General features: G+C 32.3%; 7 protein-coding genes and 2 long non-coding RNA genes across 12 annotated transcripts; 6 read left to right on the top strand and 3 right to left on the bottom strand.

Moving 5' to 3' along the window:
* Positions 1–27,328: 27,328 nt before the first annotated feature.
* Positions 27,329–59,076, top strand: LOC139503675 (peroxidasin homolog). Of its 2 annotated transcripts, XM_071293495.1 has the most exons (11): positions 27,329–27,430; positions 31,812–31,841; positions 33,137–33,454; positions 40,823–41,128; positions 48,863–49,180; positions 50,760–51,059; positions 51,498–51,794; positions 53,129–53,437; positions 54,547–54,648; positions 57,403–57,430; positions 58,780–59,076. In XM_071293495.1, exons 1-11 carry the CDS (start codon positions 27,394–27,396, stop codon positions 58,868–58,870), a joined length of 2,136 nt encoding a protein of 711 aa, XP_071149596.1. In that variant the 5' UTR covers positions 27,329–27,393; the 3' UTR covers positions 58,871–59,076. The 2 variants fall into 2 exon arrangements, with proteins under 2 accessions (XP_071149596.1, XP_071149597.1); XM_071293496.1 differs by lacking the exon at positions 54,547–54,648.
* Positions 59,077–70,223: 11,147 nt separating this feature from the next.
* LOC139503677 (uncharacterized) lies at positions 70,224–73,600 on the top strand. Its single transcript, XR_011659165.1, has 3 exons — positions 70,224–70,778; positions 72,166–72,274; positions 72,744–73,600. It is a non-coding gene; the product is annotated as an uncharacterized lncRNA (long non-coding RNA).
* A 2,887-nt stretch (positions 73,601–76,487) lies between these two features.
* On the bottom strand, positions 76,488–98,939 carry LOC139503673 (uncharacterized). The gene is made up of 12 exons (XM_071293493.1): positions 98,660–98,939; positions 94,845–95,027; positions 92,886–93,167; positions 90,740–90,856; positions 88,280–88,465; positions 84,807–84,890; positions 83,120–83,296; positions 81,571–81,750; positions 80,751–80,838; positions 79,266–79,312; positions 78,759–78,786; positions 76,488–77,929 (listed from the first exon to the last, which is right to left on the bottom strand). The coding sequence occupies exons 1-12, from the start codon at positions 98,730–98,732 to the stop codon at positions 77,014–77,016; spliced, it is 2,361 nt and encodes a 786-aa protein (XP_071149594.1). The 5' UTR covers positions 98,733–98,939; the 3' UTR covers positions 76,488–77,013.
* Positions 98,940–101,759: 2,820 nt separating this feature from the next.
* On the top strand, positions 101,760–127,635 carry LOC139503674 (cell adhesion molecule CEACAM5-like). Its single transcript, XM_071293494.1, has 11 exons — positions 101,760–101,872; positions 106,162–106,197; positions 115,520–115,825; positions 118,392–118,697; positions 120,223–120,540; positions 121,683–121,982; positions 123,319–123,615; positions 124,081–124,389; positions 125,487–125,588; positions 126,074–126,101; positions 127,337–127,635. Exons 1-11 carry the CDS (start codon positions 101,836–101,838, stop codon positions 127,470–127,472), a joined length of 2,175 nt encoding a protein of 724 aa, XP_071149595.1. The 5' UTR covers positions 101,760–101,835; the 3' UTR covers positions 127,473–127,635.
* LOC139503676 (uncharacterized) lies at positions 106,784–111,598 on the top strand. 2 transcript variants are annotated; one of them, XR_011659163.1, is made up of 3 exons: positions 106,784–106,912; positions 109,244–109,351; positions 111,018–111,598. It is a non-coding gene; the product is annotated as an uncharacterized lncRNA (long non-coding RNA). The 2 variants fall into 2 exon arrangements; XR_011659164.1 differs by having other exon boundaries at positions 106,800–106,917.
* A 16,333-nt stretch (positions 127,636–143,968) lies between the features above and the next one.
* On the top strand, positions 143,969–160,343 carry LOC139504022 (neural cell adhesion molecule 2-like). Its single transcript, XM_071294075.1, has 10 exons — positions 143,969–143,987; positions 145,417–145,728; positions 148,736–149,041; positions 150,697–151,014; positions 152,170–152,469; positions 152,887–153,183; positions 154,255–154,563; positions 155,148–155,249; positions 155,972–155,999; positions 158,691–160,343. The coding sequence occupies exons 1-10, from the start codon at positions 143,969–143,971 to the stop codon at positions 158,899–158,901; spliced, it is 2,202 nt and encodes a 733-aa protein (XP_071150176.1). The 3' UTR covers positions 158,902–160,343.
* Positions 160,344–171,123: 10,780 nt separating this feature from the next.
* On the top strand, positions 171,124–175,028 carry LOC139503671 (uncharacterized). The gene is made up of 2 exons (XM_071293491.1): positions 171,124–171,183; positions 172,554–175,028. Exons 1-2 carry the CDS (start codon positions 171,160–171,162, stop codon positions 173,793–173,795), a joined length of 1,266 nt encoding a protein of 421 aa, XP_071149592.1. The 5' UTR covers positions 171,124–171,159; the 3' UTR covers positions 173,796–175,028.
* An 11,033-nt stretch (positions 175,029–186,061) lies between these two features.
* LOC139503672 (uncharacterized) lies at positions 186,062–189,930 on the bottom strand. The gene is made up of 3 exons (XM_071293492.1): positions 189,431–189,930; positions 188,686–188,749; positions 186,062–187,324 (listed from the first exon to the last, which is right to left on the bottom strand). Exons 2-3 carry the CDS (start codon positions 188,707–188,709, stop codon positions 186,206–186,208), a joined length of 1,143 nt encoding a protein of 380 aa, XP_071149593.1. The 5' UTR covers positions 188,710–188,749; positions 189,431–189,930; the 3' UTR covers positions 186,062–186,205.
* Positions 189,931–211,772: 21,842 nt separating this feature from the next.
* On the bottom strand, positions 211,773–238,548 carry LOC139503666 (neural cell adhesion molecule 1-like). Of its 2 annotated transcripts, none has more exons than XM_071293486.1 (13): positions 238,430–238,548; positions 233,240–233,269; positions 230,922–231,236; positions 227,895–228,200; positions 226,388–226,705; positions 221,618–221,917; positions 218,377–218,673; positions 217,404–217,712; positions 216,189–216,287; positions 215,289–215,331; positions 214,210–214,262; positions 213,439–213,466; positions 211,773–212,290 (listed from the first exon to the last, which is right to left on the bottom strand). In XM_071293486.1, exons 1-13 carry the CDS (start codon positions 238,473–238,475, stop codon positions 212,155–212,157), a joined length of 2,280 nt encoding a protein of 759 aa, XP_071149587.1. In that variant the 5' UTR covers positions 238,476–238,548; the 3' UTR covers positions 211,773–212,154. The 2 variants fall into 2 exon arrangements, with proteins under 2 accessions (XP_071149587.1, XP_071149588.1); XM_071293487.1 differs by having other exon boundaries at positions 214,210–214,259.
* Positions 238,549–263,551: the final 25,003 nt, after the last annotated feature.

The raw sequence follows: 263,551 nt of genomic DNA, 5'->3' as shown, positions 1-263,551 counted from the left end.
CTATATACAAATCGCTTCTTTTTTTAAATATACATGGGAAAATTAAAGTTCTGAATGCCTAGTTTTGTGTACACTTAACCTACACAAGGCCTACATTGACTATCGACTGCATGTAGACAAAACATGATTAACACTACATGTAAACATTGAGTTTTATCAATGAGAACGTAATGATGTTTAGTTTATGTGTGAGTTACACTAACACAACACCGAGTTTAGGTCAATGTGAACACGGCCTAAGATGCATGACTTTCATGTAAATAAATAAGTATATATATATATATAAGTCATGTCTCATATTAAAGATTCATGGAACAAACCATTCTTGTGTATTGTCTGGGGAAGAAGGCATATTTGCTAACCCACTACATGTCCAAATTCATTACATATAGATAGGACTATGCTTTCGAAATATGAATTTCCTTGGGTCCATAATCTGTATATCTCCTATGGAACGACCGTCACAATAACTATATAAAGGTCAAGTTTTATATGCTTGGAATGGGATGTAAATAAACAGGAAGTTGAAACCACTCGGATGGAAAATTATATCTCTTTGTAGATTTATAAACCTGGATGACAAAAATAGATAAGATTTATAAACCAAGATGACATAAATAGATAAGATTTATATATAAACATAGATGACATAAATAGATATTTTTCAACAAGTAATTACTAAAAGTTTTGGTATGTGGCAGAAAAAGTTGGTTCAAGAACACAATCAATGAAATACAAGGAATCTATTTAATCAAACGTAAAGGTTATTTAACAAATAGTTTGATTCAAGTCGTCTCTTCAATATGTTGTCATTCATTTCCCTACTAAAGTAAGTGAGTAGTATGACGGGTGCAACAATTGAAGCAGGATATGCTTATCCCTCCGCAATACTTGATTTCAACCCTTGTTTTGACGTGGTTCTTGATGCTCTGTGTTCAGTTTTCTATGTTTTATCATTTGATTGTTTTTGAACATATATGTTGTCGTCTGTGAAACAGATATTTTACAACTAGCCCGTACAATAAGAGAATGGATGATTTTATTTTCACCACTAAAAACTCTTGGTTTAGTAGCTTTCTTGTGAGCAACAACCAATGTAGCACGGATTCCCATTGCATACTTTTCTTCTGTTTTTCGATTATGAATATGTCGAAGGACTGTGTTCTACACTGCTTGAGCTCTTTCCAATTTTCAAAGGTTTCAGGTTTACTTTAGGTGTAATGCCAACAAATTATAGTGCGTCACATTCAAATGCATACACAAAAGGTTCGAACAAAATGCCCTTGAATTTACAGTTTTAAGAAAATAATCCTACATTTCATAGCAGTAAAATATGTCCGGATCATTAACATATATCTTGGGCATTTTAAAGCACAATTATTTTGTTATTTGGTGTTTTTATAGAATATTTAAGAAACGTGAGGTTACATGTTCACTAATGCTTGTACACAGGTAAAATCAACGTTAAAATTGTATTGCTATGATTCGAGTGATGGTTATTTTCGTATATGCAATGCTATGTTCTGTGAAATTTTGTCTATAATAGAAGTTCTGGACAGGATAAAACTTTACTCATGCCAAGTATACCTTTATTTGAAACATTGATAACTTTTGCAAAATCTTATGAAAAGTGCAAATTTCACAAAGACTTTTAGGAGAAATCAATGGTGGTATAACACATTAATCCTAATTATGTGAAAGCAAGATATCACGAATAAACTATAACCGTAAGTGCTATAAGACAAGAAAAAAACTTCAATATAAAAGCTTCATTCATCTACGGTTAACTTTGCATGAGGAACTTTACCGTACTTTGACTTTATAGTTGTTTATTTCTGTATCATTTTTGGTCTCTTGTAAAGAGTTGCCTCATTGGCCCCATTCCACGTATTATTATTCTATAACACATATATAAATAATAAAAAAAATACATATTACTTGATTTAATAAGTAAATCAAAAGGATAAGAGAAAATACAAAAAGTCGTGGGACAAAACATTCACATCCTTAGAGATATAAAAATTTACTGACCCTCTTCAAGTCATACTTCCCTTGGACGATGGTATCAAAAATATTAATTTCCGTGTGTCAATAAATCTCCATAACTCAATTCACGACGGATCGGGCTGGGAATTTAATAAACAGGAAGTTGGAACTTCTAGGATCAAACATTATTGCTTTTTGTAGATTTATCAACTTAGATAACTTAAATAAATATTTGTGACAAGTATTCATTAAATTGTTTATTACGTTGCCATATAATTTGGTTTTAGAACACAATCGATGGCTAATGAGGAAGTTATAAAACAAATGTTCTAAATGGTTAACTTTGAGTCCTCTCTTTAATAGTTATAAAACAGACACAATCTTGAATGTGTTGACCCTATGGAATATCTGTGTAACAGTTGAATATGCATATTTTCAAACTGTCCTCATTAGTTATAAAAGGTACCAGGATTATAATTTAATACGCTCCATGCGCGTTTCGTGCACATAAGACTCATCAGTGATTCTCAGATTAACATAGTTAGAAAGCCAAACAAGTACAAAGTTGAAGGGCAAAGAGGACCCAAAATTCCAAAAACGCTATGCAAAATACGAATAAGGTAATATATTCCTGGAATGAGAAAAGCCTTAGCTTGGTAACGATTTTTCTCTCTTTATATACCCTCAATTCCACTGCCTATGTCAAAAACTATTAAAAAACTGAACCCCTTATTAGAGCCGAGGTAAGTCATTGAACTAACTAATAACTAGTACTCTAGACCACTATTTCGACTCTTTTTTTTTTTAATCTCCCTTTTGTACTTCCGCCTGTTTTTACCCTAACATAATTTTGAAAATAGTACGACTGGTGCAACATATGAAGCAGAAGCGGCTTACCCCTTGGCAGCGCTTGAAATCAAATCTCGTTTTTGGTGTGGTTGATGTCTCTCTGTCTTTTGGTAGCAATAAACAATTTAGAAAAAATGTAAGAATTTACTCTCATAAATTTAACCGTTCCCTGCATTTCTTACAAATTAACCTTACTGTTTGTGTCATATATGTGCATATGTTTAAAATCAGTATCAATAGATTTGATAAACAGAAGTTCAAATGGTAAATCATATAATTTTTCTTCAACATGTTCAAGGTGTATCATTGGCAACAATCTGCATGTATGTGCTATAAAAGAATGCCAAAGGGTGGGGTGTATGGGTAAAGATATCACATGTTTTCTCAAAAATTGGCTAGAAGTACGATTTCAATATAATAAATGATGCCTTTTCTAAAACTGTTAACATATATCTATCAACAAAACAAATAAAACTCATGTCTTTTATCTCATTTTTTGGTAAAATTTAGTCAAAAACTTCGTGTAGAAAAAAAACAACTTTGTAAACATTACATTAATATCTAGCTAGCCGGACTCGGTATGGACTCTGCTTATTGTTGAAGGCCGTACGGTGGCCTAAAGCTGTTAGCTTCTGTGTCATTTGGTCTCTTGTGGAGATGTAATTATACCACATCTGCTTTTTTTTATAAGGCTATGCAAAAATGGACATTCAAACAGAAAATAACCCATAAAACATGTAAAAGATATTATTGATGTTCTTATAAACCAACTTTAAAAGTTATAATAAATTAGTGCTCAGATGTTTAAAAAATAATTGTATTCATAATTGCATAATAACTCCCAGATCTGAAAAATCCACAGGGGCAAAAAAAACACTCTCCTAACTGTGTATTGTTAACTCAGCTTTCTATGATTTGTCTTTAAATCGAATTGTAACAATTATGTTGTCATATGTTAAGACGACAAATATCCACTCAAAAGAGGGAATGAAGATACCAGAGGGACAGTCAAACTCATAAATCGAAAATAAACTGACATCGCCGTGGCTAATATTGAAAAAAAAACCAGACATATACAATAGTACACACGACACAACATAGAAAACTAAAGAAGAAACAACACGAACCCCACAGTGAACTCGAGGTCTTAAAGCTTCATTGTTCGTATGACCAGCGACCAATATAGGAGACTAGTTGTTGTTTTTCATCATGAATACTTCGACGAAATGTGAACTTTATAACTACATGACCTTTATCCATTTTTCGAAAGTTGTAGGTATATACAATGCGAACTGACTGAGTCAACAAAGACTGCTCTATCTGTGTAACTGTTTAACGAAATAACTGCAACCAATTGAAAACTGAACTAGTTTCTAAATTCGTGAATCAGAAGCGCTTTAAAATATTGGATTGATATAGAAAAATACTCTAAATGTTTCTCAACCCTTGCACAAAAAATAAAAATGGATCAGAAGTCGCAATTGCTAGAAGCAGTATTTAATCAACAAAATCAATTGTAATATTTATATCTTATTATATCATCATAATTTGATCGATCTTGCAAGTGTTACTTCATTTCTTTTTTGTTTCTAACACTGTTGTATGTAATTTCACGTGTTTCATCATGAAAAATGCAAAAACTACACACAAAAAAACACCACAAAGAATATAAATTTAACATCCAACAATTATATAACGACTATCTTCATATTTAGCTCTGATCCTTTCTCCGAATTTATATAACAATTAGGCCTTTTATGGTTTAAACATCTCATCAAAGTTTGTTTTGAGTTTTGGGTTTTCATTTGGACTCAAGCATCACTGCAAAAAAACATGTTCAACCGGGCCGAATTGTTGCGACTGTCCCAAGTCAGGAGTCTCTGGTCATGCTGGTGTTAGTAAGATAATATGATTTTCAAATTTTTGTTCATTTATATGTTTTGTAGTTTAGTTTAGTTGAGGAGCCAGTGGAGGCACGCCTCGTGGTGTGGGTGTTTCTCGTTGTATCTGGAAACCCATTGGTGGCCTTCAGCTGTTTTCTGCTCTTTGGTTGGTTGTTGTCTGTTTGACAAATTCCCCATTTCCCAAATCAATGTTATGAATTGTCGAAATGCGCATCTGGTGTTGTAAAATTGGTACCGTTTATGCTATTAACTTTGATTTATTGTAAATTACGTTTGGTTGTCTAAATGTCCGCGTTTATGACATGGGAACCAATCAGAATTTTCAAAACAGCAAAATTCCCATTATGTAAAAGAGTTCTATTTCAAGATTTCCTTGCTGTTTTTTTTTGTCGTTGGGCTGCTGGTTTTATATGTGCTTATTTGTTTAGCATAATGATATGCCCAAATGTCATAGTTAGTTATATTAAGAGGGTGTCCATGGAAAAACCAGGCATCTATTTCATATCACAAATTGACTTTTTGTCAAAGTTAAATTGTGTTTATATATTAACTGCAATAAATAAAGAGAAAAAAATACATAGAAAGCACTGAAAATTCATTGAAAAGGGGAGATAACTCTTCATTTTGTACAAAATTTTGTTGCATTGTTAGTGAACTTTAAAATCATTTTCTGAGCCATCTACTGTTGATTCAAAAATATCTTTGACATATATATACTTTGTATGATATAAACATTGCATTGGAACCAATAATTCAGTGGGGAAAAAAAGATGTGCCATCCATATCATAGGATTTGCCAGATATTTACTTGGACATTTTACTTGATATTTACTTGGACTCTTAAGTATTTGATAATTAGTTACGACTATATAATTGTATAGTTCAATAGACATGAAAAGATATAATTGTCATTTTGGATACTAAAAATGACAGCTGATCACACTGGGCACAATCGAAGTTGTGCAAATATCCCTAATGTGGGTCCAATGCTCTCAAATCTAGTTTTGGGATGTAATTCAGCTTACTTTGTGAAAAATCATACAGAGTCAAGGAAAAAATATACCGACGAGGATATCACTGCCATGCTGGACTTTTTAATTGACAACACATTTGTTGAATTTGGAGGTTTGGTCTTCCAGCAGACTATTGGAATCCCAATGGGTACAAATTGCGCTCCTCTACTTGCAGATTTGATTTTATATTCATATGAAGCAGAATTTATCCAAGTGCTTGTACAGAAAGGAGAAAAGAAATAAGCAGTCTTTTAATTTCACCTTTCGGTATATTGATGATGTACGGTCTCTTAATAATAATAGATTCAATGATCACTTATATTTAATATATCCAAGTGAACTTGAAATTAAAGATACTTCCGACACAGATAAATCTGCTGCATACTTAAACCTTTTTCTCGAAATGACTATTGATGGTAGGTTGAATACCAAAGTTTATGACAAACGCGATGAATTTCATTTTCCTATAGTCAACTTTCCATTTCTGTGTAGCAACGTCCAAGCGGTACCAGCATATGGAGTATATATGTCTCATTGATAAGTTACATAAGAGCTAGCTCAAAGTACGTTGACTTTTTTGAACGAGGAATATTGCTTTCTCAAAATTTCTTGAGTGATGACCTTAATTTGATAAATCAATCAAATTAAGGTCATCACTCAAGAAAATTTACGATCGCCATCATGAGCTGATTGGCCATTATGACAAAAGTTTGTCAGAAATCATATCTGATATTCTTCCTCAGTCATAATAACCTTCCATCATTACTGAACTGAACAAAGATATAACACAACGGGTGCCGTATACGGTGCAGGAAGTGATTACCCTTCCAGAGCACCTGATTTCACTCCCGTTTTTTTGTGGAGTTCGTGTTGTTTCTTAATTATTATTACTGTTGATGTAAATGTTTTTTGGATTTGTGAGTCTTTGTTTACCCCTTGGTTTTGATTGTTATTGTCTTCCACTGCCTAAGTAAAAATCTACAAATAAAAAAAAAAAAAAAAAACAACTCAGCCCTTTTATAAGATGCAACACATGTACTTTTTTTATTTAGATCAATATAAAAAAAATTGACAACAAAAATGATAATGACAACTCGACTTTACTGATGTTTTTTCCAGCTATGAACTTGTTTTTCTGTCTTGTAGATATATTGGTATTTGTACCTATAAAATAATATCAAATACATATGATACTAATTTATACATAAAGTGATATAATGAAAGTTTTGCAAAGAGCTGTTTTGTTAACAAAACTGAAATATGAAGCATTTTTCATTCATTTATAAACCCGAAAATTTGATTTTAAGTGGACGTTCCTTGACATAACTGTTTATCTCATATTGATCTAGAGTTATTGATTGATAAGTGTTCAACGCAACTTTCAACACTTTCGCTTTATTTCGTGGCAGTCATTTTTTTATTGTTTGAGAAAGCCACACTTAAGGCCAGTGTCCGGAGGGAACCAGCTACCTTCGGAAGGAAAACGGACAATCCTAGTCAATTAAGGTGGGAGTCGGGTGTACCTGCCTGGTGCGGCTTTCGAACTCGCAACCTCAGTGTTGACTGGCTAGTGATACAGTAGTCCGACTACTTCGACCCCTCGGCCACCAACGCCCCTCTATAGTTACACGTTTGTTGATTAGAATGTTAATATAATTTTTAAGCTAGAGCACTGCCCTTGTTTCTTATTCAATTTTCGTAATTATTTGTATATATACTTCGCATTTGTTAAATTAGCTACTATACATGATGAATTCATTACTTAGATACGTTTACACCAATATAACTTACAAAATTAAATCAAAATGGCTCTGTCTTCATAACACAGCGACTATTTTGGTCCAGGACTTTTTTTGGTTCCATAAAGCTCCAATGACCAAGAATCTAGTCCAACTATAAAAGAATAAAAATATAGTAACCAAAATATAAAAACACATAAAATCGAACAAAACATTTATCAGACACTTTCCATGGCCATCACGAGTCATCCGCGTCGTACTGCAGATCTCTCTCGTCACGTTACTTATATTTATCAAAGTTGTACATATTTCGATGCAAGTTTGTTTTGTTTGGTAAGGTACACGTGTTTATGCTATTTATAGATAAATCTGTTTGATTGGATATATAAGGAATGCGGGTAGAATTTCATGCACGGGTGGTTTTAAAGTAGTTCAAGTCATTTGAGTAATTGCAGTCAAGTGTTCTAGAGGCTTTTTTTCCAAATAAATAATCATAAAAAAATATTTATTTACAGGTTGAAAGTCCATGATGGGTCGCAAATAGTGATGTGATAGTCAGAGACAGACAATTAATATATCACAATTCTCATTGATATAAAATGAATTGTATGTATTTATTATCTGAATATAATGCACTTGACTTTTGCAAATAACTTCTCCTTATTAAGAGTTTTGTATTATATTGATAAATGCTTTATGTTCGGTTGGGGTTACGAATTAGAACATAAAGCAATTTCTAACGGGTATTTGTTTTCCAAATTATTAATAGGTCTACAAAGACACAGGGCTTGTGGTAATGATAACAATGATGTGTTCTGTCTACACAAGAAACATCTTTGGTGAATGTAAACAGTTGTGTCGTGGGCCTCGATACTCTATTCATAGGACGACTAGTTCAAAAAGATTGAGACTACAATTTGTATCCACTGCCATTATAAAACACTTGACATTTATGGCAGACGACACAAACTGTTCACGGCCGTCAAGCACGCGAAAAATATACATTAAACATGCTACCGGTAAATTATGTTCTACATTTCCGGTAACCAGAAATACCAAATAGAGATTTATACAACATATGGAAGGCTAATTCAGATGCTAAAATGCAAAATATTGGGGAAAATGAAGAGCTGTCAATACGAGAAAACTGCTTTACATTTGTCATTACGTGGCCGTTTATAGCTTACTAGAAAAAAGTAAAATCACAAAAATACTGAACTCAGAGGAAAATCAATTTGGAAAGTCCATAATCACATGGCAAAATCAAAAAACAAAACGCATCAAAAACGAATGGACAAGAACTGTCATATTCCTGACTTGGTACAGGCATTTTCAAATGTAGAAAATGGTGGATTAAACCTGGTTCTATAGCGCTAACCCTCTCACTTTAATAACAGTCTCATCAAATTCCGTTACATTTACATGATGCGTTAAATAAACATTCACAATCAATAAAATAGTCAAAATATGGGAACATCAGTCATCATCGTATAACAATTTAACAGGACACAACAACATCTACTATCTACGAACACATGGATTGATTTGAGTGTCTGACGTCAGAAAAATTATATACGTCACATAAATTTGTCGTTCAATGTGCATACAATAGTTATCAAAAGTACCTGGATTATAAACAATTTTAAATTTTACATAGGCAATGAGCGCAGACAGGGTTAAAAAATCAAAAGTATGTAAGAATAAATTACAGAAATCAAACTAGTCCAAAAGTTATACATAGAATCTACTCGAGTGTCCGACGTCAGAAAAATTATATACGTCACATAAATTTGTCGTTCAATGTGCATACAAACAATTTTAAAATTTACATAGGCAATGTACGCATACAGGGTTAAAAAATCAAAAGTATGTAAGAATAAAATACAGAAATAGACCGAGATTCAAACTAGTCCAAAAATTATACATAGAATATATGAGAATCCAAAACTTTTTAAAGGGAACAATTTAACAGGACACAATAACATCTACTGTCTAAGAACACATGGATTGATTTGAGTGTCTGACGTAAGAAAAATTATATACGTCACATAAATTTGTTGTTCAATGTGCATATAAACAATTTTTCAAATGAAGTGAACTAGAAAATTCAACGATTTTGTCAATTGTCGAAGGCAGTGACTCATTATTGTTACACATGTAATATCTAAGTCATTTGGTCTTGTAGACAGCTATTAGCAATCATACCATACCTTCTCGTCTTATACAATGTTTTTTAAGCAGACCAATGATAGAATATGATCGCATTAATAATAACTCATGTCGTGCTGGTAGCTTAGTTGTTGTTTTCCTTGAAATGACCAGCAGGCTAAGTAGACAGCTGGGAATACTGTTCGAGTCAAATTGATCTTTTGTATTGCGATTTAGCGTTGGTCGTGAGAGGTCTCAACCGACCGTGTAAGGACTGTAAAGCCAGTCAAGGTCGTTAAAAACTTCCATGTCGTCTAAAGGTCTCAAACAAAAAGTTTCTGTTAAACATTATCACTGGGAAATGTATGCTTCTTTAGTTTCAGTCGATATCCAAAACGTCATAACGAAATTGAATTCTTGGATAGCCCGTACAGCTCCAACTTATTATTATACAAAGACAAGGTATATTATATTTTACATATAAAAGGTTATATTTTGTCTTTCACCTTTCAAAAACATTTTAGCTATTTAAAGATCGACTTAACACCTTTTGTAAAAAAATAGTTGGCCATTTCGACTTACTTTTGAAATCAAAAAAGGTATACAAAAAGATGGCCTTTTAGATCTGTTTTATTTTTGAAAACTGTATTAAAAAGTCATCAAAATGTAGTCAACATTGGACATTTTAGTCATCTCTTGAATATCTCAGAAGATATTTTTTCGTGCAGTGGTATGAGTAAGAATACTCATATAAGTTAATATTACGTGAGTACAGAATGTTCATATCGAGTCGCACGGGCGATATTTTTTTGCGCAAATTAAGAATGAACATATTTGAGACAACACTACTTCTGCGCCACTTCATTTGAAAAAAAACTGTAGGTATAATTTGCGTCAATAAAAAAAAAAATATAATCGCACCAACTTTATTAATTTATTTATGTTTACATATACACAAATGTATATATATAGACTCTGATTATGACGGTAACAGACCAAATTCTAATGGAATAGAATGCAATTAAGCTGTGTAAAGTATAATAGATTTGTTAGACACCTTTTGGACAACATTTATAAATACCGTCATCAAAAAAGTATCCCGCCTTATAAAGAAAACTACATAGGCGTGTCATACAAATGATTGATTTAAATTAATAAAAGTATATCTAAATCTAATCAAGATATAGATCAAGATATAAATAAAGATAAAGAGGTGTGGTATGCGACACTTAAATACATACAAATTTACATTATATGATTACAACACATTTCCCTCAGAGAACAAAGGACAGTGATGCATGTAGATCATAAAAGATTATATAGGTCTATAAGTTTATTATATCTATAGATTGGGATTTGAAATAATCGAATAATCTTGTCCTTGTAACAGTTATTTTAACATGGTTAATACCAGTCAATACCTCGAGATCTGTTTACAAAAAGCTGATAGGGAGAATACCCGGATTCTACTGTACCTCGCAACACGCGAGATGTGTTCCGAAAACGGAAGAATCTACGTACATACACACACATAAAGCCGTCAGTACCAACAATAGACAGTTATCAAAGGTAACAGAATTATAATTTAATACGTCAGACGCGCGTTTCGTCTAACGAAGACTTATCAGTGACGCTCAGATCAAAATAGTTAATAAACCAAACAAATACAAAGTTGAAGAGCATTGAGGACCTAAAATTCTAACTAATTGTGCAAAATACGGCTTACAAGTCAGGAGAACAGAGATCGTTAACGAAAAGACGTCATTTTGAAAATATGCTTTTAAAGAAATATTTAAAGCTGAACCAGTTGAAACCAAAAAGGACATTGTTTGTATTGACATAGTTGTTACATGAAGGATAATGGTTTTTTTGTCCTAGTCAGAATTTTTTTTTTTAGTTTTACGACGCTTTCAATCAAATTATCTTTTTAACTGAAGAATTTAACCCTATAAGGTATGGGGGAAATCTGGAATCAGAAAACATAGTTTGTCATCTACTTGACCACCTATTTTATTCATCAAATTAGGGATCAGAATTTTTTTTTATAAAAAAACAGAAATATCAAGTTGAACTCAGTGAAATAAAATAGAATATCAAGGTAAAGATAAAAGGACTATCATGTAATACTAAATTAAAACTATTAAAATAATTAACAGATACAATTGAAGGTAAAAGGAATATCAAGTTGTACTTAATAAAAATGTCACAATGTTTTAATTAACTTATTTTTATGTGTTGCATACCAAATTTCTAAGATACTTCAAAATATACAGATAATTTTATTTTAAAGAATCCTGGAAGTAAACATCTCTCAATTCCCAATTATTTATTACCAGTAGGTCTGTCAAAAACCCAATCCCCGTACGGAGAAAATACTCCTGGTTTAAACTTTAACTCGCACATGTCTCACAAGTGTTATAAATGTTCATTTATTTCATTTCCAACATTCATAATTTAAAAGTAAGGACTTGTATCGTCAATAGTTAAAATTTAATAATGATCACTAACTATATCAATACACTTTAACCTAGTAAACTCAATTAATTATCTTAAACAAATTTCAATTAAACAACATTTCATTAATCTATAAAGTTTCTTTTCTTTGAGGATAATTTTTGATATATAAAATAATACTTGTTTAAATTAATTTTTACGTTTAAGATCTAATACTGAATTTTTCCCGAATTGTGTAGAGAGAGGAAAAAAACGCCCACAAGTGACGCATAACACAAAACTTTACAAATATAGCCTCACCATAAGGCCTTCAACAATGAGTATAAGCATAGACATAACTTGGGATATAATACATCCATGGTATGCGCTATGATGGTCTGGATAGGTGACCCTTCCTTTCGTTTTTCTTTAATTTTCTAGACACTTTTTCTTTATTCTTTCTCTATTTTGTAAATTATTCACTACTCTTTATAGTTTAACACCCCATCATTCTCTATTCTTCATTTGTTTTCCCTTATTTTGAATTTTTGAATTTCTACACTTTAAAACTCCATTCAAACTTTCAGATATAGTCTTTTATGTAGCGAATGTTTACATACAACGGAAACAAAATTATATTTGTCCATAAGACACAAAGACCAACTCACAGTTTCTATTTTTCGATGATAAGTAAAACTGGATCAAACCCATAATTTGGCATACCAGTACTAGTATATCAAATTTGAAAAAAAAATCCTCATCATAACAAACGTGGGCTCTTAGTTTCAAGTGAATGTGACCACAACTTACATGTTGATTCCCTAACATAGAAGAAGTTCAACAAGATAGGGGACGAACGAATAAACAGGCAGACATACTCTTCATTTTTATAATGTATATTATCGTATATTCCACACAGCAAAATGGCAATATTCAACAAGATGATGCTTACCTATTTTGTACGATATATTTTTAAAGCATTATTATACATTTTTTTTGTAATTGAAAACAGATAGTTGAAAGCCTTCCAATTGATATTTCATCGTGTGTTTTTCTATGTTGTGATGTTATGCTATTGTACAGTAGTTGTCGTTTGTTTGTGTAATTTATACGTGTTTCTCGCTTCTCGTTTTTCATATACATGTAGATTAGACCGTTAGTTTACCCGTTGGAATAGTTTTACACTAGTGATATTGGGGCCCTTTATAGCTTGTTATTCGGTGTGAGTCAAGGCTCCGTGTTGAAGGCCGTACAATGACCTATAATGGTTTACTTTTATAAATTGTTATTCGGATGGATAGTTATCTCATTGGCTCTTACACCACATCTTCCTATAGCCAAGGCCTGCATTCCATAAGAAACTCAACACAATTGGTATTTAATATTATAGGCCATCTTAATTGTTATCCGTAGTGTTTTGCGGCCTATTGTTTTTCAGAGCATATTTATTTTGATTGTTTTTAAGCACAATTGCGGAGTCATAACTTGATGGTCCATTAAGTAACCGTATTACCAAGAAACTTATGTCAATTGCGATATTTCGTATAAACAAAACAGTCGATTACAAGCTAGAGCGCAATCATTCGCAATGCATTTTCCCGAAGATAGGATACCACTGGTGTTTCGTATTGTTTCCCTCAAAGACTACACAAACTAGGGAAAAACGGGCAGTAGTTCCTGTTACTAGAAATGCCAGTGTTGCATTACAATGAAAAAAAATATATACATGGTCATGCGGCAAAAATTGACGTTAACTGCAGTTGAAAAAGATCGTCATTTTTTAAAGCTCAGTGAAAAGGCATATTTTTAATGGCTCCGACGTGTAGAAATGGGATATATTTTGTTTACTTTGTAAAATGTGAATATGATTTTCTGCATTTTTCAAATCAAATTGGATAAGTTTTCGATTAAATGTAATTCCAGTACTGTAACATCCAATCAGAAGCCGTATAGGATTCTATCCTGAGTACCATCTTGTAAACAATTGTAAACACAAATGGTGCTTTTGTTACTTATAAACACACCCTTCATAGTAAGTCTTCGTTATTTCTCTTGCGTGCGACGATATTGCAGTATAAAATCACAAACTAATGGTATTTATTTCAATCAATCCGGCCGTGCAAGGGCTGTATAGCCGGTCAAGGTCGTTACAAACTTCCATTTGTTGTTTCTATCAATTCACAAATTGTCCGTAAAAAAGACTCCAATGGACAATCTACATTTTTGTGTACCTTGTGTCGTGGTATAAACATGCATCTCCTTTTCCTTTCTATTTGGATCCAAATCGCCATGATATTTGACTTGTGTCGTGGTATGAAGAATTAAGGAATTGCGAAATACACATGCAATGATTGCAATTACTATTGTGTATTTGTTCTCATCTTGAACATGCATGAAAAATTTGCCACTGAACTTTAAGCAACCAACAATCGACCAATCAAATATGGTATATACTAGCAGCTACAAAAACCAGTATGCATAAAATACATTTTCATCGTCATCATGAATAAAATTTTTGAGGACATTTCAAACACTGTCTACAATGAATAAATACGAATACAAAATTAAAAAACATCATATGTATGTATATCTATCACATAGTTTTTCCGAGCACGTAAATAACACAATAAAATTTCAGTGTTTATTCCCGTCATGCCGTTTAACTGTGCAAATTATTATCATTAAAAGTCACACTGCATGACAAAATCTGGTTTTTTCTTTTTGTTTAGTCTATTTCCTTATATGAATCTGATCCGATCCTATTCTTTTAATATGTCATCAAAAACGTATTTGTTAACGTTACAGATTCACGTGGATACGTTATCATTGAGCCGAATCTGTTTATGTTTTTCTTCTGCAATTGTTATCACGACTGTCATTCATTTGGTTAACCCTAATGCATCAGTGTTTTGGTGATTGTACTTCTTGATAAAGATAAAATGGAATTCTTGTTTTTGATTGAAATATGTCACATCATCTTGATCCATGGTATGTACTTAGTAACAAATAACAATTGCTCTAACTGCAAGACAAATTTCTTTAAGAACAGTATGAACGCTGTCCATTCCAAAAATGTTAATTGAAGTCTGTCCACAAGGAGAAGTCTTTCAGAATATTAAATAAAGATGTTGTTCATCTATTTACAACATACACCTTTTTTTCTCGCCGTTTTAACAATGATATCAATTAATTTATAGAAGTTAGTTTTTTATTTGTATACTGTTCTTTACAAAAACACAGCTTGGTCTGAAAAAAATACCTCGTACAAATATTTCAATTGCATACAAACAGGGAAAACATTATTGTTACAGTAGTAAACTAATTTTCATTGAATTGTTTAACCGGCCACTGACTTTCTACATAAAAGTTGTGCTAATCGCATAGTTATACAGAAGAAACAGTACATAACTACGTCCCTTTGATAACGTTACTGTAAATTAAGAAATGTTTGCGATATTTTTATAATTTCGAGAAAAAAAGTTATCAAAAGTACCAGGATTATAATTTAGTACGCCAGACGCGCGTTTCGTCGACGAAAGTGCGACGGGATAGGTTTCACGAAAACAAAAACTCACATTTTAAATTTTGATAGCATTTTCTGTATGTAATATTTCTGAAATTGAAATAATTGATCATGAATTTGTCAATCAGAAGCATAAATGCACGGAAACATTTTTGAATATACAGGACTATTTATTTCAACAACGAATTCTGTTGTTATCAAAAAGTAGTACAATTATAATGTCAATAAAGATGCTAATCTCAAATGAGACCTGGGTTTTCCAAGTTGTTTAATAGACCGTTTGGTTTTGTCATTTTTTATGAATTTCCCCTTTTTCAAATTTATCTATCAGTTCAGGTACACAAAAGAAACATGATTCGCAATCATTAATAATAATACATGTACCTTGAACCTAGTAATGGTGCATGCACATTAAATAAATCTAGGTTGAACAATTTAAAGAACAAGTTTTATTTTTTAACCCACGCAAATTTACTTAAGGTCAAAACTATCGATTCGGCTATATTAATGAATGGGGGAATTCCGAGATATTTTCATTCGTTTTTTTGTTTATATCAGTTATTTAAACTTTAATCTTAAACTAGGGATCAAATCATAAACGGCAATATGCAATTAGGACATTGTATCTGTCTCAAAAGCATATCAATATATACCCTGATCCCATTTAACAATTGAATATTAAATAATATCATTAGATATTTGGCCATAGCACTTTCACCGGGCAGACAATGATAAATTAAAACGTAAATCGGACGAGTGACATTCTTAAATATATTTTAAATCCTATCATTTTATAAGCGATTATGTTGTACCGTTTATACACCCCTGTGAAATTTTCAGAATGTATAAAAACATGACGTATATTATAACATTCAATGATTTTCCAAACGTTTTGAATTGGGTTAAAAAAAATATTAAGACAACTATTAGGAATATGTAATATGTGTTGTCTTGAAAAGCTGTTATAGTTTTTTTATACAATGATATCTTTTTTGTGAATTGAGTTGTCGAATTTTCTTAAATGATTCTTTCAAATTGAGCATCTATGTAATGCTTTAAATAGTAAAAAGCGTATGTTTACGTGGTCAACATTTTAGAACACATATGATAGGAAAGCGATCAAGAACCTGTTCTATTAAAGATGTTTATAAATGTCATTTTCTGTGTGATAAAAAACAAAAAAGCAAGTAAATGTGACCTTAACAATGTTTGTTTTTCTCATGTAAACATCAAATACGGACAAATTACGTTATTTTGTTTTACCATTGCAAAATATATGTAGCAAGCGTATCATTTTTAAAATCAGTAAAATTTGATTTTCTATTCAACTTCTATTAAGCAGTTACTTAGTTTATTTGTTCATTTCTCTTTAAGCATTATAAACATGAAAGGTTGTTCTATAATCTAATCATTCGTTTTTGTCGAGCCTGCAACTTTTGTTGCAGAAAGCTCGACATAGGGATAGTGATCCGGCGGAGGCGGCGGCGGTGTTAGCTCACTTCTTAAAAGCTTTATATTTTAGAAGGTGGAAGACCTGGATGCTTCATACTTTGTATATAGATGCCTCATGTTACGAACTTTCCGTCAGTTACATGTCCAATGTCCTTGACCTCATTTCCATGGTTCAGTGACCACTTGAAAAAAAAGTTCAGATTTTTTGTAATGTTGAATTCTCTCTTATTATAAGTAATAGGATAATTATATTTGGTATGTGCGTACCTTGCAAGGTACTCATTCCCGTCAGACAGTTTTCACTTGACCTCGACCTCATTTCATGGATCAGTGAACAAGGTTAAGTTTTGGTGGTCAAGTCCATATCTCAGATACTATAAGCAATAGGTCTACTATATTTGTTGTTTGGAATGATTGTAAGGTGTACATGTCTAGCGGGCAGATGTCATCTGACCTTGACCCCATTTTCATGGTTCAGTGGTCAAAGTTAAGTTTTTGAGTTTTGTTCTCTTTATCTAATACTATAAGCCATATGTTAACTATATTTGGTGTATAGAAATATTTAATGATCTATGTTAGTGGCGCAGGTTTTATTTGACCTTGACCTCATTTTCATGGTTCATTGATCAGTGTTAATTTTTGTGTTTTGGTCTATTTTTCTTAAACTATAAGTAATAGGTCAACTATAATTGTTGTATAGAAACATTGTTAGCTGTATAATGTCTGGCTGGCATGGTTAATCTGACCTTGACCGCATTCTCATGGTTCATTGGTCTTTATTGAGTTATCTTGGCTAATGTTAAGTTTATGTGACAGTTGTAATAAAGCTTTATACTTAGTACTACTATCAACATAATATCAATGATAAGTTAAGAAGGCGAGACATTTCAGTGTGTGCACTCTTGTGTCAATAGAACATAGAATAGAAGTTACTAATACAATACTCTGCATCGTATTCACCATACATTGAATATGTAATATAGGAACATCCAATAATAAGAATACAGCGATTCACATTCAATATAGTCTAATATTTTTTTTTAGGGTTATTGCATTGGAATAACTTGAAAGCTCTTTTCAAGAATCCTATTTTATCAATCTTTTATTTTGGAAAGCTTTGAGAATATCTTTTCTACAATATGGTTTCTTCAATTTGGTTTCTTCAATATGGTTTCTTCAATATGGTTTCTACAATATGGTTTCTTTAATATGGTTTCTACAATATGGTTTCTTCAATATGGTTTCTACAATATGGTTTCTACAATATGGTTTCAATTTGTCTAAACATGTTATTGATGATTTCCTGATTATCGTAACGTATATACGTATATAACTAGCAATTTTTAACGGTCTTGAAAATGAGTAGCAAACACCCTAAAATGAAAAAATAACTAGAATCTAAGTAAAAAAGGGTACCAAAACATAACTTAAGGATGTTTGCTACTCTGTTTAAAAATAACAAGCTTTTAAAAAGACTGTTATCAATTGGTAGTATATAAATAAAGAAAAAATTAAAGAAGAAAAATGTGGAGGGTCTGTGTGCTTGTTCTCGAGATATAAGCCATAAAAACTATGAAAGAATAACAACGATTTTATAAGATTTTGAAATATGTCTTTTTGAACTTTATGTTACAAAATTATGAATAGACAAGTAGGGGTTAATGGGCAAAATTTTGAATGGCAATACATGGATATAACCAGAAGATTCCGAAAATCTGGCAAAAATTCAAAAAATAGAGGAGCAAACTTTCTTAAGACGGGCATAAGTTACACAACCTGGGAAGTACGTCAACAAATAAGTATAAAGTAAAATAAGTTGAAAAACTTGTGTCTAATCCGTTTGTCATTTTTGAACAATAAATGATGTTTAAACTAAATTAAAAAAATGAGACCGATGAAGCTGTGTCTGTTGTTTCTTTATTGTTTAGGTCTGGAGGATATTATTAATGGAACCAAATCAAAAAAGTTTGGATTGTTAACGAAGAGAAGATCATAAATTTATCGGAATCATAAATTAGATGATCTGAATTATAAATTAGATGATCTGACTTGTTTGATATTTTTGTTTTCTGAGAAGTGTATGCAGGAACTCAGACTCATTTGAGAAATAGAAAGAGGTCAGTAAAGAGAGGTGCACAATGCGTTCACATGGGCATGCCGACAATTTGTTGAATTTTTAACTCCAAATTCTAAAATATGTTGTCAATAAGAAATTCTAGCATACTAAACACTTGTTCCTCGATGTAGCATTTTTTTGTCGCAATTAACAAAATATGACTTATGGTATCCTTAAGTAATGAATTTATATCGTATGCTATAATTTTGATATTGGAGAGAATTGTGGATTATTCTTTTATACAATTTGATATGAATAATGATGAAACGCAGGTAAGAAATTTTGGCCACATAGTCGCGTGCTTGTCTCAATTGTGGAATATTTTCATCGGTTATAATAGATTATCGATGATCATCTCAACGAGATTTATTTTCTCGCTTGAGCCGGAACAGCGAAAGCGAGAAAGGCAATCAAGTTGAGATGATCAATGCTAATCTGTTCATCGCTATTTTACCTATGACGACGTTGTCAAGTTCACGTCATTTTCGTTAGCAACGCCAAGTGCCTGCTTAGTTTCTAGCATATATCTAAGATAGCTGCATAGCTTGACGAAAATCCAAGTTGATTTGAAAAAGTTATTAAAAAAATAAAGTGTACTATCTCTATTTTGTTCGAACTGCAAATTCTAGCTTTTTTTTACCTAGATTAATTTAATTCTTAAATTTTACAGCAATACAACAAAAAACTGAATGACATGGGATTCAGTAAGCTTAATATATATCTAAGATAGCTGCATAATTTGATGAACATTCAAGTAGATTTGAAAAAGTTATAAAAAAATTAAAGATGCATATCTGCATTTATATATATTAATTTTTATTTTTACCTATTGTATAATAAAAAATTTAAATTTCACAGAAATAAATAAAAAGCTTGAATTTTGTAAGATCAATATTTAATTTAGTTAGATGGGCTGATTTACACCAGTCAAAATTAAATTAATCGAGACAGGTTGAGACTGGTTAAGACTGAGTCGAGACTTGTCAAGACAGGTCGAAACAGGTCAAGCCTTGGTCAAGACCATTTCAGACTACACAAAGATCATCCAGTACCGATTCAGACTTATTAAGTTAAGTCGAGACCTAGTCGAGTACACTTTAGTACAGTTAAGTACAGTTGAGACAATGTCGAGTAAAATGTGTGCTAGATTTTTCTGGTCGAGCACAAACACTGGTCAATTCAGACTCTGAGCAGTTTGTAGTGATATATGACTTAAATACTTACCTTGCCTAAATTTTACACTTTTGTCCTATTCGAAATGGGTTTTTTTTTCATATCTGTCTTTACACCCACTTGCAACATTCAGTATCTTTCAAAAACATATTGACTAAAAGTTCGGTTCCATACCGAACTAACTTCTTAAGATGAAGACAAACTTACGGTCTTAAACAAAGCAATGGAGAGCATACAAATAGTCAAAGTATATCATGCCTTTTGACTTGAATGGATGTTGAAATTTCACAAAGACTATTTATGATGTGCAAGGTGCTTCATAATAAACAAACAAAATATCGCAAAAGTCTGCCTCCGGAAATACACAAGATGTAGCATACGGAATTTGTCTTTTCTGGATCAATTTACGAGACGTACATATTGGTAGCCTACTGACACCTTAATTTATTAAAAATGAAGACAAATAAATCTTATCAAATTACAGACTTAAAACAAAATAAAAAAAAGGGAATGTGGAATGTGTCAAAGCGAAAACAACCCGACCATAGAGCAGACAACACCAGAAGATCACCAATTGGTCTTCATTATAGCGAGACATTCCCGCACCCGGAGGCGTCCTTCAGCTGGACCCTTAAAAAATATGTATACTAGTTCAGTAATAATGGACATCATAAAAAATCCGAATTATACACAAGAAACTAAAATTAAAAATCATACAAGATTTTCCAAGTCCAGAGTTTCCTGACTTTGGACAGGTGCAAAATTGCGGCGGGGTTTAACATGTTTATGAGATCTCAACCCTCCCTCTATACCTCTAACCAGTGTAGAAAAGTAAAAGCATAACAATACGCACATTAAAATTCAGTTCAAGAGAAGTCAGAGTCCGCTGTCAAAAGATGTAACAAAAGAAAATAAACAAAATGACAATAATAAATAGCAACAGACTACTAGCAGTTAACTGACATACCAGCTCCAGACATCAATTCAACTGATTGAAATATTATGTCTTCATCATATAAATATCAGGCACTATCCCTCCCGTTAGGTGTTTAGTATCATACTATCATAAAATATATGAAAAGAACATAACCCGTGTCATGCCAACAACTGTTTTTTTTTTTAAATAAATGTGTTCAGTTTTGATGCAGAGACCCTATAAGTGAATCAATATTAAAGCCAAAAATCTTTAATGACCCGAAAACAGTATCGTAACTGTATCCCTTCTTAATAAGTATGGTTAAAGATTCTGTAAGCTTTTTAGGTGAATACTGACATTTGTGTGCTTTGTAAAGAATATTACTGTGGATTCATTTATTTTCGTGGGAACCAATTTTCGTAGATTGAGGAAAACTTACATGTTCGTGGATATTTGATTTCGTGGTATTGCCAAAGACTGCATACAAGCAATGGAAAATTTGTCTTTCGTTGAACATTTAATTTCGTGGTTTACCTATACCCACGAAATCCACGAAAATTGGTATTAAACGTATATTAATGAATCCACAATACCATAAAAGATTGGATATGAAATACCTGAACGTATGAGATGCCTGCATGTTGAGTTATATTTAAGAACTATTTCCTTATACCGATGATAAAATTTAGTAAATGTTTTGACTAGTTTGTGATATCGAAAACCCTGGTGTTAAAATGTTTCAGTAATACATACATTTTTCGCGCTAAAATCTAATACGTTGTTACATACACGAGCGAATCGTAAAGGTTGTGATATGTTAATTCATTACTATTCTGAAACAAACTTTATACAAGTACTATTTTATTTTTCGAATCGCTCTGATGAACGAATATCTTGTTTCCAAATAATCATTCAAGGTTTAACCAATTGTCATAGATACCCTATACAATCAAATCTATGTATAACTATACAACTGCTTGTCATCGTCTAAATCACAGGTGTTTGTATTGAGCTATATATTTGATAATGAATTTAAATATTTCATGCTATAAAATTATCATATCTTACACATAAAAAATGACATCCAAAGCATACTGGTTTATGTGTGTACAATAAGCACAAAAAAGTACAAAAAAAGTTTCAACATGCGTCAGGTCATGTGTTAAATATGTTACAGTAACTAGGGAAAATCAGGAATTACACGTAATTATTAAAACATTAAGTAAATACATGTAAATACTTATAAATTTAGTAATATATGTGTTAACTGATTGCCTCAGTAATTATAGATATTTACTGATTTTTTTGGGTCATTTTTACAGCTATTTTCTTAGTTGATATTTGTGTTTTATAATTTAAGTCATAAATCAAGAAACTAAGTAAAAAGTAAAGGGGTATGACCTATTTCAGTGTTAAGGAATCAGAGGTACATAAAGACTGCATATTCGTTAGTTTTGTTTGTCAATTGAAACGGGGAAAATGGTTTTTTTTATCATTATGAACCTGCGAAAAATCATTTGCAAACATGCAAGACAAAAATTTAAATCGAAATATGAGAAATACATTTGAGATCTCAACCCTTCCCCTATACCTCTAACCAATGAAGAAAAGTAAACACATACTGACGCACATTTAAAATTCAATAAAGTTTTCCAAGACCTCTCAATGCAAATTTTACATGTTTACATGGTTATTTGGCAGTTACCATACCTTTTTGTAGCTAATAAAAAATATTCAGGAAATTAGAGCGTTGGTTGTCCCGTTTGAATGGTTTTACACTAATAATTTTGGGGCCCTTTATAGCTTGTTGTTCGGTGTGAGCCAAGGCTCCGTGTTGAAGGCCGTACTTTAACCTATAATGGTTTACTTTTGAAATTGTTATTTGGATGGAGAGTTGTCTCATTGGCACTCACACCACATCTTCCTATATCTATTCAGATTTAAAGTACATGTATATGTTTATAAGATGGTACATGTGAGTGAATGTTGACATTTTGATAGTGTTGCACCTATCCTTACGAAACAACTATTCCTGATTTTTAAAAAACCCAGCTACAGACATACATTGTTATTTCTGTATAGGTTTGGTGCCTTCTGGTTTGAATTTTACAATGTACTTTATAATGTATATTCTTTACATAATCTTGCTTCCTTTCCAAACAAAATGAATAATCTGCTGATTGTAGTGTTTTTAATTTTAGTTTCTTGTGTACAATTTGGAAATTAGTATGGCGTTCATTATCAATGAACTAGTATATATTTGTTTAGGGGCCAGCTGAAGGACGCCTCCAGGTGCGGGAATTTCTCTTTACATTGAAGATCTGTTGGTGACTATCTGCTGTAGTTTTTCTATGGTCGGGTTGTTGTCTCTTTGATACATTCTCCATTTCAATCCTCAATTTTATTTAGCATATCCTTTGAAATTAAGACTATCACATTCTTCCTTGTATAATTTGAAAATCTCCTCTGAAATATATGTTTTTTTCTTCTTGTTGCCCATTTTAAACAAATATGAAAAAGTTAGCATAAAGGGGCATTAGTTGTTTAATTCATTTTCACCGATTTGACTCATATTCTCATATTTGATTTATGATATACTTAAACTTATATCAAAATCACTAAAAGTCTTAAAACAACAATTAAAATGCATGAACTGTTACAATATATAACAAAATTATGTGTGTTATATTGTCTAAACGTCATTTTATTCACCATCGAAATGACCTTTGAACACAGTCATATACATGTAACCAAATATTAACATATGATAAACAGATAATGTCCAAGTGTAATTGATATACTTGTAATTGAATAACTAATCAGCAATATTTCTTAACTTTTTTGACAATTTTAAACCAAATTTGCTGGTAAAATTTAATAATCATTTCACTATCTGATTATCATCGATGATTTAACCACAAAAAAATCATCTCGATTGTTTGGTTTATCTCGTAGCTTATGACTTATAAAGAAGAGGTATAGTTTAGGATGATGACTTTGAGTTAATACTCGGCTGAATGATCAGTAGACCACAAAACAGCATTTTTTTAATCATTAGTAAATAGGTGTAAAAGTTCCGGTGAAAATTTGTAATTACTGGGCAGTTTGAGGAATTTCATGTGATTCATATTTTTTAATAATTACATGTAATTCCTAATTTCAACGTTTTACTGTGACATATATATAACGAAAATGGAATTCTTGTTCAAGTTTTTATTTTTAAATTTATTTGATTTATTTCTTTGTTTAATAACAAACTCCGTTCTGTTTTTTGTTACAGTAATGTTTGACTGGTGTCTTTCGTGTAGCTTTCGTTCAATAAATAAAATGCAATATTTGTCCTAAATGAGCTAATATAAATACAGAATAAATCAGCGTAAGATAGAAAAAATTAAAAAGGGCGCAAGTTCCATATCAGGAAAGTCGCCTCCAAAAACATCAAAATACATTGTTAATAATAAAACAAAAGTAAGATAGAAATTTAGATCTCCAGGCGCCAACGATAGTAAATAGATGACAGAGCATTTTTTTTCTCACATTTATCCCTTTCATACCTATAAACTACACAAACTTTCCATATCATCATTCAAAGGCTAATAGCATGCTACAAAATCTGGTATTTCCTTTTTGTTTTGTTTATCTTTATCTGAATCCGACCCGATCATATCAATTTACTGTATTCTTAAATACGTCTACGTCAACGTTACTGATGCGACTGTATACGTTTCAAATTTACTGACCTTTATTTAAAGTTTTCGTTCAAAAAGTATCTACATTGTCATTGAATTTGTTAACAAAATAATCATCTTCTATTTGAATATTAGAGTTTTGTTGAGTAGAAATGGAATTCTTGTTTTTTATGGAACTATTTCATATAATCTTGATACATGGTATGTACCAAATGTTTCATATTTGATCACTTTTAAAATCTTGAGCTCGTTAAACATTTTTTAAAAGATTTACCTGTTGGAGGCATACAAAAAGTTAAAATAGAAATAAAAAGTAATGTCAACGGAAATATATGCATATAAATTTGAATCTGTCTAACGGAAATTGTTTTCAATTCGTTTGATTAATTTTGCTTTTTGAAAAACTTTTCCGTTTTGATTTTTCGGGATTTTATAAAATAAAAACATATTGCAACTCTTGAGCATTTGTCTTATTAACGTAACAAAGTTAAACAATTAGGAGAAACAGGTGTAAGACATTTATGACTTTGTAATGCAATGAATAATAAAACAGTTATTGACAAGGTATTCTTTGAGAAAGTATTCAGATAATTATCATACTAAAGTTGTTAATGCAATACTACAATTTACATTTATGTACAGACATTGCTGAAAATGCCCGTGAAAATATAATTTAAAATATATTTTTTCAACGATCGGATTAAAGTATATATAAAAAGCGCTTTTTAAGTTTTTAACATATGATTTTACTTTGAAATATAAAAAAATACAAGCATTTATCACAATAAGCTTACCATATCTACTTGCTGACAGCATGACAAAAACCCAAAAGAAAACATAACTTGTTATGTTCAATTAAATATTGAATGTCAGTTTTTAAAATTTTCTAATTTTGTGGAATAAAAACAAATTTAAAAAAGTAGGCAGAAATAAGCTTAGCCACCAAGAGCTCGAGTGGCAGGCGATTAATTTTACTCTACTTTGAGCATGTTCAGAAAAGTGATTGTTTTTCTATATTCCTTATCCGTTGATGATATTTTGGGGAGTAAAATCGTACAAGGGAATTATTTGAGGTATCCCTTGTATCCAAATTTCATTGACAAACCAGAAATTTATGTAGCCGAATCATCTGACAAACCCAACTTCCACGTTTATATTGCATAAATTTTGAAACAAATCAAAAATATATACTTTTTCACACTCAATAACAGAAATTTTATATTCACCTAGAAATTGAAGAACACCTTACTATCAAAATACCTGAAAAACACATTTTTTAGACAAATTATTCAAGTTAAGATCTAAAAAGACATTCTAGATGTGTTTTTACCGACTGGAATATTTTGACTTCGTGTATATATAAATAATTGCTGGTCATCGAATCTTCTTTGAAATACTAGAAATGAAAATTCTGAGTGCACCGGAAATATTTAATTGTCGAATTAAGGATGTACTTAGGTGAGGTAAGGTAAAAATTAATAAATTAAGAAGTTAAAATTGATACTATAAGTTGGTAGAGCATCAAGTAAGGATAAAAATAAGTTAGAAATAGTGATAGGTCATGGAACTCCTTTTCGAGATATTTGAGATTTAAAATATGGCGGGAAAAGGCTGACTCCGACTTTTACCTTATATTTGGATTGGTTATATTAGGTCTCAAAACAAAAGAAAGAAAATTAAGAATTTTCTAAAATTTTGGTAAATGACCTTTCATGAGCTATTTAGTCTAATGTGAAAAAATAAATGGGTGTTATGGGGCAAAATATTTTACATTGTATTGTATGGAAAAACACCAAGAGTCCGAATATGTGTCACAAATTTCAAAACCTCACCTAAGTACATCCTTAACGTTCGCTATTTTTCTACTATTTTTTTTACTGTAACAGATATACGGAATCTTCTAGTTTTATCCACGTTCTGACAATACAAATTTTACCCGCTTATTCGTTCGTTTCTATTTTATACTTCTATTACATACAAAATCAAATAAGATGTTTTGAAAAAAAATGAAATTCTTTTTATATTTGCATTGTTTTTGAAAGAAAAAGAGATGCAAATGTTGAATATGTCAAAACAAATCTACAGAAAAAAATTTCCAGCTAAACTATGCAATTGATTATATCTATAAAAAAACAAGGACATATCCCTTTCTTGTTTGCTTTTTAAATTCAGCCTTTCATTTTGGGAAACAATTCATAAAAGTCTTGTAAAAAGTTTGTTGTTTTGAAACAGCGTAGTGAACATCCTTAATACATTTAATAAGATGAATGCAATATTGTCCCAAAAGATCTACTTGTCGTATAATTACTTTCAATAATTATGTTGTGTCTCGAAATAGTGATATTTAAAGTTCTTATTCACACATGATCTTTCATTGAAATTGTTAACCCTGACACACATCGTCGATGAAACTTTAAGTGATTTGTGAAATATACTTCCTCATGAAGTAAATATGGATATTTCAGTATTTCACTTGATCCTTATATATGGTAGGTACTTATTTACACATACAAGAGAATTTAAGTAACAAAGTTTTAGACAAATTCAGTATTAGATAAATGCTACCCACTGTTTCATATGCGTCTCCCCCTAAAATCATAAGTTAACGTTCTAAAATTTAAACTGTTATTTTTTCAACGTATCGACATTGATACCAATTATAATTTTAAATCTTAGTTAATATTTGCAAAGTAGATCTCTTTAAATAGCCATAGTCCTGAATGTGTCCTTGTAACATATGCAAATCAAATCGTAAAAAACCTGTAGTATAATTATTGACGTAAAATATTTCTTTGCAAATATAATAAGAATAATATATTCTTTTATATTAAATTGTCTCTTCCTACCCAAGATTATCGATAATATTAATCGTATAGCAACACCGACAAAAATTAGATATTACAAATTCAGAAATTGTAACAATTATTTAATAAACTCATCATAGATACGTGGACTAAATTTTGTATATACGTCAGACGCGCGTTTCGTCTACAATAGACTCAACAGTGACGCTTGAATCCAAAAAAAGTTAAAAAGGCCAAATAAAGTACGAAGTTGCAGAGCATTGAGGACCAAAATTCCTAACAGTTTTGCCAAATCCAGCTAAGGTAATCTAAGGGATCGGCGTTACACGAATAAAAAGTTCACATTTTGAACTTTGAATACATTAATTGTAATCAAAATTTTCTAGATCGCAATAAATGATCTTGTAGTGTTGACCACTGTCTAAAAATCTAAGAAGACATTATTGAGGGAAATTTTGAAAATTATCCACTTCTTAATTTTTAATGTACTAAGTAACGGCAACAGTAGTATACCGATGTACAAAAGTTATAAATCGATTGAGATAAAGCAAATCCGGGTTTGAAACTACCAGCGATGGAAAATAAAAACTATAACGGGAAAAATAGGAACACCAGAACACCAATAACACTGAAGTGCAAGTAAAATAACACCAACATACACATTTACGTACTATTGCAACTGACATATTCCTGACCAGGACATTTTTAGAAAACCTGCTTTTTTTGCTATACAACCTGTCTGCTTATATGACAACATTACAAAATATTGCTAAAATGACAACACTACAATACTAAGAATCATAGCACAAACACATACACGATAATAAATCGTAAGTCTACAATCTTACATACAATAATATTTCATTATTATCTACTTCATAAATATGAATTTACGGACACTTATTAATCCCTTGACACCATTTGCAAGTATGATTGTAAGGAAACGATGATAGTCCATCGGAAGGGGACGATAAATGGCTGACCCGTGTTAGGAGAGTCATATCTCTTGCACGTAAAAGACACCGTCGTAGATTTCCAAAGAGAGCAGGATAATGCTGCTACAAGGCAGCATTCGCACCCGCAAAGGGGGGAAAGGGATTAATATAAGTTGCAATAACTCGTTTCCCAATCCACTATAAATAAATATGTTTAAATTAATATGACAGTTATAAAGATGTGAAAAACAAAACAAAATGCTTGTTTGAGTGCAGTTATATAAAGACAAATAAATTTTTAAGAGGTTGTTTATTCTTGTGTTATTATTTTTTGGAGTAAGAATCGTTTTGTTTTATGTGGGGTTTCGATTTTTGATAGCCTTACTTTAAATAATTGTATTCTCCTTGAAAGTTATATTAAAGAAACTATAGAAATATCACACACTTGCACTTACTGTTGTTACCAGTGAATCATTTAAATCTATGAACAAACATTTAGAAATAGAAGAATATTTATATCTTTCTAAATATAGACACGAGTCATTTGTCGACAGTTTGGGGTGAATTAATGGAATTAATCAATAATTTGACTGCATATTTTGATGTTCTCAAAAGATATATTACTTTCTCGCTGTGTCGAAGACACATAACATCCTTAAACTGTTTTCTGCTCTTTGGACCAATATCTTTTGTCGAGTTGTTGTTATTTTGACACACTTTCCAATCTCATTCTCAATTTTATCTTTAATCCTCGCATTTGGGTTTTTTGCTTCTAGTATTCACAAGACGAATCAAGGACTAGACTCGACATCATTATTAATTGTAAGATGCATGATAAATTAATATATATGCTTTACGTATGTTTTGTAACATCGTAAGTATGGCTAATTTGTTCTTCGATAAATTCATGTACCAAGTCAAGACTATTACATTTGTTTGGCACACTTTTCGATATCTGAAAATATATATGCATGTCAACTGATAATTTATTTTTCAAAACACAACTTCAATTCTTGCTTGATGTACATTTTTACGCAAATCTCAAGTCAAGAGCTCTGGCTTTGTTTGTCTTGTATGTTTTCCCGACGTAGTCGGTAAGTTTCGCTTTGTGCCCTTTGAACTTAAAGACGCTTCACTATGGCAACAGAATATGTATGCTCGAAAATCAACAGAATATGTATGCTCGAAAATCCTTTCTGTGATTGGACAAAAAGCTGTCACGATGGGTGATTTGGTTGTGTTTGAAAAAACGTCTCGAAAATTATATCGTGATGGAAAGCAAGTGAAAAACTAAATATTTGAACTAGATCTTACAAAGATTTATATTTTAATTAAAATAATTGTTTCTCTAATACCTCTTTGCATTCATGACAGCTGTTTATTCTGGACAATTATATAATTTTTAATGTAAACTTTCGCATTTGATATTTCCGCGGGGTTTTGGGTGAATGTAAATAGAAAGATATAACTTATACTACCAACAATAGTGTCTAGCTTTGTTAGCCATGAATTAAGTGTAATGTAAACAGTAGTAAATGTATATTTGTTTCTTTTTTTTTTTTTTTTTTTTTTTTTGCACTGGATTTTTTTACAAACATTTTTTTAGGTATCATCACAATATTCTTATATACTATTGCCTTAATATAACCAGACTTAGTAAAGAATTTCTTGTAGTTACATTCAGATGGAGATTTTATTAAAGAGGTTCTGCATCATTAAGTCATTGTGCTTCTGAAGTTTATCGAAATGATAGTTTTAAACATATACTCAAATTTAAATACGTCGGATATCTTTTTTAAAGATAGTTCTTATTTTAATTTAAGTTCTGTTTACGTCACACTTCCGCGTACGGGATTTTCTCGCTGCGTTAGTGGTTTTCAGATATTATCTATTCTTTGGTCGGGTTGTTGTCTCTTTAAAATATTCTCAATTTCCATTCTCAATTTCATTCATGATCAATCTACAAGCTGGCCAACGATTTATGTGTGTCGAATTGAGGGGTAGGATAATACAAAACTATTCACATACTAAATTAATTTGACGTAACATAAGAAAACATTATGCACTTTAATCGGGGGAAGTACTTTACCTTAAATCTCATAATATACAAAACAAATTTGAAAAACACATTTGGTGTTTAAATAATTGTCAGAAATTCAAAATCATATTTAATAAAAGTAAACGATCTTTATCTATTACGTTCTATCTTTTAAATTTCACAAACATGGTCTATCTTCATACGATAAGTTGCTATTTGGTCATTACACTTATCGGTTTGTTTTTTTTTATTTTTGTGACTTCACTTATAAGTTATTTTATAAGTTATTAATTTTGAAAATGTATTTTGTAAAAACATAGGAACACTGCATTGACTTTAAAAAAAATGAAACTAATTCAGACGATCTTCATAACAAATTTTATAAATACAGTGGTTTTAACTAAAGCAGCAATATAGATTTGATTAAAAAGCGATACTCATATGAATTGTTAATTTCTCATTAAACATCTTATAAGGTAATTCGTCTTAAATAAAAATGTTAGAGTGCTCAAAACTTTACCTTGTATTGTTCTAAATGTCAATCACGCATTTTGTCAATGTTGTCTTATTTAGGTATTACCAAAACGAAACTTTTTTATCGGACCACAGATAAATTATCACGTTGTGATTGGTTAAACGCCGTCACGTGGTGACCCCCTATGAGACCGTATGGGGTTAGTAAGTTTCATATGGGGTTCAAGACGCGATAATGGCGACGTCATCTATTAAAGTTGTTGTGTTTCATTGTTTATTTTTCAACAAAACGCCGCAGAAAAAGTCCAGCGTCCGATAAATTCGTTATACGGTTAACTACTGACCCCCTACGGATCCATAGAGGGTAAATAAAATTCATAGGGGATTCGGCCCCCGACATCACCCCCTATGGATTCTACTAACCCTCTATGGATCCGTATGGGGTCAGTAGCAAACCATATAACTTATAATGGTGAGCAGATGATTTACAATATATCTTTATCAACAAGGGAAGTCGTAATTCCGAATTTGATGACATTAACATTTTTTCTTCTTTATAAATGTATAGTCATCTGTTGTTGGCGACTTTGAGTTAATTTTAAATGCCCGTATATTTCAGTTATTTCGGAGGTTGAAACAGAAAACGGAGGTAAGATCTCTTATGAATGCTAATTCACAGTTTATGAAGGCTCTTTCCCTAACTCACGAATAACCATCATGCTATACTAATATTACAATTGCTAACGTATGCTTACTTTATGGTTATGAATTCCCCTTTCTATCAACAGGATATATTTTTTTTTATTTTGAAAACTCCATATGTTATTATTTGTCTGTGCTTTACCAACATTTAAGATATGCTGCTTTTAACGATCATACAGTGCTCTACGATTTTTATTTTATTTACAGCTCTTATAAATTTATGAAGTTAATTACATATAATGCGTATGGTGTAATGATGTCTGGGTTTTGGTGTAATAGTCAGGTGCATAAGAAAGGTTGTATTGCTTTATATATTAGTTTCAATCTTATAACATGTATCCATTTTTTGTATATTTGTCATACACATCAGATTTTGTGTGATTTTGAATGATGCAAATCGTGTATGATTTAAATTGGAATGTGAAAGGGCTTGTTGTAATGATGTAATGATGTGTTATGCAACGTGCATGGTCTCATGATGTATGATGTATTGTATACATTGAAATTTAACACAATTCGAGCCTGTAAGACACGAATATTGTGTTGATTTGTTAATTCTTATATGTTAGTAAAACAAGTCAGAGGGATTATTAGATACCATTAAGATATTAAAAACTCCTTAGTCGAAAGCCATTGGTCTTTAACATATTTTTTTAAATTGTCGCACATCTGGTGGCTCGATTTATTGATCAGCTTCATACTTTATGCGTTTATTTCAAGATAATAGACCGTTTTCCACATGTGTAGAAAGATAAGGAACCTCTGATTGGCATCCCGGGTGTTATACTGAGAACATAGTTAAACGCAGAAGTTAAAGAAAAAATCGCTCCTCGTATATGTATAAACATGTCTTTATTTCCCATATTGACCCTATTTTTTATTTTTCTCTTTTATATTGTCCCTTAAACCAGTACAAATAAAAGAATATACATATATTTGCATGTATGCCAAGAAGTTTGCAGTGATTCAATGAAATGTAAATAGCCATCGATCAATATTTTCATTTATATGTTCAGAGTTCGTACAAATATAGTAATGGCATTCCAATTACATTAGTTGGCTGTTGTTTTTCAGTCCCGTTGTGTTATAAAGCTTTTCACTTGTTATGTTGCTTACACATCTTGTATGCTTTCAAACTTGTGTATGTACACATTCCTGATACAGTTAACTCATAAAAAAAGCTTAGAAAACATAAAAGGTATAGAGAATAATTTTTACATTACATGTATTGTTATTATATAGGTCAGATATCATTAAAAGTGAAACCCTTAGATGGAACTGCGGTTTACGGAGATGTGTCCTACACCATAGAGTGTACAATAACTGGAACCCAGGCTACATCATGGTCGTGGTCAAAGAGCTCAATCACTAGTACTAGTGGTAACACAGCGGTACTATCTAGTAGAAGCAAATATAGCATAGTAATATATCCAAATGCTACGGATTTAACTATATATAACATTGTAGAGGAGGATGAGCAGGACTATTTCTGTCAAGCGACAATAAATATTGGTACAGGGTTAAAATTCCAGACGAAATCAAGGCTTATTGTCAATGGAGGTCAGTTCTAGTCAGATGTAGCTCACGGTGTAAATGTGCTATATTTTTTAATTAAGTTGATGTAGTAAAATCTGATCATTCAATATATAAACTCTTTAGCTATAATTGTACAAAAAGCTTTACTTATGAAGTTGACCATATCATTCATGAACAGATATATTTCATATTGAAATCCATTACAAGACTTCGTGAAGATACTTTTAGTATACGGTTAGATGTTTACTGCAAAAATGTTTTTAAAGGTTTTTTTGTACGGCTTTCCTATCTGTCCCTTAACGACGTTTTCTTTTCTGATGACCAAAATTAATGTATATGACCAAAATATTAAGTCAGTATTTTCCTAGGTTAGATATCGCATATAGAACCTGGACTCTACTGTATTTGTCCTGATTTGTGATAGAGCTGGTGATTGGGAATTTCCAGTTTGAAATCCGAAGACAGCAATATCGTGATTTATATCCAATTTGTTAAATGCACCTGTGACGTCACTTTTGTGGCGTTGATACAATCGTGTGAGGGACAGTTCGTGGATCTGTTGTGCTATATTTGTGTGCTGTCCTAGATTGCCTTACGTGTTCATTTGTATTCTGTTGTTAGCATGTCGAAATGTACAATTGTATTGGTTATTTGTATATTTCTTGTCCTGAATGTTTTTGCATTTACTTGCATGCAGTGTTGTCATTCTAGAGGTATATTTAACATTGCCATAAAAGCGCGAGGTTTTGCTGCACACAAATCCAGGTATAATCCACCTTTTTTTCTTAAAATGTCTGTACCAAATGAGGAAAATGGAAGTTGTTATCTTATAGTTCGATTCTGTGTTTGTTGCATTGTCGTTTGTTTTTTGTTGCAATTCAGTGCTTCTGTTGTTTCGTTGTTTTCCTCTTTCAAAACGTTTAGGAAATTTTGGCTATCAATGCTCTTTTACTTTGTACTTATATTGGCTTTAATTACCTTTTTTGATTCGATTGGCACTCATACAAAATCTTAATCCTTGTAATAATGATGTGTTTGTTTTATATATATGTTGCCGTTTGTTTTTTTGTTGTTTATTTTTGTACTTCAGAGTTTCTGTTGTTCCGTTGTTTTCGCCTTATATTTTATGAGTTTCCCTCGATTTTAGTTTGTTTCCCGGATTTATTTCCTCTCAATCGATTTATGACCTTTTAACAGCGGTAAACTACTGTTGCCTCTTTATCAAAATACAAACTACATAAGAACTTTGCTAATATTCACAATTATGAAATTTTGGTTACAAAATACACAGTCACAAATACTAATATCAGTTACAAAAAAAGAAGAATGCTCGGAGTCCTTGTTGTACATGTACAATGATAGATAAATATCTAATGAAATCATCACGTACACGGAAGTCGTTATGTTTAATAAAGAGTTTGACTTTCGTTCTACAAAAATACGTATCATTCGGGTGCTTTCATGTGTATATATTAAATGTAGAAGCATATTTAAAAAAAACTAAATTGGCTAAAACAATTTATGCATTATGCAATATTTTTATTAGTATTTAATAGGTCACGTTTCCCCGACTGATTCATTTCAAATTTTATGTTATGTTGTTTATTTTAAACACAAGATTTGACGATGAGCAGCAAATTAAATATTTTAATTCCACCATTTAAAAACCTTCAAAATTATCTTAAATTAGAATTATGTAAGATTATGTTTTGGTCATTAATTTAGAGACTTTCAGTGAATAGATTTGTTGCCAGCTTTATATATTATTCTTTTATATTGAAGATTAGATATATTCACCAGTGAATATCTTTTGACCTTATAACTAAAATGTACTTGAAACAAAAATATCTTTGCGATACATATGTTGTGTACAAGTTATCATTTTGTACAAATTATAATTATTGAAAAAAAATTCTATGTTGTGTATGGATGCATTTTAAGACAAAATCCATGAAAGGATGCATTTACAGAAATAATAATGTTATAAGTACGTCTGAACAAGTGACGACTCTGCGATGTATTGCCTAAACATACAATCTGTACATTTAATTCGACTAAACATCAGCTTAACAATGTTAGATCTGTAAATTTGCAGAAACAAATTGTCTGTTCTTCCCTGGCCTGGATTCAAATTCATGACTTTTGCCCGACGCGCTTGAATAGACTTAATTTTGTTAAATTGTTGTTTTTCTTTACGTGGATTTTTGTAACGAATTTTAGAATAGTTTTTGCCTGTATTGGTTTTTACTTTCGTTTTTAACATGACTGATATTGTGCATGTGTCATTAAGACTTGGGGTAATTAAGGTTTTTCCTTTTTCTATAACAATGTATAAGGAAAGACCTTACTGTATTTCTTCTGGTTATTAATGTCTTTCCTTTCTTAATGGAAAGACCTTACTGTATTTCGTTTGTTTATTAGGTCTTTCCACTTTTCTGTGGAAAGACCTATTGTTTTTCTTCTGATTATTTTTTTTTTTTTTTTTTTTCTTCCGCCTAATTTTGTTCTTGCGATAAACATTTGTTTCGCAATATGTCGCTTAGATATTTGGTATGTGATATTGAACAGTTTATGCGCTTTTGAAATTTACCCTGCGTAAACGAATACTTTTCTTTGTAGGAGTTATCTCCCCAAACACTGTTTTCCTTGTTAGCGCATCTCCTTCGCAACCGTAAAAGATTATGACAAATTTATTTTACAAAATTGCTCGTTATATCCTTCGCATGATTTGTCCTATTTGGACCGAAGCGATATGACCGCTCCATATGAGAGTTATTTCCCCTTATGCATCTGATATAAGTGATATGAATTTCTATCTTATAAATCATAAGTGATAGAGACCTAGGATCTCTTGATTTGAGGTCCTTGGTCCCCAAAAATGAAAATTAGGTCAAGGTCAAAGGTCAAGGTCATTTTCTAATATTTGAATTTGGCTTATTTTCACTTATATCCAAAGACTGTATAAGATATCAACAAATTATTTTTACTAAATTGTTAGTTGCGACATGTCGTAAGATGTGAATTTTGATTGCAAGCGTACGTTGAATGTAAAAGGGAGTTTTCTCCCCTCTTGTATTTAAAAATACGCGTTTGGTGATATAACTCATTAACTAAATATAATAAAGACCTATGGTCTTTTGATTTGAGGTCCTTGGTTTATGACCTTGAAATTGATCTCAAGGTCATAGTTTAATTTGACGTTCTAGATTTTGACCTTTGCTTTTATTCTATATGTAAACATGATAAAGATATACAACTTTTAGAAAAAGGTATCAAACCATTTAACCTTGTAAAAAACAACCGGAAGTGACCTTTTGTAAACCGGAAATAGCTATTTTTTTGTACTTTATTAATATAAAAGTATATAGAACCAGATATTTTTGGAATCAGTGTCAAGTAAATATTCAAATATAATCGGAAGTAACATTTTTCAAACCGGAAGTAAAAAATTATCTCCCTTATTTAACAAAAAATGTATGGAAACAATATATTTTTGGAATCAGCTTACTAGGAGCTATCATTTGACGATTGAAATGACATTTTAAACTTAGTTTCACAACTTTTCATATCAAAATACATTGTTTTGATGGAAAGACCTTCAATTGTTCTCTGAACAATTGGTTTTTAATTATTATTCTTTTTCTTCCGCCGTTTTCAAAGTCAATCGCCAAGAAAAGTACTCAAGATATCAAGACGATCTTTGGTACCAAGTATCGGGTTAATAAAAGCTATCTGGTATTAGGGGCACCGAAGTGTACTATTTAACCTTATAGGAGTTATCTTCCCAATAACAAAAAAACACTGTTATCACTACTCCTCATAAATTATAAGACTTAGCGGCAAATGTTTTTGTTTCAAATGTTCCTTGCCAGATGTGGCAACTTCAAAAAATTTTAACCGAAGCGATCCAGTGACTTCTTATAGGAGTTATTTCCCCTTGAATTTTTTACTTTTCTGTGTGCATAAAAATCTCATGAACCGTAAGTTGTAAAGACCTCGGGTCTTTAGATTTGAGTTCATTGGACTAAAACTTGAAAATATAGGTCAAGGTCAAAGGTCAAGGTCATATTTAAGATTTTCATATTTCTTTGATTTCCCTATAATTCTTGAATGGTTATAGATACAGAAAATTTAAGCAGTGAAAAATGCTTCATACTTCAAGGGGCAACTTTTTTACTTGATGACTGTATTGGTTTTTCCATTATGTAAGGGACATAACCCCTATTGATGGTTTATAAAATGCCATTATTAGTAAACTCTTAACAAAGGTCCTTGAGACATAGGTCTTTTGCAATGACATTATAGAGCAATGACCATGACGAAGGTCACAAGGTCAAAGGTCAAGTTCATCAAATTATGTGGTTTGGACACTATTTAAAGAGTTTTATGTGTGTTTGAATTCCAACCAACCAATCAAATAATCAACCAACCAACCAACCAATCAGTGTATGCATGTTTCCGTCTCATCTTTTTCTTTTTCGCTTGTATCAAGAGATCCTATCCAACGTGTCTAAACAACCAACCAACCAACCAACCAACCAATCAATCAATCAATCAATCAATCAGTGCATTGATGTTTCCGTCTCATGTGTTTAATATGGGGTCCGAGATCTCTTTTGTGTTTTTCACTTGAATCAAGAGAACCTATCAAACGTGTTTAAATAACCAACCAACCAACCAACAAACCAACCAACCAACCAATCAATCAATCAATCAATCAATCAATGCATGTTTCCGTTTCATGTGTTAAATACGGGGTCCAAGTTCTCATTTGTTTTTGTTTTTTCTCTCGTTTTAATAGACCCTATCCAACGTGTTTAACCAACCAACCCATCAATCAATCAATTAATCGATTTATCAAGCAATCAATCAATCAATCAATCAATCAATCAATGAATGCATGTTTCCGTTTCATGTGTTTAATACGGGGTTCAAGATCTCATTTTTTCTGCTTGTTTCACAAGACCCTAGTCCCAAGTGTTTAATAAAACAATCAACCAACCAACAAATCAATCAATTAATCAATCAATATATATAACAGTTTATTTATGACAGTATAATTAAAACAAAATGGAAGGAAAGACCTATCAATTATTCAAGAAGAATTGAATTTTGATTATTACTATTATTATTATTCTTTCCGCCAAACTAAAACAAAATTTCCCAAAAAAAGTACGCGACATGTTGAAATGATATTAGGTATCTAGTATCGGTTGACCAAAAGCTATCTTGTGGTGAGGGCACGACCCCGTAAAATTTCCTGTATAGCGGTTATCCCCCCTAACACCGAAAAAAATGTAGACTCTGATTCTTCGTTACATTTGGATTGAAAAGTTTCAACGACTCATTGGTAGGTTTATGCCCCTTTGAAAATTGACCCATGCCGGTTGGTCACTTAAACTCAGAAACTGTAAGTTGTAACCACCTAGGACCATCACCAATGCTCATCAATTCACGTGACCAAGAAAATTGACCTAAAGTCAAAGGTCAAGGTCATGACCTAGATTTTGACCTTAGCTTGTTATCTGATTTACTCAATAACCATAAAAGATGGCTGATAAAATGTAACAGAGCAAATGTGCGTCTTGTCAAGATCTTCATTTGTTATGTGGGTTTCTGTTATGGAACTAGGGCATCAAAACTGTTTTTTGGGTCCGAAATGATGATTGTTTGCATATAACTCAAAATTGGTTAGAGATAGAAAGAAACTTTGAATAGCAGAATTGTTCAGCATAATAAGATCTACAAAGTTAGGTCAAGGTCAGAGGTCAAGTCCCTAGCAACGACATAAAACATCTTAGCAATCATATATTTTTGAGCTTAGAAGGCTATGAATAATATAAATATAAAAATTTTGATACTGGAAATGACATTTTTGTCCCTAGCAACGACTTATAAGTCCTTAGCAATCAATTATTCTTTTAACTTTAAATACTATGAATAGTACATATGACATTTTTAATACTGGAAGTAATATTTTATCCTTAGGAATGATTTTTGTCCTTAGCAACCACGTGTTATGAACATAAAAGTCCTTAGAAACCATATATTTTTTTAACTAAGAAGGCAATTAATAAAAGAAAAAAGGGAAGACCTTTCAATTGTTCATGAACAATTGACTTTTTAATTGTAATTGTAATCGTTAATCAGCTGTAATTGATTACAATTTTTCAAGTAATCATTGTAATCAATTACTTTTCAAAATACCCTGTAATCCTGATTACTTTTTGATTACATTTTAATTACAATGAAAACAATCTTAAACTGTGTTTATGGTCAATAAATGAACAATTTTTTTATTCTTTTTTAAAGAATATTTTACATGTTAAGATAGTTTGGTTTACTTTATGAAACATGTCAATAGATTTGTATACTTCAGTAAAAAATAAACTGTTACAGTATTGAAAAGTCATCATTTATAGCCTAAGAAGAGACATATAATACAATGAGTAAAATATATTGTACTGGCCTTAGTAAATAAAATTTTACATGTATATCCCAATTTAAAGATGTACATATATATATTTGATAATAACTGTTTCTTTAATCCTGAATTATGATCTTTTGTTAATATTGGTTTTTTTGTCAACTTTTTATTGACAGGTAGGAAACCAATTAAGGTTTGTTTTTATTGCAATTTCCAATTGAGTATAGCTGTAGGACAATGTATATAATAAAAGATTAATCAGACATGTGAAAATTTATCTAATTAGCACAAACTAAATTAAAAGTTGGACAAATATCTTGTTGAAGATAAGAAAATGTCTTAAACTTGTCATGTAAAATGCAATGATTCATAGGACTTGTATTTTGTTTACAATTCCATAAAAGTTTTACATAGTTTTTGACTGGTAACTTTATTTCATCCATATTTTAATTTCCATAAACTGTACCTTGAAATACATATATAGTCTCGAAGAGGTCAGAAGACAAACAGCAAACTCTTTATAATGCCATATTCAATTGAAGTCAAAATAATTCAGAGATCAATGATGATTAAGTGTAATGGGTCATAACCAGTGACATAATGTTCATGTATGTATGTAGTGAACTTTTGTGGTTTATTAAATAGATGAAGTTTGTAGTTTATTAAATAGATGAAGTTTGTAGTTTTCATTTTCTAATATATAAAACAAAATCTTTTCTAAAAAGTATTTAAGTTGTATTAAATGTTAATTCATTAATATCATTCAAAATGGGGTTTCTTTTAAATTCATTGTAATCAGATGTAATCATTATTACTTTGCTAAGTAATCATTAATTTAATCAGACACTTTCAGAAATAATGTAATCATTAATTTAATTCAATCGTACACAATGACAAAGTAATTGTAATTTAAGCAATTACATTGAAAGTAATCTGACCCATCTCTGGTGTCATTATCTTTTCAGGTTTCTTAACTATTACTATTTCTCCTGCTAAGGCTGATGTTCTCCAGGGACAATCTCAATTAATCTCATGTTTCGTAACCGGGGAACCAGTAGCCTCAGACATAAGATGGTATTTTACACCAACTGGTTCTGAGCAACGGCAATTATTATACACAGGCAATACAGCGAAGTATTCTGGCGGTAACACTCAGAACCCTTCTTTAACAGTACTGAACTTCCAATCTTCTGATAGTGGTAAATATGTCTGTTCTGCTTCAAATGCTGTTGGAACAAGTACCAGTTCATATAGTGTTCTTAGATTCATTAGTGAGTATATTATATCAAATTAGGTTTGCTTTAACTTTGTCATGATTTTTTTATTACAGGAAAAAAGTGAAATATTGTAAGTAAGTTTTTGGCAGATTTAAAATTTGGATATTTTTTTTCTAATATTAAAGGACGGAATATCTAGAATAGTTAACTAGTGTTTATCGCATGAACAATATTAGTTATCAAGTATCTTGTAAAGCAAATGCATGAACATTTTTTGGAACATAAAAGCCAAAATGAATCTTTACGAAACTTTTATTTTCTTTAAATGTCCTCTACCAAGTCAGGAAAATGGCCATAGTTATATTAGAGTTCGTTTCTGTGTGTGTTACATTTTAATGCTGTGTTTCTGTTGTGTCGTTATTCTCCTCTTATATTTGATGAGTTTCCCTAAGTTTTAGTTTGTAGCCCGGATTTGTTTTTTTTTCACAATCGATTTATGAGTTTCGAACAGTGGTATACTACTGCTGCCTTTCTTTAAAACAATTTTCAACTTTAGTTGAAGTACTTGGTTCCTTGGTAGCGAAAACCCTCACCTCAATAATAAATAATGGTGTTTAGTTTTCAAACCTTACTATATGATATGAACCAATTATAAAACCAATATTTTACAATATGTACAAAAAGTGTATTTGCTTAGAGAGTTATTAGATAGTTACCAATTTTTTTAAACGACATGTTTAATAAAAGACGTTCAATCAATTTGTGAAATAAAAAACATGAAAAACGAACAAAACAGTCATAAACAACAGTTTGCACAATCATTCAAAGAAACGTCAAATTTGAGAAACATCACCTCTTCTTTAAAAAAAAGGGTGAACAAAACAGTCAACAGAATTTGCACAATCATTCCAAGAAACGTCAAATTTGAGAAACATCACCTCTTCTTTAAAAAAAGGGTGAACTTAATTTAATCTGATGAGTCAGCATTTCCTGTTACCGTTGTGTTGCAAATAGCAAGGGAAATTACCTGAAAGGTCATCAACGTAGATAAATGATCAAAAATGACGGGATTGCTTCTATATTGTCATGGAACATATACCAATTCATAATGGCATATAACTCATATATGTGGATTATTTCGCAACAGTTGATTCTTTAAGAGACGAAAGGTGTCACTGGAGTACTTACATTACCGCTTGTCATATTTTGATGACTTTGGTTGAAACTAAAGCTTTATCCGTCTAACAGCAAGAACTCTGTTTCTATTATACAATTTAATTGATGTTGGTATGGTCTGAAAATTTGGTATCTATCATTATTATGATTATAAGCAATGAGTTGTTTCTGTTCGCAAGCGGATGTGGACTCAAGTGCTTATGCGTATTGCTTTGACAAAAAAGGGTTTACCGAAAATAATGCGTATATTTTCGAGGATTTAATTAAGTATATTGAACAAAACACAACAATGTCAGTATTTACCTCAAAGCTTACAAAACCTTTAAACAGATTTATGAAGAAGGGATATAGTTACGATATTGTTGTCAGGTCATTACAGATTACATATTTTGGCTTTAATATTGATTCACTTATAAGGTCTTTGCATCGGAACTAAACACTTTTATTAAAAAAAAAAACAGTTGTTGGCATGACACGGGTTATGTTCGTCTCATATGTTTTATGATAGTATGATTTTTATTTTATTTATTTATTTACAATATTTATACAGCGCATTATCTAATTGAAATTATTCTAAGCGCTTAACATGCTTAAGGGGGCTCGCGGGTCAAAATCAATTTTTTATTTAATATAGAATTTTTCTATATTTTTCTATAAATGAACTTTATCTAAATGGAAAAATGAAATAAAAAAATGGGGTCACCGTTCATTTACGCTCACCATCTGCTTTCAAAAGAAGCATACATTTTTGTAAATGTCCTTTTTTTCTGTTGAACTAATAGAAGAAATAGCGGTAATATCGAAATAAAAAAAGAACTAAATAGCTAAAACTTTACAATTATTTATTTTATGTACAGCTTATTCGAAAACAACAATAAAAAATATAGGTCACCGATGAGTTAAAAAGATATTTCAATTTTAATGCCAAAAAATGGCATGTTTGCTCCTAAGGGAGATAATTTGGAGCTTTTCCAATGATATCTACATTTTAAATGTCACCTAGGGCCAATATGAATTGATTTTTTGGAATGATTTTTGTACCATATGATAAAGTAACAACTACTAAAGGTAATAAATAAAATTTATTATGAAAAATTCAAGTTTAATTTTTTTCTGAAAATCTTATACACGCGAGCCTCCTTTACAGAAAACAATCAATGCAGACAAAAAGAGGTTTTAAACATTAAAACAATCAATGCAATAAGAATGAAATAAAATTTTGAAACACATATATTAAAAAAACCTAAAAGAAACTGAATAGTCTAAAATAATGGGTTTTCAAATTGTTCTTAAAAAGTTCGATTGAGTGTTCGTGCCTTAGATGGCTAGGAAGATTGTTCCAGAGGCTCGCAGTAGCTTTGTCGAAACGTCTTTCTCCATAGATTTTGGTGCGTACACGAATTTGTATAAGCTGCTTGGCATTTTCCGATCTAATAGATCTTGATGGTTGATAGGCACTAATGAGATAGACGGGTGCTAGGCCATGCAGGATTTTGAAAGTATACAAAAGAAGTTTAAATTGTATTCGGTACTGCACCGAAATCCAATGAAGAGACACAAGAACTGGTGTTTTTTAACATGATGATCATGTTTCTTGGTACGTGTAACGAGCCTGGCTGCCGTATTCTGTACTCGCTGTAACTTATTGACTAAACTGGCATTTACACCATATAGCAGAGCGTTTCCGTAGTCTGAACGTGACGAGACGAGCGAGCACACCAAAGTTTTACAGGCATCATCGGTGATATATTGACCTGCTTTTCCATGCTTAATGTTCTATCAAAATAAACACCAAGATTTTTTACCACAGATGCATTGCTTACAATTGATCCATCAAATAACAGATGACAATTCGAAAATTCCTTTACACGATTTTTTGGTAAAAATAAGATCAGTTACGTTTTGTCTTGGTTCAGTTTCAGCATGTTTAAGCACATCCATTTACTAATGTCAGCTAAACAAGTCTCTAGACGTAAAGATATGTTGTCCCAATTAGCGAGGGGTTTGATAACTAGGAAGACTTGCGTGTCATCAGCATACCCATGATCGCTAAAGTTGTGTCGCCGACATATTTAACTGATCGGTTTTGCAAAAATACAATACAATCGGGGTCCCAAAACTGAACTTTGTGGAACGCCATATTCAATGTTTATTACATCTGACAAAACGGAGCCAATTGCTACACGTTGAGTTCGACTTTCAAGATAGGATCTCATCCATGACATCGCTGAGCCAGTTATGCCGTAAAAGTATTCAAACCGAATAATCAGGATGGGATGGTCGATATTGTCGAATGCAGCGGATAGATAGAACATAACAAGTACTGCACAACAGTTATTATCAATGCTATATCATAGTGAACCGTAGAAGAGCAGTTTCTGTTGAATGACAAGATATGCTGAAGCATGTTGTCGAAAAGTGCGTTTGCTTCAAGATGCTGTTCGAACCGAGTTTCACTAACCTTTTCCAAGATCTTTGAGGTAAAAGGCAAGTTCGAAACGGGACGATAGTTTTTTAACTCATCATCGTCAAGATCAGGCTTTTTCAACAAGGCACTGGCTACGGTTACACGGAAATGTAACAATAATAAAAATATTATTGTTACTTTGGAGACTAAATGCCGGAATGCATGGTTGGGCAAGGACCTGTTTAATTACGAATGTAACAATAATTATTGAGGCTACGGTTACATTGCGTTATTGTTACATGAAAAACAGCAATGTACGATGGGACTAGTAATATGTACTAAAAAATAAAAGTTGTAGACATTTATTTTATATTTACAATACATAAATTTATTAAATACAATTTATTTACTGTAACTTTTTATTTACAATGGCAATTTCTACAAATCCAGTAAGTGGTTTTTTTTTTTTGGATGAACACACTGATTACGTCCTCCACGGATACGTGTACATATAGAAGTTCTTAGTATTTAAGTTACAGTTAGCAAACTTTGCTTTTGATGTATCAATTTGCGTCAAGTTGTATAGTTGTATGAAATTTATGTCTTGATATTGTTTCAGTTTCGTTTAAAACGCATTCCAAGTTTTCTTTTTTTCAACCTTAACAATATTTGTTGAATAATAATATTTACTATTTATCAGTATTACAAGTATCGTTTAGTACATATGAAAGAATATTAAGCAACACAACTATAGAAGATTTAAGTTTAATAAATCTAGCGTACTGTTTTTCATGTAACAATAACGTTATGTAACCGTAGCCTCAGTAATTATTGTTACATTGGTAATTTTTTGGTTTCTCGCCCAACTTTGCATTCCGGCAATTAGTCTCCCATGTAACAATAATATTTTTATTATTGTTACATTTCCATGTAACCGTAGCCAGTGCCTTTCAACAAAGGTCTTAGAACCGCTTCCTTGTAAAATGCAGGAACTTGCGATTCTGCCATTGAAGTGTTTACTATCTTGGTTATAATAGGAAGTAAGCTGCCGAGACATGATTTTAAGAGGTAATGTAAGTAGGAATTGGGTCGAGTTCGCATGACTTTACCCTTCGAACTTCTTCAGTTGACGCTGGTGAAAGCGAAGTAAGCGGATTTCAGTCGAATTTTACATCGGCTTCAAGAGCATTGACAACTTCTGTTGATGATTTGTTCGAATTACTCAGGTTGTTTCCAATTGTGTCTATTTTCCCAACGAAGAATTCACCAAATCTATTGGATAGTGCATGTTCGTCCTGATGTATGGTAATACAGTTTCTGCTTTATTTTCTATGAGATTGTTCGGAAGTTTGTGCAGCTGTTTTTGATCGATGACTACATCGAGGGAATGGCCATGTACATGTGTTTTACCGGTGACATGTTGCGAGAGCCCATGTTCCTCGAGCGTTTCTGTGCATCGTTATCTGTCAGATCGTCTAGATGAAAGTTTGGATGATACTTAACCACTCACGGGAGAGATTTTGCATGATATTCATATGATGAAGACACAATCTTTCAATCATTTTAATTGAGGTTCCGGAGCTGGCATGTCAGTTAACTGCTAGTAGTCTGTTGTTATTTATGTATTATTGTCATTTTGTTTATTTTCTTTTGCATGTTTTGTTACATCTTCTGACATCAGACTCTGACTTCTCTTGAACGGAATTTTAATGTGCGTATTGTTATGCGTTTACTTTTTTACATTGGCGAGAAGTATAGAGGTAGGGTTGAGATCTCATAAACACGTTTAACCCCGCCGCATTTTTGAGGCTGTCTCAAGTCAGGAGCCTCTGGCCTTTGATAGTCTTGTATGATTTTTAATTTAAGTTTCTTGTGTATAATTCGGAGTTTAGTATAACGTCAATTTACACCTGAAATACAACAAAACTTCAATATAGAACTGAAAAACAGATTTGAGGTCTTACAACTTGAAGAAAATGAGATTGACATAAACTCTAAATGGCAACATATGAGTGAAATTTATCTAAAAACAAGTGAAGACATCTTAGGTTACAAACATAAAGAAAGAAAGGAATGGCTATCTGTGAAAAACCTGGGCTCTAATTATGGAAAGAAAACTGTTAAAATCAAAAACCAACCAAGCAACAGGAGAATAACAAGAGAGAACAAAAGATCTATATAATATTAAGGAAAAAGAAGTGAAAAAGAATGCAAAGGCAGACAAAAAGGCATACATAGATAAGATTGCAGAAGAGGCTGAAAATGCATCTAAAGTTGGAGATATGAGAAAGCTATATAACATTACAAAACAGTTTAGTGGCAGAGTAAATACCAACAGTACTAACATCAAAGATAAAGATGGTCAGACAATATGCAAATTTGAGAAACAACTGGAAAGATGGAAAAAAACATTTTGAAGAGGTGTTGAATAGGCCTGAACCAGAAATTTCAGTTGACAGGACAGAGGAAGCTCCACCACAAATTGAAATAGAAATGGGACCCATAACAGATGATGAGATCAAAGCAGACATTAAAAAACTTAAAACAACAAAGCTCGTGGGGTAGATGGCATACCAACAGAAGTAATAAAATCAGACATAAATCTCAACGTGAACATCCTACGTGATCTGCTAAATGAAATATGGGAAAAAGAAATACTACCTATCCAGTGGAAAGATGGTATCATCATAAAAATACCAAAGAAAGGTAACCTTACAGGTTGTAACAACTGGCGTGGAATTACTTTAATGTCAGTGCCTGGTAAGATACTTTGTAGAATAATTCTAGAACGAATCAAACACAAAATCGATTCCATTCTACGGGAAGAAAAAAGTGGATTTAGAAAAAAACGTGCATGTATAGATAACATCCTCATACTGAGAAATATTATAGAACAGGCACTAGAATGGAGGTCACCCATATATACAAATTATGTGGATTTTGAAAAAGCCTTTGATAGCGTCAATAGAGAGTCACTTTGGTACATCATGATTATGTATGGAATTCCACAGAAAATAATTCACATCATTATGGAAATGTATGATGGTTTTAGATGTGCAGTTAGACATGATGGAAAACTATCAGACTAAAGACAGGAATGCATAATATCTCCTTTTCTCTTTATATTGGTGGTTGACTGGGATATGAAGAAGACAACAACTGAAAATCATGGTATACAGTGGGGACTAACAATATTTTTAGAGGACATGGACTTTGCGGATGATATCAGCCTCTTTTCTCATACACATGAACACATGCAGAAAAAGACAGATAAAGTAACATCAGAGGCAGGAAAAGTAGGACTGAAGATAAATGCAAAGAAAACTAAGGTGATGAAGATAGGTACAAAAAACAATAAAGCAAAAACAGTGAATGGAAAAGAACTGGAACAAGTAAACTCATTTAATTATCTTGGTAGTAGAGTAAATGCAGAAGGAAATATTGAAGAAGAAGTTAACATCCGTAATGGCAAAGCAGCTTCTGATTTCAAAAACCTGAATAACATACGGAAAAACAACAAAATATCCAGAAAGACAAAGATCAGATTGTATGTTAGCAATGTTAGAACAGTTCTGTTGTACGGTTCAGAAACATGGAGAACAACCAAAACAGTAGAAAGTCGAATTAGAGGATTCGAAGGACGCTGTTTGAGACGAATAATAAACATCAAATAGCCAAGTGTAAGTTCAAAAAGTGAACTATCAGAAAGAACAGGTGTGAAGAATGTAGGGAATAAGATCATGAGAAGGCGGTCGAAATATATTGGACATATACTGCGAATGGATAACAACCGGCATGTGAAAAAGGTATTGACATGGACACCACAAGGGACAAGAAAGCCTGGAAGACTGAAAGGCACATGGAGAAGAGATATAGCAGCAGAGATAAAAAGACATGGTTACACCTGGAATCAAATAGAAAGAATCGCGAAAGATAGAACGAGTTGGAGGTCCTTTGCTGATGCCTTATGTGTTCAAGAACATGAAGAGGATTAATCAATCACCATTTACACTGAACTAGTATACATATTTTAAGGGGCCAGCTGAAGGACGCCTCCGGGTGCGGGAATTTCTCGCTACATTGGTGGCCTTCGGCTATTGTCCGCTCTATGGTCGGTCTGTTGTCGCTTTGACACATTCCCCATTTCCTTTCCCAATTCTATGACCATTTATTATGCTTTTTGCAATCAAACTTTTAAATTACAGGTGACCTAAATTTAACAGCATCGTTGACACCATATTCAGCTATAGTAGGTGATTCCAAGGTCACTATGACGTGTACAATAAATGGCGAACCACCAGCAATTGGATGGGACTGGACAAAAACGCAAGTTGATAGAGGCAGCGCTGAAATAATAGCTCAGGGGACAAATAATGCAAAAAGACAAATAATGATGTCTGCAACCAACCCAAATTTAAATATATTCAGCATTACAGAAAAGGATGAGGGTATTTATAATTGCCGAGCGAACAATGGAAGACGGCACTTTATAAGTAACCCTGTCAATCTTAAAGTTCTAGAAGGTAAGCTGCTATACTTTCATTTCACATTTTCTATATTGATTAATGAATTTTGAACAGCGGTATACTACTGTTGCCTTTATTTATATAGTTACATGTCTCTAAAAGTAGAAACTTTATTTTGACAATCTTACCTAGTATGTCTGTTTGATTTGTTCACACATTTTTGTCCATATAATTTTATTTAATGCAACTGCCATAGAAGTGAGAGCTTTAACTGACTATAAAACCACCATTTTATAGGATATGACTCCTTTTTCGATATAATATTTCAAATCAGGGTTTTACACGGTCTTATCGCAATACATAAAACAAAATTAGTGACTTTATAAGAAATATGTTCTTATTAGAATTAGAATTGTCACATTTTTTATAGCAGATATAAAATCTATCTTTCATATCTAATTTATCAAACCCTTAGCTATCATCACTTAGGGGGACAAAAAGAAAATTTGAACCGAAATAGTCGTGTACAATAATTGAAAATATGTGTCGCGCTTATAAAATCAGTCTAGCATTCGTTGAGGAGAGTTAAAACTCCATCAGCCAAAAAAAAGACCTTCCACTTAAATGCTGATATTTAAATTGAATTCATCCCGATTGAGAAGAACAAGTTTTGAGTTTGTGTCATATTATTACTATAATTGATTTCTCGAATATATGTAAGTTCTTTTTTTGTTGAAATGTATGTAACTTCCTTAAATATTAACTATAGCTTATACGTTCTTTATTGTCAAGTTTTGTGAACAGTTAACCCATCAAAGGCTTACATTGCTTATCGAATGCGTGAAATAAAAAACTGCTAGCAACTAGACACAATCCTTTGTTTAAAAAACTTGGCAGACTGATAAAAAACACTGGCACATCATTGAGAAAAATTAAACTGCAAAGCAACTTTTCCCAAAACCACCTATAATTGCATATACACGACATAAAAATCTAAAGGAATATATTACATTATCAAAACTATAATTTGAATGTAAAAATAAAGACACACAAGAAAAGATGATACATATAATAAAAGATCATCCAGATGTCGTGCTCTTTAAGGTAATCGCATCCGATGTAAAATTGAAGGCCGTACCTTGACCTATAATTGTTTACTTTTATAAATTGTTATGTTGGATGAAGAGTTGTCTCATTGGCACTCATATCACATCGACCTATACCTATATATTAATAGATCAAATTAATAATCTAAATATTGACCAGAGCACCTGATGGAGACGAACTGCCTTGGTCCGAGTGTGACAAAATAGAAAGAATACTTAAATAATTATATGACACCAATCTACTTGGGAACAAACTACGAGTGTCAACAGTAAGCCGTCATTACAAATAATAATGATCAGAAAATTGCAAAATGTCCTCCAAAAAAGCAAAGACATTATAAAAGTGCTTGATGACTCCTTCGATTGGATTAGGCACGTGTAGTAATTTAATTGTGGAGATGTTATAGAGTATGACTTAGTTGAAGTATAGCGTACACTTAAAACACATACAGCTCAAAGTGAACACGGCATGCATTTCAATTACTATAATGTTGTTACATTGTTGATAAAAAGTTTCATTGATTTTTTAGCTTCTATCAGGACAGCCCCAGGTGAACCGAAAACAAGTAGTCATGTAGAATTTCAGATAGGAATGACTGTTAAACTTTCATGCAGTTCTACCGGAGCAAACCCCCCACCATCAGTAATATGGTTGAAAGATGATATTGTAATAACGTCTGGTACTAATACATCTACTAGTGGTAATATAACAATAACGACATTGACTTTTACAACAACTGCCAATGATGATCATGAGGTATATGAATGTCAGGTCGATAATGGATTCCTTAAGAGACCACTAGTAAAGACGACATATCTCACCCTTAAACGTATGTACTGTTGCTTACTTCAAAAACGTTATTACGTAAAAATACAAATAACAACAGCTTTACCAGAAGAAAAAAAATCATTAATTATACATGAACTAATGAAAATAAAAATACCTGATAGCTCAATGGGTACAAGTGAAAGGTTTAGCTAGCTATAAAACAAGTTTAATCGACAATTTTCGTCATGAGAAAATGCCTGTGCCAAGTCAGGAACATGACAATTGTTATTCATTTTATTTGGTGTGTTTAGGCTCTTAATTTAGGCATTTGCTTAGGGACTTTCTGAATGCATTTTCCTCCGAATTCGGATGTTTTGATATTTTACTTGATTTATAGTATTGTTTTCGTATCAAATTTCACATTTATGATTTCCTATCAAATGTAAATCTGTATTACAAACATTTATAAATTCTGCAACTATTTTGTTTTCTTTTATAGCTTCGATCAACGCTCCAGGTCAACCTGAAATAACAGGTTCACATCAATATCACTTAGGAAATACTGTAAGAATGATATGCCGTTCTACGGGAGGAAATCCTTTACCAACATTAAATTGGCTGAGAAATGACAATGTCATTACAAATGGTATAAGTAGTTCTTCAAACAATGGTATAACAACGTCAACTTTAACATTTACTGCTGGTTTGGAAGACCACCTCTCAGTGTTTGAATGTCAGGCGGATAACGGCGTATTGAAAAAACCACTTGCAACGACAACATATGTTGCAGTATATTGTACGTATAAGCTTCGAAAATTTCAAATATATTTAAAGAAGAATGATTAACGAACGCACTAAAAATTGTGAATAAATTGTGCAATCATATTCAAGTACTACAATTAAAGAATATCGTTACAAAGAAACTCAGCATACATACCAGTATTAAAAGTTTAAAAAATAAAAAAATGTTTAAAAGGCCAAAAAAATTGCGATGTTTAAAAGTACGCTGTTGGTTCCCTGAAACAGAGCTTTGTGAATCTCCAAAAATTATTACATACAACATTTGGTTTTTGCGATAAGAACTTCATTTAGTTTAAGTACTTGTTACTTTGATACTTTCATTCATTTTAATTAATGACAAGACCATTTCCATTAAAAAAGGTAAAACCAAATTACCGAAACCTAAGGCATGTTAAATAGGAGAAAGTCCAAGCAACGGACAAGTGACATAACAAATGCCATACTCTGACATGGTACAGGAATTCTGCGAAAAATGGTGTTTTTAACATGGTTTTATAGTTAGCTTAACCTTATACTTATATGCCAGTTGTTTAAGTTCCGTTATATTGTAATCCTTAAACTTAATTTGCACTTTTCTGTAAAGACAAAAACAATAACAAAAGTCATCTTGAATGTCACTTTCAGTTATATTTATGATGTCCTGGAACTAAATGTATGTTTGCTTCTGAATTAAAATACCATTGAAACTAGGTTTGTCTGATATCTTGAGCATTTCTGTGATCTTGACAAAGATGGATGCGTCAAAATGAGAACAAATGACAAACGCGATGATTTCAACTTTCCAATTGAGATATTCATTCTCGTCTATTACATACCATCTGTCTAATCATATGGCATTTACATTCTCAATTGATACGCTAGGCTCCTACATTTACATTATTTACGAACTACTTGGTGCTGCCTACACAAAATAAACTGTTGAGTTGTAAGTAACAACAGAGGAAATCGATACTCCATTAGTTATTAGATCTGGATCCCTATCCGTATCTCAACCTACAACCTTTAAAATTTTTAAGATACCATACTATTCGCTAAAAATGTCATTATAATACTTGATGTGTTTAATTCCTGATTGTAACATTTTAATTAATTGTAAATGTAATGACGTCAAGTACATGCATAGCAATAACACTAACACTATCGGTACATACGGTGTTAAGTGAAAAGGTTTATGAGAAAAAAAACACGGTTTTCATCTACTTTGGAAACTTGTTACTACGATTCGGGTTGTACTATCAGTTTTTTATATTCATTTGCACTGATAATCATTTATTTCTTCACATCTAAAATGTAAAGATGATATAACACTGTATTTTTGTATCCTGTAAGTTACGCCAACGGTCCCAATATTGACCGGACCTACCAACCTGATATCTGGTTCCTCTGGAAAATGGACTTGTTCATCATTGCATGGATATCCTGCACCAACCATTTCAATTAGGATCCAGGACCGACATTACACAAACGAGTTTGTTGTTGTACAGTCTTATGATGTTATTGATAGAAGTTATATAGTATCTGGAACATTAGACGTGGTTCCATTATCTGACAAAAGTGGACAAAATATATGTTGTGATGTTAGTCATCTGTTAAATAACAAAGAACCTCAATCAGTTTGCTTGCAGTTGACCATTGAAGGTATGTTTTGTTTAATACTGTAGTTAGTGTGTCATATTTTGTCTTGAGAATATCAATGAATGATCATTGACAATCATACCACATCTTCTTTTTAATATGTGATAGAGTGATAGAACACACTCAATTGATTTTATATTTAGTTCCCGACATTCCTGATGAATATGAAAATAGGAAGATGTGATATGCCGTTAAAGACCTAATGACATCGAAGAAGGCAACTATATGTCATCGTAAAGCCTTCACCGATGTACAAAATCCTTCTGCAAAGAAAGGCTAAAATGACCCGAAATGATACACACGTTGAGTTGCTTTCAATTAGATGAGCATTAATCTTAATTCCAAAACAAAAACCAACCACAACTTGACTGCCAACACAAGTCCACATTTTCAAACCAGCAAGTAAACCAAGGTTAATATATTCAAGCACTTATATAACGTGCTGTTCGTTGAGGTCAATGATTTCATTTTTATGATGAATGCATTTTTTAAGTTTTCAAAGGTCATGTGTAATCGGTCAGTTACTTTTTACACCTTAATATTGTTGTCAAATAAGAGCTATTCATATAAAAAAAAAGGATGTAATATGATTGCCATTGAGAAAAATCTCATCAAGAGACCAAATGACACAGAAACAATAACTATAGGTCACCGTACGGCCTTCAACAATGAGAAAAGCCCTAACCGCATATTCGTCGGGTTATTTGTAACAGTAAAATAAAAAAAAATATTATAGTATATGGGTTGAACACAAGACAATTAATCTAAACAATCCTCTGTCGATAACAAGAAAACATCTACAAAATACTAGTAGATTTAGCTCTTATCAAAATTTTCAGATTCAGACTTTCCAGTTGACTGTAAGATTTGATAAAACTAGCATTTATTGTGCGTTCCAAATTTTTACCCTAGTAGTTTAATAACTTTGCGTTTCGGTGTTGTGTCGTTGTTCTCCTCTTATATTAAATGCGTTTCGCTCGGTTTTGGTTTGTTACCCCGATTTTGTTTTTTGTCCATGGATTTATGAGTTTTGAACAGCGGTATACTACTGTTGCCTTTATTTAACTACAGTTACTGTCGTGATTGAACTAAAACTAAATGCTTATTTATAGATAAAGAAGATAAGAACTTAATAATATACGTCGTGATTGGGTTGGTTGCAATTTTGCTGCTCTTCATAATAATCATGGCAGTACTTTGTAACAACAGAAATGGTATGGTTTATTCAATTCAAACCTTAATCCTCAATTTTCATATTTATACATATTATGTATTTTGTTTTTATGACCCACCTACGATAGTAGAGGGGCATTATGTTTTCTGGTCTGTGCCTCCGTTCGTTCGTTTGTGCGTCCGTTCGTGCCGCTTCAGGTTAAAGCTTTTGGTCAAGGTAGCTTTTGATGAAGTTGAAGTTCAATCAACTGGAAACTTAGTACATATGTTCCCCATGATATGATCTTTCAAATGGTAATGCTAAATTAAAGATTTGACCAAAATTTAACGGTCCACTGAACATAGAAAATGATGGTGCGAATTTCAGGTAAAAGTTTAAGTTTTTGGTCAAGGTAGTTTTTGTTGAAGTTGAAGTCACATCAACTTGAAACTTAGTACATATGTTCCCTATAATATGATCTTTCTAATTTCAAATTAAAAATTTTACCCCAATTTCACAGTCCAATCAACATGGAAAATGATAGTGCAAGTGGGGCATCCGTGTACTATGGACATATTCTTATTATCACCTATAATGGATTTTTTTTTTCGACTGTCATACGTGTAAGGGGTTTAGTTAACTATAAATCAAGCTTGATCCACCATTTCTACATAGGAAATTTTTGTGCCAAGTCAGGACCATTGTTATCCATTCGTACGATGTGTTTGACCTATTTATTTTACCAGGAATGCATCATCTTCAAACAGTAACACCAACGGTCTAATGAATACAAATGTAAAAAAAAGTATTGCAACACCTTGATTTTTTCAAAACTTGAAAAATCAGCCTCCTATTTTGGATGGAATATGATAAAATATTTGTAAAATAAAAAAGTTATCAAAGGTTTATAATATTGAAACGCATGTAATGATATCAGTGGCATTAAAATGAACAAAAAGTGTATAAAAAAAAAAGTTTTATCTAACCAAAATTTTTAAAACAAAATGAAGTGTTTTCTGTACAAAAAAAAGCATTTTACAACTTTTACTGTAGTCGAACTTTACAATGTCAGACATTTCAAAATCTTTAGATGAGTGTTCACATCATGTTTGATCGTTATTCACCAAAGAATTAGTACTTTGTGCGCAGCCTCCATTCTAACGGATAACCGCATCTTAACGTCTTATGATTCCTGTCATAAGTCGACTTATTTGTTGCTAAGTTAGCAGCAACCATTCCTGACGAAGAGTATTGTTTATTTCATGACGTGTTTAAACTGGTTCAAATTCGGACTACGATCGGGCCAATGAAGATAAACCGAATTCCATTGAAACAATGGATCTTCCTTCACGATGCCAATTTTCAACTTTGGCGAGCTCTGCACTGTATTGAATACTGGCAACTATATGTCTGTTCGTAGGCAAAGGTCCCCGAAATGGTCTTATCGGACAATAATCAGTAGCGATGAACCGATCTCGAACAGTTCTTGTTTCAAGGCTCCTGTATGGTCATCACTCTCTTTTTAGGATTGGATTGTTTGCAATGGGTTTCGTTCTGAACAACCTTCATTCTTCTTGATTTTCCCTAGCAGATGTGATAGAGGGTCTTCTTGAACTCAGAAGGTCTTTAACATTGTGTGTTGCCTGATTCATTTTTATTCTCAAAACGACATATAATGGAATAAAATACGTGCAATTGTCACAACGAAATACCTGTTTCTCTCATGCTGATTATCTGCCAACTTGCTGCAGTTATGAGTTGTGGATGACCAATTACAAGGGTTCAATCACATAACTTTATAAACTTGGCTATTTATAGTGTTGAAAACAATGAGGATAAAAACATTTGTTTTATTGTTTTTGAGTACATTAGCTGCATATGCAGATAAGAACTTGTTGAGTCGATATGTATTGATTAAACTCAGGTGATATTTAAATAATGTTTAACTAGTTCTATTTCGAAAAATACCTATATAATCTAACATTAAATAGGTTTTGCGATTTCTGCCCAGGTAACTGCATTGAAAACACTGAGCACTATTTAATTCATTGCGCCCGTTACACGAACTATCGGATTACTCTTCTACTTGGAATTAAGAATCTGCTTTGTCCAGATATAAATATAGCAATGTTGCGGGATCTATGTCCCAACTATCTGAGCAAAATATTAATAGAAGGTAGTGATGATTTGTCTGATGATACTAATTTTGAGTTGTTTGAGTGTGTGTTTCGATTTATTAAATCTTCGAACAGATTTTCTCGATAGCTTAAAAACTTTTTTGACCTGATTGTGCTCAAAATTGTCTTTCCATAATCACTATTTTATATTACTGAATCATACATGTTTGTTAATTCGTGTGCATGTGAGTAAGAATGAGCGAGTGATTGGATGGGTGTGTAGTATTTGTATGTCTTGTCCTGTACATATTGTCTTGTCTTGTGTTTAACATGTTTGTATTCAAAACTTTGATAATTGCGAATCTGTATTTATTTATGTTGAGGAGATCCACGCGTAGCCTCTGGCTGTTGGCAATCCTCTTTAAATAAATAAAGAATTAAATATTTCGAAAAATTATTGTGTTTTTTTAATTTGAATTTCAATTTGGTGTTGCAATACTTTTTTCCATGTGTATATATGAAAAACGAAAAAAAGATAATATGTAACAAGTACACATTGTTTTATTTAGGTATATCATTAGCCATACATAATTTTTCCGCCTTTAATAGAAAGTGTGTAACAAGATATATTTGAAAATAATGTTATCGGTAATTATGTAAAAAAAAAATGTTGTATCCATATTAAGTTTTTGTTACAGGAAGATCTCAAAATCGAAATTGTGATAGGTAAGTAAATTATACAAAGAAAAATGATGTAGTTGGACAAGAGGTCCAAAAGATACCAGAGGAACGTTAAAAATCTTAGATCGAAAATGAAATGACAACGCAATGGCTCAAAGAGAACAAGACAAACAGACAAATAATAGTACACAAGGCACAACATAGAAAAACTAAAGACTAAGCAATACGAACCGCACACAAACTGAAAGTGATATCATGCGGTCCTGAAGGGTACGCAGATCTTTCTCCACATGTGGCACCGGTCGTGTTGCTCATGTCATTACAAACCCGGTAAATACTGTTAATTCAGAAATTAATGCGAGGTTTATTTTATTGCGAAAAATGCGACTGAGTTGTTAACGCAATAATTTAAACCCGCATTTTGAAATATTTTATATAAATTTAACAGGATTTTTCTCAAAATCGTAAAAATCAAAATCGCATTTAAGACTAAAATGACAAAATCGCAATAATAAATACACGCAATAATTTCTGAATTTACAGTAGTCTCATTCGGTAGGTCACATTCAGGGGGAAAAGGAACGGGATTGTTTTGACGACATAAGGAACATAGCAGAATATTTGTATTAAGGTTAAAAGAACATTTTCGTGTTTGGAGAACTGTTTTGATAAATACGTGATAAATACGTGAAAACCACTCATCAATACTGGATGGTGATCTGTGGCAAACAAACTTTCTATCCGTATACAATATATTGTCACGTTGATAATACCCCGTTAATTTTGCATGTTTAACGTTTAGCTAGATTTACAAATATAAAAATATGCTCATTGAACATATTCAATTTGGAATTAATAATTCCAAACTATAACTATTGATTTTACTGTTTTGTACTTATCTTGCTTTTTAATAAAACTGAGAATGGGAATGAGAAATTTTTCAAAGAAACAACAACCTAACCAAAAGCAGAAAACAGCCGTAAGCCACAATCCACACGCGGAGGCGTGTTTAAGCTGACCCATTAACAAAATTGTGTACTAATTCAGTGATAATGGATGTCGTACTAAACTCCACAATATATAAAAGAAACCAAAATTAACAAGTGTAAAAAACTAACAAAGGCAAGAGGATCTTTACTTGATCATGCGCATAAAAAGACTTTTATAGATGATTAAAGTAGGAAACCTGAAACGAAATATGTATTGAAGAAAGATAAATGATAAAGCATGAGTTAATTAACTAGTACTCTTCCATAGAAATTTAAAATGTTTAATTAAAATCAAATATAATAAAACATTTACGAATATACTATGGATTCATTTACTTTCATGATTACATTTTCACAAAAAAAGACATATATCTCGATTGTGATTAGGATATTTATCATCTTCAGATATGGTGAGGAATTAGATAACAACAGACAAGGGATGCATGGCGATGACAATTCAGAGGCCCCTTACGGAACGATGTTTGTATCACACTGACTTAAATTCAATAAGCGGAAACTCTGTAAGATCAATACCGTAGTTTTTCTGACGTTCTAAAATAAAAAAAGGGATTCAGAACATATTGTATATGAAATACGTAATACAAGGAACAGTTTAATTATAAGCAATGTTTTTAATGCATACTCAAACGGATAATTCTTTTCAAGACGTACATTTTTCTGAAATAAAAATACATGACAGTATTCTATTTTAGTTGCTTTTATACTTACGCAGAATAAATGGTGAATGGTAGATAATCTATGTATAAAAAATAACCTTGAATACAGTTACCATTAAACTGTCGAATTGATAATTGTATGTTCAAAATTAAAGAACTTCATTGTTTGACACGATCTTTTGTTTTCTTTTACAGTTAAACAAGTTTAGAAAAATCAGTAAACTTAACAAAAGTATAGATATTGTTCGTCTCTGGTTCTTTAAATCAATATAAACCCAAAAGCATGTTCAGGAAAGATAGAACAATATAACATTATATACATAAATAGGGCGTTGATTAGTCAATCTAGTTAATATCACTAGCTAACTAGCATAAAATATCATGTATCTTATTTTTATAGGCATATGATTCTTAATGTCTAATATCTACTATAAAACACACGTACATGTGTCTTTTTTTAAATTTCAGAAATGTAGTGTTAGTGAATAATTGTCTTCCTGTTATCCAATTTACCTTTTTCCTTTTCTAATTCTAAAGGAGTATGGGTAATCTCATTGTTCGTTCACCAAAATGAAAATAGCGTTACTTCATGGATAGGTTTACATTGTTAATAAGGTTTTAAACCAATCACAAAGTTTTGGTGAACGTTTTTGAAATTATAACCCATAATGCATTAGATTCTAAAACGGCGAATTCGCCGATAGGTTATCCGTTTGAAGTGAGGTAAATGACGAGACCTCTGGTTATGAGTTCGGCAATGGCACATCGCAAGTGCGAGAGGTAAACCGTGATGACAGAAAAGGCATACATACACGAAAGTTAAACAGTGCTTATTGATTCTAAAAAAATAGATATTTTCGATACACAAAATGATTTTTAAACTGTTATTACAAATAGACACGCATCTATTACATGTTAATTTTGTGTCTTATTTTTAGCGTGCCTAATGATTTTGTGTTGATTCTTTTTTATCAAAATGACGTCCTTTAAATTTCAAGAACAAAACACGAAATTTAATTAGCAGTACATTTTGTCACTAATTGCAATATGTTGCCGATTATATGTTATGAGTTGTTATAATAGTCAAAAAGAAAACAATTCTTTCATGTCATGCTCTATGTTCATTCTGACATGGTAAGCACTTTGTCAATATGTCTACACCAAGCGTAAGTGAGGTATAAAATGTTGACAAATATAATGCCTACCCATATTTGAATTAGCATAGAGAATGGCATTATAGACTTATTTCAATTCTTAAATTAACAACTGTAGTAATCCAAAGTAGACCAATATTACACATTCGAAAGGTAACCATTTTGATTAGATGAACCAAAAATGTTTGAGAACATTAACTTTCAACGACAAAAAATGAAACGTGTAATATAAAAATAAGGAGATGCAGTATGATTGCCAACGATACAACTTACCATCAAAGTTACACAAAAAAGATTTAATAACCTAAATACTCAGGAAATGGCTTTGGATGATCAATATGGACCGAAACAAATAACCATATCATTTTTAACGTTTTTTACCTGAAGGAGGTAGAATCTATTTTTCTCGGTGGATTTTTTTTTTGTTCGTTTAACTTTGCAACAGCAAATTTAAGAAACATCTGTTAAGTATCTCAATACTGAAAATGAGAAGCGAAAGATACCAAGGGAACATTCAAACTATAAAACAAACCAGCAATGTCATAGCAAAAAGACAAAACGAAATAAAAAACCAAAGTACCAAAAGGAAAGATGAAAAACACATCATAGACTAGTATCTCAATTGTTTGTAAAACAATTGAAAGGTCTTTCCTGTAAAAGTGATGTTTTCGTAATGTTCTTTGTACGACCTTTCGTTTGATATACGACAAACATACCTTCTGAAACTTTTGGCTTTTTACACTTAATGACCTCATCCGCCTACATTTTTGAGATCGGAAGTATGATATATGTAACATAGAGTAGATGAGCTTTAATTTAATATTCGACAACGCCATGTTCTAGAAAGTACACATCATGACCTTTCATTTGATATACAACAACCCTATCGTAAAAGAAATTTTTTTGTTTGCACTCAATGACCCCATCCTACCAATTTTCAAGGGAAGGCAATTTGAAATGTGAAATGTACGTTTTATGATCTTTCATTTGATATGTAACATCCTTACCATCTGAGAAATTTGAATTTTTGCTCTAAATGACCCCACCCTTCCACCTGGGATGAAAAAGAGGTTTCAAATTTTCAATTTTAAGTAGAGTTTATTGAGACCTTCAATTTGATATATCAGATGACCCCATTTGACAAAGAGCCAAAAATGATGCAATACCAACGATATAAATAGAAGTTATGAAACTTACAAAGTCAATGCAAAACATGAAAATTTCAAATTGATGTTTTGGTGGGTTTTTTTCCATGGAATGTTTTTGGTATTTGGTCAAACATATAACTATGTTGACCTCTTCAATTTCTTAAACATTTTAAAAGGTAAGCTCTTGTTGGTTCAGAAATACATGCCTCCGCTCGCAAAACTTCAAACTGCATTATCTCTATAACGACAATAGATATCTCAAATCTGTTAAATGATAAATGATCTACAGTTAAAGCACAACATTAAAGAAAAAGAATTGGGACAATTTCAAAGTTCACCAAGGTATCAATTTTAAAATCATCAAATATATGATGCAATACCAAACTTAAGAACCAGAAGTCGTAGAGACATGGGACTATCACCATTCAACTCAGGACCACTTGACCTTTCAACTATCACAAGGTCAAGGTCATTGTATACTGTGAAGGTCAAGGTGAAATTTCATCATGACCTGATATTGACCACAAATTGAAGGTCTTGACTTACTGATCATTTTTGCAGTTTATAGTAGGTTGATATCTGTTACCTTTAAAAAGATATACACACAATACTATACTTTTAAAAATCATCCCGTTGTAACTTTTAAACAGACGGTTGGACATTTTTGGTTTTATTGTATAAAATGTAAAGCTCGTCGAGAGGAACAATTTATACGCTGTATGTATGCAACAAAGTCTTATCGTTTTCCCTAATACGTAAGCTTGAAATTGCAGCGTAATTTGTTTTTGCACTCAGTGACCTTTGACCTTAGGTGCATATTAAAGGTCACATAAATTAAAGATTATTGGTGAAGGTTCCAAGTGTCTATGGCTTCTGGTTCTCGAAATAGAACTTTTCCAAAAATATTTATAATTTTTAAAGGGAAATAACTCCTTATAAGGCTTAGTTACAAATTAATTGTTTATGTTTATAAACATTGGAATCTGTTCTTGTAATGCTGCCATTTTCAAATCGATTCTATCTCTAATACTTTTAAAGAAAAAATGCAAATAAAAGAAATTGCTTCAAGGGGACATAACTGTCAAAGGGGATGATGAAATCTTACGCAGCCTCATATGGTAATACATCATGATGAGATCAACATATTGTCTAGATAAGGTCATGATATCTTTAAAAACAACGAGGGGGGGTCATGTTGAAAAAAATCAATAAAAGACAGATAACTTCCTAAAGGGGATGATAAAATCCTACACAGCCTCATCTGGTAGTACTTCATGATGAGGTCTACCGATGGTCCATTTTTGGTCTTGATAACTTGAAACGAGGGGAGGTCATGTCAAACAAATGCTGGATAAAAAAAAAAAAAAAAAAAACATGAGAAAAACAATAAAGTCTTTCCTCGGGAAGAGGAAAGACCTTAAAAACAAGACTACACATCACGAGCTTACCAAACATGCAGGGTGATCTCAGGTCCTAAGAAGGTAGGCAGACCCTGCTCCTTCGTGTGGATAATGTACTAAGTAAAAATTCTGTGATCAGTCTAATTTGATGTTTCATATTCGAGAAAAAGAGGACGGAAGTGTAGTAGTGAAATAACCGTCGTCATCTAATGGACCCAAAGTATCAACCGACTCGTGATGGCGTCAATGAATTTGAAAAATGGACAACAATGCATTAAAACACTAACAACGTTATATCTTTCCTCTGATATTGTTTTGACTTAATACATATAGTGCGTGTCAGTTATGACCGTACCGAAATAGCTTATCCCCAACACCTGTCAATTTTAGATAAAAAAAATAATTTGAAGTAGACTAACATGTATTTGTTGTATCAATTCGACGGAATAGATGCGTTCAACGCAGTCAACAAACTTAGTGTATCGTAAAAGGATAATGCTAAATTATTTTCAATGATCCAGAGCAAGATTGATTCTTAAACTTGTAAATTTACAAAAGAGATATAAATAGAAAAGTCAACGGAAAGGTATGCATGAAAAAATTGAATCTCTCAAACAGAAGTTGTTTTCCATTCGTTTGGAGTGTTTGAGCTTTTCAATCTGCTATTTGTTTTGGTTTGAATTTTTTTTTTTAGTTGTGTAAAATAAAAATAAAAATAATATTAAAACACTTGAGCATTTATTGTATCAACATAACAAAGACAAACCATTGAAAGAAACAGTTGTTTGAAATATAACACTTTCAAACTTAATAAATGATAGGACAGTTATTGAAAAGATATTCTTTTAGTAAACTATTCGATAGTTATCATATTATAATTGTTAATACAATAAAACAATATATATGTAATGGAGAATACAAAATTTGCAAAATATTCAATTTAGATTAAATAAATTGAATGGGCAGTCTGTACAGACTTTGCTAAAATTGCCCTTGAAAAACGAATTAAAACTACTTTTTCTACGCTCGGATTAAATTATACATGAAGAGCACAATTAAACTCTTTAAAGAACAAATGTATGAAAAGATACCAAGTTTGACTGCTCTAGAATAAAAAAAAAGGAGGCTTTTGTAATTTAATGGTTAAATACGTATATTTTGAACAAGACTTCAGCAGTTTTAAAGTTTGAACATTGATTTTAATTCTAAATATAAATAAGTCAAGCATTTCTATTGTCTAACAGCATGATGTTGTTTTTTTTTAATTTTATTTTGAATAGATTTGATTGCAAGTTTTAAATATTACCTATTCTGTGAGAAAAGAAAACGGATTTTAATGTACGCAAAAATGAGCTTACCAACTTGCTCGCGTGGCAGGCGAAGAATTTTACTCTACTTTAGCATATTCAGAAAAGTTTCTCACAAGTGACTTTTTATCTATATTCCTTATCCGTTGATTATATTTTTGGGAGTTCCATCGTGCCGGGGAGTCATTTGAGCTATCTCCTATATCCAAATAACATTGACAAACCTGAAATTTTTGTAGCCAAACCATCTTACAATAACAACCATAATCTCTTATAAATTAGTTAGCCATTTTGAAAACAATAAGAAATTAAATTCGATCCACTTACCACAATTTTAACAAACTCGTTTGTTGGTTTTCATCCAATAATACTATTTTTTAGCTGAAATTTACCACATTTTGTACGAAAGACAATTCATTACGCGTTACTTTCACGGGGTGTTTACTCTGTTTAAAGCAATAAGACATTGTTCATATATGTGCTAAATATCTTCCATGTAATATTAATCGATGTGAAGAAAATAGCCATTTAAAACACAAATTAATCCAAACACGCCTCATCTCGTGCTGTTAATCGTTTTGTAGCTTACACTGTCAGGTCATTAGTAGTACAATTGCTACTAACTTCATTTCTATTTGTTGCTTGTTTTATGGTCGATTTGTATGTTTTGAATAGTCCAGTATGTTTGAAGATCGTTGATTTGTTTTAGGAAATATTTTTTTGTTGGGTTTTATAACTTTAATTGTTTTTTGTTTAATTAATAGTTTTGTCATTTTTGTATGTATAATAAATGAAATTCTTTGGTTACGTTTCAGACCCGAAATATGGCACACATTAACATTCCTGATAAAATGTGATCATTTAACCCTTAACGAAGAAGGAACGAAATACAATGTTCCATGTCAGGTTCTTCTACTGAATTGCTTGTACAAGGAATAAGCACAAGTAAAACCTTTATCGTTGCTATGGGAGCACGGAAATATCATGTACATTTTAGCATATTGCCCTATGCTTCCGACATATAACACCTTCGTACTGATGATTACAATATATTGTACCACCATTATTGCTATATTACACCTACAGACACATCTGCAGTTTTTTTAAAGCTGAATTAAGTTATTGTTCGTCTGTTAAAGTGTTTCATATATAGAAAGTCGTCAAATTCCTGAATGGAAAAAGTTTACTTACAGTCGATGAGAAAAAAACAGGCGATTGATTGTTCAGCATCGTTGTAGATAAACAGCTACTATTACACATGATGAAGTCATTTGTATAGCTTGCACTTCCATTGACCCTAAATCTGCTCAGGAGTAGTATTCAGATTTGAAGAATTATTTTGTACCCACGATGAAGTGGATACTCGTATGATTTTACATGCTTTTCATGTAATCAAAGAGTTTGATGTGAAAGGAATCAAGAGAAGGATAAAGATAAAGACACTAGATACCGATGTTCTTATGCGTTCATTACTTCCCTTCCATGCAGCAAACGAACGAGCTATGGTTTCAAACAGGCACTATAACTTGCTAAAAAGATTTGCGCTGCTGTATATCTGTCCACGAAATATGTAAAAGTCTCTAGTCTGACATCTGTAAAATTCTACCAGCTGCAAATGCCGTTACATAATGCGATACATCGTCATCCCTGTCTGGGATCGGTAAACGCACTACTTTTAAAGTATTAAAGGACTGATTTGTCAGACCTTTCGAATTGAATTGTGACACATGGGTTCAAATTAGCGATGGTCCGAGGTCCACGACCTTCCACTATTGCAATTGGACTTTCGTTTTGTCACTGATTTAGATGAATCTATAGATGCAGCTCTTAATCTCTTTTTTAAGTTGAAGGATCTCAAGTCAAAACTCAAAACAGATCATAGTGACCTAAAAATCATGGGTAAAATTGGCTACCATTAACATGACTCATTTGTCAAACTTGCTCTTTGTTAATCTACTTGTAAACAAAATGTACGTGAAATAAGAGCTTCACTCCAGACACAAGTTTGATGTCTTCCCATATAGCAACACTACCCTAACATTCTCCTCTTTCCTCGATGGGAAAAGAAGAATGACGTGTTACTGTCTATCCCGAAGGCCAGATGTCATAATTATTTTTGCAAGATTTAGCTTGTTCTTGTAAGGGCAAATCTGTGTTTTTAAAGGGTTGCATTTGCTTCGAAAAAAAAAATCTATTATGTAAAGATTTATGCCCATGTCAGATGAATTACATATGTCAAAATGTAAAATGAGATTATGCATTTTTCTGTAATTATTGCTTTAATTTTTGACCCTGATTTAAAAAAAACGTGACCACGGCAGACAACGTTGACAAAAGTATTTCGATGAGGCCTGCTCTCCTCTTTCAAATGCTATAGAATATAGCCAAGTGTTATTCCTTTAAGGTAAATTGATCAAATTTGTTGATTGGGCATCCTACTATAAAGGCGTTATTACTAACATGTCAAAGGAATAGAGATACGAAAATACGTCATATTAAAAATATGCTTTTAAAGAAAAGCTTAAAAAGTTGAAACCAGAAAGGACATTGTTTTATTGAAATAGTTGTTACATGTACATGACGGGTTATGGTTTTTAGACTGAGTCAGTATTGTATTGTTTTTAAATTTCGACGCTATCAATCAAATTATATTTTGCAGAATTTAACATTATAAGGTATGGGGAAAATCTGGGATCAGAATACGTTTTTTGTCATCTGCTTAACCACAATATTTTATTCATCAAATTGGGGATAAGAACATTTTTGTAAATAACCCAACATAAATCATTTTCTCCCTTGGATTAAATGGTCGTTCTAATATACGGAGATTGAAGAAATTTCATAATCAGAATTTACAGAAACCGAGCGAACTATATTGCACTGAAACCATGTTGATAGTAGTATCCAGTCCAACTAGACCACGATCGCATCACCCTAACAGCGATCTAGAATAAATTCAGATCATTGTGAGCTCGCAATTTGAGCGACATTAACATGTTAATTTTCGTTTCAATCACGTTGCTACTACGTCTATATCACGCTTCAACAACGATCCCGCTACGATTATACCACGTTCTAACACAGCTTATTCTGCGACTTCACTACGATTATCACGATATTTCTACGGTCATCACGTCCTCACTACGACCATAACACGATGTATCCGATTGCAACATGATCTTACAACGCATTTACTGCGATTCTAGCACAACCATACTACGATCATAACGCGATCTTATTGCGCTCCCGGCAATAACGTCAACATCGTGTTCCATGTGAATACTGTTTCTCGGAAAACAAAGCAGTCATGCCACCAAAATCTATATAAGGGTAATGGTAGAGGCAAAGGAGACCTGATAGTAACGAATCTAGGCCTTATCCAGTGGAGATGTCGGTTTGACCGATTCAACCCCAATCACAACTGATTACTGCTCCATCAAGATCAAATGGCGATGCTTAAGTGAACGATAGTAGGAATGACACAGATGTGTCAAGAATGATTGAGCTGTTGAAGATAAAGGACAAGAGGTTCAAATTATATATAGACAAACAAAATGTTGACATGACAATGGCAATGAGCATGATCGTAGTATGAACGTAAAAACAGCGTCATGAGAACGGCATGGGCGTACTTAAAACATACTATGGTCTTAAACAACGTGGTATAAACGTGGTATAGTTGTGGAAGCATGTTTTGGTCGCGTGATGGTCGTAGTGAGGTCGTAGTTAAGTCGCTGTGAGATCGTAATCGGGGTCTCGCTACTCTGTCGCTACGATGGTACAGCAATCTTTGTCACATCTTACCACGACATTATTGCGATGTAACTACGTCTCTACTACGACCCGAATTCGCCACGACCGCACCACGATTGTTTTGAACATATTCAAAGTTAGCCACGCTTATCACGATCATGAAGACCTCACCACGACTGTACTACGACCTCACTGCGATCTGCACGATAATTCTTGACATCCAAAAAAGAGGTCATGTTTAAATTTATTTACGCTTAAGATTTACACAATGTAATAGACCACTTTCGAGTTCATCCGTCACCGGAAAAAACTCGTCAATTATACGCGCTTTTATCACCGTCATTTGTGCGTTTTGGGGCGTCGTCACTTCCCTTCCAATGTTGAGCGAGTGGTTGGAAAACTATAATTCTATATTATACGAATTATTCGGCAAATTGAATTCTCAAAATTGACAATCAACACTGCTGTCATTAGGGAATTGTCAGTAAGTACCTACAGAGCAACCATTATTTCTAGTTTATCCTGCACAAAGACGATCACTAAGACGCTTGATGAACGTAAATAGTGCAGGGATACAGGCGACCCCCTCTATCTGGTAAATGACGTCATAAAGGCGTGCATAATTGACGAGTTTTTGCCGGTGACGGATGAACTCGAAAGTGGTCTATTCAGACATTATTTCCCGAATTGTGTAGAGAGAATAAAAAAATGCCCACAAGAGGTCAATAACACAGAACTTAACAGCTAAAGATAAGTATAAGGCCTTCAACAATGAGTAAAAGCAACAAAATAAAATGAAAAATATTACATCCATAGTATAGGCTCTGATGTTCTGGTTAGGTGGTCCTTCCTTTCTTAATTCTTTTATTTTCTCTACCATTTTTCAATATTCTTTATCCATTTTGCAAATTATTTAAATATCTTCATATGTTAACACCCTATATTTTTCTATTCCTGATTTATTTTTGCTCTTTATTTTGTACTATGCATCCATTATTTGATATTCGGTGAACCTCATAGACATGGTAACGTCTTATATGTCGCGGAATGTACCTACAACGAAAACAAAAAACAGCAAAAGAATGCTTGTCCCTAGAACACAATGATCCACTCGCAGTTTCACATTTTCATGTTGAATGTCATTGTTTTTTAAATCTGGGTCTAAACCCTTATTTGGCCTACCAGTATATTCTAAAGAAGATTCATATCATAATGAACATGTGAATAATAACATGTGAATTAAGTTTCAAGTTCATGTGACCATAGTTTAACTGCCATGATATGAGACGAACGAACGGATAAACGGAAGTACGGACTGATGCCCTAACCGCAAAACACACTATCCATACATAAAAACAGAGAGGACTGCTTGCCATTAGCAACAAACGGCTATAACTATTGTTCGATATGATCAAGTGTTATGTGTAGTGTTTTGTGGAATGAAGTTTTTCTTTATTTAACCTTTTTAGTATATGTGCTCATATTTTTCATAAATACTTTTAAAAGAGGCAATGCCAGAGAAAACAAGGCAGAACTTGGAAATTTTGTTCAACAGCCTTTTTGAGATAAATGTGTTTTTGTAATGTATCCACCTTGTTTTGTTGGGAAATGACATTTTAAAAAGTCATATTGGGTTATTATGTATAAAAAAATGAATTTGATTTTTCAGTAAATTTGACTGCTTATATAGGGAAATAGGGGTATTAATTTCTCAACAAAAACAGCCTACAATATCAAAAATTTATCAAAGTGACATATATATTTCATATACTTGAAAATAAGAAGTAATTGCATTCATAAAACAACATTGACATTAAAACATTTATCAATGTATACTTCGTACAATGAATGAAAAAAATCGATAAACAATAGAAAATTATATAAGCGACGATCATTTGTTCTACAGTGATTCCCGCTTAAATGTAAAACCATGTCACATGACAGTCATATGATTTGAAAAACACAAACTGGGGCAGCATGTGCTTACATACTTTTGCCGGCCAAAGTGGATTTAGGACTGATAATCATTCTGGGAAGGGTAGACTGTTTTTGACCTTAATAAAATGGCGGAAATTGCATTATCTTTACTAATTCAAGCAATAATAACATTTCTGGACAGAGTTTGAGGCATCTATGTTGTAGTCATATGACCTTCACCATCATGTTCTGAATAGTAATTATCGATGACGTCACAGCTTTTGTTTAGAAATATAAAACCCAAATCTAAATGGGTGCGTCATTTCTGGTCCGCGTCAAAACAGGTACCAAGACGATATAACAATTGATATATATTCTAAAAGATGACCATGAATACAGCAGGAAATGATAATAGCATCTTTGGTATCTGTTGATATGTAAATGTTCTAATGCAGTAAACTGTCAGGAAACAGCAGTTTATTTTCGTCTTTTTGGCGTTTAGACATACCAAAAGTGATGCTCTTCAATTTAAAAACCGATAAAGGTTGTAACCAGCTGGTAATGTTTTGACAGAAAAATGAACTTCTGTTGTATATTTGTATACATAATTGAACATTTTGATAAGATTTAAGAAAAGTACATAACTTTGTGGTGTTGGGAAACTTATTTCCATCACCAGCTGGAGATTATTGCATACATGTACGGGTGATCACTTCCAGACAGAGGTAGTTACAATATCTGTACGGGAATGAGGATTATTTATAAGACTGAAATTATTGTATTATTTGCTGGAAATGTGGAATATGAGGAATTTAAAGCCATTCGTGAGTAGTTTTTGATGATTCAGCTGGACAAATGCTGGAAATTATACAGTTTTCTCCCACCTTAAAACAGTACATGGTATATCATGGACACCAAAAGCAAACTATAAAGATCTAAATGCCATAATTTTGTGCATCTTGAAAACTGGAAAGGCGGATCACTTTGAAGCAGATGATAGTGATAGTGTTTAAAAGAATTTTTGCGACAGTTATACCAGTTGGAACAGGTAATAGTTTAAATTATGAAAGTTTAAAATTACTTCTCAGATAAATCATGTGGCCCGTTCAATAATTTTAATACATCCCCCCTTTCCCTCATATTTTTAGTTACAATGTGAAATTATTCTCTGCAAATGTATGATCTGTGCTGAAAGAAATTTTATACAATTTTATTCATCATGTTCAAACATTATTTGAATAGGATAATAATTTAAAATAAAAAAAAAAAAAAAAAAAACTACATGTATCAGACTCAAAAGTTACAAAAAAAAGAAGATTTGGTTATGATCATGATGATTGCCAATGAGAAAATCACATGTACAACTATCCTCCATATACAAAACAGACCATACATTGTACATGTCTGTCACCTTATTTATTATGCTTATCATTAATATGTACATGTCAGTAAGGTATGTTCATGTGCCAAAATGAATGTACATGTAGGCAAAATGCGACTACGACTGAATACATTTGCATGTACATGTAGAATAGATAAATGTATAAAAAGATGTGGCATGAGTGTCAATGATAGATCATGATACAACTCACCATCCAAGTCACAATTTATAAAAGTAAAGACAATCCTACAGTTATCAGGATAGTCATATGTATGTTTATGTCAGATAAACATGTAAACAGTAAGCTTAATTTGTTAAAAATCAGGAACGTCAAATTTAAATTTTCTGTAATTTTGATTGCTACATATACAGTGTACCTATATTTTATGACATATGAAAGACACACATATATTGAAAAGTGGTTATCATGATTACATATATATTTATTTATAAAAATAAAACTTGTATATCAAATCTTAAGATAATTAGATTCTTAATCCACTATTTAGATGGGATCTTTTGGGACAGCAATACATGTACCTTTGTTTCATAAAATTGTTGTTTATTGTCCTTCGTGTCCTTAGAAACTAAATTAGACATGTGATATATACATGATACAATTGCAAGGATTTCAAACTTTTAACATTTAGTTCAAAACTGAAAAAAATATTTTAAAATTAGCACATTTTGAGATCTTGTCATTAGAATTTAGATACATTTGTACATGTACATGTGTGATCCTGAAGCGCATAACTTATAAGGTTAATTTGACTCAAATATATCAAGTAAAGTTGTTTAGTAATAAGTTAATCACAATTTACCTGTTCATTTAGATCATTTTATACATTAACCTGTCCATTTAAAAATAGAATTAATCATACAAAAAAGTCAGGTAACTTTGAAGGTTTTAATGTAGTAAGATGCTAACAGCTCATTATATATTTTCCACTGGTTCTTAAGATAAGAAAATAACTAATTTGATTTTAAATACAAGTTTCCAAATTCAATTCAAAGAATAATTGATCACCTTATAATCTGCTATTTCTTTAAACAGATAAAAGATACATCAGATGACAGACTTACATATAGAGGAGCCTATAATTAGGGAAATGGATCAACTTGATTTTGAAGTTAACCTACTGCATTAATATGAAAATTCATAAGTGAGTACCAGTATCTCTTAAAGTACATTTTTTACATGTTTATCTATATTTTGATAAAGTACCATATGAGATAAAGTATGTGAAATCTTAAATCCTGTAAATAAACTAGACATTACATCAGTACATAATGTAAATCAGAATAAGAATGCATAACAAATGAATTGTTAAACATTTTAATATGACCAGTGTCAGCTTAATTTAAGAACAAATTAAAACACAGATGACACACACATAAAAATTAATGAGACCAAGTGTGTATTTTCCAGATATGCAAGAAGGGTTTTTAATCTCTCACTACAAATGTATTTGAAGTCCTGAATGTGAAACTTCAAATATGTGTACTTGAATATATGTATATAATATTAAAATTCATCTTATTTAATATAATTAATTTAAAACATTTTCAAGCAAAAAACTGATGTACATGTGTATAAATGTATAGCTTGACTATTCCTTCATTTGTTTTCAGGTGACTGAGCTTAAAGAAAATCACACATGAAATTGTAACCAGTTTGGGAGACTCATACAACAGAACATTTCAATACCTATTAAGTTTTTTATGTATATGTTTGACTTTTGGTAATATTTTGGAAGTTACTTTAGTAATTGAGAGACCTCAATGTTGAAAATGACAATTTTGATAGAGGACAATTTTAAGAATATAAACTTAGTGGTTTATGAATCTTTATCTTTTAAAATATTACTGGGTGTCTGAAAGAATATTTCAAAATTTTCTGAAACTATTTAAATATTTATCATGTTTCATGTGTTTATATAGGCAAATATTTATACATGTCATTTATGTTATGCAAGGGTTTATATGAATTTCTAAAAAGATGTGTATATATATGTGTTGATAAAATAAGTTCCAAATTATTACAGAGTAACAGAAAATGGGATCAATTTATATTAAAACAAATCTGTTAAAAGGGAATGAAAAGTCAAAAATTGTATTTTTTAAAATAATTGTGTTAACATTTTTGTGCTATTTAAAAATATGTACACAAAAAAAAAAACTTTAATATAAGTATCAATGTAGTATGCCTTTGTTATTTTTTGTTTTGTGCAGTACATGCATTTGAATCTTGATAAAAATTTATGGATTGAATTACTAAACAGAATAAACTAATTGTTATGTTAACACTGTTGCTAAGTATATGTCACATTTAATCAGGCCAAGTTATCCGTCTTATTAACAAAGGAGGTTTGATATGATTGCCAATTTCAAGGCTACATGTACCTATCACAGTTCTCTTTAGGCCATAATCATTGTGATGTATGGGAATAATTCTCTGTTGTCATATTCTGACTTTTATACAAACCAAGTGATGAATTTAAAGGGTGTTTCTATTTCCAAAGGTTTTGAAGAAACTGCTATGGAACACAATAAAAATCAGAAGATGTAGTATAACAGTGGCGGATCCAGAAATTTTCATAAGAAGGGGCCCACTGACTGACCTAAGGGGGCCCCCTCCAGTCACGCTTCAGTGATTCCCTATATGATCCCCCCTGCCCCCCCCCCCCTAAATCCGCCTCTGCATAATTGTAATCAGACAACTCTCCATTAAGAGACCATACAATGTAAAGGTTTATAGTAATATGTACAGCCTTCAATAAAGAATTAAACCACTCTGCATTGGTTTCCGGACAATACTTTCAGTTTAAATTAATGGATATCTATGAAATTTTGTTATAAGGTTCAATTCCCCTAAAGGAAGGTTTGGATAAATTTGGGGATGATGGTCCTTGGAACACAACAGATTGTCTTGAGGTGCTGCACACATGTGCCAAATATCAAAAGATTTTGTCAAAGGGCAAACAGATAATGCTCCCGACACAAAATTGTAAACAAAAGTCATCTTTTAACTTTGAGGTCAAAGGTCAAAGTACAGCAAAAAATAGTATTTTAGGTATCTGTGGCATTGAATTATGATCTAGATGCCAATTCAGTGAGAATTTTCTTGCATCTTCCAACTAAGTACTTTCATGGTGTAAATTTGTACAAAAAAGACCTACAGGAAATGAATAGTATACATTTTATGCTTGCTATGGCAACCAAAGGAACAAAGTGGCGACAAGACTACAACTTTTTTTCTTTATTTTTTTTCATCAAAAACTCACTAAAACATGATAAATACAATAAAGATGCAAAAGTGTATGGTATTTTGCAACTTAATCCATGTAATACCATTTTGGTTTGCCAAAGCATAATTTTCTCAATATTACAATTTTCCTTATTTTTTGCATTTTTTTACTGAATTGTTTTAAAAAGAGTAAAAAAGATACCAAAAATTGTACTTTCATTATTGTTATGCCCCACCTACGATAGTGCCTCCGTTCGTCTGTCCATCCGTCCGTCTGTACCGCTTCAGGTTAAAGTTTTTGGTCAAGGTAGTTTTTGATGAAGATGAAGTCCAATCAACTTGAAACTTAGTAACATGTGCCTTATGATATGTTTTTTCTAATTTAAATGCCAAATTAGAGTTTTGACCCCAATTTTACGGTTCACTGAACATAAAAAATAATAGTGCAAATTTCAGGTTAAAGTTTTTGGTCAAGGTAGTTATTGATAAAGTAGAAGTTTAATCAACTTGAAACTTAGTGTACATGTTCCCTTTGATAACATCATTATAATTTTAATGCTGAATTAGAGAATTTATTCCAATTTCACGGTCCACTAAACATAGAAAATGATAGTGCGAGTGGGGCATCCGTATACTGTGGACACATTCTTGTTTTAAACCAACATAGTACTAGACTTCCATATCAGTAGTAAGTCATAAATGTTGTTTTCCTCTGGTATTGGATAATTCAAAACGGTTAGAAACTGGCTTTTCTTAAATTTTCTTAATTTTTCTTATTTTAGCATTTTTTTTACTTTATTTTTTTTTTTAAATCAAAAAGATACCAAAAATTTCATTTTCATCATTTTTCACACCAAAATAGTACTAGACTTGCATATAGGTAGTTTATTCATTAGTGTTGTTTTCCTCTGGTGATGGATAATTGAAAACGGTCAGAAAATGGCTTTTCTCAAATTTTCTCAATTTTCCCTTTTTTGGCATTTTTTTACCTTATTTTTTGAAAAAAATCAAAAAGATACCAAAAATTTTATTTCCATTATTTTTTACACCAACATAGTTCTAAACTTCCATATAGGTAGTTTAGTCATAAGGGCTGTTTTTCTCCAATGATGGTTCATTGAAAACGGTTAGAAACTGGCATTTCTCAATTTTCCTTATTTTAGCATTTTTTTATCTTATTTTTTGAAAAAAATCAAAAAGATACCAAAAATTTTATTTTCATTATTTTTTACACCAACATAGTTCTAAACTTCCATATAGGTAGTTTAGTCATAAGGGCTGTTTTTCTCCAATGATGGTTCATTGAAAATGGTTAGAAACTGGCATTTCTCAATTTTCCTTATTTTAGCATTTTTTTAACTTATTTTTTGAAAAAAATCAAAAAGATACCAAAAATTTTATTTTCATTATTTTTTACACCAACATAGTACTAGACTTCCATATAGGTAGTTTTGTCATAAGTATTGTTTTTCTCCGATGACGGATAATTGAAAACAGTAAGAAACTGACTTTTTCCCCATACATTTCAATGGAAAATAGCGGTTTGAGCCCTTATATTAAATTTCATTAAAAAAATGTCAAATTCACAAAAAATTGAAAAAAAAAAATTATATATTCCCAGTCAGTATGTTATACTGAAAGGGAAAAATATAAGTTTGACCAAATTAATTTTTTTTAGTTGAACAGTCCTGCCTGGTTTTCTCTGGCATTGCCTCTTTAAAATACAACGTGCTGTCTTATGTTGCTTACATGTATGATGGAGAAAACGAAAAACGTACGTTAGAAATACCGTTGTGTTTCAATATGATATCTAGGCTATGCATAAATAATGCGAATAAATATAAATTTAATACCATCATCTCAAATGTCGTAATTTTTTCTCTAAATTTTAAGCCCACTACCTTTATTATCATGCAGGACTAAATTGATTTAGTCATAAGTGCATAATGTAAGTACTTTCAATTCCAATGCTTCAACATACACGAATTAAGTATGCATTTCTGTAACTATAGAAAATGCAACTTAACTTTCCTTAGGAACTTCCTTTGCGGCTAAAACTGTGACACTTTTACTTTGAATTTTCGTGAAAAAAATATCCAAGAACGCAAAGTTGTAGCATTACTATTTTATTCAAAGGTCAAAACATAACGCTGTGCAGCATATTTTCAATATGTATATGCCATGAACTTGTCAGAGTTTAAACTTATACTAAAATTATGTACAACCCCTACCTCAATTTTTGCTTACTTCATAATGAATTTTTCACCTCAAAAGTATCTTTGTATACCGGTAACAGTCCCAAGATATGTCTCTTTGAGATGAAACATAGAGATCATGTCTGGGAACCAGTATGTGAATAAATCAAGTTATCTATGAATATTATATATCTCCCCAGGCGTGGTTTGAGAAACAGCTGTATTTACAAAGAGCAATTAAATTTGCAATTACTGTCGAATCGTTGTTACTTGTGGAGTACCAATTATCGCGGGGAAAGGTGACCCATAAGTACTTATGATCATCGAAAGACAGTTTCATATAGTCTTTTATACAAATTAGGCAAGACATAAAATACATTATACACAAAAATACAATCTTTCCTCGATCACCTTGAATAGGTACCAACGAAAATTGACGAATCAACAGTACAAGCTGAAATTAAGTATTGTCTGCATGTATCGTGGTATGATACCCAGAAGTATTGTCTTGTGTCGTTGTATAAACGTGCATCTCTTTCCTTTTTGGATCCAAATCGTCATAATCTTTGCCTTGTGTCGTGGTATAAACATGCATCTCCTTTCTATTTGGATCCAGATCGTCATAATCTTTTTCATGTGTCGTGGTATACACATGCATCTCCTTTCTATTTGGATCCAAATCGTCATAATCTTTGGATTGGGTTGTGGTATACACATGCATCTCCTTTCTATTTGGATCCAAATCGTCATAATCTTTGTATTGTGTCGTGGTATAAACATGCATCCCCTTTCTATTTGGATCCAGATCGTCATAATCTTTTTCGTGTGTTGTGGTATACACATGCATTTCCTTTCTATTTGGATCCAAATCGTCATAATCTTTGGATTGGGTCATGGTATAAACATGCATCTCCTTTCTATTTGGATCCAGATCGTCATAATCTTTTTCATGTGTCGTGGTATAAACATGCATCTCCTTTCTACTTGGATCCAAATCGTCATAATCTTTGGCTTGGGTCGTGGTATAAACACGCTTACGCATCTCCATTCTATTTGGATCCACATCGTCATAATCATTGTCTTTGGTCGTGGTATAAACACGCATCTCCTTTCTATTTGGATCCAGATCGTCATAATCTTTTTCATGTGTCGTGGTATAAACATGAATCTCCTTTCTACTTGGATCCAAATCGTCATAATCTTTGGCTTGGGTCGTGGTATAAACACGCTTACGCATCTCCATTCTATTTGGATCCACATCGTCATAATCTTTGTCTTGGGTCGTGGCATGCACATGTATCTCTTTTCTTGTTGGATTCAAATCGTCATCATCGTTGCCTAGTGTCATGTTATAAACATGCGTGTTCGAATCTTTCCTACAAAATCAAATAAGTGAGAAGATGTACATGTACTACAATCTTTTTGAATAATGGTTTGGACTGTGTTATGCTCTATTATTGATTGGTATGTGTATGTTAAACGAACACAAAGGTTATTAGTCATACCTTGATCATGGACATGCTCGGTCTGGAACTTTCGAAAAATAAAAAATTGAAATTAAGAGTAACGAAAGATACCAGAGGGACATTCAAACTCAAACTTGTACGTCGAAAATAAACAGACAACGCCATGGCTAAAATAGAGAAACACCAATAGACGAACAATTAAAGTACACAAAACACAATAGAACACTAAAGACTGAACAACATTATGAACATGAACCGCTTCTCTTACGCGCGTATCTCTTCATAACTTTGATCCTGAGATATATTGATCTCAAGTTTATTTACATCACTGTATCGGAGATCAGGTTATTTAGGGGTTGGCTTCCTTCAGTTTTTAGTTTTCTATGTTGTGTGTATAATGGTGTTATTTGCCTTCTCGTCGTTCTTCGTCTTTTTGCCATGGTGTTGCCTGATTATCAACGATTTGTGCGTTTGGTATTATTTGATGCAACTGTCATACAATTGAGACGTTTAGCCAGCTATAAAACCGGGTTCGATCCCACCATTCTCTACATAAGACAATGCCTGTGTTAAGTCAGGACTATGCCAGTTGTTATCATGCATGCGTTTGAGTGTTTGTAGGAACTTTTCGTTTTTAATTTTTCTAGGAGTTCAGTATTTTTTTAATTTACTTTTTGCCTCTTTTAAACATATACCGACACGTTCGATCTAAACAAGTTTTTATTACATTAAAACTTACCTGTCGTGTTTCGAATGTTTAGGATTACCTGAAACAAAATTGTATACCTGTATTACCATTTTCTTTTTTAGAAATAGTGGTAATCTTGGTTTCTCATATGCGTTTTACATTTTCCTTGGAGTTCTTTTTTTTTTTTGTTATATGAACATTATGATTAGCATAACAAATATGTTTTCCTCGGGTAATCTAGACATTGAAAAAAATTAAAACAACACATTATGCTTTTCATGCTTCCGAGGCGCTTACCTGGATTTATCGTAATCGGGAACGCTCAAAGCAGAATATTTGAAAGCACATGATGTTTACGAACCGAAACAGTTTACCAGCTATATATAATAAAAAAAAAGAACATAAAATAAATAGTTTGTCTTTATATACAGACATATATTTATTGTAGTAGACTGTATATTGCCCTTCCAATGTAATTTTGTTATTTTTGTCGTTGATAATATCTCATTCTCGTATATTTTATAACACCCCTTTGTATTCATTAATATAACCTCTCACCTGAGTACTTTGTATTTTTCACATTTCTGCACTTAAAAATCAGAACTCTACAATTGAAAAATTTACAACTTCTGTATAAGTCTCATCAAATACGTTTTTCATTTATTTTCGCTTATTTTTATATATATCAAGACTATTTATTTGGATGGCGGTGGACGGGTGTATGCATGATTAGTATTCCTGCTTTGAAAAAGGTGAAACTATGATAACACAAATGAGTTGTAGATTATTTAAACAAATATCTATTGTAACCTATTGTGCATGTTTAAGAATATTATCTAGCGTACAGGCAATGCCGTCATGTTCTGGATAACCATTATTGAATATAAACACCATTTATATGTTAAATCGAGTAGTCACATGCACAGTCCCGTGATCTTATCTCGATTATGATCTCACCGAGTAAAATATATCAATAAATTAAAAGTTACAATACTTAGCACAACGGGTAACGCTAGTAGAATAAGAACCCTTTTTTTTCACAACCGGTGCATGTGAGGTTTCTGTTGACCACTCTTTGTATTATGTTCAGGGTTTCTTTACTTTCGATGCTTTTCGATTCCTTTTATGAATGTTTTTTCCTTCGCAGATTAATTGTGTTTAGAACTCTTTTTTCATTTCTTACCTTTTTGTGTATTTAAAAACATTAGATCAAAGAAAGACATTTTCTCGGCAATTGTATACTTCTGTATGTTTCGGAAGGGCAATGTAAAAGTCGCGAAAATAAAGTGAAAAGAAAAATTGTTACTACACTAGAGGTACATTTTTGTTCTCCCACCAAACCTGTGCATTGCTCTTGCGCATAAAAATATTTCGTTGCGCTATAAGCAATATTTTATATGCACCAACACTGAAACCTTTCATTTGCGCCAATATTACAGGAACATTTTAAATAGTATAAAAGAAAACTTTTAATTTTTTTTTAATATAAAAGCAGTTTTTGTTTGCATAATTAAACATATTCCTCAGAAATCAGTCATCATAAAACCACAAGAGTTATGTTAAAACTTTGTTTAAACACAGTTCTGTTATAAATTAAGTGGTCATAAAACTCAAACCGCACTTCTAAGCACTTTACGCTAGAGTAAAGTTATAAAGTCTGGTCTGTCACAAAACTTCTTAGCGACGGTCCTGATGTAAAATTGCATTACATGGTAAATATTCTTGGAAAGTTTCATTTAATTCTAAACTGGCGTTTAGGATGCCTATTGCAGTTTGAAGATAATCCCTTAAAAATCATTTAGATGAAGAAATTGAATCCTGGGTGTAAAATTTCATCCGTTCACTACGTTGTCATGCAAATGTAACCTTCAGAAAATAAATTCTGTCAAGTTTGATGCAAAAAGGGACTAAAAATGGCACGGACACGGGAGGACTGAAAGGTAAACATCTGCAATACTCAATATCATCTTCAGAAATTGGTGTGTGTTGAGAAAAGGGGACAGTAGATGGGTGGTATAGCAGCAAAATGATTGACATACTTACATAAGAACTAAAACCAAACAAATGAATCCAGTACTTCCAATGGCAATTATAATTATCACATTTTGTTGAATCAGCGATTGAGAAAGGACTGAAATGATTTGAATAAAGTATAAAATTGGAAACAAAGTCGGCTTGAATTTGATAAATTGTTTCTTTTTAACACTTACACACATGTGTATTCCAATAAATATTAAGATTTGAAGTAGATTAAGTATGAAATTGGAAACCGAGTCGGCATGCCATTTTATAATTCACTTTTATATTGCAAATACATACATATTTACGACCGGTAATTACTAAGATCATCGAACGAGCTAAAAGATGATTTAGGATTTTGGCAACCTTTTTATTGTACATTCTGTGGTTTTAAGTCAATAATTTTGGAAATTGTAGGCGATCCGTATTCATCCAAATTACCCCCACCCCAACTTCAAAAAAATAAATAAATAAAAACTGGCTCTCAAAAATCTGAACATCGTGTGAAAACATTTGTGAAATTTCACTAAACTGTTTGGTGTGTTAATTATTTTGCATATTTCGGTAAAATTACCTTTAAAACCGACAAACACTGATAGCGTATAATATTAATGCTAGAAATATGTATAATTGGAACTTTAGAAATTAATCACAAATGCATTTAAGGATTTCTTTTCGACACATTTGTTCGACTTAACCTGCTAGTAATTATCAACACAAATTATAACATATGCATGTATAAGTTTTCCACACTTCTAAAAACTTACAAGGAAATGTTTTACTTCCGCATTGCTAATATTTTGTATTCAATATCAGATTTTTATTTAGTTTATTTGATCATTACCTGAAACGTTTTCCTTATTTGTTGTGGTGTCACATTTCTCTGTTGAAGTCCCGAAATTCAGACGATCAGCGCTACCAGCTCTACATGTAACGGGGAGTTTAACATCACATGATTCAACTAAAGGTATCATTTTCGAGCCACTTTCAATGAAGGCCGCCACACAGAAGTCATTGTCAAAAGCTGAAATACAGTGAAAAATTTAAGTAAAGTGTGTATATAGATATAAGTGGTAAGAGTGCTAATGAGACAACTCTCCATATGTTTGAAAAATCTTTCAGTAATAAAATCATGTGTTTTTTTTAATCTATATCGTGAAGGAATTTATACAGTAAAGTCGTCCTCATATCTCTACTTACGTTTAGTAAGTGGTGAAACAGAGAACAAAACTTCATAAAAAAAAGACATTGTGGTAACTCTCCAATTGTAAACTTTTCATTTTTATGTAACAATATTTCAGCAACGCCTGAATACATGGTATATAGAGTATATATCTCCTAATTCATACGATATGTCAGAGCTTGCATAATGATTTCCTAAATGGAGGTTGCTGCTAATAAGGACGCTATAAAACCAAGAGTTCCGAGTAATGAAGTTGAAATTATCTTTTCAAAAAAAAATACGATCGCCATCAGGAATCGGTTGACCGTTATAGAATATCTGTCACATAGGCTCCATAATCTTTCAGTGAATATGACCCATTGAATTAGACTTATCGCCCGGTTTATACCTAGAAGATCAACACGACATGTGCCAAATTTGATGAAGGATTTGCTTATCCTTCTAGAGCACCTTAAATCATCCCATTTAAATGTTGCTCAGTAATTATTTTTCTATGTACTGCTGTTTGTGTGTTAGTTGTTTTATATGTTTTCCCATGTCATTGTCAGTTTGTTTTGAATTAGGAATTTGAATATCCCTGTGGTATCGTTCGCCTCCTTTTTGTAATATACTTGAAATTTATCTATTGTATGGTCTACTGCTACAATATTGCTGTTAAAGACAATTTCGATACTATGTTAACAATTTAAAACAAAAGATTAATTTGGCATCGAATGGTATATATTTAGCCAATACTAAATCGAACTGTTTCAGTATGTATATAGATACATAAACAAATGTATAGCTCCTATATCTGTTTTTCTTTAAAGGGTATACAATATTTTAAGCATTAATTATCAACTTCCCATAATATGTGATATGAATCGTCATATAAACATAAATAAACTCATCATAGATACCAGGACTCAATTTTGTATATTCGCCAGACGCGCGTTTCGTCTTGAACTTGAAAAGCATTGAGGACCAAAATTCCTAAAAGTTTTGTTAAATACAGCTAAAGTAATCTATGCCTGAGGTAGAAAAGCAAGTGTCCGGACGACGACGACGACGACGTGATACCAATATACGGTTGTATAAAAAAATTGGAGGAAGGATCCTGTTTGTAAACAGTTACATAAACCAATTAAGAGGTTTTTTTTTAAATAGTCCTAAGTAATACACGTTTTCTATAAATTGGACATATTTTATATCATATCTATTTAATATTTACCTTGTACAGGTGAATCACGAACTGCAGACACCCAGTATGTACCATCTTTTACGTTTAGTAAGCTTCCATTAATTACATCCTCTACAGAACTCATCAAACTTTCTTGTGCAAGGCAAAATTGCACAGATTCGTCGAAATTTACTTTCTTGGTAGGATAGACAGTTAAAGTTCCATTGTCTGTCAAAAATTTAATTAGGACTATTAAAATCTATGAAAATATTGACGATTCCCTGCATAATCTGAAATTAAAGTCATCCAAACTCATATAAATGATGGAATAAAAAAATCGGAGAAAAGCCCAGTACCATAGGCAAAGCTAAGCATGACAAAATGGCAAACTTTTTTTAACTCTACAAAACACTGCAAAGAAAACTAAATTTTGATCAATACGTACGCCACTAAAGACCGTTGATGATCATATGTGTTCTGGAAGGTGTGCATGTACGCATTTTGTGATCGCGCGTACAGATAGGTAAAATGAGTACCCAGCAATCAAATTGTAAATACCCTCAAGGATCTACCTAGATTTCGGGACAAAAGTTTGTCGCTCCATGCTTTTTCCATGTTTTGGATTTTGACTAAGCTCTGAATTGATCTGACATTTTGTGTTTGCGTTATTTTAACAAATTATTTTCTACAATAGAAATTAGTTCAGAAATATTTTTTAAATGCATATAACTTGTTGTGTTGAATAGATGTGAATTTTACTGCAAAATCTTCAATCTCAATCTTTACAATTCAGTTTTGATTTTCTATGTTTATACTAGTTTTAAAATGACTCAATTAAAAGATCGATCAGAAATTGTTCGGCATTTACTATTATTTATACAATAATTTAAGCAATCATGGATCTAAAAATAAAATGGTTCATTTGGCAGACGAAAAAAGGGAATATTAGCGATTATCTGTTTTAGTAAAACTCTGAAGGAGATAACGGATAATGAATGAAAATCTTATGGAATACAGGTACTCATATGCAAGTCATCATAAATAAGTGCTGATTGATGACCACCAATTATTATTACAAACAAAAATGGCAGCAAATAAGGAATTTTACCTGAAATTAAACACTTTAAAGTTCCTTCTAAGGCTGGTAATGGTACATATGTGTCATTTGGAGAATATAATGTATGCCGCTTCGTACATGTAGTTTCTCTTATTGGATCCATTCATTTTTGGTACTGCACCCCATTCATGTGTAGTCAGTTTTTGAGGAAAATATTTGTAATTGTTTACAGTAGTTATTTCTCAGGTAAATAGGTTTTACCTATCGATTTTGTTACATGTATCCGTAATAACATATAAAATTTGAATATGAAAAAATATTATGGAACGATTGCCAAGTGGTACAAGGAACCGCCATGACGTAGAATTTTCAAAGTAGCCAAGAAGCATAACTTTAGAATAGCGAAAGTGAACATATCAATATCTAGTTTATCCTCCATTTTATAATGATATTTTTAAAAGTATTGGTAGATCAGTTATGAAATTATTGCACAGAAACAGTTCGAGATAACCGATAACCTGCCTGACCGACCGACCAACATTTAGTACCTTATATTGATACACGATAATACTTGACATATTGTTTTGAAAGAACTTACAAAACTAGCTGTTAACTCGTACTAACGGTGTCTAACATGATCTGAAAAATTGTGTGATGAGATTGATAATAATTTTCACTCACTTGAACATAATATTGCTACCTTCTTTGAACATGCCATACTTCTAAATATTGGCTGGTTATATGTTAAGATGACTACTACACATTCTAAAAAAAAATCAATAAAAAACCGCATTTATTAGTCCTATAATCATTGTTTCTGTCATATATCTAACGTTGAACAACTATTTTCTTTGCTTTTTTTATTTTTCCCATGTATAATAGTAAGAATCTAATATGTCACTTAATTTTGTACCTTTGTCCTGCCTTCTCTTAATGTATCTAATGCAGTTGTTTTTATTTCAATTTTTTTTTATTTGCTATTCCGTGTTTTTGTTTTTACGGGTTTTTTTCCTCTTATAGTTGATGTCTTTCACTCGGTTTCAGTTTGTAACCCTAATTTATTAAGGAAATGTAAACAGCGATTTCCTACTGTTGCCTTTAACTATGGCTTCTCGTCTCTGTTTTTGTTTTATATTTCGTGTTGATACAATAGCTTTCATCATATTACAGCCTTCATTGTATATACCAAAATATAATAGAAGGTAATTTTTGGAGTGAGTTAAATAATATAGGCGACATATAAATAATCAAAGAATGCATGCAACTGCAGTCAAACAGTATACACGATAATTATGAAGGGGGTTGGCCTGGGTTATTCTAAAATTTTCTTTTTTAGCCCACCTACGAGAGTAGAGGGGCATTATGTTTTCTGGTCTGTGCATTCGTTCGTCCGTTCGTTCGTCCGTCTGACCCGCTTCAGGTTAAAGTTTTTGGTAAAGTTTAAGTCAAATCAACTTCAAACTTAGTACACATGTTACCTATGATATGATCTTTCTAATTTTAATGCCAAATTTCACGGTCCACTGAACATAGAAAATTATAGTGCGAGTGGGGCATCCGTGTACTAGGGACACATTCTTGTTTTTCTAATATTTAAACCATTAATGAAAAGGTAGGGGTCCATGTATCACCTGACAAAACTGATTGAATTTCACCGTTTCTTTTCATGTTGATGGTATATGCATAACAAGGTTTAATTCCTTGGGACAGCCTTAGAAATGGTCGAAAATACTTGAAAACACATATCATTGTGTAATATTTTTGCACAGTTTAGATGCGTAGTGGAAACATATGATCTAATACATTTGAACTGTCATAGTTAATTAACGGCATGACTTGTGAATGGAATGGGTCTATCGTTTTTATAGGAATTAAAGATTAAAGAAAAATATGGTTATATGTCAACATAACAGCATTCAAACAAAAGAACAAAAAACAAACTGTTAAAAAACAGATCTGGAAACCGTGAAGGTGATCGGTCACTCAAATTTAAACGTGTGTATAATTTACGCTAATTCTTTGTGTACGGAATAATAATTATGTTCTTCAGAGTCAATCTTTTAAGTTAGTGTTTATCTCTTTTTTCTCAAATCATTTAAAACATAGTAAAATTTGATCATCAATCCTTTGATCTAAAAACAAGGTGTATATAGCCTTCGGAATGTATAGATATTGAGCATTGCAACGAATTAATTTGAATGTGTATGGCGCTAAAATGTCTACAAGCATATAATATCGGATTATCGCCAAAAATATAACTACATATCGAAGCATACATGTAAAATATAGTACATCAATAGGTGGTACACAAACGGTGTTATATTACTGTCTTTATCAAATTAACCTCTGTGTTATAACTTGCTAAGTTTGAACGCCTGTAAAAAGTAAAATCACAAAAATACTGAACTTAGAGGGAAATCTAATCGGAAAGTCCATAATCACATGGCAAAATCAAATAACAAAACTCATCAAAAACGAATGGACAAGAACTGGCATATTCCTGACTTGGTACAGGCATTTTCAAATGTAGAAAATGGTGGATTAAACCTGGTTTTATAGCGCTAACCCTCTCACTTTGATGACAGTCTCACCAAATTCCGTTATATTTACAATGATGCCTGAACTAAACAGACGTAATAATTAAAATAGTCAAAATATGGGTACAGCAGTCATCGTCGTTTAACAATTTTAAAAGGAACAATTTAACAGAACACAAAAACATAAATCTACAAACACATTCATTCATTAGCGTGTCTGACGTCAGAAAATCTTATACGTCACATATATTTGTCGTTCAATGTATATAAAAACAATTTTAAAATTTCACATTGCCAATGTTAGCATACAGGGTTAAAAAATCAAAAGTATGTAAGAATTGGTTTCAGAAATGACCGAGATTTAAAATAGTTCAAAAGTTGTATAGAATTTATAAAAATCCACAAATAGTTCATTCCACTACGCGATTGAATAATTTTGACGTTTGTGGTTCAACGTATTTTGTAATTTATATCAGAAATATATCATAATGACATAAAATAGAACAATATCATACTGACTGGATCTTTTAAAGTACAGAGTCACGTTTGAGGAACCAAAGAAACACAAAAAGTCGCATATACAAAACACACCAGCAAAAAATGAAAGATAATACATCAGATATATGTACATTGTACTCCTCTCAAACAATTGTTTTAAGATATTAAAGGTCTTCGTATACTTAATTAAAAGTACTCCAAATTATCAAAGATTTTACAATTGTACAGTATGAAGTCATCTCTATGCATTTATGATATAGTAATATTTTGTAATTCCTATCATGATTTCCAAATGGTGAAGTTGAAATCAGCCCTTCGTAAATTTTACGGACAACATCACGAGTTGGTTGCCGTTATAGAATAACCGTCTCTCAGATGATATCGGATATCTTCCTTATGTCGTAACTACAATCTACAATCCCCTTCCCTTTTCACGAATGTGACCTACCGAATAAGACTATTTACCGGATTTGTAATATAAGCAACATAACGGGTGCCACGAGTGGAACAGGATCTGCTTACCCTTCCGGAGCACCTGCATTCACCCAGATTTTGGCGGGGTCTATGTTGTGTCTTGTGTACTATTATTTGTCTGTTTTACATGTTTGAGCCATGGCGTTGTCAATTTATTTTCGATCTATGAGTTTGATTGTCCCTCTTGCATCTTTCTTCCCTGTTTTGTAACCACTATGTTTATTTTCATTATGGATGTTAACATATCAAAATGTTCGTGTTCGTGTTCGTGTTGCTTATTCTTCAGTTTTCTATGTTGTGTCATGTGTACTATTGTTTGTCTGTTAGTCTTTTTCATTTTTAGCCATGGCGTTGTCAATTTATTTTCGATTTATGAGTTTGACTGTCCCTCAGGTATCTTTCGTCCCTCTTTTGTAAACTACTTTTGCCTTTTATTAACCTCGTACTAATCTTTGGGCGTTTGACTGTCTTTCGCCCCTCCTTTAAGTAATAGTTGTTTTGCATCTGCAAGATCACCATAGAAGCTGTCATACTGTGAATGTCAAGGTATTTTGTTTAATTTCATTTACCTTGGCTCGAAATAGATAAGGAGGAATTAAACCTGCTTTTTTATCAATATTTGTATCAATTTGAGTTCATACTCACCTTGTAATGATGTGTATGCTATACCACGAATTGCAGACACCCAGTATGTTCCATCTGTTACGTTGGTTAAGTTTCCATTAATTACGTTCACTACAGAACTGATCAATTCGTCTTGCATTCGACAAAATTTCACAGTTTGTTCCCAATCTTCTGCCTTGGACGGATATGATTTTAAAGTTCCATTGTCTGTCAAAAGATCCAACATAATAATTAAGTGTCTGTCTGGTCTGTATTTTACTTGAAAATAAAGAGAAAATTCTTGAAAGAATGTTTAACCTCCTGGTATTGTCATGTACATGTTCCATCTAGATTGTCTATGACTAAGTATGTTACTCTTTGGCTTGTAAATATACGAATTTTCCTTTCGTACCTTTTGTTTCTTTTCTTTTTTCATTTTTGCGCGCTCTATGGGACTTAATGTTGTCGATGTTTGACAGTCTAATTCAAAATTCTTATGAAAACAGGGCGATCAAAGGCTTTAAAGACCATGAATTTGGTTAACGATTCCGTTCAGTCAATATGATATTTACGTTTACATAAATTTGCCTATATTCACATCATTAAAAAGTAATTAAAGAAATGATTGGGACAGTACTATTTCTGTATGCTTTTCATATATTCAATATAACTAGATAAGATTATTAATGTTCAAATATCATCATCAAATTTAGAAGATAATATCAAGATAACGAACTTATACTGAGTAAATTATATTAACTCCCAAATGAGCGACCATGGATACATCAACCTGATAAAAGAGGGACGGAAGATACCAAAGGGATAGTCAAACTCATAAATCTAAAACAAACTGACAACGCCATGGCTAAAAATGAAAAAGACAAACAGAAAAACAATAGTACACATGACACAACATAGAAAACTAAAGAATAAACAACACGAACCCCTCCAAAAACTAGGGGTGATCTCAGGTGCTCCGGAAGAGTAAGCAGATCCTGCTCCACATGTGGCACCCGTCGTGTTGCTTATGTGATTACAAATCCGGTAAATAGTCTAATTCGGTAGGTCACATTCATGAAAGGGAAGGGGATTGTAGTTACGACGTAAGGAACATATCCAATATCATTTGTGAAATGGCTATTCCATAACGATCAACCAACTCGTGATGGCGTCCGTAAAATTTACGAAGGGATGATTTCAACTTCACCATTTGGAACTCTTGGTTTAATAGCTTCCTTGTAAGCAGCAACCCTCTATCAAGAAAATCATGATAGGAAATGCAAGCACGGGAATATCGTATCAATTGGGAGATATATACCCCGTATGCAGGTGCTGCTGGAATGTTGCTACTTAGAAATGGAAAGTTCACAATTGGAAAGCTGAAATCATCTCTTTTGTCGTAAAGTTTTGTTTTCAACCGACCCTCATTGTCAATTTCTAGATGATAAGCGTCTCATGCTATGCCTGTAGCACCTGTCAAGTTAATCCACTCAAATGTTACAATACAAATATTTTGTAAAGTTACGGATGCGACCACTGTTCTGGAATCTTAAGATCTGAATTAACTAATGTAATCAAAGATACCACTTTTAACAGTTTTTTACGCCAAACGCTCATTTAGTCAATAAAAGACTAATCAGCTTCGCTCGATTTAAAAAATAATAAAAAGGCCATATAAGTACGAAGTTGAAGAGCATTGAGTATCCCGAAGTCCAAAAGGTTTTCTAAGATATAGCTACGGTCTATCTATTCCAGGTGTAGAAATGCCTTACATTTTCGAAACAGATTTGTGAACAATTAATCTATTGTGATGACCATATCAATGAAAATTCATATCAGCACCGAAGTGCTGACTACTGACAAAGGCTGGTGATGTCCTCGCGAAGAAGCCCTCCACTAACAGTTGCATCGACATAGTGGTTGTACATGAACCCATCAGAAATACCAGGATTGAGAATTAAAGAGCATTAGGGAACAAAAATTCCGAAAACTTTTGCCCAATATAGATTAGGTTATCTATTTCTGTGGTAATGGTATGTGGCCGTATCAATGATAATTCATGCCAACACAAACAGACTGTGATACCATCGGGTAGGAGACATCCACCAGCAGTCGCATCAACGCAATAGTTGACAATAAACTCATCATAGATACCTGAATTTAAGTTGCGTACGTTAAACGCTAGTTTCTTCTTGAAAAGGCTCACCAGTGACTCTCAATTCAAATATGTTGAGAAAAAAAACAACATTTAAACTGCCAATTGGAAGAGCATCGAGAATTTGCAATTCCCAAAGGTTTTGCCAAATATACCGATATATATAGTTTTGGGTTAACTATAAACATATTAACGATAGTTCTTGACAACACAACAGTGTTTGCTACTTGGCTGGTGATAACTGCTGAACAATTCGGTATATATCTTGATTATGCATAAATAAATAATGATATTTTGATTTTTTTATTGAAATGTTGTTATTCATCACAAAAAAAATATTCACTCACTTGAGCACAATATTGATGCGTTGTTCCAACATTCCATACTACTAAATGTTGTCTGGTTGTCATTTATATGGACTATTCCACATTCACCAGTGTCATTTTTCGAAATCATATCCAGATCTAGATAACATTGATGAAATTTGTACAATATTACGCTATTCTTTTGTCATTGTGTATTTCCCATAATAGCAATATCCAGCATTGGAGATTAACAATTATATTTTACTTAATCATGCTATTGCGACATGTCTTATTTACAGTTTATTTGGGGTTTTTTTAAACAAATATTTGGGAACAAATATATTTTGGAAACAAATATTTTTACAAAAACTATTTTTTATTTTATATGTTTTATTTGTAGTACCATATAATAAATGAAGTGAAACCATATAATATATACGCTATTTTTTTTCAGTAACTATTGAGCCTTTTTGTCATTTAATCCACACTGAACTTAACTATTTTCAATCTGAAGTTAAATGTAAATTTCCAAACTTGAGTCATGGTAGTATTTTCAACTTTAACAATTCTGCTTTTTAGATTTCCAAAGACATAACCTGCGTACGTAAGGCTAACAAAAATGTGAACACCATATGATATCGCAGTTTACCAAAACAAATGTCGGTTATATGAACTATTCTACCACAACCACTGCTTCGTGTACAATTGAATTTATTTTTTTGGTAATACCGCAGTCCTACTAGGCCACGATCGCACTACGATCTGTGAAAAAAAATGAACATTTTGATTTTGATCGTGTAGATATCACGGTCGTGGTGAAGTGTTCAAGATCGTGATGAGCGTGGCCACGGTCGTGGTGAAGTGTTCAAGATCGTGATGAGCCTGGCCAACTTTGAACATGTTCAAAATAATCGGTGGCGAAATCAGGTCGTAGAAGAAGCGTACTGAGAGTGCACTAAGATCGTAGTAAGATCGCAAAGGTCGCTGTATCATCGTAGCGTGATTCTATTCGGTGAGACTATGCTGCGATCTCACAGCGACGTCATAACGACCTCACTACGACTATCACGTTCTCACCGCGACCCAACTACGCTTCCACTACGACTATACCACGCTGTTCACGACCATAGTACGATTCTAGCACGCCCTTGCCGTCCACATCACGCTCTTCTTACGACCTGACTACGTTCATACTACGACCATCATTCTCATAGTCATTTTCACATAAAATATAGTAAATGTCTCTAGTTTTTGTTTGTCTGTATGTAATTAAAACTTCTTGTCCCTTTTCTCTAACGGCTCTACCATGGTTCTTGTTTTTATATAGATTAGGCCGTTGGTTTTCCCGTTTGAACGGTTTGTCACTAGTGATTTTTGGAGCCATTTTTGCCAAGGCTCCGTGTTGAAGGCCGTACCTTAGCCTATTATGGTTTACTTATATAAATTGTTTCTTGGATGGAGAGTTGTCTCATTGGCACTCATACCACAACTTCCTATATCTACGGCACATCTGTGTCATCTCTGCTATCGTTCACTGAACTATCGTTATTTGAGCTTTATGGACCAGCAATAGTATTCGTTACTATCAGAGCTCCCTCTGCCTCTACATCAACCCCTACCATCACGTCCACATGTTATAGTAGATTTTGCGTCATGGCTGTATTGTTTCCGAATAATCTACGTATTAATCAGAAATATAAGGAATATGGAACTGTATTGATATGGAACACGATGTTGACGTTATTGCTGAGTACGTAGTAAGATCGCGGTATGGTCGTGATAAGAGCGTGCTATAATTGCAGTAGAAGCGTGGTAAGATCATGTTGCAATCAAATAACTCGTGGTATGGTCGTACTGAGAACGTGATGATCGTAGGAAGATCTTGATAAGCGTAGTGAGGTCGCAGAATAAGCGCGGTGAGAACGTGGTATAATCGTAGCGAGATTGTCGTAGAAGCGTAATGAGGACGTAATAGCATCGTGAAAGCAACGGAAATTTAGGTTTTCATGCCGCTCATACCGCGACCTCACCATGATCTGATTTATTTTAGATCGAGGTGAGCGTGGTGCGATCGTGGTCTAGTGGGACTGGGGCTTTAATGAATAAAATAATAAAAAATCAAAGATACTAAATGTGTGTTTGGCGATCAATGTATGCGGAAAACAACATTTCACTTAACTGCACCTACTTTTTATCTCATAAATTACAGTAACATTATCCTGATCTCCACAAATGAAGTTCTGATTATCACCGCATACTGTGATAGTAGTGTTGTTACATGGAATTATTTCTATATCACCAGTATAATAACATAAACATTTATATCGCTGAAACCCAATATAATTGTGCCCAATTTCAGTCATTTGGCAATGTTCGAAACATTTAAAAATGTCTGGTTCCGTACTGAAATTCTTTTGAATGAAATCTTTTTGTAGTGGAATAAACGTATAATATTTAATTCTTCCACATCCTGAAATAAAATAAATTAAAAACAAATATTGATAAAAGACTTGCTACCACCATGTAATTATCGAGGAATATGCATATAATGCATATGAATACGTTTTTTATAATCAATAACAAACTTGCTTACATGAAAGAATCCTTAAGAATATTGACAATTATAGATAACCTTCAATACTGAATATTACTTTAAGATGTTTGTCTATGATAAATGTATGGTTGTGTTAGTGAACACACTTTATCGCTGATAGTCCGCCATTACTGGACATTTTAAAGGTTTTGTACAATTTTTACGTCATAATAGAAAATATCTGACGCCACAATGGAAAAGTGAATGTTGTATGTATGACATCACAAATTCAACCAGCGCAGATTCTCGGGTCAAGCGGTAATGTGTGTTGGTTGTTAATATGTAAAAGCACTATAACCATTTCAGAAACTCTGATGTTTCTTAACGTCTTATTTAAAAACAATATATTTAGGTACAACGTGCAGTATTATTTATGCTTGTGTGATATCTAAAAAAAAGAAGAAAGAGATAGAGATCTTTATGACGTAGGTACTTACCATCTAAAATTTGGCTTTTTGTTCATTTTCAAATGTTATTAAATAGTGTTCACCACTTTTGTCAATGTTATTACGAAAATATTGAAAAACAAATTACAGATATTCCTACTAATTTATCTTTTATTCCATTTTTATTGTCTATTTATATGAGCTGATTAACAAAATACAAAAAACCAATAAGAAGACGTGAGACAACCAATATTAAATTATTTATAGTTATATGACACAAAGTGACACCTTATAGTGAACAATCTCGTGAAGCAAAGATGAGCACCCACAGGGTTTCGAATTAAACTTCGCTGTTGAATTTGAAGAATTAACAAACGAAATTATTCATATATTAAATATTAATTAAACTATCAGCGCTTATCTTATAATGTATATTCGCCCCACGTATCAAAAGCATTGTTATTCATTGATTGGGTCTCGAATACCAATACAATTATTTCATTCAATCCGGTTTCTGATCCTTGATATAAAATTTCTTTTTCATTCCATAAGTTGTTATCAATTCAAAATTTCATTTTAGCAAAACATACAAAAGCAACGATACGAGAGACATTATTTTTATAATGCGAATCTGTTGATTCCAAGTAGAGTAAAGAACAATTAAGTCATTTATCACTAGAATGTACAAATATATATGTTTTATTCAAATTTACAGTTCTCAAATTAATGTTATATTCATGATTAAAAGAGATGTGGAATATACATGAATGAGACATATATACTAAGCAAATGAAATATACAATATATTTTTTGTTTTTGTGTGTATTTAGCACAACACCTGTTTCCCTCACAAACTTTCAGGGTTTCCAACAATACAAACGATCATCAAGTTTACGACATTTTGGAACAGACAGATAGCACATTACTTCTATTAAAATTACAAAGTTTAGAAAAAATAAAAAAAAATATAGTTTTTGTTTCTCAATGCTCTTCATCTTCGTACTTTATTTAGCATTTTTAACATTTTTTTGTTCGAGCGTCACTGACGAGTCTTTTGTAGACAAAACGCGCGTCTGGCGTGAATATAAATTTTCAATCCTGGTATCTATGTTGAGTTTATTTACAGTTAAGTGCATACTTCTATTAATTCGACACTATTCAATCTTACCTTTATATTCTATCCAAGGTGAATAGATTGCATATGTACCTATCCATGCCAATATAGGTGGACTAGTACAGGTTCCAGTCAAAACAACTTCCTTTCTTGATAGACCAGTTGTATTACATGTCCCAGCAAGATCATCCTGCGTACCTGATACTGTCTGGTTCGACAAGTAAATAGTAATTGTATCTAAATATAGAAACAATAACAATACAAAGTTAAGAAAAGAAATCAACAACAAACATATGCAATCCAGTTTTTCAAATTTTGAGAATTAGAATTTGTTAATATTTGTTTGTTCTTTAAATTTAGCCAGATATAACACAACCAAATGTGTTTATTTGTCCCCTCTATAACTATTTACAATAAAAAAAAATCATGTGATTTTTAAGGAAATTGTCTAGCTTATTAAAGATTGTTCTTTCTTTTTTTTTAAATCACAAAAAAGATACGTAATGGCAACTAGCCAAAAAATTAATTAACTACAATAAATCAAGTATTTATGTGTTTAATAATCTTCCTCTTTATAGAAATCTTTATCTTACCTCCTACACATTTCTAGAACATTATTTGTTAAAGGAAACGCTTGGAGACCTGTATATTGCATAAATGGATACCTGAAGTAATCTCTCGTATAGGTTTAGTAGTCGGGGCTAAATTTAAAACACATTAAGTAGTGGTGTAACAGCCCTTAATAAAAACTACACGGTGTTGAGGAAAAATCTGTAGAAGTTTCAATAGACGATGAACTTGATGACGAAAGATTGAAATAAATTCATAAAACACATTTTAGTCTAACAATTTTTTATTGATGGCACTTTATTTTTATAAAGACCAAAGTAAGTAGGCTCTTAATGCTGCAGTATTGAAACTTGATCACTTATAAAGGTCACTAGTCTAAAACAATATGGTCGGTAAGATTAATTCGTTACATAGTGTGTTAGTGACCTAATACGATGTATAAGGGTCAGTAAATTCCATTTAACCTTACCCAATATGGAAGTAACTAATCCCATACATAGGTGAACTACCATCAAATTTGGTGTTTCTATAGACTATTTTGGAAACTTTAGGCTACATGGTTCCTAAAGCTTGTATATGTTGTACAAAGGACGAAAAAATATGAAAATGTGCTCGGTTAACTTCTAGTGATGGTTATTTTCTTAAAATGCAATGAAACATTATGTGAAAGGATTACACCTATATTTTATTAATTCATTAGCACACTATTAGACATGTTACGAAAAGGTATATTCACGAGGATGAGGTTGACAAATTAGACTTTAAATGTGGGGTCTGTGTCAAAACACAAAAGAGATTACCTGTATATACATTGCATTGAATATTATTTTAAAATTTCAGTGTTCCTTTGGAGACAATTTTATTTTAAATAATCCGTATGGAACGAATATTCAATAACATGTTTAACATAAAAAATATAAGAAATAGATATTAATTAACTCCATTATATTTTTTTAAGAAACTCTAAATTAATTTAAAAAAACGGAAAGAGGGGGGGGGGGGGGGGGTCATGTAAACGTGGTTGATACGGAGACAAAGGGTACATACGTGTGTGAGTTCTTCGACGAGCCCTTAATAGACCTTGAAAATAATTTTAAGTATTATTATCTGTTTTATACATACTCGTGAATATATATGTGACGCTAATTTTTATATAGTTATGAAAAGCAAACAAAGGAGTGTATTTATTATGATCCAATTGTTTGCCACCTAAATTTTATCTAACAGGGTCTGTTTTGAAACAACTTAACACGTATTTTTTTTACAATTTCAACTTGAAACATGTTGCATTATAGTTTTAGAAAATTTACTCCCATTCATATAGCTTCTACGGCATGATTTTTTTTCTTTAGTTCCTTCCAAGTTTGTCTGAACTAAAACATTTTCAGCTCAACTTGTATTTTCTTCCTATGGGGTTTGTGATTGCTTGATTGTTGGTTGATTAACTTCCAGTGGCAAATGTTTCATGCATGTTCAGGACGATAAGAAGTGTGTGTTAAATATGACTCACTATTCACCGGTTGAACATCCCTGCAGTGTTTCAAACGCATTGCATAATGCCTTTGCATTTACACCTTAACACCACCTTCTGCAAATATTTTGTATTCTATAAATTCCTGAAACGTTTTGCGGAAATTTGCCAATCGTTTCATAAGAAAATGACAAAAGGAAAATGAACACCGATGACTGATTGGGTTTCTCCTCTATTTTAGGTACCAATAAATGCTATGGGTTTCTCTATAATTTTTTATCACGTTTTGTTTTATTAAATCTGTTGGATGTGTACCTTTTAATGCTCTACGGAGGTACCAGTTTTTTTCAGGGGGCTAGGATTAAATTTGAAAAGGGCAGGACTTGACAAAAGAAAGGCAGGGTGACAACTTATGTAAAAAAAAAAGACCGAATAGAGCGATAAATAAAAAGGCAGGAAAGATATAACAAACATGTTTAACATCCTGCAATACTTTTCATGTGCCTGTTCTAAGCCAGTGGCCTGTAGTTCAGAGATTGTCTAATCTATTGCCTCTAATTGGAGCAGGTTTTGAGTCTGCCTTATAGTGTGTCCGACATACACCCGACACTCTGATTTATCGTTCTATTCGGTCCTACCTTTTTTTCTTTTTTTTCCCTAGAATTTTGTCATCTTTGCGGATAGAATTTATCCACGTTACTCCTTACAGACGTCATCAATTTAGAGCAACCACGAGCAAAAGGAGAAAATGTAAAAAAAAAAAAATGAATTTGCGTATATCAGCGTGTCGGGTATGTGTCGAACACACTATAAGGCGCTTTGATTCTGCCAAAGAGTCATTGGAAGTTTATGGAGACACCCGAGAGAGAATAAACCAGACTGTAGAGCTTTGAGCGGGATTAGTGTTGCGACAGATTGATTTTTTTCGGGAACTGTAATAAAACAACAACACTAAAATCTAACTGGCTTTATATACTATTTACATATTACCAATCTGGATTAAACTTGTATAACTATCAGCCACCTTTTTTTCCTGCCCATCCTATCCTACAGGCGTACACCTTTCTCGGCTTAAAATAGCCAACAATGATATCACAAAAAGCAATTGGCATATTATACGATGTTACATTATGATGTTCTCGATTAAATTTACCAAGACGCACAGGATTTACATTTTACCTGTATAAATCTATAATCAATGTTTTGACATCGTCCCCACATTTGCAGAATATACCTTTTCGTAATATGTCTATTTAGATAATAATAAATGTTATATTGGAAAGCTATAACTTCATAATCATACGTATCAGGGTGATATTAAGTCTGATTGTTTGAACACACTTCGTGTCAATATAATGGAATTTGATGCGACGGTCAAACAAGTGAGAGGTTTAGCTAACTTTAAAACCAGGTTTAATCCACTTTTTTCTCATAAGAAAATGCCTCTTCCAAGTCAGGAATATGACAGTTGTTATTCATTCGTTTGATGTGTTTGAGCATTTGAATTTGCCATTTGATTGAGGACTTTCCTTTTTAAATTTTCCTCGGAGTTCCGTATTTTTGTGATTTTACTTTTTATACATGTTTAACAGTCTGGACACAGCAGTATGGACCTATGAATATCTTTTTACGGAGAAATCTAATTAAATTATAACATTTGTTTATTTCGCTTAAGTAAAAAAACTTGGCGAATGAACTAAAATAAGGTCACGTGATACGACTTTTTGGCTAATCTATAGACGATGCACAAATATATTTTTGTTTCTCAATGAAAATAATAAATGATTATAATGTAAGTTGACTACTTATATTTGTATTTTAAACATACCCGTATCACACATGTACATATACACTGATAATGATCCAGTGAAAAATATAATATACGCATGTATTCCATCCATGTTCGAACACAGAGAAGAGGAAGACTTTGACCAGAGATTGACTCTGAGATTTTGCTGTCGGAATTTGAATCAAGTATTGAGGTATTATAAACGTATAAAACGAGTGGTAAAGTTCCGAACTGATGGTGAATTATAAGATAATTTATTATGAATCAACTTATATGACTAGCGGATAACTTATTATGTAAAGTTACGTTCCGGATGTTAAAAGGATGTTGTATCCCTGTTTAGACTGTAGCTTTTTAATAACGAAAACTCGTTTAAAGTTTAAATTGATGTAATTATCATAGCTTTATTTTTTGTTTACATTTATTGATTCAGATAAAACAATGCAACCAATAAAAACACAGCACTAGGACAAGGAGATTAGAACTATTTCATATAGTCCCATTTAAACATTGTATAAACCTCACTCGACGTAATGATATAAAAAAGAAGATGTAATATGATTGTCAATGAAATAGCTCTCAACAAGAGACCAACTAACGTCGACATTATCGACTATAGGTCACTGTACGCCTTTCAAAATTGAACAAAGACCATACCGCATAGTCAGCAATTAAAGGCCCTGTAATGACAAGTGTTATATCAAACGAGAAAACTAACGAAAATATTTATGAACAAAAATTGAACGAAAAGCAAAATATATAAAACCGATCAACGAACGACAACCACTGAATTACAGGCTTCTAACTTAGGACAGGCACATGCATACAGAATGTAACGGATTTAAACATGTTAGCGGGACCCCAACCCTACACTAACTTGGAATAGTGGTGTAACAATTCAACATTAGAAAGAACTATACAAATCAGTTGAAAAAGGCTTAACTGATTAGAAGGATACAAATAGACAAATATCAAAAAGAGAGAGTGGATGGGGTCGGTTAGTTGTATATCCCAGCAACAAATATACACTTAGTTCCGATCTGAGATTTCTCACAGTCGCTGACAGCTAGTTCAAAGCCATTAACAACTAATACAAAAGATAATACATGTAAGACTAAATTATAATTCAATACACATCCAACATCCAATGGATTCAGGATAAAGACGTCATAAACCGTCAGAGATAAAACGTGACCTTGTGCTATGTCAAGATACAGGTATTGACAGATTGCAGATCAATGCATGTTTATATGTCTTTCACAAGCAAATAAGTCCAACTGTAAGGGCATACACTACAGTCACTGAGGGGCACACATTCTAATGCATTCACAAAGCACGAGTAACACTCTGCAGTAAATATAAAAAAGAAGATATGGTATAATTCTAATGAGACAACTCTCCAAAAGAGACCAAATGCTACAGAAATTAACAACTATAGGTCAGCGTACGACCTCCAACAATGATCAAACTGATGATACTACTAGTTGAAAGGTATCATGATTATAATTTAGTACACCAGACGTGCGTTTCGTCTACATAAGACTCATCAGTTACGCTCATATCAAAATATATATGAAGCCAAACAAGTACAAAGTTGCAGAGCATTGAGGATCCAAAATTCCAAAAAGTTGTACCAAATACGATTAAGTTATATCATTGATGCTTAACCTAACAAAAATACACATCTTACGGAAAAAAAGCGATTTCAAAAATAAGAAACCTGTCAGAATGTTTTTCCAGTATCTGAATCAAAAAAAATAATATGTATTTTTATCTTTATCTTAGAAATGACATAATTGAGAGTGAGATTTGGAATTGTGTCAAAAGATCTTCGACTAAAGATCAGAAATCAGCTCAAGGCTACCAGTGGGTCTTTAACACAACGAGAAAATACAGCAAACGATGGATAATGTATTTACTTTATCTCTCTATCGCATTTGTTTATATGTCGACTTTAATAACCAGACGGATGAATTGTTTAAAATGTTTTTGAAATACATTGTATTTGCATGTTAATAAATTGTTATCAATAATATTGTATTTTAGGAGAAGAAAATCTTAAAGTCTCAACTATCCTTTTTGCGACATTTTTGCCAATTAGTTTTATATAATCTGTCATGCAGTAGTCGAATGACTGATCCAAAAACTGTTCCATGTACATGTTACCACTTATCCATGTTAAACATTGTTAAACTGCTAAACAAAAATAAAGTCATATTGTTCGTAGCACTTGAGTGCAACAGAAATATTAAATAGACAAACGAACGGACAAATACTCGCTACTATTTTGCGGTACATATACTTTTAACCCGCTAACACCTACTTTGCTTTTTTTTTTATACTTCTATTACATATAGTTTAAAAAGCCACTTTTGAAAGAATTTAATATCCTTGCTATTCTTGCATTGATTTTGAAAAAGGGTGAAAATGTTAAATTTATCATTAAAATTTTGAGAAAATAATATCCCGCTAAACTCTGCAGTTGATATATCTCAAACCCAACGACACACCCCTTTCTTGTTTGCTCTTTTAATTCAGGTTTTCATATGGCCATCGATTCATAAAAATCTTGTTAAAAGTTTGTTGTTTTGAAACAGAGTAGTGAACATCCTTTAGTCAATAAGTTCACTCGTCATGCTTTTTTTAATTTTTGACAGATATTCGAAATCCTCTGGTTTTATCCATGTTATGCCATTAAAAAAAATTGCCCATTAACCCCTACTTTTCTGTCGCTTATTTTATCAAATATAGTTTAAAATGTCATCTTTGAAACTCTTATAGAATCCTTGTTATTGTTTTCATCGTTTTTGAAAGACAAAAGGTGTCAATGTTTAATATATGAAAAGTCTTCAGAGAATTATTTCCCGCCTAATTTTCAACGGCTTATGTCTGGAAAACAAGCACACCCTAATTTTTTGTTTGGCTTTTTTCGTTTCTTTCTTTTTATGCTATCAATATACAATAGTCTTTCTAAAAGCTTGTTATTTTAAATTAGAGTAGCAAACATCCTTAATACATGTAATAAGATGAATGCAATATTGTCCCAAACCATCTACTTGTCGTATAATTACTTTCGATAATTTTGTTATGTCTCGAAATAGTGCTATTTAAATTTCTTATTCACACAGGACCTTTCATTGAAATTGTTAAACCTGATACACATCGTCGATGAAACTTTAAGTGATTAGTGAAATATACTTCCTCATTAAGTAAATATGGATATCTCAGTATTTCATTTGATCCTAATACATGGTATGTACTTATTTTTAAAGTGCGTTCTTATTTTGTACTGTATACCACTATCTCAGATTAGGGGGAAGTTTGGGATCCCGCTTACATGTTTAATAACCCCGCCACATTATGTATGTATGTGCCTGTCCAAAGTCAGGGCCCTGTAATTCAGTGGTTGTCGTTTGTTTATGTGTAACATATTTGTTTTTTGTTCATTTATATTTTTTTTAAAATAAATAAGGCCGTTAGTTTTCTCGTTAGAATTGTTTTACATTGTCATTTCGGGGCCTTTTATAGCTGACTATGCGGTATAAACTTTGCTCATTGTTGAAGGCCGTACGGTGACTTATAGTTTTTAATTTCTGTGTCATTTTGGTCTTTGTGGAGAGTTGTCTCTTTGGCAATCATCTTTTTTTATAATTATTTACACATACAACCAAATTTAAGTAACACATTTTTTCGATAAATTCAGTGTTAAATAAATGCTATCAACTGTTTTATATGCACTTCCCCCTACAATCATAAGTTTACGTTCTATAAATTAAACTGTTCAACGTAACGGCATTAATACCAATTATTATCTAAAATCTAAATTTATATTTGAATAGTAGATATCTTTAAATAACCATAGTCCTGAATCGTGTCCTTGTAAAAAATGTTTCAAGTGACAATCATGATGAAGGCAAACAAATCGTAAAAAAACTGTTGTTTAATTATTTATGTAAAGTATTTCTTTTCAAACTAATAAGATTAATATATTCTGATATATATTATAATATCTCATTTGCCCCTTTCTTTCTTCCCAAGATTATAGATAATATTAATCGCATAGCAACACTGAAATAAAGAAATTGTAACAAGTATTTTATTATTGCTCTTAATCTCCAACGGGAGAGGTCTTTTGGAACTTTGAATACATTTTATGTATGCACAATTATGGAATCGCAATATTTGATCTTGCATCTTTCGACCATTGTTTAACAACCACAAGCAAACATTATTGAATGAAATTTAGGAAAATATATATTTCTTTGATTTTGAATATATTAAATATGGTAAACTTTAAGTTTACTATCTTGTATAGAATATTTTTTTCTTCAAGTGAGAGGTTAAATAAAGGTAACAGTAGTATACCGCTGTTCAAACTCATAAATCCATGGACAAAAACCAAAATCGGGATAACAAACTAAAACTAAGGGAAAGGCATTAAAATGTAACACACACAGAAACGGACTAAGCATCAGACAAAATCCAATGAGGTTAAGCTACCTATAAAACCAGGTTAAATCCACCATTTTTTACGAGAAATTCCCGCACCCGGAGGCGTCCTTCTGCTGTCCCCTTAACAAATACTAGTTCAGTGATATTGAACGCCATACTAAACTCCAAATTGTACACAAGAAACTTAAATTAAAAATAATGCAAGACTAACAAAGGCCAGAGGCTCCTGACTTGGGACAGGCGCAAAAATGCAGTGGGGTTTAACGTGTTTATGAGATCTCAACCCTCCCCCTATACCTCTAGCCAATATTTAAAAGTAAACGCATAACAATACGCACATTAAAATTCAGTTCAAGAGAAGTCCGAGTCTGATGTTAGAAGATGTAACCAATGAAAATAAACAAAATGACAATAATACATAAATAACATGCTTAACCTATGTCTTGTAATAATGTTTGCACCACATATGTTTGTACCACGTCAGGAATACAACAGTTGTTTTCACTCTTTTTAATTAAATTAAGACTTTCAATTGATATTTTATAGTGTCTTTTTCTATGTTGTGATGTTATACTATCGTTTCAGAAAAGGGAGAAGGTTTGAGCCAAGGCTCTGTGTTGAAGGGCGTACCTTGACCTATAATGGTTTACTCTTATAAATTGTTACTTGGATGGAGAGTTGTCTCATTTGCACTCATACCACATCTTTCTATATCTACATATGACTTCAATGAATTCTAAATGTACATTGTGTATATTCTAGCTGGTCAAAGATGTATATGTGTCGGGATTATTGTTTGTATTTAAGTGTAGGATATCAACAAAAATTATGTTCTTAGTCATGAACCTATTGTTTAGTGGTTGTCGTTTGTAGATGTGGTTCATGGGTAATTTTTGGTTTCTGTCTTTATTTTACCGTTAATTAACCTGTATAAAAGAGGGATGAAAGATACCAGAGGGACAGTCAAACTCATAAATCGAAAATAAACTGACAACGCCTGGCTAAAAATGAAAGAAGACAAATAAACAAACAATAGAACACATGACACAACATAGAAAACTTAAGAATAAGCAACAAGAACCCCAAATGATTATACAATAGTAATTGTTTGGTCCCTTTATCGCTTGCTATTCGGTGTTTGCAAGGCTCCGTGTTGAAGGCTAGCATTTGACCTATATTAGTTTACTTTTACAAATTGTGATTTGGAAGGAGAGTTGTCTCATTGGCACTCAAAACACATCTACTTACATCTATATAATAACATACTGAAATTCTTTGACGTACTGAGAGAAAACAAAATGATTTCTAAACGCGGAAGTTAGTATTTTAACTTTGAAACTCATAAAATACAAAATTTAATACAAATTTGAATAACGCATATCTCTGTCAAATATTGAAAATATTGAAAAGGTATATTCATTAAAAAAATTCTTTTATTTATTACTTTCTATCTTTTAAATTTCACAAATATTGTCTAGATTTATACGATTTGTTAACAAATGGCTCATTACACTTATCGGTTTGTTAATTTTGATGACTTTACTTGATGTTATTTTGTAAGCATATCAATTTTTAATACGCCTTTTGTAAATAACCAAACAAAAAACCTCGGGCGTCTTTCAAAATTAAAATAATGCATATGATCTTCATAACAAATGCTTTAAACACACTAAGCTAAAATTAGGCAGCAATTTAGATTAACAATTACAATCATTAACATGACATCAGGTTATAATTACTCGTCTTGATGAACAATTAAAATGTGCACGAAACAAAACCACGTATTGTTCTAAATGTCAATCACACATTTATATAAGAGGTGCAGATGATTTAAAATATATCTAAATATTATTAGTTACATAGTGTGTTAGTGACCTAATACGATATATACGGGGTCAGTAACTTCCATATAGGATGAGAGCGAAGCTCGAACCCCATATGGAATTTACTGACCCCGTATATATTGTATTAGGTCACTAGATTACTATGTAACGAATTTGTCTTACCGACTATCTTTATTTGTTGAATTCAGACTAGAGTTGTCTTATTTGCAATCATACCACATTTTTAGGTTTTTATACTAAAGTGTTCAAGTGTTCAATTTTTAAAACCTACTTTCATTGGTCTGCACAAAAAAACTAATGTCAACACTAACAATTTAATATCAACAACCTTGATATAACAATATTAAACAGAACTTTCAATACATTTAAATAATTAAATAGTCCCGCCAAAGTCATGACTCAACTACTAACCGTATATTGAAATAAGCCCCGCCTCCCTTCTAACCTAATATGGAATATACATGGTCTCCACGCGGACGCTTTAAACCAATGATATTCCTAGAAATGTAGAGGAGGTAAAATACATTTGTCTTACTCGGAAAGGTAGTTAATTGTAAAATGTGTGCAGTTTATTCATAAATTCATTGTGTAGCATGTTGCTCAAAAAGAACACAGAGCAAAAATGGAAGTCATTATTTCAAATTTGATGAACAAAAGATATATTTGATTTTTTGTTTATGTATAGTGATCTGTCGTTGGTTGATTTGAGTTTTATCAAAAAGTTTAACGAATCTTTTCACTTTGTTTTTTCTTTCTCTTTTTAAAAAAAATTTAAATCCTCTAATGTTTTTTTTGTAACATCCCAAACATCATGCAGCTGAAAATGTCAACTTAAGCAATATATGTTGATATTCATAAATTGACATATATTTCACGGGACATTTGCAGGAGTGGGCAATGAATTAAACGAAACTGAAGTAAACTAACATGTTAAATCTATTTGTTTTACCGACAAAAACTTTATTGTCATGACATCTACAAATAAATAAACACTAGGTATCATGAAAACTTTTGCAGAAAGAAAGATCAAAATGATTGACATTATTAATTAATTCATTCAACAACACTGTGATTGTAGGGATTTGTTTTAATATCTTATGTTTCAGTTTTGTGTAAGAAATCCAAATATATATCCAAAGAATGCATATATATTCTGATGAAAACTTTTTTATGTCAACACCATATTTGTATGGTTAATAGTCTTGAAAGAATACAAATATAATCTTAAGTTCTTGAATATTTTAGTTATATCGATAACGAAGGTTGGAGCACAAAACGGAGGTAAGAAATCATGTTAATACACAGTTTGTTAAGCTTCTTTTACCAGCTCCTGAAAAACCATAATGCTATCACTAATATTTCAAATGTTTATTTACATTTTTTAATTAGCCTTTATGTTAACAACAATGTTTTCTATGTTTTATAAACCCTGTATTTTAATTTATCTCTACGTTACCAGTATTTAAGTTATACTGCTTATGATAAGACTGAGTACTCCATGTTGGGTTTTTTTACTAACAACTCTTGAAATCTATTAACTACTACTTAATATAATGCGTATGGTCTTATGATGTACACATTTTGTTGTATGGGTAAAAGTGAGGTGCATAAGAAACATTTTATTGCACATTTTTTGGAATTTGGGTCCTCAAGGCTCAACTTTTTTTTTTTTTTTTTTGTTGCTTTTTATTTCATTACATCCCTTATTTGTCTTATGTAGACGATATTCGTGTCTGGTGTATCAAACTATAAGCCTGGTATATGTTGATAGATAATTGTGTTATGTATGACAATTTCTTTCTTTAAATGCATATCGATTTTGTGTAAATTCAACAAAAATAGATTTGGGGTACTTTTGAACGCAGCGACATTAAGGTGGTTTTCCCGCAAAACCGAATAAAAAAACAGTGCAGGAGTTATTTCCCCTATCTAGATCAGAATGTGTAATGGCGGGCGACTTTTGACGTTGCAGACACAGTAACAAATGTAGCAATAGGTAAGGTACGCGTATCGCATGAATAATGAAATATATGGCATATGGTGTCTTTTTTAATATTATAATGTATTTTCACATCAAGAAATGGAAATAATTTGAGTGAAAGCTGTATTTATCAAAAGAAAAGTAGCAAGCGGAGTTTAAGCTCCGCCCACCTGTTTACCTTATTTGGAAATTCAATGTAGTTGCGAAGCTTGCAGTTTGCAAGTTGGTTAATTGAAAATAACTAAAGTAACCGTGCACATGTTTGTCAGTTGAGATTATAACGACCTGGTTGAAGAAACTGATGAGAACAAATGGAAAATTTATTCAATATGATCCAATGTCAGGACAAAACACGACTTAGGTGTAATTTATCGCTTTCAGGTATTACAATCTAGAGATATATACTAAAATGCAGAGGGAATGGCTTGTGCACTAAGAGATCAGATAATAAGGTTCCACTAAAGTCAAAATATAGGACACTTCATAAACATCTAAACTTTGCCTGTATCAGGGGCGGATTTAGGGGGGGGGCAGGGGGCCCAGGCCCCCCCTTTTTGAGAAAAAATGTGGTTGCTTATATAGGGAATCATTGAAGAGTGACTGAAGCGGGCCCCCTCTTAGGTCAGTCAGTGGGCCCCCACTTATGAAAATTCCTGAACCCGCCACTGTGTATTTTTCAACCTATAATGAATAAAGTCATAAACTATGAGAACATATGTTCGGTGTCTTTCGTATTAAAATGTGTCAAAGAGACAGCAACCCAACCATAGAACAGACAATAGCAGAAGGTCACCAACTTGTTTTCGTGTTCAGACGTTTTATCTTCTATGTTTCGTGTTTGGTAGGATGACTTGATGTGTGCTTCATGTTTCCCCTTATTTATTTTCCATGTTTCCTGTCATACTCTTTAACTTCTCGTGCTTTTGACATACATCATGTACATGACATATTATTTTTATACAGTATATATAATAATTATAATCAGTATTAAAATTGAATAGTCACTGCATCCACTTTCCCTCTAAAATTAGAGTACATGGATGATATCAAATATCTGAACTGTGTCCCTGTTCAGTGTTCAGCTATATACATGTATATCCCCAGTAAACAGAATCGAGCCATAATGGTATTTTTAAAATTTTCATTGCGAGACCTCATGTCCAAGAGGCAGGAAAAAAAACCCACTTGTAATAAAGCTGTGTATTCTGTTATAACAGACAATTGTGTACAAGCATGAACGGATGCAAATCATATCATTTATTAAATGGAAAAGGCCACAGCCTGTTTAGAAACGGTCAATTTTGACGGTATATTAAAGTCAGTCTGTCTGTCTGTTCCAGAATTGAATATTTTTCGTCGCATCTTTTTCAGGAAAATAACATGGACTTCTTAAATTTGGTTTGAGGGTTTATATGAGTCAGCAATACCGTGTGATGCTTTTTCATATTCATCACTCAACAAATTCCTGTGTACCTTAAAATTCTTAAAGTGTATGGGGGTATCAAAAGTGATCAGTAGCTCACAGATTCACTTGTTTGTTTTATAGTATTTTATATTTGTTGTGGGGGAGGGGGCTGGCTATTGTGAGCAGTGTTCTCAGCACTTCTAGTTAATCATAAAAATTACATTAAGACGAGCAAAAATTAGCAACATGCATATCCTGGGTTCATTTAATTTGCATTAATATAAACATTGTCATTAAAACATTTAATCCCGCTGCAAATGTTTGCACCTGTTCTAAGTCAGGAATCTGATGTACAGTAGTTGTCGTTTGTTTATGTAATTTATAAGTGTCTCTCGTTTCTTGTTTTTTATATAGATTAGACCGTTTGTTTTCCTGATTGAATGGTTTTACACTTGTAATTTTGGGGCCCTATATAGCTTGTTTATTGATGTGAGCCAAGGCTCCGTGTTGAAGGCCATACATTGACCTACATGTATAATGGTTTACTTTTATAAATTGTTATTTGGATGGACATGATAGAGAGTTGTCTCATTGGCACTCACACCACATCTTCCTACATTGTATTTCTATTGTATGGCAAAAGTGATTTCTTTATTTTAAAAAATATATGATTCATTATCATGATTATACATGTTACGATGTATACACAGGTTCATACTATTCTTGACATACATGACATATAGCTCTGTAATTTTATTCACTACTTGTACATCTTTGGATTTTAAATGTTTGGCTTTGAGCGTTCCTGATGAAGGTAAATCCAGACTCAGCCAGAAAAGTGCTATGGACGCATGAAATTATTGAACCTGCTGTTTTCAATTTTTCATGCTCCTTTATTTTAAAAAAAAAGTATATAATTACATTCTCTTTTTTTTTTTTAGGTCACCTGACAATAACAGGATTGAGGTTACAGTATGCCATTCAAGCTGTGATGAAATATAAAGTAATGGTTTGAATTTGGAGAGCTTCATTACATGTATTATAGACAGGTAAATTGTTTTATCCTGCAATTATCTACATGATCTAACTATTGTACATGTACAATTGGACGACTCACCTGAAGGGTCCCAAGTTAAACAGAAATTAAAAACTATATATATGTCATCATTTAGGCCTTATGGCCTTCAACAATGAGAAAAACACATTCTGCCACAATGTCTTCTCTAAAAGGCGCCAAATCATAATATTAATAAACCTGTTGAAGTAGAAAACTAATGGCCTTATTTATGTGAGAAAAAAGTGAATGAACAAACAAACAAACAAACAGCAACAAACAAGTGCTCAATTAAATATTACAGACACATACATAGTCAGGGGTACTACATGTATTTGTACAAGTTTATTTTATTTACTTGAAGAAGTAAAAAAAATACACATAACACGTATAAGTAAATAGATAATGTTTGAATAATCTAGCCTTAATTTTCTCAAAAATTTACTTGTACAAGTAAACCATGTAAACATTTCTTTCAATCCTAAAAAAAATCCTCAAGTTTTGAGATGTGAATCATGCCTTTATTGATCATGGTGATTTTTCCCAGTTTAGCTCAATTTTTTTTTTATTTTAAGTTCAATGTTTCATCTCATTATATGAATCCATCAAAGAAATTGATTGAGCAAAGATCTTGTATATTTGTGCAAGGCCTTCAAAAATTGCTCCTTTGAGGCTTGTAAATGAGCAGTGTTATGAAGATAACAGACAAATGGGATTTTCATTGTCTATGAAATTACACTTAAATGATTGGTAAAGACATCTGCAGAGAGTACACAATTTAAAATTCGATTAGTGCAAAAAAATCTCAAGAATACAAGAAAGAAAAAAGGATGTAAAACAAGTACAATGTAAAACATTCTGAATGTGTAAGGGACATAACTATGCCATTTTTTGGTTTACCCATACAACATGTACAAGTAAATAAGATTCACTTGTATAAGTATCCTACAAATTCACTTGTATAAGTATCCTACAAATTCACTTGTATAAGTATCCTACAAATTCACTTTTTTTTTCCATTCTTCAAGAATTGCAATACAATAATTAATGTACTTAATATAAATCATGATAATTTCTGAATTCAAAATGAAGTAAAATTGAGAATGGAAATGGGGAATGTGTCAAAGAGACAACAACCTGACCAAATAAAAAAAAAATAACAGCAGAAGGTCACCAACATGTAATTCCCGTACCCGGAGGCGTCCTTCAGTGTCTGTATATATATGTACGAGCAGTAATATTTATTTACACAGACATGACAGATATGCCTATAACCATGATAATAATAATATACTGAACTTGCTAGCTAAAATTTCTTGTGGATTCTTGATATTGATCATGTTGATATTGAAGTATTCCTGTCACTGTTCACATTTGGAAAAGGAGATACAAAATAATGAAGTTCAACATAATATTTAAATATTTATTACATTTTACATAGTGCGCCTTATTAAAATGTGTTTGGAAAATTTATTTTTTGTTCAAATGTTGAATGAAGACATTACTACTGGTAAAAAAGGACGAGAATTATTGTGTTAGCATTTTAACAGTACTTTTTGAAGAAGTATGTTTGCACTAACTTTTGATTACTTTTCTCATATTGAAAATTTCATTTGATATATACATTGTACTTGTATTATATTTGCATTTTCATATTTCAGGGATGAAGACCTGCAGTCAGACACCAGTTAAAAGTTACTTATAACTCATCATGGCCATTATGGAAGATCTGATTAAAATTTGTCTAGAAAGCCACCAAATATGTCCATGAAAAATAGAAAAATGACAGCAATTCTACATAATGCACCGTACTAAGTAGAAGCATTGACTGTTTCAAAACCAAATGAATTGGAATTTAGTGTATTGATGCTGAAATAGAGAGGAATATTATTAATTGGACAATTTAACTTCTTTTTCATCATTATTGAAGTTGATGTATACCATCTTAAAGAGTTTTTACTTGACACATGTGACAGTTAAAAGGAATACCAAATATACATAATAAAGGCCGTTTGGAGATTTGTGAATAGTCTTAAAATAGGAGTTTCAAAAAGGATTTCAGTTAAAATATTGTATTTCACGGATGTCAGAAATGTAATTTTATGTCTCTTTCATGAAATGTTTTAAAAAATCTGCAATATCTAACCAAGACGAGTGAGAGATCTACAGATAGACATATGATATTCAGTTGAACTGTAAACATGGTAAAGGGGAATTTTGAAATATTCATTTATAAGACTTCTATGAGTGTTTTGTTATTTTTATGGCAATTACAGGAAAGCGATGTAAAAAGTAATTCAATATAGATATTAATCCTACCAGAAAACTTACAGATATCATATGTACATTTCAGACATATACAAATTACATCATGTACATTGTACATGTACAAATGTAAGCATGCAATTCACTGATGCACCACCTATGTAGTTACATGTACATGTAATTATAAAAGTAAGAATATGACATACATGACATATGATTGCCAATGAAACAACTCTCAATCAGAGAACAACTAGTCATATACATGTATTAGCCACCAGAGAACAAGAAAATCATAGTTTGTCATGGTTTATATTTCAATCTCATTTCATAACACAGACTATACAGGTTTACAAAATGTTCAAAAGCATTATAAAGTGTTTTGATTTCAGTTGTTGGTCATATTGATATTGGCCTTCAATACTGAGCAAGACCTCTGTACAAATGTACAAATGTAACATCCACAGAATGTTTGAACCAAAAAATGTTGGATATTTTTCTTTGCTTGCATTTATCATGTAGCTGCTCTTTTGTACATATGTACATTAACATGTTCATATGCATTTAATTTTCTACTGGTATACATGGTATACTTGGAAACTTGTGATGGAATATTTCCACAATATAAAAAATTCTTATATCTAGCAAGATTAGCAACTGATGTTAGATATACATGTACAGCATTATATTACCATATGCATCATGTGCATACATAATACATTTTACATGTACATTTGTATGGCAATGAGACAGCATTTCCAACACACAGACAGAAATTACTTTCTATATATCTTAAATTTGAATGCATCATACATGTAATTACGTGTATGTATATGTAGTACAGCTAGAATTTCATTAAAAAAAAAGATGATGTGGTATAATTGCCAATGAAGTTTTGATTAACAATTAAGTTGTGTTATTTTTTGTGATTGGGTCAGGTAAAGATTAACCCATGATTTTTGGTAGGCAGTACATTGTAGTTCTATAACCGTTACCATGGTTAACACGTACATACAAAAATGTACATTGTATCATTTTATGAGTTTCCGTCTGACTAATTGTCCTTTCCCCTATATCATGGAAATCGATTCATTCTGATTGATCTGACACTTCGGGATTGTGGTTATGTATAAATTATATTAAGTTAGTTAATTCTGTATTTAGATGTATATTCTGGTACATAAAATTTATTCTATTAGGACAGAAAAGAAATACCATTTCAGTTGACTCCAATCTCAGCAGTTGATAAGAAATAAGTTTTCTGATTTTAACATCTTTGAGATGAACATGATGAACCTGAATTAAAATATTATGGCACTTAATAATGAAAACACAATTGATTGATTGTGCTGAATGTGACTTCACATAAGCACATACGACTATTTCTTTGCTGTCCATTTGTATTGGTGGACACTTTGCACAGAAGGCAGGAATTTAATATGAAATGAGCGGCAGTAAAAAATAGGTCCCTATTTCCAACTTCATGATAGAATTGTATTCTTTGATGTCTTTTGAGGTTGAGAAATTAAGATGATATATTTACAAGGCTGCAGATTGAATCATAGGTACAATGTACACTGTACATATATACCTAAATCTGAAACAAATCAGATGAGATTAAAATAAGTCGTATACAATGTATGCATCTGAAATAATTTTTGAAACTGGTATATACATGTAGTGGAAGCATAAATTATAGAGCACAAAGTTTGTTTTTTTTAAATTTGGGGTACTCAATGTCTTATCTTTTAATCTTTACTCCAAAAGGTAGTTTGTGCAAATATTGAAACTCGCACATTCTATGAAAAAAGGAATTATATCCCCAATGTTAATGCTGGTGTACAAATTTTAAAATGTATGCCTTTGAATTACAAACATAATAAAATCAGTAAAAGTAGGGCAGAATAATTTTACCAAGTAACTGTAAGGATATTAGAATAAGTCAAATACTGCTCCAGATTGGTTGAAAGGGAATATTCTGTGTAATAAGACGCAGGAAATAACTATGGAGTCCGACATAATAAAAAAAAAAGCAAGCCATACAAAAAAACTGGCATAGCAGCTGGTGAAAATAGATGCAAAAGAATCACCAGAATGAATCTAAAAGTGACAAATCATGATTTACAATTGATACCAGTCACACTTGATAAGCAGGAAATATTCAACAAATAAAATCTCCATCTATTGATGTGATGCAGGTAGGAGTTAAGTATATTTATAATTTAAACATTACCAATGACACACCCAATTTCTTTATTAATGCAGCTTTTTTCATTAAAATGTTAATGATTCACAATACACAAACACTAGAAGAGACCTAGTAGGATAATCTATCAAAATTTATATAATGAACTTTTACTTGCAGAACGAGAACTATACAAGCACACGAGATGCGATTCCGGATTTGAACCAAAAAAAGGGGGGAAGGCTGCATGCCCCAACACTACATGCATGTAACCCACGTATGGGGTGTATAATAATGACCTTGTAGGCTTATCTATTAAATTAATTTATATATTGAACTTTGATTTGTAGAACAAGAACTATACAAGCACCCGAGATGCGATTCCGGATTTGAACAAAAAAGGGGGGAAGGCTGCATGCCCCAACACTACATGCATGTAACCCACGTTTGGGGTGTATAATAATGACCTGAATAATTATGTTTTTTGCCTTCAAAAATTTAAATAGCAATAAGACAATAGTTGTTTCAAACTTCGCACAAACATATTATTAAATGAAACGCCGGTGAAAACAAAATATACCGTAGTTTTCCCGTCAGCCGATCCGACTACTAGAGGGTCTTTCAAACGCTTTTTTCGTGCATTTTAGGGCGATTATGCTACAACATGTTAGAATAATTGAAAAGTGCAGGTGCAAGAGCTATACCAACCCACTGCATGCTGGTATTGGTAGAAAGGCCACATTTCAAACTTTTCGAAAAGTGCTGCTACTAGTTATATAGCGTTCGTGTAAAAGAAATTTCACAACCCGAAGTGCCAAAAAATCAATAAATCGATTAAATTCTCCATGTTTTATTGTTTTTTAATTACAAAACCTCTAATGAAAATTAAGTGGCAGCACTTTTCCAGTAAAACAAGTTATCCTGATTACAACGAGCCCAAAATCAGGGCGATCCGATTTCATCTTGCACCTGCACTTTTGACTTTTTTGGGAAATGTCTTTACTTTCAGTTTAAAGTCACGTGACACTAGTGTATTTATATTTTTCTAAAAATAAAAGTTTGTAATATAAATAAGAATAGACCCTTTTCCCCCCGATTACTCATATGACGTGTATTTTGGCTTTTAGGCAGAGAAAACTCACTTTGAGTACAATATGATTTTTTTTTGTGTATAAAAATGGAAATTTTCTTGAAACGACCTTAACACCCCTGCGAATGTTGCAAATTTTGTTTGAATCAAATGTGAATGGAAAAAGGGGTTTTGTTCAAATTGAAGTTTTGACAAATGTTTCCGCTCCTCATATGCGTATATAATTTAGTTTCCAGATCAGCCTTGTTTCTGCATTTTCTTTTTCATATTCTACCTAGACTTGATGCAAATAATATATATAACAAAACAATATGCATGTATGAAAAGAATTGTTGACAAATATGAAGTTGGCAGTGATTCATTGAAAGGTACATGGTCATCGATCAATATTTTCATTTATACGTTTCGGGAGCGTTTTAATGTCATTGAAATGGAAATATTTGGCTGTAATTTGTCATTCCCGTGGGGTTAAACAGTTTTACACTTTTATATGGTACGTATACATTTGGTATACTTTCAAAATTTTTGGTTTGCACATTCCTTATGAGGTTTACTCATGAAAAACGTTTTGAAACATATAAGGTATAGAATATTATTTTTAGATTACATGTATTTTTCTTATATAGATCAGATATCATTAAAAGTGAAACCCTTAGACGGAACTGCAGTTTATGGAGATGTGTCCTACACCATAGAGTGTACAATAACTGGAACTCAAGCTAAAGCATGGTCTTGGTCAAAGAGCTCAATCATTGGTAGTACAACAACGAAAATATCTAGCGGAAGCAAATACAGCATAGTAATATATCCAAATGCTACGGATTTAACTATAAATAGCATTATAGAGGAGGACGAACAGGAGTATTTCTGTCAAGCGACAATTGGTGTAGGGTTACAATTTCAGACAATGTCAAGGCTTATTGTCAATGGAGGTCAGTTCTAGTCAGGTGTATCTCACGGTGTAAATGTGCTATATTTCTAATTAAGTTAATGTAATAAAATCTGATCTTTTCAATATTTAGACTGTTTAGCAATAATTGTACAAACAGCTTTACTTATGAAGTTGACCATATCATTCATGAACAGATAAACTTCATATTGAAATCCATTACAAGACTTCGTGAAGATACTTTTAGTATATAACGGTTAGATGTTTACTGCAAAAAATGTTTTTAAAGGTTTTTTGAACGGCTTTGCTATCTATCCCTTAACGCCGTTTTCTTTTCTGATGACCAAAATAATGTATATGACCAAAATATTAAGTCAGTAGTTTTCTAGGTTAGATATCACATATGGAACCTGGAATCTACTGTATTCGCCCTGATTTGTGACAAAGCCCGTGATGCGGAATTTCCAGTTTGAAACCCGAAGACAGCAATATCGTGAATATGTTGTTTAAATTTAATACCGTGTTATCTTGATTTATATCCAATTTGTTAAATGCATCTATGACGCCACTTTTGTGGCGTTGATACAGTCGTATGAGGGACAGTTCGTGGTTCTGCTATGTTATTTTTGTGTGCTGTTCTAGATTGTCTTACGTGTTCATTGGTATTCTGTTGTTGGCATGTCGAAATGTACAATTGTATTGTTTATTTGTATATTTCTCTATCCTGAATGTTTTTAGCATTTACTTGTATAAAATGTTGTCATTTTAGAGAAATATTTAACATTGCCATAAAAGCGCAATGTTTGGCTATACACAAATCCAGGTTTAATCCACCGGGTTTTTTTTTCTTAAAATGTTCTGTACCAAGTCAGGAAAATGGAAGTTGTTATCTTATTTGTTTTCTCTCAATCGATTTATGATTTTTGAACAGCGGTACACTACTGTTGCCTATTTATCAAAATACTAACTACATATGAGAACTTTGATAATATTCATAATTACGAAATTTACAAAATACACAGTCACAAAATACTAATATCAGTTACACAAAAAAGAAGAATGCTCGGAGTCCTTGTTGTACATGTACAATCATAGATAAATATCTCAATAAAATCATCACGTAAGATACACGGAAGTCGTTATGTTTAATAAAGAGTATGACTTTCGTTCTACATAAATACGTATCATTCGAGTGCTTTTATGTGTAAATATTATATGTAAATACATATTTTAAAATTTTAAATAGCCTGAAAAAAAATATGCATATTGCAATATTTTTTATTAGTATTTAATAGGCTGATTTCATTTCAAATTTCATGTTATGTAAGTTATTTTTTAAATACAAGATTTGACGATGAGCAGCAAATTAAATATTTTAATTCCACCATGTAAAAACTTTCAAAATTATCTAAAATTAGAATTATGTAAGATTCTCTTTTGGTCATTGATGTAAAGACTTTCAGTGAATAGACTGGTTGCCAGCTTTAAATATTATTATTTTATATTGAAGATTAGATATATTCATCAGTGATTTTTTTTGTCTTTGGACCTTATGATTAACATGTACTTGAAACAAAAATATCTATGCGATATATATGTTGTATTCAAGTTAACATTTTATACAAATTATAATTATTGAAAACAAATTCTATGTTGTGTATGGATGCTTTTTTAAGACAAAATTCATTAAAGGATGCATTTATAGAAATTATAATATTATAAGTACGTCTGAACCAGTTATTGAAAACAAATTCTATGTTGTGTATGTATGTTTTTTAAGACAAAATCCATTAAAGGATGCATTTACAGAAATAATAATATTATAAGTACGTCTGAACCAGTCGTGACTCTGCAACAAAGTGTATCCATCGGATCACCAGCAGGTGAAGGTGATACAAGGCTGAAAACATATTTGTATATATAATTCGTCCAAACATGTTAATTTGCGGAGGCAAGTTGTTTGTTCTTTCCTGGCCTGGATTCGAACTCAAGCTACTGAGATATCGAGGTACCAAATCGCCTTGCTCAATGCCGACGAGCTGGACCACTCGACCATCTAGGCTCTACAAAAATAAAGTTTTCGGAAGTTACCTGTCTTCGTCAGTTTTATCAAGCGTCGTAACACAGGACATAATTTTTAAGCTAGGCATTAATATAGAATTTTTACAAAAGAGATGAATTTTCTTTCGTAAAGGATCCTACAAATAAAGACAGGATGCAGTCTCAGAAAAACTCATATTATAAGTACGTCTAAACCAGTGACAACTCTGCGATGTATTGCCTAAAAATACATTCTGTACATTTAATTCGACTAAACATTAGCCCAACAATGTTAGATCTGTAAATTTGCAGAAGCACATTGTTTGTTCTTCCCTGGCTTGGATTCGAACTTGTGACTTTTGCCCGACGCGCTTGAATAGACTTAAGTTTGTTAAGTTGATGGTTTTTATGCTTTTCTGTAATGCATTAACTATCAAGCATTCGTTCTTGATAGCAAATCTTCTTTACGTGGATTTTTTTTAACGAATTTTAGTATAGTTTTTGCCTGTAATGGTTTTTTCTTTCGTTTTAACATGAATGATATTGCGCATGTGTCCTTATCTTTTCAGGTCTTTTAACTGTTACTATTTCTCCTGCTAAGGCTGATGTTCTCCAGGGACAATCTCAATTAATCTCATGTTTCGTAACCGGGGAACCAGTAGCCTCAGACATAAGATGGTATTTTACACCAACTGGTTCTGAGCAACGGCAATTATTATACACAGGCAATACAGCGAAGTATTCTGGTGGTAACACTCAGAATCCTTCTATAACAGTACTGAACTTCCAATCTTCTGATAGTGGTAAATATGTCTGTTCTGCTTCAAATGCTGTTGGAACAAATACCAGTTCATATAGTGTTCTTAGATTTATTAGTAAGTATATTATATCAATTTATGTTGGTTTCAACTTTTGTCATGATTTTTTTATTACAGGAAAAATTAAATATTGAAGGGTTGGGATCCCGCTAACATGTTTAACCCCGCCACATTATTTATGTATGTGCCTGTCCAAAGTCAGGAGCCTGTAATTCAGTGGTTGTCGTTTGTGTATGTGTTACATATTTGTATTTCGTTCATTTTTTATACAAATAAGGCCGTTAGTTTTCTCGTTTGAATTGATTTACATTGTCATATTGGGGCCTATGATAGCTGACTATGCGGTATGGGCTTTGCTCATTGTTGAAGGCCGGGCGGTACCTTTAGTTGTTAATGTCTGTGTCATTTTGGTCTCTTGTGGACAGTTGTCTCATTGGCAATCATACCACATCTTCTTTTTTATATTATCTATACGAAACTTTTATTTAATTCAAAGTCCTGTACCAAGTCAGGAAAATGGCCTTTTTAATATTAGAGTTTGTTTCTGTGTGTGCTATATGTCAATGGTGTGTTTCTGTTGTGTCGTTGTTCTCCTCTTATATTTGATGCGTGTCCCTCAGTTTTAGTTTGCAGCCCGGATTTGTTTTGTTTTTTCTCAATCGATTTATGAGTTTCGAACAGCAGTATACTACTGTTGCCTTTATTTAGAACAGTTTTCAACTTTGCTTGAGGTACTTGGTTCCTTGGTAGTGAAAACCTTAGCCGCAATAATAAATAATAGTGTTTTAATAGTTTTCAAACTTTACTATATGAAATGAACAAATTATAAAACCAATATTTTACATTATGTATTTGCATATAGAGCTATTAAATAGTTACCAGCTTTTTTTAAAAGACTTGTTTAATAAAAGACGTTTAATAAATTTGTGACATAAAAAAACATAAAAAAACGAACACAACAGATTGCACAACCATTCAAAGAAACGTCAAGTTTGAGAAACATTACCTCTTCTTAAAATAATAAGATTAAACTTAATTTAATCTGAGGAGTCAGCAGTTCTTATTACCGTTGTGTTGCAATAACAAGGGAAATTATCTGAAAGGTGATCAACGTAGAAAAATTATCAAAAATGACAGGATTGTTTCTACATTGCATGGCACATATACCAAATCATAATGGCATATAGCTCATATATGTGGATTGTATCGCGACCGGTGATTCATTAAGAGACGAAGAGTGTAACTGGCGTACTTACATTACCGCCTGTCATATTTTGATGACTTTGGTTGAAACTACAGCTGTTGAGATTTCTCTCCCGTTAGTTTTATACGTCTAACAAAAAATAAAATATCATTGATGTTGGTATGGTCTGAAAATTTGGTATTTATCATTATCATAATTATAAGCAATAAGTTGGTTTCTGTAAGCATGCCGACGGGACTCAAGAACCATTTATGAGTATTGCTTTGACAAAAAAGGGTATACAGAAAATAATGCGTATATATTCAAGAATTTAATTAAGTATATTGTATATGACCATTTATCATACTATTTGTAACAAAACTTTTTTTTTAAAAACAGGTGACCTTAATATTACCGCGTCTTTGACATCATATTCAGCTATAGTAGGTGATTCCAAGGTCACTATGTCGTGTAAAATAAATGGCGAACCACCAGCTATTGGATGGGACTGGAAAAAAACCCAAGTTGATGGAGGCAGCGCTGAAATAATAGCTCAGGGGACAAATAATGCAAAGAGACAAATTATAACATCTGCAACCAACCCTAATTTGAATATATTCAGTATAACAGAAAATGACAGGGGTATTTATAACTGCCGAGCGAACAATGGAAAACGGCACTTTATAAGTAACCCTGTCAATCTTAAAGTACTAGAATGTAAGCAGCTAGTACTTATATTTCACATTTTCGTATATATGGTTTAGACAATTTGCATGTCTCTAAAAGAAGACACTTTATTTTTACAATTTTACTTATTATGTCTGATTGTGTTGTTCACACATCGTTGTCCATATAGTTTTATTTAATGCGACTGTCATACAAGTGAGAGATTTAACTAGCTGTAAAACCACCGTTTTATAGAATATGACCTCTTTTTCTATATAATATTTCAAATCAGGATTTTACAAGGTCATATCACAATGCATTAAACAAAATTAGTGACTCTATAAGAAATATGTTCTTCTTTTGAAAATTATAATTATCACACTTCATTTTTAATTTATCAAACCCTTAGCTGTCATCGCCTTAAAGGGACAAAAAGAAAATTTGAACCGAAATAGTAGTATACAATAAGTGAAAATATGTGTCGCGTTATATAATCAGTCTATCATTCGTTGAGTAGAATTTAAACTCAATCAGCCAAAAAAAAGACCTCCCACTTAAATGCTGATGTTTGAACTGAATTCATCCCGATTGAGAAGAACAAGTTTTGACATATCATTACTATAATTGATTTATCGATTATGATTATGTAAGTTCGTTTTTTGTTGTACTGTATGTAACTTCCTTAAATATTAACTATAGATTATACGTTCTTTATTTTCTAGATTTGTGAACACTTAACCCAAACAAGGCTTACATTGCTTATCGATTGAGCGAAGTGAAAACCTGCTAGCAACTAGATACAATCCTTTGTTTATAAAACTTGGCAGACTGATAAGAAAACACTGGCACATCATTGAGAAAAATAAAACTGCAAAGCATCTGTTCTCAAAACCACCTATAATTGCATATACACGACATACAAATCTGAAGGAATATCTTACATTATCAAAACTATAATGATCAGAAAACTGCAAAATGTCTTCCAAAAAAGCAAAACCATTATAAATGCTTGATGACTCCTTGGATTGGTTTAGACACGTGTAATAATTTAATTGTGGAGATGTTATAGAGAATAATTCAGTTTAAGTGTAGCGTACGCTTAAAACACATACAGCTCAATGTGAACACGGCATACATTTCAATTACTAGAATGTTGTTAAATTGTTGATAAAAAGTTTCATTGATTTTTTAAGCTTCTATCAGGACAGCCCCAGGTGAACCGGAAACAAGTAGTTATGTAGAATTTCAGATAGGAATAACTGTTATTCTTTCATGCAGTTCTACCGGAGCCAACCCCCCACCATCAGTAATATGGTTGAAAGATGATATTGTTATTACGTCTGGTACTAATACAACTACTAGTGGAAATATAACAACAACAACATTGACTTTTACAACATCTGCTGATGATAATATGGAGGTTTATGAATGCCAGGTCGATAATGGATTCCTAAGGAGACCACTAATAAAGACAACATATCTCACACTTAAACGTATGTATTGTCACTTCCTTAAAATGTGTAGCAAAATATCTTTTAGGAATGATGTGATCGACAAAGTATGCTATTTTGACAAGTTTTTGCTGTTTTAAAAAAAATGTAAAGTGTTAAATCAGTTCCTATTGCCTATATATTAAAAAAAATTAAAAAAAAAATGAATACTATACAATTATGGCCCGTTGAAAAGGTGAATATCCAAAATTGTCAACACGAGAAGGTTATTCCAATGAGGGCTCAGCCCGAAGTAAAATAACTTTTAAGGGTTGACAATTTTGGATATTCATCGATTTCAAGGGGCCACAACTGTTTTATTATACCGAACTAACAGTGGAAGGACATTTCGAACACTTACTATAGTGTCTATATTTTTAACATAACACACATACTGTCGTTGAACTTCTCGAATTTACAACAAAAGTAGAATCTTTTTGTAAAATATTGATGACCCTGAAAGAACCGTTTATAAGAGATATTATCGGCTGCTGGCACTCTGTCCAATGCCTTATTTCCTCGTCTCTCGATGGGCTTCCACAGGTGTAACGTGAACGCTGTCATTTTGTTTATTTACATCTGTGACGTCATTTTCATGGGAGGTAACTCAAGTACAAATCAACAAACTCAAAAGGTTATTCACCGGTGAATAATAGGGTTATTCACCGCTGGTGTAAATTTTTAGGGTTATCAGTCCTTCCTTGCAATTGAATGAAAATTAACTGAATTATTCCATGTCACGTGATAAGGTTTCACCCAATAAAAATGTTTGAAATATATGTAAGGTATAATAATGATAAATGTCTTATGCATATCTTAATAATTTTGTTTGGTAGATGTATAATATTAGTTTTATTTTGGTATTCAACATATAAAAGAATTGCCGTTACAGACCTTCAGCTTTCAAATATTTACTGATGTTGCTGTTCAATTTATTTCCTCTCATGTTATACTTTTCTTTTAAATTGAATGACTTCACCTTTTCCGTTTTTTCTTGAAGCTTATTTTCAGGAATGACGTATGTAGACCATAATAAAAACATGCAATTAGAATTATCCTATTCAGAATCTAAAGGATCAAAGGATTATCTCACTGATTATACACCAAAATAGAAATAATGTTCCGTCATTGGTTCATTTACTAATGTTTAGAACGTTCTAAACCAATCACAACGTGTTGGTGTACGCCTTTGAAAATATTACCCAGAAAGGTTCAGATTATGAAGAGGGGAATTTACGATAGCTCAGTGGGATAGTATTGTATTCGTTTCAATTGTAACATTTTAGATTTCCTATCAAGTGTATATCTGCATTACAAACATTTTCTTTTTCTTTAATAGCTTCAAACGACCCTCCAGGTCAACCACTTATAACAGGATCACACCAATATCACTTAGGAGATTCTATAAGAATGATATGCAGATCTACGGGAGGAAATCCTTCACCAACTTTAAATTGGCTGAGAGATGGCAATGTCATTACAAATGGTATAAGTAGATCTACAAACAGCGGTGTAACAACATCAACTTTAACTTTTACTGCTGGTTTGGAAGACCATCTTGAGGTGTTTGAATGTCAGGCGGATAATGGCGTATTAAATAAGCCACTTGCAACGACAACATATATTGAAGTATATTGTACGTATAAGCTTCGAGCATTTCAAACAATTTTTCTAAGGAAGAACGTCTAACGAAAACACTAAATTAGTTATGCAATCAAATCTAATTACTAATATTACAAAATATCGAAAGAGCTCTATTGTTGATCGCCTTAAACAGAGCTTTATTAATTTTCGAAAAAGATGGCATACAAAATCTGGTTTTAAGATGCAGTTTACAGAACATTGCCATAAGAACAGTTAATAAGGTTTACAAACTCTTGGCTTTGAACCTTTCATTCATTTTTATCAATGGCAAGATCGTTTCCATTAAAAAACAAAGGTACAACAAAATTACCGAACCCCAATTTCGTAACATAATTCGGGCTGTAAGATCGCGTTTTCATATTCCTTACCATGATATTCCTTTGAACTGATACTCATTTATTTCGTCACATCTTATACGTAGAGATAACATAAGATAAACATGTTCGTGTCATTTAAGTTGCACCAAAGGTCCCAGTACTGACCGGACCTACAAACATGGTATCTGGTTCCTCAGGAACATGGACTTGTTCATCATTGAATGGATATCCTGCTCCAACCATTTCAATTCGGATCCAGGATCAACATTACACTGACGAGTTTGTTATTGTACAGTCTTATGATGTTATTGATAGAAGTTATACAGTAACGGGAACATTAGACGTGGTTCCATTGTCTGACAAAAGTGGACAAACTCTCTGTTGTCATGTTAGTCATCTAATCAATAACAAAGTACCCCAATCAGTTTGCTTGCAGTTATCAATTGAAGGTATGCTTTTTTAAACTGTAGTTGTCTTGAACAAATAATAAAAGCGATGTGATAAAACACTTAATCATTGTTAATTGGGTTTTATATTTGGTTCTGAGCATTACTGATTAATAACAAAAATAAGAAGATTTGATATCGTTTACACTAGAGACAAGAACTATAGGTTATCGTAAAGCCTTCCCCAATGTGGAAAACCCTTTGGCAAAGAAAGCTATGAAATGTTTCGAAATGAGACACACGTTTGGTTGCTTAGACCTAGATAGGCATTATAAATTCTATAACAAAAACCATCCAAAACTTGACTGCAAAGACATGTCCACATTTTAAAACCAGTATGTAAACCTTAAGGTGGTACATAACACTACTGGGAGATAGCTCTAAAAATTCAGCTGGACGTTTTAAACACACAATATTACTTAGGAAATATTAAACTTCCAAGTGTTTTCCAAATTGCTATGTATCAATTGATTTTTTTCAGAAAAAAGTGTGTGGTCATTGAACTTTTTGTCAAAATTTTATAAAAATAAAACGAGCAAAATCAATTTTAGTAAAGTTCTATTAATCACTTAACTTGAAGTTCAATGATGTCAAATATTTCATTTCTATAATGAACGCATTTTAACCTCAATTTGCATGGGTCATGTACACTCTTTCAGTAATTTTATATACTTATTCACCTAAAATAAGATCTATTCATAAATACAAGAAAAGGTTGTATGCGTGACAATGAGACAACTTTCCATCCTGTTCACAATTTATAGAAGCAAACCGTTATAGGTCTAAGTACGAAACAATCTTTAGTGTATTTTTCGACAGTTTTGTCGTTGGTTTTTACCTGTAAAAATCACAAAATGTATTATATTATATGGATTGAATACAAAACAATTATCTAAACAATCCTGCATCACCAACAAGAAAACATCTACAAAATAGTTTTAGCTCTTATCAACGTTTTTAGATTCAGATGTTTAAGTTGATTTTAGTATTTAACAAGACCAGCATTTATTGTGTGTTCCAAATTTTTATCCTAATATTTTGATAACTTTTAACTACAGTTACTGCCGGGATTGAACTAAAACTGAATGCCTTTTTTTTAGATAAAGAAGATAAGAACATTATAATATACGCCGTGATTGGGTTGGTCGCAATTTTGCTGCTCTTCATAATAATAATGGCAGTACTTTGTAACAACAGAAATGGTAAGGTTTATTTAATTCAAACCTTAATCCTTAATTTTGATATTTAAACATCTTATAGTTATCAAAGGTAGCGTTTCGTCTACATTTGACTCATCAGTGACACTCATATCAAAATAGTTATAAAGCTTAACAAAAACAAAGTTGCAGAACATTGAGGACCTAAAATTCCAAAAAAATGTGCCAAATACGGCTAAGATAATCTATTCCTGAGATAAGAAAATCCTTAGTTTAGATGAGTTTCACCTATTAATTTTACCGGAAATGCTTCATCTTCAAACAGAAATACTAATGGTCTAATGTATATAAAAATCGAATAAAAAATATAACATATGAACTAAGTACACATTATTTATTTAGGTATATCATTAGCCATACATACTTTTGTCCGCCTTTAATAGAAAGTACTTAACAAGACATATTAATTGAAAACAATGTTATCGGTAATTCTGTAAAAAACTTGAATACATATAAAGTTTTTGTTACAGGTAAACCTCAAAATCGGAATCGTGATGGGTAAGTAAATTATACAAAGTAAAGGGATCTAGCTACACAAGAGGAGCGAAAGATACCAGAGAAACATAAAAACCTTAGATCAAAAATAACCTGACTACGCAATGGCTCAAAAAAAAGAAATAAGACAAACAGACAATTAATAGTACATAAGACACAACATAGAAAAGCTAAAGACTAAGCAACACGAACCTAAAAAAAACTGGGAGTTATAGCATATGGTCCGGAAGGGTATGCAGATCTTGCTCCACATGTGGCACCGGTCGTGTTATAACAAACCCGGTAATTGGTCTCATTCGGTAGGTCATATTCAGAGGAAAAGGAACGGGATTGTATTTATGACATAATGAACATAGAAGAATACTTATATAACGGTTAAAAGAACATTCTCGTGTTTGGAGAACTTTTTTGTTAAATATGTGAAAACCACTCATCAATACTTGAAGGTCATCTGTGGAAAATAAAAACTTTCTAGCCGTATACAATATATTGTCACGTTGATAATACCCCGTTCATTTGGCATGTTTAACGTTTAGCTAGATTTACAAATAAAAAAATACGCTCATTCAATTTGGAATTAATAATTCAAAACCATAACTATTGATATAACTGTTTTGCACTTATCTTGCTTTTTAATAAAATTGAGAATAGGAATGGGAAACGTGTCAAAGAAACAACAACCTAAAAACTAAAAAGCAGAAAACAGCCGAAAGCCACAATCCACACGTAGAGGCGTGTTTCAGCTGACTTCTAAACAAAAATGTGTACTAGTTCAGTGATCGCAAACGTCGCAAAAGCTCGATTCTATGCGCTATGATCTCACAGCACCGCGACCCAACTTCGCTTCCACGACAACTATATCACGCTGTTCATGACCATAGTACGATTCTAGCACGCTCTTGCCGTCCTCATCAAGCTGTTCTTACGACCTGACTATGTTCATACTACGACCACCATTCTCATTGTCATTTTCACATAAAATATATTAAATCTCTCCGGGTTTTGTTTGTCTGAATGTAATTTTGACTTCTTGTCCATTTTCTCTAACGGCTCAACCATGCGTCTCGTTTTTATATAGATTAGACCGTTGGCTTTCCCGTTTGAATGGTTTTATACATTAGTTATTTTAGGAGCCCTTTATAGCTTGATGTTCGGTGTGAGGTAAGGTATCATATTTTCACCAAAAAAAAGACATATATCTCGAAATCGGTTGTGATTATAATATTTATCATCTTCAGAAATGATGAGGAATTAGATGGCAACAGACAAGAGATTCATTATGATGAAACATCAGAATCCCCATACCAAATAATATTTGTAAATACTACTGACTCAAGATCAATAAGCGGAAACTCTGTACGATCAATACCGTAGTTTTTCTGACGTTCTAATATAAAAGGGTTTCAAAACAGTTTGTATATAAAACACGTAATACGATGAACAGTTTAGTTATAATTAATGTTTTTGAATTCATACTCAAAAGGATAATTCTTTTCAAGACGTTCACTTTTTTCTGAAATAAAAATACATAACAGTATTCTATTTTAGTTGCATTTATTTGATTTTATTTTTATTAGTTGATGTTATATTTGTTTATCTCGTGGGATTTTGTCTGATGCTTGGTCCGTTTCTGTGTGTGTTACATTGTAAGGTTGTGTCGTTGTTCTCCTCTTATATTTAATGCGTTTCCCTCAGTTTTAGTTTGTTACCCCGATTTTGTTTTTGTCCATGGATTTATGAGTTTGAACAGCGGTATACTACTGTTGCCTTTATTTTATACTTACGCAGAATAAATGGTGAATGGTAGATAATCTATTTTTGAAAATAAACTTGAATACAGAAACCATTAAACTGTCGAATTGATAATTGTATGTTCAAAATTAAAGAACTTCATTGATTTACACGAGCTTTTGTATTCTTTTACAGTTAAACAAGTTTAGAAAAATCAGTTAACTTACCTAAATTATAGATATTGCTCGTCTCTGGCTCTTTAAATCTATATACAAATAAAAGCACGTTCAGTCAAGATAGAAATATATAACATTATATACATAAATAGGGCGTTGATAAGTAAATCTAGTGAATAGCACATGCTTTCAAGTGTGAAAGATCATGTACCTTATTTGTATAGTCATATGATTCCAGTGGCGGATCCAGCCATTTTAAAAAGGGGGGTCCCAACCCAGAGTAAAGGGGGGTGGGTTCCAACTATATGATCCCATTCAAATGCATTGATCAGCCAAAATAAAGGGGGTTCCAACCCCCGGAACCCCCCCCCCCCCCCCCTGGATCCGCCACTGGACTCTTAATGTCTAATGTATACTATAAAACACATGTACATATTCAGAAATGTAGTGTTAGTGAATAATTGACAAAAAAAAAGCCAAAACCAAAAAGGACCAAAATACATAAAAAAAGATGAAACACATCAAAGAAAACAAGACTACTCATCACGAGCTAACCAAACATGCAGGAAGATCTCGGTTACAAGGAAGGGTAGGCAGACCCTGCCCTACAGGTGGCACCCTTCGTGTAGATAATTTACTAAGTAAAATTATGTGATCAGTCTAATTTGATGTTTTATATCCGAGAAAAAGTGCACGGAATTATAGTAGTGACATAACCGTCGTCATTTATTGGACCCACAATATCTACCAATTTGTGATGGCGTTCATGAATATGAAATATGAACGACAACACATGTTTAAAAATTAACAACGCTACATATCTTTCCTTTGATATCTTTTGACCAAATATATTTAGTGCGTTTCAGAGGTGACGTTAACAAAATAGCTTATCCACAACAGTCGCAAATAACCACCAACCCCTTAAACAACACATAATAAATCTCGTGATTGCTATATACATGCAATTAAAAGACTTAACAAAGAGGAAGATGCAGCTTGTAATTGAGTGTTATAGCATTTCAAACAAAAAGAAAATCATGGCCGAAGATTAGTATATGTCTAAAATGGTTGTGAAATAAACAGAGAACTTTGGTCGCCTTTACCCTCAATGACAAGCAGTGTTTATGTTCTATCTTGCTTTTCCTAAGATATCTGATTTTTTTTCATATATGTATGCTCTTTATACGGGCACTGCTGGAAATTGCAAAATATAAATGATAACAATTATGAAGCTGATTTGTCAATTTTAGATAAATATGAGGTAGACTTGGTATATAAATAGATGATGTTGTATGAGTGCCAATGAGACAACTCTTCATCCATATAACAATTTATAAAAGTAAACCATTGAGAGAAACCACTTTATAACATAATAAGTAATAACACGGTTATTAAGAAGACATTCTTTTAGGAAACTAATCAGATAGTTATCATATTATTGTTGTTAATGCAATAATACAATACATATGAAATTGGCTGTAAAAAATTAGCAATAAATCAAATTTTCATAAAATTCAACAGAACATGCAGTCTGTCCTTAAAAACGAATTCAAAGCCCTTTTTGCACGGATTAAAGAAATTTAACCCGTAACGGAACAAATGTAAGAAACGATACTTTTTAAAGTTTTACTGCTTAGAAAGAAAAGAATGGCAAACATGAATAACCCCATCATAGATACCAGGACTTAATTTAGTATATACGCCAGACGCGCGTTTCCTCTACAAAAGACTCATCAGTGATGCTCGAATCCAAAAAAGTTAAAAACGCCAAATAAAGTACGAAGTTGAAGAGCATTGAGAACCAAAATTTCTAAAAGTTTAGCCAAATACAGCTAAGGTGATATATGCCTAAAGTATAAAAGCCTTAGTAATTCACAAAATTCGAAAATTTGTAAACAATAAATTATAAATATAACCATACAATGAGCATATCCGCCAACAGCTCGTGGCATGCGAATAGTCCACTCTACTTTGAGCATATTCTTAAAAGTTTCTCATAAGTGATTTTTTTCTATATTCTTTTACCATCGATTAAATATTGGGGAGTTCCATCGTACAAGGGAATCATTTGAGCTATCTCCTGTATCCAAAATACATTGACACATGACATTTGTGAAGCCAAATCATCTTACAAACACAACCATAATCTCTTGTAAATTAATTAGTCATTTTAAAAACAAGATCGCTTACCACAATTTTATTTCGGAGTTCACATTTACTTTTGAAAGGAATCATGCATGCTCCTCACTGATTTCAAATTAAACTATGCAACGTAATGTATTGTTTGTATCATATTTTATTTTTGTTGGTGTGCGTTGTACGTGTGACCTTTTGGGTGTCTTTGATACATATGACTTGGCTCTATACTTTAAACATCCCGCCTTTATGTTATTGTTCTATTTTAATGTCATCATGTTATTGTTCTATTATAATTTTTGAAAAGACTTTGAACGACAATAGTATTTTATATCGCTACCTGTGTGACGTTTACATTATGACTCCAACCACGCGATTATACACCAGAGTTAATGTGAACCTAGCCATTCAGTCACAGGCATTTAAATATTTCAATCCTTTATGGATTGATTTAGAATTAAAAAAAATAAGTAAGCAATGCAAGTGAGAGGTTTAGCATTATAAAACCAGGTGCAATCCACCATTTTCTACATTTGATAATGCCTGTACGTACCAAGTTAGGAACATGACAGTTATTGTCCATTTGTTTGATATATGTTTTATCGTTTGATTTTGTCATTTGATTAAAGATTTTCCGTTTTGAATTTCCTCGGAGTAAACGGAGATACAAGAAAGTTGTATGTTTATTTGCATACGAGTGAGAGCACAAGAATGTTCTAAATAAATCTAAAAAAAGCATAAAAAAATGGTAACTTAATATTATCTGATGATCTTTTATCGTTGTGCATGAACGTTATTTTTGTATGCTAAAGAGTTTGTAGCACAGACACGTGGTGATCTACTGATGATCTTTTTCATTAGTTTATTCATGATATGCATTACATGATATGGATACTAAGCTAAACATGTTCTTTACGTTTCATTTAAGATAATATTTACTACGAACGATTGGTTTGCAAAATGGTCACCAGGTATCTTGGCCCGTATGATAACGGAGTTGTAACCTTTGTAAACGCAAAGCTAATATATAATATCATAAAAAAAAATATTAAAACAGTAAGGTTCACACTCCCTAAAGCAACGTCATACATGAATTGAACAAGCCATAAAGGGTAAAAAAAACAAAAAGAATAACTACTGTTACAACACACTCATGTTTGCCCAATTGTCAGAGTGGAATGTGAATTTACAATCAATGTCACGTGGTACAGAATTACATGTTATGAGCCAATCAAAGTTTTGAATTATAAGCACTAAAATAAAAACACCTATATTAAAGTTGCTGTCACCAGAGTGCTTTATCTGTTGCATCCCAATTATTTCTTAGACCAAGGACGACTCTTCCGGTAATAAGGCTAAATATTGATTTTGATTTCAACGGAAAATTTTAACCTTTTAATTTTAAATAATTGGGATGCAACAGATATAGCACTCTGGTGACAGCAACTTTACTTTTTCTCGACACGTGTTCTCGCACGCGCTAAATTTCCACTTACCTGAAAACAAAATCTGCTGCGTGAAAATTTAATCTTGCCAAAGCACCATTGTCTTCGGGAGTAGCCAGGAAGAACAGATTTAGAGAAAAAGTAAAATAACTAAAATACTGAACTCTATAATATTTTTTTTATTTGAGATGTACTACATATTCTTATTGAAATTTGTCATATTAACACTTACATCACGGTTGGTAAGGTTGTCATGCAAAACGTTCTATACTGATGATTCGATTCTGACTGGGTCTTGTGGATCAGGATACTTTGTTGGTGGTTTTATTCACATTGTATCAGAACGGCAATTAAACAAACTGTTGTGTTGCTTACTCTTTCTGTGATACGTCTTAAGTACCTTACAAGGTATGTAACAACTATCTATGACTTTCGAACAGCGGTACTCTATTGTTGTTTTTCTTGTAAAAGTCGAGCAAAATTGTCCTAATGACGTGCTGGTGCTTAGAAAAATCGGCCCTGGTTCTGTGCACCTATTTTCTGCATCTGTGATTTATATTTTAGTCAAAAGTTGCAAATATTCAAGATCATTGATACAGAAAAAAGTGTAATTGATAGAAAATATACCTATTATATATTTGGTGGATATTTCATATGAGCAAAGCTAATATAAAAAAAGAAGTTAGGATGACAAATGAGACAACTTTCCTCAAGAGACCAAAATGACACAGAAATTAACCACTAAGTTTAAGTGCACTATCTTGTCGTTTGACAGATTTCCATTTGAAACCACATGTAGTGGTTATTAATAACTGACAACCTAAGTCTGCAGGAATACGAGGTTCAGAAGTGATCGTTTGTTGGTGTGGTTTATAATTGATTCTCGTTTCTTGTTTTTTTATATAGATTTGACCGTTAATTTTCCTGTTTGAATGGTTTTACACTTAGTCTAGTAATTTATATAGCCCTTATTAGCTTGCTGTATGGAATGAGCCAACGCTCCATGTTGAAGACCGTACTTAAACCCGTAATGATTTACTTTTATAAATTGAGACTTGGATGCAGAGTTGTCTCATTGGCACTTATACCATTTCTTCTAATATCTATATACGTCACCGTACAATTCAACAATAACCCGAAATATCAAATGGTCAGTGCTTTGCATAAATATAGATAGCTTAAAGATAGAATGCAGGACTTTTATCAATTGATAACCGCATACTGTCAGGTGAGCCTGGACACTTCAGTGCAAATTCAGTGTAACCTAAGCATCCTGGATATTTTTGCTCTCTGAAAAATGTGTACGATACTGTAGATACTTCTTCTCTTTATTACAAACGAATCTGAGCCTTGTTTCTGTGCATACGAATTATGTGTCCTTAGCAGTTAAAAAGGAGATCATTTGTAACAACTTCGTAAAAACTGAACTTGGATTACCCGTCCTTTGGTTATTTTTTCGTCGACATATTTATAACTGATTTAATAAAACCCTCAAATTTGAGCTTTCAAAATATGTACATGATACATTTTAGCAATATACAACAAACCATTAATTGTCCGCTGAATACACTCTGTTTGAAGTACTTTGTTATCAAACAGAACACTAACATCACAAGGAAGATTTTGTCAACTTTGGTCAGTTATTGGAAGCAAGTCTAATGTGCCAGCTACTGACATGAATTTAAAATAAATACAATTTAAAAAAAACTTGACTCAAAATACTCTTAAATAAAATAAAATTGAGAATGGAAATGGGGAATGGGTCAAAGAGACACCGACCCAACCATAGAAAAAACAACAGCAGAAGGTGACAAACAGGTCTTCATTGTAGCGAGAAATCCCCTCACCCGGAGGCGTCCTTCAGCTGTCCCCTAAACAAATATATACTAGTTCAGTGATAATGAACGCCATACTAATTTCCAAATTGTACACAAGAAACTATAATTAAAATAATACAAGACTAACAAAGGCCAGAGGCTCCTGACTTGGGACAGGCGCAAAAATGCGGCGGGGTTAAACATGTTTATGAGAGTTCAACCCTCCTCTATACCTCTAGCCAATGTAGAAAAGTAAACGCATAACAATACGCACATTAAAAATCAGTTTAAGAGAAGTCCGAGTCTGATGTCAGAAGATGTAACCAAAGAAAATAAACACAATGACAATAATACATAAATAACAACAGACTACAAGCAGTTAACTGACATGCCAGCTCAAGACTTCAATTAAACTGATTGAAAGATTATGATTTTATCATATGAACATCAGGCACAATCCTTCCCGTTAGGGGTTTAGTTTCATACCATCATAACATATATGAGATGAACATAACCCGGGTCATGCCAACAACTGGTTTTTTAATAAATGTGCTTAGTTCCGATGCAAAGACCCTATAGGTGTATCAATATTAACGCCAAAATATGCAATCTTTAATGACCTGACAACAGTATCGTATCTATATCCCTTCTTAATAAGTCTATTTAAAGGTTTTGTAAGTTTCTGAGGTGAATACTGACATTTTTGTGCTTTATAAAGAATATTTCCATAAAAAAAATGGATGTGAAATACCTGAACGCATACGAAGTCTGCATGTTGAGCTATATTTACGAATGATGTCCTTATACCGATGATAAAATTTAGTAAATGTTTTGACTACTTTGTGATATCGAATACCCTGGTGTAATAATTTTTCAGTAATACATAAATTTCTCTCGTTAAAACCTAAAACATTGTTAAATACACGAGCGAATCATACAAGTTGAGATATATAAACACCGTAAGACTTAAAGACTATCAACTAGGTCAATTCAAAGAACACGTTTTTTTGGAAACAGGTTTCATTTAACATAACTGAATGAAAACTGTTGTCAAATGTACAAAAATTGTTAAAAATTGTTATTAAATAGGTAAGACGTGCGTTTTGTGACTTACAAAATGTATCTGTTGTGCACAAATCTTAATAACTAGACGGTTAGCTAAATAACGAAGTCAAAGGGCATAAAAGTTTTAAAATATTCAGCAATGTTTAAACGAAAATAGTATTTTATTTATCGGTTATAATTCTGACATCCTTTTTTAAACACGTGTATAAGTCAATCAATTTGATTTGTCAGTTTGGTAGAATAATTTATCAGCTTAAGTATTAAGTTATATCTTTCATATTTAACCTAACAACAAAACACAAGAAACAGATCTAAGGATAAAAATGTGATTTCCAAAATTAGAAACGTGTCTGGATGCTTTGCCACTTTCCAGTTAATAAAATTAATATGTATATTTATTTCTCATCGCTGATCATCTCATCGATGTTGATTTTCCTGTTTGAGCTGGTTCTGCGAAAATGAGATAAGCAATCGAATTCCGATGACATATGATCATCTGTTTATCGCTATTTTACATATGACGACGTTATTTACATTGCGCGTGTTCCCTAAGTTTCTAGCGAAAAGAAATTCATATTACTCTTCTGTGCTGAGAACGGATATTATCAGTCAGTAGAATCAAAGGAATATTTCGTAGAATAGCGATAATTATATTTATCTTAAAATAACAAATCAAACAGTTCCATCAATGATATAAGAAATAAATATGTAAACGGATCTTTCAAAATATCTTAACTCACTTTATATTTTCTCGCTTTTTCCCCCAAATAATGTGTAGCCTTTAAAACATTGGATATAATTGAACATAAATAATATTTGAAGGACAAAATTCACATATGTTCAATATTTTCTCTAATTCGTACAAAATATACCTATCTTTGAGCTTCGAAATGAAAAGCATTTCGCGGTTCACGATCATTTAAGCCGTATGCTTCCAATGTAGAGATATTAGCGACGTTTGAAGTGAGGATAATCATTATGACTTTTTATATTGTAATAGTCATGCACAGTTATCGAATCTAATAGAAGTAATGTTGCTATTGTTTGATTTTATTTTTTTGCATCATGTGTGCAGTATCATCAAACTTTGATAAGTTATAGAACCATACTCACGTTGCATTTAGGAGATGGCAGTAAATTTAGTTAACATGGAGTCATATCTCAACAGACAGTTGGTATCTCAAAAGCACTTGTACATCCTACTAACCAACTTGTTTTGTTCTGATTTAAAGCAGATTTAATGAAAAACGTGATGAATTCAACTTTCTTGTAATAACCAGTAACGTACCCAAACCTTCTTTCATTTATGGGTAGACTTTACATAGATAAATTCAGCCGTATAAGAAAAGCAAAATGAGAATGTTAAATTTGATGTATGCCTTTTTGTGCTACTTTGTTACATTTGTTGTTTATGTAGTGATATTAAGATGATAACACAATATTGACTGTTGTATCCCTATTTTTGACATTTTTACTCTTTGAGTATGTTTGTTTTGTTCATGCATCGTTGACAATGTAATGGAATTTGATGCGACTGTCATACAAGTGAGAGGTTTAGCTAGCTATAAAACCAGGTTCAATCCACCATTTTCTACATTAGAAAATGCCTGTACCAAGTCAGGAATATGACAGTTGTTATCCATTCGTTTGATGTGTTTGGACTTTTGATTTTGCCTTTTGATTTTTGATTTTCCTTTTTGAATTTTCCTCGGAGTTCAGTACTTTTGTGTTTTTACTTTTTTTTCCATTACATTGTATAACGTGTATACATGTCAGATACAAAAGAAATGTTATACAATATGGTCATGCATGTTCATACTTTACCGACTTTAAGAACTGGGTTGTACTCCCAAAAAAATATATCAACAGAGTTATGAGGAAGAACGACTGATAGTGGTCCTACATATAACAAAAGATCATAATCACGTATTTGGTTGACCAGTACGATTTGTCTTTGTCGAATGGGATATTTTGACTTTGTGTATATAAAAAACATGCTGGTCATCGAATCTTCTTTAATATACTAGAATTAAAAATACTGAGTGCGACGGAAATATTTAATAGACGAACGAATGTACGATTATTCGCTTCTATTCTTTTTTTAACAGATATACGGAATCCTCTAGTGTTATCCACGTTATGACAATACAAATGTTACCCGCTTGCACCTTCGTTTCTATTTTATACTTCAATAACATACAAAATAAATAAAATGTTTTGACTAAATTGAAATCCTTGTTACATTTGCATTGTTTTTGAAAGAAAAAGAGATGCAAATGTTGAATTTATCAAAACAAATCTACGAAAATAATTTCCCGCTAAAATCTGTAATTGATATATCTCAATACCAACGACACAGACCTTTCTTGTTTGCTCTTTAAATTCAGCTTTTCATATGGACACCAATTCATAAAAGTCTTGTAAATAGTTTGTTGTTTTTAAACAGAGTAGTGAAAGTCCCTAATATATGTAATACGATATATGCAATATTGTCCCTATAGTTATCAAAGGTACCATGATTATAATTTGATTCGCCAGACGCGAATTTTGTGTACAAAGACTCATCAGTGACACTCAGATCAAAATAGTTATAAAACATCTACTTGTCGTATATATGATATCTTTTTGTGTCTCGAAATAGTGATCTTTAAAGTTCTTATTCACACAGGATCTTTCATTGAAATTGTTAACTCTGATACACATTGTCGATTGAAATTTTAAGTGATTTGTGAAATATTCTTCCTCATGAAGTAAATATGGATATATCAGTATTTCATTTGATTCTTATACATGGTATGTTCTTATTTTTATAGATCGTTCTTATTTTGTACTGTATACCACTATCTCAGATTAGGGGGAAGTTTGGGATCCCGCGTACATGTTTTACCCCCGCCACATTATGTATGTATGAACCAGTCCATAGTCAGGGGCCTGTAATTCAGTGGTTGTCGTTTGTTTATGTGTAACATACTTGTTTTTCGTTCATTTTTATTTTTTTTAAATAGATAAGGCCGTTTGTTTTCTCGTTAGAATTGTTTTACATTGTCATTTCGGGGCCTTTTATAGCTGACGATGTGGTATGGGCTTTGCTCATTGTTGAAGGCCGTACGGTGACTTCTAGTTGTTTATTTCTGTGTACTTTTGGTCTTTGTGGAGAGTTGTCTCATTGGCAATCATACCACATTTTCTTTTTTATAATTATTTACACATACAACCGAATTTAAGTAACACATTTTTTCGATAAATTCAGTGTTAAATAAATGCTATCAACTGTTTCATATGCGCTGCCCCCTAAAATCATAAGTTTACGTTCTATAATTTAAACTTTTCAACGTAACGACATTGATACCAATTAAAATTTAAAATCTAATTTGATATTTGCATAGCAGATCTCTTTAAATAACCATAGTCCTGAATCGTGTCCTTTTAAAAAAATGTTTCAAGTGCCAATCATGATGGAGGCAAACAAATCGTAAAAAACTGTAGTATGATTATTTATGTAAAATATTTCTTCTCAAATATAATAAGAATAATATATTCTTATATTTATTAAAATGTCTCATTTGCCCCATTCATTCTACCCAATACTATCGATAATATTAATCGCATAGCAACACTGAAGACAATAAGTTATTTAGAATAAAGAAATTGTAACGAGCACGTTTTGCGCAAATACAAAATCTATAATGAGTTTATTTCCAAGTCAGGAATATGACAGTTGTTTTCAATTCATTTGGTGTACTGTGCTTGGGCTTTTGATTTTGCCATTTGATAAAGAACTTTACGTTTGAAATTTCCTTGGAGGTCGGTATTTTTGTTATCTTACTTTTTTGTGACTCCATATATATGAGCTTACGGACAATAATTAATATTGCAGTTGTTAAGATGTAGAAACTAAATAATTTTAGTTTGTTAGAGTGCAGTGATCATTTTTGGAGAGAATTATCAATCTGGTAGTACCATTTTTAGAGTAAAATTAGTTTTGAATAAACCACCCAATCTTACTGGTGCAGTTTCGAATTTTGACAGCCTAATTCTAAATAATTGTATAATTATAGTACTCGAAAGGTATTTAAAAAAAAACTATTTAAAAATCACACACTAACACTGACTGTTGTTATCTGTGAATGCATTTAAATTAATGAACAGACGGTTGGAAATAGAATAATATTTATATCTTTCTTAATATAGACACGAGTCGTTTGTCGACAGTTGGGGGGAATTTATGGAATATATCAAAAATTTGATTGCATTTTTAAATATTTTCGAAAGTAATCAATGAAAGGATGATTTTCTGTATATTGACATCGAAGACTTGTATACAATTACTAATTGTAAAAGAAGAGGGACGAAAGATACCAAAGGGACAGTCAAACTCATAAATCTAAAACAAACTGACAACGCCATGGCTAAAAATGAAAAAGACAAACAGAAAAACAATAGTACACATGATACAACATAGAAAACTAAAGAATAAACAACACGAACCCCACCAAAAACTAGGGGTGATCTCAGGTGCTCCGGAAGGGTAAGCAGATCCTGCTCCACATGTGGCACCCGTCGTGTTGCTTATATGATTACAAATCCGGTAAATAGTCTAATTCGGTAGGTCACATTCATGAAAGGGAAGGGGATTGTAGTTACGACGTAAGGAACATATCCGATATCATTTGTGAAACGGTTATTCCATAACGGTCAACCAACTCGTGATGGCGTCCGTAAAATTTACGAAGGGATGATTTCAACTTCACCTTCTTCATTCTTGGTTTAATAGCTTCCTTGTGAGCAGTAACCCTCTATCAAGAAAATCATGATAGGAAATGCAAGCACGGGAATATCGTATCAATTGGGAGATAGATACCCCGTATGCAGGTGCTCCTGGAATGTTGCTACTTAGAAATGGAAAGTTCACAATTGAAAAGCTGAAATCATCTCTTTTGTCGTAAAGTTTTGTTTTCAACCGACCCTCATTGTCAATTTCTAGATGTAAGTCAAGATATGAAGCCGACTTAACTGTATCTGTAGTATTCTTTATCTCCAATTCGATGGGATAGAAGCGTTCCACATAGTCACCAAATTTTGAATTGTTTAGTGAAAGAACGTCATCTATATAGCGGAATGTAGAGTTAAAGGATATTGCTAACTTCTTATCTTTCTTCCTAAGAAGTTCCTGTATGAAGTCAGCCTCATAATAATAAAGAAACAAGTCGGCAAGTAGAGGGGCACAGTTTGTTCCCATTGGGATGCCGACAGTCTGTTGAAAAACACGTCCTCCGAACGTTACAAATATGTTGTCAATCAAGAAATCAAGTATCTTGATAATATCGGTTTCAGAGAATTTTTTGTTTGAATCAGAGTGATTCTTTACAAAGTATGATTTATCCCTCCCTAAGACAAGATACTTGTATCTACGTTGGCCATTCTTTTTTATGAAGCAAAGTAATACCAACTCTTTCAATTTGTCTTTTAGTTTGGAATGTGGAATACTTGTGTAAAGAGTAGAAAAGTCAAATGTTTTAATACTGTTACAAGATGAAAGAGAGTTAGATTGTATGTACTCTAAAAGATCTTTGGAATTTTTAAGTATCCACATCTGATTCACTCCACCTCTAGAATAGGCAGTTTCACAATAACTTTGAAACCCGTCTTTGATTGCTGATAAAATAGAGGTTTCGTGGAGCACTTGGAAGACCCAGCAATATACCGTTGTTTGTAAGGACACTTATGTAGTTTAGGTATCCAATACGTCGCATAACAAATCAAAACATACTATGTGCTTAAAGCTATGTTCACACTGCCGATCAGATCAATCTCGATCAAGACATATTACGCGATCGGAAGACTGGTCTGATTCAATCGACAAGAATGTTCGGGGTGGTCTACCTCAGTTGTCATCGATCTGACTTTCTACCCGAGAGTTTTTTGTCAAAAACATTCAAGTAAGGGTCGAGAAGCCAGTCTTTCGAGAAGAGATCGAAAATTCGTCTAGTAGCTGTCGAATTGATCGGGAAAGGATAGTGTAGTGGTCGAGTTTGGTCGGAAGACAAATATTTTACCGATCAGTACTCGATCATCTCGACCTTTGCTCGACTTATATCCGATCATTTCCCGATCAACGCCAACCTGTTTGATACGTGGTCCAAATTAACTCGACCAATGCCCGATCGCTTCATGATCACTACGACTTCTACATTTTTTTTTTTATTCCAGACCAAACCAACCAATACCCAATCTCTAAACTACTACATTCGACCACTCGTCGATCTCTACTTGGTCACACAAGAGTACTCATGACTGCTACACGATTCTCTAAAAGTGTGTGCAGATTTGATTAACTCTTTTAACTTTGCTTCCGCAAAAAAATATTGTCACTATTTATTTTTAACTGTACACAGATTCATCCATGTCCAGTACGCGTCTGTACTTTTGCAAGGAGGTGTAAAATTTTGAAAGAGAGACAAAAGATACCAAAGGAACAAGCAAACTCAAAGTTCGAAAACAAAACAAACAGACACAGCCATAGCGTAAAACGAAAACCGACGAGAAAACAAACAGCAGTTCACATAACACAACATAGAAATCTTCAAACGAAATCCAACAAAAGCTTGGATGATCGCAGGCGTTGCGAAAGGGAAGTAGAACCTGCATTTCGGCCCCGCCGGATGTTTCAAATATGAAAGTAATTATGCATTAAAATTCATTACTAGTATAAGACATCTGATAACTAATTTAGCCTTCAAAGTTAGTTAAAACAACATCAAAATTATATTACCTGTTTAATGGCTATTTTTTGTTTGACTGTGTGTATTTTCCGAATGTACAGAAATTTTTGTAGTATAAAAATAAGAAGATGTGGTATACTTGCCAATGAGATAACTCTCCAAAGGACACAAAAATAATCCAGAAATTAACAACTTTATGTCACTGTACGGTCGAATGTTTACAAAGTAAATCACTTTTTTTCCATACGCTTTTTGATGCAATTTTACACAAAAATGAGACCCAAGACAAATGATTTTTGTTTGAGGTCTTGATAGATATATGTTAACACTTTCAGAAAAGGTACCACTCCATGGCCAGGGAATTGGAAGTCTATTTTTGGCCAAATTTTCGGAAATATGTGACATCTTTAACCCTTTTTGCAATTTATTTTTTGGCAAAACATGCAGGTTGTTGCCATGGATAAACCAAACAGAAATATCTTTAACCATAACTACTGGATGTCAGATCTATGGAAAATACTGCATTTATGCACATATATGACACAAACAGGTTTAATTTGTAAGAAAACAAGGAAAAGGGGATGGGAAAATTCATGTATATTACTATCTTACAACAGTACTAATCCAGTTACAAATCTCATTTTGCAGTGTCATTTTCAAAAAAAGAACAGTAAAACTCTCAAAACATATCAGCGTGCTTCTTCACTTTTAGGAAGTTTTTATAACCATTGGGGTCCTCTTTGTTGATCCCTTAGAATTTTTATTTTGCAATTTGATTAGGGATTTCCATTTGAATTTTCATCGGAATAATTTTTTTTTATGTTTTTACTTTATACTGGCCACACAGTTGTCGCCGTGTCAGCCACTGCATCACCTAGAATTCTCGGTGCCGTTTGCTGTCCACGCCTTCCTGTTCGTCTTCTACGCTTATTCAAGCACTGTCGTAGCTATTAATCTGTCTCTATGAGCTCTAACCACCTTGTCCACTAGTCCAACTGCTTTATTTTCATGTAGATATTTTAAATGTATGATTTTACTCAGACCACCTGTCGACTACTGAATTTAACCAAATAAACGGAGACTGTGTCCATGGGACACAATTAATGCCCCAGCTTTCATATAACGTTATAAAGAGTAATTACTCAACAACGGTAAAAGTGACGCCACACAAATTTCAGTCTATCTGTGTTTTATGGTAGTAAGCATTGTGTATACGTTTTATAAAATTTGGTTGAGGCAAAATGAAATTAGAGAATGGAAACTAACTGTTCGGACGTACGTACGTACTTTCGGACGAACAAGGGTAACACTTAATGCACACTCCGCTGCAGCGGGTCATAGGAAAATAATCAGAGGCTTGTATACTAAATTGTACATACGCGACCAATTCCCGAGTATCCATACTAACCCTTTTCGATGAGGTCGATCTGGTCAGGCCAATATCCTGCTGAGATCGAGTATAGCTGATTTGGTCTAGCTAGTCGAGTAAAGATCATGTAGAGATCGTGAATTGGTCAGAATTTTCAATTATTTATTCAATTTGTGGTAGGGTTGGAGTCGTGATGGTCGAGTTAAAGTCGTGTACAGTCGGAAAGAAGTCGTAAACAGGCCCGTTCAAGAATTTTGGTTCGCTTGGTCGTGGACATTGTGGCAATCGGGATCATCGAGTTGATCTGATCGGCAGTGTGAACCTAGCTAAACCGGGTGCATTAGTGGCCTTCGGATATTATCTGCTCTTTGGTCGGGGTGTTGTCTCGTAGACATATTCCCTATTTCCATTCTCTATTTCATTCATGATAAATCCATAAGCTGGGCAAAGATTTATGTGTGTCGGATTGTTGTGTGCATCGAGGTGTAGGATAATACAAAAATATTAACATACTAAATTTATTTGACGTACTTCAAGACAACAAAATGCACCATAATCGCGGAAGTATTTTACCTTAAATCTCATAAAATACAAAAACAAATTTGAAAAACACTTTTGGTGTCTTAATTATTGACAAAAATTCAACCTTACATCTAATAATGTATAAATGATCTTTATCTATTACTTTCTATCTTTTAAATTTCACAAATATGGTCTATCTGCATACGATAAGTTGATATTTGGCTCATTACACTTATCGGTTTGTTTATTTTTATGACTTCACTTGAAGTTATTTTCTAAGTTTATTAATTTTTAAATGCATTTGTTAAAAACATAGGAACACTGCACTGACTTTTAAAAAAAATGAAACTAATTCAGATGATCTTTATAACAAATTTTATAAATACAGTGGTTTTAACTTAAGCATCAATTTAGATTTGAATAAAAAGCGATACTCATATGAATTGTATGTTTCTTATTAACATGATGTCTCACACAATTATTACAAAAAAGGAACTTTATATATGATGTGCTGATGATTTACAATATATCTAAATCTAAAAGGGAAATCGCTATTTCGAATTTGATAAAAATAATATTTTCTCTACGTATAGTGATCTGTTGTTGGCGAGTTTGAATCGTGTCGTTTAGTCTAAAGAATTTGATTTTTTTATATGTTTTTTTTTTAATTAAATCCTCAAAGGTTTTTGTGTAACATCCAACACATCATGCAGCGGAAAATGGCGAATTAAGCAATATGTGTTGAACTGCAATTTTAGACCTGACGTCAATATTACTGTTTAAGATATGAACTTGATTCTTGGAGTGAAACAAACAGTGTAAAGTAGTCCGACCTCTCTTAAAAAACAAATCTATTACATTTCTCTTGAATATACGCTATCGTCAAAATGACATGCTTTGTTTTATGTAGGTTTTTTTATGAATATTTTATGTTTCATTTTTGTGTGAGGAATCCACATATTTATTCAAATAATGCATTTAATGTCTGATTATATTTTAAGTTTTGTATAGAATGCCAACACCATATTTGCATGGTTTATAGTTTTGAAAGAATTTAAATAAAAACTTTAGTTCTTGAATATTTTAGTTGTATCGATATCGAAGGTTGGAGCAGAAAACGCAGGTGAGAAAGAATGTTAATACACATTTTGTTAGGCTTCTTTTAGCATCTCCTGAATAACCATCATACTTTGACTTATTTTTCAAATGTTTATTTTACTTATTAACTAGCATTTTTATTAACAACATTGTTTTAAAAACCTTATATTTATATTCTATGTTTTTAACTTTACTAATATCTTAGTTATAATGCTTATGATAACCACATGAAGCAAACAGTGTTCTGTGTTGTTTTTTTTTAGATTACTTACAACTCTTGAAATGTACTTACTTTCTTAAATATAATAATATGTATGGTGTTATGATTTATTCGTTTTGGTGTATGGTACATACAAAACGTTTTATTGCATTTTGTTTTGGGAATTTTTAGTCCTCATTGCTCTTCAACTTTATACTTTTTTTGCTTTCTACATATTTGATCTGAGCGTCAGTCATGTGTCTTATGTAGACAAAATGTGCGTCTGGTGTATCAAACTATAATATAAAAAAAGAAGATGTGGTATGATTGCTAATGAGATAACTCTCTACAAGAGACTAAAATGACACAGAAATTAACAACTATAGGTCACCGTACGGCCTTCACCAATGAGCTATAAAAGGCCAGCCTGTCACATGTTGATAAATAATTTTGTTTTGTATGTCATATTCTTTCTTTGAATGCATATTAAAGTATTTTATATACCACAAAAACATCAGACTTAAGGTTATTTTGAATGATACAAATTTTGTTTGACTCAAATGGAATCGGGAAATGGGGCTTTGTTCAATCCCGAAGTTTTGAAAAAGTTTCAGTACATAATGCATATAAATATGTATTTAGTTTCCAGATCAGCCTTGTTTCTGCATTTTCTTATTATATCATCCCTATACTCTGTGCAAATATATTTGAAATAAAAAAATATGTATATATTTGCATGTAGGTAAATACTTGTTGACAAAAATGAAGTCTGCAGTGTTTAATTACGAGGTACATGTCTATCGATCAATATTTTCATTTATACTATTTGAGATCGTGTTAATGCCATTGTAATTGAAGTAATCGGCTTTAATTTTTCTGTTCCGTGGGGTTATACAGCTTTTTACTTGTCATGGTACGTATTCATCATGTATGCTTTCAAACTTTTTGGTTTGCTCATTCCTTATGAAGTTAACTATCATGAAAAACGCTTTGAAAACCTAAAATATAATTTTTAGATAACATATATTTGTCATATAGGTCAGATATCCTTAAAAGTGAATCCCTTAGACGGAACTGCGGTTTACGGCGATGTGTCCTACACTATAGAGTGTACAATAACTGGAACCCAGGCTACAGCATGGTCGTGGTCAAAGAGCTCAATCACTAGTACTAGTGGTAACACAGCGACAATATCTAGTGGAAGCAAATACAGCATAGAAATATATCCAAATGCTACGGATTTAACCATATATAACATTGTAGAGGAGGATGAGCAGGAATTTTTCTGTCAAGCGACAATTGGTGGAGGGTTAAAATTCCAGACGACATCAAGGCTTATTGTCAATGGAGGTCAGTTCTAGTCAGGTGTAACTCACGGTGTAAATGTGCTAAATTTTTTAATTAAGTTGATGTAGTAAAATCTGATCATTCAATATATAAACTGTTTAGCAATAGTTGTACAAAACGCTTTGCTTATGAAGTTGACCATATCATTCATGAACAGATATACCTCATGTCGAAATCCATTACAAGACTTCGTGAATATACCTTTAGTATACGGTTAGATGTTTACTGCAAAAAATGTTTTTAATAGTTTTTTGAACGGTTTTCATATCTGTCCCTTAACGACGTTTTCTTTTCTGATGACCAAAATTAATGTATATGACCAAAATATTAAGTCAGTAGTTTTCTAGGCTAGATATCACATATAGAACCTGGACTCTACTGTATGTCCTGATTTGTGATAGAGCTCGTGATGCGGAATTTACAGTTTGAAACCCGAAGACAGAAATATCGTGAAGATGTTGTTTAAATGTTATACCGATTTATCTTGATTTATATCCAATTTGTTAAATGTACCTGTGACGTCACTTTTTTGGCGTTGATACAATCGTGTAATGGACAGTTCGTGGTTCTATTGTGCTATTTTCGTGTGCTGTCCTAGATTGCCTTACGAGTTCATTTGTATTCTGTGGTTTGCATGTCGAAATGTACAATTGTATTGGTTATTTGTATATTTCTCTGTCCTGAATTTTTTTTGCATTTACTTGCATGCAATGTTGTCATTCTAGAGGTATATTTAACATTGCAATAAACGCGCGAGGTTTTGCTGCACACAAATCCAGGTTTAATCCACCTTTTTTTTTCTTAAAATGACCTGTACCTAGTCAGGAAAATGAAAGTTGTTTTCTTATAGTTCGATTCTGTGTTTGTTGCATTGTCGTTTGTTTTTTGTTGCGATTCAGTGCTTTTGTTGTTTCGTTGTTTTCCTCTTTCAAAACTTTTAGGAATTTTTGGCTATAAATGCTCTTTTACTTTGTACTTATATTGGCTTTTATAACTTATTTTTATTCGATTGGCACACATACAAAATCTTAATCCTTGTAATAATGATGTTTTGTTTTATATATATGTTGCGTTTGTTTTAGGTTTTTTTTTTGCACTTCAGAGTTTCTGTTGTTCAGATGTTTTCGCCTTATAGTTTATGAGTTTCCCTCGATTTTAGTTTGTTACCCGGATTTGTTTTCTCTCAATCGATTTATTACCTTTGAACAGCGGTAAACTACTGTTACCTCTTTATCAAAGTACTAACTACTTATTAAGAACTTTGCTAATATTCACAACTACGAAATTTACAAAATACACAGTCACAAATACTAATATCAGTTACAAAAAAAAGAAGAATGCTCGGAGTAATTGTTGGACATATGTACAATGATATATAAATATCTCAATAAAACAATGACGTAAAATACACGGAAGTCGTTATGTTTAATTAAGAGTTTGATTTTCGTTCTACATAATACGTATCGTTCGAGTGATTTTATGTGTATATATCATATGTAAATACATATCTAAAAAATTTAAATTGGCTAAAACAATTTATGCATAATGCAATATTTTCGATTAGTATTATATAGGTCACGGTTCTACGGCTAATTTCTTTTCAAATTTTAAGTTACGTTGTTAATTTTAAATACAAGATTTGACGATGAGCATCAAATTAAATATTTTAATTCCACCATTTACAACTGTCAAAATTATCTAAAATTAGAATTATGGAAGATTCTGTTTTGGTCATTGATTTAGAGACTTTCAGTGAATAGATTTGTTGCCAGCTTTAAATATATTCTTTTATATTGAAGATTATACATATTCATCAGTGAATTTTTTTATCTTTGGACCTTATAACTAACATGTACTTAAAACAAAAATATCTATGCGATATATATGTTGTGTACAAGTTAACATTTTATACAAATTATAATTATTGAAAACAAATTCTATGTTGTGTATGGATGCTTTTTTAAGACAAAATTCATTAAAGGATGCATTTACGGAAATAATTATATCATAAGTACGTCTGAACCATTGACGACTCTGCAAAAAATTGTATCTATCGGATAACCAGCAGGTGATGGTGATACAAGGCTGTTAAACATATTCTGTGTATATAATTCGTCCAAACATGAAAATTTGACCTACCAGAATTGTTATCACATAAGCAACACGACGGGTGCCACATGTGGATCTGCTTACCCTTCCGGAGCACCTGAGATCACCCCTAGTGTTTGGTGGGATTCGTGTTGCTTATTCTTTTCTTTTCTATGTTGTGTCATGTGTAATATTGTTTGTCTGTTTGTCTTTTTCATTTTTAGCCATGGCGTTGTCAATTTGATTTCGATTTATGAGTTTGATTGTCCCTTTGGTATCTTTCGTCCCTCTTTTATTTGTTCTTCTTCCCTGACCTGGATTCGAACTCAAGCTACTGAGATATCAAGGTACCAAATCGAGGTGTTCAATGTCGACGAGCTGGACCACTGTAGACTCTACAAAAATAAAGTTTTCGGATGTAACATGTCCTCGTCGTCCATGTCGTCAGTTTTTATTAAGCGTCGTAACACAGGACATAATATTAAGCTAGGCATTAAGATTTTTTACAAATGAGATGCATTTTCTTTCGTAAGGGATCTTACAAATAAAGGCAGGATGCAAAAACTCATATTATAAGTACGTCTAAACCAGTTACAACTCTGCGATGTATTGCCTTTAATTTGACTAAACATGAGCCCAACAATGTTAGATCTGTAAATTTGCAGTAGAAATTGTTTGTTCTTTCCTGGCCTCGATTCGAACTCGTGATTTTTGTCCGACGCGCTTGAATAGACTTAATTTTGTTAAATTGTTGGTGTTTATGCTTTTCTGTAATGCATTAACTATCAAGCATTCGTTCTTGATAGAAAATCTTCTTCAAGTGGATTTTTTTAACGAATTTTAGTATAGTTTTTGCCTGTATTGGTTTTTACTTTCGTTTTAACATGAATGCTATTGTGACCATGTGTCATTATCTTTTCAGGTCTCTTAACTGTTACTATTTCTCCTACTAAGGCTGATGTTCTCCAGGGACAATTTCAATTAATCTCATGTTTCATAACCGGGGAACCAGTAGCCTCAAACATACGTTGGTATTTTACACCAACTGGTCCTAAGCAACGGCATTTATTATACACAGGCAATACAGCCAAGTATTCTGGTGGTAACACTCAGAATCCTTCTTTAACAGTTCTGAACTTCCAATCTTCTGATAGTGGTACATATGTCTGTTCTGCTTCAAATGCTGTTGGAACAAGTACCAGTTCATATAGTGTTCTTAGATTTATAAGTAAGTATATTATATCAATTTATGTTAGCTTAAACGTTTGTCATGATATTTTATTACAGGAAAAAATTAAATATTGAAGGGTTGGGATCCCGCTAACATGTTTAACCCCGACACATTATTTATGTATGTGCCTGTCCTAAGTCAGGAGCCTGTAATTCAGTGGTTGTCGTTTGTTTATGTGTTACATATTTGTTTTTTGCTCATAAGGCCGTTCGTTTCCTCGTTTGCATTGTTTTACCTTGTCATATCGGGACCTTTTATAGCTGACTATGCGGTATTGGCTTTACGCATTTTTGAAGGCCGTACGGTGATCTATAGTTGTTAATGTCTGTTTCATTTCAGTCTCTTGTGGACAGTTGTCGCACTGGCAATCATACCACATCATCTTTTTTTTATATTTGGCAAATTTAAAATTTGGGATTTTTTCCTAGTATTAAAGTACAAAATATCTTGAACTAGTGTTAATCGCATGAACAATATTAGTGATCAGTTATCTTGAAAATCAGATGCATCAACATATTTTGGAACACAAAAGCCCAAATGAATCTATACGAAACTTTTATTTTCTTAAAATGTTGAAGTCAGGAAAATGGCTATTGTAATATTACAGAATTCGTTTCTGTGTGTGTTACATTTTAATGCTGTGTTTCTGTTGTGTTGTTGTTCTCCTCTTATATTTGATACGTTTCCCTCAGATTTAGTCTGTATCCCGGATTTGGTTTTTTTTCTCAATCGATTAAAGATTACTACTGTTGCCTTTATTTAAAACAGTTTTCAACTTTGCTTGATGTACTTGGTTCCTTGGTAGTGAAAATCCTAAGATCAATCATAAATAATGGTGTTTAGTTTTCAAACCTTACTTTATGAAATGAACAAATTATATATAAAACCAATATTTTACATAATGTTTTTGCATAGAGAGCTATTAGATAGTTACCAAAGACATGTCTAATAAAAGACGTTTAATAAATTTGTGACATAAAAAACATAAAAAACGAACAAAACAGTTATAAACCACAGTTTGCACAACCATTAAAGAAACGTCAAATTTGAGAAACATCACCTCTTCTTAAAACTAAAAGGTTGAACTTAATTTAATCCGAAGAGGCAGTAGTTCTTGCTACCGTTGTGTAGCAAATAGCAAGGGAACATAACTGAAATGCCATCAACGTAGAAACATTTTCAAAAATGACGGGATTGTTTCTACATTGCATGACACATATACCAAATCATAATGGCATATAGCTCATATATGTGGATTGTATCGCAACCGGTGATTCTGTCAGAGACGAAAAGTGTAACTGGCGTACTTACATTACCGCCTGTCATATTTTGATGACTTTGTTTGAAACTAAAGCTGGCTGAGATTTCTCCCCAGTTTTATCCGTCTAACAGCAATAACTCTTTTTCTAATTTGAAAAACCATTGATGTTGGTATGGTCTGAAAACTTGGTATCTATCATTATCATGATTATAAGCAATGAGTTGTTTCTGCACGCAAGCCGATGTGGACTCAAGTACCATTTATGAGTATTGCTTTGACACAAAAAAAGGTTTACAGAAAATAATATGTAAATAGTCAAGGATTTAATTAAGTATATTGTACATGCCCATTCATCATGCTATATGTAATCAAACTTTTTTTTAATTTACAGGTGACCTAAATATAACTGCGTCGTTGACACCATATCCAGCTATAGTAGGTGATTCCAAGGTCACTTTGTCGTGTACAATAAATGGCGAACCACCAGCATTTGGATGGGACTGGACAAAAACGCAAGTCGATGGAGGCAGCTCTGAAATAATAGCTCAGGGGACATATAATGCAAAAAGGCAGATTATAAGATCTGCAACCAACCCGAATTTAAACATATTCAGCATTACAGAAAAGGATGAGGGTATTTATAACTGTCGAGCCAACAATGGCAAACGTCACTTTATAAGTAACCCTGTCAATCTTAAAGTTCTAGAAGGTAAGCTGCTAAAACTTTCATTTCACATTTTCGTGTTTATGGTTTTATATAGTTTGCATGTTTCTAAAAGTAGAAATTTTTTTTTGACAATCTTACCTATTATGTCTATTTGTGTTGTTCACACATCGTTGTCCATATAGTTTATTTAATGCGACTGCCATATAAGTAAGAGATTTAACTAGCTATAAAACCACCATTTTATAGGATATGACCCCTTTTTCTATATAATATTTCAAATCAGGATTTTACCCGGTCTTATCACAATACATCAAACATAATTATTGACTATATAAGAAATATGTTCTTCTTTTCAAAATTGTAATTCTCACGTTTTTTTTATAGCAGATATATACAATGTAATCTATCTTTCATATCTGATTTATCAAACCCTTAGCTGTCATCGCTTTAAGGGACAAAAAGAAAATTTGAACCGAAATAGTCGTGAACAATAATTGAAAATATGTGTCGCGCTTATAAAATCAGTCTATCATTCGTTGAGTAGAATCAAAACTCAATCAGCCAAAAAATGACCTCATACTTAAATGCTGATGTTTGAATTGAATTCATCCCGATTTGGTAGAACAAGTTTTGAATATTTGTCATATCATTACTATAATTGATGTATCGAATATAATTATCTAAGTTCATTTTTTGTTATGATGAATGAAGAGTTGTCTCATTGGCAGTCATACCACATCGTCCTATACCTATATATTAATAGATCAAATAAATAATCTAAATAATGACCAGAGCACCTGATGAGGATGAACGGCCTTTGTCCGAGTGTGACCTTGACTGATATAACAATAAAACAATTTATCCAACACAATAGAAAGAATACTTAAATATTTATATGACACCAATACACTTGGGAACAAACTACAAATGTCAACAGTAAGCCCTCATTACAAATTATAATGATCAGAAAACTGCAAAATGTCTTCCAAAAAACAAAGACATTATAGAAATGCTTGATTACTCCTTGGATTGGTTTAGAAACGTGTAATAATTTAATTGCGGGGATGTTATATAGTCTGATTCATTTTAGGTGTAGCGTACACTTAAAACACATACAGCTCAATCTGAACACGGCATACATTTCCATTATTAGAATGTTGTTAAATTGTTGATAAAAAGTTTCATTGATTTTTTAAGCTTCTATCAGGACAGCCCCAGGTGAACCGGAAACAAGTAGTTATGTAGAATTTCAGATAGGAATGACTGTTATTCTTTCATGCAGTTCTACCGGAGCCAACCCCCCACCATCAGTAACATGGTTGAAAGATGATATTGTAATTACGTCTGGTACTAATACAACTACTAGTGGTAATATAACAACAACAACATTGACTTTTACAACATTTGCTGATGATAATCTGGAGGTTTATGAATGTCAGGTCGATAATGGATTCCTAAGGAGACCACAAGTAAAGACAACATATCTCACACTTAAACGTAGGTATTGTCACTTACCTTAAAAAATCTTTTGTAAAAATATAAATAAAGAACAGCTTTACATGAAACAAAACCATTAATTATACATGGAATGAGAATAAAAATACCTGATAGCTCAATGGGTACAAGTAGGACTTTAGCCAGCTATACAACCAGTTTCAACGACCAGTTTCTTCCTATGAAAATGTCTGTGCCAAGTCAGAAATATGACAATTGATATTCATTTGTTTGATGTGTTTAGGATTTTAATTTTGCCATTTGATTAGGACTGTTTTGAATTTTCGTCGGAGTTTTTTGTTATCTAATTTGTTTTCATAATATTTATTCGCAACAAATTTCACATGTCAGATTTCCTATCTAATGTACAAGTGTATAGAATATTTGTAATTACTGTAAATATTTTGTTTTCTTTAATAGCTTCCATCAACCCTCCAGGTCAACCAGAAATAACAGGTTCACATCAATATAACTTAGGAGATACTGTAAAAATGATATGCCGTTCTATAGGAGGAAATCCTTTATCAACATTAAATTGGCTGAGAGATGACAATGTCATTACAAATGGTATCATTAGTTCTACGAACAATGGCGTAACAACGTCAACTTTAACTTTTACTGCTGGTTTGAAAGACCACCTCGAAGTGTTTGAATGTCAGGCGAATAACGGCGTATTGAATAAGCCACTTACAACGACAACATATATTGAAGTATATTGTACGTACATTTGTATATAAAGCTTCGAGCATATCAAATATATTTAAGAAGAACGTGTAACAACACACTTTATTTGCTGTGCAATCATATTCTATTGCTACAATTAAAACATATCGATACAGGTACGCTGTTGGTCCCCTAAAACAGGGCTTAATGAATCTCCAAAACTGATGACACACAAAATCTGTTTTTTAAGGTGAAGTTTAAGCAACATTGCGATAAGAACTTCATAAAATTAAAATACTTGTGACTTTATCACTTTCATCTATTTTTATTAATGGCAATGTTAAAAGGAAGTCAAATCAAAAGACAAGTGAAATAACAACTTCCATATTCATGAATCCATACGGGCTTCTTTGACAATTGGTGGTTTTAACTTGGGTTTTTTTACAGCTAGATAAACCTTATAATTATACGACAGCTGTTTCTAGTTCAGTTCCGTTATGTTGTAAAATTTTGGCGATCAACCTTACACTTGAGTTGCTATTTTTCTGTAAAAACAAAGAAAACAAAGAAAAATCATCTTAAATATCAATATGGATACGCTACTCTCACTAAAACGTCTTAGTGTTGCCTTCACAAAATAAACCGTTCTAGAAGAGTTATGATTAAGAACAGCTGAAATCAACAGTCCATATGTTCTTCGCTCTGGATCCCAAATTCGTGTTTCAACTCACTACAACATGCTTTAAAATTTAGAATACCATGATATTCGCATAAAACGTCATGACACCAATTGTGTTTTATTCTTTATTGTAATATTTTGATTAATTGTGAATTCCTTGACGTCTGGTGCATGCATAACAAGGGCACTATAAACCTATATATGCATACGGTCTTGATGCTATAGGAATTTAAATGATTTAACAGTTTGTGTTGTCTACATTGTTTTGAATCAGCTCATTAGATCAAAAAATATATTTTCTACTGCTTCCTAAATTGATTAGCTTGGTTGAGGCTGTAAGCTTAGGTTATTAAATTCCTTATTGTGATATATTCACTGATTATCATTTATTTCTTCACATCTTATATGTAAAGATGATATATCATTCCAGTTATGTATCATTTAAGTTGCACCGACGTTCCCAATACTGACAGGGCCTACCAACCTGATATCTGGTTCCACAGGAACATGGACTTGTTCATCATTGAATGGTTATCCTGCTCCGACCATTTCCATCAGAATCCAGGACCGTCATTACACAAACGATCTTATCATTCTGCAGTCTTATAATGTTATTGATAGAAGTTATACAGTAACTGGAACATTAGACGTGGTTCCATTATCTAACAATAGTGGACAAAATCTTTGTTGTGATGCTAGTCATCTGATCAATAACAAAGTACCCCAATCAGTTTGCTTGCAGTTAACAATTGAAGGTATGGTACAATTGATACTGTAGTTAGTGTTTCGTATTTTCTCTTGATCAAATAATAAATGCTATGTGATAAAACATACTTAATTTGTTTTATATTTGGTTCCGGGATTCCCGATTCATACAAAAATAAGTAGATGTAATATGGTTGCCACTAAAGACTTATTGACAACTTAGGTCATCGTTAAGCCTTCCCCAATGAGAAAATTCCTTTCGCAAAGAAAGCTATGAAATGCTCCGAAATGAAATACACATTGGGTTGCTTAGAACTAGATTAAAAACTAAAAAACAAATACATGTACTTTCCAAAAATTGACTGCAAAGACATGTCCACCAATCAAAACAAGCATGTAAACCTTAAGCAAGGTTAATCTTTTCAAGCAGTTATATAACTTGCGGTTCGTTGATGTCAATTATTTCATATATCTATAATGAATGCATCATTTGCTGAGTTTTTATAGGTCATGTGCAATCTTTCAGAATCCACTTAATGTTGTCGTCAAATAAGATCGCTTCAGTTTATTTTTAGATAGTTTTGTATATACCCCTACTGTCGTGATTGAACTAAAACTGAATGCCTATTTTTAGATAAAGAGGACAAGAACATTATAATATACGCCGTGATTGGCTTGGTGGCAATTTTACTGCTCTTCATAATAATAATGGCAGTACTTTGTAACAACAGAAATGGTATGGTTTATGTTATTCAAACCCTAATCCTCAATTTTGATATTTATACATAATATGTCTTTTGTTTTCATCACATATAATGAAATTGTTTCTTGAGATTGTCATATGTGTGAGGGGTTTAGTTGGCTATAAAAACCAAGTTTAATCCACTATCTTTCACATAGAATGTTCCTGTGTCCAGTCAGGAGTATGACAGTTGTAATCGATTCATTTGACGTGTTTGAGCTATAAAAGAGGGACGAAAGATACCAAAGTGACAGTCAAACTCATAAATCTAAAATAAACTGACAACGCCATGGCTAAAAATGAAAAAGACAAACAGACAAACAATAGTACACATGACACAACATAGAAAACTAAAGAATAAACAACACGAACCCCACCACAAACTAGGGTTGATCTCAGGTGCTCCGGAAGGGTAAGCAGATCCTGCTCCACATGTGGCACCCGTCGTGTTGCTTATGTGATAACAAATCCGGTAAATAGTCTATAATTGTTTTCCAGGAATGCACAAAATTCAAACAGGAATACCAACAGTCTAATGTATATAAAAAACGAGACACGAGAAAACATATAAACCAAGTACACATTATATGTTATATCATTTTGCATGTATACCTGTTGTCCGCCTGTAATTAAAAATGCAAAACACGATGTATTTGAAAACAATGTTAATGATAATTCTGTACGAAAGTTTTACATGTCTAAAGTTTTTGTTACAGGTAAATCTCAAAATCGAAATCGTGACAGGTAAGTTTATTATACAAAAGAAAAGTGATCTAGCTAGAAGGATGTTTGTGGCGCTGTACTAATACATCCCGTCATTGTCTTATTATACTATGGTAAAAATGTGTATTCCTGTCTTTAATTTTTATTTATATACTTGGTCTTTTTGAAATGTTGTGCTTCTTTTTTACATATTTGTTTGTGTTTATAGTGATTGGGGTTGGAGCACAGTGTTGACTGATATACCCCTACTTTGTCATTTTTACCTTTTATATCTGTTGGTTTTCTTCAAATTAACATCTTTGTCAAAAATCGAATTTGATGCGTCTGTCATACTGGTGAGAGGTTTAGCTAGCTTTAAAACCAGGCTTTATCCTCCATTTTCTACATAAAAAAATATCTGTATCTAGTCAGGAATATGACAGTTGTTATCCATTCGTTTGATGTAATTGGGCTTATGATTTTGCCATGTGATTAGGGACTTTCCGTTTTAAAATTCCTTGGAGTACAGTATTTTTTGTGATTTTTCTAATTTTGTGTAACGGTTAAATGTACAAATAAATTAAATACGTGAAAACCACTCATCAATACTTGAAGACGATCTGTCAAGAAAACTTTCTCGCAGTATACAACATATAGTCACGTTGATACTAACCCGTTATGTGGCATGTATAACGTTTGCTAGATTAACAAATATAAAAATATGTTCATTAGAAGTAGTGATATGAAACTATATCTTATGGTATCTATACTATTAAACGAGAAGACCTCATTTTGTGTTTCGCTTGTCTTCTTTCCCAAATAAATAAACCATCATGCCTCTGTGTCCTATAGGTACAGTGCATAGTCGCATTTGTCATCCATTCATATGAGTATTCAGATTGAGATATTTGGGGAGAAAAACGAGAAAAAAGGTGTCTGGATATAGTGTCCTTCATTGGACGAAATTTTAAGTCAGGTTAGACTTCCGGTTTGCGTTTTTCTGTATACCTTGAACATACATATACTACGAATAAAGTGCATTATCTGATATCATTTTCAAGTTTTCTATCCACGACGGTCATAGAGTTTATTAAATAGAGAGGGTCTTTATAATATATAAATGACCACTGTGGATCGATTAGTAAACTGAGAATTGAAAGTAAAAAGCAATTACACTTTATTTACAGTAATGAATGTTCATTTTATTCATATGAGCGCTAAATTATTCATGTGTTATTATTTAAAGAAATGGGAATTTCGGAGAAAAAAGGAGGAGCTGGGCTAGAAAAAAATTGTCCTGTCCCAAAGTACCTATAACGTTTGATACCTTTTCTGAAATTCTCCAGTCATTAAATCTTTTACAAAAAATCATTGATTACAAAATAAGAAGATGTGGTATGATTGCCAATGCGACAGCTCTCCAAAAGAGACCCAATATGACACAGAAATTAACAACTATAGGTAACTATACGGTCAGCTGTAAAAGGCTGTAAAAGGCCCCGATATGACAATGTAAAACAATTCCAACGAGAAAACTAACGTGCAACTAATGTGCAAAATATGAACGAAAAACAAATATGTAACACATAATAAAACGACAACCACTGAATTACAGGCTCCTGACTTGAATTTTCATAATTACTAAATTTATGTTCATATTGAAATTAATAGAAAACAAAAATTTCAGAATTTTGGAAATAAAGGATGAGGGATAAAAAAAACATTTTTCTGTTCCTAAGTACCTATGACTTTTGATACTATGCCTAAAATTCTCCAGTCATTAAATCTTTTACAAAATTCTTTCTACAACGCTTTACACACTTTCAACCACGCTATGAATGCCCGCGATTTCGCGGGTATGTTCTAGTAACTATTAATACCTACTGGTTTTGTGCTTCTCTTGTTTTGAAATAAAGTTGAAATGGAAATGGGAAATGTGTCAAAGAGTCAACAACCCGCATAAAGAGCAATAAACAGCCGAACGCCACCAATGGGTCTTCAATACATCGAGAAAATCCCACACATAAAGGGGTGATGCAGCTGGCCCCTAAACAAAAATTTGTACAAGTTCAGTACTAATGGATGTCATACAAACTCCGACATAAAAAAAAAATACATTAAAATTTAAAAAGAATATAAGACTAACAAAGGCCAGAGGTTCATGACCTTGGTCAGGCGCATAAAAGACTTTTATAGATGATCAATGTATCAAAAGCGATTTTCAATTCAAAATTTACATACACATAGAAAACCTGAAACAAAATATGTAGTGAAGAAATATAAATAAATATGCATGAGTTAAGTAACGTATTCTCCTCCATAGTTATTTAAAATTTAAGGAATTCGAATATATTGACATTTGAACAATGAAAATAACTATAAATAAATCAATGCGTACGAGGCGCTTTTTGGAATTATATTTATTAGGAACGATCAAGTCCGAATATTAAAAAGCAAAATCTGAAAAAAAATCGAAACAACAAAAAAACCTTAAAATAACCAAATCCGTCTAACGTCAACTTTGCCTGATCGATTAGACACCTTCGTTTCTAACAATTTAAAAATGAATTCAATAAACAGTGCTTGCAAGTTTTGTTATAAAGCATGCGTTACTAATAAACTCATCATAGATACCAGGACTAAATTTTGTATAAACGCGTAATTTGATTATAACCTCGGGGATTGATGGGACATGTATCTATTAATTCGTGTTTAAATTTTTGTCATCCTTAGAGTTTATAATGAATTTAATGGAAATAGAGGGCAGAGCCATGTTTATGACATACCACAAGACCATCGATATCGCAATAGCAATTATTTAACGCCAACACATAGAACCGCAGATCAACACAACCAATATTTAACGACGACGTATAGAACTTCAGACCTAAGTCATTCTTACTTTCTACCAGTGAACGGAAGTTCTAGAATTTCAACAACGTAGTATTCGTGATGATCTTAATGGGACAGAACTGTTTGAAACCAACAGCGTTTTCCTGATGTTGTAATGAAAAGTCATCAAATTTCAAATATTTTTATAGATGTATTTTTTTTATTGCGTGATGCAAGGAAGAGATAATTTATCAGCGAAGGTTCTTTAAATCATATCCATAGAGATAAATTGGTTCAATTTTGAATTTGTGTGTCTCTATATATTTATGTTCCGGACCATATGAGTATTTTAACCCTACGCGTATGGTCATGACCATATGCGTATACGCGTATACGCGTATACGCATATGTTCGGACCATATAAGTATATGTACTCGTTTGGTTATTAACGGGCCGGACCATGTGAGTATTTGGACCATAAAGGTATTCTTTTCCAAATTTGCACTAGAACCGTTTCAATAATACAATAAACTTTATAATTCAAAGGCTACATTAAAATTAAATATTGATGCTATAGTTAGTTTTCATTGCTACTTGTATTCTTGTATTTATAAGTAGGATGATTTCCACACGGTACTAGTCGCCGTACCATAAATTTTCTGCATTTGCTAGTCTTGGTTGGGCATGATCTATCGCAGTTACACTTTTTGCTTTCTAGTGAAAAGTTAACCTTCTTAACAGCTTTGTTCAGTAATAACAAGATCTTGATAATTCCAAAACGGGTTTTTTAGACGTTTTTGAAAATACCTTCCCAAGTCGACATGTTGCTATTCAAGCGTTATAAAAAATCGATAATTAGATATAAAATGGGTTTACTATAGTTATGACTAGTGAGTAACATCAAATGCATGAAACTGCTTATTTTTATTAAGTTAATCTTTTTATCATTATAATATTATAAAATTACCTTTGATATCGTCTTTTTAATGACGTGACAACTAGAAGAGTCATATCTAATGAAGAGTGGGTATTAACTGTATAAACTTATTAATTACCCCGACCATATTAGTATATACCCATACGGTCATGGCCATACTCGTATGGTCCAAATATGGTCCGGAACATTCATATATTCATTTAGTGTGTCCCTCAAATATATCTTTGTCTTTGTCCAATGCTCTTTCCTCATCTACTAGAAAATAAAAGTAGTTTGTTCGAACAAAGTACACAACATTTTGAGTGTACAGTTAATTGTTTTTGTTTCAAATTTATTCAATAATGGATTAAAATCTGATTGATGTTCGTATATTTATGACCTTCATTGGATTTACATGTCTTAAGCAAGATACGCTGAAGGTCAATATTCACATTACACATACTTATGTTATGTTTTGTAAATAAATAATATACATTCTTTTTAATCTGCTCTGCATGAAAGTGTGCTTAGATATTTGAAATAAAAACTCTGTTTAGAATGATGATAAGCATTTAGTCTTCTTTATTCAGTGTCAAGGCATAGTACAGACATAGTATCGAAATTAAACTCACGTTCAACATTCGTTCTTCATTTACTGCAGCATGTACATAACAAAAAAGATTTTGTAAATGTTTTTTTATTAAAATTGTAATTAAAATACAAATAAATGTGTATTTATTTTAAACAAAAATACAAGACATAATTCTATTGTCGTTTCTTTTCACTACTAAATGACTTTTTTCTAACGGTCATATTATGGTAGATATTTTATATTAAAAATTTCCAAATTTTGTTTTTGATGAACAACTAAAGAGCTACCTCTTTTTTTCACTAGCTTACAACTATGTATTCTTTAACATCTATTGAAGTTTGAAATCATCATTTCAACCAATTTGTATTTAACAAGCCGATACGGAACTACAATTTCAAATTAGAATTTATCAACATTTTTTGCAATGAATCATCAAGAACAGAAAAGTATAAAGATATTAGTAGATGTGGTACGAGGGGCAATGATACAACAGTCCATCCTAGTCACCGTTAGTAAAATGTAAACCATTATAGATCAAAGTACGACCTGCAACACTCAGCCGTGACTCACACCGAGCAGCAAGCTATAAAGGCCCATAAAATGACTAGTTTTAAACCATTCAAACAGAAAACCAGCGGTCTAATCTATACATAAAAACGAAAAACGAAAAATATTCATGAACCACATCAACAAACGACAACCAATGAATAACAGGTTCCTGACTTAAGACGTTCAAACCAATGCAGCGGCTTTGAACGTTTTAATAGGCATCAAAAGAGGGGCGAAAGATACCAGATGGACAGTCAAACTCACAAATCGAAAAGAAACTGACAATGCCTGGATAAAAATGAAAGAAGACAAACAAACAAACAAAAGAACACAACACAACATAGAAAACTAAAGAATAGGCAACACGAACCCCATCGTGTTGCTTATATTATAACAAATCTAGTAAATAGTCTAAGTCAGTAGATCACATTCATGAAAGGGAAGAGGATTCAACTTCACCATTTGGAACTCCTGGTTTAATAGCTTCCTTGTGAGCAGCAACCCTATATCAAGAAAACACCATAACCTGAAGTAGTGGTGTATAATTAGAATATCAAAATACAGACTATAAAAGATCTTGGAATGGCTTAACTTAATCAAAAACACATGTTAATAAAAACAAGTAAACATACACTGAATGAATACATTTCATCTATGATTAAATATAAAGATGAAACAAAGGGCGGAAGAGATGTCAAATATATCAGAAACACCACTATACCTTTGGACAAAATCGCGTCAAAAAAAAAACAACGTACACAGGTAATTATAATAATTTTGTTGTACGAAGTACATGGAGTACGGAGATATTTTTTTATTTTACAAAAACAATGGTACGAGAGGAAAATTGAAAATTATTGTGATACTAAATATTTATCAAAGCTGGTAGATATTAAAATAGTATGACGAGATATTACACAACATAGATTAACAATGAATAACAAATATAAAATAGAAATTGTGTAAAAAGATCAAATTAATAAGAAAGTGCGATTTGAGAGAACTGCAGTTACTAGTTGAAAGCCAAAAACAATTACTAATAACAAATCATGTATCAGAGACTAAAATCAACAAAAACTCATCCCAGGGATTTAGTTTTTAACAAAGAAGACATGATTTGTGCAAGACCAAAATTAAAGTGTCGACAGGCAGTAGAAAAGTAAGGATCTAACCTTATAATAAATGTGTATTATATGTGTAATATCAAAGAAATTAATCTCAATATACACGTGAATGTGTATTAAATCATTGCAAAAAGAAAACATACGAAAAAATACAAATTTAGATATATTTTACTTTGTTGATGACAACATCGATAATTGCGCCAATACAAACAATATTCAAGGATCGTATTACAACATTAATAAGACAATAAATAAGCATGCTTTTATGACTCCCAATAGCACACAATTTGATTGTCTACGACAATGCAATGAAAACAGGCATTTTTCCATAGACTTTTTGCAGCATCAACATAAAGCGCATGCGTCGGATTTAAAAAAAAAGATCTTTTATCATAAAAGAGAGACGAAAGATACCAGAGGTACAGTCAAACTCATAATGTGTTTTCCAGTGTGATATATATATGACTTGAATACTGATTTTGCCTAAATGTTACACTTTTGTTCTATTTGAAAGGATTTTTTCATATCTGTCTTTCCACCCACTTGCAACATTCATTATCTTTCAAAAATATATTGACTAAAAGTTCGGGTTCGGGTCCATACCGAACTAACTTCTAAAGATGAGGACGAACTTCTGATTTTAAACAAAGCCATAGAGTGCATACAAATAGTCAATGTATATCATGCCTTTTGACTTGAATGAATGTTGAAATTTCACAAAGATTATCAATTATATGCAAGGTGCTTCATAATAAACAAACAAATATCGCAAAAGATATTACAAAGTCCGCCTCCGGAAATACACAAGATGTAGCATGTGAATTTTGTCTGTTCTGGATTAATTTAAGAGACGTAAATATTGGTAGCCTACTGACACCTTAATTTATAAAAAATAAAGACAAATAAATCCAATTACTGGCTTAAAAATTAAATCAAAAAAGGAAATGGGGAATGTGTCAAAGCGACAACAACCCGACCATATAGCAGACAACAGCCGAAGGACACCTATGGGTCGTCAATGTAGCGAAAACTCCCGCACCCAGAGGCGTCCTTCAGCTGGCCCCTCAAAAAATATGTATACCAGTTAAGTGATAATGGACGTCATACTAAACTCCGAATTATACACAAGAAACTAAAATTAAAAATCATACAAGACTTTCAAAGACCAGAGGCTTCTGACTTTGGACAGGCGCAAAATGCGGCGGGGTTAAACATGTTTATGAGATCTCAACCCTCCCATTATACCTTTAGCCAATGTAGAAAAGTAAAAGCATAACAATACGCACATTATAATTCAGTTCAAGAGAAGTCAGAGTCCGATGTCAGAAGATGTAATAAAAGAAAATAAATAGAATGACAATAACACATAAATAACAACACACTACTAGCAGTTACTAGTAACTGACATGCCAGCTCCAGACCTCAATTAAACTGATTGAAAGATCATGTCTACATCTTATGAATATCAGGCTTAATCCCTCCCGTTAGGGCTTAGTATTATACTATCATAAAATATATGAAAAGAACATAACCCGTGGCATGCCAACAACTGTTTTTTAAATAAATGTGTTTAGTTCCGATGCAAAGACGCTATAAGTGAATCAATATTAAAGCCAACATATGCAATCTTTAACAACCTGACAACAGTATCGTAACTATATCCCTTCTTAATAAGTATGTTTAAAGGTTTTGTAAGCTTTCGAGGTGAATACTGATATTTTTGTGCTTTGTAAAGAATATTACGATAAAAGATTGGATGTGAAATACCTGAACGAATAAGATGTCTACATGTTGAATTATATTTAGGAATTAATTCCTTATATCGATGATAAAATTTAGTAAATGTTTTGACTAGTTATGTCTGTTAGTATGGATCATTGATTATTTCCCCAAATTAATAATAGAATAGAAAATGAAAACGGGGTCAACAAGTCAACCAAAGAGCAGAAAAAAGCCCAGGCTGTCAATGGTCTTCAATGCAACGAGAAATCCCGAAACCAGAAGCGGGCTTGTGCTTGCTCCTCAATAATCATGTATTATACTACAAATATAGCTAAGAAAAATGAACACTACTGTACGCTTTGAAACATAGAAATGAACCAACATTTATAAAGGTACAAGACTAACAAATAATAATAAGTAAGACTCTTCCAAAATATTTATTTGTCCCTTCCTGGGATTAAGTTTTTTTTTTAAATGCTGAAACTGTATAGGCAAATTTTAAATTGCTATTGTAATGCCCAACTTAAACCTTTGATTCGCTTAATGTGTAAGAAGAGTTCTAGGACAAAATATTTAGTATCTTGTACTCTCTTGTTGCTAAGCCCGAAGGGAATTTCAAACACAATATGATGCCACTGACTTTTGAACTTATCTGGTATCGGATCGTGAAGTCCCTGAATGTGTAAGTTAACTTCAAAACCTATGAAACAATCTGCTGTAGTCCCAAAAATAGAAAAAAATGATGTCTGTCAAAAAGATTCAACAAATTGTGCACTGAAAAAAGAAAAAAAAAGGAGTACTTCACATTCCAATATATCTACATATTTAAAACTTCATCTTTATATGTCAGACCTATTACGTCCACAGATCAAGTTCGAAATTGGGGATTGCCACTTTTAACGTTCCCGAGTTATGCCCCTTTATAAACTTTAAAATAAATTAATGTCTCGTTTCCGTTCTTTTATCTTTAGTTTGCTTCGACAAGAAGTTAAGAAACTCATACACAATGCTTTTTACCATAAAACACAGATCAAGTTTGAAATTGGGAAGTGTCACTTTTACCGTTTCTGGGTTATGCGCAAAAATTGCTAAATCTGTTGTTCCGTTCTCTAATTTTAGTTTGCTTCAACCAAATATTATGAAACTTATTCACAATCTTTATTATCATACAAGAGTGCACACGCTGAAATGTCTCGCCCTCTTTACTAATCATTGATACTATGTTGATAGTCCTAAATATAAACCTTTATTACAACTGTCACATAAACTCAACATTAACCAACGAAACTAAACATTGAACAATGAACAATGAAAATGAGGTCAAGGTCACATGAACCATGCTGAATTGACATGTACAGCTGAATTTTTTTTCCATACAACAAATGAGGTTGATATATTGCTTATAAATTAAGAAAAATCAGACCAAAACACAAATACTTAACACTTAGAAATGAACCGTGAAAATGAGGTCATGGTCAAATAAAACCTGTGCGACTGACATATAAATCATAAAATATTTCCATACACAAAATATAGATGACCTATTGCATATAGTATTAGACAAAGAGACCAAAGCTAAAAAACTTAACTTTGACCTCTGAACCATTAAAAATGGGGTCAAGGTAAGATGACACCTGTCAGCTAGACATGTACACCTTACAATAATTCTATCCACCAAATACAGTAGACCTATTGCATATAGTATAATAACAACAGACCAAAAACACAAAAATTAACTATAACCACATAACCATGAAAATGAGGTCAAGGTCAGATGATACCTGCCAACTGGACATGTACACCTTATAGGAATTTTCGTTACATAAGGCATCTATATACAAGGTATGAAGCCATCAGATCTTCCACCTTCTGAAAAATAAATTTTTTTTTAAGTAGTTAGATAACACCTCCGCCGCCGTAGCAGCCGCCGACGACGAATCACTTTCCCTATGTCGAGCTTTAAGCGACAAAAGGTGCAAGCTCGAAAAAAAACCAAAAAAACGGTACTTTTACCTATATTTGCTTATATTTAATAATTTAGCCGTTTAGATAAATTTTAGTTTAATGGAAGTAATACAAATTATAGGCCCGAGCGTCTCCTCCATTTGTGGTATATTTTCACCATCATGCACATATCTGCATCTGTCTGTCTTACTAATAAATGTCTCAGATAATTTCAACTGGAAAGAAAGCATCAAATAATACCCAAACAACAACGAAAAACAGACACGATAATAGTCAAAACACAAAGAACTCCGGATTTGGACAGGTATATTAAGTATAATAATTCATCGTGTGTTAATTTGCGTTTTTTATTGAGTTAAGCCTTCCAATTGATATTTGATAGTGTGTCTCTCTATGTTGTGATGTTATACTATTGTTTCAGAAAAGGTTTGGTACTATTAAAACGTTTAATCCCGCTGCAAATGTTGTCACCTGTCCTAAGTCAGGAATCTGATGTACAGCGGTTGCTGTCTGTTCATGTAGTTCATATACGTGTTTCTCGTTTTTATATAGATCATCCCGTTTTTCCCATTTGAGTTGTTTTCACTAGTAATTTTTGGGACTCTTTATAGCTTGCTGTTCGGTGAGAGCCAAGGCTCCGTGTTGAAGGCCGTACCTTGACCTATAATGGTTTACAGTTTTATAAATTGTTACTCGGATTGAGATGTTTCATACATTGGTAGTAGTTGGCTGGTAAAAATGAATTCTACATTTGTAACACAATCCAGAAAGAACTTTTAAAAGAAAAACATTCCTTATCTCCCTACTTTACGTGTAACACCCCTCTCAACATGTCATAATTGTCCTGATTTACAATAAACAGAAAAAAATATTCTCAAAACACATGGTAATGAAAATATTGAGATATAATTTACAATTCAGTTGAAATAGGAATTAGCATAAAAAAAAGTTCTAAAGTTCACGTATTGACTTTTTTTTTTTTTATTAAAAAAAGCAACTGGTTAGGAAATTTCAGAGAATGTAATACCACAGTGGCATAATCTAAAAATTCATTTGGAAAAATAGTAGAGCACAGTTCAATATTTGACCAGAGGGGCGATGAAAGACGATCAATCTTGGTACCAAGTGGATAATTTTGAAGTACAGCACAAAATCTGATTGTTTGTCAGTACGTGTTCGCATAGAAAAATGAAGCTATTTACATCAGTAAACCATTCGATAAGTGTTAACCTCATCAAATCGATAGAAGTGGCTCAAATAAAGGAAAATACATTTTTTTTAATTTATTTCATCCGCATAACATGCAATGGGCAGTCTTGGATATATAGTTCAAATCATATCTGATATGGATACCTTTCAACTTTTCACAATAAACTAAAATGACATTCAACTCTCATAATAAGGTAAATAAATATGAATTTCATCAATTTGTAATGATCATTATGAAAAATGATTAACTCAGTATTGCGTAGCAGCACGTCATTGCGCAACCTCATGGTTTATAGCGCAATTGCATGAAATCCTAAATTGAAAAGAAATACAAATCTATAAAGCAAATTTCAATGGGGATTAATCATTTTGATACACTTCAATTATTGTGGTTCTTACCGTTTAGGAATTAGGGACGAACAGCTATACTACTGTCTCGCGTTAAGTTGAAGGTTGACGCGCCCGTCAAAAAGTTTAAACCCGCTGCATATATTTATGCCCCTGTCCTAATTAGTCACGGATTCATGCATGGTCACCTTATGAACTTATTTCAAACAAAATCGTTGACGTCAGCTATGCCTGTATTTTATACGTTTATATTTTTCAAAAAAGCCAAAAGCCTATCTTTTTTAAAATTTGTTTGTCTCAATTCTCATTTTGGGACATTTATACTTGAAATGATATCTTTTATGTTTATTTGCGTCATTATACCTGTTTATTCGTTGGTTGCTTACTTTATGTTACCAGAGACATATACTATGTTGTATATGTCTATGATGTTACATGGTACAGGTGTTATGAGTTAAACCTATCTTAAAAGAGTATGTTTAAGGTGGTACCCAACATCTTGACTAAAATTAGTTTGGCTCGTTTAATTTTTATAAAATTTTGACAAAATATTTACTATGACCCTTCGAAAAAAATATAAAAATTTCAAAAAAATTGAACCAATAACTTTCTCGGAAAAAATTGGTTGGTTATATAGCAGTTGAAAACCACTTATTTTGATCATTGAGAAGCTTAATATTTCCTTTACAATACAATGTGATTAAAACGTTTAGCTGATTTTACATAGTTATCTACCCGTAGTGTTAGGTACCACCTTAAATTTGTTCTTTTTGTGATGCAACACTGTCACAGGTTACATTTAGGGTTTGGATCCAGCAAATAATTTTAGCCTCGCTTCATATCTACTAAATGTGCCAGTCCAAAAGTCAGGAGCCTGTAATTTTAGTGGCTGTCGATTATTATTGTGTGTTTTATTTATTTTTGTTTATTTTGTTTTAAATAAATCTGGCTGTTGGTTTCTCACGTCTGAATGTTTTACACTAATCAAATGCAGTCATGTATAGTTTATTTTGCCGAGCGAGTCATGGCTCCATGTTGAAAGCCGCACTGTGACCTATAGTTGCTAATATATTTCTATTGGTAAACGGACAGAAAGTCACATGACAAAAAGTCACAGGACAAAAGTCACAGGACATAAAGTCACATACTTGATAGGTCAAAGAGTCAGAATATATTCATTTTCGTCTAGGAAATTGTTCACAAGTCTAGATAAATGACAAATATTAAATCTTTATCATTCAAAAGATACATTTCTTGGCACAATGAAGCGATTTAAGTACCAAGCCACCTTAACATTTTGTTTTCATAATATTTGATAATTTGTAATATTTATTGAATACATTTGAATAACTAAGTTGCATTGTGTATAATAGTTCAAGCACATTTTTTGTTTTCTTGTTCAAAGAAAAAAATCTCAACATTGAATTGTGACTTTTTGTCTGACTTTTTGTCCTACATTCGTACTATCGTGGGTCTTGGATGGAGAGATGTCTCATTGGCAATGTGCCACATCTTATTTTAAAATGGATATACTGTAATTTGAATTTCTATCTAAAAATGACTATACATATATATATGTTCATCCTATTTCGACCCCAAATTAAATTACATGGTCTTTCAATTACCGTTTTGATTTCTAACATCACTCAAAGAGACATTATTTGTCGAAACCATATATTGTGTACCAAACTTTTGCACATTATATTTGCGGAAAATACCATATTTTCCGCACGTTATTGTTTTCTGTTTGGTATTAGATTAATTATTAAGATCGATTTTGTTCCATTGGATGATCTGTATTATTTTGCATTAACCATGTCAGTCAGCAGTGTTAAAGAACATCAGTTGTTCGAACTGCTAGTCAAATGCGTTTTGTTAAAATATATTCTTTCACTTTTTAATCTTTTGGAAAATGTTGGTTGTATTGTATTTAGACCCCTCTCCCAATAAATATGTTTTGCATGCACACGTATAAACGCCCTCGTAGGTTTAAACGTTGTCTTCAATTTATACTTGATTACATATTTTAGCAATATAACCTAGTTATCGCCTGAAATTTTAAAATTTAATTATTTGCCATGCTTCCAGACAGGAAAGAGTTGTACGCAAAATATCCACTGAGACCACGTGCTTAACGTACCAAGAACCTGACATAAGATGTCAGACCAAGTTGACTTTCAACAAGTAAACTTTCAATATTTCCAAAGCAAGTGCATTTGTGAAAAGTTTACTTAGTTAGATACAAACAATACAAGTATACTTTCAGTAAATGAGAAAGGTGAGAAACAACTCGACAAGTAAACATTATTACCTTGGAAAGTCAATAAAAACAACACCACAAGATGAGAATAAACATTTTGTTCACTTTGATAATATAAACTTGTTCAGAAGAAGATAACAAGTGCCCTTTCGGAAAGTCGGAAAGTTTAGAAAACAACTAAACAAGTACACAAAATGAAGTAAACAAGATGTGTTGCAATGCTACTATCAGACTAGTTGTATGTTACAAGTGAACAAAGACCATGTACATAAGGCGAACCTATACTTTTTGTTCACTTTGTCAAAGTCTACTTGTTCAGAAGAAGTTACCAAGTACACTATCTGAAAGTCGGAAAGTTTAGGAAATAACTAAACAAGTAAACACAATCAAGTTCACAAGGTTGAATATAATGCAACTTTACCACTTATTTATGTCAACAAGTTGAGCTGAGAACTATGGAAGCGCATATGGTACACCCCTTGTAAAGTTATTTTGTTGCTAATAAGTCGGAATTATTAGTCAAGTTGTGTGTTATAAGCTGGAATCTTATCATCAAGTTGAAGTCAAGTTGTCGGAATGATGTAGAAAAATTGTTTTACAATGTCGACTTGCTGATATAAATATAATGGCATAGTAATAAGAAGTCGACACGTTGAATTCAACTTATTAATTGATTAAGTCGACAACTTGTTTATTTGATATTAAATCATCATGTTGAAGTCAACTTGTCGGAATGATGTAGATAAAGTTTTTATTACAATGTCGACTTGCTAATATAAATGTAAATGACATAAAATAAGAAGTCGACTTGTTGATTAATTAAGTCAACTTGCTTATTTGATGTTAACTTTATTCGTTCTCACGGTCAGATTCCCACGGTCCGTATTTTACTTCCTGTGCTGACACATTAAAGATGGAGATCGACAGCAACAACATCAGCGGGAGCAGTGGAAACGAGTCATAAGTAAGTTTATATTTGTTTTCTTTGGAGACTTAGCGTTATATTTTAATATGAAGCAATACTGAACACAAAATGAAAAAGATCATAGGGAGAAAAAACGTTATTGTTTGAATGAAAGGGCATTGAAAAGTTACAGTTTAACGTGACCTGTGATAAGATCTAGAGTAAGACGTCTGCTATTATTAAAGATATATTCTACTTAAAGGGTTTCACCCCTCTCCCCACCATCCCATCACAAGTACACTACCCGTTCTGTACGACTGTCAATGAAAAATGGAAAAAAACTGAATGGTCCCTCCCTTTCGCCTTTCAGAGTCCTTTGTAGATCAATCTCCATGACTCATTTAATTCATAACAGCTAAGCAAAAAAAAAATTAGTAATCTAAACAAATAATTTGATTCACAACTAGCAGGGTGGATCTTGTCATTTATAAGGGTTGGGTATGGGGATCCTAGCCCATGATAAAGGGGAGTTCCAACTATATGTCCCCATTCAATTGCATTGATCTTCCAAATAAATGTAAAAAAGGGTTCCAACCCCGGACCCCCTGGATTCGCCACTAATGCCAGGTAGAAAAGCATGATGCGAAACGAAATATGTGTTCACTTTATTTTGATATTGACCGATTAGAAGATTTTGCTATTCATTAAACATTTCAATTGAAGAAATATCGTCTATTTCAACTGCTTGGTCACCTGCCCGTCTAATAAATGGTCAAAGACTATGGAATCAAGCAATATTTTAAAGGTAATGTTGAAAGTAAAACAAAGAAATATGTTGCTGATATCGAACATCAAATCAACACACTTTGGCTTAAAAACAAACAAAATTTGTCAAAACTTTCTTGTATAGTTTTTATAATGTTTTTCTTTATTTAGACTAATCAGCTCCATCTTCGTGGAAAGTATGAAAAAGGTTTAATACTGTATTGTGATTTATTTTTTGTAAAAACTGCACCTTAAACGGCCAAAAATTACAAAAAATAAAGGATTACCAAAATAGGAAAAATGAGCACACATTTACACGGCTCTAGCGAAAAATAAAGTGAACCATGATATAAAGTTTTCTTCATATTTTGTCTAGCATGCGCAGTAAAAGCGAGACATGTAGGTACGGTTTTACAGGCGACGGTGAATATATGGCGTTAACATTGCAACCAAGTTTGCTGTTCATGTCTTTATCTCGTGAAGCATAACGAGTAAGGTTCTTATATTTAGGATGCAGATTTCCTGCATATTGTTCTTGCCAGTCAGTCATGTGCCATTTATCTTTGACCTATTTTAAATGCTTGAATGACCCTGAAGAACTCTAATAGTCAATTTTGCAACCGAGTTTACTGCTTAAGTCCATATCTCAAGAAATAGAAGTCTAAGGTTGATAATATTTGGCATTAACGTCTCCAACTACAAGGGGATGATAGTCTGAAATGTAATTTTAGCTTTGACTTAGGTTGATGATATTAGACAAGGAGGTTCCCCACTACCAGGGGATGTCATTTTGATACCTGTAATTTGATCTTGGCCTTGTTTTTATGGTTGATTGACTTTGACAATATACGACCAAATTTTATAAATTAGTCAATGATTGATAAAGAACTAGATATCATGTTTAAGGAGGCATGATGTTACAACAAATTTAGCAAAAATTGAAACATATTTTTTTCATAACAAATTTTATTCATTAGGTACACTATTCGTTGTTTCTTTAAGATGTGGTACAAAAATCAACCAAACAAAATAAATTCGTTTAGGCATCAGATGACTTTTAAAATGTTTATTCGATTGCAATATGCTGGAAGAAGATATGTCCTCTTGTTTGAAAATGAAAACATGTTCAAATGTAAAAATATCATATGCTTATACCTGATACCTATAACGGGTAAATTTAAAAATGAAATATGTTATAAATATCGCCATGAAGATTTATTTTGGATTGTCAAAACTTACTGTGTATTTTTCCATTTCGTATTCCATTAAATGTGAAGGCGCAGCGCATTTCCTAGTAGTTTTATAGTAAGCTGATGACGTCACAGTGAACACCCTATTTAGATATCAAGCCAATCGGATTTTTCATTTTATCATTACATCATACGTGTAATTTCTATCTTTATGTTTCAGTTACTCTGTTGTCTCCTTTGTGTTGCTGATCATGACGTTACAGGAATACCTTACCCAGGCGATGATGCTTCTGTGCCTGAACTAGTCCAATACTATCATCAATTATGCTACACGTCCCTTCAAATATGTGGATTTCTCTTGTTTGTTCACGGAACATTCATGAGTTGTTCCATGTTAAAAAGACTTAAGAGAAGATTAAATATCAGACGGCGTAACAACCAGTCGCCATTACCTACAGTTGTAAGGACAATCCTGGCTTTACACCGTAATGGCCTGTCTAATGTTGGATACAGGTATATGTGGAGGACTCTGAACATAGGCTTTGGACTTTGCGTCACACAATCAAGAGCAAGGCTTTGCTTAAGAACAATAGACCAACAGGGTGTACTTAACAGATCGCATCGAGTTCTTCGAAGGAGAGTGTACTACAATAGAGGACCAAACTATCTGATTCATGTCGATGGTTACGATAAATTAAAACCCTACGGCATAGCTATACATGGGGCAATCGATGGATACTCTCGTAAACTTTTATGGTTGATAGCAAGTCCCTCCAACAATAACCCCAGATATGTCGGTTACTGGTATCTTAATTGGATCAAACAAAGAAAGATGCTTCCAAGGGTTGTTCGATCGGATGCAGGAACAGAAAACGTCATAATGAGGGATTTACAAAGATCGTTGCGACATAATCAAAACGATGAAATGTCGGGACAAAATTCTTTTCTCGTCGGCAGATCTGTTGCAAATCAAAGAATAGAAAGGCTTTGGGGTACACTAAAAACGAGTTTCACCCAGTTTTGGAGAAACCGTTTCCAGGATTTCCAAGACACTGGACTTCTTAATGTATCGTGTCCAGTACATAAAGAATGTGTTCGATTTTGTTTCCTCTCCGTTATCCAACATCAATTGGACATGTTTGCTGAGAACTGGAACTCACATAGAATAAGAAGACAACGTGCTGAAGTTGTAACACCAAGTGGTATTCCAAATATGTTATACTATCAGCCAGAGATCTTTGGTGGAAGAGACTGTTCATTTCCTTTACCATGTAACTTACAAACAATTGACAATCTCATAGAGGAATATACAGAGAACTTTCCAGAGCATGGCTGTAGCAATGAATTTATTAACATTGTCGAGTTGCTTACTGGAAACAGACGAGATCAGTTTCCCATCATCACATCATACGATGACGCAGAGCTATTGTTTCGGACATTGATTGCTGCCTTACCGAATTGAACATTTGCTATACATTTTTTATACAATAATGATTTTGCATAAACATTTTTTTAGAAATTAATTATATATATAATATAAGTAGGTTTGATATTTGGTTTTACCATACAAGAATTAAATCAAACAAAATTACTAGGAGTTACTATATACTGTTTCTTGGTCTAGATTTTTTGTTGTTGATTATGGTAAATATAAAAGAAAATACTCTCTACGCCTAGTGCAGCATGATACGATCACATTTATCAAGGGAACAAACAGTAGGGCAAGTGTTGACACAAAGCTCATGCCTGATTTGTAACGCCTGGTCTCGGCACAAAAAAGTTTGCCAATGGGATATGATATTCCTATGTTGATCGCATTCGTTTGAATGGTTTTGTTTCTACTTTCTTGTACTCAAGGATCTAGTTTAATGACAAACTTTTTGCGCCAATACTTTAGGATATGAAACAAAAGACTATTAAGAGGCTGTATCGCTCACATCAACCGTGGCTACATAAGCCAGCCCAATTTAGACCCCGATATAATAGGTATGTTCCCCGTTATTGCCCATCAAGGATGGATATAGCACTGCTTGAAAAGTGTTCATACAAAAACAAATGTTATCAAGTTTGGTCTCAGTAGTTTTGTTTAAGATCTTTGATCCCCCTGGCCCTCAGCTCAGGGTCCAATGTTAAACTATGTTGTTAGTAATTCCTGCAATCTTGGGTTATAGTCTTGAACCTACCAGACATAGTTTGCCTGTGCATTTTAAAAGATCATTGTGACCAAGTTTCATTGTAATTTGCACTGTACTTTTAGAAAATATCTTTCAATAAATTTCGCCATATGGTATAATCTCAACTACGTTCGTCACTGGCAATCAAGTTGGATTGTACCCTGTCCTGCCGAACACAATTTTGCTAGAAGGCCATCCAATGATAAGTTTTGCTTCAATTTGCTTAGTAGTTTCTAAGTAGAAGATCTTTCTATGCATTTCCAAATAAGATGCACTTACACTACGTTTTCCGCGGGCGGCCATCTACGATTGGAGACATACCTGACAGATATATTTATTGTAAGGATTTACTAGTAGTTTGTTTGCAATTAGTTCTATAAATTCTGTGTAAAAATGTGCTCCGTAGAGCGTAGCAAGTAACGACCGTATAAAGGGTACATTCGGGTAAGTGTTGACACAAAGTAAATGTAGACATATTAAATTGCTAGACTCCATCCAATTCAATCGCCCCGAAAGGGCCAATCACATCTCTAGACCCGATTTGGGCCTCTTGTTTGTTGGAAACGATAAACAAAAAACTTAAAAAATTAAGTAAAACACAATGAATGAAATCTACAAAATAAAAATATAAATCTATAAAGTATACACATGTCGAACAACATTTTTCGTTTCATCAAGTTGAAGCATTTTCAGTCTAGATCCTTTTTGGTACTCTTCTTTTTCAAAACCGCCAACAAATTACATAATCCATTAAAATACCTTCATATGATTTCTGTTCCAAACATCTTCATCAAAATCGGACAAAAAAAAAATTGATTTCCAATTTGTTCTTGGTTCACCCCTTTTGGCCTTGTGTTTCTCAAAAACGGTAAATTCAACATCAAATATTTAAAACTATCTCCTACAGGGTCCAATGTGAAATCGTTGTTCCCCTCGGAGGCCTTGGATCAAACCAAAACCGGCCGGAAACAATTTGCAAAGGGAACTAGGTTTTGTTCCAATTGGTTGTTTTGAGCAACTGTTTAACTATGTTCCCGCTATGCCAGATCGTTTAAAAAGAATCAATACAAGAACCAATGTAAACAAGTTTGGTTCCAATTGACCTATAATTGTTAATGTTTGTGTCATTTTGGTCTTTTGTGGATAGTTGTCTCATTGGCAATCATACCACATCTTCTTTTTTATAAGTAAGTTCAGAGAAGATATTTGAATGCATTTCATACAAGTGTGGCAGTTAGTAGATAGATATAGGAAGATGTGGTGTGAGTGCCAATGAGACAACTCTCCATCCAAATAACAATTTAAAAATTAAACCATTATAGGTTAAAGTACGGCCTTCAACACGGAGCCTTGGCTCACACCGAACAACAAGCTATAAAGGGCCCCAAAATTACTAGAGTAAAACCATTCAAACGGGAAAACCAACGGTCTAATCTATATAAACAAAATTTATTATGTCATCATTATTTCCCTTGTTTAAAACTATAAATTTCATATTTCTTTATTTGATGATTTAGATGAAGCTTATTCGCTATATATTTGTTAAATAGCATAGCTTTTGCTATTTGAATTCATTGGTAAAGGATATCTATTTATATTGAAAAGTTTAATATTTGCACCGTCGCAAAACCTTTGAGAAACTTATATATTTTATAGAACTCGTTAACAGGATTTTAGGGACAAAAATGTCGGTTATTGATTGGGGATGTACGGCGACCGGGCGGGCGGCAATCAAATGTTGTCCGTGCATTAACTCATGAACCGTTCAACCAAAGCTTTTAAAATACTAATTACTAAATGAAGGTCAAGTTCAATAATGGCGAATTTGACTTTTACCGTTCAGGAGTTATGGTTCTTAAATGATGGAAAAATGGAGTTTCCAGTCGTGTCCGTGCATTAACTCATGAACAGTTCAACCAAAGCTTTTAAAATTTTAATATGTTGTTACTGACAACTAAATGAAGGTCAAGTTCAATAATGGCGATTTTGACTTTTACTGTTCAGGAGTTATGGTTCTTGAAAGATAGAATATTGAAGTTCCCAGTCGTGTCCATGCATTTACACATGAACTGTTCTACCAAATCTTCCCAAATTTTAATATGTTATTATTGATGACAAAATGAAGGTCAAGTTCAATAATGACGATTTTGACTTTTACCGTTTAGGAGTTATGGTTCTTGAAAGAATGTGAAATGGCATTTCCATTCAAGTGGTTGCATTTACTCATGAACCATTCCATCTAAGCTTTTCAAATTTTAATATGTTGATACTGATGACAAAGTGGAGGTCAAATTTGATACTGACAATTTTCACTTTCACCGTCCATCAGTTATGGTTCTTGTGATATTGGCAGGACAAAAATAAATGATAATAAATCCGGTTTGCTGTCGTTGTGACAGCCAGCCTCTTGTTTTAGATTATTATCTTGAATTCTCTAAGGATTGATATTCAGTCCAACCAAGGAAAGCCAAGCTCTCAAAACAGAATTTAGGTTAGTGCATTTGCTACATGCCTCCATAGTACATTAGTGCATTTGCTACATGCTTTCTAAGTACGAGTTTGAAGATATTGAATGCTCCATTTCTGATTACCTTTGGCATGTGATAATAAAAGTTGTACTTTGTTAATTAAATTATATATTGTTTTCAGTTTTTGGTTTTCATTCACTTAGATATATTTTAGCGCATCACATTTGGCATCAGTCATTTCTATTACATCAGTTTACAAACTAGAACTAGTATCTCAATTGTTTGTAAAACAATTGAAAGGTCTTTCCTGTTAAAGTGATGTTTTCGTAATGTACTTTGTACGACCTTTCGTTTGATATACGACAAGCATACCTTCTAAAACTTTTCGCTTATAACACTTAATGGTCTCATCCGCCTAATTTTTTTTAGATCGGAAGTATGATATATGTAACATAGAGTATATGAGCTTTCATTTTATATGCGACAACTCCATGTTCTAGAAAGTTTGATTTTTGCACTTAATAACCCTATTCAACTTGTTTTTGGAGGTCGGGAATTTGATATTTCATATGTTCATATCATGACCTTTCATTTGATATACAACAACCCTATCTTAAAAGAAAATGTATTGTTTGCACTCAATAACCCCATTGGCCAAGTAATTTCAGAGGAAAAGATTCTTCAATGTTAAGGTCCTGTTATGTTTTGATATGTTACATGTATGTTGTCAACAATTTTTGTTTAGAAACGAACTTACTGGACTAACATTTTAAAGCAAGTGATCCAAGGACCATTGTGACTAAGTTTCAGAAAAGATCTTTGAAGTATTTTTCCTTATTAAAGGTCCATTGTTAAACTAAGTTCCATGATGTATGATATGTACTGGAACGGACCTTGACCTGTCGAACACAATTTTCAAAGGGTACCATTTAAGAGTCGTTGAGACCAAGTATGGTTCTAATTGACCATTTAGTTCCAGAGGGAAACAATTGTGAAAGTTTTACCATAGGTTTAAATGTTAAACTCTGTTAACAGCTGTTGGTCATCTTGGAAAATATCTTTGAATGTTTCCTATAGGGTCGAATGTTTTAATGTTTCCCTCTTGCGGTAATCTTGGATGGTACCATAAACTGCTGACATAATTTAATCAAAGCACCGTAAGCGCTGTAGGCAGTTAACCAAAAACCAAGCCAAACATAATTATAAAAACTGTGGCAATGTTGCTTCAATTTTTTTAAAGATTTTTTTAAAATGAACAAACATTAGACAGTCATATATTGTACATTTATGTTCATTTAATGAATTAATCATTAAGGCAAATAATTCATATTTTGTCAAAGTTTTAAAAGCATCGCATATATCAAGTATATTTTTTTCATGGTAATGAGTCTGCAGTGGTACAAGTTTGCAATGATTGTAGTTCTTCTAGTTGATAGTTAACGTTGGTATAAGTTGACTGTTAGTAGTTCAAGTTGCCTTTAGTAAGAGCTTGTAAAAGTATGAATGGACTTGCTTCCCTGGAAAGAAAACTGAGTTTGTGTTCAACAGTACAAAAGTTATGAGACACAAATCAGACAAATGTTTACTACTACAAGGATCAAAGGTGAGGTCTGACTAACCTGTCCATAGTAAATGTTAATGTCCCCCACCTTCACCCCAAGTTTATGATGTCTGAGTTTGGAATAAAATGGCAGGTAATTATAAAAACAGTTGGTCAAACATTCTTGGGCTTGAAAGATATGTTTTCTTTATAATGAGCCATATGAAAATGCAAATTTTTATAGGACCAGTAATAATTCAAATTATAATCAAGGGAAATTCTTTAAACCTACTAATTATTTTCCATCAATAAAATTTTACAATTATCAAAAAAAAATATTGTTACATAATGCTGTTATGAAGTCTTTCAAACAAAACTTCACTAATTATTCATTCCTATGGTCACCGAAAATTGGGCAAGATCTAGTACACGTTGGTTAGGTCTATCAAAGTGACATAGATATAGGACGATATGGTGTGACTGCTAATGAGACAACGCTCCATCCAAATAACAATTTCAAAAAAGTAAATCAGTATAGGTCAATGTACGGCCTTCAACACGGATCCTTGGCTCACACCAAACAACAAGCTATAAAGGGCCCCAAAATTACTAGTGTTAAACCATTCAAACGGGAAAACCAACGGTCTAACCTATAAAAAAAACGAGAAACGAGAAACACGTATAAATTACATAAACAAACGGCAACTACTGTACATCAGATTCCTGACTTAGGACAGGTGCAAACATTTGCAGCGGGATTAAACGTTTTAATGGATCCAAACCTTCTCCCTTTTACAGAAACAATAGCATAACATCACAACATAGAAAGACATGCATATGTGACGCCTATGAGATTGACATTGTATGTCATTCAATCTTTTTGAAATGACAAACAGGAATGAATATGATTTAGTTTAGGAGTTGGGTTTTCAATCTTTTACAAGTTCTCAAAACACACACAAGAGGGGATGGGGTGACCCTAGGGACTGCCCTAATATTTCATTTAATGTTTTTGTATCTTGTCCCATACATGCATATATATGGTTTGGGGTGGGGATCTCAATCGTTATCAAGTTTTCAAACAGGAGGGGTGGGGTGATCCTAGTATATTTCATTTGATTTGTTATGTTGTCCAATACATGGATATATATGGTTGAGGAAGCATTATTTGAAACATCAGTGACTAGCAGACTTTCAATCCAGATGAAATAAAGTGGAAAATTTTGGATATAAATTTCTGTTTCTAAGTTATCAAACAGGAGTTTGTAGGGTGACCCTAAGGACTCTCCCTATATTTCATTTGATTAGTTCTCAATCATGAATATATATGGTTTAATTTAAAGGTGGGGATCTCGACTGTTTCGACTCGGGGGATTATAAACAACATAAGGAATCCTAATGTGCTCTACTTCCTATGTGCAACTTCAAAACTTTTGGGAAAATCGATCATTTAAGGTTTTTCTGGTCATATCTTTTGTAATCCAGAACGAAAAGTATGAAAAAACTATCCTTTAAGTTATAAATAGCAAAGTTACCAGCTAGATAAGGACAATGGCAAGTATTTCAGCATTTATTGGGTAGAACACAAATCCAGGGTGCTTGCATAAAGCAGCTTAACTGCATAAAAAGGTTACATTCCAAGGACCACGATGATCAATTTTGATCCTTGTTGGCCAAATACTTTCAGCTATCTTAGATTGTGTTTCCCTTTTAAGTTCAAATGTTCAATTAAGATCTGTGGCATGTTGTTAACCATCTTGGATCGGACCCGAACCTTCTGGATACCCATTTTGACCATGTTTGGTTACAATTTGGCAAGTAGTTTCAAAAACTGTCCTTATGGTCCAATGTTTAACTATGTTCCATGCTGGCAGTAATCTTATAGATTGAACCTACCAGACACAATTTTTAAAGGACGCCATCCGTGAATACTTGTGATAGAGTTTGGTTCTAATTGGCATAGGAAGGAACAGATCTCACAATTCATGCCATACCAATATGCAACCACAAAAACTGTTTGAGGCCATATAAAATGAAGTCCACGATAAAGAGGAAGTGAATGTTTAATTGCTCTCTGATTGCACCCAGGGTATGGCATTAATACATAATGAATTGTCCATCAGGATTCAAAGATGGGTAGTTGCTGAGAAAAATGTGATTAATATTCGGTGAAGTCATCACTTTATTAATTCCACCCAAACTATGAATTTACCAAGTCAAACTGAACTGCTATCGTTAGCTAATAGCTGTTATTTACCAGTTCTTCATATTTTTGGCATTATTTTAGCTGTTCTTAGCATTCCATATAATACCAGTTTGAAAAAACTGTCTAATTTGACCATTTCTTAGCAGTCATGGTACCTTTTAAAGTGTTGTCAATTGGACAACAGTTATGACAGCAGTTCCATAGCAGTTAGATAGCTGATTGGATTTTAATCTTTGTTATAAAAATGCTTGGACCTGACTTGTGTTTTCAGTTTGAAAGTAAACCTTCATTTGAATGATCAAATGTGCATTTTTGGCTCCAAACTGTGTGTAAATTCTTGCTAGTGAAAAACTATTTTTGTCAATTATAAATTATAATTTAGGCTAAATGGAATGCATTCACAAACCCACAGTACAGTAAGTTGAAGTTACAGTTAATGCATGTGTATATTCTGACATAAATTTGTAGGGGAAAACAGAAATCACAAAGACAGCCCAAAAAGGGGGGATACTGGTTTATTCAAATAGAATAGTTGATGTTGGCAGGAATGTAATAAACTAATATCATATACTTGCAGTGCAAGATGTTATTTGAAAATGAAGATACGACTATTTTAATATGATTTTGTTAAAAAACAAAAATACATCATATTCATTATTCAAGACTTGAAAAACGGGGAGGGAGTATTAGGTAAACATAGGCTGCAAATAGCCGATTGGTTATGGTTAATATTGACCAAACAATCCATTTTATGAGTTTGACTGTCCCTCTGGTATCTTTCGTCCCTCTTTTAATGAAGTTGATGTATGTTACTGAAGTTTGTTTCCAAAATTGGAAACATAATTTTGGAAACATAATACAATGTTTTACATATTACATAACATTATTATTACGTGTATTATTTTTTTTTTTGTTTAAATCCAAAAGAGAAAGAGAATTAATATAGTTTCACCACTGCAACAAGTGTGTTGCAATATTTCTCTACTGGAGACAGTCAATTTTCAATATTTTAAGTGCTAGGCTTTCTTAGTTTTTTTAAATTTTACTGTGGAGAATGGAGAAATATTGTAATACACGAGTTATTAGTGGTGAAATCTGTTTCTCTGATGTACAGCTTAGAAAATCAACTTAGCACTTTGTATGAATATGCATTATTGATAGCTGTTAGTATACCAGTTCTCATGAATATTCAGTGCTGACATCAGTTTTTTTGGGTACATGTATCTCATTTAAAATTTTCGTCACAAAAACCTGCTAATAATTGTGAAGGCTAAATAAACTGCTATGAAATGCCTATTATGCAAACTAGCCATTGCCTTGAATTTGTCAACTGTGAATGCTAATGAACTGCTGTCATTAGTTAGAACTGTGAATGCTAATAAACTGCTGTCCACTTTGACTTGGGTTATCAAAACATTCAAGTATTCATTTTAAAAAGTTGAATATACTTGACTTTATACTTCATCTGGGCACTGATTGAGTCAAAATTAACAATGAAACAGATGTTATTAGTATCTGTTATTCTTGTATCTTTCTTTGTAAACGCATTTTGTATGTTCAGTTATGTATTGGTTTATTAGGACCCAGCTACAAAATGTGGCTGATGCCTTATAGTGATCAGGTCGTCAAGACATAACACAGTGTCCAGGCTGTGCCTCTTTATATAATTGGCATTACAGTACTGCAACTGATCTCAAAAGAGACGCTTAGTTAACAGTTTAATAGATATAGGAAGATGTGGTGTGAGTGCCAATGAGACAACTCTCCATACAAATAACAATTTAAAAAGTAAACCATTATAGGTTAAAGTACGGCCTTCAACACGGAGCCTTAGCTCACACCGAACAACAAGCTATAAAGGGCCCCAAAATTACTAGTGTAAAACCATTCAAACGGGAAAACCAACGCGGTCTAATCTATATAAACAAAACGAGAAACGAGAAACACGTATATATTACATAAACAAACGACAACTACTGTACATCAGATTCCTGACTTAGGACAGGTGCAAACATTTGCAGCGGGATTAAACGTTTTAATGGATCCAAACCTTCTCCTGATGTTCATTTTTTTTACATAAATAAGGCCGTTAGTTTTCTCGTTTGAATTGTTTTACCGGTCTTATCGTGGCCTTTTATAGCTGACTATGCGGTATGGGCTTTGCTCATTGTTGAAGGCCGTACGATGACCTATAGTTGTTAATGTTTGGGTCATTTTTGTGGATATTTATAGTTGCCTCATTGGCAATCATACCACATCTTCTTTTTTATAATATAACAGTTCCGGAATAAAACACGGCTGCAAATTGTTTTAAATGATAGACTAGTATATAGATTTAAATTTCTTTCTGTTCATAAAAAGTTTTGTGGTCACATTTTTGTATTTTAGCACTTTTAATTGGGTATACACCTCAATTTACGGTGTTAGTAGTCACCTTTAAATCCCAAAACCAAAATCATTTTGTTATTTATTGACTCTTTTTATTAAAATTTTCGATGCCCATATAATCAAAGATCATTGGACTGATGAAGACATAAATTTAATACCATCCTCGAGTAAAACTCTCAAACTTAAAGTTGGCAGTTTCTAAGATGGAAATTTAACGCATTTGTTTTTGGAAAACAAGAAAATATATGATTCAAAAGTAATATTTGACGTTTCAGAGGACAAATCATTATTATTGTGATACTGCATGCAAAATTTGTTGGGCAAATTCCAAAGTTTTGTAAAAAAAAAATAAAAAAAAAAAAAAAATTAAAACATCATTTAAAGGGAAACCGGTACTACAATATATTACATTTCCCCAACATTAGGTTGGCCTTTTGTGTACCCAAGGCAGATGAAGGAAGTCAACTTAGAAACGCCGTGATTGGATGCAAGAGTACAATATATTTTTTTTACTGATCTATGAATATTAAACTGCAGTGTGTATATTTACAATAAAAATTTAAAAACCCATTGAAGATTTTCTAGAGAATATTCGAAAAGACTTCCAAAATTTCATAAATTTGGTGTAAAATGACGGCGGGCATGGATAACACTCAGCAATGATGATCTAGTTTTAAAATTGTTTTCATCCTACTTTCCAGATATGCCAGACCTAAATCAGAAACTCGCTGCAAATGTTTGCACCTGTCCTAAGTCAGGAATCTGATGTACAGTAGTTGTCGTTTGTTTATGTAATATATACGTGTTTCTCGTTTTGTTTATATAGATTAGACCGTTGGTTTTCCCGTTTGAATGGTTTTACACTAGTAATTTTGGGGCCCTTTATAGCTTGTTGTTCGGTGTGAGCCAAGGCTCCGTGTTGAAGGCCGTACTTTAACCTATAATGGTTTAATTTTTAAATTGTTATTTGGATGGAGAGTTGTCTCATTGGCACTCACACCACATCTTCCTATATCTATCTACTAACTGCCACACTTGTATGAAATGCATTCAAATATCTTCTCTGAACTTACTTATAAAAAAGAAGATGTGGTATGATTGCCAATGAGACAACTATCCACAAAAGACCAAAATGACACAAACATTAACAATTATAGGTCAATTGGAACCAAACTTGTTTACATTGGTTCTTGTATTGATTCTTTTTAAACGATCTGGCATAGCGGGAACATAGTTAAACAGTTGCTCAAAACAACCAATTGGAACAAAACCTAGTTCCCTTTGCAAATTGTTTCCGGCCGGTTTTGGTTTGATCCAAGGCCTCCGAGGGGAACAACGATTTCACATTGGACCCTGTAGGAGATAGTTTTAAATATTTGATGTTGAATTTACCGTTTTTGAGAAACACAAGGCCAAAAGGGGTGAACCAAGAACAAATTGGAAATCAATTTTTTTTTTGTCCGATTTTGATGAAGATGTTTGGAACAGAAATCATATGAAGGTATTTTAATGGATTATGTAATTTGTTGGCGGTTTTGAAAAAGAAGAGTACCAAAAAGGATCTAGACTGAAAATGCTTCAACTTGATGAAACGAAAAATGTTGTTCGACATGTGTATACTTTATAGATTTATATTTTTATTTTGTAGATTTCATTCATTGTGTTTTACTTAATTTTTTAAGTTTTTTGTTTATCGTTTCCAACAAACAAGAGGCCCAAATCGGGTCTAGAGATGTGATTGGCCCTTTCGGGGCGATTGAATTGGATGGAGTCTAGCAATTTAATATGTCTACATTTACTTTGTGTCAACACTTACCCGAATGTACCCTTTATACGGTCGTTACTTGCTACGCTCTACGGAGCACATTTTTACACAGAATTTATAGAACTAATTGCAAACAAACTACTAGTAAATCCTTACAATAAATATATCTGTCAGGTATGTCTCCAATCGTAGATGGCCGCCCGCGGAAAACGTAGTGTAAGTGCATCTTATTTGGAAATGCATAGAAAGATCTTCTACTTAGAAACTACTAAGCAAATTGAAGCAAAACTTATCATTGGATGGCCTTCTAGCAAAATTGTGTTCGGCAGGACAGGGTACAATCCAACTTGATTGCCAGTGACGAACGTAGTTGAGATTATACCATATGGCGAAATTTATTGAAAGATATTTTCTAAAAGTACAGTGCAAATTACAATGAAACTTGGTCACAATGATCTTTTAAAATGCACAGGCAAACTATGTCTGGTAGGTTCAAGACTATAACCCAAGATTGCAGGAATTACGAACAACATAGTTTAACATTGGACCCTGAGCTGAGGGCCAGGGGGATCAAAGATCTTAAACAAAACTACTGAGACCAAACTTGATAACATTTGTTTTTGTATGAACACTTTTCAAGCAGTGCTATATCCATCCTTGATGGGCAATAACGGGGAACATACCTATTATATCGGGGTCTAAATTGGGCTGGCTTATGTAGCCACGGTTGATGTGAGCGATACAGCCTCTTAATAGTCTTTTGTTTCATATCCTAAAGTATTGGCGCAAAAAGTTTGTCATTAAACTAGATCCTTGAGTACAAGAAAGTAGAAACAAAACCATTCAAACGAATGCGATCAACATAGGAATATCATATCCCATTGGCAAACTTTTTTGTGCCGAGACCAGGCGTTACAAATCAGGCATGAGCTTTGTGTCAACACTTGCCCTACTGTTTGTTCCCTTGATAAATGTGATCGTATCATGCTGCACTAGGCGTAGAGAGTATTTTCTTTTATATTTACCATAATCAACAACAAAAAATCTAGACCAAGAAACAGTATATAGTAACTCCTAGTAATTTTGTTTGATTTAATTCTTGTATGGTAAAACCAAATATCAAACCTACTTATATTATATATATAATTAATTTCTAAAAAAATGTTTATGCAAAATTATTATTGTATAAAAAATGTATAGCAAATGTTCAATTCGGTAAGGCAGCAATCAATGTCCGAAACAATAGCTCTGCGTCATCGTATGATGTGATGATGGGAAACTGATCTCGTCTGTTTCCAGTAAGCAACTCGACAATGTTAATAAATTCATTGCTACAGCCATGCTCTGGAAAGTTCTCTGTATATTCCTCTATGAATATTGTCAATTGTTTGTAAGTTACATGGTAAAGGAAATGAACAGTCTCTTCCACCAAAGATCTCTGGCTGATAGTATAACATATTTGGAATACCACTTGGTGTTACAACTTCAGCACGTTGTCTTCTTATTCTATGTGAGTTCCAGTTCTCAGCAAACATGTCCAATTGATGTTGGATAACGGAGAGGAAACAAAATCTAACACATTCTTTATGTACTGGACACGATACATTAAGAAGTCCAGTGTCTTGGAAATCCTGGAAACGGTTTCTCCAAAACTGGGTGAAACTCGTTTTTAGTGTACCCCAAAGCCTTTCTATTCTTTGATTTGCAACAGATCTGCCGACGAGAAAAGAATTTTGTCCCGACATTTCATCGTTTTGATTATGTCGCAACGATCTTTGTAAATCCCTCATTATGACGTTTTCTGTTCCTGCATCCGATCGAACAACCCTTGGAAGCATCTTTCTTTGTTTGATCCAATTAAGATACCAGTAACCGACATATCTGGGGTTATTGTTGGAGGGACTTGCTATCAACCATAAAAGTTTACGAGAGTATCCATCGATTGCCCCATGTATAGCTATGCCGTAGGGTTTTAATTTATCGTAACCATCGACATGAATCAGATAGTTTGGTCCTCTATTGTAGTACACTCTCCTTCGAAGAACTCGATGCGATCTGTTAAGTACACCCTGTTGGTCTATTGTTCTTAAGCAAAGCCTTGCTCTTGATTGTGTGACGCAAAGTCCAAAGCCTATGTTCAGAGTCCTCCACATATACCTGTATCCAACATTAGACAGGCCATTACGGTGTAAAGCCAGGATTGTCCTTACAACTGTAGGTAATGGCGACTGGTTGTTACGCCGTCTGATATTTAATCTTCTCTTAAGTCTTTTTAACATGGAACAACTCATGAATGTTCCGTGAACAAACAAGAGAAATCCACATATTTGAAGGGACGTGTAGCATAATTGATGATAGTATTGGACTAGTTCAGGCACAGAAGCATCATCGCCTGGGTAAGGTATTCCTGTAACGTCATGATCAGCAACACAAAGGAGACAACAGAGTAACTGAAACATAAAGATAGAAATTACACGTATGATGTAATGATAAAATGAAAAATCCGATTGGCTTGATATCTAAATAGGGTGTTCACTGTGACGTCATCAGCTTACTATAAAACTACTAGGAAATGCGCTGCGCCTTCACATTTAATGGAATACGAAATGGAAAAATACACAGTAAGTTTTGACAATCCAAAATAAATCTTCATGGCGATATTTATAACATATTTCATTTTTAAATTTACCCGTTATAGGTATCAGGTATAAGCATATGATATTTTTACATTTGAACATGTTTTCATTTTCAAACAAGAGGACATATCTTCTTCCAGCATATTGCAATCGAATAAACATTTTAAAAGTCATCTGATGCCTAAACGAATTTATTTTGTTTGGTTGATTTTTGTACCACATCTTAAAGAAACAACGAATAGTGTACCTAATGAATAAAATTTGTTATGAAAAAAATATGTTTCAATTTTTGCTAAATTTGTTGTAACATCATGCCTCCTTAAACATGATATCTAGTTCTTTATCAATCATTGACTAATTTATAAAATTTGGTCGTATATTGTCAAAGTCAATCAACCATAAAAACAAGGCCAAGATCAAATTACAGGTATCAAAATGACATCCCCTGGTAGTGGGGAACCTCCTTGTCTAATATCATCAACCTAAGTCAAAGCTAAAATTACACTTCAGACTATCATCCCCTCGACGTTAATGCCAAATATTATCAACCTTAGACTTCTATTTCTTGAGATATGGACTTAAGCAGTAAACTCGGTTGCAAAATTGACTATTAGAGTTCTTCAGGGTCATTCAAGCATTTAAAATAGGTCAAAGATAAATGGCACATGACTGACTGGCAAGAACAATATGTAGGAAATCTGCATCCTAAATATAAGAACCTTACTCGTTATGCTTCACGAGATAAAGACATGAACAGCAAACTTGGTTGCAATGTTAACGCCATATATTCACCGTCGCCTGTAAAACCGTACCTACATGTCTCGCTTTTACTGCGCATGCTAGACAAAATATGAAGAAAACTTTATATCATGGTTCACTTTATTTTTCGCTAGAGCCGTGTAAATGTGTGCTAATTTTTCCTATTTTGGTAATCCTTTATTTTTTGTAATTTTTGGCCGTTTAAGGTGCAGTTTTTACAAAAAATAAATCACAATACAGTATTAAACCTTTTTCATACTTTCCACGAAGATGGAGCTGATTAGTCTAAATGAAGAAAAACATTATAAAAACTATACAAGAAAGTTTTGACAAATTTTGTTTGTTTTTAAGCCAAAGTGTGTTGATTTGATGTTCGATATCAGCAACATATTTCTTTGTTTTACTTTCAACATTACCTTTAAAATATTGCTTGATTCCATAGTCTTTGACCATTTATTAGACGGGCAGGTGACCAAGCAGCTGAAATAGACGATATTTCTTCAATTGAAATGTTTAATGAATAGCAAAATCTTCTAATCGGTCAATATCAAAATAAAGTGAACACATATTTCGTTTCGCATCATGCTTTTCTACCTGGCATTAGTGGCGAATCCAGGGGGTCCGGGGTTGGAACCCTTTTTTACATTTATTTGGAAGATCAATGCAATTGAATGGGGACATATAGTTGGAACTCCCCTTTATCGTGGGCTAGGATCCCCATACCCAACCCTTATAAATGACAAGATCCACCCTGCTAGTTGTGAATCAAATTATTTGTTTAGATTACTAATTTTTTTTTTGCTTAGCTGTTATGAATTAAATGAGTCATGGAGATTGATCTACAAAGGACTCTGAAAGGCGAAAGGGAGGGACCATTCAGTTTTTTTCCATTTTTCATTGACAGTCGTACAGAACGGGTAGTGTACTTGTGATGGGATGGTGGGGAGAGGGGTGAAACCCTTTAAGTAGAATATATCTTTAATAATAGCAGACGTCTTACTCTAGATCTTATCACAGGTCACGTTAAACTGTAACTTTTCAATGCCCTTTCATTCAAACAATAACGTTTTTTCTCCCTATGATCTTTTTCATTTTGTGTTCAGTATTGCTTCATATTAAAATATAACGCTAAGTCTCCAAAGAAAACAAATATAAACTTACTTATGACTCGTTTCCACTGCTCCCGCTGATGTTGTTGCTGTCGATCTCCATCTTTAATGTGTCAGCACAGGAAGTAAAATACGGACCGTGGGAATCTGACCGTGAGAACGAATAAAGTTAACATCAAATAAGCAAGTTGACTTAATTAATCAACAAGTCGACTTCTTATTTTATGTCATTTACATTTATATTAGCAAGTCGACATTGTAATAAAAACTTTATCTACATCATTCCGACAAGTTGACTTCAACATGATGATTTAATATCAAATAAACAAGTTGTCGACTTAATCAATTAATAAGTTGAATTCAACGTGTCGACTTCTTATTACTATGCCATTATATTTATATCAGCAAGTCGACATTGTAAAACAATTTTTCTACATCATTCCGACAACTTGACTTCAACTTGATGATAAGATTCCAGCTTATAACACACAACTTGACTAATAATTCCGACTTATTAGCAACAAAATAACTTTACAAGGGGTGTACCATATGCGCTTCCATAGAGAACTGATCAACTCGTGACTATTATAAGCTTCCATAGAAACCAGACCTGTTCCCAATTTAACTTTTGACTGGTCTGCTCAACATTAAGTTAACTTGTAACCAGGACCGCTCTACATCGATTTTTTTTAAATATTTTTTAATATCTTTGTTTCGTAGTATAAACATCGAAAACACAGTAAAATTAATAGTTCCGTTATATAAACAGGATTAAATACAATTATGTGAAAATAAAATATGCATAAAACGTTGCTTGTAACACAAATTTATCTGTGATCTGCCAATCTATAAATTTAAAAACGATCTTGGTTACAATAATAACGGGCACTGAATATATATTCCAATACCTATCAAACTCAAGCATATTTGCACTTTATTATGTATATCTATATATGCAAGGACGTATATAAGATGTAAGTTATACGTCCTTGTTAGTTATATATCCTTGTTCTATGTAGATACATTCAACAATATTTTTCAAAACTTTTTAAAACTTTGAATTGATAAGTGTTACACGGACCGTTCAGTCATGTATCGACTGGTATGTGTAACGCTAGAGACCGTAAAATCGTAGCTTTTCTAAAAGGTATCTGAACTGAAGACTTTTGTTTAAGACGTACCGAAATGTAATACAAATCTGCTATGCTTATACAATATACAAAAACAATATGTGGTATGCTTGCCAAAAACACAGCTATCACCAAACGTTAAAACAAAGTAGATGTAAGCAAGTTACAATAGTCAATGTATCATTTCTCTGATTTGCTGTTGTGTTTATACAGCTCCATATGCGTCTTAAATTATATGGATACGTAATCTTTTAGCAATGTTGAAGGTTTCATAACAATTGCAGGTATAATCAACTGAAGTAAAGCAAAGCGATTTTTTGTGTTTAAGATCGTGATACGTTTATCCTTATTTATAACTTCTGTATCTCGTTTTGCATATGAAAGGGACAAAACCCACACCACACAGCAACAATGAGTAAAGAACACAAATAGGTACGATATCAGGGAGGATAAATCGCACATAGAGACAGGAGTTATCTGGACCCTTAACAATACTACGTTCAATACCTTCCGGATAAACAGCATATTTCATGAGAGAGACGGGGATACTAACTTCATTTTATCTGCATCTTACCCGTCCAAAGCTATAGAAAAATCGGTTGACATGTCTTCTTCGTGTTCTTCGTGTGAAACACATTCTTGTCTTTAAAAATCAATAGAAGCATGGCTATACAGAATAATAATTTGGGATCCATTATTAGGTTTAAATAATTTGGCTAGGATCCATACGTCTCAAAAGTCCTGAAATTACAGACCCAAATAGTTATCAAAAGTACCAGGATTATAATTTTATACGCCAGACGCGCGTTTCGTCTACATAAGACTCATCAGTTACGCTCAGATCAAAATAGTTAAAAAGCCAAATAAATACAAAGTTGAAGTTAAGACCTTAAAAAACAGAGGCGAAAGATACCCAGGGACATACAAATGAAATCATTTTACTTAACTTTTTAATACAGTAAGCATGTCTCAAAAAATGAACGTATAAATGATTTATTAAATTTTGGTATCCAAGCTATATCTTACAGTTTCATTTTTAAAGTCTTTACAAAGTTGGTTATTTATTCAGGCATTTTATAAAATTGAAAAGTATTTTACAAAATGTCTCGTATAATTTCATATTCACAAAGCCTTAAATTTAAAAAGAATTAAAAAAAGCTCCATTTAACATTTGATACTTATCATACATTGTAAAAGTTTTTTTAATTTTTGAAAACTGATTCTTTTAAACTATTACTTTTTTCCCACAAACACAGATAATTAATATTCGGTTGAAGAGATCTGTAACAAAAATGCCCTATGGATTGCAAAAGCATCGTGTTAAATGATCTGATATTCCCACAAGGCCTTCAAAAAATTTGCTCATAAAATATTTTGTATTAAGAATGAATTCTGACAGAGGCGTATGTACTTATAACAAATCAACATATTCTTCTATGTATAGATGATTTATTTTCGTACAGGAATTATTACATATAAATCAAATATATGTTTCATGGTGTACTAATTACATTTTTCGTTGAAATATAACACCTAACATCATAATATATTATTTACAAACTATTTCATCAAAAGCATGAACGTCATTACTTGGTCCTCATCATTGATTTTAACATTTTATCAGTTCGATTAAATATTCCAATTCAATTCTGTATTTAAATTATATTTTAAAATGTTTGATACAAAACTTTATTAAGTGCAAATTATAGATATAAAATAAAGAGCCAGTGTGTAAAGAAGTGCTATATGTAATCATGATAGAAAATGCGCCTCGTATCAAACATTACGTGTTATATCTTTTACAGAATAAACATTTAAATTCTATTCATCGTAAGAGAACAGCCTTTGCCAAAGACACGAATCATGTCTATATAGTTATATCAAGATGTGATATGAGAGCCAATAAGACAACACTCCATCTGAGTGTTTGATAAGGTAAACAATTATATGTCAATAAACATAACATAGAAACCAGGTTTGAAATTGTGTGTTTGTGCCAGACGCACGTTTGTGAAGGTTAACAATTATATGACAAAAACCTTAACATAGGTATTAGGTTTGAAATTTTGTATTTTCGCCAGACACTGTTTCGTATTCATAAAATTCATCAGTGACCTTCGAACAAAAGTAATATTTTTTGTTTATTTTATAAACATAAAGTCGTCATCAGAATGTTGCTACGTCAAATGTTTTTCTTTTAGTGAAGTATATACTGTATGTTTGTTCTTCCATTGTTGCCATTGGCGTTTGTCAGCTTGTCTTTGACTATTGAGTTCAAAACTCATTTTGATAACCTTCTGCCTCTCTCTCAACGTTGGCTGATTTGTGTAAGATGATCATTTCCTGTATCACTAGCCTGTCAAATGTTAATTTTGTGAATTTGAATCACGCACATGGAACAACGGGTTTTCATTTCCAATCATGCCAATCTCAATTGACTGGGAAAACAAATATTTTAGCTTGAGATTGGTGGTTCTCTCGTGCAAACGTGTTTACTCAATCAATAAAAATTGTACGCTACAATATAGCCAATAGTGTCCAAAGGACATTAAAAACCAATGTCGATCACCAATCAGTCTGTTTCACTTAATCCAAAAGATTTACTAACTATAAAATGTATTATGTGCAAGCAAGTTCATCGAAAGGAGAAAGCCAATTCTGAATACTCTAATTTGGTTATAGCTTTAAAGATGTTAAGGATAAGAGTTATGGTTAGGGTCAAGGTTTATTTTTCAATATTTTCGATTTATGTGTTCCCAGTTCATTTTTAAAATAGTATTTTGTTATTATGAGAAGATATAAATGTATGTTTATCAATTTAAAATGCAATGTAGATATCGAACTTTATTAGCTGTTAGTATTCTTATATATATCGATATTTGTTTTCCGTTGTCTTTACCTCAATTGTACGGTCAAACCTGCTCAAGAGACCATCTGTATTAAGCAAACACCTGTGTTATAAGACCGTCAAATTTAGATCCGTCTGTAGTACATGTCATATAAATTGAACGTGTACTATAAGACCACCTTTCTTAATAAGAGACCATCTTTATTCCTATTTCTAATGGGTTTTTTTAAAATAACTAAATATGTTGATACATTGGTTACAATAAACTACCTTGATTCCCATTAAAGTGGAGAATCTGGATGGATCTTGAGAAAAGGAAAAGAATAACTAATCAGAGAATTCAAATATTGAAAATTATTTATTTCATGACCAAACAATACAGAAATTTAACTCGTGCCCTACCCGCATTCGTCGATAAATGTATAGTTTGGCCACTCGTAGAATATTTTTATATATTTGATTTCTTCGATTAGCTTTTCTACAAATAGTTGTCAAGATTTAAATACGTATTGTAAATGTTTATGCTTTACGCATACTATCTTTGAAGCCTAAACACAAAATGTTTAGAAATTTTAGTCTGTGATATGTGTGAGAAATTATATATTATAGTATGAAATAGACATTTTCAAAGATTGGCAATTTGTGTTATTTTTTCGTTTTTTTTTTTTTTTTAATTTGTTGCCTGTTTAACTAAGCCATTTCAATTTCTAATATCATGCTTAACGTGCTTTAATATTCAACAACCACGATCTAAATATTGAAAGTTTGGCGTAAAACGTTGATTCAAAATATGTTGTGTATGCTTTTATGTAGAGATGGAAACTATCGTTATGGGGAACAACCACACCAAATAAACCAACCTCTGACTATATCACAGTACGTTACTCTGCTGGATTTGTATTGCTAGGTAGAACAAAACTATCGACGTCTGTAAAGATGTTTAAAGAACACACAAATACACGAACCTTGTTAAAATCACTGTTCTATAATTATAATTTTAAATAGCATAGTCGTATGGAAGATTTAACTTAATATACTTAACAGAAGACTATGATATTAATTTCTAGACACTGTTTTGTAAATACTACAGAAGGTCATATGAAAAAAAAGTTTGGAACAGGTTTTCTCATAGCAAGATGATATAATATCAATAACCACAACATGCATTGTTTTCTTTTTTGTTTGGTTTTAATCCTTACTTTGGTTTCAAAGACAATAATTTTGTTGATATTGATAGGCGTGTCGGACTTTTCAGGCACCATCAGGACTTCTGCTACAGACCATTTCTTTACGTGTTTGTGTTTTAGTGCAATTTTTAATTTAGTGTGTGTGCGCGCATTTTTTGTTTAAAACAATCGATATTTTGTTTATGCTTCGTCCTTTGTCCTTGTTCAGCCAGGTTTATTATTTCATGATTGCATTTGTAGTTAAAAAGGAGACTCCATCCATCATAGAAAATCTTACATTGTTCTTTGAAATCATTAGAGAGTTATACATAAAATGTGTCATCGTAATTCTGCACAATAACAGCCTACACATTAGTAATGTATCCATGATACAGTAAGAATGGAGTATTATGATTGGACTGTTTTTAAACCCTAAACATCCACAGCATGGACAATGATGTTTCAATTGATTCATATTTGTTCATTAAGCCATTAGTTACATTTTGTAATTAATAATTAATTCTTTAATGTTCACTGTACATTTGTTCGAATTCATTAATGTATGCTTGAAAAAAACATTCAGTTTGGTAAACAATTTATCTACTTTGATATCAACATTGATATCATGACAAACATTAGACGAATCTGACAATTCTCAGTCATGATTATTTTGCATACGATGAGAGTTGATGTTTCGATAGTATGTTTGTGTGCTATGTTCGCAAGGGGTGTTGCACAGCTGAATGTGGTAAGACGTGAATATTTTACTACTAAATACGGACGAATTCTTCCAAGCAGTACCACACTCATTCAGCAAAAAACACAGTCAGTGTCAGCGTGTGTGTCTTTGTGTTCAATACATAAAGCATGTTGTGTTGCTAGTTATGATAGGAAAACACAGCAATGTAACCTAGATAAATCGTGCTGCCCAGAAAGTGAGTAATCAGCTGATGCACAGATGTTGAAGATCCGAACAGGTAAATTAACATCCAACATTAATTTGATTTCTAATTGATTATTCGCTGTGTTTTTTTTTCTTAAAGGGGCACTAGCTACGATATATATAAAAAAATAAAGTATGATTTTTTTTAGATCAATCATTAATCAAATTGGAATAATGAAATAATAATTTGCTTTTAGCAATCAATTTCCTTTAATTTTGTTGAAATAAGCGATTAAACATAATTTTTGACTGATTCACTTGCAAGTGAAAACGTCATCATCATTCTAACCGGTATTCATGTGAACTTCAAGTTAACCCCTAGCTAGAGATTGACAACGCATGCATTGTACGTGTACTGGTTATTTAAAGAAAACGAATGTCAACAATGAAAGTGAAACTACGGTAAATCATTTGATTACTAATTCGATGCACATAAAATCATTCTTATATGGTTAAAAACAATGAGAAACATCTATTTTTAATCTATAAAATAAAATCAAACAGACCTATAAAAATGCAATTGCACGTGTTGGTTTAATCTATTCGTATCTTTATTTTTGTTTACATCGCTTATATGGTCATCTGAGGTCAAATCGATAGTTAATTAGATGGCGTCTGGACTAAAATACACACGAAACGAACATATATATTATCTACCCCATGCTCTGTAAACTGTTTATTTTAGACTTTTGATAGTTTGGATAAATGTTTTACATTGTTATAAACCAAATATGAGAATTTGAGTCAAATCGGTTACAATGAATTTGACAGCTAGTGCCCCTTTAAACGGGAAGGAAAAATATACAAGTATCAATGTGTTCAAAGCAGTATTACACTTATTAAGTTATTTTAATTTTCAAAAAGAAGATGCGAAAAATAACTTTAATAATCGAATTCGATGTCTAACGTCAATCGATTAAATAGTAGTTATGTTAATATGACAACCATCAATTTGAAAATTTGGCTATTGTTATTAACATTTTCGAAATAATCTCAAAGTTTGTTTTTCAAGAAAGGCTTATAATATAAGATTTTTATTTACTAAAACTTCTTCAGCTTTTTAACGCGGTTTAATTCTTAAAACAACAAAAGTTGTCGATTCTAAATCAATAACGATTTGTATCCAAGTGACATTTTAATGTTAAATGGGTGTTATCATGTCAGTTATTCATCGACATGATAGAGTTTATGACGCCTACCTTTTTGTTTAATATTCGTATGTTTGTGACTGCCCTGTTTTTTACTTGATTGCTTTGTTCAGAAATGACAGTTTTTGCCTTTTTCATGGTTTTGAAATCGAACGCGCTGGACCATATATGTTTACAGGACGAATTTCTATTTTAATAATGTGCATTTACCTGAACACAGCTTTTGTTTGCTCCCCGATCCCCCCTTTAAAGACGATTTCTATGTTATGAAAGTGTGTGTCTTGTCTAAAAATTCACAAAGAAAACAGAGATAATTAGTTGAGTAGTTTGTAAGGGCAAAACACATTAATGTCAGCTATCCGTTTTATTTTTATTTTTGAACTGTCTCAGGCGCGGATCCAGAGGGGGGTTCCGGGAGTTGGAACCCCCCTTTTTTGGCCGGTCAATGCATTTGAATGGGAGCATATAGCTGGAACCCCCCCCCCTCCTTTACTCTGGGTTGGGAACCCCTCCTTTTTAAAATGGCTGGATCCGCTCCTGCGTGTTAAGCTCTAATTCCTTTCACGGATTCGGCTATACTTTTTTGGAACTTTTGGATTATAGCTCTATATCTTTTATATAAGCTTTGGATTTTACATATTTTGGCCACGAGCATCACTGAAGAGACATTATTTGTCGAAATGCGCATCTGGTGCAGAAAAATTGGTACCGTTAATGTTATTACTACCACTGGGTCGATGCCTCTGCTGGTGGACTGTTAGTCCCCGAGGGTATCACCAGCCCAGTAGCCAGTACTCCGGTACTGGCATGAAAATACGGATTTTTTGTGTTATTAAATTTACTGTTACAAAATGTTAAAAAATATTATAAATTAAGGAATGTATCTCCCTCATGCAAAGCTCTAATTCCTTTCACGGATTCGGCTATACTTTTTTGGAACTTTTTGATTATAGCTCTACATCTTTTATATAAGCTTTGGATTTTACATATTTTGGCCACGAGCATCACTGAAGAGACATTATTTGTCGAAATGCGCATCTGGTGCAGAAAAATTGGTACCGTTAATGTTATTACTACCACTGGGTCGATGCCTCTGCTGGTGGACTGATAGTCCCGAGGGTATTACCAGCCCAGTAGCCAGTACTCCGGTACTGGCATGAAAATACGGATTTTTTGTGTTATTAAATTTACTGTTACAAAATGTTAAAAAATATTATAAATTAAGGAATGTATCTCCCTCATGCAAAGCTCTAATTCCTTTCACGGATTCGGCTATACTTTTTTGGAACTTTTGGATTATAGCTCTACATCTTTTATATAAGCTTTGGATTTTATATATTTTGGCCACGAGCATCACTGAAGAGACATTATTTGTCGAAATGAGCATCTGGTGCAGAAAAATTGGTACCGTTGATATTATTATTTAACAGATTGTTTTCTTTTGGCTTGATTTTTTTTAATGTATAAGATCCAGAACTACAAAAACAGCAAAATTAGCCACATTTTGAAATCTGATTATCGGTTATTACACATACATGGCATAGGCGAAGGGTTTACTCCAACATAATTGGGCTATTAATTAAATTTTGTGTAAACACAGATGTTAATTTAACATACTTTTTACCTCAGTTATTTTAAAAAAGCATGTTGAAAAACTGAAATCAAAATCATTTCCTCTGTTATGACGTATTACACTTATCTATAAAGACAAGATCATAGAAATTAAATGAGGTCCGTTATCTGTGCTAACTTCTGTTATGAAATCATAAGAGCCTGTGTTTTTCATTTGAAATCAAATATCTTGATTATTGTACTCACGATTAACATGTATGATTATCCTGTCAGATATAATTTGTTTAAACTGTCATTATTTACTGTACAATATTTTGTTGACATCGACTGTTGACAAGATTCCGTTATGTTATGAAATACAATCGATACGTTACAGATCATACAAACAAACTGGTACCTTAATATTTATAACCGTGAAAAACATGACGCTATTCAGTCGAAACCCCTACATCGGTTTATCGGGCAATACATTTGTGATGGTGCCCTAAAACGTATGTAATGCCTATTTCGGCCGTTCGTCATCAGGACTCTGTAAGAACAATGTTCGTGGAAAAACATGTCTATATTCCTATGACAGTACTCTATAGATAAAAGAGGATGTGGTATGAGTGTCAATGAGAAAACTCTCCATCGAAGTCCAAATTTGTAAAGTAAACCATTATAGGTCAAAGTACGGCCCCGAATACGGAGTTGTGACTCACAGCGACCGCAAGCTATAACGGGCCAACAATTGGACTAGTACTAAACCATTATTATTATTCTGCAAAAACACGGGTCTTATCTATATAAAAAATGTGTAAGTGGTGCGCGAAACCCAGTGTCTCGCCTACTTTTATTGTTAGTCACAAGCTCAACAAAACATTATCAAAAACTTTCCAACAGATACTATCTTTTGATTGTATGAAGCTTCTTTCCAAGTTTGGTAAAATCACGGATGTTTTTTAAATTTGATAAATGTTTAAAAAAAAAAAAAAAAAAAAAATCGGCAGATTGTCTGTAATGTTGAGGAAACAAAGCTAAGCCAATGTATAAGTAATATACGGGAAAACAGGAAATACTTTTTTTTACAAAATTTCCATCAAGATACTAGCTTCTGATCATAAACAAACGTCTTTCCAAGTTTGGTACTAATCCAGGATAGTTAAATTTTGAACATGTTTATAACTGGCAGAAAAACAAAGTCCGTTTATAAATAAATTACGGAAAAACAGGATTTTGTTTTTTTACAAAATTTACTTCTAGATACTATTTTATGATCGTTCACACGCTTCTGTCCAAGTTTGATTCAGATCCAGGATAGTTTGTGAAAGTTATAAAAATTAATTCATAATATAACCACAAAGTTCGCTGGCAGAAAGATATTAAAATTTCAAAAACTTTAACTACAGGGTGAATAGTTGTGGACGCCACCGCCGACGACGACAGAATGTAAAATCGATTCATACAACACATAAATCAATTCAAATGAGAATCTAACGACCACATTAATATAAAACAATATACAGGAAATATATATGACCGACATGAACAAACGAAAACTACTGAAGTTCAGGTACCTGACTTGGGACAGGCAAATAATGAACATTACCCCAAGTCTTTTGTCTAAACACATGATAACAACATTTGGACAGATGCTAAGGTTGGTAACTCGTCATTTATTTCATATTATCGGACGTTGCTTGCACTAATATGACATTAACTAATATTCTTTTTGGGTAAATAGACAAGCTATTTTATCAATTTTTTAAAACGATTTGATTATTAAAACTATTAATAATTTTTAGTAAATCATCTGAAGCTTATTCTTGCTAAAGATTTAAAAATAAAAAAATGTCGTACTATTGCCAATGAGATAATTCTCCACAAGAGACCAAATGACATAGAAATTATCAACAAGTAAAGGTCACTGTACGGCCTTTAACAAATAACAGAATTTTTGCCGCATGATAATCTATAAAAGGCCCCGAATAGACATATATAAAAAACTGTTTAAACAAAAAAAGTATATATATATATATATATATATATATGATGTATATATGTTTAAATCAATTTTAATATATAAGTTTCTTATCCATAGGCATTTGTATTAAAAATTCTCTTTTTCGTATATTATAGCTACCATGGCAACAACCTTCCAAGCCAACCACAAATACAACGCTATGATTTAGGTGACATTGTAACATAATCATGCAGTTTCACAGGAGGAAATCCTTTACCGTCAGTAAATTGGCTACGAGACGATAATGTCATCACAAATGGTATAAGTAGATCTGCAAGCGGCGAAGTAAGAACAACAACTCTTACTTTGAATGCTAGATTGGAACACCACCTTGGAGTGTTTGAATGTCAGGCGGATAACGACATTTTACAGAACCCACTTTCTTCGACAACATATATTGAATTGTATTGTACGTATAATGTTCGAGCATTACAGATGATGACAACAAAACTACGTTCACAGAGCACTTTAATTTCTTTGCATAATGTAGAATTTAAATTACAAGATATAATCAATACTGCTGCTGGTGCACTGTTGATCCGTTTTTACAAAGCTAAAACAACGTCAGACCATGTGACCTTAAATAGTTTCAAATCTACTATTTAGTAACGCGGGTTTTTTCTTCTTCTACGAATCGAATTATATTCCTTTTTTCAGACTTTGATTTTTCATGACTTTATTTGCGCAATGAAGAGATACGTACTTAAACTTGTTACACTCATTACCTGCCTGGCTTTCAGTTGTAGGATCACATGATTCCATTCCTGATCATGATTGAATTTCAATTGAAGTAATAACACACTATTTTTAACAGTTATATTTTATTTTATATACTGGTGATTACTTATATGTTTTTTAAAGATTTTAAAAGTTTGCATTGACGTGTCATTTAAGTTGCATCCAACGTCCAAACATTGACCGGACCTACCAAATTGAGCTCTGGATCTTCAGGAAATTGACTTGTTCTTCAATGGATGGATATCCTGCTCCGACCATTTCCATAAGAATTCAAGACCAATCTTACACACAAGAGCTCACTATTGTGCATTCATATGATGTTACTGACAAAAGTTATACAGTTGCTGGTTCATTAAACTTGGTTCCATCTTCAGATAAAAGTGGACAGACTATTTGTTGTAATATTAGTCAACTGTTTGATAACAAAGAACCTCAATCAGTTTGTTTGCAGTTGACAATTAATGGTATGTTGTTTGATTATGTAAATTGTTTTAGTATTTTTAAGTTTTGAAAACTTGAGACACACTAAAACAATAATGCATATATTTGATGAAACACATCGAATTATTCATGTTTGGTGTAATCAAGGCATTCCAAATTATTTAGTTTAAACAGATTTATTCATAGTGGATTTGGAAACAAGTTTTTGCAACTAATATTAATACCTTTCCACTTTGCGGGTGCGAGTGCTACCTTGTAGCGGCATTACCCTGCTCTTTTTCGAAATCTACAAGAGTGTCTTTTACGTGCAAGAGATATGGCTTTCTCTTAACACGGGTCAGCCATTTATCGTTCCCTTTCGACGGACTATCATCGTTTCCTGAAGACCATACTCGCAAATGGTGTTAAATTCAGTCCCATAAATTTTCATCCCGGAACGGGAATCGAACCAGGAACCTTTGTGTTAGTAGTCCGATACACTAACTACTACACCACGGCTCTCTCATTTTATTATTATTCATACTTTATTATCCCAAATTATTTATACTCCAGACATATGCTGTATAGCTTAAATTGGCATTAATCATGTTAATTTTGACAGCAAACACTAGAGAAATATTTATTAAAAGACAAAGTCATGTGTAACCAATAGCTCGGAAATATAAAGTAAGACAAAACGAATCCCTCACTGAAAATATTGAAGGTTGCTTAATATTTTTTCTTGAGGTTCCCATTTTATTTGAATTTTTCGAAAAACTAAGGATTTTTTTATCCCAGGAATAGATTACCTAAGCCGCATTTGGAGAAACTTTTTATATTTTTGGTTCTTCAATGCACTTCAACTTTGTACTTGTTTGGCTTTATAAATCTTTTGATCTGAGCGTCACTGATGAGTCTTATGTAGACGAAACGAGCGTCTGGTGTATTGAATTATAATCCTGATACCTTTGATAACTATTATGTAACATCTCTCCTTCTTAAACACAATATGTGCCATTATAAACATAAATTCAAATTGGACACAAAAGTTAACCAATATTTAACTAAAACGATCGTTTAAAACAATTAAAAGACTGGAAAATAACTCATTTAATATTGTTAAATCTTTCAGTTAATTCTCAAACTTATCCACAGCGTCGCTTAATCCAACAGTGTTCATATCATTCGCTTGAGACCTGTTTAGTATTTGTTCAGGTAGCACAGTAGTTTTAATAAACCTGTAAAGATTAGCAACATTTAATGGATTGAATACAAGCCAAATTTCTGAACAATACTATGTTAATAATTAGAAAAACATAAAAAAATAACTTTTATTGATCGTTTTTAGATTATGACTCTTCAGCGAAGATAAAAACAATTAAAACTAAGACTTTATTTTAGTTAAAGAGGAACAGAACCTTATTGTGTACATTGTGGTTGGTCTTGTGATAGTATTTCTGCTCTTCTTATTAATTGTGGCGATTATCTGTTACAGAAAAGGTAGGGTCTCAATTTCAATATTGCCGCTCTTCATATTAATTGTGGCGATGAAATAGTACGGTTTATCATATTCACAAGTTAAACCTCAAGTTGTCATAGAATAAAAGTTCCTTTATAATGATATTTTTACTGCAAGAAATGCTTCAGAATTTGTTCCTATTGAGAGAAAAAACAGTATAGTATATGTTTTCAACCAGAAAGACAAATAGCCTCACATATGCAGAAGTATTGCTTTAAGTATCAACCAAAGTTCTACGATTGACTTGTATGTACATATCATATATAATTTGATACTTTGTCGTTTCAGACTCTATTACATTCTGTGTCATATTTTCAAAATCGAAGTTCAATCAGTTGAGATTGACTAACTACTGGCTACCAAAGGAAATTCAAATGATGATTGACATTTCGTTTTATTTTGTGGTTCAAACAATGAAATTACCGACAATTCTCTATTTTCAGAAACAGCGACTAATAATGTTGTGTATTTTAAAAATCAATTATCGGTATAGTTTTCTTTACCTCTCACAACTTACAAAAATATCAAACAAACGATCAACGTTTGGCATTGCGATGTCCATTCGATGCTTAAAAATTAAAAAAACAAAAGTAACGAACTCCTAGAAAAATTCAACATGCAAAATCCTTTACCAAATGTCAAATTCGAAAGTTCAAACACATCAAACGAATGGAAAACAACTGTCATACTCCTGACTTGGTACAGGCATTTCTTTATGCAGAATATGGTGATTAAACCTGGTTTAATAGCTAGCTAAAATATATGTTAAAGTATCGTAGTGACAAATGATGTTCCTGATACATCTACTGCTAACAATAGCACGCTGGTTTTTCCGAAATTTGAAAAACGTCACATGATTTTTTTATCTACTCGAAAATGTCATGCAAGCTCATGCGCAAGAAAACATGTGGTCAATTTAGAAAGACTTTCATTCATGTACACTCATTTGCTAGTGTTTGTATATACACCAGGATCACAAGCGCTATTTGTTTTCAAAGTAGAGATTTGTTAATGGATGTTGTGAAAAGTAAAATAACAAAAATAATGAACTCCGTGGATAATTCAAAACGGAAAGTCCCTAATCAAATGGCAAAATCAAACACATCAAACGAATGGATAACAACTGTCATGTTCCTGACTCGGTACAGGCATTTTCTTATGTAGAAAATGGTGACTTGAACCTGGTTTTATAGCAAGCTAAACCTCTTACTTGTATTACAGTCACATCAAATTCTATTAAACTGACAACGATGAGTTAATTTGAGTCGATGAAATTGTGGTAAGACACATGTACACATAAAATATTTTGGTAAACATAATGCTTAAAGTCTTGTGTGTGTGCAAACGACGTTGCATCTTTCTAAAAGCCTAAAATCAAAATCATCAAATCCGTTAAAGACGGTATATTTGATATATTATGGTTTGATATGTAATTTACTAAGAAAACTTGGAAATGAAATTGTTTTGATTGAATGGTTGTTGGTTATCAAAGCCACTGTCTTTGTCTTGGGGTAATTTTTTGTTGGCAGAGGAAGCTGGAGTGTCCGAGGAGAACACCGATATTTGGTAGAAAACTGGCAATTCTAATCAATTAAAATAGGAGTCGAACGCACCTGTCATGTGCAGGGTTCGAACTCACAACTTTTATTGCTGACAGGCTAGTGAAAATTTATAAACAAGTGAACAAAATATTTTTTTTAAAGCGATTAAAATGCTTAGATCAAAAATAGCCAATCTGGTCACGGTACATTTAACATAAATTCATAGACATATAAATATGTTCACATGAAGTTGTAAAGTAAAGTTATAAATATAAGGGTCATAATATTATAATGGTCAATTAAGGATTTGCAGGTTCCTGACCTAGCATGATTACAAGATGATCAATGTTGTAAAAGTGACATTCGTTCTAGATGCACGTTGAAAACTTGCATACGACATCTATACTGAAGTACTTTTTAACAAAAATGAAAAAAATGAGGTATTTTTCCATTTACATGTACAACTCCTATTTAGTTTTAGAGAATAGAACACATTTTTACAAAAAAGAATATATATACAGTATCTAAAAATCATGTGTGATAATGTTATTTGTCATTTTCAGAGATAGTGACGGATTGGATCTACACATACAAGAGATGCCTGTTTATAGCACGCCAGAAGACAATTTTGCATATGATACATGCAGACAATACTTACTTTCAAACAATAAGCTATGTAAGATCAACACCGTACGAACGTAGTTTTAATGATGTTCTATATAAAAATTCTTGAGATTTCAGAACTGTTTGTAGATTAATACTTTTGTTTTGCGTAGTATAATCAACAGTTTAATTATAAGAGATAGTTTTCGAGTTAATACTCCAACGAGATTTATTTTTGAAAAATCTTAAGTGGTTATGTACCGTAAACAACATCTTATACAAGATGTTTTAATCTAAAATATAAGACACTATTCTTTTGTAAATGCTTTCATACTGACGTATAATGAGTAAATGATGTATGACTTTATACGTCTCTTTTAGAGATCATCGTATGGACGATAATATATATTTTAGGATTAAACATATATTTATAGAGGTTATTGATGTGTAAACAGGGGCCATTAACTCACAAACGTTACATAAAAGTCCCTTTGGACTTGTATTCAGATTGTGAGTTATACACATCAATAACCTCTAGAAAAAATGTTTTTAATACTTGTGATTCTTAAGCTAATTAATCGCGATTTTTAATTAACATTTTTTTGTGTAAACGTTTCTATAATAACAATCAAATTCACAATTGACATGTCGTAATTAATGAGTTGGCCGCCATATTGACTTTCTAAAATCCATAAATGTTCGAAAAATACAACGGAATCTAAAATAAGATAGTACCTACCTCCAAAGCTTCATTTTAATGATATTATCCAAATTTGAAGCGTTCAAGTCACGAAAAAATCTTTCCAATGAAACTTTTCATTCGTATGACGTCGTGTTTTGCCGTGACGTAAATTCGCCAAATCATTCATGATATTTCGCAGCATTTTATTTAAATTCTAATTTAACACATTTTCGAAGCTTAAGTGCATTTATTTATTTTTTTTACTTTTTTGTTATATATGCACTAGAATGGACACAACTGTTATGCATTTGATTTTTAATCTCAATTTGCTGAAAATCCCGTGATCCCTGCAAGCTTATTTATCGCGCATGAATATATATTACGAAAGTAGTTTCGGAAGCAATGGTTTATCGAAGTGTAAACTAAGAGAAAAATCATAATTGACCAATCCAATTCAAGTATTTATAGATATGCAAATCATATAAGAATTATCTGAAAATACACTTTGTTTTATCAACTTCTTCAGAATCGACATGATATTGAATTGCTGTCTTCCAGTACTCTAACTTGTGCGCAAAATAAGATATTGTGCGCACAGTTTGAATATATTGTGCGCACAATTTAAATATATTGTTTTTCTCAATTTTTTGTTTTCTAGTTAACATAATAAAGTTTTATTTGAGATATTTTGAGTTAAGCTTTTTTAGATTCAGTATTGGACCGCTTGCTCATTCTATCCGCGGATGAAGGTGTTGTTGTTCCGTCGTTTCTCTTACGTTTTGGGTTCATTGGTGTGTGATATTGTGCGCACAGTTTAAATATATTGTGCGCACAATTAAAATATATTGTTTTTCTCAATTTTTTGTTTTCTAGTTATCATAATAATGTTTGATTTGAGATATTTTGAGTTTAGCTTTTTTATGTTCAGTATTGGACCGCTTGCTCATTCTATCCGTGGATGTAGGTGTTATTGTTCCGTCGCTTCTCTTACGTTTTGGGTCTATTGGTGTGTGTAGTTCCTGTACGCACGGTTTTGTAGAATGAACGAAATCGCCAAGGTTCATCTCACCATGACATCTTGAACATTGAACATTAAATGTTAACAGTAATTTAATGTAATGCTAAGGTTATACACTTCCTTTTTTTACTTTTAAAATAAATTCAATTATATACTCAAGAACAGGAGAGACGTTTATGTGTGTCCACTCTTGTTTTGAAAGTGTATCTATGCAGACTTATATATGAGAAGTCAATTGGATGTGTTTTGATTGATAACATCCTAGACCTAGGAACATAATTTTCATTGTTTTGCGGCAATTGAATTTAAACTTGCTTCCAGTACTCAAAGACCGATACTCTGTTTTTTTTTAGTTATAAGTTTTGTGTCCTTTCGTTATTTGAGGAATACGAGTTATTCTTTTTTTTGTGTTGTTTTATCTTTTCACAGTTTTGTAGATTGCTCGTTCATAAACATGTTTAAACTATGACATTTTTCGTTTGCCTGTTTTAAGTAAGGAGTCCGTAATTAATGGCTTGCATCGATACCCGTCTGTCAAATTTGTTTTCGTTGATTATTTCTTTGTATAAAAGAGGGAGGGAAGATATCAGAGGGACAGGCAAACTCATAGATTGAAAATAAACTGACAACGCTATGGCTAAAAACAAAAAAAACAAAAACAGACAATTAATAGTACAGAAGATACAACATAGAAAATTAAAGACTAAGACCGTGTTCGCATTGACCTAAACTCGGTGTTGTGTAAGTGGTACTCACACGTAAACTAAACACAATTGCGTTCCCACTCAATGTTTACATATAGTTTAAATCATGTTTTGTCTACATGCAGTCGATAGCCAATGTAGGCCTTGTGTAGGTGAAGTGTACACAAAACTAGGCTTTCAGAAGATAAGTTTTACCATATATATTTAAGGAAGAAACGATTTTTGAATAAAATTGATATTTATAACAAAATGTTCTTTACAGAAATATTTGTCTAAACCTGATATATTCATTTGTTATGAAAAAAAAACTGTACGTAGCTTTATTAACCCCTTTTCAAGACCCAACGCATCATCATTGCCGAACACATAATTCATCTGAAAAGGTCCTCCCGAATTGACTGGACGAACACAGAAATATTTGCCACTGGTCTTTACTCACACCAATTCTCTCATAAAGGCATTACTAAAAAAAGTGTGAGGTAAATTGTAATTATTTGTCTAGTATCTCAGATCCGTTTAAACACACTTAGAAATGAAAACAAACATTAACCCTCCCTTTACTAAATACCATTTGAAACAAACAGAAAGTATAAAAATGTAATGATCCTTAACATCGCAATCATTTTTCTTAGTTTGTAACATGTGTAAGCACCATGCTACAGCCTACGTTTTCTAATGCATAATTGAGACATTTTTAGTATCTTTAAGTTTAAACTACTGCATATAATTAAATGGCTTTCATAAAGGAGCAACCACTTAACTTCAAAAAGGGGGGTCTGGTTTTTTTTCTGAGGCAGAATTTTTTTCGCGCAATTGTTTTATTTAGTTTTTTCGATGCTAGCAATCAAATAATTTTTTTCAATATTTAACACTACAATGTATGGGGAAACTCTGGAGTCAGAATTATTTTTTTATCATCTGTATGACCAGAATTTATTTTTATCAAATCGGGGAGCAGAATATTTTTCAACGAAAAAAACACACCCCTCCCTTTTTGAAGTCAAAAGGTCGTTCCCTAACTGCTAGAGACATTGTCCGAACATTTGTTACGTAGAACTGAATGCCAAATGTTTATTATATAGAGTAACGAAAAGTTAAAGGATATTGTTTACTTCTTATCTTTCGTCCTATAAGAAGTTCCTGTATGAATTCAGCCTCATGCTAATAAAGAAACAGGTCGACATGAAGAGGGCCACAATTGGTTTCCATTGGAATACCGACAGTCTGTTTAAAACACGTCCTCCAAACGCAACAAATATGTTGTCAATCAAGAAATCAAGCATCTTGATAAATTCAGTTTCAGATAATTTTTTGTTTGAATCAGAGTGATTCTTTACAAAGTCGTATTTATCCCTCCCAAAGACAAGATACTTGTATCTACGGTCGCCATTTGTTTTAATGAAAAATGGTTATACCAGCTCTTTTAATTTGTCTTTTAGTTTGGAATGGGGAATACTTGTTTAAAGTGTAGAAAAGTCAAATGTTTTAATACTATTGCAAGATGAGAGATTCTTAGATTGTATGTATTCTAAAAGATCTTTGAAAGTTTTAAGTATCCACACCTGATTCACGCCACCTGTAGAATAGGCAGTTTCACAATAAATTTGGAGCCCGGCTTTGATTAAAATAGATGTTAATAATTTAGAAAGAGGTAACGTGGAGCACTTGGAAGACCCAACAATTTACCGTTGTTTGTAAGGTCACTTATGTAGTTTAGGTATTGAAAACAGTGATGGAAGATCCAGTTCTTCATCCTTGGTTGAAATTCTATTGGAACATAGAACAGACCTATAATTATCAAGGATTTCCTCTTCAGTAAGTGTCATGAGGGTATATGTTCAGTTTCCAAGTGAATTGTCAATAACTAATTCATTTATCAAGCAGTTTATGTAATGATACTTACGCACAAAAACGATGTTGTTTGGGGCTTTATCTGCGGGGACAACATATTTGTCATGGAGGCAGGACAAGTGTTTTGCAACATTAGGTCTTAAAAAATTGACTTTGCGTGAGTATTGATAGACCCATTTAGTTTCTTAATTCGGATTTGTATCAACGACCTCACAGCCTTAGTCCATTCGGAAATAATCCTCGATTGAATCCATCAGTATTTTGAAGTTGTAATTCAAATTGATGGATTTAGGCTCACGATATTTCGGACATTTGGATAACAAATTTCGTAGGGAAGTGTTCCTGGTAATGTTGAGCTATGGTCTATATGTAGCTGTCTCATTGGCAATCGCACCGATAGTGATCAATCGAGCCATAAGTATTTGAATAAATGATGCACCGAAACGGACCATATTTGGAAAAATAAATCTTAATGCCTAAATGGTTTCTTATTTTCCAAAATGTTCCACTGATTTATACATTTTCATTGACTATTCATAAATTCCTTTTTAACATATGAGTTTCATAATGTATACTAACAACATTCTGTAAAATTTTATAATGAAATTGATCAAAAATATATACTTGTTGTCTCTTCTATTTAACTGAATGAAACCAAAACTTGACCTGAAACATTTTTACACAACTCTTAAAAAGTTCATATCATATAAGCATACTGTTCTTTGTTAGGAGAATGTTGTTCAGTGGTTGTCGTTTGTTGGTGTGGTGTACTAGGTGTTCAGTGGTTGTCGTTTGTTGGTGTGGTGTACTAGGTGTTCAGTGGTTGTCGTTTGTTGGTGTGGTGTACTAGGTGTTTAAATTGTTTTGTTATACTATAAAATTGAGAATGGAAATGTGGAATGTGTCAAAGAGACAACAACCCGACCAAATAAAAAACAACAGCAGAGGGTCACCAACAGGTCTTCAATGTAGCGAGAAATTCCCGCACCCGGAGGCGTCCTTCAGCTGGCCCCTAAACAAATATATACTAGTCCAGTGATAATGAACGCCATACTAATTTAAAAATTTCGGGGGCTTTCATAGTGTGCAGTTTGGTTTGGACCAACGCTCCGTGATGGTGACCGTACTTTAAACTATATTTGTTAACTTTTAATTCCTGATGCATTCGACCGAGAGCTATCTCTTTTGTATTCATCACATCTTCTGATTCATATATGTACTCAGTTTTATCTTTATTTGTTCACAACTACATAGACTGATCACACCGTCACTTTTCAATAACGATCTAACAGTAAAAACTATACTTAATCTTGTTCAAACATTCGTTCTTATGATTGTTACACCACTGTCCCAGGTTAGGGGAAGGTTGGGATCCCACTAACATGTTTAAACCCGCCAAATTCTCCATTAATGTGCATGTCCTAAGTTAGGAGTCTGTAATTCAGTGGTCGTCGTTTGTTTATGTGTTACATATTTGTTTTTCGTTCATTGTTTTTGGTGACACTACAAGACACAGACACCAAGACTCTTAAATATAATGACCATCTTATATCGTCGACGGGGCATGACAACACCGAATTCGTGAATTGCGCAGTATGTCTGTCTTAAGTCAATCAACATAAATAGAATCTTGATATTTGCAGACATAAAGTATACAAATTGTAGTTTTAAAATTGTTACAAGAAAATAGGTAAAACCATAATATCAAAGTCTACATATGTCGATAGTGACCTCGCTCTTATTCCACGTCTGTTCCAAATCGTTCCAATAAACACTGATGCAAAGCGACAGCTTCAAACGCATATGTTGGTTAACCCAGTTTCAGGCGAAATAAATGTACTTCTTCAGTATATTCGTTTCATGTGTCGATAAGAAACAATGCAGACTTGAGTGATGATTTATTTTGTTAAAAGTGTGAGTATTTCCATGTAATCTATTCCCATTTCAAAAGACACCCTTTAGAATTTCTCCATTATCTCACTTTCAAAAAGACATTAAAGCCCCGTACCATGTGTAAGCTCAATGAATTTGAGTGTACAATATATTTAAGCTTTGCGCACAATATGTTTCAGTTGTACGCAAAGCTTAAATATATATAATTTAATATATATTTAAGTTGTAAGCACAATATATTATTGCGGGGCTCCGTAAAAATGAAATGATAACGTCAAACTTAAGTAAGTGTTAAAAATACATAGTGATAAGTTTGTGTAAAAAGGTTGTTCTTTAGTTTTCTAGTAAAATTTATATTTCGAAATTTAAAAAAAGTTAAATTGATAGAGTTATTGTACTTGAAATATACAATATATACCATACTGTAATTTGAAAGAAGATGCACTTATTGTATTTTTATTTCAGATAAATGCATTTTTATATGTTTCATGACATTTTTCAAACTTACTAAAACTTGATAAGGATGGACATGATACACTAATGAAGAACGAAAGCTGGAAACATCAGTTTTATTTTGATATTACGTCTGTTCTATGCTTTGACAATACTTTTAAAGAAGACTAAAAATAATCATCATTTCAAACGGCGCTTCTATTTCAAAAATATGTATGAACAGACATTAAAGTATGGAGGAAAATGTAACATTTTATTTACAAAACATCACTTAATTAGCTCCATTGCAACATTAGAACTGTATAAGAACAAAGAATGATATGTATTTTATGGACCAAGATATATAAATATATAAATATAAACATCATTCTAAATTCTAAATGTTCACTTGCAGCTCTTGCAAAGTTAAATCTCATTAAATATGAATAAAAAAACATAGCTCAAAATTTATTTCGTCCGTGTATTACGAAATACCAAGTATACATCTAGCGAATGTCTTGAAATCTCATGTGTTGTCATTTAGACCATCATGCCTACTGCGAGCTTTAGCTGATAGGTTGAAAGTAAGTATTATGTAGATCCCCAGGTATCGTCATATAATGATTGTAATCGTCGTCTTCTCGTGGTATGTTATAAACACGCATCTCCTCTTTTTGATTTGGATCCAATCCATAATAAACTCTGAAAATCAAAATCATCATCAATATAATTTACTGGATATGCATTTTTTATGTCGATTTTTTATTTGTATTCTTTTACTAAAAGCTAAATAGAAATATAGTACTGTCAACCAAATAATGTTTACAAGCGAATTGTTTTTACGAAGTTCAATTGATGCTACTATTTAAAACTTTAATCTATCCTTTTGTGTTACCTTGCAAGATAAAAAGTGACGAGCAAAGGTATCACTAAACCACCGAAATGTGGAACTCTTCCAAACCTACGTGGTCGATTGGTCTAATGCGCCGGGGCATAGTGCACGGTGATTTTGTGCAACGATATGTCAGTAGCATGAGTTCGAATCCCGGTAAATGAAGAACAAAATATTGCTTGCAAAGGTTTATAGATATACCATTGTTGGGCTGGGTTTTTTTTGACGAATTATATATACCGGACGTGATCTCATGTTCTCAAAAAGGATAAGCATATCCTGCTTTTTATATGTGACCTATGATGTACCTCGTGTAAGTACAAAACCGATGAAAAATTTAGTTCGGGAATATTGGTACAACAGTTAGAAGCTTTAACATTGTATACGTTAAATAAATTTGCTAAATATGTACGGTTTATAAAAAAAAAACATTAAGGATCATTTCGCCAAAAATTAATATAAGGATATTACAAGTTGTATACTTAATGAAATTGTAAACCGGGACAGAATTGATAATGATACAACTATCCACCAGATACCAAAATGACGTAGATCTATAAGTAATTTTGGCCACCGTGAGGCATTTAACGGTTCTGTTTAATGTCATTCTATAATTGGTACAGGACATTTTTTTTTAAATGGTTGGTTGAACCTGGTTTTGTGGCTAGCCAAGCCTCTCGCGTTTATGGCTTTTATTAGTATTGTATTTGTAACTGATCACTGAATTATATTTAAGCCATTTTTCATATTGTAAAGCTTTGTCAAGTATTACCCGGTAAAACTAACTAAAACCTGAATTTTCAAAGTATGACTTACTGGAATTGTCAATATTTATAAGGCCCGTATTTTTGGAAACCTTGCTTTTACGTTTTTACCTTGTCGTTCGTCCAACCATTGATTAAATATTTAAACATTCATACATACTAGCTGTGACTTTTCTTTTATATTAACAACCTACCTGTCACGATTCTGCTGTTCACGATTACCTGAAATAAAAAATGTATACGTGTGTGTATTCTATTGCACAGAAACTCTTATTACGTTGAACTTTTATGTATCTTGTTTTTATATACTATAATAAAGGAGGACAAACGAATACATCTTTATGGTGTAATTAAAACTAAATAGTGAACGTTTGTTAAATATATCTAAAATTAAAGTTTACAGCAAAACTGTTTTAACAGAGGAACGGTACCGCGTGTTGTCTTTGCATTTTGTGTTAGCCAGTCCAGTAGTTAACACATCTGTGTTGACATGAGCTATTATTGATATGGTCATAATTATAAATGAATTGTGAACAACAGTTTGAATTTTTGAAATATTAATGTTTTTCTGCCTCAGGAATAGAAAACATTCGCTGTATTTGGCAACACTTTTAGAAATGTTTGGTCCTCAATGCTTTTCAACTTCGTAACTTATTTGGCCTTTAACATTGTTTTTTGAGCGTCACTGATGAGTGTCTGTTGACGAAACTCGCGTCTTGGGCAAATGATGAAATTTCAATCCTGGTATCTATGATGAGTTTATTTGTCAGTTTCTCTTTTACTAAATTATTTAAAATGTTTCATTGGTGTATTTCGTCTGTTTAAAAGACATATACTTTATAACTAGATGCAAAGAAAGGACTACTGTAGCCACCATTTTAATTTTCATAGAACTAAAAATAATATGTCTACTTTATAGTTCTTATTATAATAAAAAGATTGTATCATTTATGAAATTGGTTTACCTGTTGATTCATACTGGTTAGAAATCGTTGTCTGTTGTGATTCGTATTGTCTGCTAAAATAGAATAGTAAAATACGTACAACTGAGTATGAATGCATAAAATTGACGATACCAATTTTACTCCACTAAATGCTAATTTCAACGATTCAGGTGGACCTTCATGTAAATATATGTCGAGGATTTAAGATTCAAATATAAAGGCTAATCAATTATAGTCAACCAATTAAACATCCTCACTGAAGCTCGTTTCCTTTTTAGGACCTTGATGAAAACAATTGTCATATATAATATGCGTATAATATAGTAAGGTTTGTCATCATATGTGCTCGTAAAAAAATGACTGTAAACTAAAAACCAAATTAGAGAGCATCGACTTTTAAAAGTTCCAAAAAAAAGTCAGATACCATTTTTTTATGTAGTGTTTTTTTAGTGTATCTTTTCGTCGTATTACATATTTCGCTATTGAGAAGTCAGTTTATCTTTGACTTGTGAGTTTTGAATGTCCGTTTGGTATCGGCAGCCTAATTTTTGTTAAAATTGTTTATTAAATTGTATGTCATATAGTTTTCTATTGCTAATATTCTTTTTTAAACAGGCATAATAGTTGTACAGTTTAACCTTCAAAGACCATACAAGAAAAATATTTGACGCGTAAAATTGTTTTTTTTTTCTAAAATAAGACACCCAAGTCCTCATCATTTGCCACACTGTTCAACAGCATATTTTATAATGTATATAAATCAATTATATTATAAAAATGAGTTAAATAGGAAAGTAACACGTGTGAGTTTGTAAATGAATTATTGTAAATAACAAACAGTCAACAGAAAAAAAACAGGTATCCGCAAGGTTATGGTAAATGTTATAACTCAATGTATAGCTCTAACAAAGAAGAGCACAATGTCGTCAGGTCAATCCCTGTATCATTTGACAACCAACATACAGGGATAGACCTCTATAAAGAGGTCGTTCTATATAGGGTCGCTTTTAACAACAAGATACTGAATTCAAGAATTTGTAAAAACAATGTAATAAAGTTCTTAACAGTTTAACATGTAGCTTTACAATGTCTGTACTCACTCTACATGTTTTCCTCCCTTTTTGCTTCGACCTATTGTACATCCTAGAATAAAACAAAACATACCTTTATTAAACATAAACATATATTTGCTAATACTGATTAATCTTTTTGAGAATTTGATTAGTTTTTATATATATTACATTAAAAATAACATTAGTAAGATGTACTACTGCTTTTAAAACAGTAAAATCGAATCAATATATATATAAACGTAAGGGAAATTAAACTAAAAAGAATCGAGAATCAGTCCTTTTTTAGTATAAACCTCGTCTGCACATTCTCCACTAGTTTTGGGCTGAAATTATTATCTATCTTCACTTATTTTAAATAGTAGTGTGTGTGTATATGTAGTCCTTGAGGATATTTGAGGATATTTTGTTGGGGTTCGTGTTCCATAGTTTTTTGTGTAGTGTCTTGTGTACTATTATTTATCTATTAGTCTTTTTTTTAACCATAGCAATGTAATTATATTTTTTATTTGCGAGTTTGACTGTCCCTCTGGTATCTTTCGCTCCTCTTTCTTTAAAATAGTATCATTTGAAATTATCAATGTTGTAAAACCGATTTATTGCCTGTAGTTGGTGGGAAATTACTGTTTGAAGAGTCTTAATTCAAAAAACAAAGTGTGACGAAAGGACACGCGAAAACATAAACAGTAACAAGTGAAATGTCCGTTATCATTCATTCAAAATCACTGTCCTATAATACTTAATAATGTTTGGAGAGAAAAGAAAACTGTGCGTTTGATTTAATTATAAAACAATCAAATAATTGATGTAATATGTACAAACAAATATGTGCGAAAAATCCTATCAGAAAATTGTGTGGATACTTAAAATTATAAAGTCATCAGCATGTATAGCGCTTGGGGATTATTTTTCTTGTTAGCTTAGCCTTACCATTTCTGTAACAAACTATTGCAATGATTATTACAAAGAGCAGCAATAACGCTACAAGTCCTATAACCACGTACACAACGATGTTCTGTTCTTCCTCATCTGAAAGAAAGTTATAAGTTGTTATAAGATCTTCAAAAGTTAACGAGAACAGGTTAAACGAACAGTTTCGATACATGTAATAGTGCAACAGCTTTGAACAACACGATTGCAATTTAAAAATAATTAACACAAATAAATAGATAGAATCTATCAAAATTGGGTGGATCAAAAGATTAATTACTGGAAAATTATACTATTTTTTATTTCAAGTTTGGTAAAGATTTCTGTATCTTTTATATGAAAATTGATAACATCGATTATATTCCAGATTTAAAGAAACTGTCTGAATTTTATTTGAATATTGATAAAAAGGTCAGCATCCAAACAAAACTTTAAATCTATTCGTCGATAAATTATTTGGGGGAACCATTTCATTAAGATATATTAACAAATGCCTTTTTTCCAACCTAGATAAATAGAAACAATATTTATGTAAATGACTTTATTGATTAAAATGGTACTATAGAAACAAAAATATTTTACAATAAATCAAAATGAAAAAAATAACTGCATGTCAGAATTTTGCAAATTAAAAGAAATTTTTCCAAGGCAATGATTAAAAATTTCACAAGAAAAATTTAAAAAAAATAAAGTTAAAGCAATTGATATATTGATTATAATTGTAATATTAAAGAAAATTTAGAACCTGTAAACACCAGGAAAAAAATCTCATGTTTAATAAAGGTAAAGTTAAACTAAATTGACTATGTCACTAATTTTGATATAATGTTGCATATAACTTCGGTTTGCTGAACTAAAACTGAAAATCGATTTTCTTATCAAATATTTAAATCATTGTATTATTTCATACTAGGTGGGCACATTCTAATAAAAAAAACCATCAAATCAGGAAAAATGTCTTTATGTTTGTCTTAAAAGTGCCAAATTTTCCAATTTCAAATGCAGATATTTGTTTTCAACATTCACATGATGTTGATACATAAAGTTTTGTTTTAAAAATACAAAATAATAAAAGAGTTAAAGTTGAAACCCGCTGTAAATAAACATGAGTCTTGAAACAAACGGAATCATGAATTAAATGTATTTAGTAAATGTTACCAAAAGTTTTCATTATTTTTTTTATATGCTTATTTCTAATTCATTTAAACAACATACCGTTAATTGTCAACTGTATACACACTGATTGGGGTACTTTCTTATTGAAAAGATGAGTAACATCACAACACAGATTTTGTCCATTTTTGTCAGACGATGGAACCAATTCTAATGTTCCCGTTACTGTATAACTTCTATCAATAACATCATAAGACTGCAGAATGATAAGATCGTTTGTGTAATGACGGTCTTGGATCCTCATGGAAATGGTTGGAGCAGGATACCCATTCATTGAAGAGCAAGTCCATTTTCCCGAGGTTCCAGAGATTAGGTTGGTAGGTCCATTAAGGATCGGCACTTTTGGTGCAACTAAAATGACAAGACAGTCTGTGACACATGAAACATATATTATCTCAATACATACACAATATTACCAACTATTTTATAAAATGAATTTTTAAATAGTTATCTGTTCAAGTAAAAGTCACAATAACCCGATCTTACAAAAGTATTGAGAAATTAAGCAATAGTCAATCGATATTCAGGTCTCAAAGATGTAGTAGGAAGACAATTCATTTTATCACACAAGACATCAAAAGAGCAGTGTTTATCTACAAAGTAAATCCGTACTGCTATGCATCATGTATCATTTGCTATGAAATCCATATTTACTTAAAATGTTACAATCAGGAATAAAACACATTCGAAGTGATAACATACTTAAGGATTATTCTGGCTCCTAAAAATGTAAGAATTCTACTACATGTCGTATTGACTCATGTTTACTGTAGACGAAACGCGCGTCTGGCGTACTAAAATATAATCCTGGTACCTTTGATAACTATTTTAGAAGTAAAATCAAATACCAACATTTTCTAAGTTTAAAATAATTTTGTTTAATGGGACCAACAGTGAACCAGTGGCGGTATTGCTATTTGAAATAAGTACAGTGTTAGCTGGTACAACACATTTTGGTGTTTTCAAATAATATATGTTTATTAGCATCGTATGAACAGATCAAATTTATACGTACAATATAATTCAATGTATGTTGTCGATGAAAGAGGCCTCTTTAATACGCCGTTATCCGCCTGACATTCAAACACGTCAAGGTGGTCTTCCAAACCAGCAGTAAAACTCAGACTTGTTGTTATCACTCCGCCGGATTCAGATCTACTTACACCATTTGTGATGATATTGTCATCTCTCAGCCAATTTACTGATGGTTTAGGAGTTCCTCCTGTAGTACTGCATACTAATGTTATAAAATCTCCTAAATCATAGAGGTGTGATCCTGCGATAATGGGTTGATCAGGAGGGTAGCCTAATTCTATTTAAGAAAAGTAGTTGTAAAACCGATGTACATTTGATATGAATCGTAATTGTTAAAATTGATATGTTTACAATACTGTGTTATCGAACTGCCGGGTTTTCTAGTCTAATTACAAGTTTCATTAATGATTGATTACAAAACAAAGAAGATACGGTATGATTGCCAATGATACAACTCTCCACAAGAGACCAAAAGACACAGAAATTAACAATTATAGATCATAATACGCCCTTCAACAATTAGCAAAGCCAATACCGCATAGATAGCTATAAAAGGTCCGACATGACAATGTAAAACAATTTAAACGAGAACCAGATGTGTCAAAACGACACGAATGACCCCCTCTCAAAAAGTTGAAAAATCTGCAATGTCAACAACACATGTGGACACAAACATGATGGTAGTCTCACATACCAAAAACTAATTCAAAATCTGAAGGCGTATAGAAAAAAAGTTGGTATAACTGTAATTTTCAACAATTTATCAAAGTCCAAAGCCTGTAATTTCGGCAAAAATAAGCAGAGCGGAACAAAACTTAAACTTGATATGTAACTCATCATGGTTAACTTACATACCAAAAACAAGACCAATATCTGAAAGCGTTAAACACAAAAAAACGTATAACTGTGATTTTCAACAATTTATTAATGTCCAAAACCCGTAATTTCGGCAAAAATAACCAGACGGGATGAGACTTAACCTTGATCTGTAACTCATCATGGTTAACTCACATATCCAAAACCAGTCTATATCTGAGCGGTTTAGAAGAAAAGACAGTATAACTGTAATTTGTAAGAATTTATCAAAGTCCAAGGCCCGTAATTTCGGCAAAAATAAGCGGGGCAGAACGAAACTTAAACTTGATCTGTTACTCATCATGGTTAACTCACATACCCACTTACCAAAAATCAGCCCAATATCTGATGATGTTTAGAAAAAAAGTCTGTATAATGGTTTGTTGCGGAATGACGGAATGACAGAATGATGTAAAGACGGACAAGGGTAAAACTATATGGCACCGACAACTAATGACCTATTGTATGTACAAAAAATGAACGGAACATAAATATGTAACACATAAACTAACGTCAACCACTAAATTACAGGCTCCTGACTTTGGACAAGCACATATATACAGAATGTTGCGGGGTTAAACATGTTAGCGGGATCCCAACCCTCCCCCTAACCTGGGACAGTGGTGTAACAGTACAACATAAGAATGAACTATAAGAATCTGTTGAAAAATGCTTTACTCATCAGATGGATACAAATACATTTACTACACAGAGTGGGGGTACTAGTTTATCCCAACAACAAAAAGACACAGATCTACCTGCTGTCTACCTGCGTCATTTTTGACAGTAAGATAATTATGATGCAATACAGATAAAATCACGTCGAATACATACCAATTATAAAAGTTGAACATTCGAGACGAATGTGTAGACCAATAACACGAGCAATGTTTGACAGGTTATGTCACCCTTTTGAATTCCGAAATCAAAATGTATAGTAATTCTAACAAATAACGTCAATCAGATGCACAGAAGACAATCATTGTTTGTTTTATTGAATTTTATTAAAGATGTTGGCAATAGGGACTAAAACGTCTTATGTTTTGAGCGAAATAGCGCTTTTGATTCTAAGTACATGTTTTGATACATAGTGTATTTTCCACGGGAGTTCATGTGTATAAACTATCTTTTTTATGTAAAACTGTTGTTTATATATAAATTTTACAATAAACTATACTCGATATACTCATTTTAGATATGATATACATAAATTATGGCGTGTTCAGTACGTTTTAGCTACATCAACAATGAATCGTTTTTATCACTGACTCCATATTACCAATAGTGTAGTAATGTTAATACCTTTTTACAGTTTTAAATTTGTGCTAATTTATTCCTAATTATATTCTGGAAATGAGCAGTTGTTGTCTCTGTGTATGTCTTAATCAATTTTGTTTGGAATGGAATTTAAACTGCTCATTTCCAGAATATAATTAGGAATAAATTAGCACTCGGGTTATCCCACATACACAAGCATATCATTTGACAAGGAAGAGATTTTTGCGAATAATCATTCCTTCGTGGCTTCAATGATCATTACATTAAGCAACAAATCAGAGGGCTTACTTTGTATTAGACACATAAGCTTCACAAAAAAAGATAGTCTTCAGAAATACTGTGACACTGTCTACTCGCGTAGTGGTGTAAACAATAAGCGGATTCTAAGTAAAACTCTAAAGAACTTCTGAATACTTTTAAATCTCGGTATTTGTCTGAAATTCAAAACTTTTGATTTTTCGACCCTGTATGCCACCATTTCCTATGTGAAATTCAAGAATCGGTTAACAGAAATAATCCACAATGCTTTTTAACATAAAAAAGGTAGTATACGCTTTAACTTTAGGACTTTAGGACTTTAGAATACCATACTTTATATTTAATGAAAAGTGAATAAAAAGGTAAGACATGCTACACAGGGGAACAAGTGATCAGTATGCTGGAGTTTCTTATTGATGTTCTTAAAATATAGATTTTGGATACGGACGTTGTTCGTCGTCTTAATAACGTGTTATATTATTCTTTTATGTGTCTTTATGTATATTACTTTTACTATTTAGTCTGTTTTAGTGATATCCATTAGACATGACTTTGTACTCATTTATCCCTCATTTTGATATTTTTCTAATTATTTTTTTGTATTCTTCTTTTATTTTTGTCTTTCATTTTTGCTAAATTAAATGTGTTTTTTTTACATGCCTTTTTATGTTTATTTGATACATATGACGTGGCTCTGTACGTATACATCCCGTCATTATGATACTGTGCAATAATACTAGTGAGGGGCGACACGCTTGTCTCAGAAGCATACAAATGACCCCAATTTTAAAATAAAAACATACCTTGTTCAAGTTAATGACAATACATACTGTTAAACGTAAGATATGTTGTCTTTACAAGTGGTCTCTGGAGGAAGCCATTTGCTGCCTGACATTCATATACCTCAAAATCATCCTCATCAAATCTTTTAAGAATTAATGTTGTTGTTGTAGTATTATCACTAGTAGATGTATTAGTGCCATAAGAAACTGCAATATCATCTCTTAACCAAATTACAGATGGTGGTGGATTTCCTCCTGTAGAACTGCATGACAGATATGCAATTGTTGGTATCGTAATAATTGATGGCCTACTGATTTCAGGTTCACCTGGAGCTGTCCTGATAGATGCTAAAAGAAATCAATGATTTCGGTTAGAACTTTAAATCAACGTTGTAGATCCTACTCCTCCTCCTCCTCCTCCTCCTCCTTCATCATCTTCATCATCATAATCAACATTATTTTTTTTTCTAACTGATTTTACAATTACATATGATGACCATATCGATGAAAACCTAGCCTCTAGCTTATATTTCCACTATTGAATAAAAAGATACATATGGTATATCTCGCTGCATTGGAGGATCGTCGGTGATGTTCTGCTGTTGTCTGTTCTATGGTCGGGTTGTTGTCTCTTTGAAACATTCCCCATTTCCATTCTCAATTTTATATATAGCCTTCGAGGCTTTGCCAAGTAATTACAATATCATAAAAAAAGCAAACAAATATAATAAAAAAAGAGGCTAACGGTCGCGTAAAAAAGATACCCCTGATAAAAGCAAAAAAGAAAGGTAAACAGTTCTTTATTGAATAGTTGCAGTCATTCTCAAAATATGATACATATCGAAATTCGGAGAAATCAATCTGAATGTATATGTAACCACTAACAATCAAAGTACTTAGCAAGACTCAAACGCCCTATCAATCTACCAATTGCTTAACCTTTTGAAACAAATAAATAAACCCCGGTTCAAAGGTAGGGTTGGAGATGCTTTGTTTTAAGTTGTTTTCTATGAATGTTTTGTGTACTTGATCGTTTTTCTAAAAGTTTATATGTTTGAATGTCTTCATGGTATCCTACGCTTTATTTTCACTGCTTTTAACAAAAAAAGATCTACTGGTAAGAATTAGTTGTATAACGTATTCGTATACTGTAAAATCAGAAATTATTGCGTGCATTTATTATTGTGATTTTATTTTAGACTTGAATGCGATATTAATTTTTTACAATTTTCATCAAAATCATGTTAAATTCATGTAAAATATTTTAAAATGCGAGTGTTTACAACTCTGTCGTATTTTTCGCAATAATAAAAACCTTACAAATATAAATCAATTGCTTTAAAAAAGCAATTGTAGGGGGTCTTTCCCCCTGTAAAATTAATTGAATTGGGGGGTGTTTGTTTATTTGTGTGTTTGTTTGTTTCTGTATGGGGTCTATATTATTGTTACCGGAGAAGTTTCATGTTTAGTTTGGAAAGTTTTTCTTTTATTTTAGGTACAGCGCGCGCGCCACATCACGTGACACGGGTTTATAATAACGAAAAGATAGTCTTTTTATTTCTTTTTAGGTGGGGACGTTAAACAGACAACATCTATAGAGATGGAATGTACACAATGTAATTTCTTTTGTCATTGTAGGAAATTGACATTTTGATGACAGTTCACAAGTAGTGCATGTTTTGGATTTAATTGATCCGGTGTAACTTTAAAACACATTTATTGATTATTTTCTGATAATGTACATTTTTCAGCACCTGTTTGTAACACAGATTAGTATTTCAAACTCGGAGCGGACATTTTATTGTAGGTTTTTACTGAGATTTACGGACCTAGCAAGCTATTTTTACGGCATTGCCATTTCTTTTCTCTAGGAAAAGCTTTGAGAGATATCTGCACCAAGTTTTTTTATAAACGTTAAGTACATGTATGCCCTGCTGACTGCAAATTTTGAGGTCGATTGTACTTGTAGTTTCAGAGAACATGTGGATTTTTTTTTCAGAAGTGACGTAAGAACAATATTAAATTTCAATTTTTCTTGAATAATTGAGAGTTTGTTCCTTCAATAAACTGTCATGATTAAACAGTCATACAGATTGATTAATTGATTGATTGATTGATTGATTGATTGATTGATTGATAAGTTGGTTAGTTGGTTTGTTGGTTGGTTGATTGGTTGGTTGGTTAAACACGTTGGATAGGGTCAATTGAAACACGGAAAAAGAAACAAAGAAGATCTTGGACCCTATATTAAACACATGAGACGGAAACATGATTGATTGATCATGATCATGATTGATTGATTAGTTGATTGATTGATTAATTGATTAGTTGGTTGGTTGGTTGGTTAAACACGTTGGATAGGGTCAATTGAAACACGGAAAAAGAAACAAAGAAGATCTTGGACCCTATATTAAACACATGAGACGGAAACATGATTGATTGATCATGATCATGATTGATTGATTGGTTGATTGATTGATTGATTAATTGATTAGTTGGTTGGTTGGTTGGTTGGTTGGTTGGTTGGTTGGTTAAACACGTTGGATAGGGTCAATTGAAACACGGAAAAAGAAACAAAGAAGATCTTGGACCCTATATTAAACACATGAGACGGAAACATGATTGATTGATCATGATCATGATTGATTGATTAGTTGATTGGTTGATTAATTGATTAGTTGGTTGGTTGGTTGGTTAAACACGTTGGATAGGGTCAATTGAAACACGGAAAAAGAAACAAAGAAGATCTTGGACCCTATATTAAACACATGAGACGGAAACATGATTGATTGATCATGATCATGATTGATTGATTGGTTGATTGATTGATTGATTAATTGATTAGTTGGTTGGTTGGTTGGTTGGTTGGTTAAACACGTTGGATAGGGTCAATTGAAACACGGAAAAAGAAACAAAGAAGATCTTGGACCCTATATTAAACACATGAGACGGAAACATGATTGATTGATCATGATTGATTGATTGATTGATTGATTGATTGATTGATTGATTGATTGATTGATTGATTGATTGATTGATTGATTGATTGATTAGTTGGTTGGTTGGTTGGTTGGTTGGTTGGTTGGTTGGTTAAACACATTGGATAGGGTCAATTGAAACACGGAAAAAGACACAAAGAAGATCTTGGACCCTATATTAAACACATGAGACGGAAACATGATTGGTTGATCATGATCATGATTGATTGATTGATTGATTGGTTGATTGGTTGGTTGGTTGGTTGGTTGGTTGGTTGGTTGGTTGGTTGAACCCTATAAGAAACACATGAGACGGAAACATGATTGATTGATTGATCATGATCATTATTGGTTGATTGATCATGATCATGATTGATTGATTGATTGATTGATTGATTGATTGATTGATTGATTGATTGATTGATTGATTGGTTGGTTGGTTGGTTGGTATGTTGGTTGGTTGGTTGGTTGAAATTCAAACACACATAAAACTGTTTAAATAGTGCCAAAACCACATAATTTGATGACCTTGACCTTTGACCTTGTAACCTTCGTCAAGGTCATTGCTCCACAAGGTCATTGCAAAAGACCCTATGGGTCAAGGACCTTTTGTTTAAGAGTTTTGCCTAAAAATGGCCTTTTAAAAACCATCGATGGGAGTTATGTCCCTTACATGATGGTAAAATCAATATAGTCATAATGTAAAAAAAGTTGCCCCTTGAAGTACCAAGCATTTTTCACTGCTTAATTTTTTTGTATCTATAACCGTTCAAGAGTTATAGGGAAATCAAAGACATATGAAAATCTAAAATATGACCTTGACCTTTGACCTTGACCTAATTTTCTAAGTTAGGAATCAGGGGACTGAAATAAAAACATTCCAGGGTTATACGGTTAACGGTTTATGAGTTAAAAAAACATACCTACAAATTTATTCCGAAAAGATAGATAACTCCTATTAAATTTCTTCGAATCGCTTCGATCCAAATACGCCAAAAATTACTGAGGATGTAACGAACAATTTTGTAAAATAAATTTGTCATAATCTTTAACGGTTGCGAAGGAGATGCCATAACAAGGAAAACAGTGTTTGGGGAGATAACTCCTACAAAGAAAAGTATTCGTTTACGCAGGGTAAATTTCAAAAGCGCATAAACTGTTCGATATCATATACAAAATATCTAAGCGACATATTGCGAAACAAATGTTTATCGCAAGAACAAAATTAGGCGGAAGAAAAAAAAAATAATCAGAAGAAAAACAATAGGTCTTTCCACAGAAAAGTGGAAAGACCTAATAATCTCAGAATTTACAGTATAACTCATGTATCAGTATACGAGTTTCAAAATTGTCTTTTTACACGATTAGGTTTTAATTCTAAAAGTGATTTCAGTGAAATTATGAAATGTATATTTTGAAACAAAAGGTCCTTAAGAAACATAAAGCGCAATGATTTGATAAGATATATAAACAAGTAAGATACTATATCTGCCATAACAAGAATACTGTTCAATTATAATTTTGTCTTCTCATCTTTTTTGTGTTTGATAAAAAAAACAGATTGCAAGGGATATCTATTTTATTTATTCGTTAATTTAAAGGTATTTTCATTAATAAATACACATAAAAAAAAATAAACTATGTAGTTCTAATAAAAAATATATGTATATTCAATTTCTTCATATAATTTAATTTGAAGCATTTTGATAATGCCCTGTGAATTCCTGATTCAAATAAAATGTGATAAAAGGAGGCATATCCTTTACAATGATATTTCGGAACCTTATTTATCGCTAGAGACCGGATGTGAAATCTGAAATAGATGTACTAACGACTTTACCTTCTAGAACTTCTAGTATGACAGGTTGACTCATAAACTGCCGCTCCCCGTTGTTTGCTCGGCATGTATAAATACCCTCATCGTTTTCTGTAATGCTAAATATATTTAAATTAGGATTTGTAGCAGAAGTCATAATTTGTCTCTTAGCATTGTTTGTCCCCTGAGCTATTATTTCAACATTGCCTCCATCTACTTTCGCTTTTGTCCAGTCCCATTCAACAGCTGGTAGTGTGCCGTTTATCGTACAGGATAGGGTAACTTTAGAATCGCCTGCTATAGCTGAATGCTTTGGCAATGATGCAGTAATATCAAGGACACCTGTTTTTTTCAAAAAAAATTTGGTTACAATTCTCATGTATAAGATAATTATTTAAAATTCCTGAGTTCAACAGCAAATTCCCAGAATCAATCTTGTTTTCTAAGAAACGTTCATAAATGGTTCTGCAGTCAACAAAGTTGAAATTCCAATTCCATCAAAAACAAAATATGCAAAAATTTACGAAAGTTTGTCGGATCTTGGGAACGCTATATCTTCTTGAGGATAGACAAAACTTATAATGATGGGTATCAATTTGCAGACCAAGGCGACATATAAATTATATCTAATGACACCACACGAGTGCTGGACGAATAATACTAAAGAGAAAAATGTTCATGCGCATTAGTTTCGACCCAACAGTTGTACAAAATTATCAAGATTTTCCAAACATTAATTGTAGTTAGTCAGCCGCACTTTAAGACAACAAAGACATCAAAAATTGCGATCGAATCCAAAATGTTTCGTAAATTTTTGTGTTTCGGTTGAACGTTATTATACATATGTGTTACTGATGACAACTGATATGTTTCATTCAATGTAGCAGCTATCCTGTCATTGACTATACGTTAGTGATTAATCACAGACATAGAAAAAATAATTTGCTAGTAGCAACACGACGGGTACCACAAAGGTAATAGGAACTGTTTATCATTCAGGAACAATCAAGTTGGCTGAGTGCGTATTTCTTTAGTACAAGTTTCTTTGGAGTGTTTTGTTAGCTGTTATTTAAATAGTTGAATATGTGTGGTAAATGTATTAATGGTCTTTTAGACATTTAGATTATTGTCCCTTTTGGTATCTACTTAATAGATATCTGTGCAAATATAGAATGTTAAATATTCTGTTTATGGTTAGTTCATTTCATAGATCACTATAATTCACTATTGTGATAAGGTTTTGGCATTGCTAAGAAACCAGGTCCTTCATATAAAGTTGACAATAATTTTGTGTGGCCATTTTGCACGATTTAATTTTGTCTGTGATGTTATAAATGGTTTTATGCATTCATAGATACTTGATATAGCTATTAAACATTATTCATGTAAAAAATGATATATATTCTTTTTTGAATCTTGGAAACATATTCTAAATTTTAAATCTGCTATGTAGCACTCTCAATATTTCTTTTTGTACTGCAATCAATATTTGAATTAATGTAATATAAAACGTCAATAGATATATACTTACTAATGAATCTAAGAGAACAATTTGTACTGATACTTGTTCCAACAGCATTTATAGCAGAACACGCATAGTATCCACTATCAGATAATTGGAAGTTCAGTACTGTTAACGAAGGATTCTGAGTGTTACCACCAGAGTATTTGGCAGTATTTCCCATGCTTAATGTGTTTTGTAGCCTAGAACCAGTTGGTGTAAAATACCATCTTATTGCTGTAGCTGCTGGTTGTCCAGTTACAATACATGTGATAAATTGAGATTGTCCGTGGAGGACATCAGCATTGGATGGAGAAATAACAACAATTGATAGACCTGAAAAGACATTATGCACCATGTCAGTCCTCTGAGTAATAAAGGTATAACCAAAAACAAGGAAATTACATTTACACTTCATCAAACTGAAATCTCCGAATATAAGATTTTTCCAGTTAGAATACATGCATAACATGTGCGAAATGCGTAAAAATCAACAATTTTATAAAACGTTTATTTTACAAAAAAAAAACGTTATTAACAGTCAAATATGCTATCAAAAAATCGAAAATTGCATGTACTGTCTATTGATCCAAGACGCTTAGAGTGACTTTTCAAGTTTTTTTCCCATTTTGATAATCAAACGAGTCAACAGAAGACTTTTCCCATTTTGATAATCAAACGAGTCAACAGAAGACTTGCCACTACTAGGCATAACATCAATCATTGAATATATATCTTGCAGATGATATTGTTCCCAGTAAGTTATAAGGTCCAAGGATAATGGATTCTCTGATTAATATATCCCCAAGAAAAAAAGCACATAATAATACTTAAATCTGGCATAAAATCTATTCTCTCAATGAACTTATATATTTGATCAAAAATGAAGGAGTAAATCCAGGATTATTATTTCAGATAAACTTTAGTTTTGTTCTTTTGTTGTGCTGTTAAACAATGTTCCAGATTAGGAGAGGGTCGAGCACTCAGAAAGATTGTTTTACCCCCGACACATTCTGTATGTGTCGATCCCAAATCAGGAGCCTGTATTTCAGTACTTGACATTTGTTCATATGTGTCATATTTGATAATTCTAAAAATTGTTTTTATCATAGATAACACCACAACTTTTCGTAATTGTATTTCATATTTTTCGTGTTATGAGCTTTTATAGCCGACTATACGGTGTGGATTTTTTTTTCTTGTTGAAGGCAATACAATTACTTACATCCACTTTATTTCATATGGTGGATATCTATCTTAAAAGTTTTCATATTGCATCTCCTTATCTTTGAGGTCTCTGATAGTTAACTAAATATACACACCTTAAAGGTGTAGCACTCAAGTTTTAGGTATTTATGTAGAACGAAAGTAAAATTCTTTATCAAACAAATACAATTTAATACAAACTAGTAAATAAAGTATTCATATCTTTAAGGTGTTTTTGACTTCTTTTGGGTTGTTTTTTTTTTTCTGATTTTCTTTGCAATTTTATCTGTGATTGTACTTTGTGCAATGTGTATACATATTGTGATAGAACGACGACTCCCGGCAAAAGAGGAAAAGAAATGAGAAACATCAGAACAATCCAAAATTCATACGTTTATGAAAATCAAAAACTATGTAACAATTAACAATCTATAACACATAAAAAAGAAATATAAAGAGCTGGTGTTCCTCATCTTGGTTTTATGTGTATATTCAACAAACATCGACGAGAACGGAAATAATGGCAAAAATCTCTGCTTTGTTGATCTCTTATTTTGCTTAACTTTCTTAAGTTTTGCCCAAAGCATAAAAGGGGGTAAACCAAATCCTCATCTAAAAACACTCTCTTACACAAAGACTGAGAGTATACTTATTATATCGGCAAAATTAGACTTGTTAGTACATCTTGCTTTGTTGATTGGTTTTTTTTTTGCGATTAAAAGTAAAATTGATAATGAAAATGTGAATGTGTCAATTAAAAGTGTCTATTTATCTTTTATATCTTTTATCATATAAGCTAGGCAAAACAGAAAACAAAATAGTAAAAACATAAATTTAAGGTCTTTAACTCTTAGGTATATACTGATTTCCTCTATGTTGTCTGAATTGTAGATATTGTCTTGCTGGTCATTTTGCGTATCAAATAAAAGGTTCTATCTACATATTATAATTTTTAAGATATGAGGCAGCAACGGACAAATATTCAACATCATCATCAAAGAACAATAACTCTTATAAGCAGTCGACTGCATTTCGATTAGCAAACTTAATTCAAGAGGAAAAGGTTTGTAAAGGTTAAAGGACGATGACGTCGACGGATGATGTACGACGACTGAAGACAAAGATACGAATGACAGATGACAACGGACGACAGACGCCAAGTGATAAAAACAGCTCAATTGGTCTATTTGACCAGTTTAGCTTAAAAGCAGACAGATAACTGAAAAATCCACAAAAGGACCTGCACTAAACACCGTGGTGATTGCAGGTGATATATATGAAGGTTTAACATATCCTGCTCCAAATATGACATCTGGCTTAATAAATTCGGTACTGAACGAGAAGTTTTTTGAATGAATGCGTTTGTTTTGGTCATAAGGAAAAATATCTCATGTTCATACAAATACAATTTCAAAAATAAAAAATGCGGTCAACATATGTTTATTTTATTCATAACAGCATATATGCACGAAACCGTGTCATTAACTTCCAATTTGGCATGTATCTTATCATGAATGATGTGGTTGGACACATTTGTAAAAAATAAAATAACAATGATACCGAACTTCAGGCAAATTAACTGGAAGTCATTTAGCAAATGGAAAAATCAAAAGTTCAAACACATCGACCGAATGAACAAGAACTGTCATATTCCTAACTTGGTAGAGGCATTTTCCTAGGTACCAAATGGGGGATAAAACTTGGTTTTAAGCTAGATAAATCTCTCAATAGAAAGCCTTTCTTATTTCTGTTCATTATCTCTTTATATATTGAATTATCAGATAAGTTTTACTACACCAACTTTAAGATAAATCTCATAAACTCCATATTCTACACATACACAAAACTCACCTCCATTGACAATTAGCCTTGATGGTGTCTGTAATGTTAACCCTATACCAATCTTTGCATTACAGAAGTAGTCCTGCTCGTCTTCTTCCACAATGTTGGTAATAGTTAATGTGACAGCACCATTAAAAGATATAAAAACGGTGTATTTGTTTCCTAAAGATAATTTTGTTGATGTTGTTGTATCACCAGTGATCGAACTCTTTGACCAAAACGAAAATTTGGCAGAAGATCCAGTTATAAAACATGAAATACTGTAATGAAGATCTCCGTAAATAGCAGTTCCATTTAAGGGATCTACTCTGATCGATACCTGATCTACAAAATAAACACGACATTTAAAATTGAAATTAGCACTTTATAACTGTTTATAAAGGGCTAAATGGTCAGACAGGATTATAAAATGAGTGCTGCATACTGCCAACTTTGTTCAACTAGCCAAAATTGCACGACTTCTAAAATAAGAAATATATATTGTTTAATGTTATAATTAGGTTGTTTTTTTTTCTATTTCAAAAATTATTTGTACTGGGTCAAGGGAGAAAATAAAGTTATAATCCAAACAATCTCGAAACTAAAGACATGCGAATGAGCAATCTAAAGTAATTGAATGTGACAAGAGGAAACTTTTAATAAATAAAACTTTGAACAATATGTCTTCGGATTATAATTTGGATAGCAATCAGATGTGTCAGTTGATAAGAGCTATCCTTCTTCAAATGTGAAACACGGCTGTATCACATTGAAGAAGAACACTCAATTTCATATTTTCTGAAACGGTATCGAAAGCTTGCATTTTCATTAATCATTGTAAGATTTTATTTATTTATTTTTCAGAAGTATTTGTTAATTTAATTATTTTACTTTATTTTGGGATACTCTTATTAAGGTTTCAATAGGTAAAATGATACACGATATCAAATCAATACAACAGAGAATAGACCCAGTTCTGTGAAAGGAAAATGTAATATAAAATAATACACATACTTATTTCATCATCAGCCGAAAGAGGTTATATTCGTTTCTAATTTAATCTAAACGAGAAATCAAAGCAAACAACAACCATGTTTTAAATTCCTTGAATGATGTAAACCTCAACACGCCATATAGACCGTACACTCATACACAATTTCACCATATAACATCACATCATACATATTTACCCGTTTGGATCATACACGAGCATTCAAAATTTACACATGATATGATGTTTTTGAGGCCCTTACAAATTTGGTCCTCAATACATTTTCAATAAACAAAAAGAAATACAAAAAACATTCGTAATTCATCCTAATTATGCACATGTACTATATATACCATACTCCTGTGATATCATACTCATTAAATATTAAGCAGCTAAGACGTTTCTAGAGCACTTTGTGATTAATGGATAATTTTACAAGCAGTATAACTAACATAAAGCTAAAATGTATATGAAAATTTACATAGATAAAGTATACCACTGTTCGAAATTCATAAATCTATTGAGAAAAAAACAAATCCGGGTTACAAACTAAAACTGAGGGAAACGCATCAAATATTAGAGGAGAACTATGACACAACAGCAACACAATATTAAAATGTAACACACACATAAACGAACTATAATATAACAATGGAAGTTTTCCTGACTTTGTACAAGACATGTTAAGAAAAAAATGGTGGGTTCAACCTGGTGTTGTGGCATGCCAAACCTTCCGCTTTAATGGCAATGTTAAACATAACATTAAAATGACAACTTTACATGACAGGACTACAATTCAAATAAATGGGAGTAATTAAGGGCAGAGAAACACACGAATCATAGCTAACAAAAGGTACCAGAAATGTTATCATTTATCAGCGAAAAGATCAGATTTGTTTCAATTAAACCAGACAAAGAGAAGATACTACAGGAATTCATATTGCCATATATAAGCTGTGATAAACTATCAATTTTATTACAGAAAAATAGACACAATTAAGATCTCTATCCAAATCCAAAACTACAAAACATCTTCAGAAGGTGTTGCTGCATCTTAAATATTTGAAATAATAACCCGTTTTCTGTTTTAGCAAAACTAATTGTCTTTTAGATCGAGGGAAAAGGTGAATATCATTTTTTTTTCTATGAAAATGAGATGTTTCGTGGATAAGGCCCCTTATATATCAGAGGTGTATATCTTTTACATAAAGGCTGTCTATAAAAAGGCTAAGTCTAAGTAAAGATTGTATTAAACAATATCAGTATGATAGGTTAAACAGTAGCACAAAAAAAGCATTAATCGAATTAAGGATTTTTGTTTTACTTTTCACTACCTGTATATAAATTGAGCTCTTACCTCCGTCTTGTGTTTGGACCTTTGGTATAGCTAAAATATTCAATAATGAATAATTATATGAACATTCTTTCAATATAACAAGAGATTATGTACATATGGTGTTGACTCTCTAAATTACAAAATACATGTAAAACAGTTTTTGGATAACCTAACATAATGATAATACATACATGTACTTCAAAGGCCCTGCATAAATCAAAGCATATTTTTCACACTAGTAGATGTGCAAGAATGAATGAATATTATGTTACAACGAAATAACAATTCTGTTTTAGTTTTTTTCACTAGTTCAACATCAGAAGATTCATTTGAAAGACAAAGACAAACAGACAAACAATAGTACACAAAACACAACATAAAAAACTAAAGACTTAGCAACTAGAACCCTACAAAAAATTAGGTAGTTCTCAAATGCTCAAGTAAAGGTAAACATATCTTGTTCCACATGGGCACCCGTCGTGTTACCCATGATAAAAATAAAACGGTACCAAGTCTAGTTCGGTAGGTCATATTCGTGGAAAGTGGACGGGATTGTGTTAACGACATTAGGAACATATCCGGTATCTTTTGTGAAACGGATACTAGTAATCTATTACGGTCAACCTACTTGTGATTGCGTCCCTAAAATTTACGAAGGGATGACTTTAACTTCACTATTTGGAATTAATGGTTTAATAGCGTTCTTTTGAGCAGCAACCCTCAGTTAAGAAATCGTAATAGAAAATACAAGCCCGGGAATATCATATCAATAAGGAGATGAATTCACTCCATAAGCAAGCGTTGTGGGAATGTTGCTAAAAAAAGTATAAAGTTAACATTGGGGAAGCTAAAATAATCTCTTTTTGTTGTAAAGTTTTAATTTTGAATTATTTAGTGAGAGAACATCATCTCTATAGCGGAAAGTAAACGTTAAAGGGTACTTATAACTTCTTTTCCCCTTTCTAACGTGTTCCTGTATGACGTCATCTTCAAAAGAATAAAGGAACAAGTCGGCAAGACTAGAAACACAGCTGGTTCCCATGGGAATGCTGATAGTTTGTTGAAAAACACGTCCGCCAAACGTGTTGTCAATCAATAAATCAAGCATCTTGATAATGTCAGTGTCAAAGAATTTTTGTTTGAATCAGAGTAGGATTTATCCTGCCTTAAGACGAGATACTTGTAGCTACGTTCGCCATTCTTTTATGTGCTATCAAGAGCAATACCAATTCTTTCAATTTGTATTAAAGCTTTGAGTGTGGAGTACTTGTGTAAAGTGTAGAACAAGTCAAATGTTTGAATACTATTGCAAGATGAAAGAGTCTTAGATTAGACAAAACATGCGTCTGGCGCAAATACAATATTTCAATCTAGGTATCTATGATTAGTTTATTTAGATTGTTAGTACTCTAAAAGACCGTTGGAATATTTTGTATCCACATATGATTCACGCCACCTCTAGGATAGGCATTTGCACAATAGTTTTGATGCCTGGCTTTGATGGCTGATAAAATTGATGGTAATGATTTGGAAGGTTTCGTGAAGTACTTGGAAAACCCAGCAATATGACGTTGTTCGTAAGGACACTCATGTAGTTCAGATATCCAATACAGATCAAGTTCTTCATCTTTGTTTGAAATTCAAAAAAGCGCATCTGAGGGAAAACAACATATTTGTCATGGAGGTTTAGAAACATGTGGTGTTTACAGAATGATGGAGCATGTGTATTGACAATACAATTAGGACATTTAGAATTTAAATTTTGAAAAATATTTTGGTATCTTCGAACCAAACGGAAGTATCATTTTATGTAGATATAGAACCACAAACCAGGCTCCCAATAGAGACAGGGGTTGAATAATGTGAAAAGAAATGATAGAATAAGTCGTCTTTGTTATGTTGGTAGCATTGGAAACGAATTCGATTATCTTCTAGAATGTCCACTTTTAACGCCAGTAGAAGATTATACCTTGCAAAAATACTATTAGAATCATGTTAATCATGCTAATACACCAAAGTTTAGAAAACTGTTGGGCAAATTAAACAAAAAGTCAGAGCTAAAAAGATAACGCAAGTTCCTAAAGTGGGTAAATAAACATTTGAGTTATCCTGGCAAAAATTTATATTGTTTTGAAACCACTGTATCATGTGTATTATATACATATGTTTTGTAAATAGATGCATATTCATTTCATATGATGCTCTCTCTCTGTAGCAAGATAAGTTTTAAAATATGCAACTCAGTATTAAAGATCGAGTGAAGTAAAAGGACAGAATCAATGTAAACTATAAATGCATGAACGATCTCCCATTCATCAATTCTAACAATACCAAGTTGTCATTTTAAATATACCAATTGTATTGACAATTTTAAAATTTGTTTGAAGAATACGTAAAGGTAAAAATCAATACATGATATAGTCAGGTCAAAGTAATTATTTGACGAAAATATGAGTTATTTCAATTTGTATATGTATTCTCCGACGTTCAAGGTAAAGTTAATTTCGTGATTCTAAATCATAATATGTTTCAATATGTACGTCAAATAATTTCAGTATGTGAACATATGTATACCATACAGTTAAATGCCCACAAGATACACTTCGACATGCATCAAATTTAAACTAGCTTGTAGAAAGATCTTGTAATTTGAGCCATAAATGATTTTGTATATAGAAAAATAAATTTACAGTTGACATTCATGTATAGTTTTGATTACCGAAATCTATATACAAAGTTAATAAAAATATATTCCCTGTAGGAACATAATTGGACACTCGATGATTGGCGCATTTGACATGTTTGACCCACCTCCCACACCACCAGATCTTCCTGTTGAAGATCCCAATTTTTGTTGGAGCGCACAGCAGAAGTTTATTGTATTACCTATGTTTATAGGTTCTTCGTTAGAGTCTATACATTCATACTTAGGGAGCAGGTAGCTTTCAAATGATAATATATGTAAGATTGTGAGCTTATAGTATAATATTTATTGTGCATTAAAAACCGATAGAATAGATATTTTATCCATTTACACCAATAATTTCTCTTTAAGAGAGTGTTGCACTCTGGACAAAAATGCAAGATTGTTATTACGATTTCAAAATGTTGCTTATATATATACACACACAAATAATGCAATTTATGCTTGAGATGCGTAATTTTAATTCTAGTGACATCTATCTTGTCGCAATTTTATCAACTCTAATGATTTATATAATACTATCTGTAAACTTGAAAATTAAAGACGTTTTCACAAAACAGTCAATTGTGACAGGTACAAACACAAGTGGATTTTTTTGTGCATAAGCATCAATTTCGCCGAAAAAAAATCCTTAGAACGAATAAATATTGATCTTTCGAAATCATTTATTTGATTTTGGGAAACTTTTAAAATGAGCTATATTTTCATCGACAAGAGAAAGTAGATTACACTTGTTTATGTTTAGGTATGTTTGAGTTGACTATTTTGTTTTGAACGTATAAAGCAAAAAAATTTGATGCATCATCTCGCTTCAGATTCTTATCTTGTTTTTTCATGTTTAGGAGATATAAATTTAATACCAACAAGAATTCACAAAGCTAAAAATAAACTCATGTGGCTAAAGTAAAATACATTTTTAATGAGTTACGAGTAGGTGTGTTACACTTGCAATTTGTTACTAAACGTTTTTGACGACAAACTTAACAAGTCGATCTGAAAATTGCACAACTTGCAAAAATAATATTTTTGTATGTGTTATTTAGGGTGATAAGTCGTCAAACTATTAAATTAATATGAAACATTAACCATGATATCGTCCTATCAGATTGGCATGCAACCATTTAACCAACGACATGGAAGAGAGCAGAAATACAGAAGATAAAAGAAAACTTGACCAATTTCAACGCAACTTTAACATCATAGAACTGTTGGAGTCATGTGACAAGCGTTCAAAACGTTATTTAAAACACCATAGACAATTGAGTACCGATTAAAATTAGCCAACAAAGACATATACGTTTGTATATCCATCAATATATCCACCGCCATTAGACGGTAAAATAAATCAAAAATAAAAGTCTACACGAACAAAATGTTAAAGGGGCACTAGCTACGAGATATATAAAAAATCTAAAGTTTGATTTTTTCCTGTTCAATCAATGATGAAAGTAAAATAGTGAAATAACAATTTGTTTTTTGCAGCCAAAAAGGTTCAATTTTGTCAAATTACGCTAAGAAACATTGATAATTAGTAATTCACTTGCAAGTGAATGAGTCGACCTCTTTAAATCAGTATTCATGTGAACTTCAATTTAACCCCTAGCTAGAGATTGACAACGCATGCATTGTAAGTGTACTGGTTATTTAAACATGTTAAAGAAAAAGAATGTCAACAATGAAAGTGAAACTACGGTAAATCATTTGATTACTAACTCGATGCACATAAAATCATTCTTATACGGTTAAAAACAATGAGAAACATATATTTTTAAACTATGAAATAAAATCAAACAGACCTATAAAAATCCAATTGCACATGTTGGTTTAATCTATTCATACCTTTATTTATGTTTACATCGCTTAATATATGGTCATCTGAGGTCAAATCGATAGGTAATTAGATGGCATCTGGACTAAAATACACACGAAACGAACCTATATATTATCTACCCCATGCTCTGTAACCTGTTTATTTAAGACTTTTGATAGTTTGGATAAATGTTTTACATTGCTATAAATCAAATATGAGAGTTTGAGTCAAATCGGTGACAATGAATTTGACAGCTAGTGCCCCTTTAACAAAAGAGAAAAAAGACATTGATAGTTAAAAGGGCCTCAAACATAGACACAGGGAAAATTCGATCAAGCTATCAAAATATATATGGAAGAACTAAGCATCGATTACAAACGTATAAATACTACTCCGAAAAAAATATTTGGTCATGCATATGTAAAGCGCAAAGGTCAAGAATGGACAGGAATAGCTAGCAGAATTAAAGAACAGATTAATATTCCTACATAATATCATTGTTGTAACGCAGAATACTCTAAATTGCAGAACGTTAAAATATAATCAGAGCAACAAATTCCTTTAATATTCGACAGTCTGAGATTATGATGGGATGCACGAACATCTTGGAAAGAATTGCATTAATACTGAATTGGTCGAAAGAATATAATTGTTTATATTCGGTGTATGCAATTATAATTTGTAAATAAATACAAACCATGTATCAAAATCAAGAATAATGCTATCGAAACCAAGAATTCCATTTTACTGCATAAGGAAGTATATTCCTCAAAACGCTTTAAAAATTCTAGTCGATGATGCGTAGCAAGTTAACCATTTCAATGACAGTTCGATCCAATTTGAACAAAAATGTTAAATACCACTCTTTCGCAACACAATAATACTATTGAATATTTAAAGGTATTATGCAAACAGGCGTTCATCTTATCAACCGTCCGTCCGTTCGTCTTTTCAATATTTCCGACGCTTTTGTCTCAAGTACAACTAACAGTACGACTCCATCTTTGATTAGCAGCTAAAACAATGATGATGAGACCTGGGATGATTTAAAAAAAAACTTGATTACAGTCGATCGTATGTGCTAGTATACTGAATTGTGTAATGCAAATTGGATTTGCTAAAAATATCACAAACAGGATTAGAATAAAAACTCAATTCGTCTTCTGCTAAAGTATAAAACATGGTCTTTGCATCTGAAATATTCTAAAACTAGTTGTTGACATGGTACGGGTTATGTTTTTCTCATATATTTTATAATGGTATGATACTAAACACCTAACGGGAAGGATAGCGCTTGATTTCATATGACGAAGACATAATCTTTCAATCAGTTTAATTGAGATCTGGAGCTGGCATGTCAGTAACTGCTAGTAGCCCTTTGTTAATTTATGTATCATCTCCATTTTACTTAGGTCTTCTGTGACTTATTCTAACGTCGGCCTCGGACTCTGAGGCCTCGAACTTCTTTTAACCTGATTTTTATTGTTCGTGTTTTGATATGCTTGTTTATTCTATATTGGATGTGGGTAAAGGGGGAAGGTTGTGATCTAACAAAACATGTTTGCGCCTGTCCATAATCAGGTGCCTCTACCTTTAGCTAGTCGTGTATGTTGTTTTATATATTTTTTAATTTTTATAAATTAGTTCATTTACAATAAACGAATGAATGAATTGGGTGCCGGATTTTATCGCTATGTTGAGGACCCATTGGTAGACTTTTAAGTGTTTTCTGCTTGGGTTGTCTCTTTGACACAGTCCTCATTTTCATTTTCAATTTTTGTTTTCAATAAATCGGTAATTATTCTTAAAATAGGTTGTAAATGTCAAAGAGTACAATTAATTTCTAGATAAAAGATACCTTTTTTTTATTCAAAACAGCAGTGAAAACTTTCATTCCTAACGTGTCATTGTCATTGTGTTTAGTTTCTTTTGTTACCTTTTCTGACATTGGACTCGGGACTTCTTTTGAACTGAGTTTTCTATGTGAGTTTTTTTTTCTACATTGGCTAGAGGTATAGGGTGAGGGCTGAGATCTCAATAACATTTTTAACCCGCTGCATTTTTGCGCATGTCCCAGGTCAGGAACCTCTGGCCTTTGTAAGTCTTGTATGAATTTTTATATTAGTTTCTTGTGTATATTTCAGAGTTTAGTATGACGTCCATTATCACTGAACTAGTATACATTTCTGTTTAGGGGCCAGCTGAAGAACGCCTCCGGGTGCGGGAGTTTCTCGCTGCATTGAAGACCCATTGGTAGCCTTCGGCTGTTGTCTGCTATTTGGTCGGCTTGTTGTCTTTTTGACACGTTCCCCATTTCGATTCTCAATTTTAATCAATAATTGGCAGATATGGGGCAACTACTTCACCTTATAAATTGAACACATGCACTCAAAAATGTATATAAGATATTTTTTCAATACTCTAGCTGAAAGTGTAATTTTTAATACAAAAGTTTCTAGATAATATAAAGATAAGAAGATAAGGTATAATTGCAATGCAATGAGACAAATACCCACCAAGGACCACCAACTGACATATATGATAACATATTTATATCACCGTACGGCCTTCGACAAATAGGAAAACCTATACCAGATAGTCAGCTATACAAGATCCCAAAATAACTGTAAAACGATTAAAACGAGAACATTATACTTTTTTTCCAAACTATTCAAATAAGAATATAGTCAAAGAATGGCATCAACAAGTCCTTAATACCGCAGTCCCACTAGGCCACGATCGCACTACGACCTGTGAAGACATGCAAATTTTGATGATCGTAGTACGATGGTGTAGATCGCAGTAAGGTCGTATCTCGGTCATGGTCAGGTCTTCTAGATCGTGATGAGCGTGGCCAACTTTGAACATACAATCGTGGTGCGGTCGTGGCGAAATCAGGTCGTAGTCGAAGCGTAGTGAGAGCGCACAAAGGTCGTTGTAAGATCGTAAAGGTCACTGTACCATTGTAGCGAGAGCGTAGCGAAAGCGTGATTCTATTCGGAGAGACTGCGCTACGAGACAGCGACATTATTACGACCTCACTACGTACGGGGCGCCGAATGGGACTCTTGTGGTTTTGTACAAAATTCAATATTGTCATAACAACATCATTTTTGTCTTACAAAACTATGTGATACAGAATTGTTTTATGAGAACTTCAATTTTGTGAAGACAAAATTCAATCTTGTAGACAAAATTCATTATTGTCATAAAAAAAAATCATTTTTGTCGACAAAATTCATTTTGTCAAAAAGGTATGCAAACATAAACTTATGTGCATACAAAATTGACTTTTGTTACCTGATATTGAAATTAAAACACAAAAGTCAATTGTGTGAGACAAGATTCAATTTTGTGAGACAAGTCAATTTTGTCCAACAAAAGTCAATTTTGTCTCACAAAAGTCGATTTTGTATGCAAATTAGTTTACAGAATCCAAAGTAAACTAATTTGCATACAAAATTGACTTTTGTCGCCCAAGTTTCAAATTAGATAACAAAAGTCCAGTCTGTAATACAAAAATGAATTTTGTCATGACAAAAGTAACTTTTGTCCACTGAAAGATAATTTTGTATGACAAAATTTTAAATTTGTAGTATGCTAGTATGCTACAAATTTTGTTAAACTGAACTCATTTTAGTTGAAAAAAACTCACTTTTGTCCGTACAAAATTAAAATTCGGCGCCCCGAAGTTAGAAGTACAAGTAATCTCGGATTTGTAAGAGTGAAATACAAAATTAATGATTATATATAAATGTGTTTGTCTGTAACTGATCTTAAAAATAGAAAGAATATGAATAGCAGGGTTGAAATTATTGAACTCATTTGTTATGATAGGTAAATGTTATAGATGGGATTCTATTGTGAGTTGTTCTGCCATATTGATTGAAGTAGGACAATTCTTAGAGTAGACTAATTGAGGGGGGAAAAGGGGGGGGGGGGGGGGCTAGCAGACAATAATTATTAGTTTTTGTTTCTTTGTTGTTACTGTGTTTTCAATAGGTTTTTTGTTACTTTTTTTTACTTTTTTTTTTGGGAGGCGTTTGTTGGATTGTTGGTGTTTTTGAGGGGTGGCTAGTAAACAGACTATTTATATGTCATTACTGAATATCTTATGCCGCAAGGAAATCATTTGGAAACTAATAGAAATACTTACTTAGTAATATATTTAAAACTCGGTATAAGAATAGAGCATCTTTCGTGAAAAAAAAGAGGTGCGGGAGATAACGACGTACAGACAAAAGTTAACAGCAGTCCATAATACAGTGAATAGAAAACTAAATTCGGACGAACAAGAATCCCACTCACAAAAGGGAGGTTAAAAAATGATGGAATCTGTTTAAATAGTAATTTGTGTTCGTAGAGAGTAAATTGAGAGGTATAATCTTAAAGTTGCATAAATTATCAAAAAATATATTCTGGTTTTAATTCGAATAGGCAATCAGATCATTTGTCTTTTAATTTGATGTCGGTATTCGGAATGATTGTCCGGTCGCATCAGAGTGGAAACCTCCGATTTCCAAAATTTCCTCAAATATTCTTCAACTTGACGAGCGCCAAATTTAACATCTAACATCAGTATCTACACATTTTCTAATGATAATGGTTAATTTAAACCTCGGTATTATTTCGTAATATAATATTATGCATGTACATGAAGCTTATCATACGCTTTCTGAACTTGTCTAGAAATAAGGTGTTTGATTGTTTATTTATACGGGATGTACACTTGCTAATCAAAGTTGTTGTTGATTTGTGATACTGCTATTTGTTTCTTAATCGATATTGATCTGATGAAATTGAAACCTTCGGACATTTAGGAAGTGTTTGTTTTAAACAGACGATTTGATTACTAAAGACTTCGTCTTTAGATTCTGGAGGATTTGGCGGTGTAACTTTGTACAATGATGCTAGGCAGTGGAACTTTGTGAAGGTGAGTTTTGTATATATACATCTAAACAAAATCGATAGTTAAGTTCAATCTTCTTGTCCATCATTTAGGCCGATCGAGTTATTTCCCTTTTAACACAGATGCTGCCAAATAAAATCTCGATCCATTCAAGATTTTGTCGTGACTATTATGAAAAAAATAACAACAAAGAAATCGAAACAACAAAATGAGACAAATGAGGTCAATATTTAATTCGAACTAAGAGGCAGAAAAAAGCTCTACCAAAATTGTGCAAAAGGAACTAAATAGTTGAACTCAGTTGATCCGGAAGGCCTCATAGTAAACAGTTCCTGTTCCAATAGCTGTACCCGCGGTGATGCGCACGGTGATGCTCATGAAAAGCAAAATATTGACGACCAACCGTTTTTGGTGACAAATATTTGTTTCCGAACGGGATTTGTAACGGATTTGCTAAATATCAGATATATCACACCTTAATCATGTTCATGGTCGTTCGTAAAATGCTTAGGCAAATAACCATTTAAACAAAGTTCGTCCGGTTTAACCTTTTCAAATTTAAAAGTGTCCAAAAACGAAACAAGTAATCTGACTCTGCGTGTATCTCATTGCATCTTAAAGTAAAATAATTACGTACAAATGCTTTGACATGAGCATGATGAGTAATACTTGGATTGATTTCGGAACATCCAAATACACTGAAAATCAAGGACGAATGTTGGTCTGTTTTGAAATGTTCTTAAAACCGCTAAAGTTGTAAAAGAGTGCACTTCTTTCTAATATAAGCGATACACGCGAAAATGCACTTTCAGTTCGTTTATCTTCATGGTTCACCATCGTGCATTTTGTTAACATAAAAATACAAGAAACTAGATAGAAAAGTTCAAGGTATCTTAACTAGCATTTTCGAACTCTTCTGTATTACAAAATATAAGTAATTGCTGTGCATTTCGTGAGCGCGTGATGACAGCGTTATCTTGAAAAGGTAATTGATAAATCATCTGTAGTAATTTACAATAATATTAGAATGCTTTAATTCTGATTGTATACGTGCAGACAAGAGGGTGTATATGTTGCACTTGTAGGCATGGTAATTATAATGCACTGCAACCCGCCATTATCATTTGAGTATTATAATCTGCTCTATCTGAGACATAATTTTGTTAGTAATAAAAGTTCGAAACAATAGAAAATTAGTTATAGATCATAAAAAGAAAGAATGTTCTCTGACTATTTGAGAACTCAAATCTAGAAACTAACGCCAAGAAGCAGGAGGGGGTAAAAATGGCAGGCTCGACCCGGGGAGAAGTCAGGTCGAGGCTGGTCACCATTATTTGAGAAAACGGTCGTCCGGCGTCCTGTCGATCAAGCAGAAAATTAAAAAGCTGGATGAAGATGGCAAGAAGTGGAGTTGGCATTAATGTAACCCGAGAAAGACGATCCGTGTCGCGAAGCAGTAGGAACTCAACAAGACAGTTTAATTTCGATAATTAATTGTTGTTTTGTAATCGTTCAGCCACAAATATTACATGCAAATTACCGAAAAAAGGGGAAGAAACGCGAGAACCTATGGTAAAACAAGCGATAAGCAATAATCCATTTTAAAAATACAGTCTTTCTAAAACATATTTGTGGTCAGGCAGAGTATATGGAATGTTTACACAATAACACTTCCTGTTCTCCGGATATCTAGTATGCATGTTTTACCATAAATCAGTCAGAGATCGATGAAAACCAAAGAACGTGATTCTAATAACAGACAATTAAATAACGTACCAACAGTTAAGTTAAGTTAATGAGTTCAATGACCTTCTTTGATTGCTCTGTTTCTTCCATTTTCTGCAGTTCTGTACAATTCCATTGCATTGATGCACATGGTTACAAGGTTGGAAGTTTTGCAATTCATGTACAGAAGGGAAAATAATTATAGAATAGATAGAGAAGGAATATGTCAATTGCTTTTAATATATCCACTTAATAGATAACTGAATGTTAGCCTCTGCTGGAACACTGCTTTATATGTATAGTACATGTCAATCAAAGAGAAAACGTTCTTGAAGATTTTGGATATTTTCCCGTGAATCAATTGGAATAGCAATAACGGCACCAATTTCACTGCACCCAATGGCTGCGCATTTTGACAATTAATATCTCATCGGTGATCCTCGAGGCTAAAACATACAAAATAATCCATATCTGATCAAACGTAAAGTACGTAAACATAACCAAGAGAAGGAGTTAGATCTTTGCAGAAGGGAGATATAATTTCGTAATTTAAAATGATTTCCAAAATAAAGTAACAGCAAATTGTATCTAGACGATGTCTGTATTTGTTTGCCAGTAGTCTAGTGTGCCGAAGTTCTGACATACTGAGGGAAGTATCGTTGAAACAAAATCAGGTATAGAAAAACATACCGCATGACACATTTTCTCTTCAATTAGTCATGAAAGCGTCAGTTAACATTTTACGGGTAAATATAACAGATAAGAAGTCTTGAGTGCAATGTTTACTGTACATTTTCAAATCAATGCAATGATTACTTTACATTTTCAAATCAATGCAATGTGAACAGTTCATTCTTAAATCAATGCAATAATGTTTACTGTACATTGTCAAATCAAAGAAATGTTTACTGTACATTCTCGAATCAATGAAACGTTTACTGTACATTCTCGAATCAATAAAATGTTTACTGTGCATTCTCAAATCAATGCAAATGAATGTTAACTGTACATTCTCCAATCAATGAAATGTTAACTGTACATTCTCAAATCAATGAAATGTTAACTGTACATTCTCGAATCAATAAAATGTGTACTGTACATTTTCGAATCAATGAAATGTTAACTGTACATTCTCGAATCAATGAAATGTTTACTGTACATTCTCGAATCAATGAAATGTTTACTGTACATTCTCGAATCAATACAAAATGAATGTTTACTGTACATTCTTCAATCAATGAAATGTTTACTGTACGTTATCCAATCAATAAAATGTTTATTGTACATTATCCAATCAATGAAATGTTTATTGTAAAGTACATTATCCAATCAATGAAATATGTATTGATTGAATGAATGAATATTTTATTTTCAAAAGCATATATAACATGATGCTATGGCAATACATAATATATACATAATGTGACAAAAGACTGGTAACAGAGAACAATACAATAATAACATATATGTTGTAGCTAACCAATAATATCAGATCTAGCTTTCCATGCACTCTTCAAATAGTTACAGAGCTTTATTGTTAGAGATCTAGAATTAGCTTTCAACAAACAAGATAGTTTAAAAATAGTAGGCCATGAACAATAATAGCGTATTGTACATTCTCGAATCAATACAAAATGAATGTTTACTGTAAATTCTCAAATTACTGCATTGATTTACTGTAGCAATAGATCACCGTACGTCCTTCAACAATCATTATGTAAACTATAAACGACACCTGCATGAAAGAATGTACTAAAATAATTCAAAAGAGAGAAATTTTCGGGTTTTCGACATATGCCGATGAAAAATATTTGTGAGCTCAGCCTTTGTCAATGGTGTAACAGTTTTTCTGTAACAGCACAATACAGAACAAACTGTAAAAATCTGTTCATCTTTTTTTGGTTTCAAGTAAATTGTGTTATTAGTGTTCTTATAATTAGTTTATAAGGCAATACATACAGTTGACTGAAGAACTACATACATCTCAGTAAATAGGTTATTAAGACTAAGTGGTACACAGGGAAATTTCCCTCACATGAATTTCACGTGAACTTAAATTAACATGATACTCACGTGAAACTCATTTGAATTTCTTGTGAAAATCGCACGACTTTTGCCATACCGTGAAGTTAAACACATATCTCAGCTTTTACTCTCCCTTGCAACATACGGGTATCTCAGAGCCAAACCGTAAAAGGACAGGGAACCAACTTAAATCAGATGTCCCGAAACTAATGATATAGATCTATAAATTTCGAAAATTTGGAGTATGCATCTCAAAGACAGAACGAATAGAAAGGACGTTTTAAAATAAAGGGGAAAGTACCCAAATAAAAGATGTATTCCCTGGCATTGTCGTCACTGCTTAGTGTTTTCAATGTGAAATTAGTAAACCTTATCAACATTGACTTTATTAACAATAACATGAATAATGTACAGGGCTGAACAACAGTTTGGTTTGATGGATACAATGTAAAATGTTGCATATTTATTAGTGTTTCATTGAAACTCTTTCATATTGGAAATTTTATCCTTGAAACTCTTTGATATTGGAATTCCATTTAGATTCATCAACTTTCCAACAAGATCTGTTTTCCTGAAATATATAGCATGTTGATTTATTTGTATTCCTCATCCAACACACGGTTCATATCATTGATCGAATTGGATCGACATTTCATTCTGTGATTGATTAGTGTTTGTTTAATATCCCACGAAGAATGTTATATACAAAATTACTTCATTTGATAGGCAATCTATCGAATTTATAGATTTTGAATCACATGATAATTCCTTGTCAATTGATTGTTATGCTTCTCGGCGAAGCGGGGGGGGGGAGGGGGGTGTAAATGAGACTGAGGTCAGTTTGTCACTTATTAGTGGAAATACGCATCATCATCATATGTCTCGGATTGAAATAAACGTTATACGTTGATAAGGAATAGAAAATGAAATGCGCAATATTTTGAGGTCGAGAGAGTAGGGAATAATGGTCAAAATAAAGGGCAAAAACAAATCAAAAATACAGAAAAATATACGGTAAAAAATATAGAATGAAGAATAATTGTGTGCTGAAGTGATACAGAATAAAGAAAAATTATCCAAAACATTAAAGAGTAAAGATCGAAATGAAGAAACCCTTGTCGATACCCTCTTCTATTCCTTATGAATCAATTCCCATATAGAAGTTGCAGAAAAGGAAAATGAAGCCTGACTGCACAACTATTGTAAAAACCTTCCTCTATCAAAGATAAGTTGCGTTTTAACGAGCTAAAATAAAAGGACGTACTTAAAGATACGGGAGAGAATTGGCTCTAATTGTGTGCTATAGTCTTACAATACAATCGACTGACTGTTCTGTGGGAATAGTTATAATATGTTTACTAATGACTTGCATTTACGTAGCACAGAGATCGAATTGTAGAATTAGAAATGATACTCTGTGAATTATTGAGTTTGATTGAAGCTTTTATCAATATGTTTATAAATACTGTAAAATCAAACAATCATTTACAAAAAAATCACAAACGCATCTATCAAATTAAAAACACATTCACTACTGTGCGTGTCAGACGTAAGAAAATGTAAAAGTCAAATAGGAAGGAATTTTGTCGTTGAATGTTAATTCAAATCAATTATAATTTCAACGGGAGAATGGTGTTATACAGGGTTAAAAATTCAAAAGTTATGTGAAAATTAATTTCAGGAATAGCATGAATAGACTGAGATTAAAATTGTCAATACCTTCTTTTGAATATTTTAAAATCCACATATGGTTAATACTTGTACAAGAGTACAATAGTTTTATCGTTTGTCGTTCAAAGTATTTTCCAATTTATAATAGAACAATAACATAATAAATTAAAAACCAATTGTTCAGAGAACAATTGAAGGTCTTTCCATCAAAACAATGTATTTTGATATGAAAAGTTGTGAAACTAAGTTTAAAAAGTCATTTCAATCGTCAAATGATAGCTCCTAGTAAGCTGATTCCAAAAATATATTGTTTCCATACATTTTTTTTAAATAAGGGAGATAATTTGTTACTTCCGGTTTAAAAATGTTACTTCCGATTATATTTGAATATTTACTTGACACTAATTCCAAAAATATCTGGTTCTATATACTTTTATATTAATAAAGTACAAAAAAATAGCTACTTCCGGTTTACAAAAGGTCACTTCCGGTTGTTTTTTTCAAGGTTAAATGGTTTGATACCTTTTTCTAAAAGTTGTATATCTTTATCATGTATACATATAGAATAAAAGCAAAGGTCAAAATCTAGAACGCCAAATTAAGCTATGACCTTGAGATCAATTTCAAGGTCATAAACCAAGGACCTCAAATCAAAAGACCATAGGTCTTAATTATATTTAGTTAATGAGTTATATCACCAAACGCGTATTTTTAAATACAAGAGGGGAGAAAACTCCCTTTTACATTCAACGTACGCTTGCAATCAAAATTTACATCTTACGACATGTCGCAACTAACAATTTAGTAAAAATAATTTGTTGATATCTTATACAGTCTTTGGATATAAGTGAAAATAAGCCAAATTTAAATATTAGAATATGACCTTGACCTTTGACCTTGACCTACTTTTTATTTTTTGGGACCAAGGACCTCAAATCAAAAGATCCTAGGTCTCTATCACTTATGATTTATAAGATAGAAATTCATATCACTTATATCAGATGCATAAGGGGAAATAACTCTCATATGGAGCGGTCATATCGCTTCGGTCAAAACAGGACAAATCATGCCAAGGATATAACGAGCAATTTTGTAAAATAAATTTGTCATAATCTTTAACGGTTGCGAAGGAGATGCGCTAACAAGGAAAACAGTGTTTGGGGAGATAACTCCTACAAAGAAAAGTATTCGTTTACGCAGGGTAAATTTCAAAAGCGCATAAACTGTTCGATATCATATACAAAATATCTAAGCGACATATTGCGAAACAAATGTTTATCGCAAGAACAAAATTAGGCGGAAGAAAAACAATAGGTCTTTCCACAGAAAAGTGGAAAGACCTAAATATAATAGAACAATAACATAAGGACGGGATATTTTAGTTTTTGTCCATTCGTTTTTGATGCGTTTTGTTATTTGATTTTGCCATGTGATTATGGACTTTCCCAATTATCTTCCTCTAAGCTCAGTATTTTTGTGATTTTACTTTTTAAAGTACAGAGTCATGTTATAAGAACCAAGGAAAGACAAAAAGTCGCATATACAAAATACACCAGCAAAAAAAGAGATGATACAAAAACATTAACGAAATGCATAAGTACCGAGCCACATCGAACGGAAATTGACGAACCTACTGCATTAGTTGAAATTAGAATTGTCTGCAGGTATCGTCATATAATGACTATAAGTGTTGCCCTGTGTCGTGTTATAAACATGCATCTCCTTAATTGGGTTCAAATCTTCTTAATATGTGCCCTGTGTAGTTGAATAAGCATGTTTCTCCTTTTTATTTTGGTTCAAAGCGTCCTAATATTTGCCCTGTTACGTGTTATAAACATACATCCCCGTTCTTTTTGGGTCCCAATCGTCAAAATCATTGCCTTGTGTTTGGGTATGAACATACATGTCCTTTCTATTTGGGTCCCAATCCTCATAATATTTACCTTGTGTCGGGGTAAAAACATGCGTCTCCTTTCTATTTGGATCCAAATCGTCATAATATGTGCATGATGTGCCTGTTGTCGTGTTTTAAACATGCGTCTCCTTTCTTTTTGTATCCACAACGTCATAACATTTACCTTGTGTCGGGGTATATACATGCGTCTCCTTTCTTTTTGGATCCACATCGTCATAATATCTTTTTTGCAAAATAGAATAGATTAGAAGATGTTTATGCTCTTTAACTTCTTACTGTATTTGGCTTTTTTAACATTTTTTTATTCGAGCGTCACTGATAAGTATTTTGTAGACGAAAAGTCTGGCTTTAATATACAATTTCAATCCTGGTTTCAATGACGAGTTTATCTACACGCTACATGAACAATGGTATATACTGTCAAATGCTGTATTATACATGTTATAGATGTATGTAAAACGAAGGTTAATATTTCGACCTTGATCATTTATGAAGGACATGCATGATAAGGGAATTGGGAAATACAAATGCAATCACAATTGTTTATTTGTTCTCGTCTTGAACATGTCTAAAAAAATTTGCAAATAAACCAGGACTAAATTTAGTATATACTTCAGACGCGCGCCTCATCCACAAAAGACCCACCAGCGATGCCCGAATCCCAAAAAATTAAAAATACCAAATAAAGTACGAAATTGAAGAGCAACTAAACTTTAAGCAACCAACAATCAATCAATCATTCATGGTTCATGTATGGCATGTATGGTACATACTAGTACTTACATAAAACCGGTAGGCATACGATACATTTTCATAGTTATCATAAATAAAATTGCTGAGGACATTTCAAACACTGTCTACAATGAATAAATATGAATACAAAAAAAGCACGTTAGCCAAAAAATAACACAATATAAATTTCAGTATTCATTCCCGTCATGCCGTTTAACTGTGCAAACTATAATCATTAAAAGTCACAATTCATGACAAAATCTGTTTTTTTTTTCTTTTTGTGTAGTCTATTTCCTTATATGAATGTGATCCGATCATATTCTTTTAATATGTCATCAAAAACGTATTTGTTAACGTTACAGATTCGATTGGATACGTTATCATTGAGTCGAATCTTTTTACGTTTTTCTTCTGCAATTGTTATCACGACTGTCATTCATTTGGTTATCCATAATGCATCATTGATTTGAATATTGTTGAAAAGTGTTTTGGTGAATGTACTTCTTGATAAAGATAAAATGGAATTCTTGTTTTTGATTGAAATATTTCACATCATCTTGATCCATGGTATGTACTTAGTTACAAATAAAAATTGCTCTAACTGCAAGACAAATTTCTGTCAGAACAGTATAAACACTGTCCATTCCAAAAATATTAATACAAGTCTGTCCACAAGGAGAAGCCTTTCAGAATATTAAATAAAGATGTTGTTCATCTATTTACAACATACACTTTTTTCTTTCGCCTTTTTAACAATGATATCAATTGATATATAAAAGTTAGTTTCTTATTTGTATACTGTTCTTTAAAAAAACACAGTTGGTCTGAAAAAAAATACCTCGTACAAAATATTTCAATTGCATTCAAATAGAGAAAACATTATTGTAGTAAACTAATTTTCATTAAATTGTTTAACATGCCCATGACTTTCTACATAATAGTTGTGCATTGCAATACAGGAGAAACAGTACATAACTACGTCCCTTTGATTACGTTACTGTAAATTAATCTATGTTTACGATATTTTTTTTATTTCGAAAAGTGCGACGGGATAGGTTTCACGAAAACAAAAACTCGCATTTTAAATTTTGATAGCATTTTCTGTATGTAGGATTTTCTGAAATTGACATAATTGATCATGCATTTGTCAATTTGTCAGTAATCAAAGGCATTAATGCACGGAAACATTATTGAATATACAGGACTATTTATTTCAACAACGAATTCTGTTGTTATCAAAAAGTAGTACAATTATAATGTCAATAAAGATGCTAATCTCAAATGAGACCTGGGTTTTCCAACTTGTTTAATAGACCGTTTGGTTTTGTCATTTTTTATGAATTTCCCCTTTTTCAAATTTATCTATCAGTTCAGGTACACAACAGAAACATGATTCGCAATCATTAATAATAATACTTGTACCTTGAACCTAGTAATGGTGCATGCACATTAAATAAATCTAGGTTGAACAATTTAAAGAACAAGTTTTATTTTTTAACCCACGCAAATTTACTTGAGGTCAAAACTATCGATTCGGCTATATTAATGACTGGGGGAAATCCGAGATATTTTCATTCGTTTTTTATTTAAAGCAGTCTTTTAAACTTTAATCTTAAACTAGGGATCAAATCATAAACGGCAATATGTAATTAGGACATTGTATCTGTCTCAAAAGCATATCAATATATATCCTGATCCCATTTTAAAACAATTGAATATTAGATAATTCATTTGATATTTGGCAATAGCACTTTCACCGGACAGACAATAATGAATTGAAACGTAAATCGGACGAGTGGCAATCTTAAATATATTTTAAATCCTATCATTTTATAAGCGATTATGTTGGTACCGTTTATACACCCCTGTGAAATTTTCAGAATATAAAAAAAACATGACGTATATCATAACATTCAACGTTTTGAATTAGGATATTAGGATTAAAAAAAAATGTTGAGACAACTATTAGAAATATGTAACATGTGTAGTCTTGAAAAGCTGTTATAGTATTTTTTATACAATGGTATGTATTTTGTGAATTGAGTTGTCGAATTTTCTTAAATCATTCTTTCAAATTGAGCATCTATGTAATGCTTTAAATAGTAAAAAGCGTATGTTTACGTGGTAAACATTTTAGAACACATATGTTAGGAGAGCGTTCAATATCATATTCTATTAAAGATGTTCATGAAAGTCATTTTCTGTGTTGTAAAAAACAAAAGAACAAGTAAATGTGACCTTAACAATGTTTTTTTTTCTCATGTAAACATCAAATACGGACAAATTACGTTATTTTGTTTTACCATTGAAAAATATATGTAGCAAGCGGATCATTTTAAAAAACAGTTAAATTTGATTTTCTATTCAACTTCGATTAAGCTCAGTTTATTTGTCAATTTCTCTTTAAGCATTATACAAATGAAAGCTTGTTGTATAATGTAAACAATCTTTTTGTCAATAGAAGTTTAAGTTAACTAATGCAATACTCTTCATCGTATTCACCATACATTGAATATGTTATATAGGAACATGCAATAAAAAGAATACAGCGATTCACATTCAATACAGTCTAATTGACTGTATTGGCCTAGATGTTGAAGGCCGTACTTTAACCTATAATGGTTTACTTTTTAAATTGTTATTTGGATGGAGAGTTGTCTCATTGGCACTCACATCACATCTTCCTATATCTAATAGTTTTCTAGGGTTATTGCATTTGAATAACTTGAAAACTCTTTTCAAGAATCCTTTTTTATCAATCTTTTATTTTGGAAAGCTTTGAGAACATCTTTTCTACAATATGGTTTCAATTTGTCTAAACATGTTATTGATGATTTCCTGATTATCGTAACGTATATACGTATATACTAGCAATTTGTAACGGTCTTGAAAAAGAATAGCAAACACCCTATAATGAAAGATGCAATTGTAACGGTTTATTTCTTCCTCTGTGATATTTTATCCTGAGGATAATTTGTCCCGGTAAATTTTTTCCATGCATGGTATTTCACAGGTAGATTTTTTCCTGAGGAGTGAAAATCTATCTGTGTTATGCGGATAGTATGTACCGGTATATATTTGCCGTACTTTATTTCACAGAACCGTGTGAAATAGAGCCCCTGTAACTACTATGTAAGTTACTCACAATCAATATATACCTGACTATAATTATAAAATGTTTCACAAAGGTAGAACAAATTTGCATAATTTATCAAAGGGAGGTAATTATGAGCAATTTATATTTTAAAGATATTTAAGGATGTACTTAGGTGAGGTTTTAGAATTTGTGTCAAATGTTCGGACTCCTTGGTGTTTTTCCATACAATACCATGTAAAATATTTTGCCCCATAACACCCATTTATTTTTTCATATAAGACTAAATAGCTCATTAAAAATCATTTACCAAAATTTTAGAAGATTCTTGATTTTCTTTCTTTTGTTTTGAGACCCAAATAATACCAATGCAAATATAAGGTAAAAGTCCGAGTCAGCCTTTTCCCGCCATATTTTAAATCTCAAATATCTCGAAAAGGGTGTCCATGACCTATCAATATTTTTAGCTTATCTGTATCCTTAATTGATGCTCTACCAGCTTAAAGTATCAATTTTAATTTCTTAATTTCTGAATTTTTACCTAACCTCACCTAAGTACATCCTTAAACGATAATATATTTCTGAATCTTTTTCATAGAGAATTTTTCCTTGAATCTTATTTTTTATATATTCATTTATATAAAAAGATGACTTACAAATTGATTTAATATTAAAGACAGATAATATTACACAGGTAAATACTATCCAGCTGTTAAACATGCTTTTGTTCCAATATATTGTTGTGCTATGATTTATCTGATTTCCATATAATCAACAACTACATCTCTGTCCCCAGACAAAACTATTTATATAGTTTAAAATATCATCATAATCAAATTCTTCTATTACTGTTGACAGTAGTAATGCAACTATATTTCTACCTTACTTTTTAATTTATATTTGTACTGAGATCTGAAAACAGCTCACTTTTACATGTATTTCACTAACCTTATATAATCATGATATTATTTTCACAATTACGATCTTTGAAATTACTTCTGGTTTTCTTCCCTATGTTTCATGATAATTTTCTTTTTAAAAGGATGATATTGACTTGAATATTTCAGGAATTTTTTTGAATGATAATTGGTGAAATTATTTCCCATTATAATACATTTTTTTTAAAACAATTTCGCTTTAATTCAAATACACTATTATTATTTCATAGTATTTGTAAAGGATAAGTTTTTTTCTAATAACTCTTCAATACAATTAAACTACTCAGATAGAATTTCACGGCAAAGGAGAAAATATCCCAGGGAAATATTTTCCTCCGGATAAAAAATAACAACAACTACTGTGACATTTCTTCCTCCGGATCAAATTTCACCCGGATATAATTTTGCTTTACACAATCACTATCTACAATAAATACGTATGAATACAAAATTAAAAACATCAGCAGAAGTATATTTATCACATAGGTATTTGTAACACGTTAGTTAATAAATAATAATAAAATTTCAGTATTCATTCCGTCATGCCGTTTAACTGTGTCAACTATCCGTATAATCACTAAAAGTCACACTGCATGAACAAAATCCAGTTTTTCCTTTTTATTTAGTTATTTCCTTGTACACAACAACGTTACAGATGCGATTCGATACGTTTTCATTGACCCGAATTAATATCATGACTCTTATTTATTTTGTTAACTATAATGCATCATTGATTTGAATATAAGTGTTTTGGTGAAAGTACTTCTTGATGAAGATAAAATGGAATTCTTGTTTTTGATTGAAGTATTTCACATCATCTTGATACACGGTATGTACTTAGTTACCAAAAAAAATGGTCCTAACTGCAAGACAAATTTCTTTAAGAACAGTATAACCACTGTCCATTCCAAAAACGTTAATAGAACTCTGTCCACAAGAAGAAGTCTTCCAGAATATTAAATGAACATGTTGTTCATCTATTTACAACATACACTTTTTTCTTTCGCCGTTTTAACAATGATATCAATTAATATATAACAGTTAGTTTCTTATTTGTATACTGTATTAAAAAAAACACAGCTTGGTCTGAAAAAAAAATACCTCGTAGAAAATATTTCAATTGCATACAAACAGGGAAAACATTTTTGTAACAGTAGTAGACTTATTTTCATTGAATTGTTTAACTGACGTTCTACAGAATAGTTGTGTTAATCGCATAGTTATACAGGAGAAACAGTACATAACTACGTCCCTTTGATTACGTTACTGTAAATGAAGAAATGTTTGCGATATTTTTATAATTTCGAGAAAAAAAGTTATCAAAAGTACCAGGATTATAATTTAGTACGCCAGACGCGCGTTTCGTCGACGAAAGTACGACGGGATATGCTTCACGAAAACAAAAACTCACATTTTAAATTTGATAGCATTTTCTGTATGTAGGATTTTCTGAAATTGAAATAATTGATGATGCATTTGTCAATTTGTCAGTAATCAGAAGTGTAAATGCACAGAAACATTTTTGAATATTCAGGACTATTTATTTCAAACACGAATTCTGGTGTTATCAAAAAGTATAACAATTATTTTGTCAATAAAGATACTAATCTGAAATAAGACATCGGTTTTCCAAGTTGTTTAATAGACCGTTTGGTTTTGTCATTTTTTATGAATTTCCCCTTTGTCAAATTTATCTATCAGTTCAGGTACACAAAAGAAACATGATTCGCAATCATGAATAATAATACATGTACCTTGAACCTAGTAATGGTGCATGCACATTAAATAAATCTAGGTTGAACAATTTAAAGAACAAGTTTTATTTTTTAACCCACGCAAATTTACTTGAGGTCAAAACTATCGATTCGGCTATATTAACGACTGGGGAAATCCGAGATATTTTCATTCGTTTTTTGTTTATAGCAGTCTTTTAAACTTTAAACTAGGGATCAAATCATAAACGGCAATATGAAATTAGGACATTGTATCTGTCTCAAAAGCATATCAATATATACCCTGATCCCATTTAACAATTGAAAATTAGATAATTCATTAGATATTTGGCCATAGCACTTTCACCGGGCATATAATGATAAATTATAACGTAAATCGGACGAGTTGTACTCTTAAAAATATTTTAAATCCTTTCATTTTATAAGCGATTATGTTGGTACCTTTTGAACACCCCTGTGAAATTTTCAAAAATATAAAAAACATGACGTTTTTTTAACATTCAATGATTTTCCAAACGTTTTGAATTGGGTTAAAAAAAATGTTGAGGAAACTATTAGGAATATGTAATATGTGTAGTCTTGAAAAGCTGTTATAGTTTTTTTATACAATGGTATCTATTTTGTGAATTGAGTTGTCGAATTTTCTTAAATCATTCTTTCAAATTGAGCATCTATGTAATGCTTTCAATAGTAAAAAGCGTATGTTTACGTGGTAAACATTTTAGAACACATATGATAGGAGAGCGTTCAATACCATTGAAAAATATATGTAGCAAGCGGATCATTTAAAAAAACAGTTAAATTTGATTTTCTATTCAATTTCGATTAAGCAGTTGCTCAGTTTATTTGTCCATTTCTCTTTAAGCATTATACAAATGAAAGCTTGTTGTATAATGTAAACATTCTTTTTGTCAATAGAAGTTTAAGTTAACTAATGCAATACTCTTCATCGTATTCACCATACATTGAATATGTTATATAGGAACATCCAATAAAAAGAATACAGCGATTCACATTCAATACAGTCTAATAGTTTTCTCGGGTTATTGCATTTGCATAACTTTAAAGCTCTTTTCAAGAATCCTAGTTGATCAATCTTTTATTTTGGAAAGCTTTGAGAATATCCTTTCTTCAATATGGTTTCTTCAATGTGGTTTCAATTTGTCTAAACATGTTACATGTACTGATGATTTCCTGATTTTCGTTACGTATATACGTATATACTAGCAATTTGCAACAGTCTAGAAAAAGAGTAGCAAACACCCTAAAATGAAAGAATAACTAGAATCTAAGTAAAAAAGGGTACCAAAACATAACTTAAGGATGTTTGCTACTCTGTTTAAAAATAACAAGCTTTTAAAAAGACTGTTATGAATTGGTAGTATATAAATAAAGAAAAAAATAAAAGAACAAAAATGTGGAGGGTCCGTGTGCTTGTTCCCGAGATATAAGCCATAAAAACTATGAAAAAATAACAACGATTCTATAAGATTTTGAAATATGTCTTTTTGAACTTTATGTTACAAAATTATGAATAGAAAAGTAGGGTTAATGGGAAAAATTTTGAATGGCAATACATGGATACAACCAAACGATTCCGAAAATCTGGCAAAAATTCAAAAAATAGAGGAGCAAACTTTCTTAAGACGGGCATAAGTTACACAACCTGGGAAGTACGTCAACAAATAAGTATAAAGTTAAATAAGTTGAAAAACTTGTGTCTAATCCGTTTGTCATTTTTGAACAATAAATGATGTTTAAACCAAATAAAAAAAAATGAGACCGATGAAGCTGTGTCTGTTGTTTCTTTATTGTTTAGGTCTGGAGGATATTATTAATGGAACCAAATCAAAAAAAGTTTGGATTGTTAACGAAAAGAAGATCATAAATTTATCGGAATTATAAATTAGATGATCTGAATTATAAATTAGATGATCTGACTTCTTTGATATTTTTGTTTTTTGAGAAGTGAATGCAGGAACTCAGACTCATATGAGAAAAAGAAAGAGATCAGTAAAGAGAGGTGCACAATGCGTTCCCATGGGCATGCCGACATTTTGTTGAAATTTTTTAACTCCAAATTTTTAAATATGTTGTCAATAAGAAATTCTAGCATGCTAAACACTTGTTCCTCGATGTAGCATTTGTTTGTCGCAATTAACAAAATATAACTTATGGTATCCTTAAGTAATGAATTTATATCGTATGCTATAATTTTGATATTGGAGAGAATTGTGGATTATTCTTTTATACAATTTGATATGAATAATGATGAAACACAGGTAAGAAATTTTGGCCACATAGTCGCGTGCTTGTCTCAATTGTGGAATATTTTCATCGGTTATAATAGATTATCGATGATCATCTCAACGAGATTTATTTTCTCGCTTGAGCCGGAACAACGAAAGCGAGAAAGGCAATCAAGTTGAGATGATCAATGATAATCTGTTCATCGCTATTTTACCTATGACGACGTTGTCACGTTCATGTCAATTTCGTTAGCAACGCCAAGTGCCTGCTTAGTTTCTAGCATATATCTAAGACAGCTGCATAGTTTGACAAAAGTCCAAGTTGATTTGAAAAAGTTATTAAAAAAATTAAAGTGTACTATCTCTATTTTGTTCAAACTGCAAATTCTAGCTTTTTTTACCTAGATTTATTTAATTCTTAAATTTTACAGCAATACAACAAAAAAATTAATGACATGGGATTCAGTAAGCTTAGTATATATCTAAGATAGCTGCATAATTTGAAGAAAATTCAAGTTGATTTGAAAAAGAAATAAAAAAATTAAAGATGCATATCTGAATTTATATATATTAATTATTATTTTTACCTATATAAAATTCTTTCATTTCACAGCAATAAATAAAACTACCTAATAAGCTTGAATTTTGTAAGATCAATATTTAATTTAGTTAGATGGGCTGATTTACACCAGTCAAAATTAAATTAATCGAGACAGGTTGAGACTGGTTAAGACTGAGTCGAGACTAGTCAAGACAGGTCGAAACAGGTCGAGCCTTGGTCAAGACCATTTCAGACTACACGAAGATCATCCAGTACTGATTCAGACTAATTAAGTAAAGTCAAGACCTAGTCGAGTACACTTTAGTACAGTTCAGTACAGGTGAGACAATGTCGAGACTAGTCGAGTAAAATGTGTGCTTGATTTTTCTGGTCGAGCACAAACACTGGTCAATTCAGACTCTGAGCAGTTTGTAGTGATATATGACTTAAATACTTACCTTGCCTAAATTTTACACTTTTGTCCTATTTGAAATGGTTTTTTTTCATATCTGTCTTTCCATCCACTTGCAACATTCAGTATCTTTCAAAAATATATTGACTAAAAGTTCGGTTCCATACCGAACAAACTTATTAAGATGAAGACAAACTTACGGTCTTAAACAAAGCAATGGAGAGCATACAATTAGTCAAAGTATATCATGCCTTTTGACTTGAATGGATGTTTAAATTTCACAAAGACTATCAATGATATGCAAGGTGCTTCATAATAAACAAACAAAATATCGCAAAAGATATTACAAAGTCCGCCTCCGGAAATACAAAAGATGTAGCATGTGAATTTTGTCTTTTCTGGATCAATTTACGAGACGTAAATATTGGTAGCCTACTGACACCTTAATTTATTTAAAATGAAGACAAATAAATGTGATCAAATTACAGACTAAAATAAAATAAAAAAAGAGAATGGGGAATGTGTCAAAGCGAAAACAACACGCCATAGAGCAGACAACACCCGAAGGACACCAATGGGTCTTCAAAAATGTAGCGAGAAACTCCCGCACCCGGAGGCGTCCTTCAGCTGGACCCTTAAAAATATGTATACTAGTTCAGTGATAATGGACGTCATACTAAACTCCGAATTTTACACAAGAAACTAAAATTAAAAATCATACAAGACTTTCAAAGGCCAGAGGCTCCTGACTTGGGACAGGCGCAAAAATGCGGCGGGGATTAAACATGTTTATGAGATCGCAACCCTCCCCCTATACCTCTGGCTAATGTAGAAAAGTAAACACATACCAATACGCACATTTAAAATTCAATTAAGTTTTCCGAGACCTCTCAATGCACATTTTACATGTTTACCTGTAAAACATTGTATTATACAGGTTATTTGGCAGTTACCATACCTTTTTGTAGCTAATAAAAAACATTCAGATTTAAAGTACATGTACATGTTTATAAGATGCTACATGTGAGTGGATGTTGACATTTTGATAGTTTTGCACAAGAAGGCGAGAACACATATCCTTACGAAGCAACTGGTCCTGACTTTTTAAAAACCAGCTACAGACAGACATTGTTATTTCTGTGTAGGTTTGGTGCCTTCTGGTTTGATTTTTACAATGTAATTTATAATGTATATTCTTTACATAATCTTCCTTTCCAAACAAAATGAATAATCTGCTGATTGTAGTGTTTTTAATTTTAGTTTCTTGTGTACAATTTGGAAATTAGTATGGCGTTCATTATCAATGAACTAGTATATATTAGTTTAGAGGCCAGCTGAAGGACGCCTCCGGGTGCGGGAATTTCTCGTTACATTGAAGATCTGTTGGTGACCATCTGCTGTTGTTTTTTTATGGTCGGATTGTTGTTTCTTTGGTGCATTCTCCATTTCAATTCTTAATTTTATTTAGCATATCCTTTGAAATTAAGACTCTATCACCTTCTTCCTTGTATAATTTGAAAATATCCTCTGAAATATATGTTTTTTTCGTTTTGTTGCCCATTTCAAATAAATATGAAAAAGTTAGCATAAAGGGGTATTAGTTGTTAAATTCATATTCACCGATTTGACTCATATTCTCATATTTGATTTATGATATACTTAAACTTATATCAAAATCACTAAAAGTCTTAAAACAACAATTAAAATGCATGAACTATACAATATATAACAAAATTATGTGTGTTATATTGTCTAAACGTCATCTAATTCACCCTCGAAATGACCTTTGAAGACAGTCATATCACCAGATATTAACATATGATAAACAGATAGTGTACAAGTGCAATTGATAAACTTGCAATGTTTCTTCACTTTTTTTGACAATATTGAACCAAATTTGCTGGTAAAAGTTAATTATCATTTCACTATCTTACTATCTTCGATGATTTAACCACAAAAAAATCATCTCGATTGTTTGGTTTATCTCGTAGCTTATGACTTATTAAGAAGAGATATAGTTTAGGATGATGACTTTGAGTTAATACTCGGCTGAATGATCAGTAGACCATAAAACAACATTATTGTAACCAATAGTTAATAGGTGTAAAAGTTCCTGTGAAAATTTGTAATTACTGGGCAGTTTGAGGAATTTCATGTGATTCCTATTTTTTTAATAATTACATGTAATTCCTAATTTCAACGTTTTACTGTGACATATATATAACGAAAATGGAATTCTTGTTCAAGTTTTTATTTTTAAATTTATTTGATTTATTTCTTTGTTTAATAACAAACTCCGTTCTGGGTAATTTTTTACAGTAATGTTTGACTGGTGTCTTTCGTGTAGCTTTCGTCCAATAAATAAGATGCAATATTTGTCCTAAATGAGCTAATATAAATACAGAATAAATCAGCGTAAGATAGAAAAAATAAAAAAGGGCGCAAGTTCCATATCAGGAAAGTCGCCTCCCAAAACATCAAAATACATTGCTAAGGTGGTACCTAACACTTCAGGGAGATAACTCTATAAAATCAGCTAAACGTTTTAATTACGTTGTGGTGTAAAGGGAATATTAAGCTTCTCAGTGATCAAAATTGGTGTGTGTCAAACTGCTATATAACCAGTGTAATTTTTCTGATTAAATGGTTGGTTCAATTTTTTTGAAATTTTTATATTTTTGTCAAAGGGTCAAAGTAAATACTTTGTCTAAATTTGAAGAAAAGTAAACGAGCCAAATTAATTTTAGTTAAAGTGTTGGGTACCACCTTAATAATAAAAAAAAAGTAAGATAGAAATTTAGATCTCCAGGCGCCAACGATAGTAAATAAATGACAGAGCATTTTTTTCACATTTATCCCTTTCATACCTATAAACTACACAAACTTTCCATATCATCATTCAAAGGCTAATAGCATGCTACAAAATCTGGTATTTCCTTTTTATTTGTTTATCTTTATCTGAATCCGACCCGATCATATCAATTTACTGTATTCTCAAATACGTCTACGTCAACGTATCTGATGCGACTGTATACGTTTCAAATTGACTGACCTTTATTTAAAGTTTTTGTTCAAAAAGTATCTACATTGTCATTGAATTTGTTAACCAAATAAACATCTTCTATTTGAATATTAGAGTTTTGTTGAGTAGAAATGGAATTCTTGTTTTTGATGGAACTATTTCATATAATCTTGATACATGGTATGCACCAAATGTTTTATATTTGATCACTTTTAAAATCTTGAGCTCGTTAAACATTTTTTAAAAGATGGAGGCATACAAAAAGTAAAAAATATAATTATAGAAATGTATTTATGAAGCATTTTTAACATTGACTTGTATACCATGTCACCAACTTTCTACTGACGATATTCGAACATTGCATAAGCAAATAATTTCATGTTCACCATACCATGACCGGTTTACTTTTAATTCAGAAATGTTTGCGATGTATGTTTAGGAAAATTGCGACGGGATATGTTTTACAAATTTAAAACTAACATTTTGAATTTTGATAGCATTATTTGAATACAACACTTCCCGATATCCCAAATAATTGATCACTTGTTTTTTCAATAATTCAACAATTGCAAGAAAACATGCACGTATACATCTTCGAATTTACAAAACTTTTATTTCAAACATTTTGTTGATATTAAAGAGTATTACTATAATGATATCGATAAAGATATTTTACGTATGCTATCCGTCTGTTAAGAACAAGTTTCAAAAGATAAAGTAAAGCGAATGTTATCTAAAATTTTGTTTTTTTTTTCTCCATTCTTGTGTTGATGTATCATAATGTTTGACCTTTAAGTTGTAAATGTTTGTTCGGATTTCGAGCGGGTACCGTTTGACTGTAGGACGTGGTGTA

This window comes from Mytilus edulis, chromosome 14 (assembly GCF_963676685.1).
Source record: "Mytilus edulis chromosome 14, xbMytEdul2.2, whole genome shotgun sequence".
Taxonomy (NCBI): Eukaryota; Metazoa; Mollusca; class Bivalvia; order Mytilida; family Mytilidae; genus Mytilus; species Mytilus edulis.
Note: the sequence above shows the minus strand (reverse complement) of the source record. Positions and strands in the feature narration are given on the sequence as shown.

Excerpts from the sequence above, each read along its gene's own strand:
- LOC139503675 (XM_071293495.1), top strand. The coding sequence starts at position 27,394 with ATGGATATTTCAGTATTTCACTTGATCCTTATATATG. Across the intron at positions 41,129-48,862 it reads TAGTGTTCTTAGATTCATTA|GTGACCTAAATTTAACAGCA; the intron begins GTGAGTATATTA and ends TTTAAATTACAG. Across the intron at positions 53,438-54,546 it reads CTTGCAGTTGACCATTGAAG|ATAAAGAAGATAAGAACTTA; the intron begins GTATGTTTTGTT and ends GCTTATTTATAG.
- LOC139503673 (XM_071293493.1), bottom strand. The coding sequence starts at position 98,732 with ATGGATGGAATACATGCGTATATTATATTTTTCACTGGATCATTATCA. Across the intron at positions 93,168-94,844 it reads ACCTTGGATAGAATATAAAG|GATGTGGAAGAATTAAATAT; the intron begins GTAAGATTGAAT and ends ATTTTATTTCAG. Across the intron at positions 77,930-78,758 it reads AAACATTCGAAACACGACAG|GAAAGATTCGAACACGCATG; the intron begins GTAAGTTTTAAT and ends TTGATTTTGTAG.
- LOC139503674 (XM_071293494.1), top strand. The coding sequence starts at position 101,836 with ATGGATATCTCAGTATTTCATTTGATCCTAATACATG. Across the intron at positions 101,873-106,161 it reads TCATTTGATCCTAATACATG|TTATATCGATAACGAAGGTT; the intron begins GTATGTACTTAT and ends TGAATATTTTAG. Across the intron at positions 123,616-124,080 it reads AACATATATTGAAGTATATT|TTGCACCAAAGGTCCCAGTA; the intron begins GTACGTATAAGC and ends GTGTCATTTAAG.
- LOC139504022 (XM_071294075.1), top strand. Across the intron at positions 155,250-155,971 it reads ACTTTGTAACAACAGAAATG|GTAAATCTCAAAATCGAAAT; the intron begins GTATGGTTTATG and ends TTTTTGTTACAG. Across the intron at positions 156,000-158,690 it reads CAAAATCGAAATCGTGACAG|AGTTTATAATGAATTTAATG; the intron begins GTAAGTTTATTA and ends TGTCATCCTTAG.
- LOC139503671 (XM_071293491.1), top strand. The coding sequence starts at position 171,160 with ATGGAATCAAGCAATATTTTAAAG. Across the intron at positions 171,184-172,553 it reads AATCAAGCAATATTTTAAAG|TTACTCTGTTGTCTCCTTTG; the intron begins GTAATGTTGAAA and ends TTTATGTTTCAG.
- LOC139503672 (XM_071293492.1), bottom strand. The coding sequence starts at position 188,709 with ATGGAATCAAGCAATATTTTAAAG. Across the intron at positions 187,325-188,685 it reads AATCAAGCAATATTTTAAAG|TTACTCTGTTGTCTCCTTTG; the intron begins GTAATGTTGAAA and ends TTTATGTTTCAG.
- LOC139503666 (XM_071293486.1), bottom strand. The coding sequence starts at position 238,475 with ATGGAATTCTTGGTTTCGATAGCATTATTCTTGATTTTGATACATG. Across the intron at positions 217,713-218,376 it reads AACATACATTGAATTATATT|TTGCACCAAAAGTGCCGATC; the intron begins GTACGTATAAAT and ends TTGTCATTTTAG. Across the intron at positions 216,288-217,403 it reads TATACAGTTGACAATTAACG|ATGAGGAAGAACAGAACATC; the intron begins GTATGTTGTTTA and ends ACTTTCTTTCAG.